Source organism: Bos indicus, chromosome 17 (assembly GCF_029378745.1).
Source record: "Bos indicus isolate NIAB-ARS_2022 breed Sahiwal x Tharparkar chromosome 17, NIAB-ARS_B.indTharparkar_mat_pri_1.0, whole genome shotgun sequence".
NCBI lineage: Eukaryota > Metazoa > Chordata > Mammalia > Artiodactyla > Bovidae > Bos > Bos indicus.
The window spans coordinates 55,575,939-55,827,289 of NC_091776.1; the positions used below are offsets into that span (position 1 = coordinate 55,575,939).

Genomic DNA, 251,351 nt, shown 5'->3' on the forward strand with positions numbered 1-251,351 from the left:
AATAGTCCTTGAACAGTGGAGCTGAATGTTTACTGAAGTTAATAGGTCATTTTCTCTCTGGAATCTGACCTTATATGTTGCTGTTTTTTTATGTTGGGAAGAAGGGAAACTCATTCTTATTTTGACTGCTGTCACTGGGAAGCTGCTTAGCAAGTCAGGTCATGCATTTTGATTCTGTGCTGGACACGATGATTATTAAGCTCTGGAACTGTCTTGAGTGCGCAGAGCTGAAGTCAGCTGACTTGTCATTTTGTGGCTTCATGTTAATCAGTGGGGCGATGGCCTTACTGCATCCCTGGTGATGCGTTGCACAGTCCTTCTCAATTCATGGGATAAAAATAAGGCACAGAAATTTAAAGGGGCTGCTTAAGGCTGGACATCTTGCAAGTGTCAAAGCCAAGGATACACCCTCTGAAGTCAGGTTATTCTACGTAGAGTGGCAAGCTGATAATATTTAGGCCCTCTGGGTATTTAGAATAAGTCCTGGATGACACAGACCCTTGTCTTCACCTACTATCCTTGTTTTCTCTCAAATTTTTCATTATGCAAGCTGAACTCATGGGCTAGATTTGTCACTTATTCGCTTGTCCACTTTGCTAACTTACACCTAATCTAACAGGAATAGGTTAAATTCTTACTATGAGATATAGGACCCAGAACTGAATTATACAGTTATTTTGACCTTCATACAAGGCTGTGGTGAGCTGCAACCAGGCACAACCAACCACCAACAACCAATTGTGTACATCTCCTCCCATCTGCGTATTCAATGGCATCACACTGATAACTTGAAACTGACCACAATGGGTGTACGTACATCACAGAAACTGGCAAACAGTTTTTTTTTTTTTTTTTTTTTGGAGGGGGTCTGTTTGTTATTTTTAACCTCTAGAGAGCCAGTTATTAAACATTTACAAAGACACCATGGCTAGATGAGCATCAGAACTTATCCAAATCCTTCCGGCTTTCACAAGTGGTGAAATCAACTAGCCAACATGATGAAAAAGATTGATTTTAAGGTCACCTTTTGCATATTCTTCATTAGGTGGAAACCCAGTTTTGAAGGCAGTCTACAAAACAGCAGCTTCAACACGGGATAATATTTCTTGCACATCACACTGGATGAGAAGGATGCTGATAATATTCAGAACTGGCAAACGTGAGGGGGATAAGATGCTCTCAGGCACTGGTGATGAGAGAGTCAATACCTATTACAATCTTTTTGAAGGGCAACTGGCCAAACTCTGTCTGAAGCCCTGAGATGTGCCAGCTTCCTGAGGTTATGCTAAGGAAAGAAAGGTGTTGTTGTTGTTGTTGTTTAGTTGTTCAGTCATGTCTGACTCTTTGCAACCCCAAGGACTGCAGCACGCCAGGCCTCCCTGTCCCTCACAATCTCCCAGAGTTACCCCAAATTCATGTCCATTAGAATTGGTGCCAATTTACCTTGATTCATGGACCTAACATTCCAAATTCCTAGGCAATACTGTTCCTTACAGCACCTGATTTTACTTCCATCACCAGACACATCCACTGCTGCTGCTGCTAAGTCACTTCAGAAGTGTCCGACTCTGTGCAACCCCATAGACGGCAGCCCACTAGGCTCCCCCGTCCCTGGGATTCTCCAGGCAAGAACACTGGAGTGGGTTGCCATTTCCTTCTCCAGACACATCCACCACTGAGCATAATTTCTGCTTTGGCCCAGCTGCTTCTTTCCTTCTGGAGCTATTAGCCATTGTCCTCTGCTCTTCCCCAGTAGCATATTGGACACTGTCCCACCTGGGGGACTCATCTTTTGGTGTCATATCTTTTTGCCTTTTTATACAGTTCATAGGGTTCTCATGGAAAGCATACTGTTTTGCCATTCCCTCCTCCAGAGGACCACATTTTGTCAGAAGCCTCCACTATGACCCGTCCATATTGGGTGACCCTGCAAGGCATGGCTCATAGCTTCATTGAGTTACTCAAGCCCCTTCACAACAAGTCCATGACCCATGGAGAGGATTAAAGATGTAGGCAACAACATATGCTTGAAGATGTTCACTGCAGCATTATTTACACCAGAGGTTCTCAACTCTGCTTGCATTTTAGATTCACTCGGGAGTTAAAGCCAATATATTAGTGGTTCTCAACCAAGTGTGGGGTTGCAGGGGAAGGCTAGAGGAGTGCTTTGCATGCAGGGAACAGGTGGCATTACCTGGAAATATTTTTGATTGTTACAATTGTGGAGGAATGGCATCTCAGGGGTAGAGACCAGGATGCTGGTAAACACCCAAGAGAGGACAGAGTATGTCCCTGCAACAAAGATTTGTCTAATCCAACAAGTCAGTAGTGCTGAGATTAAGAAACCCTGTGGGACACTGATGTCTGGGCCCCACCTCAGACCGACTACATCAAGATCTCTTGAGGGAGAACATTAGTATTTAAGAAAAACCAACAACCTCTCAGGTGATGCAACAGAGCAGAGCTGAGAACCTCCAATGTTTTCAGAAAATTGAAAACAACACATAATTAACACCAAGACACTAGTTACATGAATTTTGTTCCTTCCTAGCAACATACGATTTCCTTCCTAACAACATATGAGATTAGACAACAATGAGAAAAAGAGGAATGATGGAAAACCGCACAAAGGACATGAAAGGCAATTCTCAGGAAAAATAAACAAACAAGCAATAAATATCTATATATTGACATCTCTCTATGTACGTATGTGCTGTGCTTAGTCACCTAGTCGTGTTTGAGACCCCATAGGCTGTAGCCCGCCAGGCTCCTCTGTCCATGGGGATTCTCCAGGCTAGAATACTGCAGTGGGTTGCCATGCCCTCCTCCAGGGGATCTTCCTAACCCAGGGATTGAACCCAGGTCTCCCGCATTTCGGGCAGATCTTTACTGGCTGAGCCACCAAAGAAGGCCAAGACTACTGGAGTGGGTGGCCTATCCCTTCTCCAGGGGATCATCCTAACACAGGAATTGAACTGGGGCAGATAGACACATAGAAAGATAGGGAGAAGGCAATGTCAACCCACTCCAGGGTTCTTGCCTGGAGAATCCCAGGGACGGGGGAGCCTGGTGGGCTGCCGTCTGTGGGGTTGCACAGAGTCGGACACGACTGAAGTGACTTAGCAGCAGCACATAGAAAGATAGAGCAAGTTCACTAACAATTAGAGAAATGCAAATTAAAAACAACCATTAAGTATACTTTTTCATTTAACAGTTTAACAAATTAAAAAAAAAAATGATGCTATCTAATACTGGCAAAGGGCTTCCCTAGTGTTTCAGACAGTGAAGAATCTGCCTGCAACGCAGGAGACCCTGGTTCAATCCCTGGGTCGGGAAGATTCCCCGGAGAAGGAAATGACAACCCACTCCAGTATTCTTGCCTGGAGCAGTAACTAACACAACAACAACAATGTTGGCAAAAGGGTAGAGAAAGGGTAGAAAAATACTTTCAAAAACTCTCAGTGAAATTGGAAGCTAGTACATCCCTTTGGAGGGCAACTTGGTAGTATCTTACAAAATTTAAAATATGTTATTGATCCTAAAAATTTATAGATTTGCAATGTATAAAGAATTTATAAGTCAAAGGAGGTATGCATACACTCACACACATATGTGGGCACTACTCTAAGCAGTTATATCTATGTATCTCTATCTATCTATCTATTTAATCTGTCTATGTACTTGTCTATGTACCCATCTATCTATGTATCTATTGAAAGAAGGAAAAGAGACAGAAGAGGGAGAGAGAAAGAGAGAGAATTTAATCATTGTGTAGAACATCAAAGTACTAAGTATTACAAAAGTGTCCAAGTAGAGGTAGTTAAAAAAGCTACCACATATTTATGCAATAAACAATGCAGAACACCATGCAACTATGGAGAGATATCTAAAGCGTATTGTTATACTGTTAAATAATAAGTTGTTAAACCATAATGTAATGATTCCATTTATGTATATGTAAACATAGAATATTCTGGAAGGAATTGCCAGATACCTTTAGCAGTAGGAGAAGCTTTTTTTCTTTCCTAGTCCCCTGTACTATCTGAGTTTTGTTTTGTTTTTCACCATGGGTGTGTATTTTAGATATTCAAATTTATTTAAATCTATTATAACCAATAAACATTTTTGTAGGAGAATGTTAAATAAATAATCATACCCATGATATGCCACTATGAAAAGTTCAACTCTAAAACAGTTTATGTGATGCAGACTCATTTTTAAAACATTCACAGAAAAAAGACTGGAAAGCTGATTGAAGTCTCACATTTTTCTGTGTGCTTCCTACTTTCCTCTGTTTTCCAAAATTTCTACACTGAGCTTGTGATTTTTCTGAGATTAGAACTTTTTTTTAAAGAAGCCTGCAATACATGTTATTTTTCTCCCCCAAAGTATGTGTACACCCAACTGCTAGGACATAGCACATAGCTCTAGCGTAGTAATGTACAAAAATCATTTGGCCGTGAGTACAATATTTTGCCTCATCCATGGTGAGGCGGCAAAGTAGATCAGCTGGCATGGTGACCGTGTCGGCCCTTTGTTAAAAACAGCATTTCCTCCCCACATGGCTCCAGAAGCACTTCATTTTTGGATCCACTCAACATGAAAAACATTTCTGCTACAGAAAATCATTGTCATCTCAAGTTTCAAGAGAAGATAGTTTCTTCTCATGGGGTAGAGTGCTGATCTATCCACCCGAACCCTTCTTTCAACAATTCATAGGGTGCTGACTTATGTCTTGGGCATCGTTTTAGAAGTTTGAGTCCCAGGAATAAAGGAGATATTCAAGGTCCCTGCTCTTAAGAAAATGACATATAGCTGGTAAACTGATGAACAAGATGGTTACAGAGAGTAAAAATGCCAGGATGGTGGGGGAGAAAAACTAAATCAGCCTGTAAGGGTGGCTAATTTTGGATTTTGTGGTCACCCATGTAGAAGAGTACATTTGTTTTGGAGTAAGTTCTCATTTTCGTCTCAGTTTCAAAGGATTTGTTAACAAAATAAGCCACTCATTCTAAACAAACAAATAACACCAGTATTTATTAGAGAATTATCTAGCTTACTTTCAATATACTAACATTAAAAGAGAAATAGAAACAGCAGAGGATACATCACTAAATTGGCTTTTGACAAACATCCAGACTTAGCACTGTGAAGTCCTGTGACATGGCACATCTGGAGTCCCGTTTGGGAAAAGCTCCCAGGCAGCACGTCCGCTCCATGGGTGAGACTTCAAAAACTGCAGCTTGGGTTCCTGCTTATAATCCCAGAACGCAAACTGATATCATCATCAATCCATGAGCAAGTTGCAGCTCTGGCTTCATGTTAATGCTGTTTATTTTGTCTTGTAAGACTTGGAATGTTGTTACGCCCAGGGCTAGGTTGGCTTGACCCCCTCCCAGGGGTTCAACTGTCTCATGATCCGTCCCCTATCTCATCTATGGTGCCGCATAGTACGTAGTCACTCACAGCCAGGGCAGTGTCCAGGCAGGTTAGAAGTAAGGTCAGAGGCCTGCTCTGCTTCATCTCTGAAGCCTAAACAAGACTAATTGGAACCAAGAAATAAACTATAAGATAGAGCTAGCCATCTGCAAAGCTGCTGACAGAGCCAAGCCAGAGGGAATGACAAGTACAAAGGCCCTGGTAGAAGTGTTAGTTGCTCAGTCATGTCCAACTCTGTGATCCTTGTGATCTTTGTGATCCCATGGACTGTACCCCACTAGGCTCCTCTGTCCATGGGATTCTCGGTAAGAATACTGGAGTGGGCTGCCATTTCCTTCTCTAGCAGATCTTCCTGACCCAGGGATTGAACCCAGATCTTCTGCATTGCAGGCAGATTCTTTACCATCTGAGCTACAGGGAAGCTTCCCGACAAAGGCCCTGGTGCAGGGACCAACCTGGCATATTTGAGAAAGGAAAAGGCCAGTGTGGTCTTCAAGAGGTAAGTCAGTGAGGAGTATAGGAGCAGGTGAGGTGGAGAAGGTAGACAGAGTTCAAGCAGAATCTTGAAATTTATTGGTGAAGAGTTTGGATTTTAGAATTAAAAATGTAAAAACCAACAACAGTACAATAGCTTCATGTATGTATTATGTACCTGCTATGTTGCAGATACTGTTTTAAGCATTTTATAGGTATTATTTCATGTAATCATTACAATAACCCTGTGAGGTATCAATTATGATGAGCCTCATTTTTTCCCCAGAAGAAAAGAGAGTCACAGAGAGCTTAAATAACTGACTTCAGGTTACACAGGTAATAAGTAGCTGAGCTGAGATTTGAACTCTGGATGGACCCCTACCTCTATAAACTACCCTGTGAACCAGCTGTATGAACCCTACATCTAATATGACCAGTAAACAAAAAGCTTGTTCCAAACCAATCCAGTCTTTGTAACTGTGAGATTGTCACAATAATTCATCTGAACAGTAGGAAAAATTCGCTTGCCTAAGAAAATATCAAATACATTCTATGTGCCACGTGAAGCATGCATCGTGTTTTTTATACGTTTCTATCGTTTGGTCTCCTCAAAGCCAGCATCTCAAAAAAAATCTGATAAACTTATTTTGAACATAAGCTTATATAGTTGTGACTTCCTGCTTTAGAATTCCACATCATTGTGTCCCCATTCTCAGCCATCACTTAATAACGGTGACAAGGAGCAAAACAGCCGGGGGGCCAACACTTTTATACCAAGAGCAGAAGTAATAGAAATAATCTTTTCAAGTGATATAGCTTTTAACAGGTCTCCAAAGGCTTCCCTATCTGCTACTTAACTTGATCCTCCCAACAATCCCACAATGGGTGAAGCCCTTCTCTACTCTTTTCCAGTTGGATGTGCCCCTGCGACTTGCTTCGGATAATGGATTGTGAGCAGAAATGACAGCACATGTTGGTGGGGCTTCAAAGACCCAGTTTGTGATTCCCCACATCTTTTTCTTTGGCCAAGACCACCAATGGCTTTCTAGATGCTGGCTGCTCCATCAGCCTGAATCCCTGGGTGACCATGATGAACGGAGCCCCTTATCAACAGAAGATGGGCATTTAGTGTGTGCAAGAGATAAGCCTTTGCCATATTAAGCCATTGAGATTTTGAGTTTGTTGCCTTGGTGTAACCTAGCCCAGTGGTTCTTGAACTTGAGCAGGCAGCAGAATCAACGGAAGAGCTTATTAAATCACAAAATGCTGGCCCCTCCTTTAGGTTTGCTGATTCAGCACAGCTGGGGTGGAGCCTGATAATTTGCATTTCTAACAAGTTCCCAGGGGATGCTGCCGCTGCTGCTGCTGCTGCTGCTGCTGCTGCTGCAGGCACCACACTTGGGGAATCATGACCTCGCTTCTCCTTACCGAATCAACATTATCCCAGAGAAACCAAAGCCCGGGCAAAGCTTGTTAATTCCCTCATGTACGTGGGGAATGTTTACTAAACCTACAAAATGTAAAGTACTACCCTAGGTTCTGCATTATCAGTCACAAACAAAGCAGACACACTCCTTGCCCTCTCTTCTAAAAAACTAGTGATTTGCTCAAGGTTACACAGATAGTGGTGGAACTAGCTGTTGAATCTATGTCTTCTTACTCAAAATCCAGTACATAGTCCATGATGCAATACTGACAAACATGTCATTTGCTCTTTATTACCTCTTTAATATATTTTTTTTTTAAGGAGGTAACCCTTAGAGGTAATTCTCAGACTCCTTTTTTGTGGATGGAAACTCCAAACTTTGCAAGTTTGGAGAAGGAAGCTTCAGTGGGGGCAAGGACTGTGAGGGGTCCTCAGCACCTCATGGAGACAGGAAAAAAAGGAAAACCTCCTCCATGGCAGCTGCAGAAAGAGAGCAGTGACTAAGGCAGTGCTGTAGATACTGTGATGCACTGTCCAGATCCCCCTTCAAGGATGAAGGACTTACTCCCCTGGCTGCTGGGCATTTTACTGACTGGCAGTCCTCAGCTTTCAGCCCACTATGGGGACTGCCTTTCCAAAAGATACCCACTTCACCCAAGGTCATACCCATCCCTGGGAATCCTACACCCAGTAATGGATGGGGACAGAAAAGCTCTGAAGGACATCCCAGCTCCAGAGTTCTTCATGGTGGGTGTCAGACTTTGGGGTGACTGCATCATAGCTCAAGTTTCCCCAGTCTGGCTTTCTTTCCCTCCCTCTCCAAGGGTTAGGATCCCAAAAGTGAAAGTGTTAGTCACTCAATCATGTTGGACTCTGTGACACCATGGACTGTAGCCACCAGGCCCTTCTGTCCAAGGAATCCTCCAGGTAAGTAGGCAGCCTTTCCCTTCTCCAGGGGATCTTCCCAACCCGAGGATCAAACCCACACCTCCTGCATTACAGGCAGATTGTTTACCATCTGAGGCACCAGGAAAGTCCCAAGGCACTGTTTAATAAACACCCTTCAAGCTAATCTTCACCTGACTCTGCTTCCCAGTTATTCAACCTGCAACAGGGGATTTCATGGATGTCGGCTGTAGGGTGAGTAATCTGAACCTTCTCCTCCTCCCTTTCAAAAGCTTTGGTGAAATCAGTATTTCTCTCTCAGGCTTTAGTGAGACAGCATTTATAATGGGTTAAATGGTGTACCCCTGCCCCTTGAAATTCATGCCTACCTGGAACCTCAGAATGTGACCTTATTTGGAAATAGAGTCTTTGCAGATCTAACCAGTTAAGGATCTCAAGAGGGAATCATCCTGGACTTAGGCTGGACCCTAAATCCACAGACTGGCATCTTTATAGGGTGAGGAGAAGATACAGGGAGGCCCACACACAGAAGAAGGCCACATGAAGACAGAGACTGAGATTGGGGTGATGTGGCCACAAGCCAAGGAAAGTCTGGCACCACCAGAGGCTGCAAGAAGCAGGAAGAGTCCTCCCCTGGAGCCTTCAGAGAGAAGATGGCTCAGCAGAGGGGACTTGCAGCCTCCAGGACTGTGACAGAATTAAATTCTATTGTTTAATCTCAGTGGTGGTACTTTGTTATGGCAGCTGTGAGATGAAAACATCTGCCATATCGATAAACAAGAAATGTCACAGTCATCAGCAATTTCTGGCCTCCACATGTGAATGAGGGCTCCCAACACTCTGATCCAGTGGACACTGTCATCCCCCACGGTGATTGCTAAGGGGCTGGGGGAATGCAAGAAGCAAGATGAGCAAGGAGACAGGATTGGCCCCAGAAAGCTGAGGTGAAGGGAGTGAATTCAGTGAGCCCAGAGGTTTGCATCTTTCCACATAGTATGTTCAATTCCTTAACTTGATAGCTGATCTTTGATGTTCAGGGTGCCTGTTCCCTTTATTGCAAACTTATATATAGCCTGACTTCCCCTCCTGCTTCCTTGGAGCAGTTTTCTCGGAGGTACTGAGACGCCTTCTCCCAGGCCTGGACTCCTAAACATTCCCACCAAATAAAATAACTCTCGACTTTCAGGTTGTGTCTATATTTTTTAGTCGACACAGCCTTAGGAAACTAACACAGTGTTCTATTTGGAAGAATTTGATGAGGAAAATGAGAAAATGATAGCTGACCATCATATGAATGGAAATGAAATGACCAGTGCTGGGCATGGAGTAGGCATCCGATAAACGCTTGTTGAACTAAACTGAACCGAATGCTAATAAAGGGGAAGAATGTGTTTCTTTGGATAACTTCTTGATTTATTTTCTTTAGACTCTGGACATGTGGGCATCTGCTAATTTGCATACTTACTCATGGCATTTGATTCTACCCACGAAACTGTGGAAGGATCAGTATTCATTTTTGGACAATTCTAATAACTCCCTAAAAGTCAGTCACTAATGAGGTCCTTGCACTGTGTCACTGTAATGCATGTCCTGCTCATTTAAACTAGATTTATAATTTTGAAATGCCTCTGGCCTTTTCTTTTTCTTATTTTTTTTTTGGGGGGGACTGCTCCCTCAGAATTCTGGTTCTATTTTTAGGTGTCTAGGCTTCTCAAGTGGCACTAATGGTAAAGAACATGCCTTCCAGTGCAGGAGACATAAGAGATGCGGGTTCAATCCCTGGGTCAGGAAGATCCCCTGGAGAAGGGAATGGCAGCCCACTCCAGTATTCTTGCCTGGAGAATCCCATGGACAGAGGAACCTGGTGGGCTACAGTCCATGGGATTGCCAAGAGTCAGACACGACTGAAGTGACTTAGCACACACACACAGGCAGGTGGATAACATGTGATTTACAAAGGTTATTTAGGAGCTCTGCCAGCATCAAATGTAAGCACCCTTGATAATGCTTGTTTAAGCCGTAGCTGAATCAATCACCTCCACATGTTTCAATTTTGCTTTATCTGGAAAATGGAGCTCACACTTCCTTTTCACATGTTAGCAGCAGTGAGAGAATAAGATGAATTATCTGCTTGGCTCCCACAAGCTCGGCTGTTCCTCTGGTCACTTTCGGAAGTACCAAATTATTTCTGAATCCTGCAGGTTGAGATGACCAGGGGTGGAAAATAAATGATCTTCTGAGCTTAATATGGGTTTTAACAGCCCAGAATGAGCCCCAAGACACTTGCTCTGTTTGTTCTTGCCAAATTCTTCACACTTAGAGACCTAGACTATAGGAAAAACTTTCAAAGACTAAATTGCAAAGAAAATTTCCATTCAATTGCAAATTGCTTTTCTTGCTTACATAGGACACTCTAAAAGATGCTATTGGAGGATGCAGACATATGGTATCTATAACTGAAGGGGCTCAAGGAGGATCTATGAATACCCCTTAAAGTGCCAAGAGAGACTATAGAGCTTGCTTTGGGAGTTGGGTTCTCTTCAATGATACACAGCTTAAAGTTCCTCCATCTGTTACCCTCTAAAGAAGTAGCAGGTTATTCTTATAAGAGATAGTTGTTGGTGAGGATGCTTTTGATTGCAGCTAACTCCAGATGGCTTAAAAAACACTGAAAATTTATTATCTATTTGCTCACATAACTGAAGTCTATATGTAGTCTTCAGCTTCAGGTAAGGCTTGATCCAGTGGCTTACAGAATGTCACCAAGAATGTCATGTCTTTCTTTCTGCATCTCCTTTCTAACTCCTACAGTCATCATTTCCAATCTTCCCAGTAGTCCTATGGCTGTTCTGGATTCTGCTACTTTTAGTACATCTCATATCTTCATGCCACACCATTCAGGTAAGAGGAAAATAGATCTTACGTGAGTCTTGTTGTAGGGCTTGGCAACTGGAGGATGAGAGGTCACGTGGAGGAGCACTCACTACCAAATATTGAGTGAGACCATCTTGAGTCTTCTATCCAGGCCAAGCCAACTTTCTAACTGAAGGTAGCCATGTGGATGAGCCCAGGTGAGACCAGCAGATCTGTCCAGGTAACTAACCCACAGAATAATTATATGAAATTATAAATCACTGTGGTTTTAAACTTCTAAGGTTGCAGTTGTTTGTTTCATAGCAATAGAAAAACTGAAACACTCCCCCTCCCAGAGTTGGATAGGAAGGATCTGTCGAGAGGTGGGGGAGGGCTCCAGGAAGCCCTTTGTCTTCCTCAGTTGCATCCTGGATTTTCTGTCTCACCAAGCGCCTACAGTCAGGGAGAAGTAATTCTTCAAAATGCAAGCAGGAAGCTGTTTGGAAGCAAGAAATGTATACCCGGCAGTCAAAAAACAACAAACATCCACTCTATTTTCCTTTGTGTTTCTTATAAGCAGAGCTGAATAACTCAAAATACCTACTACATGTGTATTAGGTATGCCTCAAGCACATACTTTGGAATAAGTCCCATCAGGCTGGACTCATCTGAATTAAATAGACAGAGACTACAGCCTGTGCCATCTGCAATCCTTTATTTCTTCTCTTGGCCCAATTTGAGAACAAATGCATACACACCGAACCACAGGAGAACTACTGATTTAGAACAAATTAAATAAAGCAGCGTGTAGGATGTCAACGCTGAGAGCTCCAAGACAGGACCCACACACCTTCTCCGAGTAAGGAAGACAGGATTGACCATGTACTCGACCACTAAATACCTCTAGGTCAGAAGCACGATTGGAACAAATTTATTAAGTAAACCCTAATATATGATTCTTACCCAGAGCGATATTGCCTCCCAGGGGACTCTTGGCAATGTCTGGAGACAACTTTAGCAATCACAACTGGGGGCTAGTGGTGGGCGTGCTAGGGGCCTTGAGCGGGTGGAGACCAGGGCTGCTGTTCAACATCCCACGATGCATAGGACACCCTCCCTCCAACCCAACAAAGAATCACCTGGCCTAAAATATCAACAGTGCTGAGGTTCTGTTTTTGGTGTGTTTTTTTTTGGCTGGATCACATGGCTTGCGGCATCTGTTTTTGGATTAGGGATCAAACCCAGGCAGTGAAAGCATGGAGTCCTAATCACTGGCCTGCCAGGAAATTCCCAAAGGTGCTGAGGTTGAGGAACCCCGATTTAAGGAAAATAGAATTACTAGATAGTCCATGAGTTGTAAGCACCTCCCTGGGCCTGAAAATAGTCACAAATATCAACAAAGCCCTGTTATTTAACATAGAACTGTCTGACATCTTATGATGCTCTAAAGCCTTACTTCTCACCAGCAAACTCACTCCTAGGCATTTACTCAAGAGAAATGAAAACATACTTTCACAAAGAGACTTGCACATGAATGTTTAGAGCAGCATTATTCATAATAGCCAAAACGTGAAAGCAACCCCCAAACTGGTGAATGGATAAACAAAATATGGTCTGCTCATACTACTGAGCAATACAAAGAAATGGAGTGATGACACCTGCTGCAACCTGGGTGAACCCCCAAACCATTATATTCTCTGAAAGAAGCCAGACACAAAAGACCATGTACTGCAACATTTCATTTATAGGAAATACCCAGAAAAGGCAAATTATAAAACCAGAAAATAGATCAGTTACCTGGGGCCGGGGGTAGGAACAGGGATTAACTGTAAAAGGGGTGATATTGTTGGGGTGATGAAAACATTCCTAAACTGGGTTATAAGAATGGTGGCACAGAATGATAAACTTACCAAAAAGTATTGAACCATACACTCAGAACAGGTGAATTTTATGATCTGTAATCATACCTCAATAAAACCTGGCTATTCACAATGTGTCCGTGAACCAGCAGCATCAGCATTACTTGGCATCAGCTCCTTAGAAAAGCAAAGTCTTAGGTCTCAGACCAGACCTGCTGATTCAGAGTCTACATTTTTAAGACCCCTACATGACTGATACACATATTGAAGTTTAAGAAGTACTGCTTTTAAACTGGGACTTGGCCAAAATGTACAGAACCCAAACCTATCCAAGTATAACTTTGGGCCAAAAAAATAAATTTATAAAAAAAAAGGCTCCAGTCCACATGAAATGGAGCAGGACCCTACGGTCCTTGCCCACCCCCACCCCCCAACACACAAGTCTCCTGCCTGCCTTTTGTCTGTGGAAAACGTTAGCCGAAGAATAAGTTTAATCAGAGCAGCGAGAAAATGCAGAAACAAAGAAAAGCAGTCAAAGGAGACCAAATAATAAGTGTAGTTATTAAGCAAAGTCTAGCACCTTTAGTTCCTTTTCAAGTGCTCTAGGTCATATTCTGAGCCATAACCTGTGTGGGCATGGTCAGTTGCGAAGTCGTGTTCAACTCTTGGTGACCCCATGGACTGTAGCCCGCCAGGCTCCTCTGTTCATGGGATTTCCCAGGCAAGAACACTGGAGTAGCCATTTCCTTCTCCAGGGGATCTTTCTGACCCAGGGATCGAAACTGCGTCTCCTGAATAGGTAGACAGATTCTTTACCACTGAGCCACTTGAGAAGCCCCCATATCCTGTAAGCTGCCTTATAGATACCAAAACCCCTTAACCTAATATAGAAGTTACCCAGAAGTTACATGATACCCAGACTGTAGCCATGACATAAGCTACCTCAATTCTGAGAAATGGCCTCAAGGAAATGGGAGCAAACTGACATTGGAACTAAGATGAACTGTAACTAAAACAATCAAAATGATAGTGGTCAGACCACCAATGACCAATTTCAAGTTGACTCTCAGAGCTCACTGTACTGTATCTATATGTCACCTTCTCCTTCAGTCTGTAAAATCTCTTGCCACCAATTGTCAGTGGAGGCGGGGAGTCAGACCTTGTACAGGCAGTCATCTTCCCTCTTCCCTCCCCCTCCCTCCCATCCACCCCCCTCCCTGGTTGCCAGCACTCAAAATAAAGCACATTTTCCTTTCCAACCTTGCCTCTTTATTGACTTTTGAGCAGCGAGCAGCCAGATCCCCCTTTCAGCTACACATATACTGACAGGATGTTGCAGTATTGCTTGCCAGTCCCAGCAATATGTAGAAAGACAGCATCTCTGATGCCATTTAAGCTTAAAGAAGATTGGCCATTGGGTTTATACTTGGAAAATAACAGCTACTAATGCATATTTGTTGTTGTTGTTGTTTAGTCTTGAAGTCATGTCTGACTCTTTTGCTCTCTATGGACTCTAGCCTGCCAGGCTCCTCTGTCCATGGAATTTTACAGGCAGGAATACCGGAGTGGATTGCGGTTCCTTTCTCCAGGTGATCTTCCTGACCCAGGGATCAAATCCACATCTCCTACATCTCCTGTGTCTCTTGCATTGGCAGGCAGGTTCTTTACCACTGAGCTACCAGGGAAGCCCTACTAATGCATATCAGTTCAGTTCAGTTCAGTCGCTCAGTCATGTCTCACTCTTTGCAACCCCATGGACTGCAGCACGCCAGGCTTCCCTGTGTATCACCAATTCCCAGAGTTTACTCAAACTCATGTCCATTGAGTCAGTGATGTCATCCAACCATCTCATACTCTGTTATCCCCTTCTCCTCCTTCGTTCAATCTTTCCCAGCATCAGGGTCTTTTCAAATGAGTCAGCTCTTCACATCAGGTGGCCAAAGTATTGGAGCTTCAGCTTCAGCATCAGTCCTTCCAATGAATATTCAGGACTGATTTTCTTTAGGATGTACTGGTTGGACCTCCTTGCAGTCCAAGGGACTCTCAAGAGTCTTCTCCAACACCACAGTTCAAAAGCATCAATTCTTTAGCTTTCTTTATCGTCGAACTCTCACATCCATACATGACCACTGGAAAAACCATAGCTTTGACCAGACGGACCTTTGTTGGCAAAGTAATGTCTCTGCTTTTTAATATGCTGTCTAGGTTGGTCATTAGCTTTTCTTCCAAGGACCAAGCGTTTTTTAATTTCATGGCTGCAGTCACCATCTGCAGTGATTTTGGAGCCCCCACCCCAAAATAAAACCTGTCACTGTTTCCACTGTTTCCCCATCTGTTTGCCATGAAGTGATGGGACCAGATGCCATGATCTTCGTTTTCTGAATGTTGAGTTTTAAGCCAACTTTTTCACCCTCCTCTTTCACTTTCATCAAGAGGCTCTTTAGTTCTTCTTTGCTTTCTGCCATAAGGGTGGTGTCATCTGCATATCTGAGGTTATTGATATTTCTCCCGGAAATCTTGATTCCAGCTTGTGCTTCACTAATTCATATAGAACATTTTTAATGTACCAGGCACTATGCTGTGTTTGCCTAGCATTTTGTTTTCTCCCTACAACAATCCTGTGAGGTTCAGTTCAGTTCAGTCGCTCAGTTGTGTCCGACTCTTTGCGACCCTATGAATTGCAGCATGCCAGGCCTCCCTGTCCATCACCAATTCCCAGAGTTCACTCAAACTCACGTCCATCGAGTCGGTGGTGCCATCCAGCCATCTCATCCTCTGTCGTCCCCTTCTCCTCCTGCCTCCAATCCCTCCCAGCATCAGAGTATTTTCCAATGACTCAACTCTTTGCATGAGGTGGCCAAAGTATTGGAGCTTCAGCTTCAGCATCAGTCCTTCCAATGAATATTCAGGACTGATCTCCTTTAGAATGGACTGGTTGGATGTCCTTGCAGTCCAAGGGACTCTCAAGAGTCTTCTCCAACACCATGGTTCAAAAGCATCAATTCTTCGGCACTCAGCTTTCTTCACAGTCCAACTCTCACATCCATACATGACCACAGGAAAAACCATAGCCTTGACTAGATGGACCTTTGTTGGCAAAGTAATGTCTCTGCTTTTCAATATGTTATCTAGGTTGGTCATAACTTTCCTTCCAAGGAGTAAGCGTCTTTTAATTTCATGGCTACAATCACCATCCACAGTGATTTTGGAGCCCCAAAAAATAAAGTCTGACACTGTTTTCCCATCTATTTCCCATGAAGTGATGGGACCAGATACCATGATCTTCATTTTCTGACTGTTGAACTTTAAGCCAACTTTTTCACTCTCCTCTGTCACTTTCATCAAGAGGCTTTTTAGTTCCTCTTCACTTTCTGCCATAAGGGTGGTATCATCTGCATATCTGAGGTTATTGAGATTTCTCCCGGCAATCTTGATTCCAGCTTGTGTTTCTTCCAGTCCAGTGTTTCTCATGATGTACTCTGCATATAAGTTAAATAAGCAGGGTGACAATATACAGCCTTGATGTACTCCTTTTCCTATTTAGAACCAGTCTGTTGTTCCATGTCCAGTTCTAACTGTTGCTTCCTGACCTGCATATAGGTTTCTCAAGAGGCAGGTCAGGTGGTCTGGTATTCCCATCTAGGTACTCTATATGAGCTCCATTTTATAGATGATGAAACCGAGGCGCTGGGAGATGAATTGATTTGTTCAGAGCCACGCAGCTTGTAAGATCCCACCATTACACAAGCCTGGGCAAATGCAGGGGAAATCATTCATGTGGACTGCAGCGCTGGAATTTTCCTCCAGGTGGCGCAATTCACATTGCATTCTACATGCACATGCTGTCCAAGCTTGTGCTTTTTTACTCATTATTCTGTGCTGACTCCACATGCCCCTTCTGGATGCACTAATTAGGCCAATTTGAGAGAAAGAGGATACAGAATAATGACTTAGCCCTTGGAAGTGATTTGACTTAGCAAAATAGCGTGACAATAGCCATCAGGGCTGCGCTGAGGAGCTGTAGTCTTGGGAGTCATCCACAGCCGGGAGCTCAGGCAGGGGGTGGGGCCCAGGCAGCAAGCGTGAGATGGAATCCCGCAGCTGCAGCAGGGGACCCAGGCAAGGCTGTGTGTCAGTCTAGGCTGGCTTGCAGGGACTAGGAAGGCAGGAACTTTAGAAGGCAAAAAAGAAGGGAAGTGGTGAAGCCTGGATGGCTGACTGGAAGCTAGAAAATGCACTGATGGAGCCAGACAGCATCAAGTCTGCGTACTTTTGCAGCAAACTTGGGCATCTCTCTCCCAGACTGGTTTGATGGGTGCCAGCCCCAGGAGTATCCACTAATGGGAGCAGCTAAGAGGGTGATCTTGTGAGATACCACTGACATAAAGCTTCACCTTCAGCATTAGACCTTCCAATGAGCATTCAGGGTTGAATTCCTAGGCCTTGACAATAATAGGAATCCATATTTGCACTTCATTGGAGAACATGCCAGAGACTCAAATGCTTTCCTTCCAGGTTTCTCATCCACAGGATCACCATGATCTCAGAAACTTGAATCACAGGGCCATTCTGCACAGATGTCTTCTCTTTATATAGCTGTTTGAGAGGCTTATTAGCGTGTTTGAAGTTCTGCCAGAGGTTTGTAATAAAAACACAATGCAAGCACACAAATTTTTGGGAGATTCTTTTCTATAACAAAACATTCTTCTAAATAGACCCAGTGGTTTAAGATTCTATTCCAGGACTCGATTCCCTTAAACAAGTGCAAAGGTCTCTATGCCATGTTCTACTGAGTCAGGTAAGAAAATAACTTTCAACTCCATGTCCTTCAGTTCACTTCAGTCGCTCAGTCGTGTCCAACTGTTTGCGACCCCATGAACCGCAGCACGCCAGGCTTCCCTGTCCATCACCAACTCCTGGAGTTTACCCAAACTCATGTCCATTGAGTCAGTAATGCCATCCAACCATCTCATCCTCTGTCGTCCCCTTCTCCTCCTGCTCTCAATCTTTCCCAGCATCAGGGTTTTTTCAAATGAGTCAGCTCTTCGCGTCAGGTGGCCAAAGTATTGGTGTTTCAAGCTACCACGTCCTTAAGTGTAGGTAACTTTAAAAAAAGTATTTTTACTGATAACTCAAATAATGCATGCTAATTATTAAAAATCATCAAACATGGTCATGTTTGAAAATATATAACCTAGATGTGGCAAGGCTCCTGACAGTAACCATAAGCTCTCACACTCGGTCCACTTTGAGGTTGCATTCCTGGCTTAAATGCAGTGCTAGAAAATCAGTTCCAATCTGCTGTACATGATGAAGCAATAAGTTTTACTGAGGATTTTTTGGAGAAGGTGTGGAAAAAGGATGATATTGCATACCACGTAGCAAACGTCACAGCAATTCCCTTTAAACATCTTCATTCCACCAGAATTTCTTCTCTAAATATCAGCCTCCTCTCCCGGCTCCGCCTCCTCTTTCCCTTTCTGTGTCTTGGTTCCTTATCACAGCACAAATTCCTCTCAATGGTCTGGAATAACTCAGTTCTGGCTCTCAACTTGTCTATCCCACTCAAAAAGAGAAAAGCTCAGTAGTTGGTTGATGGTATTCCAAACCCTTTAAAAAAGAAATCAGCTCACTCTCCAATTATTTGTCAAGAATGGCTGGGAATGGGCACTGGAGTTGGGTTTTTCTCGCTTGAAAAACCCAATAGTGTGTGTTTCTTTCCAGTTTCCCAGTCCATGAAATCATGGTGGTAGCTGTGGTTGTAGCACTTACCAACAGAAATTTGCTAATACTATAAATCACACCTAACCCTCCCAGCCAAGCTCCTTCGTAGGCTAGTGGAAGGCAGTGCCATGGGTTTGGGTTGGGGTGGAAGATAATTTTTGATGTCAAGAAAATAAGAGGAACTTCACTGGTGGTCCAGTGCTTCAGACTCCCCCTTCCAATGCAGGGGGTTTGGGTTCAATCCCTGGTTGGGGAGCTAAGATTCCATAGGACGTGTGGCCAAAAAACCAAAACATGAAACAGAAGCAATATTGTAACAAACACTGTAAAAGACTTTAAAAATGGCCCACATAACATAAATCTTTAAATAAAACAGGTTTCTCCATATTATTGCATATATAATATATATTGTTGGAGCCTCCCTGGTGGCTCAGACAGTAAAGAATCTGCCTGCAATGAGTGAGACCCAGGTTCAATTCCTGGGTTGGGAAGATCCCCTGGAGAAGGGAATGGCTACCCACTCCAGTATTCTTGCCTAGAGAATTCCATGGACAAAGGAGCCTGGCAGGCTGTAGTCACAAAGAGCTGGACACAACTGAGTGACTAACACACACACACACACACACACACACACACACATACACACGTATAATATATATTGTTTAAGAGAAAAACCACTGGCCCCAAATGGCATTACTTGTGCTAAAGTCCATGATACCAGACCTAGATTTAATACCTAATTGAGTTGCAGTTTTGACCCTCACCAGAAATGCAGTCTCTTTGTCCTGTCCTGCAACTTTCTTCTGCTGTTGCTGTTTAATCGCCAAGTCCTCTCTGACCCTTTCTGACCCCATGGACTGTAGCCCCCCAGGTTCCTCTATTCATGGGATTCTCCAGGCAAGAACACTGGAGTGGGTTGCCATTTCCTCCTTCAGGGGATCTTCCTGACCCAGGGATCCAACCCGGGTCTTCCGCTTAGCAGGCAGATTCTTTACCACTGAGCCACCTGGGAAGTGCTTTGTGGGATCTTATTTCCTGGGCCAGGGATTGAACCTGAGCCCACACTACTGGAAGTGCTGAGTTCTAACCATTGGACTGCCAGGGAGTTCCTAGAAATGCAATCTTTTTAAATTTTTAAAAAATAAGTGTATTTATTTATTTTTGGCCGCGCTGGGTCTTCATTGCTGCTTGGGTTTTTCTCTAATTGCGGCAAGTAGGGGCCATCCTCCAGCTGCCGTGCTCGGGCTTCTTGCTGTGGTGGCTTCTCTCGTTGCAGAGCACAGGCTCTAGGGTGCGACACCTTCACAAATTGTGGCCTGTGGGCTCAATAGTTGTGGCTCGAGGGCTCTAGAGCACACGCTCAGTAGATGTGGTGCACAGGCTTAGTTCCCCAAGGCATGTGGGATCTTCCAGGACCATGGGTTGAACCCGTGTCTCCTGCACTGGGAGGCGGATTTTACCACAGAGCCACCAGGGAAGCCCTAGAAGTGCAACCTTAATTAAACAGTTCGGGATTTTCTAATTAGCAGCAATGAGGTAATCTGTTATGAGGATCCTCTCCATTTCCCCCACGCCCCCCACCACAGAGGATGAGAAGGTAACCCACATGATGTCCTGACCAAAAAGATATCCTAGCTTGAAAATACAGTGATCCTTAATTTTTTCCTGCTAATCGCTCCCTTCCCCCTCCTTTTTCCTTCTAAAATCCTCCCATTTTGTACAGTCTCTAGGAGTGCCCTTCTAGGTGCCAGATGCCATGCTGCCTGATTTCCTGAGTTGCTGAAACCAGCTAATTAGATCTTCACATTTATTTGGTTGAATTTTTTTCTAACAATATAGAAAGTATAACTGTTATTTCTTTCCCCTCTCTATCATGCATTCTCCCCAAGATAAATGTATAGCTCAGCCTGTTGCTCTGTGATGACGTAGATGGGTAGGATGGGGATTGGGGTGGGAGGGAGGTCCAAGACGGAGGGGCTATATGTGTACATATGGCTGATTCACTTTGTTGTACAGCAGAAACTAACACAACATTGTAAAGCAATTATGCTACAATAAATTAAAAAAATATTTTCTCTCAAAAAAAGTTTTATATATACTTTATTTTTTCCAAGCATCTCAGATATTCTTATTATATTTGTATGGGATTATGCTGTACATCCTGTTTTTAATCTTACTTTGTTTTTAATCTAACAAGATAACTTGGACATTTTTCTTCGTGCACACAAAATCAAATTTTTAAAACGGATGTGTAGTATTCAGTTGTGTGGCTTTACCATAATAACTTAGTCGTGTCCCAATTAATGATGATTTGTCTTTTTCAGTTATTATTATTTTTATTATTTTCTGATAGGTAAAGTTTTTTCTTTTTTTTTCTGTAAATTCCTAGAGGAAGAATTACTGGGACAAAGGGTAAAAACATTTTTCATTTTTATAGATATTGCCAAATTGCCCTCCAAAAAGGTTTGTGCTGATTTAGGCTTCTACTAACAATGTCTGATAGAATTTTTTAAAAAATGACTTTCCAGATAAAGTTGAATGCTCTGATGTTGTTGGCAGCCACAGCTGGGACTCAACAGTGACGACTTGATTGATTTCTTCTTGAGCCTTTTGTTTTTTCTCTGCCGGATTCCTTTATTCATGTCATTACCTACAACGGAAATGCTTTCCCCACATAAATACCTCCCACCTCTTCTTTCAGATTTATTGCAAATCCCCTCTCTAATTCAGTAGCTCTCAACTGGGGACATTTGGCCATATCCAGAGATATTTTCATTCGTCACAACTGGAGGTAAATGGTGCTACTGGCACCCAGTGGGTAAGCATCCTATAACGCACAAGACAGATCCTCACAATAAAGAATTATCCAGGGACTTCTCTGGTAGTCCAGTGGCTAAGGCTGCACTCCCAAAGCAAGGGGCCTGGGTTTGATCCCTGGCTAGGGAACTAGACTCCACATGCCATAACTAGAGACCTGGCATTCTGCAACTGAAGATCCTGAGTGCTAGTGCAGCTGAATAAATAAATGGTAACAACAACAGACAATCTAGCCCCACAGGTCAAAATGTCAAGCTTGAGAAACCCTGCTATTGTCAAGTTGCCTTCTAGGGAGGAACTTCTGAAATCCTTATGCCTACTGTCCATGCTTCTACTGCCGGCACAATACAGATTGCTTGATTTTATTAATTACCCTCTGTTGAGATTCATTTGATGGGAAATGACAGAAATTTCAACTTGAATTAGTTTCAATACTAAAGGAAACTTATACACTCACAAAACTGAAATGTCCTGAGGTAATGCTCATTTTAAGCGATGCTTCCACTGGTGACTCAAATGATATCACCAAGGTCCCAGTTAATTTCCAATTCACTTCCCTGCTGCTGCTGCTGCTGCTGCTAAGTCGCTTCAGTCGTTTCCGACTCTGTGCGACCCCATAAACGGCAACCCACCAGGCTCCCCCGTCTCTGGGATTCTCCAGGCAAGAACACTGGAGTAGGTTGCCATTTCCTTCTCCAATGCATGAAAGTGAAAAGTGAAAGTGAAGTCGCTCAGTCGTGTCTGACTCTTAGCGACCTCATGGACTGCAGCCTACCAGGCTCCTCTGTCCGTGGGATTTTCCAGGCAAGAGTACTGGAGTGGGGTGCCATTGCCTTCTCCGATTCACTTCCCTAGGTGCAGTCAATTTTAGCACAAGCTCCCCTTCCCACACATAGTTGTGAAGTCAAGACAGGTACAGATCCAGTTTAACATCCTTATATTGTCCTGTCCAGGACTGCACTGTCCAAGACAGTAGCCACCAGGCCCTTGTGGCTCTTGAGAATGGTGCCTAGTCTGAATCAACACACTCTGTAAGTATAAATGCACAGTTTTAAAGACCTAGAATGAAAAAAAGTAAAATAACCATTTTAATCTTGAAATGAGAACATTTATGATATTCTGAGTTAAATGGAACTATATCATTAAAACTAATTTCATTTTTTTCTTTTAAAAATTTGGCTACTAGGCTTCCCTGGTGGCTCAGATGATAAGCAATCTGCCCGCAATGCAGGAGACGTGGGTTTGATCCTTGGGTTGGGAAGATTCCCTGGAGAAGGGAATGGCAACACACTCCAGTAGTCTTGCTGGGAGAATTCTATGGACAGAGGAGCCTGGTGGGCTACAGTCCATGGGGTAGCAAACGGTCAAACATGACTGAGTGAATAACATACCCAGGGGAGTCCCTTGGTGGTCTAGTGATTAGAATTCTGGACTTTCACTGTCATGGCCTGGGTTCAATCCCTGGTCTGGGAACTGAGAGATCCTGTAAGCTGTGTGGTTAGGACAAAAGTAAAAAATAAATAAGAATAAATTTTAGGGACTTCTCTGGTGGTCCAGTGGCTAAGACTCCAGAGTTCAATCCTTGGTTGGGGAACTAAGATCCCACGTGCTGCACAACATGGCCAAAAAATAAAATAAAAACAAATTTTAAAAAAGAAAATTAAAAAACAAAATATATAGCTACTAGAACATTAAGAATTATTTGTCCTTGAAGTACATTTAAAATGGGGCCTTACCTGGCGGTATCAGGGCTGTTCTGTTAATAGATAAATGGAATTTAGGTTCACATCTTACTTAGGTAAAGTGTGCAAAACCCGATGCAGCATGTGATGGGCAGTCAGTAAACATCTGAGTCCTCCTACTTCTCATTAAGTTTGGGAGTTTATCATCTCGTCTGCCTTTCTGACCTTGTTGAATCAACCTGTGGACCAGAGTGTTTGTTTATTTCACTGCAGAAGAGAATTTTGAGAAAATTGGTCTATCATGCAGATATACAAAATTTTCTTTCTTGTAACATAAAAATGGAGTTTTATTATTGCTTGTGCCTCAACTGTTCAAGTGATATTAAAGGGCTTGGAGAAAAAAAAAAATCATATGTAAAAACTTACCTTATGTTCCTTTTGACTAGCACTGGTACAAGGGAAGAGATTCCTGGAAGTTCCCTAAAGATGGGGCCTTTTCTATCCCAGAGATCACAGTAAGCCTCTCCTTATGTCTCATTGGCTTTGGTTGGGTTGCCCCTACCAGTCACTGTAGCGCAAAGGTATGGATAAACCTTTGACTGATTGACTGATGCCATATACAGACCCACCTCTGGAGGAAGGCTTAGATCACTTTTGTCTATAGCATCTGTTTGAGAGGATGTGTGAGAGAGTGGTGGGGTTCACAAAGGATGCTTGCAATTCTGTTTGCATAGATGCTGACTCTCAACTCCTAGCTATGCTCTGAGTTGGAGACAATTTATACATTTTTTGCTGTTGATTACACAAACACTGCATGCTCATTATTTTAAAATTCAAACACAGTGGACAGGAGTGGTGCACTAAAACCCTTTTCTTACACTCTTTGGGTAAGACTGCAGAACAGTGGTCATCTGGGTTGTGAACGTCTTGAGGTCATGCCTCCTACTCTTCTCATCATCTTTCGTGGCTAACACTCTGCTTTTCCTGGCACTGAGCAACTGTGCCGATGACAGGGGTGGTGGTGGAGACCTCCATACACACACGGTTACATTCTCAGAGACAGGCAAGTCCCCGCTGGGGGGCGGGGTGGGAATCCTGGCTGTGCCCTCCAGGAGAGTAGCCGTGTGGTCTCTCAGTATTTTGAGGGGAGCTAGACAAGAGAAGGACAAAGAAGTAGAGGTAAGGAGATGAGAGAATTGCCCGAGATTGCCCTTACTTGTGTGGTGGATGCTGTTCTTGAAGGAGTTATGGCAGAGGGCGGTCCATCTGTCAGTCACTGGGGATGGAGTAATCCCCATTTAATCCAAGTCATCCTCACTTAAATTAAGGTGGTATAGGCAGCCAGACTGGACAATGTGGAAGGCAGACTCTAAGGCCACTCCCAACACCTAGGCTTCCTGGTGCTCTTGTCCCTGTGTGACCCCCTCTTTGAGTGTGGATGAGACCTGGGACTTGAATATGGCAAAAGTGATGGGCTGGTGGTACAGTGGAATAAGAATCTGCCTGCCAACACAGGGGACACGGGTTCCATCACTTGTTCTGGAAGATTCCACATGCCATGGAGCCGCTAAGCCCATGAGCCACAACTATTGAAGTCCCAGTGCTCTAGGACCCATGAGCCACAACCACTGAGCCTGAGTGCTGCAACTACTGAAGCCCATGTGCCCTAGAGCCTGTGCCCCACAATGGGAGAAGCCACCTCAATGAGAAGCCCCTGCATTGCAGCTAGAGTTGCCCCTGTTCTTCGCGACTGAAGAAAGCTGGTGCTCAGCAACAAAGACCCAGTGCAACCAAAAACTTAACGAATTAATTAATAAAAAAGTGATGGGCTGTCACACCTGTGATTAAATTATGTTAGACTGTAATGTCTGTTTTGTAGCAAGACTCTCTTCTGTACTAGCTTTGAGGAAATAAGCTTGGTGAGCTTCTCTATGAACAAGACCACATCACAGGAAACAGGGTGACCTTCACTGACAGCCAGCAGGAAATTACAGCTATAGCTTTCAAGGAACCAAATGCTGTCAGCAACCACATGCAGTTAAATACAAACCCTTCCCCAGTCAAACCTTGATATGATACCACTGAATACGACTGAAACCTCGATTGCAGCTTTGCAGAGGTTCTGTCTCAGTGTGCCTGGACTCCTGACTTATAAACGGCGAGATGATAAACCTCTACGTTTGTGGTAATGCACTAGATAACTGATAGAGACGGGCCTGAGTGATATGGTCCATTTAGTTTGCAACAGGTGTAGAGAGCACCTTATAGGGTTGTTCTCATTTTCTTGACCAACAGTGAATAAAGAGATACTCCAGTGGCTCAGAAAACAGAAAACTATCTCCACCAGTTACCATGGAGAGATAGGCCCCAATTTTTGTCATTGATTGGCTGCCACGAATATTTCCAATAGATCTCAGATCTTAATGATTTAATCTTTGCAGAATCTTAGCTACACAGAATGAAAAACTGGCAGAGGATCTTAGGTGTATTGCCTTTTTGTTACTTGGCAAAGAAAAGTGAGCTAGAAATCATGCTCCTGAAGGCAGAAAGCCTTTCCCTCCCCCGCCAAATTTGGTTTTTTTGGACCCTGCTAATGGAGAGCGGCGAGAAAACTAGCTTGGAAGAGTGATCATCTTCAAACCACATCACTCCTTAATGAGAAATTTCATTTCTAAAAATAAACCTCCAAGCACACCAATTGAAAGAGAAATGTCTTAATGGTCATGGAAAATTTTTATGCCCAAAAAAACTAGTTATATTAAAACGCTGCCATACTTTTGTCTACAGCCAACACAAAGGATCCTGATGCATCAACCCATCATTCTCCCTTCTCAAGTGCTTCATCCTAAATAACAGCCAACCTTGAAGTTTGCAAAACCAATTCATGCCTATTCTCGTCTCTCTTGCTTAGTGTGTGGTGGAATCTACCATCTGATGTTTGCACATTTCTCCTCTTAAAACCCTAGAATGTATTTTGGTTTACAGGTGGCTCTGTTTTTTATGCCATGAAATTATATATTCTTGGAGCCCTCTGTGATAAAGGGGGGATCCTAAAGGAATTTAAACCTCTTGTTGGCCTTTTGGTAATAGGACAACTCTGGAAAGGGCATCTGGAAAGCTGAGAATGAAAATAGCTTCAGGGACCCCACATTTCAAAGAGAAGAAAACAGCTGAGGTCCTCCTCTTCTGTAAAAAGGAATCAAACTCCTTTGCTATCTGCAGCCTGATGCTAGGCTGTATAGGTGGAGATACGGCAAGGGGGTGAGACTGTTCCTTCTCTTCCCATGGGGGAAACTCTCTTCGTGATGGAGGGGACTACGGAGGAGCTGAAGGCATCTTGTTCCCAGAGTGACCAGGATGGTCAGTGAACTTGCTGATGAAGGACTCTGCATGCATCCATGCCTTTTTTTTTTTTTTTCTTAGCTGGCCTCATGCAGTTATTCTTCCCCCCAAATTTTATTTTCAGTGCCTTAAGCCTCTGCCACACCTTTCCCCCAAACCCTAAAGTTGGGTTTTTTTGAGTTGCATTTTAGTTGGAATTGCATTTAATTTTTTCAGCTTTACTGGGGTATCATTCATATACAATAAATGTACTATTTTAGGGATACATTTAGATGAGTTTTGACAGATGTATACACCATCTAACCAGCAGTGCAATCAAGACATAGAACATTCTCAACAGTCTTGGAAAAGTCCCTCATGCCCTTTCACATTTAATCCTCACTTCCACTACCAATTCCATCTGCTATCATTTTTTCCCTTTTCTAGAATTTTACATAAATGTGATCACACAGTATGTACTCTTTTGTATCTGGTTTCCTTTACTCAGCCTAATGATTTGGGGATTTTTCCGTGTCCTTACGTGTATCAATCATTCTTTCATTCTTATTGCTGGGTAGGATTCCATTGTTCAGATAGGCTGTAGCTTATTTATCCTGTGTTTTATGTTTATGTTAATTTGAAAAGAAAAGAAATTCTTACAATGTTGATGCTTCTTAATTAGGAACAAGCTATGCCTCTTCATTTTTTTTTTTTTAACTCAAATCTTGTTGTTACATCTGTAGTCAAGCTTTGTAGTTTTCTTTATGTGGCCTCTGCTCTTACTGAGTTTATTTCTAGGAACTTGATATTTTGTTGTTACTGGAATAGAATTTTTTTTTTCCTTAACCTTAGCTCAATGGTTGCTGCTGGTATAATGGAAAGCTATTGATTTTTCTGAACATTCATCTTATAGTGGGCTATTTTTTAGAATTCTTGTTGGCTCTAATAGTTTCTTAGTTGAGCCTCTTGGTTTTTTTCAGGTTTACAGTCCTGTCCAATGATAACATCTCATTTTCTAAGAGTGATACTTGTTTCTCATTCTTATTCCTGTGATCTCTAGGGAAAGGGAGGAAGCGGAGGAAGATGGCTTGGGTGTGAAGGTGGAGAGGCAGAGAGAGGGTCAAAATGAAGCAGCCTGGGGATTCTCCGGTGGTCAAGTGGCTAGAACTCTGTGCTTTCACGGCTGAAGGCCTGGATTTAATTCCTGGTCAGGGAACTAAGATCCCACAAGCCTCGTGGTATGGCCAAAATAATAATAATAAAATAAATGAAGCAGCCTGAACTCTTGATGTTGGGTGGGGCACAAATGAAATTAGTAGATACCTTAGAACTTAGTTAGGGGTGTGAGCTGGGGGGCGAGTAGTTGGAAAAGGGACCCATTTCTTATGTTAGAAAATTGTGTAGGGTGGGGCCTTCTCCATAATTTCTAGTTTCTGTTTTCAACATCAGAGAAGTGTTAAAGAAAGAAGGAGGGGTGGGAAGAGCATAAAGACAAGACCACTCTCCCACCCCACTCCAAAGCTCCTATTCTAGGGAGGAGAAGGGTGAGGTGTTAGAAACTGTGAAAACTTGAAAAAACCTGAAAGTTAGACTGTTTCCAAGAGATGTCTTGAGAGTCCCTTGGACTGCAAGGAGATCCAACCAGTCCATTCTGAAGGAGATCAGCCCTGGGATTTCTTTGGAAGGAATGATGCTAAAGCTGAAACTCCAGAACTTTGGCCACCTCCTGTGAAGAGTTGACTCATTGGAAAAGACTCTGATGCTGGGAGGGATTGGGGGCAGGAGGAGAAGGGGACGACAGAGGATGAGATGGCTGGATGGCATCACTGACTCGACGGATGTGAGTCTGAGTGAACTCCGGGAGTTGGTGATGGACAGGGAGGCCTAGCGTGCTGCGATTCATGGGGTCGCAAAGAGTCCGACACGACTGAGCGACTGAACTGAAATGAAGAGATGTCTTTAAAAGGTTGAAAAGGGAGATTCGATAGAAGATCATTGATAGAAGAGATTGAAAAAAATAAAAGTATTTCTTTTTTGGACAGATTTTTCAACAAGCCAGTTGCATTTAAAATGTCAGCTGCATTCCTATTGTTCCTATTTTAGGAAGGGGTGTAATTAAAAGGACACTGAGAAGGCTTTGTCATTTGGGGAGAAGCCCATCTATATAATTTTTGTAAAAGTCACCATTTTTCGAATCCGATTTCGCTTTTCATGCTAATACCAGATGGGCATCACCAGGTATATAATAATAAAGTCTTAGTGAAATATTGGGAGTTGCTCCGGCAACTACCTGTCATGACCACTAGATGGCGCTACTGCTCTGGTGCGGCAAATAGAGAGTAAGCAATGGTGCCTTAGCTACTTTAGAGATGAGGAAGCCACGGGTGGAAGTAGGTAGTAGTCTTCAAAGTGAAAGTGAAAGTTGTTCAGTCGTGTCCGACCATATTGTCCATGGAATTCTCTAGGCCAGAATACTGGAGTAGGTAGCCTTTCCCTTCTCCTGGGAATCTTCCCAACCTAGGGATTGAACCCAGGTCTCCCACATTGTAGGCAGATACTTTACCAGTTGAGCTACAAGGGAAGTCCAGTAGTCTCCAAGGCAAGAGCCTAAAGGTTATTAGAAATGAAATATAGGATTCATTAGACAGTGTGGAATGAATGTGATCTGGAGGGATGCCTGCATTTCATATGAAAATCTTCTATTGCTAAACAAAGAAAGTAAAAAAAAAAAAAGTAAATCACTTCATGCCCACTTTGGAGTGGTTGTTATTATTATTTTGAAATATTTTTGTGGACATGCTTTTATTTCTCCTTAGTAAACACATATCAGATGGTATTGCTCATTCCTGAGGCAGGTTTATATTCCCCATCTCCTTTTATTTTGGCTGCACCACGAGACTTACGGGATTTTTGTTCCCCAACCAGGGATTAAACCTGGGCTCTTGTCAGCGGGAGCACAAAGTCCTAACCACTGTACTACCTGGGAATTCCCTAGGAGTGGTTTTTATTTACAAAAAAAAGCGCAGAGAGTAACAAGTGTTGAAGACATGCAGAAACTGGAGCCCTGATGCCTTGTAAGTGGAAATGCAAAATGGTGAAACTCCTGTGGAAAACAGTTTGTCACTTTTTCAAATAGTATAGAATTACTGTATGATCCAGCAATTCCACTCCTAGGTATATACTCAGAAGAACTGAAAGCAGAGACTCAAAGAGATATGTGTACACCAGTGTTCATAGCAGTGTTATTCATAATAGCCAAAAACTGGGAAATAATTCAAGTGTCCATCAACAGATGAATGGATGAACAAAATGTGGTATATCCATACAATGGAATATTATTCAGCCATAAAAACCAATGAAGTACTGACACATACTATGACATGTGTGAGCCTTGAAGATAATATGCTAAGTGAAATAAACCAGACACAAAAGGCTATATAGTGCATGATTTCACTTATTTGAGGTATCTAGAGCAGGCAAACTCATAATGACAGGAAGAATAGAAGTTATAAGGAAGCTCAGAGGAGGAGGGAGTGGGGAGCTACTATGTAATGGGTACAGAGTCTCAGTTCTGCAAGAAGAAAAGAGCTCTGGAGATGGACAGTGGTAATGTTTGCATAACAATATAAATGTGCTTAATGCTGCCAAATTGTAAATTTTAAAATGGTTAAGATGGTAACTTTTATGTTATGTATACTTAACCACAAGTATAAGTGAAAAATAAAAGAGCTATACAAGGCTGGATAGTATCTTCCCCTCATGAAGAACTGAAAGGATTTATAGTGCCGTATCCCCAGGTGTTTTAATAGAAGTTGAGAAATAAAGAGAACAGTATCATTCGGCCTTTTCAGATTGACTTCTTTCACTTAGCCATATGCGTTGAAGTTTCCTCCATGCCTTGATAGCTCATTTATTTTTAGTGCCAAATAATATTCCATTGCCTGGAATGTACCATAGTTTATATCCATCTGTCTACTGAAGGACATTTTGGTTACTTCCAAGTTTCGGCTGTTATGATTGAAGCAGCTATAAACATTTGTGTGCAGGTTTTTGTATGCACAATAGTGTTCAGCATCTTTGGGTCAATACTGAGGAGTGTGACTGCTGGATTATATGGTAAGAGAATGTTTATTTTTGTAAGAAACTGCCCAACTGTCTTTCCAAAGTGGCTGTCCCATTTTGCATTGCCACCGGCAACAAAGCAGAGTTCCTCTTGCTCTACATTGTCGCCAGCATTTGCTTTTGTCTTCTGGATTTTGACCATTTGAATAGGTATGTAGTGATGTGTGTGTGTTAGTCGCTCAGTTGTGTCCGACTCCTTGCTACCCCATGGACTGTAGTGATATCTCGTTTTAATTCACATTTCCCTAATGACATATAACGGGGAGCATCTTTTCCTGTATTTATTTGCCATTTGTGTGTCTTCTTTGAGGAGGTGTTTATTAAGATCTTTGGCCCATTTTAAAATCAAATTTCTTATTTTCCTCTTGTTAAGTTTTAAGAGTTCTTTGTATATTTTGAATAGCAGTCTTTTATTGGATATATCTTTTTTCTCCCAGTCTGTGGTTTCTATTTTAATTCTCTTAAACAGTGTAGGGATTTGATGTCATTTTTTTTTTCTAGTTGTCCTTGGAAAGGAGTTGTTGTGAGTCAGGTGCCTACATTTCTTGTATTATAAATGGATTGGAAGTTATAAACACTCCTGAAATCAGTGGGCTGAAGGATTAGAGGTATGTTTTACAGTTTATGACATTTTTGAAGCAACACAATTAACTGATAAGCCCCAGTGTTATAGAAAAAATGTCTAGGATTAAATGGCAGAAAGGCTAATTGTTGTTTAATTGAATTTTGAAAATTCATTCTTCCTTGTTAGACACTGTGTCTAAGGTCAAAGAAGGCAAAAAAAAAAAAAAAAAAACCACCCACAAAAACATAGATGGGAACTCATACAAACTTGCAGAAAACATTTGGAAAATGAAGGTGTCAGAATGAAGTTCTAACAATCAGTTAAAAATGTCAAAACATTTAAAATGTATTTTGATTTGTTTGGGAGCTCTGTTGGAGTCCAGTGATTAAGACTGACTTCCAATGCAAGGGGTGTGGGTTGATCTCTGGTAGAAGAACTAAGATCCCACATGCCATAAGGTAAAAAAAAAAAAAAATAAAAATAAAAATAAAAAGTTGGACTTCCCTGGTGGCACAGTGCAGGGGAAAATGCGAGTTCAATCCTGCTCCTGCACTGCGCGGGTTTGATCCCTGGTCTGGGAAAATCCCACATGCCTTGGAGCAACTAAGCCAATGCACCACAACTGCTGAGACTGTGTGCCCCACCTATGAAGCCTGCATGCCTTAAGGCCTGTGCTCTGCAACGAGCAGCCACCACAGTGAGAGGCCCACGCACCGCAAAGAAGGGCAGCCGCACTTGGTGCAACTGGAGAAAGCCCCAAAATAAATAAGTAAAATAATTTCAAAGATGTATTCATTGGAAATTTTCGTGTCAAACATCTCAATTCAGGGCAATTTTGCCCTCCAGAGGACATTTGGCAAAGTCTGGAGACATTTTTGATTGTAACCTCTGGGAGTGTATGCTAGTAGACAGGGTAAAAGCCAGGATACTGTTAAGTAGTCTAAATACCTGGTTTGGTGGACTAGCTATTCTTTTTCCTAACATTCAGTAACATGTATAATTTAAAAAATAAGTGACATTCGTATATGACCTGGAAGCGTCTTTCATATCAGTGGTGGGGAAAACAGGTCATACCTGGGATATGGCTTGCTCTGAGAAAGCACTCAGCTAATGCTGCTTTCTAGAAACATGACTTAGAAGTTACCACTGCCAAAATAGCTTGAAGAACTCTTGCCAAAGGGACCAGAATAACTTTGTCTCTTCATACCTAGAATGGGGTTAGCTTCTCAGATACTTTTTCTGTCCCTCAAGGGGATGGTGTGTACAAAGACTCTTGAGAGTCCCTTGGACTGCAAGGAGATCCAACCAGTCCATTCTGAAGGAGTTCAGCCCTGGGATTTCTTTGGAGGGAATGATGCTAAAGCTGAAATTCCAGTACTTTGGCCACCTCATGCAAAGAGTTGACTCACTGGAAAAGACTCTGATGCTGGGAGGGATTGGGGGCAGGAGGAGAAGGGGACGACAAGAGGATGAGATGGCTGGATGGCATCACTGACTCGATGGACGTGAGTTTGAGTGAACTCCGGGAGTTGGTGATGGACAGGGAGGCCTGGCGTGCTGCGATTCATGGGGTCGCAAAGAGTCGGACACGACTGAGCGACTGAACTGAACTGAACTGACAGTTGCTTTACAATGTTGTATAAGTTTTTGCTGTACAGCAAAGTGAAATCAGTTATACATATACATGTATCCCCTCTTTTTTGGATTTCCTTCCCATTTAGGTCACCATAGAGCTTTGAGTAGAGTTCCATTTGCTATTTAGAGTAGGTTCTCATTAGTTATCTATTTTATACATAGTATCAATAGTATATATGTATGTCGATGCCAGTCTCCCAATTTTTCCCACCCACCCCACCAGCCCCCTTGGTATCCATACTTTTGTTCTGTATTCCTGTGTCTCTATTTCTGCTTTACAAATAGGATACAGTTCTTAATGTTCCACTAAGTCTAGTTTGAGTCTTACGGTCATTCCTCTTATCTCTTTAAGGTGCCTTGGAGTATCTCTGCTTATCGTCCAGTTGAATGCGCTGAGGGCAACCACGTTTCTTTTGTCTCCATGTTTTGGGTATTTGCTGTGATATACCACCTGCCCTCCCCTCTCTTATTGCCACAGTCTTCTGGCATCTCCACTGTTACAGGAACTTATCACAGAGTTTCACAATCGTTTGCCCATAGCTCTATCTCCCCACTGTAACTGACTTTTCAAAAACTGACAAGGAGGGTATCTGTTTCCTTTTGGTATCCCTGGTGCTTGGCACAATAAATGCTTTTTAAAAGATAAAACAAACGAAAGATTGAATGTAAGAACATCATAATGTCCTTCATTATGACTCTGTTATAATGATGTTCTTCCAGAATCTCCATCACAGTATTCCTCAGGGATTCACATTCTGCACAGAACTAGTAGTTGTTTCATTTTATGCAAGAACAAAGAGAAGGCGTCAGCTTTCCCGTCAGTCTAGTTTTACTGATGGTTAATTCTGTTTGGCAGTCTTAGCTTTTAGTACTGGCGCACCATTCTTGGTCCTTCCTAATTCTCTTTCCTCATATGCTTCCTGTGCAGTTACTTACTACTTTTGAAAGAAAATTGGTGGAGTTCCTGTGGTTTTTGCTCTATGTTTCTTTATTCTTCTTATTTATTGTGTATTCTTTTTTCGGTTTCACACAGGTTTTCCTAAGACCAGCAATTGTTCTAATAGTATATTAGTAGGCAGGATTCAGGGCAATATAAAATCATGCTGTTAACACTGTATTCTAATTTAGCATAAACAAGTCCCATGATTCGGGTAAAGCCTATTTCTGACACTTGAAAACTAATAGATTTGCCTGGATTAGAAAAACCAGCAACATTAGAAAAACCAGAAGCATTGACTAGATCCACATTCACATCTTTCTGAGATTCTATCAAGTCAAAAGTGGCTAAGACCCACTTTGCATTTTTCTTCAACTTACCATCCCCGAACTTTTGCTAACGTTCTTATATCATTAAAAGTCTTTCTTTTTCTTTCTCTCCCTCCCACCTCCCCTCCTGCTTTCCTTTTTAAATGTGGCCAAGCCACTCAACTCTCAGGATCTTAGTTCCCCCAGCACAGATTGAACCCAGGCCCTTGGCAGTGAAAGAGTGGAGTCATAACCACTGGACTACTGGGAAGTCCCTAGAGGTAATTCTTATTTTCATACATTTTTCTGGACTGGGTCAGCCCTTGCAACATGACAAAAGCAGAGGATGGGAAAATTTCTAACATCTTCTGAGAGGCAGGTTTCATATAGAGAAAAGGATTAGGAGTCAGATAGTCCAGGACTTCCAAACCTAGCTTCATCACCTAGAGAAAATCAACTCCAGATTATTCATGGAGTATCTTTCAGACTCAGTTTCCCCATCTATAACATGTGGATTATAATTCCTCCCTCTCAGTATTAGGTTATAGTAAAGATTAAATCGAAGAAGGCAATGGCACCCCACTCCAGTACCTCTTGCTTGGAAAATCCCATGGACGGAGGAGCCTGTTAGGCTGCAGTCCATGGGGTCGCTAAGAGTCGGACATGACTGAGTGACTTCACTTTCACTTTTCAGTTTCATGCATTGGAGAAGGAAATGGCAGCCCACTCCAGTGTTCTTGCCTGGAGAATCCCAGGGACGGGGGAGCCTGGTGGGCTGCCGTCTATGGGGTCGCACAGAGCCGGACACGACTGAAGCGACTTAGCAAAGATTAAATGAGATGTACTTGATAAAGACAAAAAGAGAGAAGGGGCTTGATAAATTGTAGCTGTCATTATTGTCCCAGGGATGAATAGCAAATTATGTTTCTGGGGAAAAAAAGTGTATTAAGCAAGTTTGTACTTTGTTTTGTACTGATGTGCGCATGAGTGTGTGGGCCTGCCTATGATAACACATTTCTAGTTCTAGTAGTGTAGGGATTATAAAAGTTCCGAAAGGACTGCCTCCCTTTCAAATTTTAAAAATATACATAAATAGAACACGTGTGTGTGTTTAGTCACTCAGTTGTGTCTAATGCTTTGCGACCCATGAACTGTAACCTACCAGGCTCTTCTGTCCATGGGATTCTACAGGCAAGAATTCTGGAGTGGGTTGCCATTCTCTTCTCCAAAATAGAACATATATACACACAACTTACTAATTATAAAACAATAATCTATTTTATTACTATAGTCAGGCTAAGAATTAGATCACAGTAGCATCCTAACTGGGGCTTCCCAGGTGGCACTAAAGAACCTGCCTGCCAATGCAGGAGACGTAAGAGACGCAGGTTCAATTCGTGGGTGGGGACGATCCCCTGGAGGAGGGCATGGCAACCCACTCCAGTAATCTTGCCTGGAAAATCCTATGGACAGAGGAGCCTAGCGCTTGCAGCCTATAGGGTCACACAAAGTCAGACACGACTGAAGCGACTTAGCAGGCAGCATCCTGACTCCCTGAAAGGACACCATCCCCCTGATAAATACTAACCTGAGATCTGCTTTACTTTCTGATTTTATCATCTGTAGGTACATCCTTCACTAAATATTTTATTTTGTTTTGCTTTTGAAATTTATATTAATGAAAACATACTTTAATAACCTATAAGGGAAAAGAAACTGAAAAAGAATATAGTATAGCTGAATAACTTTGCAGTATACCTGAAACACAACATTGTAAATGAACTATATACTTCAATAAGAAAAAGAAAACATACTTTATTCTATTGTTATGCTTTCTTCACTCAGGATTGTTTTGAAACGCATTATGTCGTTGTGTTCAGCTGTAGTTCTTTTTTATTGCTGTATGAAAACACTGCAATATAAAAAATTATCTTTCTGTTGCTGATGGATATTTGGGTTGCTTCCAGTTTTTTTTTTTTTTTCATGATGCTGTATGTTACTATCTGTACATTCTTGTACATGTCTCCTGGTGATGTTGAGACCTTTTCATGTATTTGTTGGCCTTTTGGATTTCGACTGTTTAGGTCTCTTGTCTTTGCTTTAAAATGTTCTATGAGACAGTTTCAATATCATCGGCTTTTTGTTGCAGTCGACAACCAGTCATTGAGGCGGGTGGAATCTCAAACTCAAAGCCTCAGTTGTAGCCTGTTAGCAGAGAACCAGCTGGTTTATTTAACAAAGTAACAAGTACTTTTACCTTAGCCAGGATTGGTGAACAAGATCACCAATCAGAGGGGCTGGGCTGCCTTCCTCCTTGCAGGTGGCCATGAGAGCAAGGGCCACTGCCCCAGCATTCTCCTCAGATATCCCAGACATAAACAGACGCGTCCTCAAACCTTGTATCCTTCTGCTTAACCGCCAATTTCAAACTTCCAAGACCTGCCCTGCCGGCGGAAGAAACAATTTCATTGGCCCTCTCTTTCACTTCCCTGGTCCCTTTAAGGACTTGGGCAGGACCTGGTTGAGATAGAACTGTCCATCATACGAGCGGGAACATTGATTGGTCCAGACGTGGCTGGCCTCACCCACGCCGTTCCCAGTGTTCAAACGCTGACGCGGGAGGTACTGGGCAGGGCGGTGCGCAGACGGCGAGGTACGCTGAGCGGTGAGTCTGGTCTCCCCAAGCCCAGTTCTCCCTCTCCCCACTTTGCAGACCAAGGGAAGGGCCTCCTCCACCACACCAACCCCGGCTTTGCCTCTCGCAGCAGGGAGGGCGGCGGTCCCGCCCTGAGGGTTGCGGGGGGTCGGGAAGGTCTTCCCAGGCTGGCGGTGCAAGGGCATATCCCCGTCTGAGCCGAAGTGTTGGCTGGGGAGTGCTGCGGCTAGAGGAATTTCCTTTCTCCAGCTGGGTGGGGTCCTGTGTTTCTTCTGCCCTGCCTCCTGTCGGCATTGCTAGTCGGGGCCGGCAGCGCCTTAGAATCTGTGTGACCTTAACTTACTTTGGTGTCTTCATACTCTTCGCCCCAGCCCGCCACCGCCTACTTTCTGCCTCTTTCACTCTGTTCCAGCCCTACGTGGTTTCCCAGCTACTGTTAGAGAAGCCCAGGTCTTGCCTCAGAACCTTAGCTCTGGCTGTTCCCTCTGACCCCAGGATACTTTTCTTTACCCAAATATCAACAAGGCTTGCTGCTACTCCCTTCAGATTTTGGCTCAAATGTTACCTGTTCAGTGAAGTGGTGTTGGAGAAGACTCTTGAGAGTCCCTTGGACTGCAAGGAGATGAAACTACTCAATCCTCAAATCAATCCTGAACATTCATTGGAAGGACTGAAGCTGAAGCTCCAATACTTTGGCCACCTCATGCGAAGAACTGACTCCTTAGAAAAGATCTTGATGCCGGGAAAGATTGAAGGCAGGAGGAGAAGGGGACGACAGAGGATGATATGGTTAGATGGCATCACCAACTCGATGGACGTGAATTTGAACAAGCTCCCTGAGTTGGTGATGGACAGGGAAGCCTGGTGGGCTGCAGTCCATGGGGTCGCACAGAGTGGGACACGACTAAACTGAACAGTGAAGTTACTCTGACTACACTGTTATACACACTGCTGCTGCTCTGCTAAGTCGCTTCAGTCGTGTCCGACTCTGTGCGACCCCAGAGATGGCAGCCCACCAGGCTCCCGCGTCCCTGGGATTCTCCAGGCAAGAATACTGGAGTGGGTTGCCATTTCCTTTTCCACTGCATGAAAGAGAAAAGTGAAAGTGACGTCGCTCAGTTGTGTCCGACTCTTAGCGACCCCATGGACTGCAGCCTACCAGGCTCCTCTGCCCATTGGATTTTCCTGGCAAGAGTACTGGAGTAGGGTGCCCTTGCCTTCTCTGTATACACACACCACCATGCCCCAATTCCTCCATTTGTTTTTTTTTTTTTCCTCCATTTGTTTTTTATTATTTTTTTTGAACCCCATAGCTTCCAACATACCTGTATTATGTAATTTACTTATTTTCAATCATTTGTTCAATAACTGTTTATTAGCATTTATGTCCCAGGCTATATATGTCCCCATTATATTAGAATAAAAGTCCCTGCCCTGGTGGAGCTTATATTCTAAGGGGGGTTGTTGTTGTTCAGTGATTAAGTCATGTCTGACTCTTTGTGACCGCATGGACTGCAGCTTGCCAAGCTTCCCTGTCCTTCATTTTCTCCCATAGTTTGCTCAAACTCATGTCCATTGAGTCAGTGATGCCATCCAACCATCTCATCCTCTGTTGCCCCTTCTGCTCCTGCCCTCAGTTTTTCCCAGCATCAGGGTCTTTTCCAGTGAGTCAGCTCTTTGCATCAGGTGGCCAAAGTAATGGCGCTTCAGCATCAGTCCTTCAAATGAATATTTAGGGTTTATTTTTTTTAGGATTGACTGGTTTGATTTCCTTGCTGTCCAAAGCACTAAGAGTCTTCTCCATCACCACAATTTAAATGCATCAATTCTTGGGTGCTCAGCCTTCTTTATGGTCCAGCTCTCACATCTGTACATGACTATTGGAAAAACCGTGAAGTGAAGTCGCTAAGTCGTGTCCGACTCTTTGTGACCCCATGGACTGTAGCCGACCAGACTCCTCTGTCCATGGGATTTTCCAGGCAAGAGTACTGGAGTGGGTTTCCTTCTCCAGGGGATCTTCCTGACCCAGGGATCGAACCTGGGTCTCCCGCATTGTAGGCAGATGCTTTACCGTCTGATCCACCAGGGAAGTCATTGGAAAAACCATAGCTTTGACTATACGGTTCTTTGTTGGCAAAGTGATCTCTCTCCTTTTTAATATGCTGTCTAGATTTGTCATATAGCTTTTCTTCCTAGGAGCAGTTCAGTTCAGTCTCTCAGTCATGTCTGATTCTTTGTGACCCCATCCATGAATTGCAGCACGCCAGGCCTCCCTGTCCATCACCACCTCCCGGAGTTTACTCAAACTCATGTCCATCGAGTTGGTGATGCCATCCAACCATCTCATCCTCTGTCGTCCTCTTCTTCTCCCGCCTTCAATCTTTCCCAGCATCAGGGTCTTTTCCAGTGAGTCAGTTCTTCGCATCAATTGGCCAAAGTATTAAGAGTTTCAGCTTTAGCATCATTCCTTCCAAAGAAATCCCAGGACTGATCTCCTTCAGAATGGACTGGTTGGATCTCCTTGCAGTCCAAGGGACTCTCAAGAGTCTTCTCCAACACCACAGTTCAAAAGCATCAATTCTTCGGCGCTCAGCCTTCTTCACAGTCCAACTCTCACATCCATACGTGACCACTGGAAAAACCATAGCCTTGACTAGATGGACCTTTGTTGGCAAAGTAATGTCTCTGCTTTTGAATATGCTGTCTAGGTTGGTCATAACTTTCCTTCCAAGGAGTAAGCGTCTTTTAATTTCATGGCTGTAATCACCATCTGCAGTAATTTTGGAGCCCAGAAAAATAAAGTCAGCCACCGTCTCCACTGTTTCCCCATCTATTTGCCATGAAGTGATGGGACCAGATGCCATGATCCTAGGAGCAAACATCTTTTAGTTTCATGGCTGCAGTCACTGTCTGCAGTTATAAAACAAATTTTAAGTGAGTGAGTATGTCAGGTCAGTGTTGCAGTGTTATTCCTGTTACATTGAATAAAAGTCTGATTTTTAATGTGTCACCAGACTGAGCTTCCCAAGACCCAGTGGTGGCTGATTTTTCACCTCCCTACCCCTGATATCTTGAGGGAAAGCTCAGGATCTCTCAAACCCTTCCCGCTCAAATCAGCAGAATACACTAACCTCCTCCTGTCTACTTTCATCACCAGTGGGGAGATGTTGAAGTTCAAGTATGGAGCACGGAATCTACTGGACGCTGGTACTGTTGAATCCATTGCCAGCCGGGCCTCCAGGCTGAATCTTTTCTTCCAGGTAACAGACTGGCTTGTCAACTTCGCTCACCTGTATGTGGTTCCTTGGAACCTCTTTGTGACTCAGAAGTTACAGGAATTTGTTAGAGGACTGAGGCGAATCTAGGAGAAATCTCCTTTGGTCTTTTATATATGCTGAAAGTTGTGGAAAGAGGAGCCATTGTGCCAGGAATGGGTAGTTGAACTTGCCCTGGAAGGGGGACCTTTTTGAGGATTTCACACATGTTACACTTTTGCACTAAAGTTTGCCCTTTTATTAAAGAAGGAAAAGTAAATGAACAAAGACGCTCTTTTGACTGGAATTTCTATGGGTGTAATCCTATAGAAATACAGAAATCTTTTTCATTCAAGGGATGTTTATGTTTTAAAAAAGTTTTGGTAAATACCAAACCTGTACAACCCACATTCATCTCAAGATATAGACCATTTCCATCACCCCCAAAAGGATTAAAACTTAATGTTTGAGATTTTTTTCCCAAGTAGATTTCTAATTCTTTTGTTTGTTGTAGAAATCCTTGTTTAATAAGTCAGAGAGAAAATACAGACAGTGGTGAAGGTTTAGGTTTGAATCCTGGCCTCAGAATGTGTTAGCTGTGTTACCTTGGGTGAATCAGTTGCCTTCTCTAGATCCATTTTCCATTCTTTGTATTATAATAGAAGTTATAGCACCTAATTTACAAAGTTATGAGGATTAAATGAGATAATTCATGTACTTAGTTCTTGCCCATCTTTTGGTAAGCCCTTTATAAATGATAGCGATTATTAATGATGAGTGTAGAAATAGTATTAGCTACAGTGATAATAAATTTATGTTCACTTAGCAGTAACTACTAAATAAGGCATTTTGGTAGGATTATCTGTATAATGATAAACCTAAGGTGATTTACAATGTTATATTAGTTTCACTACTAATATGTTCTTGAGGACATTTTCCCAAAGATATTGGTATTGGGGAATGTTCAAACAGATCAGAATGAGGACAGAGTGAAAGCTTCGGTTGTTCTGTGGGTCACCATTTAAGTCATGAGGTATTTTTCTCTTATGAATGGTCTATTTTTAACCTCACCTGACTGGAGCGCTACCACTTTTTAACCCATTAATTGTTTTACTCCCAAACTTCCAACTTATGACAAAATTCTTATAATGTGCAGATATGAAGAGGGACATAGACTTGCTCAGAATCACGCAGCTTTTAAATGACAAAGCCATACCCCATTTTTGGTGTGGGTGTGTTACTGCTGGGCCACATTGCCAGTGTATATCAGAGTTTAGTAAGTGTATCTTGTATTTAAATGTCATTATACCAGCAAAGATTGTGTGTAAATCCCCAATTCATCCTTTTTTTAAAACAAGTTCCACCCTGAGCCCTGAAAAGCTGTTATTTGCAAGCATAGCATAACCCTAGCACTTGCTTTAATATAAGCAGAATAAAGATACTGTTTTTGCCCCCCATCCAGCTGAAACCCCACTCCTTCTTGGGTGGGACTTGGACCTAGCCAAAACTCAGATTGGGACTTGAATCCATCATTCCTGAGTTAGGAGGGGACTTGAACGCACTGTTGTTGTTTTAGATTTAATTCAGCTGCACTGGGTCTTCTATTGCAGTGTGGGGGTCAAAGTCATTGTCTTTTAACTGAAACTGCTCACCTTGTGTCAGAACTTTCTGAAGCTCAGGTTCTTTTCAGCATGAAAATTGCAAAGAGTGAGTTTATTAGCAGAGGATGCTTGTGAGAGATACAAATAGTCTGGCAGGGGAGCACAGCACTGAGAACAAAGAGGGCTATATTTTTATAGTCAAAGAAAAAGTGGGGAGTGGAGTAGACCACCTTCCTTATTTTGGGGTTGAGTTCAAGGCTTAGGTCTTTAGTTCTCCTTTGACCCTGTGTGGTTAAAGAGGACTGTCAGGGCGCTATTTAAATCATATGTATGTTAACAGAAGAAAGGTCATTTAATATATACTAAAATATGGTAATTCATCTCAGGTTTTGATATTATGACCCCTTTCACCTAGTTTCTTTCCCTTTTCCCCTCTCTTCCTGTCTTGACTACCTGCAGAAATGCTGTTCTTCAAGGATCATTAACTCCTTGACTTCATGTAACAAGATTCAGACCTGATATCTATTGTCTTGTGTTTAAACTATTGGCACCTGTGGCTTGAGTGTGCCTGGCAAATGGATGCATCTGGTCTTCCTTCAGGGTAGTGTAGATTGTTACTGAGGTCAAAGTGTCAGTCGCTCCTTTGGGTCCAACTCTTTGTGACTCATGGACTGTATGAAGCCTGCCAGGTTCCTCTGTCCATAGAATTCCCCTGGAAAGAATACTGGAGTGAGTAGCCATTCCCTTCTCCAGGGGGAGCTTCTCAACCCAGGGACTGAACCCGGGTCTCCCGAATTGCAGGCAGATTCTTTACCATCTGAGCCATCAGGGGAGATTGTTGCTAGGTTACTGGGTTCTTTTCTAGAGTGATCATTAGCTTATAACAGTCTCCCAAATGCCCTTAAAATTCCCTCTTGTCTTTAATCCCCTTGTGGGATTTCTAAACTAACTGATTATCCCACTTTATCCCTATCCCAGTGTCCTTTTAATGAGGTTTGGTTAGAGAGTAGTGGTTTTGTTTTCCATGTAGATAGGGTCTCAGTTTCTACTTGACAGTAAGTACCTCCCCAAGAGTTCGAGGTCAGTGGTTGGCAGTCTTTTAGATTTTTGAGCCAGCAAAATTTTACAAATTTGCTAGGCTGACTGAGGTTTGCCAACTTTGTATTTTGCTAAGTAAGGGATGTAAAAAAACACAAAAAAGAAAACGCTATTATCTTCTGGTCCTTTTATTTCATAAAGAGAGGATATTTTAAAAAAACACCAAGAGGGGAAGGATGTTGTTTCAGAATAAAGGACCATTTTACAATTTGAATACACTTAGCTTTATAAAGAGTCATCATGCAGTGTTCACTTTTTCTTACTTTATGACAGATGTGAAAACTTTGTTAAGACTCAGTACTGTATTTGGGAACTGCTGCTTAGTCTAAACTCATCAGAGGAGAGAAAAACTAGGAATCTTATTTTCCCAGGAAGTGGCAGAACTCTACAGTGACAGATAGTGTGGTCTGACTCAGTGCTTCACAAACCTGGCTGAGGTCTGACTGTTTTGGGAGGAGGTGTTACTGAAATATATTCTTAGCTACAGACTGGTAAATTCTAATTCAGTAGGTTGGGGATGGTACCTGAGAATCTGGTTTTTGGTTTTTAGTTAAGTTCTCCAGGTGACTCAAAAGTAGTCGTGTTACTGAGCCCAGGCTTGTTCTGCTTGCCACAGGGCAGGCCAATAAATCAGGATATGAGTTGTTGGAACAAGGAATAACTATTTTAATTGGAAAGCTAGCAGATGGAGAAGATGGCAGACTGGCATCTCAGAAAACCATCTTCCCTCAGTCGGAGTTCTGGCCCCGTTTATATACAAGAGGGGGAGGGGCCCACTGTGGCACTGACCAATGGCTGAGCAGGACCAACGAAAGTGGCTGATTGACAGTTGCTCACTAACGGTTGCCTGCTTGGGGAAGGGCCCACTGTAGCACCGACCAATGGCTGAGCAGGACCAGCGAAAGTGGCTAGTTGACAGTTGCTCACTAATGGTTGCTTGCTTGGGGGAGGGGCCCACTGTGACACTGACCAATGGCTGAGCAGGACCACCCAAAGTGGCTGATTGACAGTTGCTCAGTAACGGTTGTTTGCTTGGGGAGGGGCCCACTGTGGCACTGACCAATGGTCAGCAGGACCACTACTGGTCGCTTGCTTGGGGGCAGGTCCACTGTGGTGCTGAGTAGGGCCCCTATAGCTTGTGCCTGCCTCTCAGCTATTGCACCCAGAGTAGGAAGGTGCCACACAACACAAGAAAGCGGCAGGGTGTGAGGAAGTCTGGGCTGCTCTAGTATCGTCCTCCGGCTCTCAGTAGAGCCTGGTTATCTGAGGCGGCAGACTCTGTGGCCTCAGCTGGCTTCACTGGTCAGTTTGTGACTGATGAGGTGGCTCAGGAGCAGGCATCCTGGGAGCGGAGCTCCCGTCTGCCACTTGGGGACTGGGTTAGTGGTGGGCGTGGACCGACCTGGTGGGCTAGGTTCAGCCGCGTGCAGAGATGTAGTGGAGTGACCCCTGCTTTAATGGTGTGTGCTGGCCAGTGCCAGGGAGCGGGCAGGAAAGGGCCCATCACGCTTCTGGTTCTGGCTGAGGAGGCTGCTATTGGGCTGTTACAGTCAGTTTGTTTCTGTCATCCAGGGCTGTGTAACAAAGCGCTCACAAAGTTTAAAGCAGCTATGATTTACTTTTTCTTACCATTCTGTTGGTTGCCTGCATGCAACTAGGGGATTCTTCTGCTGGGGTCACTCATGGGTTGTGTTGAGTTGAGAGCTTGGCTGGGACTGAAACATCTGGGTGCCGACTGCGGACTGGGGTGCCTCAGTTCGTCCAGTGACCTCTTCTCCAAAGTCTTTTGTTACTCACTCAGTCTAACCTGGGGCTTGTAATTTTTCTGTGAATAGTACATTGGCCCTAAGGTCTCCGCTGCAACTACTGAACTCTGCTATTCTATTTATAGCACAGAAACTCAGACAGTAAAGAATCTGCCTGCAATGCAGGAGACCTGAGTTCAATCCCTGGGTTTGGAAGATCCCCTGGAGAAGCAAATGGCAACCCATTCCAGTATTCTTGCCTGGAGAATTCCATGGACAGACAGAGGAGCCTGGCAGGCTACAGTCCATAGGGTCGCAAAGAGCTGCATGAGACTGAACAACTAACACACACACACACAGCCATAGATGATGTGTAAATTAATAGGCATGGCTGTGTTCCAATAAAGCTTTATTTATAAAAACAGACAGTGGGTGAGATTTGATTGTCACGTGGTCTAGCCCAAGCTTCTTAACTTGGCAGCTGGCTTCCCCCAAAAAACAAAAGTAGAAGCTGCCAGACTTCTTAAGGGCTGCATCTTGAACTGGCACTGGGTCACTTGTGTTATGTTCTGTTGTTTCACATGAGTCATGGCGACAGCAGATTCATGGGAAGAGGAAATAGACTCTGACGCTTGATGGATGCAGTGGCAAGTGCTTTTAGAGTTAGAATTGTTGGTGGCCAGCTTTGCAGAGAGAACTGCATATAGTCCGTGGCACATGGGATTCATTCCTCTAGACCAGGGGTGTGAACTCATGTCTTGGGTGGCCAGACAGTGAGTGTAAAGGAGTCAGATGGGCCAGATGGAAGAGCTGTGAGTCGAGTCTGCAGTGAAGTGCCGAACACATCCACTTTCTAGAGGCGCAGTGCTCCTCAGCTGCAGCTCAGCCTCCCCAGGCAGGAATGTGGTACGGTGTTGCCAGATCTGCCTGTGTATCATGAGAAGCCAAAAATCCCCTCCCCCGGCCCCTTTTCTTTTGGTGTGAAATCTCATGATTTTTCAATATTGGCAGATAAATTATTTTAAATACAACAGGCCAAACAAAACATGTCTGTGGGCTAGATGCAGTCTGCCAGTTTGCAACTGTTGCCTGAGATCATGAATAAATTCAGCTTCAGTGCAGTCACTCCATTCACACGACCCTTTATGGTTTGAGTGAATTAAAGAAACTGAAGTTATGTTAAACAAACCTGTAGGAACACAGGGAGGAAGAGGCATTCATTGTGTCCTCCTGAAGAGGCACGGAGATGTGACGGGACCAGCAGGGTCCAGAGTAAATGTCCCCATGAGCCTCAGACTACTAAGACAGAGGAACTGTTTCTTATTCATGGCGTGCTGGTGAAGTTTTTCTCCCCAGGTGCAGGAGGAAGAAGCCCACATACAAGTGATAACTTAATGACTGTCAATGGACGTCACTTTAAAGGATGAGGCCACCAAATTCCGCTGCTAGCGTGTGTCGTGAGCAGTTAGTTGAGTTGGTGGCTTGCAATTTACTCTGCGTGGATGTTATTGATCAAAGCTTTTCATTATTGACAGTGTCTCCATCTGCTGTTTGCTGTTTTTAGGGGAAACCACCCTCCATGACTCAACAGCAGATGTCTCTTCTTTCCCGAGAAGCGATATTAGATGCCCTCTTTGTTCTCTTTAAAGAATGCAGTCAGCCGGCTCTGATGAAGATTAAGCACGTGAGCAACTTTGTCCAAAAGTGTAAGTGTGGGGAGAACTTTTTCTTGAAAATTGTCCTGCTTAGTGAGAATTAGAAGGATACTGGAGGTGGGATGCGTTTGTGGTTGGAGGGAGTGGGTAGGAATTTCTGCTTTAGATGGACCCAACTTCAAGGTCAGCTTCCACCTGCCGTTGCTAGGAGACCGGATGAATCAGGCCTCTTGATTGTGAGTGATAGAAACTCATCTCAAACTAGCTTAGGCCAAAAAGTGAATTAAAAAAAAAAATTATTGAGTATAGTTGATATACAATGTTGTGTTACTTTTACTGTACAATGATGTGATTCAGTTATATATATATATATATATATACACACACACACTCTTTTTCATATTCCTTTCTGTTATGATTTACCATGGGATATTCAATATAGTTCCCCGTGCTATACAGTAGAACCGTGTTGTTTATCCCCAAAAGTAAATTTTTTTGGCTCATGAAACTGAGAGTCCAGGGATGGGTCAAATTTTAGGCATGGCTGGTTCCAAGGACTTAAATGTCTCTGGCTCCTTCATTGTATTCACTCAAGGCTGATTATTCATTAGGCATTGTGAACACAGTGCTTAGCATCTACAGTATTCACAATTATTGTAATTAGTTTAATTTTATTTTAAAATCATAAAAAATATGGGTATAATAATCTGTAATGATTCTGGATTATATTCATCTTTATACCAATGTGGTCACAAAAATATATATATTTGTATAAATTTTTTTTTTTTTTTTAATGGAGCAAGGTGCTGATGAAGGCAAGTGCCTAGGGACTATGAAAGTCATAAACTGGCCCTGCCCTCACCCTGTTCTTGACTCTACCTGACTTGCACGTGGTGGGGAAGTTGGCTGCTTGCTGGTTCCTAGTTTTGTATTTTTTCACCTGCCTCCAGTGTTTCTTGACCAGTGGCGATTTCTCCTCCCCCAGGGACATGTGGCAGTATCTGGAGACAATTTTGGTTGTCTCAGCTGGCAGGGAGGGTGCTCTTGGTAGCTAACGAGTGGAGCCCAAAGATGCTGATAAACATCCTGCAATGCACAGGATGGCCCCCACCACACAGAATTATGTGGCCTCAAAGGCGTACAGTACCAAGTCTGAAAGGCTTGTGAAAACCACGTCTCACATGACTTTCCAGTGTAACCAACCACCCTAAAATTTAGTGACTTAAAACAAGAATCATGATTCTGTGGGTCGACTAGGCTTCGATGAGAATTCTTCCATTCCATGTGACATGGGTCAGGATTGTGGGCATCTGGGCTGGAATGGATGACCCACCCATTGTCTGGCGCGTTACCTAGAAGGCTGGGCTCCCCCAGGACTCTGAGACTAGTAGGCCTGTGTCTCTCTCTGTGAAGTCTCAGAGCTTCTTGCTCTCCATATGGCTGTTCTGTGTGGTCTCTCCATGACGGGTCAGCCAACTACAGCCTGGGATGCCTGCTTTATAAACAGAGTTCTCCTGGAACGCAGCTTCACCTGTTCCCTATGGCTGCTGTCACATCACAAGGCGTTTGAGTAGGTGTGACCATATGGCCTACAACACCCAAAATGTTTACTGTCTGACCCTTTGAGACAAAGCTACTGACCCATGGTCTACGCTGTCACTCTAGCAGAGATGTCTAGATGTCCTCCATGGCAACTCAAGGTTTCCAAATACAAAAGTGGAAGCTGCCAGGCCTTCTCAGGGCTTAGGTCTGGAAGGGACATAGAATCTCTTTGGCTGCATTCCATGGGTTGCAGTGAGGCAGTGGGGCCACCCAGATTTCTTGTGCCGGGGAACAACAAAGCACATGCATTGGGCACTGTCTTTGGCTGCTGGCTGCCCCACTGTACCCAATGTGTATCGTGTACTGTCTCTATTCATGCAATCTCAGGGAAGATTCTCATTGGCTCTGGTTTGGGTCACTTGCCCATCCCTTGACCAGTCACTGGGCCAGGGTGTGAAGTATTGTGATTGGCCTCATGTAGGTGCCCAGGGGTCCGGGGCACCATGATCACTGGGACCTCATGGAATGGGGGATGTGCTGTTACCTAAAGGACCTGGGAGTTTTGAATGGATGAAACCAATGTATGTCTAGTAAGTGACATCGGTGTTTACATGTAACTTGTTTGTTCTCAGTGTCCTCATCTGAACGATGGGGGAAATGGCGTATCTGATACAGGGATTGAATGAGATAGTGCACAGTCCAGGCTTATGTTGCCTGGCACGTAGAGACACTCAGTAAATGTTGCCCAGTAATGATAACCGTAAACCTCAGTGTTTAACATATTGTGTACCTTTAACTTTAAAATGCACTTGGCATATTTGTTCATGATTCTGTATTTGTTTGAATAAGCTCCCACCTTATTTTGTTGAGTATTTAAACTCTCAAATAGGGAGTAGGAAGGGAAGGAGAAGCTTGTGACAAGACTAATTTACTGAGCTTTCAACATGCACCTTCTTGAGATTGCCCTCCAGTTAGGATCATCCTTTAAAGCAGTGGATCTTCTAGACTCATTCAGTAATCAGGAGACTAGACTTGTGAAATGTAGATTTTTCTAATAGATTTCTCTTTCAGGAAACTGTTTCAGATTTTTAAAGAGGCTTCCTGGAGAGGATGGTTGAGAGATTATGATTGGAAAAGGGTGATTGCATTAGTATGTTTTTTTCCCCCCTCTTTGAGTTTCTGTTTTAGAATGTAAGCTTCATTTTTCTGTGGGAAGAAGGGTCCAACAGCTGTTACCACATAAGTTTCTTGAAGCTTGCCATAGAGATAGAAAATTTCTTCTGGGACTGTTGGAGGAAGTGAGACAGAATAATACAGCCCTGAAGCAGTGCCCCTAGTTTGGGCCAAGGGAGGGCAGGGAGCTGGCATTTGGGAATCAGGGAGGAATTCTTCGTTTCTTAATTGCTAAGCTAGCCTTTTTGCCTAAAACTGGGTCTGGTACACAGAAGGTGGGGCTTCCCGGGTTGTACAGTGGTGAAGAATCCTCCTGCCAATGCAGGAGATGCAAGAGACATGAGTTTGATCCCTGAGTCAGGAAGACCCCCCTGGAGAAAGAAGTGGCAACCCACACCAATATTCTTGCCTGGAAGATTCCATGGACGGAGGACCCTGGCAGGCTACAGTCCGTGAAGTCGCAAAGTGTCAGACATGACCAGGTATGCATGGACACACACAGAAGGTGTTTAATAAATATTGGTTGACTGATTATTGCTAATAAACAGAATAAATAGCAAAATGTTAAGCAGTGTATCACATATTTTATGTAAAAAATAAACAAATGTGATGTTAAAACATACAGACAAAAAAAAGTGTTGATAATCGTTAAAGTTGGACTTTTCTCGGTGATTTGACAGTGGCTGAAATTTTACCCTCTTTCAGCTACATTCACTGCAGGCAAACTCTTCTGTATGTTCACAATCTTAGTACTTTGGGCAAAACACTACTTTTAAGTTCCTCCGCGCCGCCCTCCGCCCCCCACCATTGTAAGCATAGTACAAAGTTCCTTGTAGCAACATGGATGGACCTAGAGACTATCATACTAAGAGAAAGACGAATGTCATATGATATCACTTATATGTGGAATCCTAACAGCTGATACAAGTGGACTTATTTACAAAACAAATGAGACTTACAGACATAGAAAACAAACCTATAGTTACCAAAGTGTAAGGTGGGGAAGGAATAAATTAGGAGTTGGGATTAACATATACACACTGCTGCTGTTACTGCTGCTAAGTCGCTTCAGTCGTGTCTGACTCTGTGCGACCCCATAGACGGCAGCCCACCAGGCTCCCCCATCCCTGGGATTCTCCAGGCAAGAACACTGGAGTGGGTCGCCATTTCCTTCTCCAATGCATGAAAGTGAAAAGTGAAAGTGAAGTCGCTCTGTCGTGTCCAACCCTCACGACCTCATGGACTGCAGCCTTCCAGGCTCCTCCATCCATGGGATTTTCCAGGCAAGAGTACTGGAGTGGGGTATCATTGCCTTCTCCAGTATACACGCTACTATACATAAAATAGGTGACTTCCCTGCTGGCTCAGATGGTAAAGTGTCTGTCTACAATACAGGAGACCCAGGTTCGATCCCTGGGTCGGGAAGATCCCCTGGAGAAGGAAATGGCAATCCACTCCAGTACTATTGCCTGGAAAATCCCATGGACAGAGGAGCCTGGTAGGCTACAATCCATGGGGTCGCAAAGAGTCAGATACGACTGAGCGACTTCACTCACTTCACTCACTCATACATAAAATAGGTAACCAATAAGGACCTATAGCAGAGGGAACTATATTCATTATCTTGTAATAACCTATAATGGAAAAGAATCTTAAAAATATATATATGTAGCTGAATCACTTTGCTGTACACCTGAAAACACATTATAAATCAACTATATTTCAATAAAAATTAAAAAAAATACAAAGTTAAATATAAAAGATCAGAATGGAAGGAAAATCCCTCAAAATCTTACCTAAGATAACCACTGTTAATGGTTCAGTGCATAGTATTGCAACTTTTCTTTTGTCCTTATAAGATATTTATTGTGGAATTGTTCAAACATAGCTTAACAGTAAAGAGACAAGTGTCATAAACCCCCACATACCAATCAAGTAGCTTGAACAATGAACCCTTTACCATGTGTATTCTAACATTTTTTTGTTCAATTGCTCAGTCGTGTCCAACTCTTTGTGACCCCATGGACTGCAGCACACCAGGCTCCTGTGTCCTTCACTATCTCCTGGAGTTTGCTCAGACCTCATGTCCTTTGAGTTGGTGATGCCATCCAACCATCTTATCCTCTGTCACCCCCTTCTCCTGCATGCAGTCTTTCCTGGCATCAGGGTCTTTTTTACTGAATCGGTTCTTTGTACCAGGTGGCCAAAGTATTGGAGCTTCAGCATCAGTCCTTCCAATGAATATTTAGGGTTGATTTCCTTTTGGATTGACTGGTTTGATCTCTCTTGTTGTCCAAGGGACTCTCAAGAGTCTTCTCCAGCACCACAGTTTGAAAGTATCAGTTCTTTGGTGCTTAGTCTTCTTTATGATCCAACACTCACTTCAGTACATGACTACTGAAAAATCCATAGCTTTGACTATATGGATCTTTGTTGGCAAAGTGATGTCTCTGCTTTTTAATACACTGTCTATGTTTGTCATAACTTTTCTTCCCAAGCATCTTTTAATTTTGTGGCTGCAGTCATCATCTGCAGTGGTTTTGGAGCCCAAGAAGATAAAATCTGTCACTGTTTCCATTTTTTTCCCTATTTATTTGCCATGAAGTGATGGAACTGGATGCCATGATCTTTAGTTTTTTGAATGTTGAGTTTTAAGCCGGCTTTATCACTCTCCTCTTTCACCTTCATCAAGAGGCTCTAACATTATTCTGGTTTAATTTTATGCAAAATGGGTTGTATGTTGATAATGTTTTGCCACTAGCATTGCTCACCTAGCAATATATTTACTTAACAAATATTTGTGGAGTGCTCGCTATGTGCCTGCTGCTGTTTTGAGCACTGGGTTTACAGTAGTGATCAAAACAGAAGCAAATCCTTGTCCTTAAAGAGACTCCAGTGGAGGTTGAGCTACTTAATTCTTTTAAATATGTGTCTAGTATTCTTTTCTGTGGGTGAACGCTTACGCTGTTTCCACTTTCCTGTTAATTGTAGACCTCTACATTGTTTCTGATTTTTCTGTAACAAGCATTGCCCATCTTATGATGTGTATCTTGATATGTGTGTCTTTTGAACATTTCTGTGAAGGATGCATTCCTAGACAGTGAAGTGTTGTAATACTGACTTTTAACAAAGGAAGCAGCATTCAGCTGTGGTGGCTTTTGCTCCCTGGATCTATATATGTATCTGGGAAGATCATTCTCTGACTGCATTTTCATTTCATGCTTTGGGCTCTACCTCAATGTCAGTTCCCACCGTGTTCATAGTGGGTGGGGGTGAAGGTTGATGTGGTTTTGTAGTCACAGAAGTTGCTGGTGGGAAGAGAAGTTGTGCAGGGTTATTTTTCACAGTCATAGGTACGAGTTTAGCATCTCACCTGTTGACCTTGATAATCCCAAAGTCTTTGAATAACAACATTGCAACTTGGAGTGGTTTCTCAGAATTCTGAGAGTGTCATGGTGGTTTTGCCTGCAAGCAGTTTTGTCTGCTGGGGTGATTGAGATGCCTGCTGGTTGCTGGAGACAGACCCAGAGTTATTAAGTTGGACAGTGCTGTAAGCAACGCGGGGGCCCAAGGCCTTACAGAAGAATCAGGAGAGGCCTTGTGTGCAAGCAGTAATGAAATCAGGTTCAAGTCAGAAAATTGCAAGTCAGCATATTTGGGAAATTAATAATTCAAAAACTCAAGTACTAGGTCTGAGAGAAACTTGGAAGAAGACAGGGAAGAAAGACTGGGCTTGACACAGTGATGTCAAGGCAAAAGGAAAATATGCCACATTCAGTTCTGCTTCTGCATGGAATCCTCCCTGAAGGCGCTCTAGATTTATTTTTTTGTTTTACAATGGCCACAGTGAAATGAAGTGAATCTACTCACCCCTCTTGCCTGATTCCTCAAGGGAACAAAGAAGATGTTTTTAGGATAACAAGTAAGAGATGTTGTTAGTGCAGTGGTGCTCATCACATGTGCCTTTGATCCAAATGAATTCAACTCCACCCATGCAACCAAGAAAGGGAGTGGGTAACAACAATTAAAATTGCATTGGCTAATTCATTAATGTGCTGCCAAATGACCGTGGTTATGAAATGGCTCTGCCCTTTGTTGGGCTCTGTTCCTTTAGCTGTGTGAACAACTTGCCAAATGAATGTAGCTCCCAGCTCTGCCTGGTGCCCTCCCACAGAAGTGGCTCCAGTGCACCTGTGGGATTTCAAGAGTCCCTTGGTCTTCACCATGACATCTTTCTGAGGGATTCTCCAGGATAATTCTGATGACATATTACTGTTGTCTTCCTTTGGAGTATAACCCTGTATATGGTGCAGTTTCCCTGTAATGGACAGGACTGAAGGACTTGGTCAGTCACAGCTGTTCTACTCTATTCCTTTTTCTAAAAAATATTTTATTGAAGTATAGTTGATTTACTAATGTTATGTTAGTTTCTGCTGTACACCAATACAGTTATATAATACATGTATATATATATATTCTTTTTCATATTCTTTCCCATTATGGTTTATCACAGGATATTGAATATAGTTCCCTGTGCTACACAGTAGGACCTTGTTGTTTCTTCATCCTATAAATAACAGTTAATATCTGCTAATCCCAAGCTCCCAGTCCTTCCTCCCACCCAACCCCCTTGGCAACCAGAAGTCTGTTCTGTCTGTGATTCTGTTTCATAGATACGTTCATTTGTATTTTAGATTCCATGTGTAAGTGATATTATATGATATTTTGTTTTTCTATTTCTGACTTACTTTGCTTGTGTGTGTATGTTGCTGTTGTTTAGTCGCTCAGTTGTGTCTGACTCTACGTGACTCTATGCGACCCCATGGACTGTAGCCCACCAGGCTCCTCTGCCCATGGGATTCTCCAGGCAAGAATACTGGAGTGGGTTGCCGTGCCTTCCTCCAGGGGATCTTCCCAACCCCGGGAATGAACCCAGGTCTCATGCTTTGCAGGTGGATCATTTACTGTCGGAGCCACCAGGGAAGCCAGACTTATTTTGCTTAGTATGATAATCTCGAGGTCTGTCCATGTTGCTGCAAATGGTATTCATCCTTTTTTTGTGACTGAGTAGTATTCCACTGTATGTATATACCTCATCTTCTTTGTCTATTCATCTGTCAGAGGACATTTAGGTTGCTTCACGTCTTCGCTATTGTAAGTAGTGCTGCTGTGAGCATGGGAGTGCATGCATCTTTTCAAATTACAATTTTGTCTGGGTATATGCCCAGCAGTGGAATTGCCGTATTGTATGTTAGCTCAATTTTTTGTTTTTTAAGGAACCTATATACTGTTTTTCATAGTGGCTATACCAGTTTACATTCCCACCAACAGTGTAAGAGGGTTTTCTTTTCTGCACACCCTCTCCAGCATTTGTTATTTGTCAACTTTTTAATGATGGCCATTCTGACCAGTGTGAGATGGTACCTCATAATTTTGATTTGCATTTCTCTAATATTTACATTCCATTCTATTCTTTAGATCATTAGAATCACTATGTATCTACCCTGTGATGCCCCAATTTAATGTTGTTAATAAATGTATGTTAGATTCCAAATTTGCTACCTGTTTAGTCCATACTTTAAACACGGAGAATCTCTGACTGTTAGGAACTGAATGTTTTTACCGACCTTCTGCTTCCTTCTCCAGTTCCCCAAATTTATATGTTGAGGCTTTGACCCCCCAAAAGTGAAGCCTTTGGGAGATAATTAGATGTAGATGAATTCATCAAGGTAGGCCCCATGATAGAATTCATGTCCCTAGAAGAAGAGGAAGAGAGACGAGGGCTCCTTTTCCTTCTACCATATGAGAAATACAGGGGCTGCCTGTCAGCCAGGAAGTGGGTTCTCAACAGGCTCTAGAACTTTGAGAAATTAATGTCTGTTGTTTAAAGTGCTTTATCTGTGTGTCTGATGCTTTTGTTAAAGCTTTTAGGATAGAGGAAGACACCGGCTGAGAGATTGCATTCAGAAAAGGAGTAAAACTATGCCTAGAAAAGAGACAGTTGCAAACCCATCAAGCTGTGTGACACGTCAGCTCTGCAGGGCCAAGGTCAGGCCTCTGCTTGGTTCCTCAAGCTCAGGCTTTTTCTCCCGTGGTAGTGCTGCTACATACTATGTATGGCAAGGATGGTATTTACTGACACGATGCAAGGGAGATAAGACCTGGGCTAATGGAGTAAAACTGAGTAGAACATATGGAATCAGGATGGAATGTTCTGGAAGTCAACCCTAAAGTCAACTAAGGATGGGGATCACATTGCTCATATCCCATTATAAACCAGTCCAGATGCTGATGACATGTTTGACCACACTCACTGCCCTGCAGCCCCCGGAGAGGGGGAGGAAAAGCATGATTTCTGTTCTCCTTCCCCTGTTTTCTGCATCTACAGGATTCAGATCATAGCTGCCATGGAAACTGTGCGTTGGAATTTCTGGAGCCCTTAATTTTAACTTAGCATAGAAAAAACACTTTTGTGCTGATTTTATAATTATTCACGACAAGGAGAAAGTGACTAAATGTCTCCTGACAGTGAGGGAAGATACAGCAACGCTTTCTTCTTTCTTCCTTTCTTCTCGCTTTCATAAAGATACGAGTATTTGAAGTACGTTATGGATCCAGGAGTCACTCTTCCGTCTTTTGCAGATTCCGATATCATAGCTGAGTTGCAAGAGCTCCAGCCTTCAGTGAAGGACTTTGAAGTGAGAAGTGTCGTAGGCTGCGGTCACTTTGCTGAAGTACAGGTGGTCAGAGAGAAAGCGACTGGGGATGTCTATGCCATGAAAGTCATGAAGAAGAAGGCCTTGTTGGCCCAGGAGCAGGTAGGAGCATTTAACATCCAGCCTCCCCTGTCTGAACCAGCAGGTTCATTGCAGAGATGAGAATCTGCTGAATTGACACCTGGGATGGAGCCAGTTTTCCTCTGCATCCCTAGTTTTAATTACTGTGGCGTAGCCAGGAAGGTCTGAGCATGCTTTCTTGAACTGATATTGACTAATTTTGAAGATTGACAAGCTCCCTTGGGTTGCTTGATCATGTTTTTATAGTTGCATATTATTCAGAACCAACTTGGCCTTTTCACTAATGAATTTGAGATGATCTTTTGTGACCATCCACTGGGAATTCAGAGATGTGCATATCATGCGGTGAGTTAGATAGCCTTTGCTTTTGTACACATCTTATATATTTGTGTTGGGGGCCTCTGTACTTGATTTTTTTTTTTTTTTTTGGTATTTGGTTTTAAAAGAGGCCTCTGAAGAAATTAAATTGTTCTGTGGCTAGGGAGTTGCCAGTCTGAGAGGAGGTGAGAAGTTATCTTTCTGGTTGTGGTGTTTTTCTCTCTCTTTAAACAAGGCTGCTGCTCCCAGACGTTATTGATTCATTTGCAGTGTTTCTAGAGCGACGGCCATCAGCCTTGGTGTTCGGAGAGCAATTTATTAGTTACCCATGTTTGAGAGCACATCATGTGTCCGGTAATGGACCCAGCTCTGTGGGAAGTCTGCAAAAGGAATCAAAGCTCCGTGGCTGTTAGTTTCAGGGTTTCAGCACAGCCTTGGAAAGTTGAGGAAAAATGGCAGATCCATAAAGCAGGCCCTTAGGAGCTAAAGCATCACAAAAGAGGGAGCAGTTAGCAAATTCACAAACGACAGAATGAGGAAAGGTGTGGGTGAGCCAGAGACAGGGCAGGTTCACACTGCTGAGAGGGAACATGGGTTCTGGGCAGGGAGAAGTGACGAGAATGTACCAAGTAGAAGTGTGCTGTTCTGGAGGTGTAAGTGCTAGAATGCTATGCAGATGTATGTGTTTGTGTGTGTTTAGAAGTTTAGAACAAATAGACTGGAAAATGAGGAGAAGTAAGGACATGGGAGTTGGGAGGAGGTGATTGGTGGGAAACCTCAAGAACTCCCTTCTGGCTACTGTGATAAAATATGCATCACATAAAATTTACCACTTGAACTATTTTTGAGTGTACAGTTCTGTGGCATTAAGTACATTGGCAGTGTTGCGTTACCATCACCACTGTCCACCTTTAGAACTTTTTCACCATCCTAAACTGAAACTCTGTACCCATTAAACGGTAACTCATCATCTCCCCCAAGAACCGGTTTCTGGAGTTGGAATTTAATTTGTGAGACGCTTGGGGTTCACATAGGCTTTTGGAAGCAGAAGGTTGGGATCGGGGTTTCAGCACTTCAGTGACTGTGTGACCTCTGGTCAAAGACACAGCAGAGGGCAGGAAGCTGCTTGTCAGAATCTGAGAATGCTGTGTCTTTTGTTCAGGAATGAAATGTGGGCAACTTCATAGAATGATTACATGACAGGATGTTGCAGATCATTTGGAAGAGAGGTGTGGAAGATGCTCACTGAGCCTCCCAGCACCTAAGAAGCACCTGCCATCAGGCCACACCTACCAAGCACCTGTTGGGTCTGGTGTATCCTAGGTCCTTGGAAGAGGCCTTAGATGTAGCCTTGTGCTCCTTATATTTCATATGGGCAATGGTGCATAGAAAAGGAAATGAATCCAGCACGTTCCATACTGCAGGTGAGGGATAGAGACCCTCACTCAGCACATCCCATACTGCAGGTGAGGGATAGGGACCCTTGCCCAGGTGTGCTCCTCCGGGTGAATGACTTGAGTCACCCCGTGTGAGGTATATGCTGGGGGATTTAAAAATCTCACATATCCAGGAGCTAATTAAAGCCACCCACCCGTTAGTTACCTGAGCCACGCAGGACTATCACAGACAGGATGCTCTGTTCCTCTCACTGCATCCCAACAGGGGAGTCTCAGTTGCGGCTTGTCACATTCCTGAGGATGTCACGTTGGTATCTGCCACCTTTCACTGCAAGTTACTCCTTTCCTCTTTGCAATTGCATAGGTATTTTGGAAGGAGATACTTTCAAACTGGGGAAGTACCTGTTTCTGATAAAACTTTCAACCCATCCATTTATTTATATCTGTATGCACTTGCGTTTGCCTGTCAATGAGTTACAATCCATTCCTGTCAGTATATGTTTTTATACTCAAATTGTTCCCAAGTTGGCCGATGAGAATCTCTTCAGGTTGGCTTTTGTATATCCTTTTGACATATTCCCCATCTTTGAATTCTGTGTTACTTTTTGATACAAGGTGTTTGGGCTCTTAAACTCACTTTACCTGCCCCAGCCCCACAGTCAGTCATTTCTCTGGGAGCCCTGCATTTTGTTATTTATTTATTTTTTTAAGTGGAAAACAGTATTTAGAGGCCAAGGTCTGGGCACGAGGTGTTCTCTTTGCTATCAGGATGTCATTGCTGCCAGACTCCATTCAGTGGACAAGGCCAGGAAATACATGTACGTGTATGCAGCATACCTACCTCATACACACGAACATTAACATCTGTATTTATTTCTGTATCTACTTGTGTATGTTGAAAACCATGTATTCACATCAGCATCTCCAAGTCCTCTCCAGCTTCATAAGGTTTGTTATCATTTTCACCCTTTCCATGTTTGTAACTCTGATATCACCCTCAATGTTTTTTACTTATTTAATGCACCTGTGTCCATCTGTCAACTCTACCTTGACAGGCTCAGATGCTCTAGGTCATCTAGACCTAGATTGACTTCCTCACCATACGTGAGCCTTTGATACCCCACATTGGTCTGCTCCACATGTGGTTGCTTCCCTCCTCACCGTGCTCGGACCTGTCACCCTGTTCTGGACTACCATGGCTTTCCTTGTCACTTGTCATGGATGTTTATCTGGTTATTGTCCATCTCATGGTTTTAGGACTGAATTGCTCAGTAAGGGAAGATGAAGAGAAAGATTTAAATTTCAAAGATGTTGGTCGACTTCGAAGAAAGACATTAAGTAAATAACTGGACACTATTGTATGGATCTGGCAAAACTTGAGCAAAGTAGGCATAAGAATGAGATTTGTGGAATGTTGGACTATGTGATGGCTTTTTAAAAAAGAAACAAAACTAGGTATCAGTTTAAGCTTAAAGGGAGAACAAAGAGCATTTCCCCCATCACACTTAGTTCTTTATAATTGTCTTAATAGTTTCTATTCCTCCTAGGTCTCATATTTTGAGGAAGAACAGAACATATTATCTCAGAGTACAAGCCCTTGGATCCCCCAGTTGCAGTATGCCTTTCAGGACAAAAATAACCTTTATCTGGTGAGTCTTTCCATCCATCTCTGTAGAATTAGCCTAGTGTTGCAATAATCAGATAGCACGGCTGTGTAATTGAATGTGGTTCTTGGCCACATGGCCCATGACACTTTTCATTCATTCTCATGCTCTCCTGCCTTTCAGGTGTCTTCTTGTTCTAGTCCTAAAGATGAAGACCTGATCCATTTAGAAACAGCCCCATTTATTGCTGGATATTGCAGCTATGGCTCAAAGGGCAATAAAGAGAAGTCATTTATTGGCAATAGTCTGATAGTACCTTTAACAAAATCTTACTTTAAATTTTAAAAATTGAGATAGAGCATGGTTATTATAAGAAAATGCAAACACTGAGGAAATGTATGAAATAAAAGAGAACATGCTTGACCTTTCTCTCTAATCGCTGTCCCCTGGGAAACACATGTTAATGGTTATGTATGTTCGTTCTGGCTCTTAACCATGAGTTGTGGAAAGAATATTTCTGTGTCTGTGCCTATCACACATGTATATAGTTTGTTTCACAAAAATGGTGTGTTACTGTCTACTCTGCTCTTCAACTTGCTTTTTGCCTTTCAGTAATTTCTCCCTGACATCTTTTCATGTCAGTGCATGCAAATCTGCATTGTTCTTTTGAGCAGCACCATGGTTTTCACTGACGTGCGTGTAGCATAACTTACAGAATGTTAAAATTCATTTTGGGGCGTTGTTTAGGTTCTTAGGGATTTAGATTCCTAAAGTTAAAGGTATCTTAGAAGCAAGTTTCGGAGAAGGCAATGGCACCCCACTCCAGTACTTTTGCCTAGAAAATCCCATGGACGGAGGAACCGGTTAGGCTGCAGTCCATGGGGTCGAGAAGAGTTGGACACGACTGAGCGACTTCACTTTCACTTTTCACTTTCATGCACTGGAGAAGGAAATGGCAACCCACTCCAGTGTTCTTGCCTGGAGAATCCCAGGGACGGGGGAGCCTTGTGGGCTGCCGTCTCTGGGGTCACGCAGAGTCGGACACGACTGAAGCGACTTAGCAGCAGCAGCAGCAGAAGCAAGTTTTGTTCCTGATTCAGCCCTTAGAACAAGACTATCCTATTACGTTGAATGGAGATAAACTTTTATAGAGCTCACATCAGAGAAGAGGGTAAGAGACGGATGCCTATTTGTTTTGAATCTTCACTGGGCATTTTAGGGGGACTTCACTGGTGGCTCAGATGGTAAAGAATCTGCCTGCAGTGCAGGGGACCTGGGTTTGATCCCTGAGTCAGGAAGATCTCCTGGAGAAGGGATTGGCAACCCACTCCAGTATTCTTGCCTGGAGAATCCTATAGACAGAGGAGCTTGGCAGGCTACAGTCCATGGGGTTGCGAGAGTCAGACACGACTGAGCAACTAACACTAGGAGAACTCACCACCTTTATTTCTGATCTGGAATAAACAGTTATTTGCCTTGGTTTCATCTTAGTTGGGAACCAGTACCAGTGGGGAGGCTCTTTCTGGTCCCACCCGGCCTTCTGAGCAAGGGTATTCTCACATGGATATGCTGGGAGACTGGCCTTGTGCTCACCATGTGATCCTTCAGAGCCATCAAGCCTATGGCTCTATGTCCTGAAATTTCTTTTTCTTGAATATTGTCTTGGAAGCTTTCCTTCCTTGAAACCTGGAGCTTGAAGCCCTGACCTTTACAAATGACCTTGGTGTGTTTCTAGGCTCACTGGTGTCCTAGGACATTTGTTGGATATGGTAATATTTGTCCTGTGCTATGTATGTCTTGTGGAGCCCCTCGTATTTGGACGTATTAACAGATTTACTCGTTATCTTTTAGAAAAGCAATTCCTTTGACACAGTAGGTTCTTTGTTGATTATTGTTGTTTTGGATGTTTTTAACTAGAGCTCTGCAAATGATACAGAACATCAGCTCGGGAGCGTAAGTTTTGTTTCTGAGGCCACACAGGCTGTCCCAGAGCTGGGAAGGGCTCTAATTTTTGGTGAAAGTTGAGAATCCACAATTTTCTGGTCTGCCTTGCACTGCTCCAAAAACTTTACCATTCTCTTTCTCTGAGTTGAAGTGCTCAACCTTTTTGTTTTCTATTTTATTTTATTTTTTTAAATCTTATTTATTTTATTTTTTGACTGTGGTGGGTCTTCATTGCTGTGCAGGCTTTTCTCCATTTGTGGTGAGCGGGGGCTACTTTCTGGCTGCAGTGTGCATGCTTCTCATGGTGGTGGCTTCTCTTGGAGCTCAGCCTTTTTGATCTGCAGTCTCATGCAACTTCTTAATAGTTCAGTTCAGTTGCTCAGTCGTGTCCCACTCTTTGCGACCCCATGAACCGCAGCACGCCAGGCCTCCCTGTCCATCACCAACTCCCGGAGTTCACTCAAACTCATGTCCATCGAGTCGGTGATGCCATCCAGCCATCTCATCCTCTGTCGTCCCCTTCTCCTCCTGCCCTCAATCTTTCCCAGCATCAGGGTCTTTTCAAATGAGTCAGCTCTTCGCATCAGGTGGCCACAGTATTGGAGCTTCAACTTCAACATCAGTCCTTCCAATGAACACCCAGGATTGATCTCTTTTAGGATGGACTGGTTGAATCTCCTTGCTGTCCAAGGGACTCTCAAGAGTCTTCTCCAACACCATAGTTCAAAAGCATCAATTCTTCGGTGCTCAGCTTTCTTTATAGTCCAACTCTCACATCCATACATGACCACTGGAAAAACCATAGCCTTGACTAGATGGACCTTTGTTGGCAAAGTAATGTCTCTGCTTTTTAATATGCTATCTAGGTTGGTCATAACTTTCCTTCTAAGGAGTAAAGTGTCTTTTAATTTCCTGGCTGCAGTCACCATCTGCAGTGATTTTGGAGCCCAGAAAAATAAAGTCAGCCACTGTCTCCACTGTTTCCCCATCTATTTCCCATGAAGTGATGGGACTGGATGCCATGATCTTTGTTTTCTGAATGTTGAGCTTTAAGCCAACTTTTTCACTCTCCTCTTTCACTTTCATCAAGAGGCTCTTTAGTTCTTCTTCACTTTCTGCTATAAGGGTGGTGTCATCTGCGTATCTGAGGTTATTAATATTTCTCCTGGCCATCTTGATTCCAGCTTGTGCTTCTTCCAGCCCAGCATTTCTCATGATGTTCTCTGCATATAAGTTAAATAAGTAGGGTGATAATATACAGCCTTGATGTACTCCTTTTCCTATTTGGAACCAGTCTGTTGTTCCATGTCCAATCACTGTTAAAAAAAAAAGTAATCACTGTTGAAGTACTTTGGAACTTTCACACTATTATGGTAAGTTTTGGTAGAGGTGATGACAGATTCTGAGTGTTCTAGGTGAAGGAACTCACATTAGTGAGGACTAGTGGTTCAGCCCCAAATGGCAAGTCCCTGCTTGTTTCTGGAGGGAAGCCATCTTCTGCTTGTCTCTGGAATGGCCGGTGAGGACGATCAGCAGGGACCTGGGAGTAACATTTGTAGTTTTTTTCACGTTGATTGTAGTTGTTTTTTTTCTTTCCCCACCACTCAACAGTTTTTACAGCACATCTTTAAGGGGGTAACATTTGGGCATTTTGAGAATTTTAAACTCTTTGGTTTCACTCTTTTTATCCTTACTAATTGGCTCTGTTACAGTAGTGAGAACCTTCCCATTTTTTCCTTAATTATGGATTTAATTGCTGTGGATTCTGTTTGGATATAGCTTGTCTGGAATACCTTGTGCATTGGGAATATCTACAATTCCTCTGCTAGGACAGCCTTCCGTTGGTGGGGGTCTTCAGGTTGTGGGGCTTCCCTCTGGATCATGACACCAGCATTGACATTCTTAGCTGAAGATGGTCTTCTCAGTTTTTCTGCCCACCATCTTGCAAGATGGGACTGATCTCAAAGTGACTGTTTTCTGAAGTTCTGGTTGCCTCAGCACCTCAATACCTGGCTACAAGAACGTTTTTATGCCATTCTTAAGTAGCTCCGTTAGGTATAACTATCGCTGGGTATTTGGTAATCTGGTAATTATTTCCTTGCCTACATTTTCTTTTCCAGCACTTTGATACTTTGAAATAAAATGCTTGCTAAGGGTACAGTTTTCCTATGAGAAATCCAAGCTTAGCATAGGACTTAAGATATGATAGATCCACCATCTCTTATCTGCAATTCTGAAATACCCAGTGCTCTGAATAACCTCAGGTTATTTTATTGCTTATTTGTCAGAAGACCTGACTTGAACTCTGTAGCAAAACTTGACCCGAACTCCTATTTATTCCCTTTAGTGCAACTATTCATCCATTTTGCTGCAAATTATGAATCTGTGTGATTACAGGGTGCTATCCCAGGTCCTACCTGAGGGATCTGTATTTGCTTTGTAAAGCACTGAAATTCCCCTGTGCCTATAGATGATTAAACTTTTGAAATTTGGGGAGACCTACAAATCACAGTAAACTCCCCTGGCAGTTAAAGATTAATGTATAATGCAATTGGAGTTTAACTGAAGATACATTTAAAATCAGTGCCATAGCAGCACTATTTGTAATAGCTAAGACCTGGGAGTAACGTAAATGTACACCAACAGGTTAATGGACAAAGACGTGGTGTGTATACACAGTGGAATACTATTCAGCTGTAAAGAAGAATGAAATCATGTCATTTGCAGCAATATGGATGGACCTGGAGATTATCATACTAAACGACATAAGTCAGAGAAAGAAAAATATTGTATGTTACTGCTTCTAAGTAGAATCTAAAATCATGGTACAAATGAACATATTTAAAAAACAGAAATAGATTCATAGACACAGAAAACAAAGATGGTTATCAAAAGAGAAGGGGGAAGAGGAGGGATAAAATGAGAATTTGGGATTAACAGGTACACACTACTATGGATAAAATATATAGTCAGCAAGGACCTACTGTATAGCATAAGGAATTATATTCAATATCTTATAATAACCTATGATGAAAAAGGATCTGAAAAAATATGTATACTTTCTCCACGCTCTCGCCTCTTTCCCTGTTTACCTTGTTAACTCTTGTTTCTCCTTCTGGGCTCCAGTCAGATGTTTCTTCCTCCAGAACCCCTTCCTGGACCTGTGGGAGGGACACCCCTCTGCTGTGTGCTCAGAGCAGCCTGAACTTGCTCTTGGTGAGTGGGTGGCGGTTGCCTCCACCAGGCTTCAGCCTCCATCAGAGTGGTGATATCTCCCTGGCTTCTAGTAGAGCTTCCAGAGGTTGTCGCTTAAGAAATATTTATTGGTTGGCTGCATGATTAATTTCATAGAAATTTGATTTACAGACCATGTACTTACAGCACTATGGAAGTTGTATTATGTTAATGTTGTTTAGTCGCTTCCCAGGTGGCACTAGCAGTAAAGAATCCACCTGCCAGTGCAGGAGATGCAGGAGACTTGGGTTCAGTCCCTGGGCAGGAAGATCCTCTGGAGTAGAAAGTGGCTACCTGATCACCAGTATTCTTGCCTGGAAAATTACATGGATGGAGGAGCCTGATAGCTTACAATCCATGGGATCACAGAGAGTCGGAGCAACTCTCACAACTGAGCAACTAAGCACAGCACAGTCCCTGAATCATGTCTGACTCTTTTTCAACCCCATGGACTGTAGCCTGCCAGGCTCCTCCATCTATGTGATTTCCTGGGCAAGAATACTAGAGTGGGTTGCCATTTCTTTCTCCAGGGGAATCTTGCTGACCCAGGGATCACACCTGTGTCTCCTATACTGGCAGGTGGATTCTTTACTCCTAAGTCACTTGGGAAACCTGTTAAGTTAATAGTATGAGTTTTTTTTCTCCGAAGTATGCTGTTGAAGACAGGTCCACTGAAATTTTTTAAAATTTGATTTGCAGCGCAAGGAAATTGAACTTGGATCTTTTTGAGTTTTGATGGTTAAAAATTTCCCATTCATAGTTACACACCAGTGAGCATGGCTTACCAGGTTTTACTATAGAAAATCCTAGCAAAGTCCGTCTTAACGTCTGGTTCCATGTAACAAGGCAAGTCGCGTATCCTGGCAGGTGGCCCACAGAAGCTGTACTTTGTTGATCTGGTTCATGATGAAATCTGTTCCATTCTGTTTAACAGATGCCTTCCCCAATGTCCTTCCATGAAGGAGCTGCCGGTCTCCACAAAGAAAACATTGTTCTGCAACTCATTGCTTGTAGTGTTGTATCTAAATTCTTTGTGTGAATTGTAAAGCTTGCTAACTTGTGCTGATATTTTTCATACTGTAGGTCTTTTCAGGCTGCCCATGCTCTGAGCCTATTACTGACTCACGAATCTATTTTCCCTTTTGTGACCTTACATGAGCTTCCTTCTGTTCATTCCCAAAGTTTTCTTCCCCCTAGTTGCACACAGGGATTTATTAGTTAAGGTATAGGCTAAGGTCATATACCAAAGAAACCCTCAAATACAGTCCAGACTGGTGGGCAGCCTGTTGTACATGATGATTCCTTTCTGTGTCTTCCTGCGCCTTAGGATGTTGTCTTCTTTGACATGCTTAAAGTTGGACCATCTCATGTCTATATGTTCCACGTGGCTGGGAGGAGAAAAGAGCAGAAAGGCAGAGCAAGCAGACTCCTTCTACACAGGATGATGCAGAAGTGGGACACATCACTTCCTCTCACGTCTTGTTGACCAGAACTTTGTCATGACTGTACACGTCTGTACTGTCTCACTGCGTGGCCTCTTACTGCTGTGGGAGAAGGAAAGAATGGATTTGGGGGATCAGTTAGAGTCTGGCCCAGAGGTTAAAACAGCTCCTTTTGTAGATTAACAGATGGGGTTAGACACGAGGCCCCCAAGCTCCACCTTCCGTGGTCTTCCTTATTACATTTATACTGTCACATCCAAAACTGTTTCTAACACAACCGTGTTCGGATGTCCTGCTTGGGTTTAGTTCTTTATATTTCTTGTCTTGCTTTTAGCCCATGGGGATACCATTTTGTGGATACTTCCCTTCCTACGTAGGAGTCATTTGAAGGGGGGCTCTTCTGGGCAGTGGCCCCAGGGACTGTCTGATCACCAGCCTCTGCCATCATTGGGGGTGGGAGAGGGTTAACGAATACTGCTTCTTTGTTTATTTTATTTGAGTGAAATACGGCAGCTTAGGATCATTTTGACAGCGAGACATGTGCTGTTTTGATCTCTTGGGTAAGATGATCCAGTTTTAGGCATGTCTCAAAACTCACCAGTGCTGCCGCTTCACAAGCCAGCTGCCCATCAGAAGGAAGCTGTTATTTAGAATATAGGTTCCTTTTATTCTGTTCCTTGCTTGGTCTCTCCGGAGTCATTGGCCTTTTCAGCTTCAATTTTCTCATTGGCGAAATGAGATATTAATACGTCTTATTGACTCCAATTCGATTGCTGAGTGTGTTATTGCCTCAGGGGGTTCTTTGAGTTCTCAGTGCCTTTGAAGTAGTGGTTCTGCGTGTTGGTCTTTTGAGGCATATTTCAGAGGCGTGCATTTAGAGTTTCACCATTCTGGAGACTGTAGTTACGTTGTCCTGATTTGCCTGGCCCCAGTCTTCAGCATTGCTGATCCAGTAGGTCTTGCGGGGTGGGGCCCGAGTTCATATTTCTCATCGGGTCCCAGACCCCACTTTGAGAACCGATGACCTACAGCCATAGCTAGTTTCTGGTTACCACTTCTTCCTTGTGCTTCTTTAGTCATAGTGTACACATCCGAGACCCCTTTCCTTACCCTCTCAGGCCAACGAATGGTGCCTACTCCCCTGCTGTTGCTCGCCCTGGGGTGTTCAGCATCTGGTGTTCATTTCCTTTAACCTTTCCCACACCTCTACACATAGCCCTTTCCTCAGTTCATGACCTCAAATCACCTAGTTTGAGTATGGGGTCAGCTTCCTGCCAAGACTCTGGATGATTGGATGCTCAGTGAGGATTTTTTGAATAGAAGGATGACTCAGGCTGGGATTCATACTTTCTGACGTAAAGGGCCTTCTCTCTTTTTCTCTTGGTCACCTTGCCCTTCAAGAAGAAGAATTTAGGGTTTGTGCCAGGGGCTTCTCTCCTTAGAGTATCCACCCTGTCCTCCCCTGAGCCAAAGATCAGGAACACTGCGCAGGGCGGGTGACGATGCCAGCAGCAACCTTAACATTTTCATGGCACTTGCAGTCATGCTGATTGTAGTGCAGGCATTTCAAGGACATGATTCTAAGAGGCGGCCAACACAGTATGCCTTTAACGACACCAGTATGCAAATTGGGATAGAATGCAAAGAACTATTATAAATCTACCCCCATATGTACACACATACATGCAAGCGTATGTGTGTGTATGCACACATACACATTTTTCCTTTGTTTCAAATACAACTCAACTGATGGGAATTGCCATCCCAGCACTTGGGTAGAGATGCACACACCAAGAGAGAAGCTGCCGCTCCTTCCAAACTAAACACATGTAAGATCTGCCCTTTAATTAGCATCTGCAGCTGCTGCCATCAGAAAGGTCTGTCTCTGTCGGCCGGGACGTCTTTGCTTTAAAAGAGCAAGTCCATTATAGCTGCAAGCCAGGCTGGTCTGTCAGCTGCTGTGCTTTCTCTGCCATCCATAGGGCTGTCACAGTGTTCAGGGTGGTTTTACTGTAGGGCTTTTTTGCATCCTCCTGGCTCCCTGGCCTCTATTACCATGCCTTAGTGATCACTGTTGAGGTGACCTGCAGGGAGATCTCCTATTTTTGCAGGGATGCAGGATGGTTGCTTCAGTGCGGGTGGACTGGTCATGTTTCAGCCCTTTGCTCTCAGTGATCTTGTCCTAATATGCGGAATGGCTCCAGGTAACCGCTGGAAAATTATAAGCAGCAGAAGTGAGGGCTGTATTCAAGCCAGCTTTCATACCAGGGCGTCTCTTCTGTAGAATCTTCTCACTCGGTTGGAGTAGTGACCCATGTTGCCCCTGCAGCCTCGTCAGCATCGGGTCTTAATACAGTGCTGCATCGCAGTCACCCCAGAAGCTCCTTGAAATGCAGATGCTTGGCCCCCACCTGTGGAGCTTGATCCATGAAGAAGTTGATCCATGGAATCCACCTTTTTTGGCAAGCTTTCTCAATGGTTGGGATGAGAAAGAGACATACTTTATAATAAACCCGTTAGTATTACTGAATTTTTTTTTCCAGTTCTTTTTCATTCTACCTGAATTCCAGCTCCATGAAGGCAGGGATTTTTGTCAGTTTTTGTCACTGCTATTTTTCTATTAATAATATCTAGAATAGTGCCTGGCACATAATAGGCACTCAGATATTTATGTGGATGAATGTGTTTTATCCTTTTTTAAAAAAAGTGTTTCTCCACGTGATTCTGGTGTATAGACAGGCTTGAGAAGCCTTGCCCTAGAGGACTTGCCAGTTTTTTTCTTGGGTTAGAAGTCACTTTTCCAGGGAGGATCCATGTCTCTCTGGGCATCTCTGAATAGTAAAAGTCAGGGATGGAGTTCTTTTAGGGGACAAGTTCGGATGCTGTGAATGATCTGTTTGGTACAACCTGGGTGGTGACTTTAGTCTAACGTGTTCATTGTGTTCTGTTCTGCTGACCTTGGTCTTTGGTTTATAGTATGTCATTTGGTATGAAGACTTGAAAACTCTTGGTGTGAGACTTGATGATGCTTTCAGAGCTCCTTTTTTTTTTTTTTAACTGAAGTGTAGTTGATTTACAATGTTGTGTTAAGTTCTGCTGTACAGCAAAGTGATTCAGTTATACTTATGTACAGAGTACATTTTTATAATACTCTTTTCCATTATGGTTTATCATAGGATTGACTATAGTTCTCTGTGTTATATAATAGGATCTTGTTATTTATCCATTCTATATATAACAGCCTATGTCTGCTAACCCCAACCTCCCATTTCATCTCTTCCCCCACCGCACGTCAACCACCATTCTGTTCTTTATGTAATATGATTCTGTATTTGTTTCATAGACAGGTTTAGTTGTGTCATAGTTTAGATTCAACATATAAGTGATATCATATGGTATTCATCTTTGTCTGACTGACTTCTTCACTTAGTATGATAATCTCTAGTATGTTACTGCAAATGGCATTATTTCATTCTTTTTTATAGCTGGGTAGTACTCCATTGTTGGAGAAGGCAATGGCACCCCACTCCAGTACTCTTGCCTGGAAAATCCCATGGACGGAGGAGCCTGGTAGGCTGCAGTCCATGCTAAGGGTCGGACACGACTGAGCGACTTCACTTTCACTTTTCACTTTTCTGCACTGGAGAAGGAAATGGCAACCCACTCCAGTGTTCTTGCCTGGAGAATCCCAGGGACGGGGGAGCCTGGTGGGCTGCCGTCTATGGGATCGCACAGAGTCGGACACGACCAAACTGACTTAGCAGCAGCAGTACTCCATTGTGTGTGTGTATACACACACACACACACACACACACACACACACACACACTATATCTTCTTTATCCATTTATTTGTCAACAGGAGTTTAGGTTGTTTCCATGTCTTGATTGTTGTGAATAGTGCTGCTGTGGGCATAGGGGTGCATGTATCTTTTTGAATTAGAGTTTTGTCTGGATATATGCCAAGGAGTGGGATTGCTGGATCATATGGCAACTCTATTTTTAGTTTTCTGAGGAACCTCCATACTGTTTTCCACAGTAGCTGCACTAACTTATGTTCCCACCGACAGTGTAGAAGGGTTCCCCTTTCTGGAAACTCTTGATTTGGTATCATTTTTTTTTTTGTAAATTAATTAATTTTAATTGAAGACTAATTACAGTATTGTAGTGGTTTTTTGCCATACATTCACATGAATCGGCCATGGGTGTACATGTGTCCCCCATCCTAAACCCCCTCTCCCACCTCCCTCCCCATCCCATCCCTCAGGGTCATCCCAGTGCACTGGCCCTGAGCGCCCTGTCTCATGCATCGAACCTGTGCTGGCCATCTATTTCACATACGGTAATATACATGTTTCAATGCTATTCTCTCAAATCATCCAACCCTTGCCTTCTCCCACAGAGTCCAAAAGTCTGTTCTTTACATCTGTGTCTCTTTTGCTGTCTCATATAGGATCATTGTTACCATCTTTTTAAATTCCATATATATGCGTTAATATACTGTATCGGTGTTTGGCTTCCCTGGTAGCTCAGCTGGTTAAGAATCCGCCTGCAATGCAGGAGACTCCTGTTTGATTCTTGGGCTGGGAAGGTCTGCTGGAGAAGGGATAGGCTACTCACTCCACTGTTCTTGGGCTTCCCTGGGTGCCTCAGCTGGTAAAGAATCTGCCAGATGGTGATTGCAGCCATGAAATTAAGAGACGCTTGCTCCTTGCAAGAAAAGCTATGACAAACCTAGACAGCATATTAAAAAGTGAGACACTACCTTGCTGACAAAGGTCCATCTAGTCAAAGCTCTGGTTTTTTCAGTAGTCATGTATGGATGTCAGAGTTGGACCATAAAGAAAGCTGAGCGCCGAAGAATTGATACTTTTGAACTGTGGTGTTGGAGAAGACTCTTGAGAGTCCCTTGGACTGCAAGGAGATCCAACCAGTCCATCCTAAAGGAAATCAGTCCTGAATGAATATTGGAAGGACTGATGGTGAAGCTCCGATACTTTGCCCACCTGATGTGAAGAACTGACTGATTGGAAAAGACCTTGATGCTGGGAAAGATTGAAGGCAGGACAGGAAGGAGACAACAGAGGATGAAATGGTTGGATGGCATCACTGACTTGACGGACATGAGTTTGACCAAGCTCTGGGAGTTGGTGATGGACAGAGAAGCCTGGCGTGCTGCAGTCCATGGGATCACAAAGAGTCAGACACGACTGAGTGACTGAACTGACTTGAAAGTCTACAAGTGTTTTCTGAAAGTGTCCAAGTCCTGGTTCTTTATTATTTCTTTAGACTCAAGAGCAAAACTGATGAAGTTTGGTATCACCACACACAAGTTGTCTTCCCTTGGGCTCCATTCATCCCAGGATGAGTGACTATACCTCAGTAGGATAGTTTGGGGATGGGGGTCACATCGTGGGTAGCCAAATTTAGTCAGTAAGTGCCTAAACTAAGTTCTGATGGTGTGCAGTTGGGATGTTCAGTAATTTTATGGCAGTCCAGAATCTTGTTGGAAGGTCAAATTTGATTAGGTTCTTTGATAAGGAGTTTTGTTATTTAGTGTGACTTTCTTGACCTCCTGCTGTAGAGCCTCCTGCCTAGTAGCTGTTGTCATTTTTGTTGCTTATTTTCTTAATGAGCCGTTTTCAAGAAATGGAAAGTTGTTTGACCAGTAGAAAAGACTAATCTAATTTGGGCAGGGATTTTCAGCTCAGGAATTTGGATTTTCTGAATAGAAGCAAAGCTTACATATGTTTTTGCCTTTCTAAGAGATGGTTCTGATTGTCTGAACTACTTTTCATTGTCATTACAGATAGAATTTTCTTTTGTTTAAATATTTATTTGGCTGTGTCAGATCTTAGTTGCAGCATGCAGGATCTTTAGTTGCAGCACTTGAGCTCTTAATTAGTGCATGTGGGATCTAGTTCCCTGACCAGGGATCATACATACCTGGGCCCCTTTCAATGGAGTGTGGAGTCTTAGCCACTGGACAACCAGGGAAGTTCCACAGATAGAATCTTAGTGGCCAGCAGCTGCTCTGTGTTTGACTTTCTCAGTCTTAAACTTGCAATCCATTCTATTTTCTTCACGTCTTTAATAGAGCCAGATCAGAAAATTTGTAAGTACACCATGTCGTCATAAATACGCATTGTTCCTATTTTAAGACGTTTTGGTTCTAAAAGCATGAGTACTTCTGTTATTAAGTGCAATATTTTTTTGCATGTGGATATTTAAGACCTTTTTAATGGCAGTATATATTTTTAAAACAGACGTAAAAAAATTAACATTCACCCACATGCCCAGAGCGTGTGGAGAAGCAGGTTGGGATGTGTGGGTGAGCAGTAGGCAGCCAGGTGCCTTCCGCGGGCTCTTCGAGGATTGGGACAAGCAGCTTACATCTGCCTAGAATTTGGGGGAAATAAAGTCTGCATTTTAGCTGATGCTCATTCTCAGTGTTGCTGTCCTTGTTAGTTCATAATGGAAACTTCATTTTCAAATTGTCCAGTATCTGGTTGAGTATCTGCTACGTGTAAGATGCCAGGTGACGAGGGGCCCTTGGGGAGGACATGCAAGTTCCTGGTTCCTCCTGAGGTCCCTGGTGTCTGTTGACCTGGTGTTGGGCAGAGACTGTACTGACCAGCCTGAGGCCTCTGGGGACATATGCAGCTGCTCCATGTCTGACTTGGCTAGAGCCTTCTTCTAATTCTGGACTGAAAGCAAACAGAAATTTGGAGGAGGATGGAGATAATTCACATCCTGTAGTTGGCTTCTATAATGCAGTGGTTTGAGAGATTTGTGTGCGTGTGTGCTAAGTTGCTTCAGTCATGTCCGATTCTTTGCGACCATATGGACTATAACCTCCCAGGCTCCTCTGTCCATGGGATTCTCCAGGCAAGAATACTGGAGTAGGTTGCCATGCCGTTCTTTAAGGGATCTTCCTGATGCAGGGATCGAACGCGCATCTCTTAGGTCTCCTGAATTGGCAGGCAGGTTCTTTACCACCAGTGCCACCTGGGAAGCCTTTGAGAAATTTAGTGTTTTTTAAAAGCTTTTAAGAACTTGCCTCTTTCCAGAAAGGGTTTGAGACAACTTGAAAGACACACACACACCCACACATATATATAGATATATAGATAAAATGGGAAATCAGAGCAAAGGACAGAAGGAGAGCTTAGGAAGTGTTGGCATGATTGCAAAGATGGTCAAAATGGATCCCAGCTTCTCCTAGCCGGAGTGGAAAGGATAGTGCCATGAATTCAGGGCAAGGAAAGGACTTGAATGGTAGTGGAGGATCTTGTGGGCGCTAGGCACAGTCTTATCCCCATTTTACAGAGGACAAAACTGAAAGGCAGAGAGTCACTGGGCTGAGACTTGAAACCTGCTGGGGACGAGCCTTAAAGCCTCTGGAATGTCAATCTGTTATCAGGAGGTGGAAGAATTTTGGTTTCTTCAGGTGGAAGACATTTTTTGCTAATGAAACATTTTCTCTAAGGCTGTACTTTATATTCTTCCAGTTTTTTCCCCCCTATGTATATAATAACAAATGTAACAAATACTTTTTCAATCACAAAAAGTTTTAGTGTATCCTGTTTAGGGCATCACTTATCATGGGTAGCTTTCCATGGCAGAATGACTAGATCAAATCCTTTTTTTTTTTTAAGATTTCTTTTTTTGGGGTATGTGTACCATTTTTAAAGTCTTTATTGAATTTGCTACAATATTGTTTTGGTTTTTTGGCTCCAAGTCCTGTGGGATCTAAGCTTCCCAACCAGGGATCAAACTTGCGCCTCCTGCACTGGAAGGCGAATTTTTAACCACTGGACCTCTAAGGAAGTCCCATCCATTCATTTTTAATATCTGCATCTTAACCTATTGTTTAGATGTATCATATTTTAGCAGTCTCTTAGTGATGGCTATTTGATTTCCAGGGTTTCTTTTTCCCATATTACAAACAATTCTGCAATGAATCTCTTTATTGACAAACTGTTGCAAATTCCTATGAAGTAAACGGTCAGAAATAGAATTACTGGTTCAAAGGGTATATATTTACATTTAAAAGTTAAAAAAATTTTAAATTGGATAATTGCTTTACAGAATTTTGTGGTTTTCTGTCATACAACAAGATTCAGCCATATGTATGCCCATGTCCCCTCCCTCCCCAGCCTCCCTCCCCATCCCACCCTTCTAGCTTGTCACAGAGCCCTTGTTTGAGAGTTAAATTTTTAACAGAAGTGGTCAGATTACCTTCCAAACTGTTTAAGGAAAAGATTGTATCATGTTTATTGTCTACCTTCTATATTCTGTCTGGTGCTGAGAGGAATGCAGAAAGGTTTGCAGAAAGAGGGTTTGTTGCCCTCCAGGAGTCTCCATCTATGCTGTGCATCTAATCAATCCTAGGGACTGTCTGGGGTGTCGACCTGGGTGGGTGGGTGAGTGGGTGGATTTAATTCAGCTTTTCAAACTTGCCTTGCAAACACTGTGCATGGTGTTTAGGACGTGTCTTTATTGTATTGATTCTCTTGGGTAACGGCTGTAATTTCCTTAGGGCAGGGACCTCATCCTTCATGAGACTTACAGTGTGTCTCACACATCTTCATAGCTTTGTGAAGACATTGTAATTATAACATGTCAGGCAGTATTCGAGGATCTAATTGAGAACATTTCCTTTTTTTGGGGGGGGGTGTATGAAGAATGAATAACTTTGGCATTCTGTACAGGTCATGGAATATCAGCCTGGAGGGGATTTGCTGTCACTTTTGAATAGATATGAGGACCAATTAGATGAAAATATGATTCAGTTTTACCTAGCTGAACTGATTTTGGCTGTCCACAGCGTTCATCAGATGGGCTATGTACATCGGTAAGTGAGACTCTGGTAGTCTACTGAGAATTTACCTGTATCACCTAAGACTTCCTAAAATGGAGTGAGTGATTTCAGCATCAAAATAATTCTTCATCCAGTTTTTAGCCAGTCTTCACCAATAATTGGCTTAAGGCAAATTGTGCAAAATGGCAGCTGTTTCTGCTTCCCCATTCAACAATGAAATAGATCTAAAATTGAGTGTTCTTACATTTGCTAGTCAGATCTGTTAATGTGCCTAATAAGAGGAGCTCTTAAGTTCTTTGGATGCTATGGTAGGAAAACCAAATTTAATTTGCACAAGGAAGTGGCCTACCACACAGAAACAGAAGACAATGTAGTCTTCTTACCTTGCTTGTTAGTAATCGACAAATGTGTTCTCCCAAATCCTCAATTGGAAAGTGTTTCTTTACATCTTCACTAAAATGTAAATTTTATGAGCATCTGAGAATGTTGTGGGAATGGAATGCTCCTTAGTCCAGGAACCACAAAATCCTGAATAGAGTTTGGTTTTTTTACCCATTGACTAGCCATATGACCATGAGCAAACCCCTTAGCGTCTTGTGGCCTTAGTTTTCGTAATATGAAATGTGTGTCTTGAGGAGAACTAATCCATCTAATAACAGGTATTTGTTCCCTTTCCTTTTCTGCTTCCCTCCCCCTCCCTCCCTTCCTCCCTCTATTCTTTCTCTTTCTTTTACTTTAATTTGTTTTTTAAAATGCTTATTACATATGTCCATCAGTAGGGAGGTCTGTATGGCAAAACCGTAGACACTAAGATTCTTGGCCGAATCACGATCCTGGGTCTGCAGTTGCTTGATGATTGGCATGGAGAAGACAACACTAATTTATGGCCTTGATTTCCATACAGAGACATCAAGCCCGAGAACATCCTCATTGACCGAACGGGACACATCAAGCTGGTGGATTTTGGATCAGCTGCTAAAATGAACTCAAATAAGATGGTAACAAAATAGAATAAGTTAACTTAATAGAACTTATACTACAAAGTGTTATGAGGTCCTCATAAGTTTGGAAAATATGGGATAAAGTTGAGTGACACTCTGAAGCTTTCATCTGCCAGCTGTGAAATGATTTCTCTGCGGGGTGGGTGGGGATGGGTCACAGAGCTATTTTCCAGACTTACTTGACCTGAGACCCTTTTATGTAAAATACCTGTTAATACTCTACAAAACATTTTAAGGAACATTCTTGTAGTTTGGTTAAAAAAAAGGGGGAAATACTTTGTTTTTCCCTTCATTTTCCTTGCTTATTAATTGTCTTCTGTTACATTCTCTTTTTCATTTTAAATATTTTGATGAAATTTAACCTTATTTATCTCAAATCCTCTACTTCATATGCAGTGCAATGAAAATTAATCACTAGAGCATTTGAACCAAGCATTAAGAACCAAGTGCTCAAAATGTCAATTCTAAGTCCTGGACCTTTGGTAAAAATTAAGCTGTATTCCACATGTTAATTATTATTAAGCTGTATCCCATGTGCTAATAGGAAGGCAAGAGGGTAGCTATTGAGGTCAAGAATGAGAATACTTTAGGAAAAAGATGACAAAGTAAAAGAAAATTAGATTTTAAAAACCTCATCAAGTTGGCACATGCTAAAATGTAAATTTTCAAGTCAACTATGCAAAAAATGCTAAGTCTAAGAGAAAATCGACTTAGATTTTAAGACTCATTTCCCAACTGAATTACTTGGTGACCTGTACAAATCCTTAGGAACTTGGGCTTTTATTCTTTCTACAGAATATACTGATTCTAGTTAAAATGCAGAAATGAAGGGGGGCCTGCTCTTCAAAATACCCCCTGGCTCTGAGAGTTTAGTCCTTATAAAGGGCAGGTGGGTATTATTATATTTGGAAAAGGCTCAAGTTTGTGTTAACTCTTTGCATTCCAGGGTTTCACCTCCCTCTTCTATAGATTTGAGGCCTATTTGACGTAACTTCTTTCAGGTTCAGGCTCTTGGAAAAATAGGCTCTTTATGTTGTGTGAGGTCAGGGTTTTTCAGCCTCAGCATTGGTTGTCCTCCCCTCAGATTATGTGCTTATAATCTCTTCTACTTGATCATTACATTAATAATGAGAGTATCAAAGAATTTTATGTTTTAAAGTGAAAGTGTTAGTTGCTCAGTTGTGTCTGACTCTTTGTGACCCTGTGGACTGTAGCCCACCAGGCTCCTCTCTCCATGGAATTTTCCAGACAAGAGTACTGGAGTGGGTTGCCATTTCCTTCTCTAACAGATCTTCTTGACCCAGGGATTGAACCTGGGTCTTCTGCATTGCAGGTAGATTCTTTACTGTCCGAGCCACCAAAAATTATGTATAATTTGGAAACAGGCATGAAAACTTAGGTGTTGGATTTAGTGGATTAAAGTACAGGAAAAAAAGTTAAATTATACAAAATTCTACCATCTGGGATTCAAAAACCTATGCCTTGCATTAGTGATCTTAATAAATTCAGACATCTAGAAATAAAATGAAGCATGGGTATGTAGTCAGAGCCACACGCATTTTGATCGAGAGAATTCTCTGTGGTGGAGGCTGTCCTGTATATTGTAGGATGTTTAGCTGCATCCCTGGTCTCTACCCGCTAGATGCCAGTAGCCTCCCCTCCAGTTGTGACAACCCAGAGTAACTCCAGACATTGCCCAGTGTTCACTGGGGGACAGAATCACCCTTGGTGGAAAACCTCTGCCATAGATGGAGAAACATCAGAAGGCTTAACAGAGCTGGCAATATGTGTTTGATTAGAAAGCCTACTTGGAGAACTGGATCATGATCCAGAGTCATTGCTTAGAAAACAAATGGGAATAAAGAGTAAGGTCCTGGATTTCCCTGGTGGTCCAGTGGTCAAGAATCCATTTTCCAGTGCAGGGGACACGGCAGTTCCATCCTTGGTGGGGGATATAAGATCCCACATGCTGTGGGGCAATTGAGCTGGTGCACCACAGCAAGAGAAGCCCCTGTGCCACAACTAGAGAAAATAGAGGCCACGTATCACAATGAAGACACAGTACAAACAAGAAAAAAGCAGAGTAAGGTCTCTGCATCTGAAGTTACTCTCTTCAGAGCCCTCTGTGGAGATGGGACTGCTTTTCATTTCCGATTTCTGTTTTCCAGTGCTGCAAACTGCCTTTTTCAGGTCTTCAGATGGTAGCAACATTCCCTTCAGGTGATGAGTCTGCTGCTGCTAAGTTGCTTCAGTCGTGTCCGACTCTGTGTGACCCCATAGACAGCAGCCCACCAGGCTCCCCCATCCCTGGGATTCTCCAGGCAAGAACACTGGAGTGGGTTGCCATTTCCTACTCCAATGCATGAAAGTGAAAAGTGAAAGGGAAGTTGCTCAGTCGTGTCTGACTCTTGGCGACCCCATGGACTGCAGCCCACCAGGCTTCTCCATCCGTGGGATTTTCCAGGCGAGAGTACTGGAGTGGGGTGCCATCGCCTTTTCCAGGTGATCAGCCTAGGAGCAAATGAACTCAGGTTTATTTGCAGCTCAGTGGTCAAACCCTGATTTTTTTTGGTCAAGGAGATAATGACCCTCAGTTTTACTCACTTGAAAATGCTGTAGCTCCTCTCCTCTTAGAGAATCTTCTCCCCAGAGCTTTGTGCTCTTAGAGCCTGAATGTGTAAAGCAGTTGAGGAGGAATTTTTGGCACTGTTTTAAGTGCAAAGGCCTTTTTGTTATAAACAAGCAGTAATTTGCGGTCTAGATCAAGTCAAGTATAGATACAGAATTAAAACTTTTTTTTGTATTTTTGATCAGTGGTGGTGGGTAAAATATGTTTCCTTTAAATAGGATGTTTTATAGGTCTAAAGTAGGTTTTAAAAGTTTTTTTAGATTAAAAATATACTATATAAAATATAATTTGGAAATTTCCTGGCAGTCCAGTGGTTAGGACTGTGTACTTCCACCGTAGAGGGCTATGAGTTTGATCCCTGGTCAGGGAACTAAGATACTGCATGCCTCATGGCATGCCCCGCTCCGAAATACACACACACACACACACACACACACACACACACACACACTCTCTCTCTCTCTCTCTCTCTCTCTCTCTCTCTCTCTCTCTCTCTCTCTCACTCACACACTCATTGGAATTATTGTATGTTATCCCAAATCCATTTATCATTTTCCTTGCCACTGCCACATATTGTCTATGTATTTTGGGTACTTGTGAATCTTAGCTCTGTTGAGTTTCTCACCTTCCATTGTCTTTATTTAAGCTTTTTAGTCAGAATGTTGCTTGAGGGTATTTCTGTTAGTGAACACAGGTGGACCATATTGCCTGGAGGTTTGGGTGTTGAGCAGAGATGTCACCCACTTCCCCTTATTAGAATCTCAGAGAATGGCAGATAGCTAACAGTTCCTACCTGTCTCAGTCCTCATGAAAACAATTGTAAGGAGATTATAAGTAAAGAGCATTATAGCATGTTAAGTGATAATCACTACCATTTAGCAGTTGGAAACCCATAGGAGATAACCCTTTTTGAGATTTATGGAGTAGTGAAAAGATTTTATTACTTTTCCATGAGAAGGACAACATAGTGAGAATATTTCCTCCCCTGCTTCTGCAGGTGTGTATCTGTGCCCTGGGCAGCTAGAGGAGGAAAGTTAAGTTCAAACAGTTTTCTGTATAAGCATGTTCAGAGAAGGGGATTGGGAGGAAGAAGATGGGTTTTCTTACCTTCCTCTCTGTCTGCTTTTTGCTTGTTAAAGAATCTGCTAGTTTTGTAATCTAAAACAGTCTGCTGGGTTAATCTCTCTCCTTTTCTTCCCTCTCCTTCCCCTTGCCTCCCTTTCTTCCCCCTCTATCTCTCCAAAATATGACAGACTTTTCTGTCTCCTGGTCATCTGATTATTGCCTGCTCCTGAACTTGTATACTTTCTTCCCTGTCAATACAGGGAAAATCAAAGTTCAGTAAAACTGGGATCTTGTTAGATGATGTACTGCAGGCAGGCTGGGCTCCTAGTACATGGTCCCACCTTTAACTTCTCACCCAGATTGGCTGGGTGTGAATTGCCACCAGAGAAGAGTGAAAGGATCTTGCAAAATCCCTATCAGGAATTGTGAGATTACATGTTGAATAGGTTTAATGTACTTGGAGGTCAGTAACAAATGGAAACTTAGTGGTCCTTGAAATTGAAAGTTTCTCAGTCATGCCTGACTCTTTTTGACCCCATGAACTATACAGTCCTCAGAATTCTCCAGTCCAGGATTCTGGAGTGGGTAGCCTTTCCCTTCTCCAGGGGATCTTCCCAACCCAGAGATTGAACCTGGGTCTCTCACATTGTAGGCGGATTCTTTACTAGCTGAGCCACAGGGGAAGCCCAAGAATAATGGAGTGGGTAGCCTATCCCTTCTCCAGGGGATTTTCTGACCCAGGAATGAAACCAGGGTTTCCTGCATTGCAAGTGGATTCTTTACCAACTGAGCTATTAGGGAAGCCCAAGTAATTGTCATTATAAGTCTTTGTTAATAGTAATTACTGTAGTAGGAGTAGTACAGAAAAAAAGCTAGGGAATATTTTTCTTAAAATTTTGGAAACTTGCAAAATTATTGGACATAAAATGTATACAGTCACTTACCTGTTATGGAGCAGAAATCAGTTGCAGAGTTATCTGGCTCTCTGATAAGTCTTTGTTTGAAAATGAGGAATTCACAGTTTATACCTCTTGCTGGGTCATGCTGATAAACATGACCCGGTCAACTTTCTTTCAACTCTGGTTGTGAACAAGTGACCAAGCCCTGGGAGCTGTAAGCAAGGAGAACTGGATATTCCCAAACAATCCAATGTGATGATAAAATAAACCCTGATATGTAGAAATGATTAATATTTGAGGATTGTGTTTTAATGGTTCTGCAGAATAACCAGGCATAAAGGGTAAGCATGTAATCAACGATACAGTGAAATTACCACTACCTAGTCAAACCAGGATGTTACAGTTTTCCTTCTCTTGTTTTTATGTATTTTTTATAGTACTTTAAAAAATATTATTTATTTCCAGTTCAGTCACTCAGTCATATCTGACTCTTTGTGACCCTGTGGACTACAGCATGCCAGGCCTCCCTGTCCATCACCAACTCTCGGAGTTTACTCAAACTCATGTCCATCGAGTTGGTGATGCCATCCAACCATCTCATCCTCTGTCGTCCCCTTCTCCACCCACCTTCAGTCTTTCCCAGCATCAGGTGCTTTTCAAATGAGTCAGTTCTTCGCATCAGATGCCAAAGTATTGGAGTTTCAGCTTCAGCATCCGTCTTTCCAATGAATATTCAGGACTGATTTCCTTTAGGATGGACTGGTTGGATCTCCTTTCAGTCCAAGGGACTCTCAAAAGTCTTCTCCAACACCGCAGTTCAAAAGCATCAATTCTTCAGTGCTCAGCTTTCTTTATAGTCCAACTCTCACATACATACATGACTACTGGAAAAACCATAGCTTTGACTGGACGGACCTTTGGCAAAGTAATGATCTGCTTTTTAATATGTTGTCTAAGTTGGTCATAGCTTTCTTCCAAGGAGTAAGTGTCTTTTAATTTCCTGGCTGCAGTCACCATCTGCAGTGATTTTGGAGCCTCAATAAATGAAGTCTGTCACTGTTTCCACTGTTTCCCTGTCTATTTGCCATGAAGTGATGGGACCAGATGCCATGATCTTAGTTTTGTGAATGTTGAGTTTTAAGCCAACTTTTTCACTCTCCTCTTTCACTTTCATCAAGAGGCTCTTTAGTTCTTCTTGCTTTCTGCCATAAGGGTGGTGTCATCTGCGTATCTGAGGTTATTGATATTTCTCCCGGCAATCTTGATTCCAACTTGTGCTTCACCCAGCCCGGCATTTCGCATGATGTACTCTGCATATAAGTTAAATAAGCAGGGTGACAATATACAGCCTTGACGTACTGTTTTCCCGATTTGGCACCAGTCTGTTGTTCCATGTCCAGTTCTAACTGTTGCATCCTGACCTGCATACAGGTTTCTCAAGAGGCAGGTCAGGTGGTCTGGTATTCCCATCTCTTTCAGAATTTTCCACAGTTTATTGTGATCCACACAGTCAAAGGCTTTGGCGTAGTCAACAAAGCAGAAATAGATGTTTTTCTGGAACTCTCTTGCTTTTTCGATGATCCAGTGGATGTTGGCAATTTGATCTCTGGCTCCTCTGCCTTTTCTAAATCCAGCTTGAATATCTGGAAGTTCACGGTTCACATATTGCTGAAGCCTGGCTTGGAGAATTTTGAGCATTACTTTACTAGCATGTGAGATGAGTGCAATTGTGCAGTAGTTTGAGCATTCTTTGGCATTGCCTTTCTTTGGGATTGGAATGAAAACTGACCTTTTCTAGTCCTGTGGCCACTGCTGAGTTTTCCAAATTTGCTGGCATATTGAGTGCAGCACTTTCACAACATCATCTTTGAGGATTTGAAAGAGCTCAACTGGAATTCCATCAGCCTCCACTAGCTTTGTTGGTAGAGATGCTTCCTAAGGCCCACTTGACTTCACATTCCAGGATGTCTGGCTTTAGGTCAGTGATCACACCATCGTGATTATCTGGGTTGTGAAGATCTTTTTTGTACAGTTCTTCTGTGTATTCTTGCCACCTCTTCTTAATATCTTCTGCTTCTGTTAGGTCCCTACCATTTCTGTCCTTTATTGAGCCCATCTTTGCATGAAATGTTTCCTTGGTATCTAATTTTCTTGAAGAGATCTCTAGTCTTTCCCATTCTGTTGTTTTCCTCTATTTCTTTGCATTGATCGCTAAGGAAGGCTTTCTTATCTCTCCTTGATATTCTTTGGAACTCTGCATTCAAATGGGTATACCTTTCATTTTCTCCTTTGCTTTTCGCTTCCTTTATTTTCACAGCTATTTGTAAGGCCTCCCCAGACAGCCATTTTACTTTTTTGCATTTGTTTTTCTTGGGGATGGTCTTGATTTCTGCCTCCTGTACAATGTCATGAACCTCTGTCCATAGTTCATCAGGCACTCTGTCTATCAGATCTAGTCCCTTAAATCTATTTCTCACTTCTACTGTATAGTCATAAGGGATTTGATTTAGGTCATACCTGAATGGTCTAGTGGTTTTCCCTACTTTCTTCAATTTAAGTCTGAATTTGGCAATAAGGAGTTCATGAACTGAGCCACAGTCAGCTCCTGGTCTTGTTTCTGCTGACTGTATAGAGCTTCTCCATCTTTGGCTGCAAAGAATATAATCAATCTGATTTTGGTGTTGACCATCTGGTGATGTGCATGTATAGTCTTCTCTTGTGTTGTTGGAAGAGGTTGTTTGCTATGACCAGTGCGTTCTCTTGGCAGAACTCTGCCTTTCCCCTGCTTCATTCTGTACTCCAAGTCCAAATTTGCCTGTTACTCCAGGTATTTCTTGACTTCCTACTTTGGCATTCCAGTCCCCTGTAATGAAAATGACATCTTTTTTGGATGTTCGTTCTAGAAGGTCTTGTAGGTCTTCATAGAACTGTTCAACTTCAGCTTCTTCAGCGTTACTGGTTGGGGCATAGACTTGGAATACTGTGATATTGAATGGTTTGCCTTGGAAATGAACAGAGATCATTCTGTTACACACACATTAAAAGACAGAAGTCTTGACTCAGGCTTCCTGACATCAAGGTTGCCTTTTGACTGAAGCTACTTACAGTTCCTCAAGCTTAAGTTGTCCTGTCTTAGACCAAATGTTTTCTCCTTTCTCCTCACTTTGGTCTGTCAGCACAGGCCTGTGAGTTTCTTGGGTCGTGTGACCATTTAGTTTTCCCAAGTGTGTGTTTGTAATGGAAGTGCTATTGCCCAATGGCTGACTGGTTCAAGAACAACAATATCACACTGTTCTCTGGGTTTAGGGTTTGAAACAAACCTGTGGTGGGCCTGAGGGAAGGGGTGAAAAGAGAGAGAGTAGGAAGAATGAATTTGTTTTCTTTAACAATGGGTCTTTGGGAATGGGCAGGATTAAAGTTTCAGGCTGGAAGAGCTTGGGGCTTCATCACTGGTTAAAGGAGATTCCTAACATTTTCTCTAAACATTGACTTCCTCTCAATCTCTAGTCACATCAAAGCAAAGCAAATTGATTTTCTTGATACAAAGCCCAGCCTTAAAGATGTGTGGTCACACCTATAGAATCTCTTAGCTCAAATAGGGGCACTGAATACCCTTTAATGGGGGGAGAGTTCTTTTGTACCTTGTAACTACTGATATGAGAGGATCCTTTTTAGATATAGGGTTATTGGGCAGCTGGTCAACATAGTATGTGATCAGTATCAGGCCCTCTCGTTCAACAGGGAAGAAGGTTAGAGAGGTGATCTTTCAACTTCAGATTTCGTGGCTCAATAAAACTTCAAGACAATTTTGAAGACCCAAAGGTTGCCAGCTTACTAGGTTGCCTAGGAAGGAGTGGGAGTGAGAGATAGAAAACATACCTTTTCATCAGCATCATTTCAAGAAACAAAGGATGTTTAAACAATAAACCAGTCAGAAGGACAAATTCTCAGAAATAAGGACAGCTCCTTAAATGGAATGTGTTTAGCTTTATAAAGAGACAAAGCTACATTGCCCTGATATTTCTTTGTCAAGGTCATGTGCTTGAGTGCCATAGGATTGGAGGGCTCCGTGTTTCTGAACAGTGGGGAGAGAATCAGAGGAGTAGGAGTTGGGAGTGAGGAAAATGAACTCATTAATAACATTTGACCTCTGGTGGAAGTTATTTATCGTATATTGCCTTGTGGGTGGGCCGAATAGGAATATTGATTCCAAATATTTGAACTTGAGATAGAACACATGTTATGATATTGTATTGCCAGCTAGCTGCCAGTTTTCCAGTACAGGGTAGATTGATCTTTTAGATTCATCTTTAGATGTTATTATCATTTTACTGTTTCCCTAAGTAAGAGAAGTTGTGTTGTATCAATAAGAAGTATCAGGAAAGGCATCTTCCTTTCCAGGTATGTACCCAACTCTCATTTGTGTAATCAAACAGTGTATATCATCAGCAACCCTGGCCCCTTTGCCTTTGGATTACATTATGTGCTTTTTTTTTTTTTTAAGTGAGTGACTCATTTGCATTTCCTGATGCTGTGCCACTTGACAGAAGGTTCAAGTGCCTGGGAGAATAGTAATCAGAGGCAAATCAGCTTATGTCTGAATTGTGGCTGCTGGCAATCTATTTGAGGATAATTGAAAATTTGCTGTGTTCATTTTATTTGTGGGTTTCCAGGTAAATGCCAAACTCCCGGTTGGTACTCCAGATTACATGGCCCCTGAAGTGTTGACTGTGATGAATGGGGATGGAAAAGGTGCCTATAGCCTAGACTGTGATTGGTGGTCAGTGGGAGTTATTGCTTATGAGATGGTTTATGGAAGATGCCCATTCACTGAAGGAACCTCAGCCAAAACCTTCAATAACATCATGAATTTCCAGGTAAAGAGCCCTTATTAGATTCTGAGGTAATATTGAGAAATGTCATTTTAAAATGGTGTGAATGAACATTTATAATGTAAACCAGAAGTTCCGGATAATAACAATAGCAAATACTTTATACAGCACTTACTCTGTGCCAAAAGAAATTCTAAATGCTTTGTTAATTGTATTATATTGACTCTCAGGTGCCAGTAATTTTAAGTCTATGTCATCATTTTAGGTATCATTAAAAAGGAAAAACTGCTGCCAATTAATGTAGGATATTTTATTGATTATAAAATGTTTTGATTACAGTGATGTTAAATGTGAGTAAAATGGGGGTCATAGGATTTATGAAATATAGTTCATTAATTTGGCTAATCCTCAAGCAATCCTGTGAGGTAGATGCTATTATTGTTATTATTTTCATTTTACAGATGAGGAAACCAAAGCACAGAGTGGTTAAATAACTTGCCCAAAATAGCACAGGCAGTCTAGCTTTGAAATAGATGCTCTTGGTATGCTATACTGTTTGTTAGTGCCACCAGCTGTCAAATATGGTTAAAATTCAGAGACATGGATAGAAATACTAATAAACACATAAAGTAGAATTAAAGCTATCGTATAGAAACTATATTTGTCATTATATTAGCCTGTTTTTTAAGGATATGACAAATATCTATGTTTTAGTTTCAACAAAAAGGAAAAAGAGAGTTTATTTCACAGATTTTTGTGTATCATCCAATTTCTTCCAGGGATGCTTAGTACATATTTTTCTATATAAAATATACTTTTTGTATCCTTAATACATACATATATTTCTTGCTATTCTTGTGTCTCCTCCTGAGTTAAAATTTCCCCCGAGATGACGTTTAAGTCTCACCTGTTTCCTTCATTTCCATCCATTCATTCAGTAATGAGTAACTCGCCCTTGGCACTGTTAGGTACCAAGTTGGCAGTGATGGGCAAGGAGAAAGGCACTCTTGGCCTTCTTTCTCCATTATCACATGGAAATCAAAATACAGTGTGTATGTGCAAAAGCAGAGTACAGGGGGAGCACGCAGAGGAAGTGATGGAGTGGAAGAGGGAGGTGGGAGGTAGGGAGGGAAGGAGGGGCACGGATTGGGGTAGGCCTTCTGAGCATAGAGAACAGAGTGATTTGTTCAGGCAGCTTTAAACAGTATATCATTGTTGGATGGCAAAGAGTGAGGTGGGGAGTGTAGCTAGGTGAGACAGAAGAGGGTACAGAGATCAAGTCATGAAGGGTATTGAACCCTTGCAAGGGAGCTAGGCCTATTGATGTGAAGAGAACATTTTCTTTGGGAACATGCCTTTAGTCCAAAGTTAAGAGGACATAAAACTTCCTTCTTAAAAAAAAAAAAAAAAAGAAACTTGAATATATGAGAACTACTTTTTTGTTTTATTTATTTGAGAACTACTTTTTTAACTTTGAGATACAAAAGCTGATTTGCTAAGGGAATATTTCATTAAAAATTTTTTTTTTTTGAAATAGCGGTTCTTGAAGTTTCCAGATGACCCCAAAGTTAGCAGTGAATTGCTTGATCTAATCCAGAGTTTGTTGTGTGGCCAGAAAGAGAGACTGAAGTTTGAGGGCCTTTGCTGTCATCCTTTCTTCTCCAAAATTGACTGGAGTAACATTCGTAACTGTAAGTAGAATTGTGTGCCTTCAGTTCTGGTGTTGGGATTAAGAAACACTTAAGAGTGATCTGAAATTATTCTGCCTCCCAGAAGCTGGTATAAATCATATAAGTAAAGGTTTTAATTATCTATAGGAATGGAAAGGGGTAATGATGTAGCTGTCTTGAGTAATATTTCTACTTTAACATCATTTGCGCAGAACTGGATCATTAATCAAACTCTGTTTATGTGGCCTTTGGAGTATTATCCCTCAGTACATTAGAGGTACAGATTGATGGAATCTGAAGGTTGTCACTTGGTTTGACAGAATTTCTTCCCAGAGGAAGAGTGGACCTGGCTATTTTGTTCACAAGATTAGGCAAAAGACTCGGAGATTAGGCAGAGTGCCAGCATTGCTCTGCTAATGGCCAAGCCTGCCCTAAAGCCATAAATGCCTTGCTGTGTTTGCTTGTTTCCCTCTAAAATGTTTGTCTTTGCTCACAAGCGTGTATGATGCATATGCACAGTGGATTCATTCATACATCACTTTGTTATCAATTAGTGCAAACTGAATTCATTAAAACAAAGACCTGATTTATTATCTACAAGTCCAAAATACTTGATGTTTTACAAGTTGGTCTTTTTTTTTTCAACCTTTTTATGCTTGGATGTGTTGATTGAATGCGATCTATAATCCGACTCAGTGATTAGCACAGATCAGAGCCTGTAGGAAAGCCATTGGCCTGGTTCAGTGTCTGATTTTTGGTGATGAGGGGAGGCAGGGAAATAGAATCCATTTCTAGGTGTCAAAACCAGGCTTCTAGTTGGAGCTGGGTTGTAACTGTAACCTTCTGAACCTTCGGCTGAAATATAGGAGTTGGGTTAAGAGCCATTATTGTCCAGTTGAAAGCCATTTCGATGGTTTCTCTAACCCTCTGCGAAAATATCTAAGTAGGCCATATTTCTGTAAATCTCTCGTGGCAACTTTTTTTTCTCTTCTGGTAGCCACGTTACTATATTTTTCAAGTCTTTTAGGCATCAACCCCCAAATCTCCACGATTCAGGGCTTTTAATCGGCAGTATATTTTCAGTGCAGTCTTTCTTTTTTGCTTTTGGAAAGATTTGATACAGTTGTTTCTTGTTGCCACCCAAATACTTAATCTTTTCTTGCCTTACCTTTTTTATCTCCGATCTTAAATAAGCAGCTCATTTTCTTATTCTTGTCTTTGCCAGTGGTCTTCACCCAAGTAAGTCAGCAAATGGTGATTGATTACCCAGGTAACTTTATTTTGTATTCTGGTAAACCTTGCTGATGTTTTGGTATTGTATTAGAATTCCCATATTTTGTTCTAGTCTTTTCTTCTCAGGCTGTTTATAGGTTTTAGGCTTGTTGGGCTTCTGAGGCTAAGTACCGTTCTGTAAAGTACACAGTGCCCGGAGAGGATATGTGTTGGCCCCTGCTGTGGGGCCCCTGCTGTGCATCACAAAGTCTGTCTCGTGGGAAGTCATGGTTGTCGTTGGGATGAGATGATTCTGGGATAGGTCACTGTACACTTAACCATCTTAGCACTTGTTGCCTCCTCTTCACGTGAGAAGACTCACTGTGTCTTCTGTGACTCTGCTTAATATTTCCATATCCTAATAAATATCTGCTTAGTTTTTCCTCATCTTTAACATGTTTCTCACTTTCCCATAAAGAGTTCATATGAGAGAATTCTCACCCAGCTGAATCTTGATTCTTTTTTTAAATATATTTTTAAAAATAAAAATTGTATATATGTGAGACAGACAATGTAAAAATTTGATTTACATCCGCACAGTGGAATGGTTACTACAGTCAAGCTAGTTAACACATTCATCTGCTCACAGTTTGCTCGCTCCTTTCCTGCCTCCCTCTTCCTCTTCTTTCCTGTCTTCCTTCTGTCTCTCTCTCTCCCTTCCTTTCGTGAGAACATCTAAAATCTACTCTGTTAACAAAGTTTCAGTATTCAATACAGTATTCTTAAGTATGGTCATCACACTGTATTAATACATTAGGTCTCTGGGACTTGTTCATCCTACATTACTCCAACTTTGTACATGTTCTCATTTCCCCCAACTCTCCACTTCTGGTGACTGTTTTTCTACTCTGTGCTTCTGTGTATTCAACTTTTTTAGATTCCATGTATGAGTAAGATCATGTAGTCGTTTTCTTTTTGTGCCTGTCATAGTTCCCTTTGCATCATGACTTCCAGGTTCATCCATGTTTTTGAAAATGGCAGGATTTCCTTCTTTTTATTTTTAAAGGCTGAGTAATATTCCTTCACACCTATTTAAATATCCATTTGTCCATTGATGGACACTTAGGTTATTCCCATTATCTTGGCTACTGTGGATAATGCTGCCATGAATGTGAGAGCACAGATAGCTCTTTGAGGTGCTGATTTTATTTTCTTCTGTATACCCAGAAGAGGGATTCCTGGATCACAAAGAATTTCTATTTTTAATTTTTTTTGAGCATCCTTTATACTGTTTCCATAGTGGCTGCACCAATTTATCTTCCTACCAACAGTGTTCATGGAGTCCCTTTTCTGCACATCTCCACCAATGCTGATTACCTCTTATCTTTTTGATGATAGCCAGTCTAACAGGCATGAAGTGATAGCTCGTTGGTGGTTCTGATTTGCCTTTCCCGGATGATTAGTGGTACTGAGCACCTTTTCATACACCTGTTGGTTATTGCTATATGTCTTCTTCAGAGAAATGTATTTTCATGTCCTTTGCCCTGAATCCTGATTCTAAAATTCTGACAGAAACTCTTGATGGTTTTTATTTTCTAACCCCCAGCATAGTGGTTCTGAAGAGTCATAAAACACATTTGCCTTAAAGGAACTTCGAGTAATTTTAACAGCCCTATTACTTTGGAATAATATCACATTTATAGAAAAATTGCAAAGATAGTAGAGTTCCCACATAGCCTTCTTCCAGTTTCCCCTAATGATAACATCCTACATAACAACGTCACATTTGTCAAAATAAGATTATACGATTAATTAAACTTCAGACTTACTCCAGTTTCACCAGCTTCCTCACTCATGCCCCTTTTTCTGTTCCAGAAATCCATCCAGGGCACTATATTGCAATTAGAGTGCTTGTGGCTGATGGCACTTATCCCGGCTGAGGCACTTAATGTAGCTCGGCCAGTGAGTGGGATCTCCATGCCCTCTGAGGATTGATAGGGCCTTTTCCTGGTAGTTCTCAGGCACCCCTGACTATGCAGAGAGCTGTGGTATTAATTGCAGTGTCTCCTAGCAGATTTTCCTGTTTTTCACCAACCTTCGATCCTTGTGTATTTGTAATCAGCTGAGGGTTTGTGATTGAAAACATTGCTGGACTGCATGACATTTGAGCTATTTCCTAACTAGGTAGTTCTAATACAAATTATGCCTTTGTCCAGTCCCATTTTTCATAAACACACATTGAGTGACTCTCATCAACCAAAGCACTTGAAGTCATTAGGTTTCCTGAGTTCCTGGTTGCTGCTCAAATGCTTTGTGGTTCCAGGCTGTTGAATATTTCCACTTTCCACACAGGAGATTGTCCTTTGATGAAAGAAACATTAGCTTTTCTGCTAGTTCACCCTCAATTCCTCTTTTTCGTATTATAACCAAGGAAAGGAAGTAATGCTTAACACAGCAGGTAATAATCTTCTAAAACTCATTATCTTAAGAGGTGGTCCAGGCAGGATATATAAATGCAGTTTAAGAAGGATCTGGGCAAATGGATGAGTGACAGAATTGGGAGTGGTTACCGGGAGAAACTAGGCCAGGCCTTGGCTTTGACCCCTGAGGTCAGATCGAGCAGTTAGTCTTTTGGAGCATTTAGGTCCTACCCCTTGGAGTTGCTGTGGGCACCAATGTGCGAACCAAGACTCTGACCTAGTTCTGGGATGTTTGTTCTCCTGGCAAGTCAAGAGCGCTCTGCCACACTCACGGGCCACTGTGCATCTGCTGCCCTGATGTGTCACTCCCTGCCTCACGTGATCAGATGTAAAGTTGAGTTTTTAGCTACTGCTTCTTATTTCAAGGCTGCTTTCCAAGTTTCAGTATTGGGCTTCTTAAGTATCCTAGTTGCCCTGGGCTGTGCAATTCCAGTGAAGTTTCAGATATTGGGCAGGAGTCTGATTGTGCCCTCTGCCTGATTTTCTGGGCTTCCGGAAGGCTGAAGCCAATCAGTCCCCCTCTGTCATGCCTTTGGGGTTATGCCTACCTTTCCCAACATCAGGTACCTGCTCCGTCAATGGCAGAGTTGTACTGTCCAGTGTGCCCTTCTACTCACATCTTTTTAATATCTTCCCTCAGAGACATAGTGATGTAAATAGAACCAGCACACTTGCACCTTTCATCCAAATCCACCACGACTCAACAGTGAGAAATGCATAATGAGAGTGTTGACTCTGGATCGTTTCCTAGAACCTCTATAGCTAATGCTCTAGATAACTTGTTTTTGTCTGTTGATTATGACACAGGCTTCTTCTTTTGAGTCATCTTCATTTTACTCTTCTCAGAAAGGCACAGTTCTTGTAGAATTACTTTTGAGTTTCCAGGTTCTTAGCATTTGTCACACAAGTACATTTCATTTCCATCCAGTAGTGACTCAGTGGTGGTCCAATGCTGATCAGCCCTGAGATAGTCCCCTGACAAAGAGGTCTCCTTCGTTGTTGATCATTATTCACTACCTGGCCCCTAATGGCCATTGCAAAGTTGGAGGTGTACAATCCTTTGATTACTCCATAAGCCTAAGGGATAAGGCCTTTGGTTTAAAGGAAAAGGATTCTAAAGCTTCCTATCCTTGGGTAGGAAATTCTTAAATGTTTTTGTGTATAGAAATCAGCATCATGAGACTTCACTGGGTATTTTACTCCAGTCCTGTAATCTGATAGGAAATACTGGTTAAGTAGCAACTGTTCTGTGCCAACTACCAAGTATTTAAGTATATATTACACTATGTTACTTCAAAACAGTTCAAAGAAAAGGATTATTGTACCCATTCTACAGATATGGACACAGTGGTAACTTGTCCCAGGTCATATAGCAAGTGAGAGAGAGGGTCTGGATTCGAGTTGAGGTCTGGGTGATTCTAGAATCCTTTCTACTTTATGCAATACCATGCATGCTCTATGATAGATAGTTATTAATGTTATGGTGATGACAAATAGTACCCCTGTTTAGTCTCTGTGTCTGTTCAAGCACGTTTGGAATTTGTAGTAGTTTTGAATCTACAGGATTCATCATGATATTTGAGTGCTGTGTGCTGTATGTTAGGTGCTGTAGCTCTGTGGATGAACAAATCTGGATACAGCCCTGCCTTCAGTGAACTTACAGTCTAAATTATAGGTCCCTTAAGTAGAGCTGTAGTCCTGTTTAAATTTCCATTCCTCAAAATGGTAGAAAGTTTGGGAATTTCCTGGCAATCCAGTGGTTAGGACTCTGTGCTTTCACTGCTGAGGGCCTGGGTTCAGTCCCTAGTCGGGGAACTAAGATCCTACAAGCTGCATGGCGTGGCCAAAAAAAAAAAGGGTAGAATGCTTTTAATGCTTAGTAGGTCACCCACTGGCTTACTGAACCACATATACTTGATCTTAAACAAAATGTAGACTGTGACCCAGTGACCCCTTGCCTACATAGAGCATCCTGTTCTTTCTGCGAATTTATTACCACCACTGCCCCACCCCTTGCCTCAGATCTAGCCTGGGAAAGGACCATGTTGGATCGATGACCCAGTTCTAAAATTATGATTTGTAGTCTCCAGGTGAATTGAGAGCACTTGATTCATGTTTTCTGTTTATTTGAGGTTATGTGGTTTCTTAGCCTCAGCACTGTTATTTTAGGAATAGATAATTATTTGTTCGGGGACTGTTACGTGAATTGCAGAGTGTTTAGCAGCACCCCTGGGGTTTACCCGTAGATTCCAGTAGCTCTCTGCGTCTTGTGATAACCCAACACGTCTCCAGACATTTGCCCAGTGTCCCTTGTTGGGGGGTGGGGGAGCAGTACAACTGCTCCCAGGAGAGAACCATTGTTTTAGAAGAATTGGTCAGATTGTTACCAGGGGAGAGAATATCACAGTAAATAGAGTCACTCAAGACTGCCATTGCCAACCCGCAGTGGAACTGTAGCCTGGGGTCAGGGGGACCCTGCTGTGTTGAGTGTGGTCCGTGGACCAGTAGCAGCATCATCATCGCCGACATCATCTGGGAGCTTGTTAGAGTTGCAGACACTCAGACTCCCCTCCACCCCAGACCTGCTGAGTCAGAAACTGCACTTCAGTAAGATCCTGAGAAATAAGATTCCTGTGTGTAGCATCTGTGAAGCTCTGCGAGAGGAGAAAATGAGATCTGTCAGCCTTAGTTTCTTGCTCATCTTGGCACAGTGCTCCATGCTTTGTCCTCTGGGCTGAGGGTAAGGGGAGGCAGCTTTTTAGCTAAGAACTTTCCCAGGCAGATGGAACTGCTTGGAAACACAGGATTTTAGGCTCTGCTTTTGAGAAATTTAAAGCTTTTCTTTCAGATGGACTTTATATCTTTCGTATTTTTCAAGATGGTGGTTTAACGTAATCTCTTCCTGCTGATGGCAAATAGATAGTTGTAATAAAGGCATTTGTATACCTTCTATATCCCCCGCCGCTTTCTGCATTACTGTTGTCTTGTGTTCACTTTTTTTTCTTATAGTTGGTCTGCATCATATTGTGTTGGTTTCAGGTGTACAGCATAGTGATTCAGTATTTTTGCAGATTGTATTCCATTATAGGTTATTTACAAGATAATGGGCATAACTATTTAGTTTTAAGGATGGATTGTTTCCTTTATCAATACTTTTTAGGTGTGTTTTATAACCCTTTATTGAGCACCTACTATACCTAGGGGCCCAGTAAGGCATGCTAATGCATATTATTGTCCTCCTAAAATTTCTGTGAGGCCGGTACTATATTTGGTCCCACAGTACAGATGAGAATACTGAGGCCTAAAGAGATGAAGCCTCTTGGTAAAGGTCATGGAACTAGTAGTTGGCAGTGACAAGAGTCTAACTAGGGTTTCCCTGGCCCCAGATTCACTTTACTTTTAAAAAATTTACTTGAAAAAATACATGATAAAAAAAAATTCAAGCAACACAAAAGGTTAAACAATTAAAAAAGTCACCTACCCTCTCCATGCCCAGTGCCTCTCTCTAAAGTGAACCATTATTATCAGTTTCTTGTATAACTTTCCAGAATATTCTGTACTAATACAAACAGCAGTATTGTCTGCACTCTTAACTGCATTGTTGTACCGCCTCCTAAGAATTCAGGAATTTTTATTGTCAGGCTGTTTTCCTGCATCGTTGAAAAAAATGAAGAAGAAGGCTTTGTACAATCCCACTGTGCTGATGCTTTGAATTCAAGCTGTCCTGACATTAATTTCTGATGAGCGGTTCTCTCTTCTCAAAAGAACACCCCTTATGATTTTGACATGAATATTTCATTTATTTATTTTTGGTTTTCTGCTTTTAGAATAACATTATGTCAGGAACTTGTATGTTTGTGTGTGTGTGTGTGTGTGTGTGTGTGTGTGTGTGTGTGTATTTTAAAAGTCTGCTTGTTTGGAGTTTTTTTATCATCTAATCAGGTATTTGGCCAGATTTTGTTTTTGAAGCTAGTTTGTGGAGGACAGTATCTGTGCGTTTCTCCATTCAGTTCAGTTCAGTCACTCAGTCTTGTCCGACTTTGGGACCGCATGAATCACAGCACGCCAGGCCTCCCTGTCCATCACCAACTCCCAGAGTCTACCCAAACCCATGTCCATTGAGTCGGTGATGCCATCCAGCCATCGCATCCTCTGTCGTCCCCTTCTCCTCCTGCCCCCAGCCCTTCCCAGCATCAGAGTCTTTTCCAGTGAGTCAACTCTTTGCATGAGGTGGCCAAAGTACTGGAGTTTCAGCTTCAACATCAGTCCTTCCAATGAATACCCAGGGCCGATCTCCTTTAGGATGGACTGGTTGGATCTCCTTGCAGTCCAAGGGACTCTCAAGAGTCTTCTCCAACCCCACAGTTCAGAAGCATCAATTCTTCGGCGCTCAGCTTTCTTCACCATCCAACTCTCACATCCATACATGACTACTGGAAAAACCATAGCCTTGACTAGACAGACCTTTGTTGGCAAAGTAATGTCTCTGCTTTTGAATATGCTATCTAGGTTGATCATAACTTTCCTTCCAAGGAGTAAGAGTCTTTTAATTTCATGGCTGCAGTCACCATCTGCAGTGATTTTGGAGCCCCCCAAAATAAAGTCTGACACTGTTTCCACTGTTTCCCCATCTATTTGCCATGAAGTGATGGGACCAGATGCCATGATCTTCGTTTTCTGAATGTTGAGCTTTAAGCCAACTTTTTCACTCTCCTCTTTCACTTTTATCAAGAGGCTTTTTAGTTCCTCTTCACTTTCTGCCATAAGGGTGGTGTCATCTGCATATCTGAGGTTATTGATATTTCTCCCGGCAGTCTTGATTCTAGCTTGTGTTTCTTCCAGTCCAGAGTTTCTCATGATGTACTCTGCATATAAGTTAAATAAGCAGGGTGACAGTATACAGCCTTGACGTACTCCTTTTCCTATTTGGAACCAGTCTATTGTTCCATGTCCAGTTCTAACTGTTGCTTCCTGACCTGCATACAGGTTTCTCAAGAGGCAGGTCAGATGGTCTAGTATTCCCATCTCTTTCAGAATTTTCCACAGTTTATTGTGATCCACACAGTCAAAGGCTTTGGTGTAGTCAAGAAAGCAGAAATAGATGTTTTTGTGGAACTCTCTTGCTTTTTTGATGATCCAGAGGATTTGGCAATTTGATCTCTGGCTCCTCTGCCTTTTCTAAATCCAGCTTGAACATCTGGAAGTTCACGGTTCACATATTGCTGAAGCCTGGCTTGGAGAATTTTGAGCATTACTTGACTAGCGTGTGAGATGAGTGCAATTGTGCGGTAGTTCGAGCATTCTTTGACATTGCCTTTCTTTGGGATTGGAATGAAAACTGACCTTTTCCAGTCCTGTGGCCACTGCTGAGTTTTCCAAATTTGCTGGCATATTGAGTGCAGCACTTTCACAGCATCATCTTTGAGGATTTGAAAGAGCTCAACTGGAATTCCATCACCTCCAATAGCTTTGTTCATAGTGATGCTTTCTAAGGCCTACTTGACTTCACATTCCAGGATGTCTGACTCTAGGTGAGTGATCACACCATCGTGATTATCTGGGTTATGAAGATCTTTTTTGTATAGTTCTTCTGTGTATTCTTGCCACCTCTTCTTAGTTTCTCCATTAGCCGTGTGTTTCTCCATTATCTTGGTTGGCCTTTAAGTATGTCTCCCTGTTAGATAGCCACCCAGTCACTTAGGGGCTGGAGGAAATGAGGAAGGGGAACTGGGGGTGTTTAGGTGATCATCATGAGAGAGAGAGTAGAAGGGCAAGGGGATGGTATAGTGATGGCAGGAACTCAGCTCCTAGACTAGGAGTATGTGGGCAACACCTGCTAAAACTTCAAAAAGCAGTAACTGAGACACGTGGTCAGTAGCTCTTACAGGTGAGTATTTATATGTCTTGGGGATTTTTTTTTTTTTTTAAGAATAAGCTATTCATAGGAGAAAATAGGCTAAAAAGAGCTAAGTGCAGGGAATTTGCTGATGGTCCAGTGGTTAGTACTCTACTTTCACTGCTGGGTCCTGTGTTTAATCCCTGGTCGAGGAACTAAGATGCTGCAAGCCATTCTTTGTGGCCAAAAAAGAAAAAGCTAAACTCATATGGATTAAGGTTATAGGGTCTCCCCCCTCTAGTTTGAATTTAGAAGCTACCTCTAGAGATATTAAAAATATATATGTAATATTCTACTTTATTTCAAGATAAATCAAGATGGCTTACTTTAGAGATAATTGCAATACTAAACTGATAAAAATAAATGAGAAATCTGGATAAAGGGCATGTCAAAGTAGGGAAATAGAGGCAGGGTTGATGGTAAAAACCAATAAGCTCTGGTTAAATTGCCAGCCAGGGGTGGATTTGGGATCCTTAGCCTCCTAGTGGCCAAAGTAAAATGGAGAATATGGACAGTTGTAAGAGGCTCAGTCCTGTGAGAAAAAAAATCCAGAATAATATGTTCAGAGAAGACTCAGTTTTCTGGTACTGAGTCCTGAGGAGTTTCAAAATGGGGTTCCCCAAAATGAGACCCCTTGTGATGTGGTGGCCCTGGGGATTTCCCTGTGACCACTTCTTACGGCGCCTCTTAGTGTAAGCCAATGCTGCAGTGCTGAATCTCCGTTCAGAAAGTCATTTCTAAATGAGGCAAATTCATGCCTTTCCTGGGAGAAGATGAGAAAAGGGGAATAGATTTGTTAGAGAGCCCATAAATTGGAGTCCTGAACTCTTCATTTCTTACTTGCTTGGAAGATTTTCCAGCAAACATGGAAATGATTTGGCCAAAGATTCAAAATTATATTAAACATCTGAGACTCTATTCATCAGTCAACTTTGCAGTCAGTTCTATGAAGCGTGGCAATTGCATTTACGATCATTTTCCAAGGGCAAAGTTCAGATAGCACTAAAGAGGGCAGTTGGCAGGAGTCAAAAGAGATCAGAGCTGAAGGACACAGAGTAGGAGGTCCAGGTGGCTCGTGATCTCTGAGGGTTTGGAAATGATTTTCAGTGTCTTCACTTCAGAAAAGAAGTATGACCGACTCTTTGATTCCTGGGCATGTCCTTCAAAATTCTGACTAACAAGGATACACACAAAGAACTGATACCCACACAGGAACCAAAATAAAGGAACACATTTGTCTCTTTGCTTCTTCCATAGGGCTGATGGTGGGTGGTGTTTTTCCACCCCCCATAAACTGGAAAGTAGCGGACTTTTCTGGCAAGAATATCTGGTAGAGGGGCTTCTCCTGGCTTAAAATGGGATAATAATAAGCATCAAAAAGACTACAGTGTCTTGAAACACGTCCATTCATGAGTTCATACTGGCAACTGAAAAAAATCTTATTTGTCACTTCTGGCAGTTGCTGAGGCACACCCTGCCCCCCACCCCAACTCTGAATGTTGCTAAGTATAGGGAAAGATGGGCTTCCCAGGTGGCGCAGTGGTGAGGAATCCACCTGCCAGTGCAGGCAAGGGCACCCCACTCCAGTACTCTTGCCTGGAAAATCCCATGGACGGAGGAGCGTGGTAGGCTGCAGTCCATGGGGTCGCTGAGGGTCGGACACGACTGAGCGACTTCACTTTCATTTTCAGTTTCATGCATTGGAGAAGGAAATGGCAACCCACTCCAGTGTTCTTGCCTGGAGAATCCTGGGGACGATGGAGCCTGGTGGGCTGCCGTCTATGGGGTTGCACGGAGTCAGACATGACTGAAGTGACTTAGCAGCAGCAGCAGCAGCAGCCAGTGCAGGAGACGCAAGAGACTCGGCTTTGATCCCTGGGTTGGGAAGATTCCCTGGAGTAGGAAGTGGCAACCCACTCCAGTATTCTTGCCTGGAGAATCCTGTGGACAGAGGAGCCTGGCAGGGTATAGTCCATGAGGTCACAAGGAGTTGGACACCATTGAACAACTGAACACACACTTAGGGAATGAACTTAGCGTTTATCCTGCCTGTTTGAACTGTATTCCAGAATTACCAAATTGTTGATGTGCTAGTAAATGTAGAAGGAATGATGAACTTAGAAAAACACCATTTTTCAACTCTTAATGACTTAATGATTCTAGGCAAAGATCATCCATGGCTACTGAGACATGAAGTGAAAGATGCGAGAGAAGGTCATGGGGAGGGACGAGGCTGATCTCACTGGACCACGTGGATCATTCTTAACATCACACAAAGAAAGATAAGCAGACATTGGGTGCCCTTTAATGTCATGGGCTAGTAAGTAGACAACACATCCTGGGGAATATTCTCTCCAAGTGAAATTGAGTATGAGTGTGCCTGTGGCCCTGGATTTAACTTCCAGCTTCTAGGAAACGGAAGTCGCTTCCCTGGTGGCTTAGATGGTAATATGCCTGCAATGCTGGAAACCTGGGTTAGATCCTAGGTTGGAATGATTCCCTGGAGAAGGGAATGGCAAACCACTCCAGTATTCTTTCCTGGAGAATTCCATGGACAGAGGAGCCTGGCAGGCTACAGTCCACGGGGTTGCAAAGAGTCAGATATAACTGAGAAGTAACACTTTTTTAGCACTTCCAGGAAAAATGGGCATAGAGAAACATGTTAAATGATGTCACAAGGATACAACCACCAAGTCCAGATTGTGAGATTTCTACAGGGATCTTGTGATTCAGTTTCTTAAACCAATAAATGCCATTAAAGAAAAAAAAGGCCAGTGTTTATAGATTGAGGCATACCAACCAAATCAGTGTCTGAACCTTGGTTGGATATTGATTCAAACAAATCAAATGTAAAGAGATACTTTGCTGCTGCTGCTGCTGCTAAGTTGCTTCAGTTGTGTCTGACTCTGTGCGACCCCATAGACAGCAGCCCACCAGGCTCCCCTGTCCCTGGGATTCTCCAGGCAAGAACACTGGAGTGGGGTGCCATTTCCTTCTCCGAAAGTACTTGCACCCAGTGTACTGGGGACAGTGTACTTTGGGCACAGCTGTAACAAATTGAGCACAAACATAATATTAGATAATGGTAAGGAGTTTCTGTAAATTTTGTTGGATGTGATGAAGGTATTATGGTCATGGTTTTTTAAAGTCTTCACCTGTTAGAGAGTCGTGTTTCTCCCCCTAGGGAACATTTAGCAATGTCTGGAGGCATTTTTGGTTGTCAGAACTTGTGGTGGTATTGGCATCTAGTGAGTAGAGGTCAGAGACACTGCTAAACACCCTATGATCACGTGTCAGTCCCTGCAACAAAGCATTCTCCAATCTCGATGTCAATAGTGCCACAGTTGAGAAACCCTGAGTTAGGGATATTTGCTGCAGTAATTATGGGTGAAATTATTACCAACCAGTGTTCTTGGCCTCCTCAACCAACAGAAATTGATGAAGAGGCCAGATGAGAAATTCAGGCAAGGCTTTAGTGGGGCTCCTGTGGCAGCAGCAGGGAGTGATAACAAGTAGCAGGTTCCCTTGCTTGCTCCCTGAGGGTGATGGGAAGCGAGCTGGTTCCTTGTATGGGGTGAGGGAAGGGGTGTGACCAGGGGTCGGGCTGGAGGAGTGGATTAGGTGGTTTGTCCACCTCTTTGGTGGTGACGTGTGCAAGTTGGATGTGCAGTACCCTACTTTTGCTCCTAAGTGGCTGCTGGGTTTTGGATCTTTTTGTATCTTTTTGTCCATAATTTGCCCCAACTGTGTATGCATGCAGTTATTTGTAGTCCTTTACAATTTCTTTGTATTTTATTACTTGAGACTTTTGTCTGGGTGCAAGTACTGCAGCAAAGGGTCCCAGGTCTTATGTCTCAAAATTATATGATGTCTGGGGTTTGCTTTTAATAATCAGCACACATGCAAATAAAATAGGGACCAGAGTATGTGAAATGAAATGAAAATACTGTACGTTTTTTGAAGGTGTGCAGGAGTTCATTGTACTCCTGTACCATTTCTGCACATATGAAAAATTTCATATTAAAAATTAAAAAACTAGGGCTTCTCTGGTGGCTCAGTGGTAAAGAATTCACCTGCCAATGCAGGAGACATGTGTTCGACCCTTGGTCCAGGAAGATCCTACATGCCACAGAGCAGCTAAAGCCCGGGAGCCACAACTACTGGGCCCTCACACTGCAGTTACTGAAGCCTACACGCTCTAGAGCCTGTGCTCTGCAGCAAGAGAAGCCACCACAATGAGAAGCCCATGTACCGCAGCCAGAGAGTAGCCCCTGCTCACCACAATTAGAGAAAAACCCATGCGGCAATGAAGACCCAGGAGAGCCAAAAATAAATAAAATTATTAAATCATTAAAAAATGTTGAAGAACTCTTCCCCCCGCCCCCCGCCAAATGTTGGAGAAAAAGATAACTACAGAAGTCTTGAGGACAGCAAAGAATGTATCTAATTGGATGTGTCATAGGTCTAGGTAGTTCAAGGGGAAAGGTGCTGGACGGGAAAGTTGTTGGGGTCTAGAGCACGGAGGTTCCAGGAAATGGAAGCTCATGAATTATTGTTCAAGTATGTTCTGGGGGCCTCCAGTCTGTGCCCCAAACTGGATGTATCCACACCCAGAGAATTATAGTCTTGACTAGTTACAGTCTGGAAAGATTCTCTTTGAGTGTTTCCACCCTGTGTAGGTATTTCACAGGTTGCTCTGTACCTAGACCAAGAGGAAGGGGGAAACAAAGTGGCACTGCAGTGTTAGAAGGCTGGTTGAAGTGTGGTCCAGAATTGAGAGAAGGCGTCTCTAAAAGCGTAATCTTGTGGGAAAACATAAGTTGCTTACCAAAAACTTGATAGTAAGCAGCCTATAGGAGCATGGCCCTTGAGAAAGGCGAGATTCAGACAGCGCACACCTCCATCGAGATCTTGTATCTGCCCCCAGAGAGGAAACCTGTGTAGCTGTGGGCAGCCCAGCCCTAGCATCCTTGAGACTGATCAGTTAAAGCATACTTCATCACTTCTTGGCCTTTTGGCTAGGATCAAATGTAATATCTGTTCTTACGACATTAAAGCATACCTCACTGATGCTAAAACTTCCATATTCATTTTCTTTGAAGACACCATAATAAAAACTGATCACCAGCCAAGTCAGCTTTACCTGAAAGTCTCTTTATAACTGTTTGGGGAACCAGACATGTCAGATAATTCTTTTTCTACTCAAGTCTGTTGCAAGCTAGATCCAGTTTGTCTTCTTTTTGCATTTTGTATACAGTTCTGCTATCTGGACAAGTTACATCTAACCATTTTCCACTCAGAGGGGTGACAGTAAGGGGGCTTGCCTGAGGTTTCAGGAGATGTTTTCATGGGCTAAATTACTTATGTGTATGTAGTAGCTAGCTCTTCTTACCTATCCTCTAATTTATTCTCTTGGTTCATTCCTATAAGATCTCTGATACTGGAAATCTTGCTCTTCTTTCTATTGCAACCTTTTTCTGTTAGAGTTGTTCTCTTTGTAAGAGTCACTCATTGATATTCTTAAAAATTTCTGCTCTTGCATCAGTTGTCACACTTTTGCCATGCCTTCTGTTAATCCATGTCTTCTCTGTTTCGGTTATCACTTCCTTAGAATTTGTCATGTTAACTATTATAGACTTGTCCTTTAGAGGTTCCTAGCATCAACCTCTACCAACCATCACTGTTAAAATGATCGTATCAGTCTCGGGTGCTGACACCAGCCCAGCACTCTCAAATTCTTTCTCATAATCCCTTCTGTCAAGCCAGTCCAGGATTTTCCCCCCTTCAAGGTCCAGCCAGGATTTCACTTGTATTTACTTCCTAGCCTCATTACCCACAGCTTTCTTGGGCTACTGTTCCCTGGCTTTTCTAAAGAAGCACTCATCTCCACTCCAGCCCGTGAAGACACCTTTTAACTAACTCTAGAGAAACAATCACCTCCATGACGCACTCCTGCAGGAACACACAAAACTCACTGTACCCACTTTGGCAACAAATGGTGGCCATCACTCTGTTTGCACACTCTCCACTTTTCACAGCCTCATCTTGACCTCTGAATGACGCAAATAGCCTCCTCTTCACTTATCTTGTAGTTCTGTCTTCATCTTGAAGATAAATGTGATCACACTGGTGCCTCAGATTTTAAGGAACTAGAAGACAGCTGATTTGGGGATAGTCTTTTAGATTTAAATGTAGCATCTAATTAACTGAATACTTTTTTGTAAGATGTGTGACACCATGCTAGATAGAATGAAGTTGAAAATGTCTTTGATTTACTATCATTGAATGCCTGCTGTGTTCCAGGCCCAGTTCTGATTCATGATACCATCACATGATATTTATTTATGTGCCTTTGTTCTGACATATATGTTGTCTGTTATTCCTCTTCTAACTCTGCCACACACAACGTAGCACCAGTGTCTAACCCACAGTGATGAGTAAAAGTCATGGAAGTTTCATGAGCTATATCTAAATTCAGGTTTTTGTTTTTAATGTACCAATTCTTCATGACTGAATTGAGTATTCTGTAGAGTTTCCTGTAGTGGCATATGGCATGAAATAGCCTATTAGGTCTAAGAAATTATCCCACATCTAAGGTTCTTGTTCATTCATTACTTTCACAATATAGATATGAAACCATGGATTGGGACAGACAGGTAACTGTTCTAGGTGCTTGGTATGTAATGGTGAGCACAGTGTCGTCTTTCCCCTCACGGAGCTTGTGTCCAGTGGGAAAAGCAGATGATCAACACGAGACCGAAATGAGAAAAATCTTTTGCATTTTGAATATTAATGTTTTTTTTGGTATGCTGGTAAGTTAAAAGTTTGAATGGGATAAATGGAGCTCAGTGGGATGTGTTAGAAAGAAGTAGGGTCAAGGGGATGAATCCATGTACCTTTTCTTGTTTTTTTTTTTTTTTTTTTAAATTTGTGAATGTTTTTGAAGGCAATACACCCTGCCCCAAGCTTCTAATGAATGTCAAGTTTTTAAAAAGGAGAGGATTTATAGGAGAGAGATTAACTGCAGTTCTTAAAATAGCTCTTTGTTTCTGAAAGCCTTGTTCTGCCATCTTATAACTGGGTGGCGGTGGGAGGGAGGCCCTCCAGAACATACTTGTGTAGCCCCTGCCACTAAAGAGAATGTGCCCTGATGTGACCTCAAGCATAGGCTGACTTATTTAAAAAACATATAGGGAAAACTTCATCCTGTTTTTTTAGTGGCTTTTATCAACAAACAGATCTTAATATATGACTTCTTATTGGCTATTATTGAATGTAGTGAGCACGGGCAGTGGGGGTGAATTGATGAATGCTCTATCAGGAAATATTAATATAAGCACTCATTAACATATTTTTCAGACAGAACAATCCTACTTTTAAAGCCTCTTCATTTAACTCAAACATACGGTAGCTTCTTCATGGCCTGTATTATGCCAGGTGCTCTCTTTGCAAGAGCTATTTTCTAATTGTTTAATTATATATCTATTCAGCATGTATTTATCATGTACCTGCTCAGTGCCTGGCACTGTGCTGTGTTCTTAGGTACATTGTATACTTCCATCAGTGTAGGTGCAAATCCAGTGATTTCATTGACCAGTGAATACCTTTTTAAAGCAAAAAAATCATTTTGTATGAGGATCAAAAAAAGGGACTTTTTCCAATAGGTATAAGAAAGAGGAGAATTAGCCCCTCCCCCAACATGTGTGTGTGCTAAGTTGCTCAGTCGTGTCCGATTCTTTGCGACCCCATGGACTGCAGCTTGCCAGGCTCCTCTGTCCATGTGGATTCCCCAGGCAAGAATACTGGAGTGGGTTGCCATTCTCTTCTCCAGGGGCTCTTCCCCACCCAGGGATCGAACCCAGGCCTCCCACTTTGCAGGTGGATTCTTTACTACTGAGCCACCAGGGAAGCCTGATATAGATGTGGTCATATACTTGATAGTCTTCGGCTTATACAGTCTTTTAAAATCTGTCATCCAGATTTTGAGCTAGTTCTCTGTTCTTTCTGATACTCATATTAGAGGTGCATTGAACCTTCTCGTTCATTTTCTCCTGTCTCTGTGTATTGCATTCTATATGAGCACTTTTCCAATTGTTGTGTTCTTGCAGATCATCTGGCGATCTTGTTAGAATGCAAGTGTTGATTCATCAGTCATGGTGTAATGCCTGTGATTCTTTATTTCTAACCAACTCCCTGATGATGCTGTCAGTCTACAGATTACACCTTGTGAAACATAGTTCCTTGTGATTCCTCAGGTCCTGCTGCTAGTTCACTAATTTTCTCTTTAGCTGTGTCTGTTTAACAGTGAGTTTTAAACTTTAAGTTCAGCAATCATATTTTTCATTTTTAGAAGTTCCATTTGGTTCTTTTCAAATGTGCTTTGTCTTTTCTTCAGCATATCTTGTTCTTTTATTAGAATTTTTGCTCATTTATCTTGATAATGAATGAAAATTTATTTTATGGTCCATTTTAGATTGTTCTCTTATCTGCAGTATTTGGGGGGTTAATTTTCCTATTTCTTGTATCTGCTGATGCTCCTTCATGGTATTTTGGGTGGTTTCTTTTTCCTTATTACATGTAGTTATTGATTTTTATTTTTTTATTGTGAACTCATTTCTAGTTGAGAGAGTATGTGGGGGGGGAGGTGTGTGTGTGTATGTATGTAAGGGAATGAAAGAGAGAGAAGGAATCTTGCCTTCTGGGTTGTGCCCTGGGTTGTGAACGTGGCCCTACAAATATTTCTCCTCGTAATCTGCCAGTACCCTAACGGATCATGGACCAATGCTGGTGATACTTCCTTGGGTTATGGTTCCCATACCATGTAGGGCACTGTGAGTACAGACACCCTCCCTGGGGCCACAGTTTTAATAGCTGTGCTGTTTCTTTCCCCCTAAAGGGCTCTGGACAAGGGGGAACATCCATCATTTTCTGGTGGGTTGAGAATTTTCAGTTGTCCCACTTCTCTTTGGCTTGAGACTATGATACTTTTCCCTGCCCAAATGTGGTTCCCAGAAGTCCCTCTTTTCAGAATTTCACGTTTTAGCCAACCAACTACCTGTCTAAAGGCTGATGTTCTTGGCTTTTCATCTGTCCTGTGAATTTCTCACCTGTTATCAGTGGGGGTATTTCATGTTGACTTCTCCCTCTTATTGAAGCTTCTCTGGCCCTTGATCTAATCTTAGCTACACAGGCTAGCCTTGAGCCTGATGGAGTTTAAAGAGGGATCTTATTTCATAGTACAGAATTTCTCAGTTGTAATTGTTTCACAGAGGGTGGCTCCTGCCCCTATATTAATCATACTTCTCGCTCAGAAATTCTATTTCAGTCTCCCAAAGATAAATTAGTATATAGTAGAAAGGGAATTAAACTTCTGCTAAGAATGAAACGAAATGATTAACACAAACATGTGTGAGTGTGTCTGTGCCTGGTGCAGGAGAGAAGCACACTCAACACAGATTCTGCTGTATCCCACTAGCCTTGTAACCATAGGATCTGTCATAAACATCTTTGTCATGTGGGCAATAATAATAGCAGGAAGTCTGTATGGAGTGTTTATTATATACAAAAAACTGTGCCAGTAACACTTTATATAGATTTCTTTCATTTAAACCTCCTAGCAGCCCTTTGAGGGAATTTTCTCTATGTTGAAACTGAGGGTCAGAGAGGTTAAGGGACTTTCTTTCCCAAGGTCACAGTGCTGGTAAGTGGTAGAGCTGGGGTTTGAACCCACTTAGTCAAAGTATGTGCCACCAACCATGATGCTTCCATATTAATACCATCTTCAAATCTCTCTCCATGTATTTCCTCAGTCTTTATCTGAGTTTTCTTATTTTGGGATGGGACACTTTTGTCCTCATGAAATATAATTTCCATTAAAAACTGTTCTTGTTTTTTTTTTTTTCCCCTTGGAAAAAAAAAGATACTGGGTAATGGAAATCCAGTTGGATTTGAGCCCATGTTTATGGAAAGTACATATGGGAGGGGGGCTGAAGCATTCAATAATTTTTCTTTCCATCACCTAATTTTTAAAGTATTAAGCAGGTAGGTTCTGACATTACTAGGGAAGGTTTAAGTTCTCTGAGATCTTGGAGGCGTGGAATCATTTTCTGGAAGAGCACATGTGACACTTTCAGTCTGCTACCACATCTCAGTGCACCTGAAACCCTGAGAATGTCCTTTTTGCATTTCCTGGCAGCTGCCAGACCTCCTCATTCTGGCTTCATCTCCTCCTCACTCCACATCCCTTCACTACTCCATCTCCTTCCCGATGCTGCCTGCTGCTTCCCATGTTGTTGTTGTCACTGGGGAACTTTGGAAACAGCCAGATTCTTTGGAGTCTGTAAGTGGAAAACAGACTGCTGCTCCTATCTGGCACTAAGCTTTGTCTAGAAAACAAGGAGTTAAAAAGCAGCCTGGTCCAGGGAAGGGCTGTGACAGCTGTCCTAGGGGGCGCTCTTGAGAGCTCTGGCCTGACTCATGCTGCTCTGTCACTCAGATCAGCATTGGCCCCTGCCACGCAGGCAGCCAGGTGGGGTTACTGCCAGAGCACGCACAGAGCGGGGAGCATGAAGCCTGCACTGCGGGGGATGTGATGCCCAGCTCGCCTGCTCACCCAGCCTGCCTACCACAGACGCTTCAGCCTGCAGCCATGGTAACACTTCTGGCCGGCTGCACCCCCGGGAGCCCACCACAATGGGCAGCCTCCTGGTGACTGATGGACCAGTGTCCACCTCCCCGACTGAGAGAGCTTAGTAGGTCCGCAGGAGGCGGAGAAGATGTAGGACATTCCTAGCTGGGAATCATGCCTTAACGAGGTAGGACGCAGCTGTCCATCCACACCATCAGCGCGCAGGGGTGCCGTACATCACTGGGAAGAACTTTATTTGGCTGGCATTTCATTATGCTGATTAAACTGCGGTGGATTCATGGGGCGTGATCGAGTTGGGGAGGAGGGATAATCAACTTAAAAAAAAAAAGTGGTCCATAAGAGCTGCGAGTATACTCATCCGGATATGAATGGGCTAGACTGCAGTGCTATCCTCACACGAGTTACATACCTCTCAAACCCCCTCTCCTGCCCCTCCTTCCTCTCACTCCAGCTAATCCCCAAAATGTAGAAACTCTACCTTATCCCAATGATTAGCACTAAGTGTGAATGATTTAGATCAGTCTGGAAGAGGAAATAAATAGGTGTAGGTTCATCTGGCATGCCAGCACCAGCCAGCTGATGCTCCGTAGCAGCCTTCTGGAAATATCAGCAACGAGTTCCCCAAGTGCTTTCTTTCTGTTCTACCAAGTGACCTGTTTGAGTTCACCTTTCAGTTTCCCCTAGCAGGAAAGGCAGCCCGTCTGCGGGTTGGTGGCCATGTTGGCAGGGAAGGGGTTAAGCTCTTGTTGCTGTAAGAGCGGAGCAGAGGCTGGGTCTGCCTGTGTGTGAGCGAGATTGAAAGCAGGCGCTGCAGTGCCATCAGGAACGCCGAAGGAGTGAGACGATTTTCTTCTCCGCAACAGTGTTGAATCCGTCTGAATTTTTCTCTCCCCCCCACCCCCTTCTTCTTGTTTTTTCTTTAACCAGCTCCTCCCCCCTTCGTTCCCACCCTCAAGTCTGATGATGACACCTCCAATTTTGATGAACCAGAGAAGAATTCGTGGGTTTCATCCTCTCCGTGCCAGCTGAACCCCTCAGGTTTCTCGGGCGAAGAACTGCCGTTTGTGGGGTTTTCGTATAGCAAGGCACTGGGAATTCTTGGTAGATCTGAGTAAGTGAAATTTTGACTTTTCTAAGGGACCTGCATTGATACAAGGCATAGAGCCCAAAGGTGGTGGTGGTGGTGGCAGCAGGGTGGGGGGAGTGTGGTGGAGGAAAACTGTTAGTCAGTATGTATTTGAAGAGCAGTTTACCTGGTTGGGCTTTGGTGGGATAGACTGTTCGTATTCTCATTTTCCTGTACCTCTTCCTGTTCATAGCATCGTAATTGTCAATTGGGTACTTTTGGTTAGTTTTTCAGTCTTTGGTCTTCTTTAGAGGGGAGGAGACAGTGGGAGATACCTAGCAGTGCAGATCCTCGGTGAAGGGAGAAATGTACAGGGCTGAGCTGAGCTGTCTCTTTATCCATCTGTGTATCCCTCTGACTCTCAGGTGGGTAGATGGAGGTTGCTATCTTGGCAGTGTTGAAAGAATCCTAAAATCTGTTTTTCATGAGGTAAGGGTTTCCTGATGGGGTTAGCTGAGCTGCAAGTGGCTGTACCAGAGCCCCGACGGAGGGATGGTGCTCAGCTCGGCTCAAAGTCTGCTGCAAGATCCAGGATCTGCCAGCTGAGCCTCTGAGCCGGCAAAGCACTGGTGGCCAGAGGGAGCCCCGTTACCGTGAGCCACCGGGCGGGCGTGTGATGTAGCCGAGTCATTGATTCACAGAAACTGGGCTTCACGGGGGAAAAAACAGACCAGGAGACTAGGAAATGGAAGTATAAATATCACTGTCAGCCTCTTGACACGATCAGTCTTTCTCCATTCTTGAAAAAAGCTAATGAAAAATGTGTTAGTCCAGTGCTTGGCAGTTGGAGATGGCGGGAGGGGGTCCCTGGCTTCCAGCCTCCTGGATATTTGTCAGAAATGCAGTAGCTTCTGTGGATGTCAGAGCTCAGTGCCTTGCTTCGTTCTCATGATCCGATGGCATTTTGTGTTCAGGGGTCTGAGTTCCCCTGGAAGGTCTTGAACCAGATTGTGATATGCCCCCTGAAGCCCCAGCTCCCTCACTTGGAGGCTCTTGGGGTAATGTTGGGTGATCAGTGGCTGCCCACTTAGAAAACAAGCAGAATTTGATTTTATCTTGGCAGCATTTATTCCCGATTTGTTGTGCTTATAGCTCCGATATCGATTTGAAGGGATGTCATGTGGGTTCTTGGATGGTGTCTCCCCATGGGTGCTATTTTGACAGTAATGTTCCTGAAAAGATTTCAGACATCTGGGGGGTAACTGGGCACTTGATGAGATATAGGGTTGTGGGCTGCAGTAGAATTTGAGAGAGCTGTTTGGGTTGAAAGAGACTGAGGTGACCCTTCTTTCCTCCCTCCCTGGGGGCTTGCATTAAAACTCGGGGTTGGATTTCGGCAGTGGTGGCTGTACCTTGCTGGCTAATTTGCTCTGCAGCCCTGAAGCAATCTGGATCATGGGAAAAGAGGCAGAAAGCTCACTAGCTGTTGCATGTGCCATCAGATGGGTTTGAAATGGCCCAGCAGGGCTGGGAGGTTTTGCACTGGCATCGAAGAGCAGGGCAGAATTGGAGGCCTGCTGTTAAAGGATGCATAGTTAGTGGGCAGCTTAACCTTGACACACACAGTGCACTGAAGGTCACCCGTTGGACTGGACAGAGGTGCGTGGAGAGTTCTAGTTCTGGTCACCAGTGGGCTAGCCAGGTCAGAAAGAAAGCTTGCTTGGGGTGCCAACCAGTGATCTGAAAAACCAGGAAGGACTTGAGGGAATGAGATTTCAGGAGCAAAGGCAAAATGATGTGGGGGCTCTCAGGCGTTGCAATTAATCTGAAGCAGTGTGTGATTAATAACCTATTTTTCAGGAAGACTGTAATTGCATCTTTTTGCTTCTCATAGAAGGCTCGGTTAAGGGAGCTTTCCGACAGGGGCATCTCAGTATTAAGGCCCAGGCACTCGATAAATATTTGTGCATTTAATTTACTCACGATCCTTTCTCTCAGATTGTGTTTATATCGCTCACTGTATTTGAAGATAATGCTGTTTCACCTTTGGTAGTTGAAAATATATCTCTAGAGCATAAAATGAGCTTCCATCCATGCCCATCACAGATGCTCAACAAGATCCTCATTAAAGTGTCCATGCAAACAAAACCGTGTGTTACTTATCTGGACGATGTAATTGAAGTATTCCTGTCGGGTGGGTGGTGTGGATCAGTGCCCTTTCCATGGTGATTTGGGAATGGAATCAGAAAGATTTCCTTTCATCTTATAATGTGATCTTGCTGTTGGGCTTATTTATTTGGCCAGGGACACTGTGGGTAAAACCTACAACATCATTTTAGAAATTCACCCCACCTGTTGGGCATAGGTGACCCTGGATGTATTGGATCATCATCATCAGAAATTCAGAAAAGAGTCAATGCTGACATTACTTAGAAGCCCCTGCAGTTTTGATAACATATAATCGTTACAAAATTCATTTGGAGGTGGGAGGGAGACATTTTCTGGAGAGGCCACCATTGCCACCAGGGACCTGGGGTTTCTCCGAGATTTTCTTCTCCTCCCCCTCCCTGTTTCAGCATCACAGGTATTTGTTTACACACATTGATTACCTGTGCTGTTACTCTTCACACCACTGAGGAAATTGCAGATGCTGCTGTACTGCGTTGGAAAGAATTGACCCCAGATCTCTTGCCACTAAACTGAATGAAATGTTCTGAGGTGGAGCTGAATGAAAGAGGAATTTTCACAGACACTCTGGCAGTCAGAATGATTTTAATTATTGTGATCACTCATCACTTTTTAGGATCCTTTTTTGGGACCCTGAACTATTTTTAAGCCAGCCACTTAATGCATCATTTTAGGTTTAACAAGAATCTTTTTTTTCTCCTAAGATTTATTCATTTGTTTTTGGCTGTGGGGGGGTCTTTGTTGCTGCACTTGGGCTTTCTCTGGTTGAGGTGAGTGGGGGCTGCTCTTCATTGTCATGTGCGGGCTTCCCATTGTGGTGTCTTCTCTGGTTGCAGATCATGGGCTCTCGGCACTCAGGCTTCAGTAATTGTGGCTTGTGAACTCTAGAGTGCTGGCTCAGTAGTTGTGGCACACAGGCTTAGCTGTTCCACGGCCTGTGGCATCTTCCCGGACCAGGAATTGAACCTGTGTCCCTTGCATTGCAAGGCGGATTCTTAACCACTGGACCACCAGGGAAACCCTGAAGTTTACTAAAAATCCTGATCTTAGCATTCTGAGTCTGAGCTGTAGTGGTAGTTCCTTGCACTTGAGTTGGAGGGAGTGGGAGAGATCCTACAAACTAGTTCTGATTGTCTCTAGGGTGGAATGATGGCAAAGTTCATGCTGGAGAGTGTGTGTCTGGTGCCTCTTTCTTCTTAACCAACAATAACCCAAACCAAACCCCCAAGCTCTGAATGGGTGTTCCTCTGAGCCTCTGTCTGCCTGAAGTTTACAATGGCGGGGGCAGCGGGGCGGGGGTGGGGGTGGGGGCGGGTAGTAACAGAAATCAGTGTGTTAAGGGTTTAAAAATATAATGGATCTCAGTTCTCCTCCCTCCTCTGTCAGTATAGGGTGTGCTTTTTTTTTTTAGTTCCCTCTCCTTCTTCCTAGAAGCAATGCATTTCTGCAAACCTTTAGTATAAACTTTAGAAGGAAAAAGCCAGTTGGTTTTACATTTTGTGTTAGTTTTTGCACATGCTGGTTTTATGCTTTTGGAGAAGTTGGAAATCTTAGAGGACCAATGGGATCTAGATGAGACTGGAATCCGTGGGATGACAGTGTCTGAATAGGCTATTTTTAGGATGGGGGCTTTCTCTTTTGATTCAGGGCTTTTTCCTTTCCTTTTAAGTGGATCTGAAAATTTATTCTTGGAACCAGCCATTCAAATACTGTGGAAGGGTGAAAAATGGCTTCCACCAGTGCCTTTCTGGATTTTCAGAGGGCCAATTTGGGGTGCCTCTTCCTTACTCTACTGGGGCCTCTTTCATGTCACTTTCTTCAACTGAAAATGAGATACCTGCCTCTTAGGGCTGTTGGGAGGATGGTATAAAATAGGTAAAGTACCTAATCTAGTCCCTGGCACATGGATACGTCACACTGAATGTCCACTGTTATTTTTATTACTACTACACTAGTGTCTATATGAAACATGTCCTTCTGTATATGTGAAGCTATGAGAAGGACTCAGCAATAATTATCATAGTCCAAAGTCATGCCAGAGCAGAAACCCAGCTTCCCAGGCCCTGGGAACTTTCTGCTAGAGATGCTTGAACTGATCCACCACCTGATCCACCACAAGTTGATATGCAGCTTCCATATCCCTGCAGGTTAAAGGTGGCTTTTGGGGTGGAGTGGTGGGGGCCAGAATTTGAAGGCCCAGCCCCAGAATGGGTTCCTTCCCATCCATTTGAACAAGTCAGAGCATATATGTGTGGAATACTTCATGGGACACAGGGCAAACACCTTGACTGAGAATATCATGCAAGCACTGGATTTTGAAGTACTTTAGGAGCATTAGGACGATAAGGCAAAAAGTCTTAATGTGGAAGCCACTTAACGGGTAATGCCGATTCCCAGTTTTTGCCAAAGTCCAGTGATGATCTTTCTTGGAATGTTGGTTTCCCCACATGGGCTGTGATCTAAAAGGCAAGGCTGCGGCATATTTATCCTGGTTTTCCTGGAGCACAAGATAATATAGACTCTCAGAAAATAGGTGTGTTGGAATTGACTTTACAAGCAGACTAATGGAAGGTAGAGTATCTGCGTCAGCTTCTTAAAAGACAGTGGATTTGGGTGAGTGGAGAGGCACATGGAGAGAATTTCCGGTGGTCAGGAAGATAAGAGTCGCTCGTCCTTGCAGGGTTCTGACTCTGCCAGGCTCTGCTCCAATCACTTTACATAGGCTAACTCACTTAAACTATACAACAGCTCCCAAGGAAGGCACCATCCTCATTTCCATCTTACACGTGAGGAAACTGAGACATGGAGAGAGAGTGAGCAACTCACTAAAGGTCATGTAGCTCCCAGTGGCTCAGCCGAGACTTGAACCCAGGCAGGGTGGCTCTAGGGTCTCTTAGCCACTGTGTTAGACTGCCAATAAATGCAGTACATGAGAGACAGGGACATAGGTATGGGGTCCCCAGGTTCACATGCTTGTCAGAAGCAGATGCCTGTCGTGGGTAGTGACTGAACAGTGGGGGTGGGACAGGGTGGGATGAGAACTGATGGGCTGTAGAAAGGTTAGGTTTTGTTCTCAGTTTCTGAGAGTTTGTCAAGTAGGTAGGCTGCATAGCTCTTGGATGTTGATGACTTCTTCCTCTTTTCATTTAGAGGCTCTCTCCTGGCTTGTGTACGTGTGTGTGTGTGTGTGTGTGTGTGTGTGTACATGAACACATGCACACACACTCTCTCCCTGAGAGTTCTTATTTGCTTGAGTGTAAGCTTGGTGAGGACAGGCTACTGGTTCGACCTTGCCCTCCAATCTCCCTTAGGGTGGATCACAGACAAGCTGCTCAGAAAGCATTGTGGGTGAATTGATCCAAATCATTTTTAGGGTCGCCGCTCTCAGTTTGTTGATGACTCTGTGATCCATGCCTGTTCACATCTACGTTTTGTATTTCACTGCCTCCTGCTATCCATTTTGGGAAGACTTATTCTAGCAGAAGATGGCCTGGGCTCTCCAATCAATCCTACTTACTTTTTACTAAAATACTTGGTGAGATTGGCTCTTCCCTTAAAAACTTCGTTCCTTCCCACCTCTGTCATTGCACTTGCTTCCTCCCCATGGTGGATAGCCTTACCTGTGTTTTGATTGTTTGAACAGTAGCAGAATCTGCTCTGGTTCATGAAGGTTTGCATTATCTGTACCTCCCAAATCAGTTACAGAACCCTCCCTAGCTTCCACCCATGGAACTGCCATGGACACGGACAGTGCTCTGTGCTGTTTCCACTCCTCTGTCCTCTCGACCAGGTGCCTAACCCTTGCCTCCATGTTATTGTGTTGGGTTTTCTCTTCTTGCTTAATTTCTTCTCTCTCTTAGTCAAGCACATCTTGTTCTTGCCTTATTCTGTTCTCTATTTAGACTGTGCGTGCCTGCCTCGCAAGCCTGGCAGGACCATTCTGCCGCCTTCTCATTTGTCTTAAAGATACCTTTAGGAAATCCAATCCAAACGATCCCAGCCCAGTCCCAAAGATTAGACTCCAGAAGATGTGTCGAATGCATTTTTTTGCTGGCCTACACATACTGATTTGCATGGTTGCCTCGGATCCCTTAAGAAGACAGTAATTGACTAAATGGTGCTGTATGTTCCCAATCCCAGTGCCAGTTTGGCAACTGTCCCTTCTCCTAAGTGAATTTCTCTTGCTTCTCTCTGTTTTATTTGTCTTGCGTCTCCTGACCTCTCTCACCTTCCTTTCTCTGACAGGCTTCCTGAAAGAATAGCCTACACTCAATGCCTCTTTTCCAGCCTCTCCAACTTTATGGAAATCACTGTCTCAGAAGCCGCAGATTCCAGCAACCACTGAATTTAGTGGTTTCTGCCCCTCTCCCCACGTAATGCCATTAGTTGCCACATATGTCTGAAACTTTCTTCTCTCTTGCATTATGGAAACTTGGTTTTCCCTTCCTTCCACTTCACTGCCCTTCTCACTCTTCCATGGCTGTTTCAGGCCCTTGAAATGTTGCATTGTCCCCTAAACTGCACCTTCATTGTCTTTTTCGCCTGTTCGGGATGATCTCATTCAGTCCTTTGGCTGTGACTCTCACCTGCCCATGGACTTCCTCCCCTCGTGCCCTCTTCATCACCACCAGGATGTCCTACTAGCATCTCAGTATCCCTGTCGCCGGCAGACTCGCTTGCTCACTCAGTAAGCCACTTGGCAGCAGTTTTGTTTTCCTCATCTCATTTAAGGAACTACCACTTTTTCTACCTTTCTAGGCAAGAAAACTGAGTCATCTTAAACTGTGTTTCATCTCCCCCACCATCTTATCCATTGCCAAGTTTTTTAAGTTGCACCTCTTGCGTATATGCCCTTTTTTCTGTCCTCACCGACACCACTCGTTGAGTTTTGCTTGGACCATTGCAGTAGCCTCCTGACTGATTCATCTGCCTCTGGTTTTTCCTGGTCTAATCTATCCTCTACAGAGGGTGGAATTCTCCCAAAGCACAAGTTGGATGATGTCATTCTCCCGCTCAGACCTTGTAGCATCACGATGTGCACAGAATTAATGACCACTCCCGAACTTGGCATTCATGCCTTGTGTGCAAGACCCCAGCCTGCCTTCTCACTCGCCCCTTTTTGTGCCCTATGTTTGGCCAAGCTCCTCAACCCTCATTGAGGATGGGGACCATGTTGTCCATCCTTTGCATGAAATAGGACCTTGCCTCTGGCAGGCCTTCAATGAACGTTTGTCAAATGGAATTAAAAGTGTTCAAGGATTATGCCAGTTCTTCTGCACAGTGTATACAGCTGCTCATGGAAGCTGTCATCTGTTGTGTGCGCAGAACTGTGCTGAATGGCTCTTCACATGTGTTTCATTAAGTCCTCACAATCTCACTGTAACTGTGTGAGGTGGCTGTATTATTCCCATCCTACAGAGGAGGACACCGAGGCTCAGCAAGATTTTGTAGGTAGTTACAGACCTGAGACTTAGACCCATAGGCTGTACCACTACACTGCCCTGCCTCTAACAACCCTGGCCCTGTTAGTTAGATCATGTGGGATCAATGGATTAGCCTAATAATAAAGGTGAAAGAGATGACTTTACCGAGAATTCACTGTACCAGACATTCTTCTAAGGGGTTGACAAACATTTTCATTTAATTTCAGCAGTAACCCATAATTTTACAGAGAAAGAAACTGACCAAGAAGCTTGGATTACTACTTAAGTTCACTTGCCATGCGTGTGGCAGAGGATGGCCATCTCTTCCAGCTTTAACTTTAGAACTAATATAAGCAGTATTTATTTATTTTGGCAGCACTGGTTCTCTGTTGCTGCCTGGGCTTTTCTCTAGTTGGCCTACTCTGTAGTTGTAGTGCTTGGGCTTCTCATTGCTGTCGCTGCTTTTGTTGTGGAGCACAGGCTTGGTTGTTCTGAGGCATGTGGGATCTTCCTGGACCAAGGATGGAATCTGTGTCACCTGTGTTGGCAGGTGTATTCTTTACTACTGAGCCACCAGGGAAGCCTAGCATTCTGTGTTTTGCAGGACGGACCGTTGCACACTTGTTGCAAGTCTAGGCTTTGGGATCATGTGGATATAGACTTTACCCCCTCCCCCTGCCCCACTAGCTGTGTGAACAAGGCATTTAACCTCTTAGCTTCAGTTCTTCCTTCTGTAGAAAGTGGGGGTTATTCTTGCCTGTGTGCTGGGTTTGTTGTGGGGCACAGTGAGTGTTCATTCATGTTTGCTATTGTTAGTTAGGGGTGAAGATGGGCCATGGGTGCTTTGGATTCTCTTCTCTTCCTCGCTCCTCTTTATAAAGACATCTTGCTGGTTTCTGCCCATTGAGACAATCAGGCTCCATGGGGGTGCCTGACAGATGTCCTGATATCTCCATCCAAATTTTTACTCAGAATGGAGCCGAGGATGTATTAGTTAAACCTGTACCCTTTGTAAAACACACCCCAGGCTCCTGATAGGACCTCCTGCCCTTAGGGTCTGGAACTCGGTGCTGGGGGAGACAGACGTGCACTGTGTCCAGCTTGGGGGTCACACTCCCACACTGTGCTAGAGCGTCCCCTGGATGGGACAGAGCATGTATCCTTATGACGTTGTTGTCCCAGAACCAATGCTGAGCGCCTCCTGTGCAAGGACTAGAGAGCTTTCCCAAGCCAGTGTTGATTTGATGCACTTCTTATTTTGGATTTATTTGACCCACTGAGACCTTTAAACTGAGACAGCCCAGGGCACAGAATTGCTTGGCACATCATTCATTCATTTGTTTATTTGTTCATTCAGCAAATACAAGCCTGTGGCATGGCTGAGCAAGACAGATAAGGTCCCTGCCTTCACAAAGCTAACATTCTGTGCAGGGAGACAGAGAGAGGATAAGTAAGTTCATGGATAAGAAAGTTTTCAGATGGTGGGAAGTGCTGTGAAGAAATCTGAACCTGGGTGGGAAATGGCTGGGAACCAGCACTTTTGTCCTCGAGGCCCGGACAAGCTTGTGGGTGTCCAGTGAACAGCAGGCTTGCCGGAGTAGCCAGAGCTTCAGCATGCATGGGAGATGTGGTCTGAGAAGAGATAGGCAGGGTCTTTGGTTTTGGATCTTGCTGTATTTGTGATGAGCAGGAAGCCTTTGCAGAACTTTGAGTCGGTATGTGGAGGGTCTGGTTCTCATTGTGCAGAGGGGCCCTCTGATCATTATTTGGTGGATAGGAAGATGAGCAGAGTTGGCTTCAGGGAGAAGAGTTAGATTACTCCAGCCATCCAGGCAAGAGGTGGTAGCATGCCAGTGAAATTAACCTGCAGAGCTAGGCACTGGCTTAGAAATGGGGACCATGTTAGAAATCATGTAACTATGCTTTTATTAATGACACAAATTTAAATAAATGATTCCAAAGCATATGCTGTAATTCAGCTGGAGACCACTGCTCTGTGTATGTGTGTGTGTGTGTGTGTGTGTGTATGGGGTGTGTGTGTGGGTTGGCAAGGGAGTTTGGCAAGCCCCAAAGCTAGCTAGATTCAGAAGCAGCTTTTTAGGAGAGTGGTATTTTGGGGGTAGTAATTCCCCCTTTCCTGCTGAGAATACATTCCAAGACCCCCAGTGGGTGCTTGAAATAGCATATAGTCCTGAACCCTATCTATATACTTTTCCCCCTGTATATACATACATACCTGTGATAGTTTACTTTATAAATTAGGCACAGTAAGAGAATATCAGAATTGCCACATCACTACTCTTGGGCTTTGGGGCCATTACTAAGTATAATAAGGTTTACTTGCACACAAGCACTGTGGTGTTTCGGCAGTTGATCCCATAGCCGAGTCAGCTAGTAGGTATATAGCGTGGATTGACTGGATAAAGGGATGAATCACATCCTGGGCAGGACAGAGCAGGGCGGTGCGAGATTCCATCACACTGCTCATCTCAGTGCTCAGTTGAAAGTTTATAAATTGTTTATTTCTATAATTTTCCACTTAGTATTTTTGGGCCACAGTCGACCATGGGTAACTGAAACCATGGATTGGGTTGAGGCAGGGACTGTTGTATTACTAAGTGTTCATGATGGTCACCAGTGTGTATTTTAAAAGGAGCTTATAAAGTTAGTTTATAAATTTCAGAATGCTCAATCTTAAAAGCCAATACATTTTTGGAACAGAATGCTGATGAGTGTTTTATTTTTTGCACCATATTGCATCTTGCATTCACATGTATTTTTAGTGCCTTTGGCCACAATGAAGGTAGAGCCCGTGGTTGAGCTAATTTTGATTCCCTCATTTTAGCCTCCACTATCCATTCTTGGTTATCTCGAGGATATCTGTGATTTGTGATCTGTGATTTGGAGGCATGTCTTGTAAACTTGAGGTCATCTTCCCAAGGAAATAAATGGATGGCTTGGTGTTTAAACATGATCTTAATTATTACTGTAGTGATTAGAGAGAACTCAACACATACACTTCTTTTTAGGTTGGAAGTACAGATTGTATTTTTTGATAGGAAGTTTTCTTTTGATAGTTTATTAAGAAAAATATATTTTTGTGTGTTATGGGAGGTATTTATAGACATCAAGAAAACTGCATTTTGCCATTTTCCTTAAATGTTGAGGTTACATGTAAAAGCAATTTTTAGGTCACATCAAACACGTCTTAAGAAAATATTCTCTCTGCTGCAGCAATAATGACCAAGCCCAACCTTTCCTCTGTGTCATACACCATTACCTCTATTAATACTCTTTAGGTCTCTATAATTATAAAGCAGATGTGTCTATTGGGAAGAGATGTTGATTTCAGAGTAAATTTTTCTAGAAAATAGAATCTGGGAAAAAAAGGAAAACCCAAACTTGGCTTTGTGCTTGAAGAGACAGCACTGCTGTGTGTGGGTGGATGGCTGCATGCACCCTCTGCTCAGAAGTGCCTTTTCTCTCCATGGGGATAACTGGCTGTGTATCAGAGATGTGGCCAGGAGGAGTAGGCAAGCAACGTGTGGGCAGGATGCATGTTCTTTTATTAGCATCAAGCCTAGAGCATGAACCAACCTGGGCCTCTAAAGTCTGTATTGTTTCCTGTTTAATTACCCCACCCCCACTCCCCCACCCCCCACCCCCGAGCCACCAAATGATGGAGGAAGAGTTGCTCTTGTACGTGAAGTGAACCATTTCTGGGAGGTGGCTGTGGACTGAACTGGCATATGGATGTTCTTGGGTACCTAAGCTGTCGTGGGCTTGGAGTCACCCTCCCAGCATTGCATGAAACTAGTCATGGGTAGAAGTTACCTTCCCTTGCATGGTCCATTTCCGTGTCTTCTTTGACTTCACTCCTCTGGGTCTCTGTGGCAGTTTTCTTTGGTTTGTCCAAGGCCATCCAGCCAACAAGTAGCAGAATTGAGATTCCCATGACTTGTAGAACCCAATTTTGAACCAACACCCAGCTCTTCTGACATTCACCTGCACTCCTATCATCAGAATATGGTTAGTAGGAGAACACAGAGGCCACAGGGTTAGCTGTTCCTTGGCCTCAGTGCCACAGGACACTAATAATACCCTCCTTAGAGGATTGTTGGGAGGATTCAGTTCGGTTACCCATAAAGAACCAAACACAGTGCCTGATGTAGGGCTCAGTAAATGGGCCTTATTATTGATGACAAAGGTGGTGGCATTAATTCTCTCTCCTACACTCCTACTTCTTTGAGGACAAGAATTGTGACTTCTTAACTGGATAGCCTTCACAGAAGAGTTTTGCAGCTTGGCACTATTGACATGTTGGGCCAGATAATTCTTTTTGCGGGGGGTTGTCATGTGTGTTGTAGAATGGTTGAGCAGCTTCTCTGGCCTCTACCCACTTGATGTTAATAACACTCCCATCCCTAGTCACGAAAATCAAAAAAGTCTCCAGACATTAGCATGTGTCCTGTTGGAGGCAAAATCGCCCAGTTGAGAACCACTGGTCTGAACATACTTCCCTTGGGATCACAGGGCTTTTATATTCTCCCTTATATATATATAAGGGATATGTGTGTGTATATGTATCTTTTTAATCTCTTTTACACTTGTATAAGGTGGTCAGAAAATACAGGCATACCTTGGAGATATGGCAGTATTACCTGCAGTAAGGTGAATATTGCAATAAAACAGGTCACACAAATTTTTTGGTTTCCCAGTGCATATAAAAAGTTATGGTATACCATAGTCTTTTAAGTGTGCAATAGCATTATGTCTAAACAGTCTACATCCCTTAATTAAAAAATACTTTATTACTAAAAAAAGCTAACCATTGTGTAAACCTTCAGTGGGTCATAACCTTCTTGCTGGTGCAGGGTCTTGCCTCCATTCTGATGGCTTGACTGATCAGGGTCATGTTTGCTGAAGGCTGGGGTGGCTGTGGCAGTTTTTTAAAATAAGATGACAGTGAAGTTTGCTACATTGATTGACTCTTCCTTTCACGAATGATTTCTATGTAGCATGCAGTGCTATTTAATAGCATTTTACCCCTGGTAGAAGTTCTTCCAATCTTGGAGTTAATCCTCTGAAACTCTGCTGCTGCTTTTTCAACTAACTTTATGTAATATTCTAAATCCTATGTTGTCATTTCAACAGTCTTCACAGCATCTTCAGCAGGAGTAGATTCCACCTCAAGAAATCACTTTCTTTGCTCATCCATAAGAAGCTACTCCTAATCTGTTAAAGTTTTATTGTGAGATTCCAGCAATTCAGACACCTCTACAGTCTCTACTTCTAATTCTAGTTCTCTTGCTGTTTCCATCACATCTGCAGTTATTTCCTCCACTGGAGTCTTGAACCTCTCAATGTCATTCATGAGGATTGGAATCGGCTCGTGAAACTGATTGCTCATGTTGATATTTTGATTTCTTCCCATGAATCACAAATGTTCTTAATGGCATCTATTAATAGAATGGTGAATCCTTTCCAGAAGATTTTCAATTCACTTTGCCCAGGCCCATCAGAGGCATCGGTATCTATGGAATAGATCTGGAATCACTATCTAAAACCATGTGTAAACAGATGCGCTGTCATTCCAACTTTGTTGTTCTAGAGAGCACAGGCAGGGTAGATTTGTTTTTAATTTTTAAAATTTTTATTGGAGAATCGCTGCTTTACAATGTTGTGTTACTTTTTGCTGTACAGCAAAGTAAATCAGCTCTAGGTATACATATATCCCCTCTTTTTTGGATTTCCTTCCCATTTAGGTCACCACCGAGCTTTGAGTAGAGTTCCCTGTGCTATACAATATGTTCTAATTATCTATTTTATACATAGTATCAGCAAAGAGTAGATTCAGCATAATTCTTAAAGGCTCTGGGATTTTTGGAATGAGAAATGAGCATTGGCTTCAACTTCAAGTCACCAGCTACTTTAAACCCTAACAAGAGAGCCAACCCATCCTTTGGAGCCAGGCATTGACTTCTCTTCTCTAGCTATGAAAGTCCTAGATGGTATTTTCTTCCAGTGTAAGGCTGCTTGTCTACGTTGAAAACCTGTTGTTGGTATTATTTTAAGTTAATTATTTTAGCTCGATCTTCTGGATAACTTGCTGCAACTTCTACATCAGCCCTTGTGGCTTCACCTTGTAACTTTGTTATGGAGACATGACTTTTTTCCTTAAACCTCATGAACCAACCTCTCTTAGCTTTAGACTTTTCATCTGCAGCTTCCTCACCTCTCTTAGCTTCACAGAATTGAAGAGAGTTAGGGCCTTGCTCTGGATTAGGCTTGGACTTAATTAGGGAAGTGCTGTGGCTGGTTTAATCTATCTGGACTGTTAAAACTTTCTTCACATCAGCCAGAAGGCTGTTTTGCTTTCTTATTATTCATGTGTTCACTGAAGGAGCACTTTTAATTTCCTTCAAGAACTTTTCCTTTGCATTCACAACTTGGCTAACTGTGTTCAAGAAGCTTAGCTTTCAGCCAGTCTCGGCTTTTAACATGCCTTTCTTATGGAGCTTAATCATTTCTAGCCTTTAAAAAATTTTTTTTAATTGGAGGAATAATTGCTTTACAATATTGTGATGGTTTCTGCCGTACATCAACATGAATCTGCTGTAGGTATACATATGTCCCCTCCCTCTTGAACCTACCTCGCACCTCCTTCCCCATCCTACCCCTCTAGGTTGTCACAGAGCACTAGCTTTGGGATCCCTGTGTCATATAGCAAATTCCCACTGGCTATCAGTTTTACATATGGTAATGTATATGTTGACTCATTGGAAAAGACTCTGATGCTGGGAGGGATTGGGGGCAGGAGGAGAAGGGGACGACAGAGGATGAGATAGCTGGATGGCATCACCGACTCGATGGACGTGAGTTTAAGTGAACTCCGGGAGTTGGTGATGGACAGGGAGGCCTGGCGTGCTGCAATTCATGGGGTCGCAAAGAGTCGGACACGACTGAGCGACTGAACTGAACTGAACTGAATGTATATGTTTCAATGCTATTCTCTCAATCATCCCACCCTCTCCTTCCCCGACTGTGTCCAAAAGTCTGTTCTTTATGTCTGCATCTTCAAGTGAGAGAGCTGTGATGCTTCCTCTCACTTGACCACTTAGAGGCCCTTGTAGGGTTTTTCACTGGCCTAATTTTAGTATTGTGACTCAGGGAATAGGGAGGCCCTAGGGGTCGCACAGAGTTGGACACGACTGAAGTGACTTAGCAGTAGCAGGAGAGGGAGAGAGATTGGGAAAGGCCAGTAGGGGGAGCAGTCAGAACGCACACAACATTTATTAAGTTCACTGTCTTATATGGGTATGATTTGTGGTGACCCAAACAAGTTACAATTGTAACATCAAAGATCCTGATCATAGATCACTATAACAAATAAAATAATATAGTGAAAATGTTTGAAAACTGTGAGAGTTACCAAAATGTGACAGAGACAGAAAGTGAGCAAATGCTCTTGGAAAAATGCTAATAAACTTGCTTAACATAGGGTTGCCACAGACTTTCTCTTTGTAAAAAATCTCAGTATCTATGAAGTTCAATCAAGCAAAAAAAACACAAGAAAACAAGACATGCCTATGTCTGTTGAAGTTTGAGAATTTTGAGAACAGAGGAGAATTCTGGCAATTCTTAAGTTAGCAGGTAGATCGTGTCCCATTTCATGGTCAACAGAAATATATAATTTCTTTACAGCAATTCTGTCTGCATCTCTCATAACTTTAGAGTTATAGCCAATTACAGGACTTTTTGTACTTTCCTTCTCTTAAAGCAAGAGTAGCATCAGCTCTTTAAATATTACTACCTTTTATGAAATGGTACTTTTCAGGATGATTTTAAACCAGCAAGAAAGAAATACATATTGAGAGCTTACTTACCATTAACACGTGTCATTTAATTGGCTTAAGTGTCTACATGAAAAATAAATAGAATGCAAATATGTTAAGCCATATCTCTCTCTAGGATAGTTCCTTCTTAGAAATTCATGGAAATGGTATATTGACTTATTAAGAATGAGTGGATAGGAGTGGTCTTTAATCATTGTCTGAAATCTGTACATTTTTTTGAAACTCATTGCTCACCATGATTAACTTCAAAACTGTGTTTCTACTCAAAGAATGACCAAAATGCACCATTAATAAATTGCCTGGCCAAAGTGTCACCAGGAACCAAATACTGGGGGTGGCCAAGCTGTGAGCTTTGAATACCTGGACCTTAAATCACAGATACTTTTTTCTAATTAGCACCATGGTTCTCACGCCTGTCTGTACATTAGACTCACCCGGGAGCTTAATAAAAATGGAGTTGTCTGGGCCCCACTCCCAGTCTCTCTGTCTCTGATTTAATTACTCTAGTTGGGCCCTGGATATCTTTTTTTTTTAGGAACAGTTTTAGGTTCATAGCAGTATTAACAAGAGATACAGAGGTTTCCCATTCACCCCCTACCGCCACATATGCACAGCCTCCCCATTATCAACATCCCCCACCAGAATGAACCTACAATGAGATGTCGTTATCACCCAGAGTCCCTGTGTACCTTAGGGTTCACTCTTGGTGGTGTGCGTTCTATGGGTCGGGAACATCCCCTAGAGGAGGAAATGGCAACCCACTCCAGTATTCTTGCCTGGGAAACCCAATGGACAGAGTAGGCTAGTGGGCTACAGTCCATGGGGTCATAAAGAATCAGTCATGACTGAGCACGCACACACGTAATAACATGTGTCCACCACTGTAGTGTCACACAACGTGTTTTTACTGCCTGACAGCAATAATTTTTTTTATTTATTGGGTTGCTCTGGATCTTAGTTGTGGCATGTGGAATCTAGTTCCTTAACCAGGAATTGAACCTGCTTTGGGAGCCCAGAGTCTTAGCCATTGGACCACCAGGGATGTCCTGACATCAGTAATTTTTAAAAAGCTCTTCAGGTGATTCTAATGTATAGCCGAGCTAAGGACCAGGGGCATTCTAGAAAGCTGCAGTGACCTTTCCCCCTTCTGTCCTCACCCCCCAGCCTCATCCTCCAACCCCATGACTGTTTATGGGATTGTTGCTACAAGCTGAGTTGAGTCACAGCAGACTTACCATAGCTTTTTTTTTTAAATGTAATTTTTATTCTAAAAAAAAAAAAAGATTGCTTTTAGCACCTTTATTCTGAAGAGTCCTTAATTGCTGTACTTAGAATGGCTAAACAATGAACATTTGTCAAGCATCAAAATAGCAGAATGAGGGAGTCAGACCTTGGGTGATGGGGAGAGGCTGGTGTGTCATCTCCCATGGCTGCTGGCAGGGGGAGGGCCTGAGCATCTCTCTGATTCTGGGCCCCATTAACAAGTGACCTAGAAACACTAATTTTCGGGTGAATAGCAATGAGCTTTGTACCCACAGGGGTGCACTTTATACTCCTCTGGAGCCTGCCCTCCACTTGTCATCAAGTCTAGAGAGCCACCTCCCCTCCCATCATTGTACACCCACGCTACTGTTTTCCTCCACGGGTGCTGGTTCAGTGCTCGGGTCTAGAGAGCTGTGTCCTCTCTCGTCATCCCTGACTGATGTCAGTGCGGGTGACTTAGTGACATGTGTGTGACTCCTGATGACTGAAGGACTAAGAAGGACCCTGTCTGTGGGTCATCCTTCCCTCCTTTGGTGGTCTGGGTCTTCTTCTCCAGCCCACCCACCAGAATAACATCAGGAAGAAATGGCAAAGTCAACTCAAGGCCATACCTTCAAGCAACCCATTTCATCTCAGATTAAAAAAAAAAGTAAGTTTGTGTTTGTATGTGTTTTGACTGAATCGTGATTGCAGCCATGTAATTAAAAGACTCTTACTCCTTGGAAGGAAAGTTATGACCAAACTAGACAGCATATTGAAAAGTAGAGACATTACTTTGCCAACAAAGGTCCGTCTAGTCAAGGCTATAGTTTTTCCAGTGGTCATGTATGGATGTGAGAGTTGGACTGTGCGAAGGCTGAGCGCCGAAGAATTGATGCTTTTGAACTGTGGTGTTGGAGAAGACTCTTGAGAGTCCCTTGGACTCTCAAGTCCATTCTGAAGGAGATCAGCCCCAGGATTTCTTTGGAAGGAATGATGCTAAAGCTGAAACTCCAATACTTTGGCCACCTCATGCAAAGAGTTGACTCACTGGAAAAGACTCTGATGCTGGGAGGGATTGAGGGCAGGAGGAGAAGGGGACGACAGAGGATGAGATAGCTGGATGGCATCACCAACTCAGTGGACGTGAGTCTGAGTGAACTCCGGGAGTTGGTGATGGACAGGGAGGCCTGGCGTGCTGCGATTCATGGGGTTTCAAAGAGTCAGACACGAATGAGAGACTGGACTGAACTGAACTGAACTGAACTGACTGAATTTAGGTAGAAAATAGGCCAGTTAGAGGAGCAGAACTTGGTTAAAATTTTTAGCCCAAACTGAGATTAAAAAAAGAAAATTATTTATGGATTTCAGTTCCCATTGCCCATTTGTGTGAATAATCAACATTTGTTCTAATGTGGATGGTAGCATGGGGCAAATTCAGCCTGCTGAGTATTACTGTTTCAAGCAAGGGTTTTAGGCCTGTGAGGCATGTGCAGTTCACGTCGTTGCAGGGGTAGTAATGATAAAACCACAATGATAGTAGAATGGTTATTTATTGAACCCTCATGAGATGCCAGGCACAGTGATAAGGACCTCCCGTGGAGGAGGTCTCACTTAAGCCTCATGAGAACTCTTGGAATTAGGTTGAGGATTATTCCCATTATTCAGATGAGGAAACTGAGGTTCAGAGACCTCACATGGTGAGTGAGTTACAAAGTCAGATTTTGAACAAAGCTGCCTGACTCTGGGTGTCAACTCACTTGGCTGGCCCAGAGTGTGTATTGGGAGCTGTCATTGGGGTTTAGTGAGCCAGCACCATTATGCCAGCCCTTGTCGTCCGGCCAGGAGCTGCAGGGAGAGAGAGCTGCTGAGTTGCTGCAGGGAACTGACCTCTTTTACTTAGGGAAGTAGGGTGTGGGGCACCGGAAAGCAGAACTTTGACCTGCTGGTAAGATACCAGTGCTCATTGACAACCAACTCTTGCAACCTGTTACCAAGGTGACATAGATGGGACAACAGAGCAGTGGTGGGCTCTGCCATATATCCCTCAGAGCATAAGAACCTTTGTTGGCTACTGCTCTGGCCCTGCACTTCATCAGCCTCAGCGTTTGTGCCCAGGGTGCTGACCACTGAGGGAAACCTCCCCAAATAAGAACTGTCATCTCCACCCACAAAAATTACCTGCTTTTAGGTATGAGGCAGGGTATGTGAATTTTGTGTATGTGTGTGGGAAAGTGTGTCCTTGTGGAGAGCATCCTTCTAGTCTGTTCTCAGGAGGCCACACTACATTATTTTTGTGATAAAATCCTGAGAGATACATTCGATACATCCTCAGTCTCTACCCCAGTTCTCTACTGGGACTAACAGAAACAGTTTATTAGCTGGCAGATTACTTAGGTTCCCTGCTCATGTGGCAGGTTACTTAAGCTCAGTTTCCTCATCTATAAAATGAGGATAGTAAATTGTCTTATACAGCTGCTAGGGAGACTAAAGAGTTAAAACATGCCTCGCTTTAGGACAGAACTGTGCACGTCAAGTCAGCACTCAGTAAGTGTATGAGCTGCCTATGGCTGCTGTAACAAGTGACCACAAATTTAGAGGCTCACAACAATGCAAACATATTACCTTATATTTTTGGGGGTCAGAAGTCCAAGATGGGTTTTACTGGACTAGAAGTAGGGTTTACGAGGCTACACTGTTTGGATATCCTCTAGGAGAGAATCAGTTTCCTTGCTTTTCCCAACTTCTAGAGGCTATCCAGTTTCCTTGGCTCGTGGCCCCTTCCTCTGTCTTCACAGCCGATGATGTAGCATCTTCCAGTCTGTTGCTGATTCTGACCCTATTTATGTCATCCCATCTCCTCCCTTCCTGTGCTTCCATCTTTAAAAAAATTTTTTTTTGGCCTCACTGTGCAGTATGCAGTATCTTAGTTCCCTAACCAGGGTTTGAACCTGTGCCCTCCACAGTAGAAGGGCAGAGTCTTAACCACTGGACCACCAGGGAAGTCCCCCTCTGCTTCCATACTGAAAAGACCCTTGTGGTTACATTGGGCCTACTCTGATAATCCAGGATATCCTTGCCATCAAAATTCTTAACATTATCACATCTGCAAAGCCCCCTTTGCCACATTGGGTAACAGATCCACAGGTTCCAGAGATTAGGACATGGACACCTTGGTGGAGGGACTTTATTTAGCCCAACGTAGTAAGTGTTCATGTATGCTCAGTCGCTTCAGTGATGTCCAACTCCTTGCGACCCTATGGACTGTAGCCCACCAGGCTCCTCTGTCCAAGGGATTCTCCAGGCAAGAATACTGGAGTGGGTTGCCATGACTTCCTCCAGGGGATCTTCCTGATTTAGGGATCAAACCTGGGTCTCCTGCATTGCAGGCAGATTCTTTACCGCAGAGCCACCAGGGAAGCACCAATAAGTGTTACCTGTTTGTATAAAATGAAGCAGAATCAAACTGGCTAGCTTAGGGATGGAATAGACAATAGTTTGGTCAATATAGTTAACTGAAAACAGTGGCCACTTGCTGTGTTAACTCAACCTTGTGTCAGGACCTCTGCATCCTTTATCCCTGTTCCCTGGAGCTTGTTTCCTTCCAGAGCTTTGGAAGGCCAGCACCTTCTCATTCTTCAAGTGTCAGCTGAGATGTCACTGCTCAGAGAAACAGGCCCCTGATCCATTTCCTCTGTCATAGCACGTCACCCAGTTTCATTCTCTGGCATCATCTATTAACCTTTTTAGTTCGTGTGTCTGCCTGATGTACTCTGCATGCCCTCCGTGAGTGTCAGCTCCAGGAGGCCAAGGACTGTGTTTGTCTTGACTGCTGCGGTTCCAGCGCCTGGAAAGGTTTCTGGAACAGTAGGTGCACAGCACATACCTGTTGAATGAAAGAGTAAAGGAAGCCGTGCAGGCACAACACTGTGTTTAGTGTTCATTCTCTCCTGTTGTGGTAGGTCCTTTTATTATCATTCTACCTCCTAGAAAAGGAAATGGAGGCTCAGGGAGGCCAAATTATTGCCTCAGGTCAGTGGTAACTAAATTTACACTTGGATCCTCCTGCTTCCAGTGTTCTTGGTTCCAGCTACCTCTCTGCCTCGTGGTCATGATATCATTAGAAGCTGCTTGAGCCAGCTCTTTTGATGGCCAAGGATGCTGGCAGGCCTTGGTCTCTACTATAGTTTCTTTTCTTTTAACATTTATTTTATTGAAGTGTTGTTGATTTACAGTTTGTGTTAATCTCTGCAGTACAGCAAAGTAACTCAGTAATACCAACATACATATATATACACATATTCTTTTCCATAATAGTTTATTACAGGATATTGAATATATCCTATTCTTTGTGCTTTCCAGTAAGACCTTATTGTTTTTCCATTCTGTACATAATAGTTTGCATCTGCTAGTCCCAAATTCGGCTGTAGTTTCATTTTTAAAAATTTTTATTATTTTTGGCCCATCCCCGCCCTTCACCTTGACATTGGTTTTCTTCCATCCAGGCCTGTTGTATCAAGTCTGGACTCCCCTGCCAAGACTAGCTCCATGGAAAAGAAACTCCTTATCAAAAGCAAAGAGCTGCAGGACTCCCAGGACAAGTGTCACAAGGTATTTATCCCCACAGCCGGCCTCCCTCCTTGCTGCAGCATCCTCCCGTCAATATATGCCGAGGGGCCTGCCCGGGGCCGCCGCTGGCACCGAGCCACCTGATCCTTCCTGGGCCGAAGTCGCGCCTCCGGCAGCTCAGAGGGAGATGAATTCGGGCCTTGACGCTGCCGTAAATCCTTTAAATCTTAACCAGAGGAGGCCCTGGATATAAAGCGGCTCGTTCCTCAGCATGACCCACCCAGATGTCTGCGTCTTCCGGCAGGTGGCGCGGGTCCTCACCTGTGGCCGAGATGCATCCCATCTGCTTTGAGTGATGCGAAGTCTCTCTTCCTAGTCCTTAGAAACTCCTGCCTATGTAACTACAGCCACTGTGTTGATTATGCTCATCGTCTCTTAACGCTCACTGTTCCTGCCCAGAGGCAGTTCTCTGGAAGCTCGTAAGAGTCACTTCTTGCCTGGGACTCCCAAGAGTACAGACGAGTCCATATCTCCTTGCCCTGTCCTGGATTTGTCCTGTAGATCTTTGCAAGGAGATGGGGGGGATCAAGATGGATTTGGGATAAAATTAAACTGACATCTGCAAAAAAAAGCAAACCCAACCCAAAAAACAAACAGGTGAAAAAAATGGTGATTGTGGCCTCCTCGCTTACTGGGTTAGAGAAGTGATCGAGTGTGAACCCAGCCTTGCATGAGAGGAGTGACTTAGCATTGGTGACTGTCCTTGCGAAGACCGGTGTGCTCCCACGCGAAGAAACCATGGTATTTCCAGCCTAACCTTTTGGCGAGTTAGTGCCAGCCGGGACCACCAGGTGGTTTCGGAGGTGGCTTGAGACGAGATTACTCCTAACGAACCCCCCACGGGCCTTTTTTAACATGTTGCTGTGTCTATTTCAGATGGAGCAGGAAATGACCCGGTTACATCGGAGAGTGTCAGAGGTGGAGGCTGTGCTTAGTCAGAAGGAGGTGGAGCTGAAGGCCTCTGAGACTCAGAGATCCCTCCTGGAGCAGGACCTTGCTACCTACATCACAGAATGCAGTGTGAGCCTTCCCCCCAAAGCCCCCTTCCCTCGGAGGTGGCACTTCCTGTCGTGTGTGTCTCATCCTGTTTCATGACAGCATCATGAGGCACATCACAGCCAGGGGCAGAGAATAGAGAGGCAGGACGCACGAGCAGGACCTGTGATGTGCAGAGTAGCGTGCGCCAGGTGTGAGGGCCTGGAGACAGGAGGTCAGGCTCAGAGAGTCCAGGTAGGAGCCTGGAGACAAGCATAGATGGCCTTGCAGAGGGTCTCACATCTCCCATCCCAACCTCTGTGGTCTACCTCGTGTCCTACATGATCAGCCTCAGGAACCAAGCTCCAAATAAGGGCAAGAAAATATGTTTTGAATTTGTCCCAAATCCACTTTCTATTGCCTAGAACCAGCATAGCAACAAGAAAACTCAGGCTTTAAAACCCAGACCCTCTTGTCATTTTTTACCATGTGACTTTTTTTTCTTTCCTTCACAAGAGTAGACTGTCTTCTCCATTGTCTTGTTAAAAATTTTCATTCAGGTGTTTCTTAATGTACAGTCTTAAAAAGTTGAATCACACATTTTTCAAGTGTTTTTTCCACAAGGGAGAGGAAATCTATAGAACGTGGCTGATTAAGAATAACTGCTATGTTTCCATTCCAGATTTGGCTGCCTTTCAGTGGTGGGTGAAGTTATTCAGCTATGTATTTCAGATATATATTTCAGTGCTACTGAAGCATTAAGGGAACCTTATGGATGAAAGGTGTCCAGGAAACGTAAGCCAGGAGGTGGAAATAGATTGTTTGGAGTCCTAAATGATACCCGGGCAGAGAGTGAAGTCATTGCTACTTTGAAAAGGGGAGATATACTTGACAGCCCTCGAATTACTGATATTCCAGAAGAGACTTTTTATCCATTCCAGTGATGGTTTCATGGCCAGGGGATCTTACTGGTTTTCAGTCCTGTACATACAAAGTAAGTATCTGCTAGGCCAGGTAGGAGACAGGTGGCTGCACTTTCAGGCCGGATCCATGAGGTCCCAAGGAGTTTGAGATGATGTTTTCTTGAACCAGGGGATTTTGCAGGATGAAGCCTGGAATTCAGCAACCCACTGGAAGCTGTCGTCGTGGGTCCGTCACCCGAAACCGTCTTGGTGTCTGCGAAGCAGCCTGCAGCTCCTTTAATGAATCTTTTCAACTAGAGCAGGATCCATGGGGCATCCCTATTAAAAATTTTTGCTTTCCGCAGAGCTTAAAGCGAAGTTTGGAGCAAGCACGGATGGAGGTGTCCCAAGAGGACGACAAAGCACTGCAGCTCCTCCATGATATCAGAGAGCAGAGCCGGAAGCTCCAAGAAATCAAAGAGCAGGTATGACTCGCTGCCTGGGAGCAGGACACCAGCTCAGACCTCTCATTTCAGGGGAGGCATGTTTGAGGGACAGAGAAAGGGAAGGAGGGAGGGGAGGAGGGGGAGAGAAAGAGGTATGTAGGTCATTTGGAACTTTCAGATTCCAAATGGAACTTTTTCAGATTCCACATGGTTTATATAAATGTTCTAGCTCCTTTTGAAGTCTGGACCCCACCATGACTACTCTTTTTCAATCAAAGGTGTAGGTTTAAAGCAGTGGTGGTGGGCAGACTGCAGCCTGTAGGGGTGAATCTGGTCAACCAACCTGTTTTCCATGACCACAAGCTGAGAATGATTTTTGCATTTTTAAATAGTTGGGGGAGGAATTCAAGAGAAGAGTTCATGACGTGTGAAAAGTATATGGAATTCAGATTTCAGTGTTTATATAAATAAAGTTTCGTTGGAAGACAGACACACCCATTCACTTAGGTACTGTCTGCGTACTGTCTGTGGCTGCTGACCATGCTTCACTGGCAGAGGTGAGTAGCTGTGACAAGAGATCACGTGGCCTGCAAAGCTGAAATTGCTTCCCATCTAACTTTCTACTGAAAGAGTGCCCATTTCTGCTTTTAAGACCATTAAAATAATTTTTTAAAGACGTTTTCATAGCTTTTTAGATGCACTTTACGTTTTTGAGAGAAGCCAGGATAATTCATAGTTTTGCTTATCTAAAGATGTATCCTAGGAGGGGAGTTTGAGCAGTTAAGGCTGCGTCAGAATTAACACGGCAAATCTCTACTACATAAAGCCCTCCACTCTGTGATCAGAAAAGAAAATCCAAACCTTTAAAAAGCCTACTCTCTTTTTTTTTCCCCTTTCCTTTTCTAAAAGAGTTTTCTTTCTAGATGGTTCATTTCTATTTTACTTCATTGTTTCCTTTTTAGCATGGATTTTTTTTTTTGTCCTTTGAAGAAACCGTAAATAGAAACTTTAATGAAGAGAATGCAGTGAGCAATTGGAGAGCTGAATTATCAGCTGCCAGGCAACTCTCATTCACTTCAGAAAATCTAATGGAAACAGTGATGGAAATGAACATTTTTGTCTCCGGGTAGCGCACACTTAGCCATCTGGGTGGTTGCTAATGCAAGAAACTCTTGAAAATAATTTGATTCATTAACTATTCTTTAAAGAAAGAATTACTGTTTTGCTTGTTTTTTTTGGCATCGTCTCATTATCACCCTAATATTTTTTAAATCATTGGTTAATATCCTCCTGCTTGATAAAAATGTTCTAAATAAACGTGCCTAGGAAATTGTGCAATCCAGTGGTCAGGTTTCTGAACAGTACTAACTCAGAGATCTTGAAGGTTGTGCCTGCAGCTTGGAAAAATCCACTTTGACAGTTGACTCGTTGCCCTTTTGTCCACACCATTTTTCCTCCTAATTTCAAGAAGTAGGATTCTTTTTCTCCCATTAGTTCCATGTGTTTGGAAATTTGCTTTTGGTGGTATCCTGGGGAAATGAAAGCTGTGCTTGGCCACCAGAGGGAGCAGCTGGTGTCCCTGAAATTAAATAGAAACAGAATTTTCAGGACATTTTGAAAAGGTATATGCTGGTGGTTGAGTTCAAAGAAATGTCCTTTGTGATTCATATCACAGTTGGCATCCATGTGGAGTTTTAGATTTAATGACTGCTAAGCGTTCCATTTTGGGGGAAGAAAGCTTCTTCGTTTCAGATTTTATTTTTCACTGGAAGGAGGACTTACTAAAAAAATGACCCTCAGTAAGCTTGATGAGAGTGGAATGTTTGCAGTCCAGGAGAAATACTTTCAGTAAACTCCTAGTATTTGGGTTGTAGCCCGCTGATTCCTCCCAGATTTGCTATTTATTCTTCTCTCTTCCTCCCAAAGCCAATTTCTGTACCTCTGTTTATTTATTTTAAATGTTGCTTCTACTTAGCTATTTAAGAAAGTTCGAACTAACCTACAATTGCAGTCATTTCACATACCAGAAGGGTAATACTCAAAATCCTTCAAGCTAGACTTCAGCAGTACGTGAACCAAGAACTTCCAAATGTACATTCTGGGTTTAGAAAAGGCAGAGGAACCAGAGATCAAATGGCCAACATTCATTAGATCATAGAGAAAGCAAGGGAATTCCAGAAAAACATCTACTTCAGCTTCACTGACTACATTAAAACCTTTGACTGTGGATCATAGCAAACTGTGGAAAATTCTTAAAGAGATGAGACTACCGGAACACCTTACTGTTTCCTGAGAAACCTGTATGTGGGTCAAGAAGCAACAAGTAGAACTGGACATGGAACAACGGACTGGTTCAAAATTAAAAGGAGTATGATAAGGCTGTATATCATCACCCTGCTTCTTTAACTTATATGCAGAGTACATCATGTGAAATGCCAGGCTGGATGAATCACAGGCTGGATTCCAGATTGCCGGGTGAAATATCAACAACCTCAGATATGCAGATGACACCACCCTTATGGCAGAAAAGTGAAGAGGAACTAAAGAGCCTCTTGATGAGGTTGTAAGAGGAGAGTGAAAAGGCTGGCTTGAAACTCGGCATTTAAAAAAACAAAGATCATGGCATCTGGTCCCATCACTTCATGGCCAATTGTAGAGGCTAAAGTGGGAGCAGTGACAGATTTTATTTTCTTGAGCTCCAAAATCACTACAACAGTGACTGCAGCCATGAAATTAAAAGATGCTTGCTCCTTGGAAGGAAAACTATGACAAACCTAGACAGTGCTTTAAAAAGCAGAGACATCACTTTGCCGACAAAAGTACATACAGTCAAAGCTATGGTTTTTTCCAGTAGTCATGTATGGATGTGAGAATTGGACCATAAAGAAGGCTGAGTGCTAAAGGATTGATGCTTTTGAATTGTGGTGCTGGAGAAGACTCTAGAGAGAGTCCCTTGGACTGCAAGGAGATCCAACCAGTCAATCCTGAAGAAGATCAATGCTGAATATTCATAGGAAGGACTGATGCTAAAGTTGAAGTATCAATACTTTGGCCACCTGTTGTGAAGCGCTGACTCATTGGAAAAGACTCTGATGTTGGAAAAGACTGAAAGTAAAAAAGAGAAGGGGGTGGCAGAGGATAGAGATGGTTAGATAACATCACAGACTCAGTGGACTTGAATTTGAGCAAACTCCAAGAGATAGTGAAGGACAGGGAAGCCTGGCATGCTGCAGTCCATGGCGTTGCAAAGAGTTAGACACGACTTAGCAACTGATCAACAACTTAACTAACCCCAATGGAGTATTTGGATTTGGTTTAAAATAAAACACCTAGGGACTTTCCTGGTGGTCCAGTGACTAGAACCTGTGCTTCCAGTTCAAGGGGCAAGGGTTCAATCCCTGGTCAGGGAACTAAGATCCTGTGTGCCATGAGGCACAGCCAAAATTTTTAAGAATTTAGAAAACACCTAGATACGTCACATGATAGTCAGATTCATGCTCCATCACTACTAGTAATTGCTGGTTCCACCAACCCCCCCGCCCCTCCTTGGAAAGAGAGACAGAAATTTGGGTAACATAGAAGGCATTTGAGTTTTAGGACTTCTGATTGGTCCTATTCAATCAAAATTGTAAAGCTCCATTCCAAAGAATGACTTGAGGCATGACTCAAAAGTTGTCCACATTTCCCCATTCTGATCCTGTTCAGCTATGTCCAGCACTGAGCCCACGCTGAGATTCGGACAGCTCTCTCTCAGCTGTCTTTGGAAACGGACCTGATCATTATCTCTGAGATTTTTCTTGAAACAGGGATTTGGTCAGCTGTTGGATATATAGGATTTCCTTGAAGTAGCTGGCAGAATAACAGTGGCTCAATAAATGAAGTAGAATTCTTTTAGATATCTGTAGCAGGCTGGGTGCTCTGGGAGCTCAGATTGCTGACAGAGGTGTTGCCTGATTCATGCTCTCCTCCCCTTGGGCGCTGACAGCTCTGGACAGAGAGATGTTTAGGGCGGGGGAGGGGGTGGTGTTGAAACAGTGTTCTGTCCTTGCTCTTGACAAAACACAAAAACCATATTCCCTTTTTGCTGAAAGTTTACGTCAGACAAGGGAGCTCAGGGATAAAAGATGACCAAGACTGACTCCACCTGTCTGCTTCCTCCACAGTTTGGTATTTGTGCTTGTGGGCAGCTCCGTTGGTACTTTGGATTTTTTAAAATCAGGAGAAAAGAAATGGAGTTTTTAGGTAAAAGAAAGTGTTTTCATAGATAATGTTTTTATCTTTATATATTTATATATATATATAAATTTTTTTAATGGAGAAAGGAGTCCAGGACTGCTTAATACTAGAGCTATGAACTTCCTGATGTTCAAGCTGGTTTTAGAAAAGGCAGAGGAACCAGAGATCAAATTGGCAACATCTGCTGGATCATCGAAAAAGCAAGAGAGTTCCAGAAAAACATCTATTTCTGCTTTCTTGACTATGCCAAAGCCTTTGACTGTGTGGATCACAATAAACTGTGGAAAATTCTTAAAGAGATGGGAATACCAGACCACCTGATCTGCCTCTTGAGAAATTTGTATGCAGGTCAGGAAGCAACAGTTAGAACTGGACATGGAACAACAGACTGGTTCCAAATAGGAAAAGGAGTTCGTCAAGGCTGTATATTGTCACCCTGTTTATTTAACTTATATGAGAAACGCTGGACTGGAAGAAACACAAACTGGAATCAAGATTGCCGGGAGAAATATCAATAACCTCAGATATGCAGATGACACCACCCTTATGGCAGAAAGTGAAGAGGAACTCAAAAGCCTCTTGATGAAAGTGAAAGGGGAGAGTGAAAAAGTTGGCTTAAAGCTCAACATTCAGAAAACGAAGATCATGGCATCCGGTCCCACCACTTCATGGGAAATAGATGGGAAAACAGTGGAAACAGTGTCAGACTTTATTTTTCTGGGCTCCAAAATCACTATAGATGGTGACTGCAGCCATGAAATTAAAAGACGCTTACTTCTTGGAAGGAAAGTTATGACCAACCTAGATAGCATATTCAAAAGCAGAGACATTACTTTGCCAACAAAGGTCCGTCTAGTCAAGGCTATGGTTTTTCCTGTGGTCATGTATGGATGTGAGAGTTGGACTGTGAAGAAGGCTGAGCACCGAAGAATTGATGCTTTTGAACTGTGGTGTTGGAGAAGACTCTTGAGAGTCCCTTGGACTGCAAGGAGATCCAACCAGTCCATTCTGAAGGAGATCAGCCCTGAGATTTCTTTGGAAGGAATGATGCTAAAGCTGAAACTCCAGTACTTTGGCCACCTCATGCGAAGAGTTGACTCATTGGAAAAGACTCTGATGCTGGGAGGGATTGGGGGCAGAAGGAGAAGGGGACGACAGAGGATAAGATGTCTGGATGGCATCACTGACTCGATGGACGTGAGTCTGAGTGAACTCCCGGAGTTGGTGATGGACAGGGAGGCCTGGCGTGCTGTGATTCATGGGGTCGCAAAGAGTCGGATACGACTGAGCGACTGATCTGATCTAATCTGATGCAAGTTATAATAAGTCATCATACAGCCCTGGCTGAGGGGACTAGAAAAACCCCAAGTAGAGGGTGTGCCATCTCACATCATTGACTCTTGTTTTATTCTGTGAGTTCAGATAATTGTTTAGTAGTTTATAAAGACCTTTGGTTATGTAACCCAGCACCACCCACTTAGTGAGCCTCGTCCAGAAAACCTGGTGCCCCATGACTTGTAGAATTAACCCTCAGTAACAATGCAGCTGGTCCTCTGTATCCACGGTTTCTGTGTGCATGGATCAACCAACCTCAGGTTGAATTTGGTCCTGGAACCAACCCCCTGTGTATACCGAGGGATGACTATATGCTTTAGTGCTCCGTTTTGTGCCCCTCCCCCCCTTTTTTCTGCTTTCCTCTGTACCATTAACACAGAGAGATGTGTTTCCATGAAAACTACCCATTTTCATAAGGATGTCATCTTCGCTTTAGTGTGCACATGGGGATTGCCTATTACGGTGGGATGAAGCTGTACTGTTACTGGCGGAAGAAAAGCATTTTATTGGTTAAAAACATATCCTTGCTCAGTGGATCTCTCTTGAGTCATTTCTTGGGAGAACAGATCTTAGAGATGATCACTAGATGTTGTGAAGGTCAGAGACGGTCTTAGTTCGATTCTTTATTCTTTTCATTTTATATCCTCCACCCCCACCACCTTGGATTGGATAAACTTTGCTCATTCATAAACCTTATGTGTATAGTCTTTGGTTTTGCTAACAGAGAATATTTTCGTGCCCTGCCCTGAAGTTTTCAAAACCACTGTTTATTTCTCATGGTAAATCAGTTTTGGAAAACCTCAATCAGATGTTCTGATTTTAGAAATTCACTTTGAGAAACGTTGGGCTGTTGGGATTACTTTAAAGGCTTTTGCTCGAGGGAGCAAGATAATTCTTTCCTTGGAGTCTTTCTTACAAGTTACTTTGACCAGAACCAGTGTTTCCTGACTCTTCCAAATTTCAGGGTGACTTGCATCTCAAGAGCACCGTTAAGTTCTTCATGCAGTTTGGGGCCCAGAAAAATTAATGGTGAGAAACTGACATGATGAGTTTTACCTTCTAAGAGTCTCTCCATTGAGATTTTCAATTACCCCCTTGTGTCATCTGAAAGGTTAATTTTAAAACTAGGTACCATATTTAATTATGTTAGGCACATGTGACTTCTAAAGGACAAATCTATATAAATGATTACCCTTGGGGGAAAGCTTTGCGTAAGCAGATTATCGTGGTTGTTTAAAGTACATCCCTTGCTGCTCTCTGGTGTTACAAAGGCCTTAAGGTTCTGCACTTCTTGTATGGTATTATTTGCTCAAAGGATCTAACTGTATATAAGCACATGTGTTCCAAATGGTGTTACTAGTGCTACATGATCTACACGAAAACAGTTTAAAGATTTAATACTCTTCTCTCTCTACTTACCCTCCGCACACCTCACCCTCATCCGCATCTTTCACCTTTTCTTTGGGTCCATTCTCCGCTGATGTCTCTTCACAGTGTCTCCTCTCTGTGGTTTTCCACCTTCACTTCCCATCTTTCCTTTCAGGAGTTCTAAAGGCCACCTTTCTTCTGTTGCCTCCTCTTTAGGAGTACCAGGCTCAAGTGGAAGAAATGAGGTTGATGATGAATCAGTTGGAAGAGGACCTGGTTTCGGCGAGAAGGCGGAGTGACCTCTATGAATCGGAGCTCAGAGAGTCTCGGCTGGCTGCTGAAGAGTTTAAGCGGAAAGCAACAGAATGTCAGCATAAACTGATGAAGGTAGCTAGCTCCCTTCTGGGAGGGAGTTTTGGAGGTAGATTCCTGGATGATCTTAGCAATAATAAAGGGAATCCTAGCTTAATAAGTGTACATTCGAGAAGCCATGGGGTGCCCTACAGAGTTCCTGGTGTTGATTAGAGAAGGTAACTTAATTTTTTATTATCGTCCTAATTGTTTTGGCCACAGAGACCAAGAAAGTATAGCCTGTAGTGTTGTCTTATAAGATTTTTAGGTTCTTGAGAGTTCCCAATATGTTGTATCTTTTAAATTACAGGCTAAAGATCAAGGGAAGCCTGAAGTGGGAGAATATGCCAAACTGGAGAAGGTATTTTCCATTATTGGTATTGGGATTTGGGCAGATGGTCTCTTAAATGGGCTTTACAGGTGGCGCTAGTGATAAAGAGCCCGCCTGCCAATGCAGGAGATACAAGAGACAAAGGTTGGATCTCTAGGTTGGGAAGATCCCCTGAGGAGGGCGTGGCAGCCCACTCCATTGTTTCTGCCTGGAGAGTCCCATGGACAGAGGAGCCTGGTGGACCACAGTCCCTAGGGTTGCAAAGAGTCGGACAAAACTGAAGCGACTTAGCATGCACACATGCAGTCTCTTAAATGTTGCTCTCCGTGGTCTGTCATTGGTTAAGAATATATTTGCAGTGAACAGAAAACTCTCTTCTGGGTTTATTTTGATGATCAGTCTCTGGATGACCAGGTTTAGCTTTAGCTATGGTTCTAAAAGGGGGAGAAGACACCTCTTTTTTTTTTTTTTTGTCATGCCCTCTCACAGTAACATACAAACCCAGATACTCAGTAAAACAGATGGAAAACTTTACTGTTTTAAAGTACAGGCGATTTCGGTTCCCTTTTTTGTCGTCTGTATGTGTGTCGCTGGTTCTAGAGAAACGGTCCACATGGAGGTTTACACTGAGACATTCAAAGGCTTCTCTGATAGGCTGCTGTTCTTCTTCTCCATCAGTAGATATTATAAAACAATAAGACCCCCACAGAAACCTCAAGAAAATAGGCCTGTAGTAAATCTAGCAAGACCTTAATACCAATGTGCCTTTTGTTTTATTTCCTGGGATTTTAATTACAGATCAATGCTGAGCAGCAGCTCAAAATTCAGGAGCTCCAAGAGAAGCTAGAAAAGGTAAGCCCAAGGGGATATTTGGGGGAACTTACCTCCCATTTCGGAGAAGGCAATGGCACCCCACTCCAGTACTGTTGCCCGGAAATTCCCATGGATGGAGGAGCCTGGTAGGCTGCAGTCCATAGGGTCGCTAAGAGTCAGACACAACTGAGTGACTTCACTTTCAGTTTCCACTTTCATGCATTGGAGAAGGAAATGGCAACTCACTCCAGTGTTCTTGCCTGGAGAATCCCATGGACGGAGAAGCCTGGTAGACTGCAGTCCATGGGGTCGCACAGAGTCGGACACAACTGAAGCGACTTGGCAGCACCTCCCATTTCCAAGTACTTTTTCTTGCCCTATCCTAGAGGGTGAAAGATCAAAGAAAGAGAATTAGTCACCCAGCACTGAGGGAGATTAAGCGGGGTGGTGAGCTATTACCTGAAAATATCAGAGTTCTGAATATACTTTCTCTTTTGGGGACCTGTCAAGCAGTATTTGTTTAAACAAACAAACCAGAAACCAAGCTCTATGAGACTGTCAATTCAAAGTTCAAATTGTACTACAACAAATCCCAAGAGGCTGGCTCCTCTCCCTTCAGGGGACCGGGTTCACATCTTGTTCATGACCCAGGCGGCTTTCCATCAGAGACCGTTGGCAGCCTTCCTGTCCATTGGGAGCCTGGAGGAGCCAGGAGTCCTCGAGTGGTTGGGGAGGAGGGTGGGTGTGGTTTATGGTTTCTGACACAGTGAGTGCTAATGGCCCTTCCTTTGGGTGAACTGGGGAAATGCTAAAGAAAGGGCCAGAATGAATATGGCCTTCAGGAAGGTTTGTGAATGTGTTTAAAAGAGCCCTTTAATTTTCCTCCTCCTCCTTTTTAAAGCTGTGTTTTTGAAAACATATAACATTGACTTTACCATCTTAATCATTTTGAGTGTCCGGTTCCTTAGTGTGTTAGATATTATCTCCATTGTATAGCAAATCTCGAGAACTTTTTTCTCGCAAAACTTACACTATCTGTTAGATGCTAACCACCCCTTTAGTGAATGCCCACCCTTGGTAACCCTTCCTTCCTTTCTTCCCTCCCTTCCTGTCAGTGTATTTTATTGAAATACAGTTGATTTACAATGTTGTGTGCCTACGCTGCACAGTGGAGTGATTCAGTTACACACATATGCACATTCTTTGTCATATTCTTTTCCTTTATGGCTTATTACAAAACACTGAATATAGTTCCCTCTGCTATTCAGGAGGACCTTGTTTATCCATCCCATATATATATATATATATATATATATATATATATATATATGATATATATCACTATATATCATAATTTGCCTCTGGTAATCTACTTTGCTTGTATGCTTTTGACGGCGTTAGACACTTCCTGTGGGTGGAATCATACAGTATTTGTCTTTTTGTGACTAGCTGTTTTCACTCAGCACAGTGTCCTGGAGGCTCATCTATGTTGCAGCATGTGGCAGGATCTCCTTTTCAGAGGCTTCATGGTATTCCATAGCTGGGATGATCCACTTTTTCTGTATCCATTCATCTGACTCCTTCCTGCCTATTCTTGAGCTCACTTCGGAAGGCCTCTCTCAGCTAGAAGTTTGTGTGAGGACTCATGTCTTCTAGGACTCTGCCTGTCCCCTGTAGAAGAGGGGAGCAACCTATACATGTCAGCCACAGATGTAATTCTAAGTTTTCTAGTGGCCACATTATAAAAAGGTGAAAACTCTTTGAATGATACAGTTGTCATAATGCAATATATACAAAATGTCATCACAGCATGTATTGATATTAAAACATTTATACTGCTTCGGTTTTTAAATGAATTGAACTTTAGTAAACTTTAAAATTGATTTCCTAGTCACACCAGCCACATTTCCAGTGCTCACTGGGCACATGTGGGGAGCAACTCCCACACTGGCCAGTGTGCAGGTCTCCAAGCTAGAGTTTCCTTGCCATTTTCACTTTTTCAAATGATAATTTAAAGTGAATGCATGTGAGGTTGGTGGTTTACAGTCTGATCTTTATCATGATGCTCAAGGAGCTGCAGTATAGTTAAGACACAAATAAAAATGAACTTCAAAAGGTTAATTAAAAAAAAAAAAAATGACTTCCCTAACATGAATTTTGAGCCACTACAAACTCTATGGTGGTTGTGCCCTCTGATAGGTATTTCTTATTATTAAAGGTTTAAATTACAGCTTTTATGTTGTATTGTTATAAAAGTTAATAGTAGAGATTCCCCATAAAGAAGTTGGCAAGTGAGATGATTAAATAAGGAGAAAATTAATGCTCTGAGGTAAATACATTAATACTTGGGCAGATAAATCCAAGACTTTTTGTTTGCATTTATTCCAAAATATTGAATCTAAGAAGCTAAAGTTTGTCCAGTATTCCATTATCTTCTGTACCCCAGGAAATAAAAAAAAACTCTGTCAGTTTTAATTGTAGGATGCATTATTCCAAATTTAGTGATGTTAAAAAATATAAGTGCACCTTAGAATAGATGAAATACAGAATAAAATGAAAAGTTTGTTTGTGTTTTGAAGAATGGATAAAAATATCCATTCAGTGTGACCCGATTTTTTTTTTTTCTGTTTAGGAGATGATCCTCATCTTTTTCTGTGTCTAAACTGGGCCATCTCACCCGTCCCCCCCCGCCCCGCTTCTTCTCCTTTCAGGCTGTGAAAGCTAGCACAGAGGCCACCGAGCTGCTGCAGAACATCCGTCAGGCGAAGGAGCGGGCCGAGCGTGAGCTGGAGAAGCTGCACAACCGTGAAGACTCCTCCGAGGGCATCAAGAAGAAGCTGGTGGAGGCCGAGGTGAGCAGGGGGCCTCCAGCCCCTGGGTCCTGCAGTGCCTGGCCTCTGGCCGTGTGGGGACAAAATGGAGGCACCGCCTGCTCTCTGCTTGCCTTTGTTCAAACCACTTTTCCTTTCAGCCCATTCCTCTGAACCCGAGAGGCTTGGGAATGTTTTCCCCAAAGGGGAGAAGCTTTTGTCACAGAAGCTACGAGTAGAAAGATGTTTTGATAAAAACCTTTGCTTCCTGTTTGCTTTCCTCTGACCCACTCACTTGTGTGGGTGGACTCACGTTTATCTAGGTGAACTGTGACGCCGTCCCTGAGGTCTCCTCTTCCTTCCCTCTGTACCCTTGCTTTTCCTTGACTTTTCCTCCCAGCAGTGATAATAACATAGTAAATTTCGAGGCTTCAGCTGTGACCTGTGTGTGTTGGTAACTCCCAGATCTGTATTTTGGGGCCTCTTCTCTCCCTTCAATTCTTTGTTGTTGTTGTTGTTGTTGAAACCAATTATATAATTATGCAGAAAACACATTGAGTGTCTTCTCATTGTTAAAAAAAAAAAAAAAATCACAGAACCAAAGAATCTAGAATCAGAAGGGACGTTTCCCCTTACTCCCCTCCAGCTTCCCCCTTGCCTGGGTGATGGTTCCGTGGAACAGCTGTGCCATAGTTGACTTAACCATCCCCCTTTCCTGGGCTTTCTGCTTCTCCCTATCACTGTGCTGGTGGTGACCTACTTGTCCACAACTCTCTGGGGCCACCCTCACCCACAGTCCAGGCAGTATTTCCCACTGCTCTCCTGACATGTTGCCTGGGTGTCTGAACAGTGCCTCTAACCTAAAATGAACTCACTTCCCCAACCAGCTGGGTCATCTTCTCAGTCTCCTCATGCCGGTCGGGCCATCATCATCCATTCACCCCAGGCTTGGAGCCTTGGCACCGTCTGCTTCTCCCTGGGCCCTGCCACTTCACACATCTTCAGCCCTGCCAGTGCACCCACACTGTCCCCCTCCAGTGTCCCCCACTGGCCATTTCTGCAGGCCTCCTCACAGTGCAGGTGCTCTTCCTCCCAGCTGAGCAAATGCACTCATTTCTCGGTTTTCTGCTTCCAGTCTCACTTTCCTCCCAGTTAACTCAGAAATGTCAGACTTGTGGACCTCCGGCTCCAGACTCATCATTACCCCTTGTACCATCCCAGAGCCATTAGTGCTTCCCTATGTCTTAGATCCATGAGACTATCAGCCGTTTGACCCACACATGCTCCCCTTGCCATGTTCTCCTGCTTCCCCCAAACTCACCTTATGCAGCAGCCCCTCTATGCTCTACCTGGGGCCTAAGCTGGCCACCTCTGTGCTGTTGCTGCTGCGCCCGTCTTTATTTGAAAGGCCTCCCCTCTCCTCCTGGCCCTCTCCCCTCCAGCCCGCCGCATCGGCCCCCTCCACAGCTCACATCTCCTTAACTCCTCCCCTCACCTGCTCAGTTCAAAGCTCTCTTTCCTGCCTGCAACCTCCTGCAGCGCTCCATACCTGTGTGCTTCATGGCTCTGCCCCTTTTCACCCATTTTATGTTTACTTGCCTTTCTCTTAGCTCTTCCAAGGGCAGGCATTCTGTCGACTTCCTCTGGGTATTTTCCGAGATGCCTAGTGTGCTACTTTGCAGATAGTAGGTGCTTGGTAAATATTTGAATGAATGAATGCACTCTTGTAACCTACACAAGCGAGTACTACTCGGATTCCAGAACCGTGTCTTCCTCGCCGTGGCTCTGGGTGCCTGCGACTTCTCTTACCTGCCGCGAGCGTCCGCTTCCCGAGGGTCCCGTCCCTCGGCACAGGCGTTGCGCCCGCAGCCGTCACCCCATTAAAACTCTCTGATTGATTCACGATCTGCAGGAACGCCGCCACTCTCTGGAGAACAAGGTAAAGAGGCTAGAGACCATGGAGCGTAGAGAAAACAGACTGAAGGATGACATCCAGACAAAGTCCCAACAGATCCAGCAGATGGCTGATAAAATTCTGGTGAGCAGGAGCCAAGGTTGGCAAGTTCAACGATAACAGGTTGCAGAGGGAAGGGGGTCCAAAGAAGAAGCAGCCACCGGCACAGGGGAGGTTGTCGCCGAGCAGGCGAATTAAGAGGAAGTGGTCTTAGCGGATGACACGTCAGAGACTAGCATGAGTAACCTTACAGGTTGGACTTTTCAGCACTGGTAACAGATCCGTCAGTATGTTTTTTTTTTTTGCTCTGTTTGCTACTGCCTGACCTTTAGAAATACGAACGTGCACACGCTGTCATCTCCAATACATTTTTACAGGAGGATTTACGTACTCCTATCAGCAGAGTTTTGTATGGCTGTTAACACTGCAAATGCTCATTTAAAAAAAAGAGGGGTAGAGACTCAGGGCTTTAAGACTAACACTCAGATCCTCGCTTTTGCAGAGGAAAGAAGTTAGTCACGCAGAATTGTTTTTCTCTGAGTAGTATTTGTCATAGATCCATGCTCACCCACTCACTTTCTCTGCTACAGTTGGTTATTATTCTTATTATTATTTTCACTTTCCTTAGATGTAGCAGATCTTTTTTTTTTAGGTTTGTAATCACAGTTATTCTGTTTTTGGCTCTGATCAAATTAACTTGATCAAGGAAGGCTTGGGTGGTACTTGCCAACGTGTTGGAAGTTTTGCTCCTGCCAGGGTGGAAAGCAGGTGAACCTTTAAAGGACTCTCCTTGAATTTCAGTCCCCAAATCAAGAATTTGAAGCCACTTTGGGGAGTGTGTTCATAGCCCCTTCCTTCCCTGCCCCTGGGAGAGACTCTGGAGTAATCGACCTTTCCTCTCCACCATAAAAAGGCAAGGTGGTAAGCAGGGTGCTTCCCGCCTCCCTCTCTCTGTCTTTCTGTCTCTGCATCACTTCTGGGAAATGAGTCACCAGCAACTATATGAACTCCAGAATGACCGAATTATAGGCCTATACTAAATACCAAACAAAACCCAATAAAAACCTGATGCTTCAAATCTTTACATCTCTGTCTATATTCATGAGCATATGGGTATTCTTGAACAAATAGATGAAAAGAGAAATCAGTTAAATTGTTTTGCTTTGACACACAGTCTTCATAGATCCGTCTATACACAAAGGCAGATGTGACTGTTAGTCTACTCTCTCTGTTCTCTCGTTCCGTCATCCAAGTTTCTCTTGGCAATTGTCAAGTGTGTGAATTTTACCGTGAGTCAAGTGAATTCCCACCGAGATTCCACCACTGCCGCCTCTTGCTTGGTGCGAACGACGTGGTTAAGTCTCTTGTGGTTGCAAAGTGTTTCTCTGTTTAATGGTGATGTGTTCATTCATTCATTCAACAAATATTTAATGAGCTTCTACTATGTGCCAGGCACTATTCTAGGAGCTGGAAACAGCAGTGAACCGCCGTGTTTGCATAACAGGACGGAAGAGTCTGATCCAACACATGTAGAAAAGATAACGTTTTAAAAAATGACAACAACAACAAAAAATGCCAAAATGCGAAGAAGTCAGATTTTAGAATGTCCGCTTTTCCAAAGGTTCATTTGCAATTAAAACGTCGGAGTGTAGAGTTCTGCATTCCTGGATTATATGTTGCAAACTCCCGTTCACTCATGGATCAGAAATTTGGTCTCAACATTGTGAATCTCAGATGTCTGAGTTTTCAACCTGTTTTCAGTTTGATTTTCATTCCTGTGCCATCTTAGGAGGACTGAAACTAAGACAATTATCAAGTGATTTCTAACGTAAAGGAAAAGTAGCAGATTTCTTTTTCCAAGTGTGTCTTATGACCTATCCTAGTACCTTTGTGGTTGTGACTTCATTTATCAGAAAGTACCTTTGTTCAAGAACCTGGTGCTTAGGCTGTTAATAAAGTATCTGGAATAGGAGCAAAGAGGGGTCCTTAATACTGTTACATAATGATGATGCTCAGAAAGTCATCTCAAATGTCATTTGCATTAAAGTATTTGCTATTCTGTTAAGAACTTTCAAAACAGATAATTGGGGTTCTCATTATAGCAGAGTCTTTTGCTTTAATAAAAAGACCTCATTTCTGGGGATCCTTTAATATACCTAAAGCCCTTAAAGTATGTTTTTATTACTTAACATCCTATTTACATTCAGTTTTTCAAAATGACATCTGTTAGATTGCAGTAGATCTTGTGCACCTGGTTTTAACATTGAATACTTTACTGGCCCCCAAGTCAAAGTCAGTGCTTGCAGACTCAGAATTTCAAAAGCTTAATCAGTACCATTTCATGTGTGTGTGAATCTGAAAGTATTTTTTCCTTCATTTTATGGTCATATCCTGTATAATTTCCTCATTCTTCAAATTCTCATAATTATTTCCATTTCAAAGAAAATCTTGAATATAGTGTAAAGAGATGAAAACTTGGAGTAATGACTTTTGATATTAGTAATTAACTAATGGGTCCAGATTCATAAGAATTAATGTAGAGGCAGATAGTTTCACTTAGAGAATATTTCAGTAAATTGAATGCTGCCTTTTATATGACCAGTTTATAATATGTTGCAAATGAATTGGTATAATTTCCAAATGAATTTTGTTTAAAAGCAGAAACCTAGTAAGAGAATGAAGAGGACTTTACATTTGAGCTGTTTATATTACTCCAAATTCTCTTCCTATCTTCCACATATGTGTACACATATTTATGTCATTTTTAGTCAATTTTATGTTCTGCCTTCTTCCCATTAGTGTTACATCATCTACACATGATCTCATATGAACGTCTCTAGATAGTCACATTCTCCATATTACCAGTCAGTTAACATAATCATTCAAAACTCAAAGTGTTTGAATTGTTATATTAGTTTTCCTTCTTAGCTAGGGTTCCTGTCCAATCATTTTATTAATGAGGAAAATATAAAATTTTTTTATCATTAAAATAAACAAAGTAAATTGCCATTACTTTTCTTGTTTAAGGCTGTCATTGGAGCAACAGTTGCCTGAGGTTCAAGATAGTGGTCAGGGGCTTTGCACTGTATGGAATTTTGAAATTGTGTTGCCTCGTTACTCTCATTTCTCTAAGCAGAGATGAAGAGCTGCCTTTGACCTGTCACACTGATAGATTTCTGATCCCAGCCCACCAGCTGTGTGTGTATGAGTGTGAGTACTTGGACTTGGAAATCCCAGGGCCAAGGCTCAGTGGCGGTTTCCTTCTCCAGAATCGTAGAGGCTAGTTGTGAGGAAACACATGCCTGTTGTCTCTGGTGCCTGTGCCAAAGCCGTGCTTCCTCTGAATGTCTGACATGCGTCGGCTCTGCCCTTCCTTCACACACCTGACCGTCTCCTCCTTTTTGTCTAGGAGCTGGAGGAGAAGCACAGAGAAGCCCAGGTCTCAGCGCAGCATCTGGAGGTGCACCTGAAACAGAAAGAGCAGCACTATGAAGAAAAAATTAAAGTAAAGACACTTTCTGGTTTTCTCTGCCCTTCCTCCTACAGCACCGCGTAGCTCCTCTCTCCTCCCAGGTGCTTTGGGTCACTTCTTGCTAGAACAAAGGACTGTCTGGGGTAAATGCTGTCCTCAGGCCATGATGTGGGGTTTTATCCATGGAGGGGGTTGGATATCAGAAGTTCAAAAATAGTTTATTTCAAAAAATTTGGTCATTGTGTATTTTTAAATATTTAAAGATATCTTTAATATATTAAAATATTTAAAATGTCTTTAATTTTAAAAGTATAAAAATAATAAATCTTTAAAATATTTTTTGACCCACTGTCACTCAGTCCATGATAATTTAGATTTAGACAGATTCATCATTTCTTGGCTTTTAATTTCCTTCTTGCATCTTAGACCTAGATCTTTGTCTTTTATATAAAGTGTATCCTTGAGGACTTTCTTTAGTGGAGATAATGCTGGTACCAGCCTCTATGTTTTGTGTGTCTGAAAATGTCTCTGTTTCTTCCTAGTTCTTGAAAGATGTTTTGACAGGGCATAGATTTCTAGGTTGGCAGTTATTTCTTATGATACTTTTTGAAAATATCATTCCGTTGATGTGTTTGGCTTTTATTATTGCAGTTGACAGTCAACTGTCAGTCTAACTGTTGCTTTCTTTGAAAGCAATCGTTCTTTTTTCTTTTAAAACTTTGTTTTGTCTTTAATTTTCTGAAGTTTTACTGTGCTAAAACTTTACATGTAGACAGATGTAGAGTTATTTATTTATCCTTCTTGAGATATACTGGACTTCGCTGCTGCTGCTGCTAAGTCGCTTCAGTCGTGTCTGACTCCGTGCGACCCCATAGACAGCAGTCCACCAGGCTCCCCCGTCCCTGGGATTCTCCAGGCAAGAACACTGGAGTGGGTTGCCATTTCCTTCTCCAGCGCATGAAAGTGAAAAATGAAAGTGAAGTCGCTCAGTCGTGTCCGACTCTTGGCGACCCCATGGACTGCAGCCCACCAGGCTCCTCCGTCCATGAGATTTTCCAGCCAAGAGTGCTGGAGTGGGGTGCCATTGCCTTCTCCAATACTGGACTTCGGAATATATTAAAAAAAATTCTGGAAAATTATTGGTCATTATGTCTCAAATATTGCCTCTTCCTCTTCTCTCTTTCCTTCCCTTATGAGAATTTGATTAGGCATGTGTTAGGTTACCGCTTGTTTTTTGGTGCTGCATTCTGGTTAAGCTCTAATTGATTTTCCAGTGTACTAATCCTTCCCTGTCTAATCTGCCGCTAAACTCATCCATTGAGTTTTAAATTTCAGTTAGTGTATTTATTGGTTTCTTGTCAGTCTGTTTGGTTCTTTTCCAAGTTTACTAGATTATTTAAGACAAGAACTTTTTATTCCCTGCATTCATTTGAAGCTTATCTTCTGCTTCTTTAAACTCATTAGCATAGTTATTTTTCCATCTATAGCTGATGATTCCAGAATCCGAAGTATCTGAAGGTCTGTTTCTGCTGTTGTTTCTCCTGGTTCTTTTTTATGGTGTCTGTCTTTTTGTGTGCCTGGTCAGCTGCTCATTTTCCTTGGCAAATTAATAATGGGGATTCTTTGAGACCTTGAATGAAAATGTGTGCCCACTTTGCAGGCATCCCTGGGCTTTGACTTCTCTATTTCCTTACCCTTTGAAGCAATTAAAAATGAAGCTCAAGTTTTTTTCAGCAAATGCCTCAAGTTCAAAACAGCTTTCTGCGCTTCTTACCTCTCTGGGTTTCTGCTTTCACTTAGATTTTAGTCTGTAATTTCTTACTCTTTTGCCAATTTTTAGGTACTTTTGGAAAATGTTTTTCATATTCTATCTAGCATTTTAAATCATTTTTTGTAGAAGAGCTGGCTTAAGTAATCCAGTCCACTGTATCAAATAGTGAATTAAATTATTTCACTTATTGACATTATTATTTCATTTCAGTTTTTAGTAGTAAGTTCGGTGACCAGAAGTGACCACTAGCCTATTTCCTTTTAAAATCACACCATATTTTCATTGTGATTTTGGACCAAGCCTTTAATTATGTCTTATGTTCTTGAGAATCAGACATTGATTGGTCATTACATTTCAAATACTGTTATTTTCCCTTCAAAGTCGGACATTGAAGGAGTCTTTTAATTTTTGTGATGATTGTATTACTGGTTTGTTTGCTATCCTCAAAGAGTTAGCTGTTCCTATTTTGGGGAACAACAAGTATACATATTCAATTAGCAGCACTATTCTGGCATCCTCTCTTTCACCCCTGGGGTTCCTTTTGGTTATTTTTCATTGAAAGAAATACAAGGAAAGAACCTAGAATGGACTTTAGTTTTAGTGTGAATGCCTGCCTTCATACATTTTCAACTTTATCTGCCAATTTTTGGTTTTAGTTCTTACTGGCTTCTAGACTTTTATCTTTGAAATAAACTACCTTTCAGAAAATTATGAGAATGTTTACAATTGTCCACTGGCACCTTTGCATGATGAAAATAACCTTTGCAAAATTCATTCTGTAATTTGGGTGAGTATATTGACTTTCCTGTCAGAAAGCCATGTTTTATCTTAAATTGATATAAATGGCTACAGTGGAATCTCTGATTTCAAAGAAATTCCCTGCTTCCCTCTCAGGCATTGTCTTGTTCATCCTCCTGCCAGTCTGACCCCAGCAAAGCCAGGATGTGTGCCATTTTGATAAAGGCTTGTCCCTTCTGGCTCATACTTCTTTGCGTTGGTATTCATTGCTGCCAAAATGGAGGTCTTATTTATTTTTTTAATATTTATGTTCATTATTTATTTGACTGCACAGGGTCTTAGTTGTAGCACGTGGGATCTTTTAAGTTGAGGCATGCAAACTCTTAGTTGTGGCATGTGGGATCTAGTTCCCTGCTGCTGCTGCTGCTAAGTTGCTTCAGTCGTGTCCGACTCTGTGCGACCCCATAGACAGCAGCCCACCAGGCTCCCCCATCCCTGGGATTCTCCAGACAAGAACACTAGTTCCCTGACCAGATATCAAATCTGGGCACCCTGCATTGGGAGCATGGAGTCCTAACCACTGGACTACCAGGGAAGTCCTTGGGGAGGTCTTATTTTGAACAGAGTCATTCTGAAAGTGGGCTTCATTGCTTTTTACTTCATAAGCAGAAGACTCCTTGTGTAGGCATTATGTGTTCTCTGCTACCTTCTAGGTGGCAAGAACTTGGCTTTATAGATCCTAGAGAATATTAGAGGGAGATTTGTTTTCTTCTTTCTTCCCTCCTGGCTTTATGAAACCATTTCTTTTTAGTCAGCTCTGCTTTGTGGCCCTGTTTTATCCCCTGTAAGGCCATTTTGGTAATAATTGTGATCATACCCCAGATTCGGTCCTTTACTTACTCGTAATTTTAGAATCGCATCCTGACATCCAAGAGAACGGGCGGCTTATCCTCTTGAGGTTCATCCCTCCTCCCATGACCCCGTCCTCCACCTCTTATTCTTTTCTACCAACTTTCACTCTGTTTTATTCATCAGTCAGTTCTCGTTTAAAACCCTCTTTGAAATTGTCCTTTTCTTTCTTTGTCACGCAGGCCCCCTCCCTGCTCACTGGCTCTTTTCAGGGACGATGTCCCCATGAGCTGTGAAGGGCCCTTCACAATAGACAGTGGGAAAGGCAGATTTCAGCTCCCATCTGTGACCCCAATTCTTTGGGCTTTCTTCCCAGTATCAGATGTGGTGTCATTCAGAGAAGCTCAGTGATGAGAAACACAGGGTCAAAGGCTTGGCAAGTCATGATGTCGCCTTTCTTCCTCTCATTTTCGCTGGTTGTTTTGGCAACTGATGGCGCTCTGTGTGTCCCTCGCAGAACATTAGATCAAGCTGGTGGATGGTGACACCATTACTGTTTTATTTTTTCCTCTTGGGAACACTAGGTGCTTACAGTGGCATTCTCAGCACTGAGAACACATGATTTCTCTTCCCCTGGGAAAGATTTCTCTTTCCAGTGACTTTTTCTTTTTTTTTTTTTACCCCCAGCTGGATCAGAGGAAAGATTGGAGGAAAGAGGTTCCCCCACCCCCATGCCGTCTCTTCAGTCTATTGACTCCCCACCTACTTTATCAGTAGGCAGAAGCCTCTTGTCCCTGGTTGTTTCTGAATGTCAACTTTCCGTGGTCACACAGGTTTCCTCAGTCTTCAGCTTTTTATCCTTCCACTCCCAGTCTGGAGATAACGAGATTATTTCTGTACAAATTAAGAGCAAGCATTGTTCTGAAAACTGCTGGCACGTTGACTACTATAATGTTGCCCCTAGGTACTAGCTGCAAATCATAAGATCTCTAGAGAGATCTTTCCCCTCCACTGCCCTCATTCTGGTGTCCACCTGCACTTTGACTATCCGTCTCTGGTCTTTTTGGCCGCTAATTTTAAAATAAATTCTTAGTTCAGGTCCTCTAGTTACTTGCCATTTGATGATCACACTTGACTTCTTAACTTCTTCCTGGCTGATACATCTCTGCCCTGGAGTTGGGGAAGCGCGGCTTCTCCGGTGCTTTTCCTCTCCTTTCCTACTTTTCTCCGGTACCTCTTGTTAGTCTTCTGGGCTCAGGACGCTAACTTCTCCTTTTGTTTCCCCTCAGGTGTTGGACAATCAGATAAAGAAAGACCTAGCAGACAAGGAGACACTGGAGAACCTGATGCAAAGACACGAAGAGGAGGCCCATGAGAAAGGCAAAATTCTCAGCGAGCAGAAGGCGGTAGGTAGACGGAGTCGCAAAGGCGGTTTTAATGGGAGGGATTGTGAACCATGCCAGAAATCATGGGCTGGAGAAGAGTCCATTTGGTCTGTTTTATCCCATGGAGTCTGTCACTAACAGAAAGCTCTCTCTACAAGCCCTTCCTCTTGTAAAACGTGGTGGTGGTGGTGGCTTGTGGCCAGTTTTGCCTTTCATACCCTTCTTTAAGAACTCACGCTGACCTGCATCAACTAGAACCGTGAGTTTTAAAACGTCCCCCCGATAACAACCCTGGTGGCCCTTGGCCGCAACCAGACATCTTATTTCCTTTCTAATCCCTGTAGGCAGATGTTTTCAGAAACTGCAGCTTAAAAGATTCCCTTGTTGTGCTTGTTAATCTGCTTATTATCTCAGACCCTACTGAGATTTTTCACATCAGAATCTCTAAAGGAGGGTCCTGGAAAGTGATATTTTTAACCAGCAAGCCCCTTCCCTCCCCACCTTTCCCGTCCTGGCCAATTCTTATGATTCACTAAGTTGGGGAAGCTTTGATGTAGAGAATCTAGGACAGTAAGGGCTGGGTGAGAAGGAATCACTCAGAGAACGACAAGCCTGTGGGTGATAAGAACAGGAACTTGCAGATGCAAGGTTTAGAGGCTCCTGCAGGCTCAGGTCACATGCGGACAACACGGGGATTTAACGAGGCCTGTTGACTTAGGGAATGCCAGGTTCCTCAACAGGTCCTCCTGCATGTGTTTCCTGCAGGTCCCTCAGCTGCTGGGGGGATGTGCAACCTCTGTTGATAAAATGAATGAGTGCCATCCCTGGGGTTGTGAGATCTATGCCCCTCAGGGTATAAGCTAGTTGAGTCTCTGGTCTGATGGTCCTGCCTTTCAGATAATCCTTCTGCCTGGCCCACGTGGCCTGTGTTATTCTCACTCCAGTGGCACCATCTGTGTGCAAGGTTCCAAAAGATCCCTTGTGTTTCAGATGATCAATGCTATGGATTCCAAGATCAGATCCCTGGAACAAAGGATAGTGGAATTGTCGGAAGCCAATAAACTTGCGGCCAACAGCAGTCTCTTTACCCAGAGGAACATGTAAGTATTCAGATTCTAACTATGTGCCTGATTCCACTCTGATCCTGCCTCCTGGGGCACAAATTCTGCTCTTCTGTGTGGTGGAGCCGAAGTGGATTTAATGACTCCTGTTCTGGGGCCCAACCTCTGTATGCTTAGGAAGCTTTGCCCCCTCTGAAGTCATCTCGCTCTACCCTGTCCTCTCTTTTGAGCTGGGTTTTCTCAAATGCTTCAGATTCCCATCCCATCACAGAGTGTTTTGCTCTCTCTAACGAGTCTATTTATAGCTGGCTTCTGGAGAGCTGCCATCCTTGTTCCCTAGACTTGCATCCTGTTATCAGTTGGAGGTGATCTCCAGTGTGCCCAACTGTGAAGCTGGGCCCTGGGGTGTGAGTTTAGGGGGTTCAGCAGGTACTCTCCTGTGATCCAGGAGCACTTTGATCTTAATCTTTTCCCCCAAAGAATTACAATCTCCAGGATTTCCACCCCACCTTAGATATGTCCCTTTAGAGACCTTAAACATTCCCATCTTAGTTTAAACCTGCTTGGTAGGCCACTGTCTGATGTTTGAGTCATTCCAGCTTCTAAGCAGCCTGTGGTTAGCAGAAGTGGAAGGAGTATCATTCTTTTTCCTTATGACCCCCTTTTCCCTAGGGCCCATCTCAATGAGTCATTAGGGTGCTCTTGTACTCAGGAGGCCCTTCCTGCTGTCCTGTACAGACTAGAAAAATAAAAAGGTCTACCAAAAGAGTGAAATGATAGTATCCCTTGACCATACTTAAGCTCATCAAGAAGGGACTCTGAACAGTGGGGACTGAGTGGGCCCCAGGTCCCCTTGCTGGAGTCATGCACACGAGGCCAGGTCTGGACAGCACTAACCACAAGTGTGGTCCATGTAACTGAGACACACCTCTCTCTCTGTTTCTGCCTGTCCTTCCAAGTGGGGACATGCTCACCTCTAATGAGACTGTGATTTTGCTTGGCTCCTCCTGCCACCCCCACCAGGAAGGCCCAGGAAGAGATGATTTCAGAACTCAGGCAACAGAAGTTTTACCTGGAGACGCAAGCTGGGAAATTGGAGGCCCAGAACCGGAAGCTGGAGGAGCAGCTGGAAAAAATAAGCCACCAAGACCACAGTGACAAGAACCGTCTGCTGGAGCTGGAGACCAGGCTAAGGGAGGTAAGAGTGAAGGGTGACCTCCCAAGGATATTTGTTGGAGCACCAGAGACCCCAGCCAGCCAGGTGTCAAGCTCAAATCAATAGCCATCATGGATGGTGGTGAAGAGTGCAGTCGGGACCACAGAGGTCTGGGTTAGAATTCCACCTCCACTTCTTAGGAGTTTGACAGCCTCAGGGCTGCTCCTTTATCAGGTTACGCAAGGATGACGTAAATTGGTGCACCTTCAAATGGGGGCAGAGAGATTCCTCTGTCCTGGGTCATGGAGGATCACCTGACCGTGTCCTTGCTTGGAGTTTAGCACATAGTATGGCTTAGTGACAGAGGTTTCGTGGCAGTGGGAGACTAAATGAGAAATCTGAACTTTAGGTTTGTTTGATGGAAAGTGATTGTTTTCAGAGGGATAAAGTAGCTGGGAAGGATAGCCAGGTTTGGGAAGGGAAATCTCACACATTTAGTTGTGAATATTTTGAGGTTGATTTAAGCTGTGACTTGACATCACCAACTGTGTATTTATTAAATGCCTGCCGTTTGCCAGTTAGTAGCCTGATGGACAGTGGTGACAAGATAGACCCACCCTTGATCTGTGGGGCTGTCAGCCTAGCAGGTTGGCTTAGTAGACACTGGCAGAGACAGAACTGGAACTCAGGAGAGAGGTTGTTCAAAGTGGGACATCCCAACTGGGTGTGATGACAAGGGACTCATATTTGTGATGGAATTCTTCCAAGAGTGTATAATCTCTGTTATGGCAAAGACGTTAAGCAGACCATCTTTAGTTAAGGACTAAACCATGAGGAAATTCTGCCCTTTAAGAATGTCTTCTTTGTTTGTACTGGAGTATTAAGTGAGGCCACTTCTCTGAAGGAGCAGGGTTGGCAGTGTGTGGATCCCTCTCTATTAAGACCACGTGGCCTTTGTGTTGAAATGCAGATTCCTGGGTAGCTTCCTCTCTCAGCTTTTTTAATTGAATTGAGTTGAGCAGTGACGGGCTGAGGAGCAGGGATTTGCATTCTTAACAAGCACCCTGGGTGATGCTTATGCTTCCGGAGTTTGAGGACCATTGTTCTTGGTTGTCCAGAAGCCTTAGGCAGTGGTTTTACTTTTCTTATCCAGGCTATATTTTTACTCTTCAGTAAGTTTAACCACACTTCCCTGTAGCGTCAGCCTTAGCAGTGTGAGTGTAAATAACTCAGATTTCTCCGAGCGTGGGAACATGGAACATTGGCTAACTGTCTTTCGCTTTCCCTCCCCGTAAGTGTCTCTCTTCTGTGTCTGCCCTACAACTGTTGTTCCACTGGGCGTTAATCTAACCCAGGGAGGGTGTGTTGCTTTATTTTTGAATCTGTATAGCTAGCCCCGCAAAGGGTGGTGTGAGAAATTTAGGACACTTCCAGAGAGGTTCAGGGCTGTATGTACTCTAGGGGAGTCTGGAGTTTAACTTTATTGATTTATTTTTAAAATTTTTATGGGATGATTTTTATAGTTGCTTTACAGTGTTGTTGTATTAGTTTCTGCTGTACAACAGAGTGAGTCAGTTATACACATATCAACTCTTTTGTGTTCTTTTCCCATATACATCATTACCGAGTATTGAGTAGAGTTCCCTGTGCTTTACAGTAGGCCCTTATTAGTTACCTATTTTACATATAGTAGTGTGTATATGTCAGTCCCAATCTCACAATTTATCCCTCCTCCATTCCCCCTGTCAACCATAACTTTGTTTTCTACATCTGAGTCCGTTTCAGTTCTGTAAATAAGTTCACTTGTACCTTTCTTTTTAGATTCCACATGTAAGTGATATCATACGATACTTGTCTTTCTCTGACTTCACTCAGTATGATAATCTGAAGTCCCTCCATGTTGCTGCAGATGGTGTTATTTCATTCCTTTTTATGGGGGACTCGTACTCCAATGTGTATATGTACCGCATCTTGTTCATCCGTTTCTCTGTCGATGGACGTTTAGCTTGCTTCCATGTCCTGGCTATTGTAAACAGTGCTGCAGTGGGTTGCATGTATCTTTTCAAATCACGGCTTTCTCTGGATATACGCTGAGGAGAGGGATGTGGGATCATATGGTAGCTCTGCTTTTAGTGTTTTAAGGAACTGCCATACTGTTCCCTATGGTGACTGTATCATCAAAATCCTATTGGTTCTCTGGGTTGCATCTCTTGTCTTTCTCCTCTTCATGCCTATGACCTCTGAGACTTGGGTTTTACCTTTCCCAAGGAGCCCTCTCCAACCCCCTGGACCTAGATGGGATGTCTCCTTTGGGTCCCCATGGCCTTTCATGATTAGCTTATTCCCTGCGTACCCCTTGGCCGTCTTCATTAAACAGCAGGCTCTCAAACAGCAGCAGGCATCTCTTATTTGCTTGGTGTCCCATGTCCAGCACAGGGTCTGGTCCTTAGAACGGCTTATCACGTTGGTTATGTCAGCAGATGTGCCAGGGTCTTCCACATCTCCATGCCTTGGATGTCTTGCTTCCTCTGCTTGGAGTTTTCTTTCCCCTCTTATCTGCTTGTTTGGCTCCTGGGATTCTTCAGTACACAGATCCACAATTACTTTCTCTCCCTCTCTGCTGTGTTCCCACATTTCTGCATGTCTGGACCATTGCACTTGATCACAGTGTATGGCAATGGTTGGTTTTTAGTTTTTCTCCCGACCTTGAAGGCAGAGACTGTTTCATCTCTGTATTTCCTTATATATAGAATTTGCCAATTAAGTATTTCTTGAATAGATGAAAGTTTGAGTAGATAGATGAGTAGACGGAGGGAGGAATGATTAGTTCACAATGTGACCTTAATTCAGGTTACCTGATGAGAACAAATCAGAACAAGAATATTTAAAATAAGTAGAATGAAAAAAAATAATCAATAAAATAAAATAAGTAGAATGCACTCTGTTGTTCCACTTGTAATCCCATTGTAAAGATGTCCTTATTACCGTCAAGGTGTTATTTATGTTTTTTCTTGTTGTTCAGTTGCTAAGTTGTGTCTGACTCTTTGGAACCCCAGCACTCCAGGCTCCTCTGTCCCACACTGTCTCCTGGAGTTTGCTCAAGGAGACGTCCATTTGATTGGTGATGCTATCTAACCATCTCTTCCTCTGTCATTGTCTTCTCCTTTTGCCTTCAGTCTTTCCCAATATCAGGGTCTTTTTCAGTGAGTTGGCTCTTCTCATTAGTTGGCCAAAGTATTGGAGCTTCAGCTTCAACATCAGTCCTTTCAGTGAATATTCCAGGTTGATTTTCTTTAGGGTTGACTGGAATTGATCTCCTTGAAGTCCAAGGAACTTTCAAAAATCTTCTCCAGCACCACAGTTTGAAGGCATTAATTTTTCAGTGCTCAGCCTTCTTTATGGTCCAACTCTCACATCTATATATGACTACTGGAAAAACCATAGCTTTGACTGTACGGACTTTTGTCAGCAAAGTGATGTCTTTGCTTTTTAATATGCCATCTATGTTTGTCATAGTTTTCCTTCCAAGGAGCAAGTGTCTTCTAATTTCATGGCTGCAGTCATCGTCCACAGTGATTTTTGGGCCCCCAAAAGAATATCTGTCACTGTTTCCACTTTTTCCCCTTCTATTTGCCATGAAGTGATGGGACTAGATGTCATGATCTTAATTTTCTAATGTTGAGTTTCAAACCAGCTTTTTCACTCTGCTCTTTCACCTTCATCAAGAAGCTTTTTAGTTCCTCTTCACTTTCTGCCTTAAGAGTGGTATCATCTGAGTATCTGAGATTGTTTATATTTCTCCTGGCAGTCTTGATTCCAGCTTGTGAATCATCCAGCCTGGTATTTCTCACGATGTATTCTGCATGTAAGTTAAATAAGCCGGGGGACGATATATAGCCTTATTGTACTCCTTTCCCAATTTTGAACCAATTGTTCCATTGTTCCAGAATTGTCCAGTTCTGTTGATTTATGTTCACTTTTAAATATTTTTCTAATGATAATAATAATTTCCATAGGAGATTCTTACTGTGTGGTTTCTTTTTAGATGCTTTCTCAAGCACTGTAATAAAGGAAAGGAAGGGATGCTCTGTATATATGTTATACATACTCTTACGTGTTCTCACTCCAGTTAATTTTTGAGACTCATCAAAATCAGAACTGTTTTATTCCATTTTTTTTTCCTTCTCAGTTGAGTGCTGAGAATTTGATTCCATGACCAGATTTAAGATGCAGGTTGTGTCTTGGCTTTCTCTTCCGTTAAGGTCAACAAGTCTCTCTGTGTGTGTCTCAGGTCAGTCTAGAACATGAAGAGCAGAAACTGGAGCTCAAACGCCAGCTCACAGAGCTGCAGCTTTCCCTGCAGGAGCGTGAATCCCAGCTGACAGCCCTGCAGGCAGCACGGGCGGCCCTGGAGAGCCAGCTCCGCCAGGCCAAGACGGAGCTGGAAGAGACGACAGCAGAAGCAGAAGAAGAGATCCAGGCGCTTACGGTAGGATGTGTGTGGAGCTGAGGATAGTTGCTCACTTTTAAAAGTGCCAAGAGAGGAAAAAACAAGCCAGAGAAATGCTGAATAGGCAGAAAGTTGACTTATGTAGGCTGCTGCTTTTTTGGCACTGGTATACTAGATCAACTGAGCTTTCCTAAGGATCTTGAAAGGTTCCACCTTTATTTTTGTATTTCCTTCTTTATAAAATCATCGTCACTATATCTTAAATTTCTGTTTAATCAAAGGCTATTTACCTGGGTCTTCTATTTAGTTTTCAATAGTCATTAAAAAAAAATTTATATATTATAGTAGTCTTTCTACCATATTTCTATTTTTGTTTTGATTAACCTCATTTGTATTCCTTTTTTGTTCCCCTTAACCTTTAGATTGTGTTTTGAATCTTATTATGTATTTGGTAGATTCTGGATGGAAACGATTCTAATGAATGAGAAATTGTTTCTGTAAAAGGGACCTGGCTTCTCTGCTCTTTCTGAGAGACTGATTTGCTCACATGAAGAGGGTTCTCAGGAGATAGATCTTTGGTGGTGGGTGGTCCCTGGATCTAGACCTTAGTTCTTTCTGCAAGTCTCAAAATGTACTTTGCTTGGCCATTTCCACAATTGATCTTTCTCATAGAGTCTGACCTTGGCTAACAAGACTGATGAGAATTTTGCATATGAAATGCCAACTTCCAAGCTTTGCAGAGGGAAATATATCCATCTAGTTGACCAGGATACCCTGCGTGGTTAATGTTCACCCTTTTCCCCTTCAGCGAAACCTAGTCATAAATCCCTTTTCTCTTGGAAGGCTGCTTGGTGGATCTGGGCATAGAGAGCTGAATGAGTTTAATGGCTGGTATCAATCAAGTGCATACATTTCTAATGGTAACATATTGTTCTTGCCAAGCGGATGGTCACACTCATGCCTGCTGGTCAGGATACCCTCTTCTGTGGGCAGGGCACAATGCAGCTGATTGGGTTCAGTGCCTTTTTCAATACCTAAGTGAGTATGTTATTCATTCTGATTCATTTTTGGATGCTGTCCCCATCTCTGTCAGTGAGCATCTCTAAAGCATCTTTCAGAGTAGGATTACCTTCTGCAGATGATCATGGACTTTTGTTGCTTATGATTTACCCTGTTTAAAAGAATGTATGTATATGTGTGTAAAAAATATATATATACATATATATATTTTTTATTTTAAGTAATTTTCTTCTTAGACGTTATCTCCCACTGTTGGGTTTGGGGACCAAATTGGGAACATGATCTGAGAGTTCCAGGGTCCTTATGGACCGGTCCAGGATACAGGGGTTTCCAGGATTTGGGGAACGCAGAGTAACTCCTTTGTGGAAGTTGCTTGAGCATAATAGCTTTTCCAGGACTTCAGCCAAGTTCAGATACTGGTTGCAACCTTAGTTTCTGTTGTTTTCTTTATGAAAACACTCATTAAATGATGCCACATGCCACCAATATTTTGTTTAAAGAAATTAGTTACAGTATCTGTTTATACCCTGCCTTGTTTCAAAAATGGATTGGAAGCAGTTTGGAAAGATACAAAACAGTATAACAGGATAGAATAAGAAAAGTCTGAGAGAAAGGAAATCACAGAAGGAAAAAAAAAGAGGTAAGAATGAAATGAATATATATGGCAAGAAGGCTTATATGCTTTCTGGAGTGGGGTGAATGCAAAAAGAGACAGCCAAAAGCATTTCTTAGCTGCTAAACAAGACACCTAAAATCCAGCCACTATTATATTTAATGCTTTGTATATTAATATGCCACCCTCCCCACCCCCAGCCCCAACCACAAACCACCCTAGCTCTGAAAGGAGGAGACATCAGTCATTTAATCCATATTTGATGAGCCTGTGTGCTTAGCGCTGTGTCTTTAGCTTTTTCTCCCCAGGGGACTGGCCTGTAGTCCCTCAAATCCTATTAGTCAGGAGCAGAGGAGAAGGACACGTTTATCTCTACTCTGTTGGAACCGGGAAGGATCTGGTAGCCGTGCGTCTTACCCTGCCTGTTTGGAAGCAGGAGGGTATGTTTGCATTGCTATTGTTTATTTGTGGGGAGATTAGTCTTTCAGTCCTGCCTTGCTGCCGGTTGGAAAGCACTGTGTCTAATGGCTGCAGGACGCCTGCACAGCAGCAAGTCACGACTCAATTTAGTCAGATGAGATCACTGCCTGAGAGCATCTTCTTAAAAAAAAAAAAGAACTTTCCTAAGTCTGGAAACTGGGGCTGTACAGTTCTCACAGATGAAGATCCCTTGGAAAATTGGGCTTGTTCACAACGATGGCAGGAAAGTGCCTTTGGTCCACGGCTATTTGTAAACGCATCATGCAGGAATCCAAACCCCAAATCGGTTTGCTTCAGTTCAGTCTGAAGGCTATGGGTTTTTTCTCTCCCCTCCACTTGATTATGTCCCATAAACCTGGTTATGGACCACAGGTGGCTGTCGCCTGAACGGCTTTGTTGAATTTGTCCTCAAGTGTATATTTTCTGAGAGAGAAAATGATCACAGATGCAGCACCCTCCCCCTCCCTGTCTCATTGTTCCAGCCCAAGTTCAGACCCACTGTCAGCATCAATCAAATTCAGTCAGCTGCGTCCAAAGTGATCTTCCAGGTGGTTTGTGTGCTTCACAGCAGGCTGTTTTATCAATAAAAGGGAATAGTCAAATGGGCTATTACTGCTCTAAGAGTTGGCCACTTTCTCACCTGGGAGGGGAGCAGTTACCCTTTCTGGCCTCTGTCCCTGGGCCGAGTTAGATGGAACACAGTTAAATGGGAGCTCACCCTTGATGATGTTTGGCAGAGGGGGCAGCCATCTTCCTAGATTTTATTTTTTTCTCCCACTCACCCTTTCTCTAGACTTCCCTGGTAGCTCAGCTGGTAAAGAATCTTCCTGCTATGGAGAAGACCCCTGTTTGATTCCTGGGTTCAGGGAAGATCCCCTGGAGGAGGGCATGACAACCCACTCCAGTATTCTTGCCTGGAGAATTCCATGGACAGAGGAGACTGGCAGGCTACAGTTCCTGGGGTCGCAAAGAGTTGGACATAGCTGAGCAACTTTCACTTTCACCTTTTCCCCACCTTGTCAATTGTGTTTGCATTGAAATTCACTGGCCATTTAAAGCTAAGATTGAGTCAAGGTACAGACCAACAGGAGAGTCAAATTTATACAAAAAGCCATGCTTTTAAGATGCTTCATTGGTTATTGGGGAAAGAGAGAATTTTTCCACCTGGAACTGAAATGTAAGACTCCATGTAATCCCTTTGTGGGAGAGAATTTGAGTGTGCACACATCGTTGCATGCAGACACATGATGTGATGGGGATGTGACTCTGAATGAGTCCTCGGCAGAGGAGCAGCACGGGCTCTGTGTCCACCGGCATGGCCCAGTGAGCTTGCTTCACGTCTGTCCTCACGCTCTTTTACTGATTTGGCTACATGACTTATGCTGAATAATAGAGACACTCAAGAAAGGGATCCTCCCAACACAGTGTGATGGTGGCATCCCAGGATTATCCTCTTTGATTTCTTAAAATCATTAGTCAATGCATGCTCTTTTTCTCTTTTACATAACTGTCAATCGTTGAATTGAATTAGTAAGCCATGGGCATGATAGGCAAGGCAAGATGTGAGCTTGGGTCACTTAAGGTGACAGTCTTTCTTGGTCCCTGCCTTCCCAAAGAACGAGGTGGATGTGTGAAACCCGTTGTAGGATCCTGACCATGGATCCCAGAAGACAGTCAGACCTCTAAACATGAGTTTCCTTTTTCACAGCTCTGTGGGTATTTTCTCTCTTCAAGGCTGCATAATAATTCTCTTTTCTTCATTCCTCTTGTAACTTTCCTTAAAGTTAAAGAAGATATAAGCCCTGCCCAAAGTGAGTACCTCTCTGATTTCCAGGCTGCAGTCTGTCCATTCTGCCTCTTGCCACTCAACCCCTAGATCAGTGGTTCTCAAGTTGGGGTCTGTGGCTCCATGGGGGTCCTCAAGTTCAGATTATTTTCATAATACTAAGCTGTCTTGTGGCATTTTTCATTGTGTTAACATTTGCACCAGTGGTACAAAGTCAGTACTTTTATTTTAAAATAAATACTAAAGATATGCTTTAATTTCTAATGTGGTAAATATAAGTATAACTCACATAAATAAAAGCCCTTTGGGGTCCTCAGTAGTTTTTAAGGGTATAAGTCCTTATTCCCTGTAACTCCTAATATCTAATTAACATGGATATTTTATTGAGAGAATTCAAAGCTTGTCTTATGTATTTTATTACCTTCATATATACTATTGTGTGACCTTTTGGTTTTTTATGCATTTTACAACTTATTTCAAAAAAACATAAAACATGTTTTTTGCTATTTTTTGTTTGTTTGTTTGTTTCTTGCTATTTTTAAACTCAGATCAGTTCGCTGTTTGTTACAGTACTTCCAGCAGTCACAACAGTGTTGGTTCTACATCTTATGTTTATATTTCAGTCAATAATAAAAAGTCATAAAGATGGTAGTTCCCTATACTATAACCTCAGAAACGATTGCTGTGTCACATTTTGATGTGTCAAAATGATGCAAAGGCCTCATAATGGTAAATTGTAATAGAAATATTAGTGATTGGAATTTCAGACTGCTGTAGAGCAGTTAAACAAGTTTTTAATGGTGCGGTGTTATTTGGAAACTTTGCAGTTAGTAAAAAAGTGGAACAGGAACAGGGCTTCTGTTCCTCAGTCTAGGCTAGAGAGCTTTTTTTTTTTTAATGATCACTGCTTAGGCTTTGAAGAAGTTAGCTCTACCTTTCTTTAGCTTCCTGTTTCTGTCTTTGAGAGATATTACACCAAATAGTCATTTAGAGTGGAAGTTGGCAAGCTACAGCCAGTGGGCTAAATTTAGAATGCTTCCTGTTTTCTGCAAATAAAGTTTTATTAACACACAGTCATGCCTATTTGTGTACATATTGTCTGTGGGTGCCTTTGTGCTATGAGAGCAGAGTTGAACAGTTGTGACAAAGACTGAATGGCCTTCAAAACCAAAAGTATTTATTATCTGGTTCTTAAAAGAAAAAAAGTTGTTCACTCCTGTAAACTCCTAGAGTTTAATAACTTAAGGGTGGTATTTCTTCCTCTAGGATACCCACAGATGAGATTCACAAGTAGTACAAATAGCCATGTTTCTACTTTGGATAAATAGTAGTCTTGCCTTTTTAAGTTAATAAATCTTGTATGGTTGCTGGGAAAAAAGCTGAGTTTTGGGGAAAAGTTATAATCTTTTAAATTAGTTGATGAAAAAAATTGTTTGAGAAGCTGATTCTAAGTGATAACTCTTGATTTAAAATGTGTAAGTCTGCAGTTGCTGGTTTTTGTTTTACCGTGTTTCTAATCCTCTTTTATTTATGTAAATTTAAGACTCTGTCATCTTCTGCCTAAATTTCCTTTAACATTTCTTGTAGTATAGGTTTACAGGTGGCAAATTCCTTTAGCTTTGGTATGTCTGAAAAGGTCTTTATTTCACCTTCATTTTTAAAATAAGTTTTTATTTATTTTATTTTTGTCTGCACTGGGGCTTTCTCTAGTTGCAGCAAGCTGAGGGCTACTCTCTAATTGCAGCGCATGGGCTTCTCACTGCAGTGGCTTCTTTTGTTGTGGAGCATGGGGTCTGGGGTGCATGGGCTTCAGTAATTGTGGTGCAAGAGCCTAACTGCCTCATGGCATGTGGGATCCTTCAGGACCAGAGATCAAACTTGTGTCCCTTGCATTGACAGGAAGATTCTTAACCACTGAACCACCAAGGAAACCCTCATCTTCATTTTTGACATTTTTGAAAGATATTTTTGCTGGCTATAGAATTCTAGGTTGACAGGTTTTTGTTTTCCTTTCAGTAAAGATGTTGTTCCACTCACTGTCTTCTAGCTTCCTTCCTGCCAAACCTCCCCAACCTCCCTGTGAAAAATCTTTGTTCTCTTACTCACTGTGAAAAATCTTTGTTCTCTTAGTTTCTCATTAAGTAACTTGTCTTTTTTTCTGGTTGGTTTTAGGCTTTTTCTCTTTATTACTGGTTTTAAACAGTTTGATTATGATATGATTTATTCCTTTCATGTTTACTCCATTTATTCCATTCCTTTCATTTATTCATTTCATGCAAGCTTAATTCCTTTCATGTTTCCTGTGCTTAGGGATCATTTAGGCTTTTTCATCCATGGATTTATTTTTTCATTGACTTTGGAAAATTTGTGGCCATTATTTCTTCAGATATTTTTTTTTTGGTCTCACCTCTGTACTCCTTCAGGGATTCTGAGTATATGTATATCAGGCTCCTTGGAGTTATCTCACAGCTCATTGATGCTGTATTAATTTTTTTAAGTCTTTTTTTTTTTTCCTTTATGTATTTTATTTTGGATAGTTTCTGTTGCTCTGTCTACAAAGTTCACTAATCTTTTTTTCTGCAGCATCTAATCTAGTCTTTTGTTGTTATTTAGTTGCTAAGTCATACCTGACTGTTTTGCAACCCCATGGACTGTAACCTGCCAGGCTTCTCTGTCCATGGGATTTCCCAGGCAAGAATACTGGAGCGAGTTGCCATCTCCTTCTCTGAGGGATCTTCCCAATCCAGGGATTGAACCTGCATCTGCATTGGCAGGCTGATTCTTTACCACTGAGCATGTGGAAATCTTAGTTTATGGCAAAATAGAGATACTATAAAGTATATCACAGCTAAATTAGGTGATGAATATTTTGACTTACTTATAGACCTTTTTGTTTTAATTGAAATATAGTTGATTTACAATGTGGTGTTAGTTTCTGGTGTACAACAAAGTGAATCATACTCTTTTCCTTTATGGTTTCTTACAAGATATTATAGTTCCCTGTGCTATACAATAGGACCTTGTTTATTTTATATATAGTGGTTTGTACCTACTAATCAGAAACTCCTAATTTCCCCCCACTTCCCCTTTGGTAACTATAAATTTGTTTTCTATGCCTGTGAGTTTGTTTTTATTCTGTAAAGAAGTTCATTTGTGCCATATTTTAGATTCCATGTAAAGTAATATTATATGATATTTGTCATTTTCTGTCTTCACTTAGTAAGATAATCTCTAGGTTCATCCATGGTGCTGCAAATGGCATTATTTCATTCTTTTTTTAATGACTGAGTAATAGTCCATTGTATGTATGTACTGCATCTTCTTTATCTGTCCCTTTGTTGATGGACATTTAGGTTGCTTCCATGTCTTGGTTTTTGTAAATAGTGCTGATATGAACATTGGTATGCCTGTATCTTTTTGAGTTAGAGTTTTCTCCAGATATATGCCCAGGAATAGGGTTGCTGGATCATATGGTAATTCTATTTTTAATTTTTAAAGGAACTTCCATACTGTTTTCTGTAGTGGCTGCACAAGTTTGCATTCCCACCGGCAGTTTAGGAGCGTTCCCTTTTCTCCATATCCTCTCTAGCACTTATTGTTTGTAGACTTTTGAGTGTTGGCCTAGATTTTCTGATAGAGGCTAATATTTCTTTTAAAGAGGAGGACCACTTTTTCCTCTGCCTCAAACTGGATTCTTCTTTGGGCTTTCATAGCTAAGCAAATGGTGCCATAATTTACCTTGTCTCCCAAATCAAAAGTCTGTTAAGGTACCCTTGGCCTCCTTGTCCATCAGCAGGTCTTATTACCTCTGCTTCCAAAAAAGATCTCACCTCCATCCATTTCTCTCCATCCTTTGCCACTGTCCTGCTCCAAGCCACCATCCTCTTTTCCTTAAATGACATCAATAACCTCCTCAGTGGTTGTTCCACTTCCTTCTACATTTGTCCTATTTTGATGTTTTTCCTACAGCATCCACAAAATGATAGGCCATGTCATCCCACATCTTAAAACCTCTGTTGACCTTTATTTAATTGCATTTTGAATGAAACCCAAACTCCTTTCTGGGCCTTCAAGGTTCTGGGCCTGCCTCTGTACCATCAACTTGGGCCACATTTTCCCTCTTTTGCTGTGACTTAGACAAGTGATTTTCAAAAGTCATTTGGCCACAACCCACAGAAGAATACATTATACCTTACAGTCTACTACAAGGGGACATATATACTGTGTTTCTAATTTTTAAGGTAGCTAATGAGGATGTATCTTATAGCCTATATATATAGTCATAAGGACATAAACATGTCATAGTTTCATTAGCAATACTTCTGTTTCTTAATGTTACATAAAGCTGTGGTGAATTTTACAGTTGATAGCAACTTATACTTGATGAATTATGTTCATAATAATAAAACAAGTTTCCAACAACAGTACTTACCCTTACTGTCCAAGATGCATGCTGATGTTTTCTAATCTATCCTGTTTATTCCATTTTGTTGGATAAAACAAAACAAAAAACCCCGTCTTGACATCCTTGCTCTCATGTTACAACTTGAAGTATAAAAAACTGTTGTAGCCACTCAGTCCTTTTTTATTCCCCACATGCACCCAACCCTTTCTTGTTTTAGGGTTTTTGCAGATGCTCTTCCCTCTGTTCTTTCATGTTCTTTGCATGGCTGGCCCCTCATCATCCTGCAGATTTCAGTTTAAATGTCACCTCTTCAGAGAAACCCTCCTTGACTACCCCATCTAAGTGAGTTTCCCCCCTCACCCTTATTTTTTTTTCCTTAGGCCCTGTTTGTTTCCTTCATAGCACTTGCCACTGTTTGTACTCATGTGCTTATTTATTTCTGTCTGCCCACGCCAGAATGAAGGTTAGGCCATATGAGCTGTGTCTTGCTACGGTGTCTGCCATATTGTATGTACTCGAAAAATCCTTGTCAGATGAATGAATCCTACTGGTTTAGAGTACCTCGACCCTGGTGAAAGCCTGTATATTTACTTCAAGGTCTATATAGGATTTCTGAATCTCCACAGCTTTGGATTCAATTTCTTTTTTAAAGTCCCTACTTTGTCCTGGCTATTGTCCTGTATCTACATATGTGTGTTCTTTCTTGGGAGAAGGCTTGGGGCAGGGGGCAGGCAGCCAATTGGAGGGAAGAGGGAAAGGTTAAGAATGGGGAGTAAGACAAATAAAAGAGACTAAAACTTCCTCCTATGTTCTTTTCCTTTCTTCTGCTAGTCCCTAGTTTTAATCTGAATGTTATATGTATTTGTACAGGGTATGAGTGAAGTGAAGTGAAAGTCACTCAGTTGTGTCCGACCCTTTGTAACCCCATGGACTATACAGTCCATGGAATTCTCCAGGCCAGAATACTGGAGTGGGTAGCCTTTCCCTTCTCCAGGAGATCTCCCCAACCCAGGGATTGAACCCAGGTCTTTACCAGCTGAGACACAAGGGAAGCCCATGTGTGGTCTAAATAGTTCATTGTTATCAATAGGCATTGTGTATTTCTGTAGCTTCTCATGTTGGGCTTGACTTGACTAATTCTTTGGAAAAAAAGTTAGTGGGGCAGCTGCAACAGGGTTCTTGGCTTGTGATTTTCTTTATTTGACCCATAGCATGTAGAATTTGTATTCCACCCTATGAAAAATTTATAATCAACTTCTTACCTTTTAGGCACATAGAGATGAAATCCAGCGCAAATTCGATGCCCTTCGTAACAGCTGTACTGTGAGTATTAACCAAAGATGATGAAAATAACATGGAACTAAAACTGAGAAGGAAAGGGGGAACGTCTCTTTCTAAAATCGGTGGCTGATTTTTGATATAAACTTTCAGCTTGAAGCAGTTGATGTGGTCAAACTGATGCGGAAGTTTCTAAGCCTCAGAAAACCTTAGTTTCTTGGGTTCCTGCCAGTTATAAAAGTTTAAGCCATCGTTCATGTTTGGAGAAGGCTTGTTGGAATGGTCAAAATAATTCTCCCTGCAGAACCACTAATAGGGTCTCAGTAGCTGCAACAAAAGTCTCAAGGGAGCTCCCCCTCCTTCTCCAATCTAGAAGTTTCTGTCTGAGGTGGGCCTGAGATGGTAGGGGCAATTAGATGTGTCAGGCTTCTCCAGCCTGCTGCCTCTTCAGAGAGGGAAGACCAACAAGTTCTTCTCCTGGAGAATCTAGAAATGTTAGCTTTCTAACAGGCAGAATCTGGCTTCCTAAAACATGCAAATGCAGAATTTAGGACTCTTTGGGAGATGTTATTTATATTGAGAGAAGTCAATTCCAGGAGCAGATAAGCATCATTCACAGGTTATGTAATAGGGTAAAATGTCTATTTTTGATCAGAGTGAAGGGCTGAAATAGGCCCCTTTCAGAAGGTAGGGATGGTGTCCTTTATTCATGGTTCTACCTCCTTTCTTTGGTCCTTTCATTGCTTTGTCCCCTCCTTAGTTCTCAGTGAGCTGGTCTCTATTTGTATTATTTGCATCTGTGAATTTCCAGAAACACCCTTCTACGTCCTATATACATATTTTATTTTCTGGTAATAAACTCCTTCTTTTCTCTTTACCTACTATAAATGAGACATTAAGTCTTGATGGTATATGCCCCCTACATCCCGCCTCCCTTCATTTAGCTATAGAATGCACACAGTAAAGTGCACGAAGTGCAACTAATCTTAAGTGTACAGCTCAATTGATTTGTATGTGAATAGACAACTTGTATAACCACAATAAAGACCAAGATACAGAATGTTTCAGCTCCCGGAAGGCTCCTGTTGTCCTCTTCCCATCAGTGTGCTTTGCCCAAAGGGTAACTGGTAGTCTGATCTTTGATACTGCACATTAGTTTTACCTGTTCTTGAATTTCATATGAATGAGACCATTAGAAGATATGGTCTTTGGGTTGAGCCTTTTTGTTACTTAAATTGTCTGTGAGGGTTCATCCATGTTGCACTGTCATGATTTTGTTCTTTTTTATTATGGTGTCATGTTTCTAGTGTGTGTTTAGATCTGGAGTTTGTTTATCTGTTCTCCTGTTGATGGGTGTTGGAGTTGTTTGTGGTAGGAACAGAGCTATTAGGAAGCGCTCTTGTACAGGTCCTTTGGTGCTTACAAGCCTTTGTTTCTGATGAACATATATATATATATATATATATATATATATATATATATATATGCCCAGGAGTGGAAGAGCTAGGTCATGGGACATGCCTCCGCTTAACTCTGGTAGGTGCCTGACAGGTATTTAGGTCTGTACTGCCTGATGCCAGTGGCCAGATGTGGGGTGAGCCTGCCTTAGGGATATCTGTTGATTTCCTCCATTCTCACCTCCCTTCCTTGAGAAATTGATACATTCTGTTCCTGTACTCTTTTGCTTTACTTTTAAAGTTTGTTAATTGTCTTGGTTTCTTCTTTTACATGAAAGTTATCTGCTTATATACATACATGCTCATAAATGATCACTGAATAAGATATAGATGATTTTAGCACTGTGATTTTTTTTTTTTTTTTGCATTACTATTTTTTCCTAAAATAATCTTGGATGCATTTAAATGTGTACATCCATAATCTGTTCCATTCATCTGGAGTTTTCTTCTTCTTTAGTCTTTTTTTAAAAAAGTCATTTATTTATTTACTTTAAAACAGCTTTATTGAGGGATAATTGGAGTACAATAACCTAATGAGATTTCAAATGTGTGTGTATCTTTAAAACTAGCAAAACAATCAAAATGACAACTGTAGTCATCACTCTCAAGAGTTTCCTGTGCACTTTTGTTATCCACCCTTCCCCACCCCATTTTTAAAATCAGAAATCTAGTTTTAATAGGATATGCCAATATATAGAATAAAATTGGTTACTTTCTTAACTTACGAAATTGGTTACTTTCTTATATAACTTTTATACTCTCTTTATTCCTCAAATTTGCTTTTCCTGGAACAATTACTTCTAATCCTTCGTTTACTTACCCTTGGCTTTCTGAAGCCTTTGGGGATCTACCCTAGTGGGAGGGGGAACCCAAGAGAGTGACATCTACCCACCTTTCAGCTAGGCCAGCTGGGTGGCTTGGGGGTCCAAACTATGTGCTCTGGAGTCAGATAGACTAGCTGAGATTCTAAACTGGCCTCTCAGTAACCTGTGTGATGTTATACACTGGAGCCTCCATTTCTTCGTCCATAAAATGGGGTGACATTATATGTCCTCAATTCCAATGCACCATTGATTGTAGGATGTACAGTTCACTTAACTACTGCTCTTTGGGAACTGGGTGAGGGAAGAGAGACAGCTGTTTAGTTCCCATATATATTCAGATTTCTGAAACAGTAAAATCTAGGAAACACCGAGTCACAGAATCAGAAACTTGATAATACCTACCTCATGGAGGTTCCTGCAAAAGTTAAATGATGCATCAGCATTTGTACAGGGCCTGGTCCATAGAATGTGCTAATCAGTGATAACTATTATTTGCTCATACTGGGTTTAGAACAGAATCTTGTTTAGAAAACAGCTCTGCTCCTTAAAAAAAAAAAAAAGGTTGAAAACCACTACTTTAGAACAATACTTGGCAGCACTAGTGGATCTCAGTTATCCTTCCGCAAGTTCAAAGGCTGCTTTGCAGACACTTTAGAAGAGCACACAGATGCTCCTTTCTCGGCACCGCTGTCCAAGACTGTCTCTGCTGGGAAATGTCATCTTCATTATCAGTGGAAACTCCTATAATAGCTCGATCGATAGGAGCTCCCAGTTAGCAGCTTTTAAAAAGCTCATGAGCAGTAAGATTTTTCAGGATCAGGCCATTTCTATATTTTGAAGAGATTTAAAAAAAGAATTTGATTCAATCTGGCACCTAAAACCCTACCTAAGTCTGTTCTGGAGAGGAGTTGGTGGGCAAACATATGACATGGTTTTAATTATGAATCAATCTGTCAGCTATAAGATTAAAAATAAATAATATGCAAATAGCCACCCTCAAGAAGGAATGAGGCATTAAAATAGGACGTCAGCCTGTGTCTTTTCAGCCTGATGTTCATTGTCTGGCTGGTGTCTTCACCTCTGGTATGTTCTTGGATGTTTACCAGGTAACATTCTCTCTGCTGCTCGCCCAGCAGAGGTGTGAAAGGTAACCTATATATCGCAGAACCACGAGGTTCACTTGAAAAGCAACAGATAACCCCAAATAGAGACCTTAGAACATTTTCTTTTTGGGTACTGAGAGTAGGTACATTTTTTGTATTCCTGTTTTCTGTTCGAATTTTACCCAGATCTCTTATCTGTACAAACAGCATATCAGAAAGCTCTGCTGGCCCCTACATTATGGAGCTATCTCCCTCATCTTTTTTTGCCACTGAGATGGAGTCAGCTGTGTAGTTTCTCTTTGCTGCCTTGTATCCTTGGGGTTGAAAGGTTAACAGTCTCCTGGTACAGGGCACAGATCATTTGCCCTTGGTGTAGAGAGAATATGCCCACAAAGTGGACCTAAGGATTCTCCTTGCCTATGTAATCTGGTTCAGAATTGCAGATTGCCTATTATCCTTTTTTTTCCCCAAACCATAGAGATCATTAATTTACTGCCTGTGTCTCAGATCAGCTCAATATCTCTGTGTGGGAGTACGTCTAACCCTTAATACCACCAGCAGCTAAGTGGGCAACTCCAGCAGTTAAGTGTGTTATGGCCGAGGCAGAAAGAATATGTACAACGTCTGGATCAGTTAACGCACTCTAACAAGTTCTTGAATGCTTCCTGCAAACACATGATCCTCCTTTTGTCAAATAGGTAGTACAGATAATGACAAAACACAAAGCCAGCCACCACAAACTATAACTAGAAATCAGAAACAGGAGACCCTTTGAAAACGCGATGAGGACAAGGAAATAGAAGGCCCCTTCCTACTCAGTGGGTCCATTTCACTTGAAGTGAGAGTAATAGTCTTGGCACCTCCCTGACTTTTTATGAGTGTCTTTTTCTTTAGCACTTTATAATCTAATTTGGGGAGGAGAGGTGGCAGAAATGGGCATATAATAAAGGGCTTTTTTTTAAATGAGTCAAAGAAAGTGAATAGGAGCCTAAAGGCTTAAATATGTCTTTGAATGGCAAATTATTTTGGCAGCGTATGTATTCTTATATAGGTAGATTTTCTCTAGTCTATTTGCTCCCCCTGGGCCACCATTGATGCCTCACTAACACCTTGGTCACTCATTTTTGTCTCTTGTATTTCACATGATACGTTAAGGGAGACTGTCATACAATAAAAATCCAAAATGTTAAAACCAGAGCAACAGAGAAGGTTGTCTATATAGTATTTACCTCCGCATCATAGGTGGAGAAACCAACACAGCCAAGCTCAAGATGGCTTATCTGGGACTTCTAGGGGGTTTGCCTCATCAGTCTTGTTGTTTTCGCTCTGGGGCAGAGGTAAAAGGAAGCACAGTGAAGATATTTGGAGTCTAGGAGAAAAACCATCGTAAGGAATGGCTTTACTGTGTGTAGGAAGGAGACCTGTTGAACTATTAGGCACCATTTATTCATTGTTTCTGCTTTAGGGAGATGTAACCATATTACTCAAAGGGTGGTACAAGCGTTCTTGTGAAGCACAAATGCCTGCTTGGAGTGACAGACTTGCAGATTTCCCCCTTTTTTTCTCATGCTGATAAAGAAGGAGGTTTAGCCAAGAACTGGACCGGATAACCTTTATTCCCTTTCTTGTAGCTGATAGCGTTACTCAAGCCAGTATAGTAGGAATTAACAAGGCTTTTGATATTAAAGTACAAATTACTAGACCACTTACTGCATTAAAAGCTCATCAGCTCAGTGAACAAAATGAAAAGCTGTGTTTTCTGAACTGCACTGAACAATTCTATCTAATTGACATTCTTTAATTCTATGTGCCTGGTAAGGTTTTTTTTTTAATTGATAATCAAAGGGGGTTAAGACAGGGAGTTAGTCACGAAAACAGTGGCAACGTTTCAGAAACTAAATCTGCTTTAGGTTTGAAAATGGGAAACAATTAACCATAGGCCCAGAGGCATTTCCTTTTAATTTACTCCTTTCTGTTATATAAAATTTAATTTACTGCCTGTGTGCCTCATTCCAACTATTATTAGAAAATTGCCCTTAAATTTCGAAAGTATTATATGTAAAAGCTCTTTGCAAGCGCTGGTACTAAACTTCAGCAAAGAGAATAGGAAAGCTAAATGTGCTGAAATTGAAGTCATTCCACCATTGAGCAGGGAAATAATTTAGCAAAATCAGATTAAATCTCTTTCAGTAAAATGACAATTTCATATGCGTGCTTTCCCATTTTCTGATACCCAGCTGTATAAGAACCATTTAAAGTTATGCCATCCATACGGTATTATATTTTCAGGATTATTCTGAACGTCCCTTAAGTTTTCCTTTTTTTCTTTTGTTGCATGAAATTAAATTTATTACCTGAGATATTATTGAAATAACTCTAGGTCTCTCTCATTCAGTCTTCCTTGATAAGAGCTTTATTTTGCTTTCTAAGACCATCTCCCATGATAATGTTCTGTCGATGATGTCCTGGGCATTTCAGCTTAATTAGCTGATTGTGATACTAGTCTCTCTACTCTTCCTCTTTTCTCAGTTTGCATCCTCCACATTCTATTATGAACTTGATCTCATTTAAAGCTGCCCCTTCCATATGGCAGTCGCTTTTGATTGATTTGCTCTTGCCATGTTTTCCTGATGAATCCTGAGTCAGAAGGAATTCGAGACATTTCTTGTTCTCCCACAGCGTATGTGGGTTTGGGCGCTAAGGAGGCGGGTATGGCAGCTGGAGGCTGGCTCTCGGGGGCTGGATGGGCAAATGCTGGTCATCATTACCACAGAGGTTCGAGTATATATGGCTTTAGAAGCAATTTCTCATTTCCAACCAACTTGCTCCATGTGTAACCAGATTTTTTCCTCTTTTAGGTGATCACGGACTTGGAGGAGCAGCTAAACCAGCTGACGGAGGACAATGCCGAGCTCAACAACCAAAACTTCTACTTGTCTAAACAACTCGATGAGGCCTCTGGTGCCAACGACGAGATTGTGCAGCTGCGAAGTGAAGTGGACCATCTCCGCCGCGAGATCACTGAGAGGGAGATGCAGCTCACTAGCCAGAAGCAAGTAAGGACCATGAATAGTGTTGGAGACCTTGGGAAACCTGGAGCCCCTTTAGATTCTGGAGCAAGTGCCAATTATGTCTCTCCCAAGTGTTCTCAGACTGAGCCTGTCAGTAAAACCAGTCATGTCAGCGCTTTGCAGGTTTGCGAGTTTTAAAAACAGCTTTTAGAAGTGTGTAGTTTGGGTTTTTTTGTTTGTTTCATTTTTTTGGCCACCCCATATGGTTTGCAAGATCTTAGTTCCCTGACCAGGGATCAAACTTGTACCCCCTGCAGTGGAATCGCAGTCTTAACCGCTGGACCATCAGGGAAGTTCCATGTATAGTTGTTCTTAATTTTGGTTTAAAACCATTAAAAATAGAATAGATTGCTTTCGTGAGCCACTTTATTTATTTTTTAAAAACTTTTTTTGGCCGAGTTGTGAGGCTTGTGGAATCTTTGTTCCTCACCCAGGGATTGAACCCGGGCTTTCAGCAGGGAGAGCTGGGAGTCCTAACCACTGGACTGCCAGGTAATTCCCAAGCTACTTTATTGTTAAGCGTGGTCTCTTTTCCCTGGCCCTCCTCTGAGTTCTTTCTATAAGATGTCAGTAGAAATGGCCCTTCATCTGTTCTTGTCTAACTCCCTTGGTCTGTAGGATAAAAAGATAGTGTCTTTCAGACTGTAGTTAGAAGCTCATGCTTTTCTGAAACTGATCCGACAAAAGTACCACCCGGGAAATCCTCGTTTGCTATGAGGCACAACTCAGTGGTGCTGATTTGCAGACGATGGAGGCGCTGAAGACCACGTGCACAATGCTGGAGGAGCAGGTCATGGACCTGGAGGCCCTGAACGACGAGCTGCTGGAGAAGGAGCGGCAGTGGGAGGCCTGGAGGAGTGTCCTTGGTGACGAGAAGTCCCAGTTTGAGTGTCGGGTTCGAGAGTTGCAGAGGATGCTGGACACCGAAAAGCAGAGCAGGTGGGACTTCATGTAGGTAGAGAGCCAGTGGCAGGTGGCAGCGGCAGGATGACCCTGAGAGCTCCTGGCGAGTGCCCCCGCTTGACCAGGGATGAGCAGGTGCTGGGACGTAAGACTTAAGTGTTAAAGCTGGGAGACTCTGGGCAACCAGAATCGGTCAGTCATCCTCGAGGTAAATACGGACGGTGCCAGTAGAGGAGATAATGACCAGTCAGCCAGTGCAGGGCCCCAGGAGTCAGCAGGGCAAAGTGTCTCAGTGCTTCTTTGTAGAAACTCTTTCCTTGGATTTTGTGTCATTGTGACTGTGTAGCGAGACTGTCACTCTCCTTTTTTTTTTTTTTTTATAATATTTATTTGGCTGCACCGGGTCTTGATTGTGGTACGTGGGATCTATTAATAGTTCCCTGCCCAGGCATTGAACCTGGATCCGCTGCATTGGGAGCACAGAGTCTTAGCCCCTGGACCTCCAGGGAAGTCACAAGACCATCACTGTTTTGATACTGGTCATGTGTGATGCGGGTCAACCCTCTACCCCAGCTTTGGCACTATTGACAGTTGGGGCCGGACAGTCCTTCGTGATGGGGGCCTGTCCTGTACATGGTAAGGTGCTGACCAGCTTCCCTGGATCTGCCCCCCTAAATCCCAGTAGCTGCTCCCTCTTCAAGTTGTGACCACCGGGAACATCTCCAGACATTGCCCGGTGTCCCCTGGGGGCAGGGGCGGAGGGCAGCTGCCCCCAGTTGAGAACAACTGCTCTACAAGAATAGTTTACAATTTTTTATTTTTTCTTCCTTTCCTGGTAGGCAGTAGTAATCCTGAGTTCAGGTAGTGTCTTTCCTCTACTTCCGCAGTTCTCCCAGTGTAGGATTCCCTCCTGCCAGGGTCGCGGGTGTGCAGGTTATGCGCTGCATGCTCCTGGGAATAGACTTGAAGATCTTCCGTGACATTTTCCCAGCTCCTGGTGGGACAGCGTTCATTTTAACAGAACCAGTATATTATGACAGGTTACCAACAGGTAGACGTGCACGGTCTTGAAGAACACATGCCTTTCCTAGTTTGCAGAGAGGTACCCTATGGGCTGGTATCCACCTTGTGCTTCATGTCTTCCCAACAGAATCCTATTCATCCTGCATAACCTCACTAACATCACCTTTCCCTGAAACTTAGTGTCCCGTAATACTCTGAACTCCCTGAGCAAGATAACTATTCGTGGAAGTATTTATCATTTATCTGGACTCTGTCAGACTCATTTCAGTATTTCCCACATTTGGTGGACCATAGTAGACTCACGGCTGTCTTGGAGGTATAATTTGTGCTAAATCAACTACACTAAGAAAGACTGGAAGCAAAGGGAACCCGTAAGTTTCAAGAGAAACTGGTAGAAATATTCTCCTGTTGGACATCTTCCCTTTCAGGGTATTTGCTAATGTGAGAGGGCTGCTGGTTTAAGTCTTCCTGTTACTGTTTCCCCCTGAACTCTTGAGCTCCTGCGTCCTCACCCTATGTTCTGGTTGTTCTCACACACACCCCTCCCTCCCACTCGCAAGTCCAGCTCCTAGCCCAGCTGTTTCTAGAGTCCTTTGTAGACAGTTTCGGGGGCAGAGTCTGACCATAGCATCAGGAATGCACAACCAAGCGTGAAAGTGTTCTCTGGTGGCGCTAGTGGTGAAGAACCCACTTGCCAGTGCAGGTGACAGAAGAGACTTGGGTTCCATTCCTGGCTGGGGAAGATCCCATGGAGGAGGCATGGCAGCTCACTCCAGTATTCTTGCCTGGAGAATCCCATGGACAGAGGAGCCTGGTGGGCTACACTCCATAAGGTCTCCAAGAGCCGGACAGGACTTAGCACACACATAGGGAGATCTTTCATATATTTCTTTCAGGAGCAATTGTGAAAGATCTTGGCTCTCTTCCCCACCCCCCATTTTTTTTTCCTTCCTCTATTTTGGTGTTATGTGGGATCTGAGATGAGTAAAATATAATTCTTATTTTTAAAAAAATATTTATATATTTGGCTGTGCCTGTTGCTAGTTTTGGTATGTGGGATCTAGTTCCCTGATCAGGGATTGAACTTGGCCCCCTGCCTTGGGAGTGAGAAGTCTTAGCCACTGGACCACCAAGGAAGTCCCTAAAATATAATTCTTAATTCTTGTCTTCTAGAGGCTGAGAGTCTAGTGCAGGAGATAAACTACGCGTTGAACTATTTATCACCTAAAATAGAGAGTGGGTTGTGCCAGGCCAGTAGTACATTTATGCTTTGGGTCCAGAACAAGAAGACGTTACTTCTGAGAGGAAGACTGGGAAGGGCTTTGTGGAGGACATGGCCTTCTAGTTTACCCTTGGAGTCTGAGTAAGACTTGGGTTTGTTGGGTCGAGAAGGAGAGCTGCCAGTGAAGGAGCCTGTCTAAGTCCAGATGTGGAAGCAGCAAAACAGAACACCTGAGTTGGGGAGGGGAAGTGATGTTCCAAGGGTGCTCCAGTTTTTGTCTTCTGTCACCTTATTTACACCCAGCAGATTCAAGGTTCAGTTTCCAGAACACTTCAGCTCTTGCTTTAAGGAGAGGCATTGTTTGCTCGAATGGGGCCCCACATGGTCCTCTGCACGGTGCTCCTTCAGTGGGACCTCATTCCTTCCTGCTTCTGCAGGTGGATGTAACCGTTTTCCCATTTTCAGCCCAGTTGCATTTGGAAAAATGCCTCATCCCCTTTAGCCCTTCCAAGTGCATTTATATTCACAGGAACCTTACCTGCTAAGAGTATTTTTACCCAGGGCCTAAAGTGGGTCACATCCTCACTCCACGTAATTCGGAATAAGGGGTCAGGCTGGGCTCTCTCCAGCCTGCAGCCTGTTTGGTTGCTTATCCATGTCCGAGCCGGGCCGGCTTCCTTCCTGCAGGGTGGCAATGACGGGATTTCTGAACGTGCCTGTGTCTCCCCACAGGGCGAGGGCCGACCAGAGGATCACTGAGTCGCGCCAGGTGGTCGAGCTGGCAGTAAAGGAGCACAAGGCCGAGATCCTGGCCTTGCAGCAGGCTCTCAAGGAGCAGAAGCTGAAGGCCGAGAGCCTCTCCGACAAGGTCAGCCCCTGTCCCTCCTGCCTTCTAGATATGCATGTATACTTCCTTCTTTTAGCCCGTATTCACATGCGCTCAATCCATGGTCGGCGTGTTTCATAAACCAAGTCTCACTGTTGTGCTTCCCCAAGGGACACTCTTGGTTGGCAGTAGTGGGGGTAGTGGGTGCTTGGGGTATCAGAGTTGGTCAATGACTTCCTGATATCTGCCCATCAGGGCCCCTGAGGTCCAGATTTTGACCTGGGTGCACAGCACTCTTCTTTCCTGGCATTTGATTTCTGAAAGCCTTTATGGATCTAACGTTGAGCATCCTTGGGAAGTGCGGGGTGGCTAGGACTCCTGCTCATTCCAGTGCTGCAATGGCAGGAAGCCTCAGCGTCTCTGGGTTCTAAGTCCAAGGACGCAGCAGGATCTGAGGACAGTGCTGGTCTTCATATTCCACTTTGGAAATACACACATCTTGTCCATGAAGCACTCTATATTTACAAAGTGACATACTGCTGTTTGAAAAATTTTAATAGTCTCAAAAGAGATTTAGAATAGGTGCTTCTGTGTTACAGGTAAGAGTGCAGGTCAGAGAAACTTCACATATACACACAACTGTTTCATATATACACATACACACTGTTTTGTGTGCGTGTGCGCCCACATACACACACACATAATCTGACCTCTGAATTTTGGGTAACTAATTTTCTGATTATAGAAGTGATTATTTGGGGTCATTGTGGAAGATATAGAAACCACAGAAAAGTAAAGAAAAAGTAACTGGTAATCTGTCACCACTGTTATGTTGGTCAATTTATATTTATTTATTTATATTAATAAATTTAGATTCTTATATAAACAGGATTACATCGTTTTTTAAAAAAAAAATCACATAAACAGGGGCTTTTCCTGAATTAGTGAATATTTTTTGAACATGTAGTTCTAGAAACAACAATTACACAGAGACACCTATTTTAATCATTCTGCTTGTGTTAGAAATTTGAACTTCTTCCAGTTTTTTTTTTGTTTGTTTTTTTGCTGTCATAAATAACATTGTGATGAATGTAAATCTTTTTTGGGGATCCATGGTTATTTTCTTATTGGAATTTCATAGTAATGACCAGATTCAAGCTAGAGCTTGCTACTCAGGAATATTCCTGAGTTCCTTGGTACTGGCTTACTAATTTTTTTAACCATGAGGAAAGTAAATATGTTATTTAACCATGAAAAAAGTAAATGCATTATTTAGAGATAAATGAGCTTTTCGGTGTTTAGCTCGAAGGACATTTTTTTCTACCTGACTGTCCTAAAGAATTCTACAGCAAAGTCCTACCCATCCTTTAAGACTCCAGACTTTCTGAGCCCATCTTCTCCCAGTGACAGGCCATTCAGGATGAATTTCTCTCCTCCATACCTCTTATCAAAATCATCACTTGACAGAGTAGTCACTATTTGTGTATATGTCTACTTAAGGGCCACCCTCTGCCTTTGTGACTTGATACAAGATCATTGAGAGAGCTTGTCTGCCCTTTCATCCGAGTTCTGATATTATCCCACGCAAGTAAGCAAGCATTTGGAATATGATGATTTAATTCAGCCAAAGCATGTCAGATAAATAAATTTTGGAGAAGTCATCTTCCTAGAACTTGTCACAGCTAGCTACACGTATGACCCATCCCTTAGAAATAATATCTTCTCCTAACAGAATAACCTACATAAGGCTTATCTTTGACATGGACATTTGTGGTATGCTTTTAAAAACCTGGGCTTCCCTGATGGCTCAGACGGTAAAGAGTCTGCCCGTGATGCAGGAGACCTGGGTTCAATCCCTGGGTCAGGAAGATCCCCTAGAGCAGGGAATGGCTACCCACTCCAGTATTCTTGACTGGAGAATTCCATGGAGCTAGAGGAGCCTGATGGGCTGCAGTCCCTGGGGTCGCAAAGAATCAGACACAACTAACACATACAGTGTAAAACAATTACAAACACGACTCTTTAGACTTCGCTGGTGGCTCAGATGGTAAAAGCGTCTGCCTGCAATGCAGGAGACCTAGGTTCGATTCCTGGGTTTGGAAGATCCCCTGGAGAAGGAAATGGCAACCCACTCCAGTGTTCTTGCCTGGAAAATTCCATGGACAGAGGAGCCTGTTAGGCTATAGTCCATGGGTTCGCAAAGAGTTGGACATGACTGAGCAACTTCACTTCACTTTTAAAAACCAGTGTTTATGTTCTGACCCTTAGATCTTGATTTTTCTTTGGCTGTGAAGGTTTGTGGATATTGGCAAAAGTCGTTAGCATATAACGTTCCTAAATGTGTCACGGCCAATTTTTCCAAATGTCCAGCTCAATGATCTGGAGAAGAAGCACGCCATGCTTGAAATGAATGCCCGAAGTTTACAACAGAAGCTGGAGACAGAACGAGAGCTCAAACAAAGGCTTCTGGAAGAGGTGGGTGTAAGATGCATGGTAAATAGAGCCAGGCATACTCTCAGAAGTGAACACTTGGCCTCAGGTGGGCAGGTCCAAACTAAGAAATTAGATTTCAAGGTTGAAATTCTCAAGGAAGAGTAAGGTGGTCACTGGGTACTTTCTGGAAGGTGTTTAACACGTTGAAAGAACATGTCAAGAAGCCCTGGGGCCTCTTTGTCATTGTGTCCTTCCAAATAGTGCTTAATGGTGTGTCAAGCACATAGTGAGTAAGTGCTAACTGGAAGTTTATTAAATATGAGGGCAAGTAGATATTGAGTTAAATTGTTCTTTAGAGTTAATATCCAGAGTGTATTAAGTTTGAGGCCTGATGAGCTTCATGCACGGGACAGAGACCTGATCAGGTGATGCTGAATGCCAAATCTCATGAAAACTTTTGAACATCCAATTAATTCAATGCAAAAAAAATGACACCCTGCTTTTGAGACACAAAACAAAAAGTTCAAATTGATCTCCTAAACCAGTCCAATCCTTATGTTAGTTATTTCCTGTACCTTTGAATAGAATTCTGAAAATCTCTGTTTAAATTGAGGACAACTCCCCCAACCAAAGCCTTGGTTTGGCTGAATCACTGATAATTTGTCTTAATTCATTAGAATTGACCTGTCAGGACAAATGCAGTTTATAAAGGTATTTCACGAGAAGTTAGACTCAAGAGTGTTCTGTTTAAGCCACAATGAGCCTGACAGTTGAATCAACCAGGTTATCTGTTCTGGTAAATGGAGCTTTTACTGTGTGCTTCCTGTAGCCCCTGAGAGGCTCTGCTGGTAGAAGTATTGTAACTATGCTATTAAGTTTGAAAAATGTGGTACACATTTTGCAGGGGAGCATAAAATGTTTTCTAGAATGACTTTTAAAAATATAGTTGGGAACGTTCTAGAGATGGATCCATGATGATGTACAACCACGTGACTCTACTTAATGCCACCAGTCCTGGCAGTCCAGTGGTTAAGATTCCATGCTCCCAGTGCAGAGGGTATGGGAACTAAGATCCCTGGTTAGGGAACTAAGATCCTGCATGCTGTATGGTGTGGCCAAAAATAACACAAATGATTAACATGGTAAATTTTATGTATATTCTACCACAACAAAAAAGTTTTTAAATAAAATCAATATTACACACAGGTAGAAAGTTCACCAAAGGTGACTCTCAGAATATTATAATAGAAATTTTTAAACCTCTCTGATTGTCAAATAGAGAATGACAAAAGATAGAGAATGATCAAAGAATGGTCTTTTATCTGGAATGACTAGGCAGTGTCCCCACTAGGCAGTGTCCCCACTTTGGACACACGTTGGAAACAGGAAGCACAGAAATAATCAGTGATCTCGCCTGTCCTCTTTTCCTTCCGAGGAAAGAGCGTTGGCCCCAACAACTCTGCTTTGGTCCAAGGTTACGTGGTGAGTCAGTGGCAACACTAGAAATAGAAGGCTGGCATCCTGATTCAGTCCCCTGTTCTCACTTCTAAAACTACTGGGGAACATTTCCAGTTCCCCTGTCTGCACCTCACAGAGGGCTTTTTGAAGACAGACATCTGGCTGCGCTGGCTTGGAGGCAGATCTCATTGAGACCTGAGAGCACTGGGAAACAGTGATCTTTACCATCAAGGATGCGGCTGGCATCCTGGCTTGGGGTGGGCCCTGTGGCAGCAGGTGGTCGGGGGCTCAGCTTGCCTGTCTTGTCCATTAGGTACAGGTTCTTGTACATGGAGCCAGAATCAGAGTCTCACAGTTGGAGAGAATTTTTGTGTGTCATTTAACACAAATTCCTAGCACTTGCACCACCGTTTCTTTTACCCTTTCCCTGGCAGACTTCAGTAACAGAGCTTTCTCTCAGATCTTTTCTCTCAGGCCTAAAGTGGCCTCTGAAACTTTTCTGACACTGCTGTTTACAGGCATGACTAGTCCCGACTTGGAAGTAATACCAGAGCTCCAAGTCCGTTTGCTAATCCTGTCAAATAATCCCCCTGCCGAGGTAGAGAATCCGTTCCCCGGCCACCCTCACAAGTGGGCCTTGGGGCACCTGGGACTCAAGACTTAAAGTGACTCAAGATTGCCCAACTCATTTTTCTGGCAACTCTAACTCTTAGAAAGTCCTTTCTGGTTTTGAACTAAAGCCTGTAACTTCCAACCATTGGTTCTATTACAGCAAAACATTTGAAAACAGGGAGTAGTCTCATATTTCCAACCAAAGTAGGAAGTTAATATTGATTAATGATCATATTACTTGCTTAGTAATAAAAATAACTTGTTTTTCTTTTTTCTTTTATTATTTTTAAAAATAACTCATGTTTCATTTGGCACATACCACATGCCAGATGCCTGAGTACTTTCCATGAATTAGCTCATACACTCTGTGTGATACTTCTGTGAGAGAGCTACTTTTTATTTTATTATCCCTGTGACAGTAGATTTGCTATCTCTTCAGCTCTCCTGACTCCATGTCACCTTTTCTTTTCTAACTGAAACATTTCAAGTCCCACCAGGACTGGAATGTTCTTTTCTGGTAGTTTTATCCTTCCGAACAGTTTCTAGAAGTCCTTGGGGTTTGAACAACACGGCCCCACCACTACCTGGGCTCTTTGGGTGGCTTATCACACCACTGACACCCATTGATCTGTTAGATCACCACCAGCCCTTCTACATATTTTTTTTTTTTTTTTAAACATCTTTATTTATTTGACTTTTTTTTTTTTTTTTAATACCATCCTGTTAAGCCTTCTTGTTGGTTTTGGCCCATCCTCCCTGTTACCAGGGGTGTTTCCCACTCTGGTTCTGTCGTCTAGTTCCTCTGCTTCCTCCCAGTTTCCTGTCACTATCATAAAATTGGTGGACAGATCTAATCACGTGGCTGGAGCCCTCCTTTCAGTCTACCACCAACCAGGAATAGCCTCCATTTACCGCTCTCTGGGAAGCAGGTAAATGGTTTTGGAAAACATTTCACTGAGCACCAATGTCACTTACTTGTTTTCTATTGTAGTAAATAAGCAGCCTATTTCTTGGAAAGCTAATGGACAGTTGATGTGTTGATTCTAGAGAAATATTTTGGGCCTGGTTGTCACCAAACAGATTCTTGTCCCTAGTACTTGTTTCTCTGCTTCCTGCCTAGTAATTAGTGTTGTCCTAAAATAGCGGAAGGAAACTAAAGAGGGTAATTTACAGAAGTAATCATTTGTGCTACAGGGGACGGATAGCTCCCTGGAAGAGATTATCTTCGCTGTTTTCTCTCTTTTGTTGTTCTGTATTTTAGGGCGTTCTGTGGTTTGATTCAGAAATTCTAGGTCATGCACCCAGGGCAGGTGATTCTGAGTTAGTATCAGTACCTCTTGCTTTACAGAGGATGGATGGAGAGGGGCTGGTGGAGTAGGTTGGGGTAGGAAGGGCAGATGGAAAAGTGATAGGGGCCCACCTGGACTGCATCGAGAGAAAGAAGGATGCAGGAGGCAGCGCTGAAATTCATCGCGCACCTGCTGTGTGCTGGGCACTGGGCTTGGTGTGTCACCCAGAGAAGGGGGTTATTACCCCCACTTGCAGATGAAGAGACTGAGGGTCTGAGAGGCGGTGAGCTGCCCCTGGCCATAGGACTGATAAGAGTTAAGTCAGGGGACTTCCCTCTTGGTCCAGTGGCTAAGACTCCATGCTCCCACTACCGGGCTTGAGTTTGATCCCTGGTCAGAGAACTAGATCCTACTTGCCACAGCTAAGACCTGGCATAGCCAAATAAATATTTTTTTAAAAAGTCATGATTTGAACCAGGGTCTGGAATGTTCTAAAGCCCAGGTTCTTTTCCATGACACTATGATGCCTCAGAATCAGCTGCCTCTCAAGAGGAAGGGGATTGAGGAGTAGGAATGGAAATGCAAACATCAGCGGAGGGAAGACAAATATGGTGGTGAGGTTTCTGCGAACCGAGGTCATCTGTAGCTCTCGGCCTGCTGGGGCAGAGAGCACTGAGGTTTGCCCTCGCCTGTTGGGAAAGCCCCGTGGTGATGGTGAGCAGCTGTTTACAGCTCTCTGTCCTTCCGTCCACAGACGGTCTAGGCCCCTGGGGAAGGGAGTGTTTGGGCCACTGCTAGTAGGGTTAGATTGGACGCCAGGGGTTGGGTGAAACCAAGCAGTATCCTCTTAGGATAGCTGTTCTCTTCTGCTTTTTAGAAACAGAAGCATTTTAGGTAAGAGCCATAAAGCCAGTATCTTTATCGCCTGCCCTGTTTTCTGTAAAGTTAAAAAAAAAAAAAAAAAAGAATTGGAGAGAGTTCTCGTACAAAACTATTTGCAATATACTAAACAGAATTTTGTTTTACTAACACTTGTTCTGACGCTGGGATCGCCCCCCATTTCCCTCGTGGTGGCAGCATCGCCTCCCACCATGGCTGTTGGTGTGCTTGTTGGTCTCTCGCACTGACGCGGCGCCCTTTGAATTAAAGGTGCTATGATTCCCATTTGTGTACGCCACATGGAGAATCGCAAAGTGAGTTCTCTCAACAGTGGTTGAGATAACTGCTCATGCATCGTTGTGGAATATCAGACAGTTGGTCATCCTGAAATGAGCTGAAATTTTGGTGCCTCCTCTGAAATGAGTCTGAGTGGGGACAGTGAGAGAGCGCGTTGCATTGTGTGTGGTCTGAGGCTTCTCTCTCCGGCCTCTCCCCCCACCAGCAAGCCAAGTTACAGCAGCAGATGGACCTGCAGAAGAATCATATTTTCCGTCTGACTCAAGGGCTGCAAGAAGCTCTGGATCGGGCTGATCTGCTGAAGACAGAAAGGAGTGACCTGGAATATCAGCTGGAAAACATTCAGGTGAGAACCAGCACCGGGAGCTTACTGAAAAATTGTCTACAGAGGCAAAGTGTGATGGCTCAAAGCCACCTGGCAAGATGAGCAGTCTCTTCGTGTTGTGTATTTTCACCAGTATTTTATTATGAAAACTTTGCAAATGTTAAGAGAAGCTGGGAAATTGCTATCATGACCACCCTCTAGAGTCTTCTACTCACCATTTGCTATTTTTGCTTTTTCACGTATCTTTGTACTTGAGTCTGTCTTTGTTGGGTGGGGGACGGTGGGCAGTAAGATCAGGACTAAGTGAGTAACAATTGGCTCAGTGTGGCTTTTGTTGAATTTTTCATTTGTTAGTGTTGTAATGACTTTATTTCTTATTAAAGTATCAAATTTAAAAGTCTGCTTCTTCTGGGATCTGAGGTGCTTTTTGTTTTCATGAACCTTAGGTTCTCTATTCTCATGAGAAGGTGAAGATGGAAGGCACTATTTCCCAGCAAACCAAACTCATCGATTTTCTGCAAGCCAAAATGGACCAGCCTGCCAAAAAGAAAAAGGTGGGTCAGAGGGTGTGAAAAGCAGGCAGTGGGCAGTTTCGCTCAATCATGATGATTCCGTGAAGGTCACCAGAGTAGATAATCCTAGGAACATCAGAGAAAACAAAATGCACAATTTCTTTGTTTTGGGTTGAAAAAAGAGGCTTTGAGATCATCAGAATGGCTCTTCAAGAGAGGCTGTTGTCACTCTGGAATCTGTGACACGCTGTGCTGTGTTCATGGCCTTTACAGTTGTGCTGCCTTCCTCTAAAGGAGTGAGATTTGTTTCCCAAGCAGCTGGGGAGGAGGAGGCAGCAGAGAGGAAGGCCGAGTGTTCAGGTTGGCGTCCCCGATTCCAGAGGGGGTTCTCTGCTTGTGTGTAAGGGCCTCTAGAGAGATTAGAGGCCACTCGTGTGCCATTCTAGGACTTCCCAGGTGGTGCTAGTGGTAAAGAACCCGCCTGCCAGTGCAGATAGATGTAAGAGAAGCAGGTTTGATCCCTGGATTGGGAAGATCCCCTGGAGGAGGGCACAGCAACCCACTCCAGGATTCTTGCCTGGAGAATCCCACGGACAGAGGAGCCTGGCGGGCTGCAGTCCACAGGGTCACACAGAGTCGGACACGACTGAAGAGGCTGAGCATGCACACACATGGGATTCTAGACAGAGAGGGCTTCTTAGGTCACAGGGATGGGATTCCAGAGGTATTAATAGGTCATCTGTATGGGGCCTGAGAAGGAATCTCAAGTCATGCACAAGGGGCTCCAGAGAAACTAGACATCATCTGCTCAGTCCCTCTGATCGGGTCAGTAGGAGACTGGGGCCCAGAGTGCTGCTGTGACCTGCCCAAAGTGCTGGACTGGATAGCTGCCCCCTCCATGGGGTGCTGCTCCATCCCTCCCTTTAAAATGGTAACAATTGAAAACAATGACCAGGAGACAGGATGGACAGGCTGATAGATACACATGGGAAGATTTTTAATAAGCCCAAAGCATGCTTCCCTGAACCACTGCAGCCTTCATGGTAGTTTTGGCCAGGTGTTCTCAGTTCAAGAAGGTCTCTAAGGAGCTGGAAACTTCCTGAGGCACTCAGATGGCAGCATAGCACTGGTGATGGTACAGGAAGGGGAGATGGGCTGCAGGGTGTCTTATGATGCTGATGTCCTCCTTCTGGAGAAGAGCAGCAGCAGAAGCAAACAGCAGTGGTGGCTGTCGGACGCGGGCTTGCTTGTGTGCTGTGTGACTGTGCTTGTTATGTGCTGCTGATGGTGAATCTTTTTTATTTTAGCAGTGGACTGTTATCTGATTATGTCACTTGATGTAGTCAGGGTATTCCCATGTGTTTTTTGGTTGTTAATTTTGTTTTCAGTCTCATTATCCTGTGTTTTACTTTTTTCTCCCATGTACAATACATATTCCATTTGCATTTTTTTTCTTGGCATAAGCCCCTTCTGTTGATGTCATTTTAGTATTGTGTTTTTTTTTTTTTTTTAAAAAAAAGCAACCCACTCATCTCTGTGTCTTATAACTAAGCATCATGAGACAAATTCAAGGCAAGATTACTGAACCATCTCTCCTGATTCCATCCTCCACTTCCAATTTTTTTTTGAGGGTAAAGTCTCAGGAAATGGCTCTCCTTGGGATTGCTAAAGGAAGAGGTGGTGGCAATTCAAGCATCTTTAACCCTCTCGGTGGAAACTTCCGCACCCCCATTTTTTTCCAGCCAGCTGGGAGGGGCTGTGGCTCAGTCCCCCCACCCCTTCACATGCCATTTTTACTAAACCCGCTTGCAGTGAGTATGTGCCCGGCTCCCATGGTCTGCTCGTCCCGAGGCAGAGTTCCTTTAGTTAGTTCCCAGTGCCAGTTTCCAGGAGTTAGGAGATATCTCTGTTTCCATTGCTAGGGTTTATTTAGTCGACGGAAAGAGGACCCTGCTTTGCCCACACAGGTTCCTCTGCAGTACAATGAGCTGAAGGTGGCTCTGGAGAAGGAGAAAGCTCGCTGCGCGGAGCTCGAGGAAGCCCTGCAGAAGACCCGCATCGAGCTCCGCTCCGCCCGGGAGGAAGGTACGGGCGCTCTGGACAGCGAGGGCGGTGCACCAGGCTGAGGGCCCGTCTCAAGGAGATGAGCGGAGACTAGCTCAGCCTGGTGGTGACGGCACCCTTGGCATGGCCCATACGGCACCCCGGGTGTCCTTGTGGTCTCAGGCCTTTGAGAGCCAGCCCCTGGGCAGTCCACTTGGTTGGGGCCTCTGGGGGACCCCACTAACCTAAAGGCGCTGGACTGGTCTCTCCCCAGCTGCCCACCGGAAAGCTGCAGACCACCCACACCCATCTACGCCGGCTACCGCCAGGCAGCAGATCGCCATGTCCGCCATTGTGCGGTCACCTGAGCACCAGCCCAGCGCCCTGAGCCTGCTCGCCCCGCCGTCCAGCCGCAGGAAGGAGTCTTCCACTCCAGAGGGTACGTTCTCAAGGGGCCACTGGACCTGCATTGACTTTTTTTTTTTTAAATGGACTGAGAAATGCAGACCCAGGGTGAAAATGACAAGTGATAATATGGAGGGCTAAAGAATAAGCAGTGAGCCTTCTCCCCACCCCAGTTCCCTTACCCAGAGTCAACCATTGTATTCTTCCAGCCATAGCTCATAAACTAACTGCATGTCTGTATTATTTAGGTGTCATATAATCATATTTAAGGGATATGAGAAAATAATAATCCTCTTTGCTTTCATAAATATCAGCCCACAGTGCTGTACACTGCAGAACATCTTCTTTAATTAAAATGTCTTTTTAGCAGATTTCATATTAACCCGTATGGATTGACCCCATCTTTTTAGAGGGCTGCGTGGTATTCCATGGTGGGGGGTTTATAATTCACCTGTTAATCCAGACCCCAATTGACAAGCATTTAGGTTATTTCCAGTTCCTTGTTTCCATACACACCCTGCAGTGAACACTCTGCACAGCTATGGGTGCTATGACTTTTGGATAAGTTGTTGGGAAATGAGTCCCTGGGTTAAAGGTTGTATGTATTCTGAAGGTTGGTTGTGCCAACCTTTAGACCAGTGGTGTGAGGAGTTTTCTTTGTGGTTTCAAATGTACTCTATTTACCTAGAGATGGGATGGACTTTAAAAAAAGCCAAGGAAGTTGGTTTGGAAAGTCACAGGGAGAGCAGAGTAGTTGTGGTTTAATATCAGGGTATCACCATCAACCCACTTCAGCTGCCAGTCTCAGTGGAATTTTGTTGTCATTTCTTTCTTCTTTAGTAATGATGTCATCTCATTTCCCATGTTTACATAACACCTTGAATCAAAGAGCTTCACTCTTTGATTAAAGTCTTCAAAGTGGTGCTGTTAACACAAAGGAAAATCATTTTGACCCCCGGGTTCTTCCATGAGGTTGCACAGAGCGGCTCCCTGAGTAGTCTGTAACACTCCAAACATCTCCTTTGTGTGCATGGCATGTTCAGAGTGCATTTATGTTATTTATTCCTCATGACTTTTCTGTTAAGGGAAGAAGACATTGTTGTTCGGAGAATCCAATTTGGATTCAGAAATTTGGATCCTGAGCTTTTCTATTTAAAGCTGCCTTTGCCTAGTTAGGTCACTATTGAGAAGGGAGCCTTCTAAACAGAAAAAATCAATCTTGTTAGTTTTAACTGATTGGAATTTAAATGCAAGAATCAGTTCTTTGAGGCTTAAAACTTGGATTTTTTAAAAAGGATGTTATTCATGGAAGAACTGGGCATGAAGGGGGACTTCTTCAGTCAGTCTATGTATTTAATAGTCAGAAAGTCTGTATTTCAGAATAGTAAATTTTTTTTTACCATAGTATAAACATACTTTAATTCTCATCAGTTACAAGCTTGCAAATTTCATGTTTTACATAAATAATGCAAAACCATGGTTGGTACATCTGGAACTTACTTCAGTTCATTTGATGTGTTTGTTTACTCACACTTTGGTTATAAAAATATTATAACACATTATTGGTCTTGTATTGAACAGAAATTCTCTATGAAATAATCTGAAGCAAGAAGCTAAAATGAAGTCTTTAAAATTATTTAAATATGTTCAAGAATGGTGATTTTTAAACTGGATTCTGGAAAGTGCTCCATGATCTCATCTGGAAAACATACCTTTCATGACTAAAATATTTACAAACAACTGATTTAGAAGCGTATGTTTGTTTATGCTCACAAACAGCTATGCCATCGTATTAACCATCTCCTACCGGGAATGTGTTTTTAAATAAAACCTAATTCCTAATAACCAGATAATGGCGATCTTAATTTGATTCCTATAAATCTAGACACATCTGTTAGTGTTAAAATAGTTTCACAATCTGTCACTAAGATGCTTTTTTTTTTAACAGCTTTATTGAGATATAATTCACATACCATACAATCCATTTGTTTGAAATGTATAATTCAGTGATTTTTTTTTTTTTAAGTAAGTTCACAAGGTTGTATAATCATCACATTCGAATTTTTAAAACATTTTTGGTCCCTCCAGTCGACCACCAGAAAAATACCCCTAAACTCATTGGCAGTTACTTGCCATTTTCCCCTTCATGGAACATCTGACAGGTATCAGTCTGCTTTCTGTCTCCATGGATTTGCTGTCCTGGACATTTTCCATAAAGGATGCACCTTGTATAACTTTCTGTGTCTGGCTTCTTCCATGCAGCATAGTTTTTCCGATTCATCCATCTTGGAGCATTTATCAGTTCTTCCCTTTTTTTATGGCAGAATAACATTCTGTTGTGTGATCATCACATCTTGTTTATGTATTAGTCCATTGATGGACTTTTGGGTTGGTTCCATTTATGGCTATCATAAATAATACTGCCGTGAACATCTGTGCACAAATTTTGTGGCTACATGTGTTCTCAGTTCTCTTGGGTATAGACCTAGGGGTGGAATTGCTGGGGCATCTGGTAATTCTGGACTCCACAGTGGCTGCACCATTTGCTTTTCCACCAGCAGTGTATGAGGACCTTCATTTCTCCACATCTTCATCAACACCCATTTCCATAATCCAGTGACCGTGAACTAACATCTCACTGTGGTGTTCATTTGCATTTCCCTAAGGAAGAATGACTCAAGCATCTTTTCCTGTGTATCTTGGCCATTTATTTATCTTCTTCAGAGAGACATTTGTTCACATCCTTTGCCCACTTTTTAATTGGGTTATCTTGTTACTATTGCATCATAAGAGTTCTTTCTACATCCTATCTACAGGCTCCTTGCCAGAGAGATGATTTGCAAACGTTTCTCCCATCCTGTGGGTGTCTTTTCACTTTTTTGATGGTATTATTTTGCAGCACTCTGATTTTTTAAAATAAAATTTCCCTCCAGAATTCAGCCGGCGTCTTAAGGAGCGCATGCACCACAACATCCCTCACCGGTTCAACGTGGGACTGAACATGCGAGCCACGAAGTGCGCTGTGTGTCTGGATACCGTGCACTTCGGGCGCCAGGCATCCAAGTGTCTCGGTAAGAGCAGCCGCTGTGCATTTGTGGTAGGGCCCCCGTGCGTCTCCACTAAAGTTCTGTCCGGTGGTGGTTTGTTTTTTTATTTAAACATTCCTCATCATATGGCAACCCACTCCAGTGTTCTTGCCTGGAGAATCCCAGGGATGGTGGAGCCTCGTGGGCTGCCGTCTCTGGGGTTGCTCAGAGTCGGACACGACTGAAGCGACTTAGCAGCAGCAGCAGCAGCATATAGTCGCTCAGTCATGTCCAACTCTTTGCAACCCCATGGACTGTATAGACTATAATTCTCTAGGCCAGAATACTGGAGTGGGTAGCCTTGCCCTTCTCCAGAGGATCTTCCCAACCCAGGGATTGAACCCACGTCTCCTGCTTTGCAGGCAGATTCTTTACCAACTGAGCTATCAGGGAAGCCCGTGATATAGTGCATTCATTTTCACACGTTTATTCTTAGGGGGAGGACACTGTTTTCCCCATGTTCAAGGAGGGAATTTATACGCATTTTCAGCCCATGACTCCAATCGCCTGTGCAAAATGCCTTGGTCTTTGAGAACTTCCAGGCTCCTTTCCCTCAGGCTGGTGTCTTCTTGCCTTTAAGCTGTGTCCTGGCTTCAAGGGAGATGTGCAGATGTGTCCTTTGCACATCTGTCTGTGGCAGCCTGGGAGAAACCAGGAAGACTGGATTGAGAGAGCTTGGCTGTCTCTGTAGGGGCCTGGCTCCTGGGAAGGCTGAGGGGTGCCCTGAGTGGCAGGGCCAGGCAGGGTGGGGGTCGGGAGTTGGCTGGTGGAGGCAGGGAGTGGTCCAGCATCAGACGGGTGTGTTTTCAGCCTGTTCACTGCTTTTCCCTAGAATGTCAGGTCATGTGCCACCCCAAGTGCTCCACATGCTTGCCAGCCACCTGTGGCCTGCCAGCCGAATACGCCACACACTTCACCGAGGCCTTCTGCCGCGACAAAATGAACTCCCCGGGTCTGCAGTCCAAGGAGCCCAGCAGCAGCCTGCACCTGGAAGGGTGGATGAAGGTGCCCAGGTATTGCTGCAGGGCGGTTTGGCCTGGCAGCGGGTGGGCAAGCGGTGGCTGGTGAAGGGCGGCAGGATGTGCCGGTCTGGAAAAGGCCACTTTGGGGTAAAGGACTGTTTTGAGCTAAAGGCACTTAGAAAATAGCAGGTGCAAGAGGGACACTCTAACCTCCCCGATTTCTCTTGGAAAAGTAGGATATAATACTCCCATGTCAAAGCTGTTCTTCCTGCAGCAGGAGGAAAGGAGCATTCTTCTCTTCAGAGCAGGGGCAAGGCCAGCGGGGAGAACCTATGCGCACAGACCGTGTTACTTTTCCACAGTTAACTGTTCTTCGTTTGACTTAGGATATAAGCACTTGGGCCCATCTGCTTTGGGGGCTTTATTTGCTTGTGGAGACACCCACGTACACACAAAATTAAATGTGTGTGTGCTTCTCTCCTGTTCACGTGTCTTAACATCAGTTGAATTCAGGGCCAGCTCCACAAGCCAGAGGGTAGAAGGAAGCTTTCCTTCCCCACCCCGGCATGTCATTCCTGTTGTTTTCCAGGGAAGCATCTTTACTGGGATTTCCTCTCCTCCCCACTCTTGCTTCCCACCCATTTCTTCCAAGTTCAAACAGTTCTTTCCCACGTCTGTCTTCCCAGGAATAACAAGCGAGGACAGCAAGGCTGGGACAGGAAGTACATCGTTCTGGAGGGCTCCAAAGTCCTCATTTATGACAACGAAGCCAGAGAAGGTAAATTAATGAGTCGGGGAATCTCGTTGCACGCAGTTGGCCCAGGTCTCCCAGTCTTGGCGTGAAGGCTCTGTTTTCCGGACTGCGTTGCAAGCCTTCTACGAATTTTCCATTTTTGAAAATTAAAACCCAAATGACTCCGCTAAAGGTTATTGGTACGATACTCACGTCTATAGGTCTCCCCTCTGAAGACCCTGCAGGGTGCTGCCCTGAAGATACCACCTGCTAATACACCTTCCGAGAACTTCCGCCTCAGCCAACTAACCCCTAAATCTGCATCGTCATCCGAAATTTGACTGTGCTCTTCATCTGACACACTTTACTTTTGTTTTTATCTTCCCTCTCCGCCTTCTCTGCACATCTCCTCCCCCCTCTGTTCTCGTGCGCCTCTTTCCATGCATACTCCGTCTCTCTCTCTTCCTCTCGTCTCCCCTTGTTCTTGTTCCTGTTCTTTTGTTTTTCTTTCTGCCCTTCCTCTTTGCACCAAGCTGGACAGAGGCCGGTGGAAGAATTTGAGCTGTGCCTTCCCGACGGGGACGTGTCTATTCATGGCGCCGTTGGTGCTTCTGAACTTGCAAACACAGCCAAAGCAGGTGAGGGGCGGCAGGCACCCCCTGGGAGGTGGGCTGGGCTGCAGCCTTCAGCGCGGGTGGGAGGGGGGGCCTGTGCAGGATCAGCCTGTGAAGGAGGCTCCCCCACCCCCCACCTCTACGTCTGCTATGTAACTGGGACTCAGGTGGCTTGGCCCTCCCTCCTGGTGTGGGTGGCGAACTCCACCCTGTGCTGTCTGCCCAATCTCCTAGATGTCCCCTATGTCCTGAAGATGGAGTCTCACCCCCATACCACCTGCTGGCCTGGGAGGACCCTCTACTTGCTGGCTCCCAGCTTTCCCGACAAGCAGCGCTGGGTCACCGCCTTAGAATCAGTTGTGGCAGGTGGGAGAGTGTCTAGGGAAAAGGCGGAAGCCGACGCTGTGAGTATGCACGCGGGCCAGAGCTTGTGTTTGTAGAGGGGGCTGACTGGGTGGGGGTCCCTTCAGCCTCCCCCTCTGAAGGGTGATGGGATTCTGTGCCCCTAGAGATCCAGGCTTCCAGGCAGGGTCTGGCCTCACAGGTCCCCCCGCCCGAACCCTCTAGAATGAGGGATTCGCCACCATTAGCCAGCTCTTCAGGGCATACTAGGTCTCAGTTCTGGCAGCACAGCTGCAAATTACTTAGAAGGAAATGCTCTCTCTCCTTTACCCAGATGTGTTTACGTGGTTCAAAGGCTTGTGTTACAAGCAGCACAAAGGGCTGCCGAAAGCCATGTCTCTTTCAGGAAGCTTTTTCATAACCTGCTCAATTGCTTTTACGTGATCTGCTCTTCCAAAGGCAGGTCTGAAATCCTACTTCTCCTGAAGATGTTAGAGACGTGGGTAGGCCTTGATTGGCATCACTCCTCCTGGAACATTCCAGGATACAAACAGTGCTCATCACGCACTGGCATTTCCACCACCAAAGCCCCAACAGCTCTTTTCAAACACTTAGCTCCTAATAAACACTTTAAGTGTTAGCAGTCGGAAGTCCTTAGCCACCAGCCTCCCTCTCACGAGAAAGCGCTGTGTTGATGACCCATCTCCCACGTGTGAGCCTTTAACTGAACGCCCCATCCATGTGTGTACGATAGGGCCGTGACTGTACTTCCTACGAGCCTCTGCCCGCGTGGGCTCAGGTAAAGAGACTCAGGAGCTGGTTGATTTGCCACTGACACTGGGCTTTGCACTTGTGCTGCCGCCTGGAGGGGCAGGAGCGTCCACGTGGCTTATTAACCCTTTGCAGTGACACCCTTCAGCTTTGGCTTGTTTTGTGTGACAGAATCTATGTCTCCTGTGCTCATTTAGTTATGCATCTAAACCCAGTTATGTCCCCGACGCTAATTAACCACCACCCAGAGACACCAGTAACATTCAGGTCCTGCCTTTTGAACTCAGATCAAAGTAGGGGGCAAATCAGGAGCAGGTGTGTGCTTCTGAGTGTCTGCAGGAGTAACTTGCCCTTCTCCCTGGCATTAAACTTTCCTCTGTTCTTGCTTTTGTCTCTCTGGACAGTTCAGTCACGAACAGTTCAGCCTCACTGTGGCCTCCTTTTTTCTCTCTCTTCTCTTTCACATGTGAAAAGAAATTGCTCGGAAACTCCCTGTTGAAACTGGAAGGTGATGACCGTCTGGACATGAACTGCACGCTGCCCTTCAGCGACCAGGTGACGATGCTTTTTTTGGGCAACGTCTGCTGGGATCTGGCCATAGCCGCACGCGTTACAGGACCGTGTCAAGGGGTGGTAATGGGGACATGGCCCCGCTCATGCTCTTCCTGGGGACTTGTGCCCTGGCAGGTGGTGCTGGTGGGCACCGAGGAAGGGCTGTATGCGCTGAATGTCTTGAAGAACTCCCTCACCCACGTCCCAGGAATCGGAGCAGTCTTCCAGATTTACATCATCAAGGACCTGGAGAAGCTCCTCATGATCGCAGGTGGGAGGCCAAGGACACAGCGCTTTGCCTTCACTTGTAGGGGAAACGATTTGAAACTCACATGTCATGTTTGTCAAACTTGGGGGCGGGAGCAGGAGGGGCTCTTCCCTCTGGGTCCCTGAAGGGGCCCGAGCCCCTGTGCTCTGAGAGCCTGCCTGCCCTGCCGTGTGCATCGCCCGTGCTCCCCGGTCTCAGACCCTTCCTTTGCATGTAGCACTCAGTAACAGTTCAACACATATTTATTTCTCTCTTCCTACACACACACACACACACACACACACACACACACACTTTCTCACTTATTCTGAACCACGTGAGAATCAGTTGCAGCTCTGACTCCAGATTCTTCAGCCAGTCAGCTAAGAACAGGGGCATTCTCTTACATACCCAGGGCAGAAAGGCTTTATTCTCCTCTCTTTATTGGTAATTTTTTTTTTTTAAAGGAAAACAACAATGCATTGGCTTCACGTTCAAAACATTCACAGTCAAATCTTAACTCAGGCTTGGCTGGCTGGATCCATATGGTCAGGAACTAGCTTTGCTTGATCTCTCGGTGCTTTTCCTCTGTCAGCTTGTTTTCTAGCTTGCTTTCTTTTTCTTCACTTCCATCTTGACATTTTCCCTGGGCACAGTTTTAGGTTCACAGCAGAAGGTAGAGAGAATTCCTGTGTACCTCTGCCATCACACACACCCGGCACCTGAGTGGGACATGCCACGCCAAGGCCATAGTTTACATTGGGGTTCACTCCTATGCATTCTGTGGGTTTGGACGAATGTGTGACAAACATCTGCCACTGTGACATCATACAGAATAGTTTTACGTGGTATGTTTTCTTCTTTTCTTTGGTCACATGGCATGTGGGATCTTAGTTCCCTGACCAGGGATTGAACCTTTGTCTCTGCAGTCATAGTGCGGAGTCCTAACCACTGGACTGCCACAGAACTCCCATGTCCACTGTTTTATATTATAAAAGTCCCTCACTGACTCCCAACACAAACGTTCTTGACTTTGGTGGGGAACACATTTGAACGTTCAGTTCACATTCTCCGATTTTTTGTCTGCAGAATTTTTGTTTCCTCCCACAGTCTTGACCAAGAGGGTAGATGTTTTCCTTTTAGATCTAACACTTGGACCTAAACTGTGTTAATGGGGATTTGTGGAAATTCACGCATCTGTGTGGCCTGGAGTAGCTTTCACTCAAGGTTCGAATGAGACCCGCCATTGTGCTCCACTGTCCCCGGTCCCCTCAGGAGAGGAGCGGGCCCTGTGTCTCGTGGATGTGAAGAAGGTGAAGCAGTCCCTCGCGCAGTCTCACCTCCCCGCCCAGCCGGACATCTCGCCCAACATCTTTGAAGCGGTCAAGGGCTGCCACTTGTTTGCTGCTGGCAAGGTCAGTGGTCCTCTGGGCCCCAGATGGCGACTCTTCTGGGAGTTGTTGTGGCTCCTCTGCTTAACAATTTGACCTTGAAAACCCTGTCCTTAAACTGGGTTAAATTTCTGTTGCCTCTTTTCAACACAACTGGTAGTGGTGCCATTGGCATCACATGAGCAGAGCAGGTTGCTCCTGAACACCCAGCGGTGCCCGGCACGGCCCTTCCCGTGGGGGACAACCTGTTCTTGTGTCCTTGGTGGCAGCTCGAGAGGCCCGGCTCCTAACCAGCTTTGCCATGGAGCTGGTGCACTCACTGGTGATGCTCTTCTCCTACCCTCCACCCCAACTGCTTTTCAGATTGAGAGCGGGCTCTGCATCTGTGCAGCCATGCCCAGCAAAGTTGTCATTCTCCGCTACAATGAAAACCTCAGCAAGTACTGCATTCGCAAAGTAAGTCCTGGGCCTCGCTGGGCCTACTTTCTTGGTGAGCTGGTGGGAAGGTGCCTGTGTGTGTCCCCTTCATCCTGGGTGACCTCCTTAGAGAGGGAACAAGAGGGTGCCCTGCCCTAGAGGACGCTCCAGAGTGGCCATCAGTTTTCTCCCTGCCTTTCCTCCTCCCGGGCGTGAGCAGCCTCTCTAGCCAGCCCTGCAAATTCAGCTTTTTGTGAGGGGAGAGAGGAAGGTAGCTGATAGGAGACTCCTCTTTTGAAACAGCAGAAAATAGGAGGCTCTGAGGAGCAAGCAGCCCTGGTGGCCCCTACCAGAATCTTTCTCAGATCACAGAAGTTTCTAATAATTACCTTTAGAAAAGCCAGTGCTGGCTGTTTTGATAACCCATTTCGAGAGCTGGTTCTCCTTGGAGCAGAGTTGTGATACTGCCTGGGGTGCAGACAGGCATCTGCTGGACCACCGCGTTTGCTTTCCTTCCTGAGAAACCCCTCTCTTGTCCCTAGACAGGAATGTTGCACCCACTGTGAGCCTGATGTATTGCAGGTGCTCTTACGGTTGGTCTCAGAAGTAGGAGGGATGAATATGTATGGGTCACCGCTACCTGTTAGAGACTGTCTTATCTGGGGTGGGCTGCTGTTAGTGTTTCAGTTGAGCACCTGTTCTAAACAGATAGGGCTGGCTGTTTCACACACTTCACAACAGTTGTGAGAAGCAGGAATGGCCATCCCCACTTCTCAGGTAAGATGACTAAGGTTGGCCAAGATCCCAGGTTACAAAGTTGAGACCTAAACTGAATTCTGGCTTTCCCCACCACCTCACCACGCTTCCCCTGCCGTGCAGTTTCCTCATTCTTAGTGATCAGTAAATATTCAATGGTGAGGATAATGCTGACTAAAGTTTGCACTGTTAGCTTCAGGAAAATTCTCAGAAATCATTCATTTCCTGGCCACCATTTGGAGTAAAACATAACTAGGATTTCTGCAGCCCTTCCTTAGGATTGGCCCGTAAACAAGTGGAAGTAATTAGGAAGCAGATAATTCAGACGATGAGAACAGCAATGATGATAGTGATGAAGTACATAATGCAGATTCAAGATAGAAACTGAGAAGCTTGGAAAAGGAAGGAAACTAAAACCACTTCCTGCAGCTACCACCGATGGTGTATTCCTCCAGGCTTTTCCTTCAGATTAGAATGTTGTATTTTTAAAGCTCTCTTTGAACGCTACCCCTTTTTCTTAAAATGGTGTTTGACTTTTTCGGTTGCAATTTGACCTTTTTTAGTCTGTGGTTGCAAAGAACCCAGAGGTAGCAAAAGGACCATGGGTCCTTATGAAGAACGTGAAGGGACTTGCTTGGTGTGAAGACCATAGGGAAAGTTGGGTGGCGAACCCTATGGCCTGGTTGGAGAGCAGGGGCTGTTCCAAGTCAACACTCACATCCTCCTCTCTGCTGCCCCTCACACCCTCGTCTTAGGAGATCGAGACCTCGGAGCCCTGCAGCTGTATCCACTTCACCAACTACAGTATCCTCATCGGAACCAATAAATTCTACGAAATCGACATGAAGCAGTACACGCTAGAGGGTAGGGCCCGGGCGCACCCCCTGCTGGCGCATTTCTGGCCCTGCCGCCGCCTTGGGCTCCTCCTTGGTCCTGAGGCCCCGTGTCTTGCCTGCCTTTACAGAATTCCTGGATAAGAATGACCATTCCTTGGCGCCTGCTGTGTTTGCCTCCTCTTCCAACAGCTTCCCCGTGTCCATCATGCAGGTGAACGGCGCGGGGCAGCGGGAGGAGTTCCTGCTCTGTTTCCACGGTGAGTCCACTGGTGGCTGATGGGGTGCTCAGGGCACCCACAGCCCCAGACAGGGGCCTCAGGGCGGGGCGGGGTGCTGCTGTTGGAGTACAGGGGACATTGGTCTTGCTCCAGCAGCACCCTTGGGGTGTCCCAGCAGGCTCTAGCCAGGTCCATGCAGTCTCTTCCAGACCGGTCTGCTCTGTCCTTCTTTGTCCCTCACTCTTCTCTTTCCCCTTTCCTCTCCCTAAATCTCTGGGTCTGTTTCTCTCCTTCCTCCATCACCCACTTCCTGTCTCTCCCCTTTCACTCAAACCCTCTTCTTTAGTAAACCCCAGAAACGTGGCTCAGCAGAGCTCCTGAGGTTTCCACGACCCAGGTGCCCCGGGCTGGATTCCTCACTCCTGTCAGTGTGTGTCTTTGATGCTCCCTGTTTTTGGCCGTGCTTAAGCTCTGGACTCTGCCTCCTTCCAGAATTCGGGGTGTTCGTGGATTCTTATGGAAGACGCAGCCGCACAGATGATCTCAAGTGGAGTCGCTTACCTCTGGCCTTTGGTAGGTGAGGCAAGGTGTGGGGATCAGTACTTGGTGCCCTGGTAGGAACCGCTAGTGGAATTCCTTTTGGCTTATGCACTGTGCCTGGGGGCTCTCTATGGCACCAGGCGCCACATGTAGCATCTCCCATGTAAGTGTCCAGGACAGAGGACCTGGGGCAGGATGCATAAACCAAACCCACCAGCCTCTCATGACAGAACGGAGAGCACTCCTTGTGAGTTTGTTTAAATCATGTCACCAGGCTGCATAGCATCTCACGACACAGCTGATGACCCGTCACTTTAACCAGTTCTAAACAGGCTCAAGTGTGAACAACGCTGTGATGAACTTAGGGTATTTGCACACTGGTTAAGTAATAGCCCCAGCTCAGAAACTCTCAAAGTGGAGCTGCTGTGTCAAGGGTAAACGCACATACACGATGCCTGTGTGAATGGTCTGAAACACCGTTATGGCTGAAATACCCTTCAAGGCTGTCTCATTTATCTGTTGCCCCGTAACATGTTCCAAAACCTAGTGACTCAGAACAACTGCTTATTCTTATTGTCCGAGACTCGGAGGCCTGACTGGACAGCTTTGCTTCATGTGGTGTCAACAGAGGTGCCGGGACATCCAAAATGGCTTCACAGAGTGGCCGTCAGTTAGACCGGCTGTCGGGCGGGGGCTTAGCAGGGGCCAGCGGCTGGAGGTCTTACCCTCTGCACCAGGGCTGCCTCTACGAGTGCAAAAGCAGAGGCGCCCAGGCCTTCTCGCTTCCACTCCATCCTGCTAGCTTTGCCGGGATTCCAGGCAGAGAGAGTCCATGGGGGCCTGTGTAGTAGGAGGTGTGACTAATACTGAAATAACAGTTCAGCACAAGGAATAACAGTGATAATCTGTTTCCCTTTAAGACCAAAACCAGCTCACATTATAGCCTAGAGTTTGACACTGTGATACAGAAATATACAGTATTAGGACTAGAAATACCTGATTGTCTATGAATCCAGTCATTTTTATTAAACTTTTTGGAGAATCTGATTAAGCAGTTTTAAAAGGTTACAATGAAAGTCTCGCCCATGTTACTCGTCTCCCAGATTTCTCCATCCCTACTCCCCTAAGGGAAAAAAAAAACTTAGTTCTGCGTTTCTTATCCTTCCAGTGCCTTATGCAAACACAGGCACATAACAATTGATTCTCATCCCTCTCCCTTTTAAAAGACCAGTGAGGCAGCACAGCTGACACAGATTCGGAGCCTTACTGTGCATCTGCACTGTGCACCTTGGGTGTTCCCCACGTCAGCATGTGGAGAGAGCTGCTTCGTGCATTCTCACGGCTCTGCAGATCCCACAGTTGTGCCGTGATTTATATAACTGATCCTGCACGCTGTTCCCTGAGTGGGCTCCCAGCGTCTGCCCCAACAGCAGTGGCAGGGGATAAACTTAAACATGCCTCATTATACAGGCATGTGGGTGCATGTGTAGGATACACTGAGCTGGGCTGCTGGGTCCAAGGTTGCACTGCAGCCAGGTTTTGATTTTCTGTCTCTTAACCCTTCCTTGTCCCATGCTCTTCCTCCGTGGTGGTCATGCAGCCTACAGAGAACCCTATCTGTTTGTGACTCACTTCAACTCACTCGAAGTAATTGAGATCCAGGCCCGCTCCTCTCTGGGGTAAGAATTGGGTTTCCTTGGTGGCTCAGTGGTAACTCCCTGCCAATGCAAGAAATGTTGGTTTGATCCCTGGGTTGGGAAGATCCCCTGGAGAAAGGATAGGATACCTACTCCATCCTGGTGGGCTTCCCTGGTGGCTCAGATGGTATAAAGAATCTGCCTGCAATGCGGGAGACCTGGGTTCGATCCCTGGGTTGGGAAGATCCCCTGGAGGAGGGCATGGCAACCCACTCTAATATTCTCGCCTGGATGGACAGAGGAGCCTGGTGGGCTATAGTCCCTGGGGTCGCAGAGTTGGACATGACTTAGCGACTAAACAACTGCGAAAAGTTCAGCGGCTGGGTGTTGGGGCCGGGTCCTAACAGTGGGGATAACCAGCTGTGCAAACTCTCATCTGAAACTCTACAGGACCCCCGCCCGAGCATATTTGGAAATCCCCAACCCACGCTACCTGGGCCCTGCAATCTCCTCAGGAGCCATCTACCTGGCGTCCTCATATCAGGATAAGTTAAGGGTCATCTGCTGCAAAGGAAACCTGGTGAAGGAGACCGGCACCGACCACCACCGTGGCCCATCCACCTCCCGCAGGTAACACGCCTTCTCCTCTTCCTCATCACAGAGGGGCAGAGGAGGAGGAAATCTTGCTTAACTGGTTGACAGTTTTCCCATCTTTAAGCTCAAGCCACTTATTTCTTTGAAACCAACGGCATTTAAATGACAGTCCTTTATAAGCAACAGGAGAATTTTTTAGTGTCCCCTTGGAAAAGGTGGAAGGAAATATCTAGCCTTTTCTCTGGTGCTGTTTCCTGTGGCTGTGTTCATAACGCATTCATTGCTTTAGCTGATAAGTGTGCTGCGCTCACTGGGCTTGCTGAGGGAGACCGAGTGTGAATAGTTGGACTCTTTTCCCTCCCTGAGGAGGCCCATGGGCAAGACAAGCACCCATGTGATGCCAGCTAGCCAAGGAGAGTGGGGTTCATACTTGGGTGGTTTAAAGCGCTGCGGAAGCTCAGAGGAGGGTTCCCAGCTTGGACCTGGGGGCTAAGAAGGATTTCCCAGGAGAAATGAGGCCTTGAGTACAGGCTATACTTTGTTGAAAAGCAAACATTTCAATTAATACCATGTGATGACTCTGAAAATCAGCTCCCCCTTCCCCTCCCAGGGTGTGTTGCTGCTATTTGTTGAGTGACTCTCTGGACTAATTATATAGTCTGCATTCTTTGTTATGTGAGCCACTGAAGTTTCTGCTTGATTAGGGTAGTGGGCAGATGAATAACTAGAGAGGATTTCCTTAAATGGTGTGTGTGTTTGGAGTTTGGGGTACACCTTCAGCACTCAAGAGTCAGCTGCCGAGACTGAGGCCTTTCTAAGTTTTTTCTGGGTTTGGGTACAGGCTTACTCGTGTGTGTGGCCTTACAGATCCCTAGGAACACACAGGAGGACTTTCTTCTGACTGTTCTGGCTAGCCTCTTGTTTTCCCCAAGTTGGTTTCACTGCCTCAGACATTAGCCACATGAAACAGTCACCACTGTTTGTTTTTCCGAAACCATCCAGAGATAAGGGACTTCTGTTGTGCAAGACCTGCATCAGGTCAACTAAAAACAAACCCTGAGAAGAAAGGAAGAGCAGGAGAAAATGAGAAGGAAAGCAGCAGCATTGGATGAGGATTCCCACGTGGCTCTTGGCCCTTCTTTGTACAGTGCAGACAGGATGCTCATACCGTCTGTGATTGCTGTCAGTTCCCTCCATGGAAGCAGGTGAACTGGACACCCACAGCCTCGCAACATGAAGTGACACTGTTAGTTCCTTATTGGATTTTTGCTTAAGTGAAGTACGTATGGTTGGGGATCCAGGGGACTCGGAGACACAAGAAAGTCTACTCGTATTGAGTCTGGGAAAGCCGCTTCTCTCCTTGTCTTGAAGGCTGGGGCCATGTCTTCTTCAGACACTAATAAGGAATCTTAGGTCCTCTGTGGGCCCGTCCCCCCAAATTATTATAACTCTAGTCTTTTCCCAGGAGGACCGAGATAGATCAGATAGTGATAATTTTCTGAGGCTGGGGTGCTCCAAGCCCAATGTGCTCCCTGCAGTGGTACCAGTGTGCTTGTTTTTAAGGGAGAAGCCTGTTTTGGGGCATCCTTACCCTGCTGGTCCCCAAGCACACGTCCCCTTCTTGATAGAGGTGGCAGCACACCGTGCACACACGCCTGCGTCTTGGAAGCTGCCTCATGTGGGTGCACAAAGTGTTTCTCTTTTTTAATGCCTGACCAGCATTCCTTCACGTGACTATACCTTGTTTAACTGCTCCTTTATCAGCGGGCATTTGGGTGTTTCCAGTTTGTTGCTGTAGTAAAGGACTTGGTATATCTTCACTTCGAATGCTTGGAATCTACCTGGAGGCTGAATTCCTAGAAAAGGAATTGTTGGCGATTGCGACAGGTGTCCCTGAGTTTTCCTCCCTGGAGGCTGTACTCTTCTGTTATTCCACCAGCAGCGGGTGGAAGGGGGATGGGCTTTGTCTTGACCCCCCAGGGTGAGGAGCCAGATTCAGTTCCATGTGTGGATTTGAGACGTATAATTTTAAGACGTTGGCCCACAAAGGAGATGAGCTTTCTCAACCTAGAGGAATATTTAATTGACCTAGGATTTTACTTTTTGTGGACTGGTTTACAAAGCCCACATATTTACCCTATACAGTTATGTGGGCCCCCTGCCATGTGCCAGACCCAGGGTTGGGGATACACAAATGAAGACAGTTTTTATCCCCAAGGGACTCAGTTTAGTGGACACCTCTAAGGTTACAAAATACTTAGTCTCAGAATATTAAGTTGACAGCTTTCTTTTCTAAGCTCTATGTCCTAATGAAGAGTCTCTATTTTGTTAAAATACAAGTGTTGGTCAGAAATGTCTGTCAGTGTGATTTCAATTCCAGGAACTTGCTGGAAAACTGGAAGTGCTAAACAGTCAGCTGCCCCTCGCTCTTTTGGCCTCTGCTTCAGGGGTGACTGCTCAAAGGGCTCTAGTCCCCTCCTGAAAAGTCTAGATTTTATTTACCCTCTAGGTCATGCAAGAAGAAACCCAAGTACTGTAACTAGGTATTTTTTTCCTCCACTGCCTCACTAGTTAGATGTTCAGGGACCTTCCTTTTGATATGACGTGGTGTGTCTGTGAGAAGTGACTTACTCTGTGGTGAAAATGGTTCCAGTTCCTTCTGTTCTGGGAAGCCAGCTGCTAGGCTTTATCTCTTGGCTTATAAAACCGTCTTTTTGCTGCTGACTGCCTTGGGCAGGTCCAGAATGTAGAAGGCCAGCATGGGAGACTGCTTTACTGCAGGCCACAGCACCCTCGTCTCTTTAGCAGAGCAGGAAATGTAACCCTATGCAAGAAACAGAAAATTGGTGTGGTAGATCATTGGTTATTAACAGATACGGAGATGGAAGATGGCCAGCTCAGCCTACAATAACGAGTGTGTTCTTCATCCCATTAATCCCAGCTGACTTCTCAAATGGCCTTCCTTGAACCACTCTTCTTCCTCTGGGCAGTGAGCACCCTCTCCCTTGCTTTATGATGGGCACACTTTATAATTTCTCTTCCATTACAATAGGCTTAATATAATTCTCTTGAACTTTTTTGTCTTCCATATCACAGGGCCACATGGCTAGAGATGAAAAGAAACCTTGACTTCAAGATGTTGAAATCAAAAGTCACCCTAAGTTTTACTGTTGCAAACACAGCACAATAAAGTGTGGCTTTCTGAGCACTGGTTGTTAGAGTTGCCACAGTTTGAGCTACATAGGGAAGAAAATATGAAACTACAATAGACTGACTGACCACTTTAGAGTTATTTCCGTTCTGTTCACCAATTTGTTTTTCTGTAAAAGTCCAGATAGTATTTTGGGGTTTGCAGGCCATATGGTCCCTGTCTCAACTGCTCAACTTTGTTGTTAGACCATGAAAGCAACCTCAGTGCACCACCAGATGGGCGTGGCCGTGCTCCAGTGAAACTTTACTAAAACAGGCATCTGCCTGGACTTGGCCCTCAAGCTTGCTCTAGAGTTTCCTCTCCTGAAGCGGGTCAGCGTCTTTGCTGCTCAGTTGCTTTCTGTAATGGGTGTTGACAGAAGAGGTTCCCTCGAGTTAGGCCAATAATTAAAGAAAATCAAGTTCGGTCCCTTCCAAAGGGAAAGATTTAAATATCAAAGGGTTAAGAGAGGCCTCTGGTGACGCTGTCAAATATTCAAATGACTTTACGATTTCACGGCACAAAATCCAGCGTCGCTGGTGGAGGATGTCACCCAGCATGTTAGCATACAATTTTCCTGAGAAAATTAGAGCATAATAAATCAGTATGTGATTCATACTTGGTTCATTCTTACCATGTAATTACAATTGTAATTTAGATTTTTAAAATTATCTAGGATAAAATATATTTTCCTGATTTCTGCTTTTATTTTTCTAAGATAAAGCCCCAATCAATCAAAATATGTCTTCAAGTAATAGTCTCTGTGAAATGGTGTTCCCATTTTAAGTAGGCTGCCTTTTCCCAGCACTAATTATGCTCAGATAACGAGGGCCCCGGTACCTTTTCTGCTCGAGGGTGAGAAGGAACTGACTTTGAAGGCTGTGTGTCAGTTCTGTGTTTCTGGATCTTGCTTCTGCAGAGGGGTGGTAAGGGCCAAGCCTGGTGAGATCTTCATTTGAAACATGAAAATTTCTCTGCAAGGCAGGCCAGGGCTGGGTGGAGGGTTAGATCGTTCATAAGAAAAGGTCCCACTACTTTCAATTGCTCATGCTTTTTGAGCCTAGTCCGCTGTTTGCATTGGCCCTGCTCTGTCTCCTAATTGGATCAGGTTTGATTTCTACACCTCTAGCACAAAGGCTCTTGGAAAGCCACCTCGAGAGGTGACCGGCAGAGGCCCAAAAGTGGGGCAGATTTGGCAACTGACAGTAACGAGTACAGGCTTAACCCCTAAAGGAAGACTTCCTGTGAACTTTAGGCTCTGGAAATTACTAGGTCAGCGGGGTGGAGTATGCGAATTACGATGTCAAACTGACCTGTACTGGAGTCCTGGCCTCTCTGCATCTCCGTCCTCTTGTCTGTACAATGAGGGTCACCTGTTTCTGGCATGCCGAGCTGTTAGCATGATCTGACGAGCTTACACAGCACCTGACATGGCAGGTGCTCAGCAGAAAGCCTGCCCCGAGACTAGGAAACTTGACTTCTCTTTGCTGTTAGCTCTGCCTTCTTTCTGTCCTTACTCTCGAGGTAAACACAAAGCCTGAAGGACTCCAGGTGGGGATCTGTTTCTAATAACCTGTGGTGAGATGGGCATGGGGATGGCTCAGCTCCCCACCTCCCTCTCCTGTTGTCATAGCCCCAACAAGCGAGGCCCGCCGACGTACAACGAGCACATCACCAAGCGCGTGGCCTCAAGCCCGGCGCCTCCCGAAGGCCCCAGCCACCCTCGAGAGCCAAGCACACCCCACCGCTACCGCGAGGGGCGGACCGAGCTGCGCAGGGACAAGTCTCCGGGCCGCCCCCTGGAGCGCGAGAAGTCCCCCGGCCGGATGCTGAGCACGCGGAGGGAGCGCTCCCCTGGGCGGCTGTTTGAGGACAGCAGCAGGGGCCGGCTGCCCGTGGGGGCCGTGAGGACCCCGCTGTCCCAGGTCAACAAGGTAAGGGCGGTGCCCTTCTCAGCCCTGAAGAGCCACAGCTGTAAGGAAGAGGCTCCACAACTGTAATTAGGGTTTTGTGGGATTTGTAAGAGGTTTAGGAAGAAAATAGCTTGAGAAGGGGCCTCTTGTACAAATGCATCATGTGTGGCCCTCAAACTGTAAGAGCCACCAAAGGTGTACAGCATTCCCTTCCCCAAATGCAACTAGTGTTCGCAGTTTCTAGAGAGATCTGTGCAGACAAGCAAATTCTTAAACACACAAAACATGCCATTCAAAAGGTTACTTGCTTTACTTTTTTCAAACATATATATGTGTACAAAGTCACATCAAGAATTTCTCTGCAAGGCTACATTGAAGTCTGGTAACACTGGTTGCCTTCTAGAAGAACTCTGCACCTTTTGAAATTTTAAAATCATGTGCATTTATTACCTGTGTAGCTTGCATGTTACCAACTGAGGGCCTGGAGGGATGTGCTGATAACCAGGGGCCCTCGAGTGGGGGCGGGGCTTGGAAGCTTGCGGACGCCTCGGCAGGCCAGCCAGTTCTAGGTGCTGGTTTTCTGGACCATGCTCTCCTAATGCCATCTAGAGAGAGGAGGATATGCTGTTTAACTGTTTTCCTTGAAAGTGAAAGTTGCTTAGTCATGTCTGACTCTTTGCGATCCCATGGACTATACAGTCCATGGAATTCTCCAAGACAGAATGCTGGACTGGGTAGCCGTTCCCTTCTCCAAGGGAATCTTCCCAACCCAGGGATCGAGTCCAGGTCTCCTGCATTGCAGGCAGATTCTTTACCAGCTAAGCCACCAGGGAAGCCTTACCCCCTCTGATTTCTGGATAAAATGGTATGTGTAAACCATGGAAGTACTTCCATAGCACTGGGGACTTCTCAGCGAGTTGCACAAGCTCTGAGGGGAGGCTCTGCCCGTCCCTCACTGTTAACCAGGAAGGAGAGACCAGGTGCTCCTGCAGGCTCCCAGTGTGGGCTTCCTGACAAAGTGAGCATGGTGATTTCCGGCTTCTGATGGCTAAATCCCCTCCTCCTCTTGCTCTCAGGTCTGGGACCAGTCTTCAGTATAAATCTCAGCCAGAAAAACCAACTCCTCATGTTGATCTGCAGGAAAACACCAAACACCCTATGGAACTCTGCTGAAGGGGACCCCAGCGCGCATCTGCTCAGCCAGCCCCCGGCGCAGCTGGACCCAGGCCCGCCTCAGCACGGACTCCCTGCAGCCAGGAGGGGCGGGGGCTGGAGCTCCTGGGAGCTGCCGGCACCTCCCTGCAGCCGCCCTCTTTGCACTTTGTTACTCTTTCAGAGCATTCATAAACTTTTGTACCTAGCTCTAGCCTGTACCAGTTCATCACAGGAAACCAACCTGGGGCTAACTACAACTACAGCGTGGTTAGAATCCTAATTAATAGCTACTTTAAGATCCTAGGGTTGGTTGGCTATTTTTTTTTTTTTTAAAGACAAAAGACTTCTTAATAGATTTGAATAGCACCGTATTTCCTGTTGTAGTCATTTGTAGCGAGGTCATACCATCAGGTCTCTGCTACTGAAATGTACGTAGACGAGCCCCTGCTGTCGGCTAACCTCCCATGCTCACCTCAGTCCATCCCTGTCCAGTCCGTCCTCACAGGTGGCCCTGTCTCACCCGGGGTGACATCTTAGCCAAATGTTTACCGTCCGACTCATTGCCTTTATGGCCTTGATGACTTCCCCTCTCCCACCAGCTGAGAATGTACAGAGGCCACGAGGCCTCGCTCGGAGGCAGTGACTTAGGGCCAAGGGACCTCGAGGAGTTTTCCCTCCCCACCCCTCAGCGTCATCCCAGGCCTGCTGTCCCCGCTTTCCACGTTGCTTTGGCCAGGAAAGCATGCACTGGATTTGCTCTGAGCCCAGCCCCGAGAGGGCCTGGGTCCAGGGGCGCTCACATCCTGTCCACGATGGTGTGCTGTCCCCGCCTCCCTGGGGTGGGCAGAGATGCCGGAGCTCTGCATGGCAGTTCACTGCATGCGCTGCCCCCCGCCCCGACCTGGCTGCCCACCTCGGGTTGCTCCGCCGATGCACTAGGTCCATTCCATAGCTCCCGCCGAACCGAGACCCTCTGGGACTTGCCAACTCACCGGCCACAAGCTGCAGTCTGTAGCACTGAACAAATGAAAACCAAACGCTCAAGCCTTACGACCAGAGAAGGATTTCAGCAAACCACACCTCACACTTCCACGTCTCCCTGACTCCCTCGCGGATGACTCTGTTCACACACAACCCAGCAGGTTCTACCCCACGAAAACTGTGACTCCCCATACAAGCCTCTCCCTAGGGCTCGACTAACACCAGGAAGTTGGAGAAGGAAACCACCCTCAACTCTCCCACCCCGGCTGGGCGGGGAAGCCCTCGCTTAGGTGCCCCCTTTCTCTCCTCCGGCGGTGTGAGGTTCCTGGCAACTGGTTAAAGAACCAACCAGAGGCTTCGCTGTTGGCAAGCTAACTAGCGGCCTTATTTCTGCCTTTAATCTCCCACCAGGCCTCTCTCGCTTCTCCATGCCTCGAACCACCAAGGCACATCCTAGGTAGGCTGACAGGTAGACCTGTTGCCACTGCAGCCAGTGAACATGACCGCGTTTCAATCCCCCGTCCACGGTTCAGCTCACTTTCCAGATTGCAACCTGGCCCGAGTCCCGGCTCCTTCCTGCTCGTCCCTTAACCGAAGTGCTTTCTTGTCTGAAATGCCCACAGCTCTTCCTCCATGTTGTCGCATCCTTGGCCAGTGTCACACTGTCGTGTTCTGTGTGTTGCTTTGTCTTCGGGGTCAGATTGCATCCCTTCCCTTTTCCAGGGCAGATCTGACTGAATGTTTGCTGAAGTTTTTTTGTCTTTTGGTCCACAAGTATTTGGAGAGGTCACTGGAAATGGTGTTCAGTCTTGGCATTTCATTTAGGATCTCCATGAGAAATGGGCTTCTTAGCCCTCAAAGTGTATATCGTGTGTCTCATTTGTGAAATGCTTCCTGCTATAGAACTAGCTCAAAGACTGTACATATTTACAAGAAACTTTATATTCGTAAAAAAAAAAGGAAATTGAATTGGTTTCTACTTTTTTATTGTAAAAGGTGCATTTTTCAACTCTTACTTTCGGTTTCAACGGTGGTAGTTGTGGACAGCCATCTTCACTGGAGGGTGGGGAGCTCCGTGTGACCACCGAGATGCCAGCAGGAAATATCGTTAAAACGAAATTGCAGTCAAAAGCTTATTAGCATAAGATTCTAGGTCTCCAAAAGTACAGGCTTTTTCTTCATTACCTTTTTTATTCAGAAAGAGGAAAAGATCACAAGGTCCACCTTGAGAGGAATGAACTCTGTTGAACAAATAATCAAATAAAGCAATGATCTAAAATGTTTGCTTTAGTGGACGACCTCTTCTTTTCTTAAAGACAGTGCGTAAAACTCCAAAGTATCGCCACTGTCAGCCTGAGCTTGTGAGCATGGCATGGGGCCGTCTTTCCTTTCGAGGATGCTTCTTCAGGGTCCGGGGGGTGGTGTGTGCGGAGAGCCACACAGGGTTAGGGCAGACTGCACTTCTGGAATTGAGACACAGGCGAAGCTCTCTTCCAGAAGTGTGTGTGTGTGTGTGTGTGTGTGTGTGTGTGTGTGTGTGTGTGTGTGTGTGTGTGTGTGCGTGTGCGTGTGCGTGTGCGTGTGCGTGTGCGTGTGCGCGCGCGCGTGCATTACTTCCAATGAATCATGAACTGGCTATTCAGATCACAGTATAGGAGTGCAGAACTGGAAAGCTCCTTAAGGCAGTCAGGCCACTCTGAAAGGATTACTGGGGAATGGATTACCCAGCTCTCCTATAATGCAATTAAAAAAACCCAACAGGTCACCTTTCATTTCAATTCCTCTTATCCATTACGATAAAGTCACAGGGATTTCCTTGGAGGGAGGAATTCAGATCAAGGTAATTTAAAATGTGAATTCTTTTAACTATGTGAAGTTCTACAAGGTAAATTTTTCTAAGATGCTTTGTTAGTATAAAATTTGTTGAGCTAGACAAGCATTGGTTTTGGCAAATGGTATTTTTCTCATGGTTCCTGTTGCTTTGAGTCTTCAACTTTTATTTTCCAATGAAGTAATCTGACCAAAGCCAAATTCTGACTTGCAGGGTTGTGGCTGACACGCCCTGCAACAGGAGTTGGACTTGCAATTCTATTCTATTCCTCCTTTCTGTTTTACCACTGGGGATAAAAATCTGGCACCTCTAAGAATGAAAATTCAGAGGATGAACAAGTAAAATGTCGGAACCTAACCTCCCTTATAAAATGAGAAGTCCACTGAATACCAAACAACCATTTTAGTCACTGTCCTGAGGATTCTTGGCAGCCACATAACACTTCAAAAACGTAAGGTAAATGTGGTGTAGTTCCAAAAGAAATGTGCCATTAAAGGTTCTCTGGACCCTAAGCAAGGACCTCAAAGAAACAACCAACAAATTATTCAGCCACACCACAAACTGAGGCCCAACTGTCCATGTTGCGGTTCCTGCTTAAACACAAAATTAGACGTCACATTTTCTGCTCTTACAGCTTAATTTTCATGAGAATAAAGAAGCTGTTTGCAAAGCAAATTTTTTACCTATGAAATTTTAAGGATCTGGAGACTTAGGCCAAAGAGAATGATACACTTACCAGGACGGACCAACTTCGTTTGTCTTTAGAATTGGGCCTCATGAGTGTGACTTGCTTTAGCAAACATTCATGCAGATTCAAGTCTAAAGCAATAATGCTAGGCCTACGGGGTGGGACTGGCTAAGCTTTCCAAACTGGCCTGTCCCAGCGGTTCTAAACTGGGGGTGACTTAGCCCCTTCCCTAGAGGACACCTGACAGGATCTGTAGACGTGGCTGTCACAGCTGGGGTTACTTCCGGCACCTGTGGACAGAGGCCTGAGATACTGCTAAGTATCCCACAAGGCACAAGGGGGCCCACATGCCCACCTTCCACAAAGACTTATCAGGCCTAACATACCAATTAGTGCCATGGTTGAGGAAGATTAGCCTGTTCTGGCCTGATTTCTTTCTTGGCAGTTTAAATATTGCTCGTGATGTCTAAAGCATGGAGACTGTGGCTCTAGGCACAGTATCTACATGAGAAAATGTTTTATCACTTGCCTAGTCAAATGCCAAGGCTTTCATCTTCCAAGGCTGGGAGGGCTGAGCAGTGGGAATCTGGAACTGCACATACGACTCAACTTTCTCTCCAGGCTGTCAATGATTAACTCCTGTTGGCCCTGGAGGGGCTGTGAGAGCAAAGAACTCTGGAAATGACTTTACTGCTGTATACAACTCAGCGTGTGCTTTCAGAGAATCACAAGAGGAATACACAGTTGATCTCGGTACACACAACTGGAGCCATCTCTTGTTCTCACTTGCTGTTGAGTCTCACAGATGACATGGGTGAATTCACTCCCGGCAGGTAGAGACAGCTGGCATCCTCACCCAGGCTTGGGCCCCCTCTGTCTTCAGGACAGAAAAAGATGAGGTAGTTGTGGGAACTGAGCTCAGTGGCTGATTCCGGAGATGGGGCCCTGGTTCCCCGAGGCTCTGACTCACAGTAGCGACAACTCTTAGAAGGGCCCTTCTGGATGTTTTCACCATTAGCTGGGATGACTTGTACATATATTCAGAGCTTCCTATTTCCTCCTGAAGACGATTGTAACTGGCATTCCAGAGCAGACAGCTCTAGCTTCTTTTTTTCACTAATCTGATCAAGTGAGGTGCTGAAGAGCTGGATGGAGGGCTCAGTGGTCCAGAGACTTGGGTCTTCATCAATTCCCTCAAACCATTTGTAAACACTAGAGGAGGGTCATGTTTCAGGAGAACTGAGTCATGCTCAGAAATGAAGTCATGCTCATCTAGAAGTAACTGAGTTAAACAAAGTAAAATTGTGCTTTTCCCCAAGGTAGTTCAGCTTCTGACCTCAGCCATGTATGGAATCACTTTGATGTTCTGGGTTTTGCAACTTGGCCCTTGGCATCTTGGAGGCTTCCTAATTGAGCTCATGGTGCTGATACTTCTTTTCTGACCCCCTGACTTCTTTCCCGTTTGTGGCCATAACCCATTCATGTTGTAAAAGGTTTTGTGGCTCCCAGTGTGAAATGAAAGGAGCCCTAGGGATCACCTAGTGTCTGTCCAACTCCTGTTTTTCAGGAGAGGAAATTGGGTTAAGAGAGGTCATATGCTCGCCCAAGGTCACACAGCAAGTCAGGCACTGAACTGGATCAACATCCCTATTCTCAGTCTAGTGTCCACACTCCAGGAGGGGACGGTGGAGGGTCGGCCAACTCCAAGGTGAAGCCACTCTTTGACCTGGTCTTGGAGCTACCATCTACACCTTTAAGTGGAACCAGAGGGAAGGAAAAGAACTTGCCTGGATCCTTTGATCTTTGGTTTCAGTATGTTGACATATGGCTGGTTCTATTTACCTTGAAATACCACTTAACACATTAGGAATTTAAAGACCTTACCCTTGGCTCTGTAACTTCCTTTGTATATACATTTCTGGTGGGAAAAATGTATCTTCATTTAAAAGCAACTGGAGTTACACTTTAACCATGTAACTAGTCCTCACCCCTAACAGAGAAAGTGTTACCTGGGTCATAGGACACCTCACTGTGGCTTTGCTCCTGTGATTTGGATAAAGCAGGGTCTCCTGTTCCATCTCCATTAAACAGTCTCCATTACTTTTAGCTTCTTGAGTGTATAAACTTTCATCTGGGTCTGTGGGCAGTCTTCTGGACCATGGGGGGCTTCCTTTTGTGTTGCTTTTTAAAGAAAATGGAATGTTTTAGACAAGCAGCTCTGGGGAATGCTGACACCCATTTCCCACTGTTTTGCAGTTTTGCCTACATTCCCCAACCTGAACAGTCAACTCCTCTGGGGCTCCCCTGAGGTTGCAGGGGAGTCTTACTGGGTTTATGGGCTCTGAATTAGTTTTTCCATTGGATTTTCAGCTTGGTGTCTTCTGAACTTTGTGATGGTCAACACTGAAATCAGATTGATTATATTCTTTGCAGCCAAAGATGGAGAAGCTCTATACAGTCAACAAAAACAAGACCAGGAGCTGACTGTGGCTCAGATCATGAACTCCTTATTGCCAAATTCAGACTTAAATTGAAGAAAGTAGGGAAAACCACTAGACCATTCAGGTATGACCTAAATCAAATCCCTTATGATTATACAGTGGAAGTGAGAAATAGATTTAAGGGACTAGATCTGATAGATAGAGTGCCTGATGAACTATGGACTGAGGTTCGTGACATTGTACAGGAGACAGGGATCAAGACCATCCCCATGGAAAAGAAATGCAAAAAAGCAAAATGGCTGTCTGGGGAGGCCTTACAAAGAGCTGTGAAAAGAAGAGAAGTGAAAAGCAAAGGAGAAAAGGAAAGATACAAGCATCTGAATGCTGAGTTCCAAAGAATAGCAAGAAGAGATAAGAAAGCCTTCTTCAGTGATCAATGCAAAGAAATAGAGGAAAACAACAGAATGGGAAAGACTAGAGATCTCTCCAAGAAAATTAGATACCAAGGGAACATTTCAAGCAAAGATGGGCTCGATAAAGGACAGAAACGGTATGGACCTAACAGAAGCAGAAGATATTAAGAAGAGGTGGCAAGAATACACAGAAGAACTCTACAAAAAAGATCTTCACGACCCAGATAATCACGATGGTGTGATCAGTCACCTAGAGCCAGCCATCCTGGAATGTGAAGTCAAGTGGGCCTTAGAAAGCATCACTACAAACAAAGCTAGTGGAGGTGATGGAATTCCAGTTGAGCTATTCCAAATGCTGAAAGATGATGTTGTGAAAGTGCTGCACTCAATATGCCAGCAAATTTGGAAAACTCAGCAGTGGCCACAGGACTGGAAAAGGTCAGTTTTCATTCCAATCCCAAAGAAAGGCAATGCCAAAGAATGCTCAAACTACCGCACAATTGCACTCATCTCACACGCTAGTAAAGTAATGCTCAAAATTCTCCAAACCAGGCTTCAGCAATATGTGAACCGTGAACTTCCGGATGTTCAAGCTGGTTTTAGAAAAGGCAGAGGAACCAGAGATCAAATTGCCAACATCCGCTGGATCATGGAAAAAGCAAGAGAGTTCCACAAAAACATCTATTGCTGCTTTATTGACTATGCCAAAGCCTTTGACTGTGTGGATCACAATAAACTGTGGGAAATTCTGAAAGAGATGGGAATACCAGACCACCTGATCTGCCTCTTGAGAAATCTGTATGCAGGTCAGGAAGCAACAGTTAGAACTGGACATGGAACAACAGACTGGTTCCAGATAGGAAAAGGAGTACGTCAAGGCTGTATACTGTCACCCTGCTTATTTAACTTATATGCAGAGTACATCATGAGAAACGCTGGACTGGACTAAGCACAAGCTGGAATCAAGATGGCCAGGAGAAATATCAGTAACTTCAGATATGCAGATGACACTACCTTTATGGCAGAAAGTGAAGAGGAACTAAAAAGCCTCTTGATGAAGGTGAAAGTGGAGAGTGAAAAAGTTGGCTTAAAGCTTAACACTCAGAAAACGAAGATCATGGCATCTGGTCCCATCACTTCATGGGAAATAGATGGGGAAACAGTGGAAACAGTGTCAGACTTTATTTTTTGGGGCTCCAAAATCACTGCAGATGGTGACTGCAGCCATGAAATTAAAAGACGCTTACTCCTTGGAAGGAAAGTTATGACCAACCTAGATAGCATATTCAAAAGCAGAGACATTACTTTGCCAACAAAGGTCCGTCTAGTCAAGGCTATGGTCTTTCCAGTGGTCATGTATTGATGTGAGAGTTGGACTGTGAAGAAGGCTGAGCACCGAAGAATTGATGCTTTTGAACTGTGGTGTTGGAGAAGACTCTTGAGAGTCCCTTGGACTGCAAGGAGATCCAACCAGTCCATTCTGAAGGAGATCAGCCCTGGGTTTTCTTTGGAGGGAATGATGCTAAAGCTGAAATTCCAGTACTTTGGCCACCTCATGCGAAAAGTTGACTCACTGGAAAAGACTCTGATGCTGGGAGGGATTGGGGGCAGGAGGAGAAGGGGATGACAGAGGATGAGATGGCTGGATGGCATCACTGACTCGATGGACGTGAGTCTGAGTGAACTCCGGGAGTTGGTGATGGACAGGGAGGCCTGGCGTGCTGCAATTCATGGGGTCACAAAGAATCGGACATGACTGAGTGACTGAACTGAACTGAACTGAACTTTGAGCAGAGCTGATTTGTGGGCTAGATTTTTCAACATGATGATACCTCCTGCAGCCTGGGGCTGAATGCTCCCTCTGAGCCCTAACTCAGGGTAGCAACCAGATGCTCTAACCCTTCTTATGGAAAAGGCAGTGCTTTTCTGGGCCAACTCAGGCAGTGAGCTTCCTTTCCAGGTGTGAGTGTCAAACCCTGATCCTGGAGTCCCATGGCTGGGTCCTGCCTCCCACCACCCACCCTCCCTAGTCACCACCAACAGCTCACCAACACAGCAACAGTTTCTTCAGTTCTGGTGCTTCAGTATATCCATTTTATACCTATAAGCTTAGTTATGTATTTTCAATTATATTTCGAAGATATGTGATCCATAAAAATAAACTCAAAATGGCTCAAAGACCCAAATGTAAGCCATTTGACACCATAAAACTAGAAGAGAACAGAGGTGAAACACTCTGACATAAATCATAACAATAATTCCTTAGGTCAGTCTCCCAAGGCAAAATAAATAAAAACAAATATAGACAAATGGGACCTAATTAAACTTAAGCTTTTTGCCCAGCAAAGGAAACCATCAACAAAACAAAAAGACAACTGGCAGAATGGGAGAAAATATTTGCAAATGACATAACCATGAGTTAATTTCCAAAATATACAAACAGCCCATACAACAGGCAGATGACTTGAATAGATGTTTTTTTCAAAGATGACATATGCAAAGATGCTCAACATGGCTAATTATCAGAGAAATGCAAATCCAAACCATAACGAGGTATCACCTCACACAAGTCAGAATGGCCATCATCAGTAAAAATAACAAATGCTCCAGAGGGTGTGCGGAAACGGGAACCTTCCAGCACTGCTGATGGGAAATGCAAGTTGGTACAGCAAGTATGGAGAACAGTATGGGGGTGCATTAAAAAAAAAAAATAGAGCTACCACATGATCCAACAATTCCACTCCTGGGTATATATCCAGAAAAAGACAAAAACACTAATTAGAAAAGATACACGTACCCGTGTTCATAGTAGCACAGCTTAAAACAGCCATGACATGGAAGCAACCCAAGTGTCCACCAACGGATGACTGACTTAAGACGAGGCGGGCGTGTGTGTGTGTGTGTGCGTCTATCTCCAGTGGAATATACTAAAACAAAAACAAATGAAATAGTCATCTGCAGCAACATGGATGGGCCTAGAGATTCTTATGCTTAGTGAAGTCAGTCGGAAACACAAGTCCTATAGGCTGTGTGGAATCTAAAATACAAATGAATGCACAGACAAAACAGAATCAGACTCAGACACGGAAAACAAAACTATGCTCACCAAGGAAAGGGAGCGAACAAATTAGGGGTAGAGGATTAACAATACAAACTACTATACATAAAATAGATAAGCAGCAGGTATTTACTGCACAGCATGGGGAATTATACCCAGTATCTTAATATACAATAAAACACAATCCACAAAAATACTGAATCATATGCTGTAGAGCTGAAACTTAACACAACACTGTAAAAGCAGCTGTGTATCCGTGCTCCGTCAGTCATGCCCAACTCTTTGCGACCCTATGGACTGTAACTAGCCAGGCTCCTCTGTCCATGAGATTCTCCAGGCAAGAATACTGGAGTGGATTGCCTTTTCCTATTCCATGGGATCTTCCCGACCCAGGGATCGAACCAAATCTCATGTCTCCTGTATTGGCAGGATTCTTTACTGCTGAGCCACTGGGGAAGCCTATAAAATCAACTATACTTAAATAGGGCTTCCCTGATAGCTCAGTTGGTAAAGAATCCACCTGTAATGCAGGACACCCTGGTCTGATTCCTGGGTTGGGAAGATCTGCTGGAGAAGGGATAGGCTACCCACTCCAGTATTCTTGGGCCTCCCTTGTGGCTCAGCTAGTGAAGAATCTGCCCACAATACAGAAGACCTGGGTTGGGAAGATGCCCTGGAGAAGGGAATGGCTACCCACTGCAGTATTCTGGCCTGGAGAAGTCCATGGACTGTATAGTCCATGAGGTCACAGAGTCAGACACAGCTGAAGGACTTTCACTTTCAATAATTAAAAAAAAAAAATCCAGTTTTGGAAAGAGGATTTTTGCATTATTTCCTCAGTCTACTTATATAACCCCTCCAGTCCCTAAATCTAGGGTTCCCACATCACTTGGATATTCAGGGTGAGATGGCTAACTACCCAGGTAGGGATGTTTTGTAGGCTACTGTCCACCTCAAGTGACCAGATGACCTCAGGGGGGTTCCCTTATCTCCTAAATTTACTTCCATGTTTCCTGATGGCTGGGAAGAAAAGGCTTATTAAAGAGACACTGTAACCTTCCATCTTTTTGGTAGAAGGGACAGAGGCCCTTTTAGCTGGTGAGAATAGCTGACTCCAGAACATCCTGTGGTCTTCCAAGCAGAGGGTCATGATCCCAGGCTCCCCTGTGGTGCTTGTTAATGAGCAAGACCTCTGACCTGGGGATGCTGCTAACTTGGGCAAGCCAGCAACTTTCACTACTGCCTCTCCTCAGCTCCTGCTGTGAGCAGCTCCAAGGGGCTCCACTTTATAGCCTCTTAATAGGCTTCTAATCTGTGTGAAGACCAGGTGGGTGAGGGAAAGGCCCCCAGCCCTGCAGACAGCCAAGCTGCCCTGTCCTCTCATCCCGGAATGCCAGAAGGACAGTACCATTTTCAACGTGTGCCAAGGCGGGAAAAAGACTGAATAGCACTGCACCAAACAGACCTCGGGGAGAGCACCAGTCTCCTCCAGATGACCACGTGAAATCAGAGCTTCCCCCAAGTGCATGTCCATTATCTTTACAAAGCTTTATTGCAACCTGTACATCAGGGTGACAGTTATTCAGTGTTTTGAAAACAGTAACAAAGAAGGGCACAGATACTGGACACCAGGGAGCTGGCTCCTCCATCTCCCAGCAGGAACACAGGGCGGGGTGACAGCTTCTGCTGACCCGGGGACAGGAACCTCGGGAACAGGCACATCTCCGGCTGTGTGGAGAGGTTCGCTTTGGTCCAAAGGATGTCTTCTTGATACAAAATCAGAAGGCGGCCACAATTTCTAACTTCCTTCCAGAATAAGCAACACCAGTTGCTGCAGCCTTCTTTGCTGAGTAGGGACCAGAGGTCCCAAGCAAGGTGGCTGGAGTAGGGCAGGGCGCCTCTCCACAATTTTCTGGGTGACAGTGCCACCTCGTTACACTTCTACGAAAAAGCCGGACAGCCTTCTGGCTAGCAGTGGTCAGTCCGCAGATCACCCAGCTTAAAGGAGGAATCCGGCCACGGTTTTCTGAGTCTGTTCTGAGAACAGATTATTGCTGAGCACAGGTCACATGATTGAGTCTAGTTGGGGTGATTTAAAAATTGCCCTAAGGCCGTATAGTCAGCCACTGCTGGTTTAAAAAAACAAAAACCACTTGATGTACATAAGCATAAGAAACAACTGTAAAACTTCATCTGGAAATCAGACAAGCTCTAATTTCTACAGAAATCACACCTCCCTGCAGCAGGGAGTGGAGGATGATCTATTGCTTGATTTCAGGGGACAGGCAGGACCAGCACCCACTCACTGGTGGGTCTGCAGGCAGGCCTCGGCAGGGACGAGTCAACACCAGCACACCAATGATGAGAAATTCTGTGTGGCCTTGGGACCTGCTCCCCAGATTTTCACTAGCACAGCTTTCATCAGCTAGTGTTCATTTTTGGCTTAAGAAAAATCTCCACGTTCATGGGATTTAAATTTAGGCCTGCACCATCCTTCACACTGCAGGGTGGGGGCTGCCGGCTGTCCTACTCCATCCTCGGCCTCGAGGGGCCCCGCGGCTCACAGCCACCGGGTGCTGAGGGCGCTGTTACAGACCGAGGTGCTCCGGGAGCTGCTGTGTCTGGAACAAACCCTCAGGTAGGTGTAGGGCGGGTATGAAATGCCTTACTGAGAGTGTGAAATGGGGAATTTACAGTCCGTTCCGTCTAGCGAAGAGCATGCATGCGTGGAGCCTGGAGGTGCACGCTGCCCCGGGGCCCCGGCGGCTCCCACCTCTTCATATGGGTTTGTATAACAAGGTGGTGACGTATTTTTTCTTGTACCGGTGGGTCGCGCTGAGCACCATCACTCCATCCTGAGGAAGAGGGTGGAAATATGCTCAGATTTTAGGGAACACGAGAATCCAGAGGGTGGCATAAACACAAGTGCCTGGGCCCGGAAGCTGCCCTCCAGGTAAGGACTTCAGGCTGTTCCAGCACTGGGGTGGGGGGGTTGCCTCAGGGCAAGAAACACGGCTCAGAGAGTAACAAACGGGTCCTTACCTTGATGGAGAGCGCATAGAGGTGGTTCAACATGACGTGGTTGGGCTCAGGGAGCAAAGCTGGATCACACTGTGGGCGAACAAAAGCAGATGTGTGCGCTTAGTAGGATCTAGAAATCACGGAGATTCTCCCACGTTTCATGGGACTGGATTTCAAAGGAAAGGAGGCAGGCTCTCAGGCCCCTTTCTTCCTAAGTCAGGCGGTGAAAGGGCTTGTTCATGATCACAGGGGAGGTGAGGGGTCGTGCCAGGTGACTAAGCGGAGCTCTTGGGGTGTCTGCTGGGCACACCAACGTGCGTCTCTGATCAGGCTTCATGTTGGTCTCTAGAGCGTGGGCCATGGCTCTGCCCTCTTGTTGGAGGACCAGAAAGAAAACTGCACTGCAGGTGCTTTTAAAGAAAGCTGGAAGAAAAAACAACTATGCTCCAGGCTCCTGAGCACTGGATTGCAAGTCTCTGAGACTCAGACGGTGAGCCTGAAGAAAGCACTGGATGACTGGGGGCAGGGAAGAGGTGCTATTGCTTCACACAAGCTCATATATTGGACCCAAAATGTTGCCACATCTTCCTATTTTTAAAGAGAAGTCAGAATCCAGGGTATTTTCAATGTACACTCCCCAGTTTTATAAATGCTGAAGCACCTGACAAAAGCTGGCTCAGCTATCAGGTGTGTGCATGGGGCTGCTCTCCACACAGGGGAGGGGTGGGACCCGGTGCCCAAGGACAGTGCGCCCTTGGGGACACGTGACCGCTGCAGCGGACGCCGGCACGTGTGGGCCTCCAGCTCTGCACCTTAGCACATGTGCACCCACCTGTGTGTGGCGCCCAGAACAGCAGCATGATTACCTTATCACCTAACAGGCATGTGTGTTTTGGGTGATGGCTTGGACCAAGCAAAAGAACATCTAGATTCCTAAGAATTATGGCTATGCTGCTCAGTCCAGAGGTGGGGGAACTGGGCAGTTCAGGTTAAACGGGATGGAAAGTTAAGGTGCTCTTAACTTTAACAACATGCCCTTCAGGATGAAGGCACGCTTGTTTTCAGCAGTAATATGAATTACCAGGGGCAATGTGCATTACCCACAGACCTCTAATTTTGATCCAGGAGCAATGATGCTTCTAGAAGCAATTCGGTGATTAAAACGAGATTCTAAAATTTGAGGGCCAGAGGAAGAATTCTATCATCATGTAGCTTACTGAAAACAGGGGGTTACATATTTTATCATGAAATTAAAAAGGAACGGGGCTCAGGCTAGATGGGGGTGGAACACAAGAGGAAGAGCTCAGAAAGGCAGCATGGGACAGGGAGGTGGCGTCTGCTCTGGGAGCATCTTGCGAGCAGCCCTTTCCTGAATCAGAGGTGTAGCTGGCATGAACATTGATGGGCGACACTGACCATTTTCCCCAGCTGCTTTGCCAGAGGTGGCCAGAGGAGAGCAGCGGAACGTAACCATGGAGGATGGTCTGGGAAATGTCTGGATAATACTCACGGAAATGCCCGTGTCCTTGTTTAGGATGACTTGGAGGAGATGTGGTGGGAGGATGGGAGGCGCTTTAAACCGCTCCTCTGGTTTCGAGATATAGGGCTCCTGATGGTAGGGTCCCGGTGGGGAACTGGACAACTCTGGGGAGAGATGGCCACAGGACATTTACTTGAGAAACTGGAGTTCTGGGTCAGAGTCACAGGAAGCTGTTCGCAGTGACCCAACCCGACAGCCACACAGGCTAACACTTCCTCCTCGCTGCAGGTGGGGCCAGCAAACACCTCAAAGAAGCTCAAGGCTAGTGAGGCTTCCATGGTTAGGCCCAAGTCAGGAGCACTGCCAGCCAGAATAAAAACGAAAGCAGGCAACCTGTTGACACAGGGGCAAGGGCACATTTCAAAACTAAAGCAAGAAGTTGAAAACCTGACCTCTAAAGGCTCTCTGCTTCTACCGCTCTCAGGTTCTTTTCAAACTCATGCTCGAGTATATCACTTACACAGATGTATTAAGCTTCTAGCAGTGTGGTACTGTGAAAACTTAGAAGCCGCTCACTTAGTGATCTCTGGCCAGCTTGCAGGCACTGAGCTGTGATCCAAAGGACAATGGGGATGCATGTGGCCGCCTGAGACTCGTGCTATCCACGTGAAGCTGAGATGGCCTGGCTCCGCCAACTCCTTCCTCGTTGCTTTCCAGGGGACAGACTCCCTTCACACAATCCGGCCCCACCACAGCAGGAAACAAAGGCACCGAGGGCAGGAAACTGAGCGGCTGGGAATTATATGTATTCTGAGGAAGGGAGTGTCTGAGTATGAGAAGAGCATGCAGAGTCTGAAGCTGGTTTACCAGCTTGCTTTCCCCAGGTGACCTCTGCTGCAGAACCTTGACTAAAAGCTTTTGTATGTGGTCTAAAATTTCACTTATTAGCAAGTTAAGGTATCTGGACATTCTCCCAATTCCCATTTATCTGAGTAAGAAATGACTTCTTTCAAAGATCAATTAGCTAGGGAGAGTGGAAGATGCTATTTTGTGATGTCTGAGTCCTGGTCAATGACCTTACTTGTCAGCCACGTGGTCCACCTGCTGGTCAGAGTTCTGAGCTGATAAACAGTAAGAGATCCCAGGGGCAAACCTCTGGGCCCAGGCAGGTAAGGGAAGACTCAATCTTCAAACTGAACTGAATCTGTTCTCTTAGACAGTCAGGCACACTCCTGGGGGATCTCTGCCCCACCTCCCACAGGGGTCCTGGAACTGTGTAAAGCCCTGCCGGAGGGGGCAGAGCATCTGGCGATGACACTCAACATGCCGACACGCCGTTCTCCCTGCCTTGTACGTGCTCTTTCCAAGCAGTTTCTTCCTCTGGGTTTGGATGGAAAGCAACTTACGGAAGGACTGATGACTGGATGACTCTTGGAAGAAGGGCACGTTATAATAGGACCCTTACCCAGCAGGTTGTGCTGTGCAGCCTGTCTTGTGGTGAGCCTCCTCCTCTGAAGAGATTCTGACAAGGTGCAAATGGAATGTGCAAGTGACAGCCAAGGTCACTGAGGGGTCCATTTATCACCTGGCAGGCTAAAACTCTCTAGGAGCCCCAAGTGGGCAGGCGCCCCCAGTGCTGGCCCCTCACGACGCAATGCTACTCTCTAGGGCCTTATGGGCCCGCCCCTGGTATGAGAGCAAACTCTGGTCCCATTTCCAGTGTATGCTTTCTGTGGCCAAGCAGGCCTACTAAATCCTAGAGATGGATCCCCCGCTCCCCGCCCCCAAATGACTTACTGCTCCCTTGAAGCTAGATTTCAGCAAGTTGACTGAACACAGAGTTAGAAATTAGTTTTGTGGCTTTTTGGGGAGATATTCACGTCTACTCATTGGGTGGCTCCCGCCCAAGAGGGAGAGGCAAGGGAAACAAGCGTAATTCAAAATGACACGGCCCCCACCTGCACACACGTGGTATAAAATAACTGTTCATACCAGACACGTCAGAGCACTTTTGGGAATCCACCATTAAAGCGTCAAACACTTCAAAGTCAGTTTTCTTCACCTGAATGACGTTGTTGACTGTGCCAAGCTGGCTGGTGACTACTGGCTGGGAAGAGACAGACAGGTAGAAATCTTAATATGTAAGGTCTCCAAAGGTATTCTTTAGAGGATTTAGCATTCCTGGTGGGAAAGCTTCATCTCCTGGCCCGCCAACCAGCTCATCCAAGTCAAAGATGCCAAGAGGCTGACAATGAGCACTGCTATCTAGCTCGGTCACACACAGGGACTTCTACCAGCAGGACAGAGGGACCTGGCACCTGTCTCTGAGGGCAGGCCCTGTGCTTGAATCGTGTGGGCAGCCAGAGGACTGGGGCGGGAGGAAGCGTACCTCGGAAGGGTCGTGTGTCCACTGACCATCCACAAAGAACTTGTACTGATGCTCTCCTTCAGGCAGATCCAGGATGGCTACAAAGTTATTGTGGCTGCAAGAGAAAAAGGAAGCAGAGGGTGTCAGTAGGGTGAGCTGCACTCTGAGCTGACTTGCAAAACCAGCCCCGGAATAAAACAAAGCTTCCACGTAAAATCAACAGTTCAGCCACAGGAGAAATAAACATTTTTTAACCAACTGAGACAATTCATTATAATGATCTCAATCCAGAAAAGCTACCAGAAAGTAGCAACATAAGAGGTTTCCTGGAAAACTCGCTTTGCCCAAATACCAGGAATCTACATTCCTACCATCAAAAACTCAACAAACAGGCATCTGTCCTCCCGCTATGCGCAAAGTAACACCTGGCGGTCTGGACGCCGAGGAGGACAGCAACACAAGACAAGCAGCAAGCTGCCTGCCAAGTTCTACCCTCTGTCAGTCTGCCTAGCGCAGGACAGGGGATCAATTTCACAGGATGTACAAAGTTCCCTACAGAAACTTGTATAACTACTAACAAAAAAAAGGTTCCAGGAAAACCTCTCTCATTTGATTGTTTTCTTCCCTTGACAGGCATGACTTATAACTGGGCTGAGTGGCTCCCTCCTGCACCAACTGGACTCCTGGAAAAGCAGGCAGTTCCCTGTCAAGAACCAGGCCCAGCCTGGTTCTGTGTGTAACAGAAATAACCGAGTGATGTTTACTTCTAAGTGTGTTTTTTGGGTGTGAGACTTTAACCCTGTGAATTATTAAGCATGACTATTTTTCCATTCAGCATCTACTTTATAAAAACATCCTCTTCTATTCACCCCCAGGGATCGTTCAGAAACCAGAGGATCCCTGGGTTAAGACAAATACGTGAACACATCCAGGTGAATACCTTCTTGTGAGGGGAAGTTTACTCCAGTTGTTAAAGGACCCAGACAAGTAAACTTCCTTTCCACCCCCCGTCCATCGAAAAACAGTTGGCCGAGCCTGGGCGGGAGCTTTGTCGTTCACTTCCAGATCGTGCTGCCAGGCCAGGAACTCCTCCTTCTCTGGAGCCTAGAAACAGAGCAGTTTACTCAGGAACAGGGAACAGGAACAGCAAGAGACTGTTACCTTAATACTGACAATTCATTCTGAAAAGGCAGCTGTCACTACCCAGGTTTATATTCCAGCCCATTAACTCACCAGCTGTGCCTCAGTTTTCCCACTTGCAAAATGGAGAGAATAAAAGTAATTCTTAAGGTTGTGAAGACTGAGACAGTCCATGTAAAATGCTCTGCACAGGGTCAGACCCAGGGTAGGTGCTTCATAATTAATAGCTATTATTATTGCTGTTATTCAAGGGGTATACATCAAAACTTGAAAAATTATAAAACTCACTTGAAAGAAGGCAGCAATGAATTTGAGACAAGGTAATAAATGTCATTTTCTTCCGTTAATCAAGCAAGATTTAAAGTACATGAAACTTTATTAGGGATGATTCCAGAGCTTTCAACTTGACGACTGGGAAATCCAGGTGCTGAGGAAGGGAAAAGCTATTCACGGAGTGCCATCCAGGCAGCACGGAGCAAAAGGTAAGACAAGACAAAGACTGACCCTCATTAAACGGTAACTTCTTGTGTGGGCAGCGTTGTCTAACAGAGGTATTCTGGGATGGGAGAAACAAACACGTTTGACTCTCAGTGGAAGATACGTGGTTTTGGATCTCTCATATTTTTTCCTCGTCAGAAGCCAGACTAGGAGTGCTAGGCTGTGACAGACTCTTAAAAGGTCTAGAGCAAGCTTCTAGCACCTTCATTTCAAATACTGACCTGAGCTCATTTAAAAGATACCTGCATTCTTTGTGCCTTAACAAAAGCTACAGATTAAATAACAGACTGGTATCATTTTCCACTGAGGATGTGATAACTAACCACAGTCAAAACGCTGACCTACGGAGAAGGCGATGGCACCCCACTCCAGTACTCTTGCCTGGAAAATCCCATGGACAGAGGAGCCTGGCAGGCTGCAATCCCTGGGGTTGCGGAGACTTGGACCCAACTGAGCGACTTCACTTTCACTTTTCACTTTCATGCACTGGAGAAGGAAATGGCAACCCACTCCAGTGTTCTTGCCTGGAGAATCCCAGGGACGGCGGAGCCTGGTGGGCTGCCGTCTCTGGGGTCGCACAGAGTCGGACACGACTGAAGCGACTTAGCAGAGAGTACAGTTAAAAAGAATCCAAGACTTTTTTTTTTGTATCTAGGCATTTAATCCAGTGTGTCTGCTATATCTTTCAATAACTTCTATGGAAATGATAGGGGAAGTTATTTAAAATAACTCTGTACAGATCACTTCCTATGTTAAACATTTCTTGTAAAGAGTTTTAATTTGGCAAAAGAACAGACACTTCTTAAAGAAAGTAGTTTGATTCTTATGGTGTCTTAAACAGCCACCTTTGGGCCAAAATTATTTCCTGGGGAAGAGATATCAAACTGTTGGAAAAAGGATTTCACAGTTCACTTTGCACACAGCCTTGGGAAAGCAACAAACTCAGAAAGCAAGTTGAAATGACAGGCTGGCGGGCTAAGGAAAAGCAGACTCTTCACAGTTAGCCTCAAAGCTAAGATTCAGGTGAGGAGATAAGGTAATGACATGGTCACCCATTCCAGCATCTGAGGAAACATGAGCACAACCGGAACGACCTGCCGGACAATTAGCCCAATGGACAGTGATGGTGAGCAGGCAGCCAGAAACTAGCAGGCCCTGGGCGGAGGAGGGGTACTTGTCATCTTCCCTTAACTGACTGTCCCTTAAGCATTTAGTTCATTTCTTTAGGCTATACCACATACATATCAGCTGCCAGAATCACCGAGTACTCTTGGACTGGGCTCTGCCCCTAGAAACAGACCACAGGAGGTGGTTAGCAGGAGAGCAGCTAGAGCAAGAATTGAGAATTATCTTCAGTTTATCATGATAAGTTAAAGCAGACTGCAGCAGGACATCTAAGTTTGGCCTGTAAAAATGTTTGCTTTGGCCTGTTTAAAATATTAAGCCATATATAAACAATAGGAGAGAGAAGCTGAGTAGCAGCTGGCTGCCTCCTTTAGACTGATGTTTCACTTACTTACTGACCTCCAAAGTCAGATTACTCTTCTGTGCCTGCTCTCAAGGGTGAACCACAAATTTTCCGCGTAACTAAAGACCTCTGGACAGCTACAGTCAGCTATTCAACTCATATGTTCACTTTACACGTGTTCTCCAAAACAGAAAAGAAACTGTAAAACCACAACAAAAGGCTCCGTCAACCTACTTAAAAGTGGTGGAAGGTTCCTGAGAGCTGTGAAATTAATTATACCTAAGAGAAAAGCAGAGACTGGGGCTCAATTACTGCTGGTGCCACGATCTTAATTAATCAAAAATTTGAGCCTGTCTCAGCGCTGCCTTTTCCTTAATGATGTTAAACGAAGTGAATTCCTTCCCCCTCGGGGAGACTTTCTCACATCGGTAATTAGACAGAAGTTACTGAGCTAAGAGGGCTCTTCCACTTCTTAATTAGAAGGAATAGGGCGCGGGCTTGGGGGGCATCTAGTAGACTTCAACAGTTAAAAGGGGAATCAGATTGTCCCACTCGCCATTACCTTGATTTCCTCAGAGTGAAAGAGGTCGGCGTCTTCGGGGCTGTCCATCAGGATCTTGGGCCTGTCTCCATCCTTGGAGCCCCCGGAGCTGTCCCTTCGGGGTGTCTTGTGGCCGCCCTGCCGGTCCAGCGCAGCGCGCTCGCTGCTCGTGTTGCCCATGGCGAGGGTCTACGGAGACACTGGGAAGCCGAAGAGGCCTCACTCCAGGGGAGAGACAAGGGACACCCAGGATCTCCACCAGGACCCTAGGGAAAAGTCAGATCACTAGGTACCAGAGCCCGCAGGCCAAGGTTCGGGGTCGGGATCCTGATTGAGCCGGGACGGCAAGATTGAAGAGGTCTCACAAAGGCGCTTCACGGGGTCAGACAGCCGGCGACGTGAACCCACCAACTACGATAACCCGACACTCCCCAAACAACTCCCAAACCTCTTAGAAACTTCCGCTTCCGGCACTTGCGCAAAGGGACCCGACCCACAGAGTTGGGGGTGGCTGAGGCTGGAGAAGCCCGCGAGGCCAACTCGACCTCACTTCCGCTTCCGGTCCAGGTCCGCGCCCTGGCAAGCTCCCTAGACGGTCCCGCGGGCTTCGGAGAGCGCAGTCGCAGTCGGTCGCTCAGGACAGCGCGGGACGAAGCTGCTGAAGGCCGGCAGGGGGCACAGAAGCGCGCAGGTCATCTGGGCTTCGGTCCCGCGCTGGCATGAGTGAGAGTGTTATCTTGGCTATCTTTGCTCACTTCCAGTTGATTCTACACTTTACAGCCAAAGGGATCGTCCTAAAGGGCAAATCTAATTAAAAGACTCCTTAAAGCCCTTTAATGCGCTAGCTCTCATGCCTTTGAGTGCCTTAGAATCATGTGGAGTGCCTGTTCAAAATGCATATTCACATGCCTCTAATCTCCTGAAATTATGATTTAGAAGCTCTGGTGTGGGTTCTGCATTTTAATAAGCACCCTAGGTGATTCTGATGCAGGTAGTCTTGTAGGTGTTTGAGAAAATGACAGACCGTTAAGCTCCCTGGAAAATTTTCACGTTTTTCAACTCCCAGTAGCTTGGGAGTTGTAAAATTCTGGAATTATTAGTGTGTTTTCAAAAAATTGAGTGCACAGCCTTTTGATAGCTAATTCTGCAAGCTATTTTAAAATCACTTTGAACATCATTCTGCATAAAATGCATTTATTTATTAATGTTTATCTTTTACTATGGCCGGTGCTTCAGCCAGAAGAGTGTACATATGTGGGACTAAAATATTCTAATCTTCTCCCTCGTTAGTCACTGTTAGGATTTGTGGTGGTGGTGGTGGTAGGTGTGTGTGTTGTATTGTTTTTGCATGTGAGTATCTCCAAATGCTTTGCTTTTGCTGGGCCTGAGCATGCACTTTGTCCATTGAACATGTAGAACCTACATAGTGCCGGACATTGTATGAAGTAAATGGGAGACACAGATGACTAAGGTATGGGGAATTTGGCAGTATCTAAAAAAAATAAAGGGAATTCCTTGGTGGTCCAGTGGTTAAGAATGCGCCTTGCAATGCAGGAGACTAGGGTTCCATCCCTGGGTCTGGGAACTAAGATCCCACATGCCATGGAGCAACTATTAAACTTGCTCACCTTGGAGCCTGTGCACCACAACTAGAGAGTCGTTTGCCACAATGAAAAGATCCTGCCAGTCACAAGGAAGATCCTGTGTGCCACAACTAAGACCTGATGCAATCAAATAAATAATAATAAAAATAAAATATGTACCTTCATTTTGGTACACAATTTTACTTCTAGGAAATGTCTACAGAAAAACACATGCTAAGATTATATGCAAGCAAGTTCATCTGAAGCATTCTTTCTAATACTATAAAACATTAACTCCAAGATCCCCATTTTATTTTACATTTTAATCTCTCTAAAACGGTGTGTCTTACAGTCAGTGGAATCTTAGATTTGATGAAATAAGGAAATGTGGCTTTGCCACTTAGGAACTGTCACCTGGTTTCCTCTTTTGTGAAATGGGGAATAAAAATAACACCTTATCTTATAGATTTGCCTTGTGAATGAATTGAGAACATGCAGGAAAAGTGCTTTGCATAGCACCTAACTCTTAGTAACCAGCCAGTAAACATTAGCACTTTTATTAGTATCATTATGCTTGCAAATAGAAAGTTCTGGGAAGATTTACAACATGTTGTTAATACTGGTCCCCTCTTGGGAGAGAACTTGGATTGGAAACATGAGCAGACAGAAATGGGATTTTCACTTTTTAGATTACTGTTTGAAAATGCTTCTACTGCAAAGGTGTACTACTTCTGTAATTTAAAAACATTTTTTAGGGACTTCCCTGATGGTCCAGTGGCTAAAACTCTGTGCTCCCAATGCAGGGGGCCTGGGTTCAATCCCTGGTCAGGGAACTAGATCTCACATGCTGAAACTAAGAGTTTGCATGTCACAACTAAAGATCCTGGGTGCTGCAACTAAGATGTGGCATAGCCCAAATTAAGTTAATAAATAAATAAAATATTAAAAAACAAAAGTGTAAACTTTTAATAAATCTAAATATACATCAATATAAGAACAATATAAGAACTTCTAGGAATTTATCCTACAGATACACTCATACACCTGCAAAATGATGGACAAAGTCATCCATTGCAATATTTGAATATTTGCAAGAGAAAAGCACTGGACACAGCCTATGTGTCTACCAGTAGGAAACTGGTTAAATAAATCATGACATATCTATGTAATGGCAAGCTATGCAGCCTTAAAAATGAGAAAATGCTACATGTTGACATGGATCAATATCCAAGATATATCAATCAATAAGAAGGAAAAACAAGTAAGGTGCAGAACAGGGCATCAAAGTATGTAACATTTAACGGGGCAGGGAGAAAAAATATACACATGTATTTGCCAGTAAAAGTACAGGAAATCTGAAGAATATATATGAATATAATATAGGAAACTGACACTATTGTTTGCTTCTAAGGAAGGCAACTGGGCTTCTGGGAGACTTTTCACTTTATTCCATTTTATACTTTTGGAATTTAGTGCCAGGTGAATGTTAACTATTTAAGAAATAAATATAATTTTAAGAAAAAAGAAGAGAGAGGTGCTTAGCTCTGGAAAACGGAACCCTGCCTCATTTCTGGACTCTACAGGGCTCAGCACTGAAACCCCTCAATTGTGAAAATAAGAGCCTCACCCTCTTTCCTCCTGTTCCTTCTAGGAAAATACATCTGGCTCAAGCCATGACAGCTAGATGATAATCTTACAAGGTCTCCTGGGCAGGGGCATGTATTTAGTAACTATGGAAACTTCCAGTCCAATCCCTTGACTATTGGCCATTTGGGGTCTGAGGTTTTGGACTCTGTCAACTAGGTGGTACGGAGTTTAGAGCTGATAGAGACCTGGGGGAGAAAAGCATCTTTTGTTATGGACTGAATGCTTGTGTTCCCCCCAAATTCATGACCCCACTGTGACTGTATTGGGAGCTCTTTAGGAAGTGATTAAGATTAGGGGAGGTCATAAAGGTAGGGCCCTGATCTGATAAGTGTCCTTAAAAGGAGTAGGAAAGATACCAGTTCACACACACACACACCCCTCCCCCACCATCCTTCTCTCCACCAACACTCAGAGGAAAGACTGTGTGAGGATACAGTAGCCATCTGCAAACCAGGAACAGAGCTTCTCACCGGAAACCAAACCCTGACGGAACTTTGTTCTTGGACTTTCCAGCCTCCAGAACTATGGAAAATAAATTTCTGTTGTTTCAGCCACCCAGTCTGCGATACTTTTTTGTGACAGTCTGAGCTGACTAAGACAGACTACAATGTGCGTGAACTGTTGGGATAGAATTATAAGCTTGCTTTTAGTTGGCCTACTTGGATTTCCACTAGGCTTTCTGAAATTTATCTAGGCAATGTAAATAATATTGACAATGTTTGGCAGATGTGTCCATCTTTTCTTACTAGGCATCCCTGTATTCTCTCCCCACTGAGATGCAACTGTCATTGTGACAGAGAGACAGTCATTGGCAGAGAAGTAAATGGAGCTCAGTATCCAGTCCACGGATATTTATGGAGAACCAAAATGTGCTTGGCTTTGTTTTCGGTTCTGGAATAAAGAATAACATGACTGACAATGTTTCTCTCTTTGCAAAGCTGAATGGCCCCTGGTGGCAGGCAGATTTATAAACAGGCGAACAAGCCAGATAATTTCAGAGTGACTGCTACTATGAAGGAGACAAAATGGAATAATGTGAGGAGGACAGGGTACTACTTTAAATGAGATGGTCAAGGAGGGCCTCCCTGAGGAAGTGACAGTTGAGAGCTCAATGACAAGAAAACGTCAGATGGGAGAAGAGTTTGGGAGGACCATATCAAGGAGAGGAAAAATGCAAGTGCAAAGGCCCTGGGGTAGGTATGAGCTTTACATGCTACAGAAATACAGAGGCAACCTTGTGGCTCAGCTGGTAAAGAATCTGCCTGCAATGCAGGAGACCTGAGTTCGATCCCTGAGTTGGGAAGATTCCCTGGAAAAAGGCCACCCACTCCAGTATTCTGACTTGGAGAATTCTGTCGACTGTATAGTCCATGGGGTCGCAAAAAGTCAGACATGACTGAGCGACTTTCACTTTCATTTGGTGTGTACTGGTGAACAGGAGGAAAAGCTTGATCCTTTTGAACTTCATTGGTCACAGTGAACATTCTGGATATTATTCCAGGACAGTGGTATTTCATGGGAGAGTTTATGTTTGGGAGTAATGTTATCTGAGTCATGTGATGATGGATATACATTTTACAATATCATAGAATTTTTTGAGGGCTGGCTAAATCTAAGAAATGAGCCTATTATAAAAAAAGATTTCTAAATTTCAAGAGTCAAAACTCCCCTGGAAGAGACCTTAATTGGCAAATAGCCTCATTTTGTGACTTGTGGGGCTTCTGGCAAATCCTACCGCTTGACCTGGGTGGTAATTATTAAAGCATTTGCCTTATAATAATTCACTAAGCCACATATTTCTTTTGTGTGGTTTCCTGTATCTTTGTTCTACTCTCAATGAAAAGAATTTCTTCTTTTTTAAGAAAAAGCTTCAGGACTTCCCTGGTGGCTCAGTGACAATGAATCCACTTAACAATGCGGAAGACAGAGTTTGATCCCTGGTCCAGGAGTATCCCACATGCAGCAGAGAAGCTGGGCCCGCGTGCTCTAGAACCTGGGAGCCGCAACTACTGAAGCCCATGTACCCTAGAGCCCGAGCTCTGCAATAGAAGTCCGCAATGACAAGCTTGCACACCGCAACTAGAGAGTAGCCTCTTCTTCTCGCAATTAGAGAAAAGCCCGCACAGCAATGAAGACTCAGAATAGTCAAAAATAAATAAATGTTATATTAAAAAAAAAAAGAAAAAGCTCCAGTCACAGAGTAAACTGAGGCCTAGAGAGGAGAAGTGGCTAGCTTGAGGTAACACATCTTTCTTAATAAAGTTGGTCCTGAATTAATTCTATGCTTTTTTAAGAAGATGTGAAGGAGTAGAGGAGAGAAAGAGTCCACCTTTCCCACTTCCCAACAGGATGACTGACAAACTAAGGCAGTTTTCAAGTGATGATTCAGTGGGGAATGAAAAAAATAAAAAGATATCTATATCCTTGTCTCTTTAAAATGTGAGCTAGGGGATCAGAGTTTGATGATCCCTCTGCAATGTGGGAGACTTAGGTTCGATCCCTGGGTTGGGAAGATCCCCTGGAGAAGGGAAAGGCTACCCACTCCAGTATTCTGGCCTGGAGAATTCCATGGAGTGTACAGTCCATGGGGTCGCAAAGAGTGGGACATGACTGAGCGACTTTCACTTTCACTAACTATAGTTGAAGATCACTATACCCCATAGACACGCATCCTCCTGTGTATGCTCAAGTCTCCTATGCCAAGCATGTGACTCTGTCTGAGAGCCTTCTGGAAAATTCCTGGTCCGTACAGGGGGGAAGGCCAGAGAGTGACAGTGTGTGAGCAGCCCTCAGCCAGTGACAGAAAGGAGCTGGTAGAGAGATACCCCAGTTCCCTTGCTCCTTGGGTGGGACAAACCTAAGATGAATTCCATACCGTGTGTCAGAGGCCCCCAATGGAACTGAAGCCTAGATGCTGACAGCAGTGACTTGATCATTAACTGTATACTGAATCTGTTGGCTTTCTTCCTTTCTTCATCACTTCTTAGGGTCATCTCCCAAATAAATACTTGGAATCACCTTCCAAATAAACTACCCACACAAAAATCCTAGTTTGACCTCTTAGGTTATAGCTGAGGAGGTGAAATGGCTTTCCAAGAGATACAAGAAGTTAGTGGTTGCCCATCATTGTAAGGACCCCGTGTCCTGGTTTCTGGTCCAGGGCATTGTGATATTTCACTCTTCATGACCTGACATACCATGCATCATGCATGTGTGCTAAGTCGCTTCAGTCGCGTGCAACTCTTTGCAACGCTATGGACTGTAGCCCGCCAGGCTCCTCTGTCTGTGGGATTCTCCAGGCAAGAACACTGGAGAGAGTTGCCATTTCCTCCTCCGAGGGATCTTCCCAACCCAGGGATGGAACCCCTGTCTCTTATGTCCCCTGCATTGGCAGGTAGGTTCTTTACTGCTACTGTGGATGCTTAGAAAAACAAAACTGGGGACTTCCCTGGTGGTCCAGTGACTAAGACTCCACGCTCCCAATGCAGGGACCCAGATTTGATCCCTGGTTGGGGAACTAGATCCCACATGCTGCAACTAGAGAGTCACATGCCACAGTGAAGATCAAAGATCCTGCGTGCTGCAACTAACACCCAGGACATCCAAATAAATAAGTGAATAAATTAATATTTTTAAAAATTGGATAGCATCATTCATAATAGTCAGAAGGTGGAAATAATGCAAATTTCCATCAAGGAATGAATAAATAAAACCATTGTGGTTTATCTATGGAATGGAGTATTATTCAGCCACTGAAAGGAATGAAGTACTGATATACACAACACAGATGAACCTTGAAAACATCATGCTAAGTGCAGGAAGTCAGAGACAAAAGACTCCATACTGTATGATTCCTTTGGTAGGAAATGTCCAGAATAGGCAAATCCATAGAAGAAGGCGGCAGACTGGTGGTTTCCAGGAGCTGGATGCTAGAGGGAATGGAGGAGTGACTGCTTTATATGCACGGCGTTTTCCTTTGGGGTTTTGAAAACATTTTGGAACTCGGTGTAGATGGGCTGCATGACATTGAAAATGTTCTAAATGCCACTGAATTGTACACTTTAAAATGGGTAATTTTATGTTATGTGATTTTCACCTCTACTGAAAAATAACTGCTAGGATTGGTCCTAGGACAAATGGTAGAGATGTACAGTTTATCCTTTTAACTATCTTGTAGGATAACACCTCCACCCCAGGCTCTACTGCTGTGTCTCAGAACTTAGGTGGCTCAGGACAGCAGAACCTATCATGACACTCATTCTAGGTAACATCTAGGCCTACAGCCTTCTAACTTCATTAAATCATTTATTAGTAACTACTTATGGCACAACTCAGAGAAGGCAATGGCACCCCACTCCAGTACTCTTGCCTGGAAAATCCCATGGACGGAGGAGCCTGGTGGGCAGCAGTCCATGAGGTCGCTAAGAGTAGGACACGACTGAGCGACTTCACTTTCACTTTTCACTTTCCTGCATTGGAGAAGGAAATGGCAACCCACTCCAGTGTTCTTGCCTGGAGAATCCCAGGGACGGGGTAGCCTGGTGGGCTGCCGTCCATGGGGTCACACAGAGTCAGACACGACTGAAGCGACTTAGCAGCAGCAGCAAGGCACAACTACTATCTGCCAGTCACTGGGGTAGATGCTGGTGATAAAGTGATTGACCAAACCAGACCCAGGCTCCATGCTCACAGAGCTTACGATCCAGTAGGGAAGAGAAACATTCATCAAATAATCATCCAGTCATTGTCTGTGACAAATGCTAGGAAGGACAACTGTGATCTAGTGAGAGGCATGTGACCGAGCCAGGAGGTCAAGGAAGGCTTCCTGGAGGAAGCGACAATTAGGTCATGATTTGAACACTGTAGGTGTTAGTAGTGAAAACTGTCTATCAAACCCTATTATGTGCCTGTCATTGTGCTTGCTATATCAACTCATAACTCCCAAAAGTCCTTTGAAGGATTTACTACTGTTATCACTTGTATTTTATAAAGAAACTGAAGCTTAGAGAGGTCAAGTGGCTTGCTTAAGGTCACACAGCAAGGAAATGATGGAACCAGTGGTTTAATCAGACATGGGCAACCAGACCAATATAAAAATTTAGGCCTCACGGATAGGCCAGTGGGTAACAGATCACCTTAGGTGAACCAATGGGTCAGGATTCTCAAAATTGTAAATAAAAAGCTGAAATGGTCATTCGGTGAAGGAGATCAAACTAGATGCTTTTCTGTTTCTGTTTTATTCTTTGACTTCTGATAACTCTGGGCCCATATTTCTTACTGTTACCAAACTCATTAACATGTGAAAGTTGGAGGCTTTGAAATGCTTGATACAACATACTAAATCAAGAAGGTGAATCACTTATTAGTAAGGAGAACACCAATGACAGTGATCATGAACGCAATACCTCCAGCAACTCCTAGGTGGCAATAAAGAGAAATGAGAAATGTTACCAGTCTTCCAAAAAAATTACATGTCTGTATTTTTAAGTATGAATAAAAATTTCTAGTACAGGAGGTGCTGAATAAAAAAAAAAAACCAAAGTCCCCCTCACACTTTCCCTTAAATCCCTCCTTTTTTCTTCTCAAAAGTAACCAGTTGAAGGTTTTTTTTATCTACTTTTAGGAGGCTTGTTTTAACTGCAATTTTTTTCCAGAAAAGGTATTTGCTTATATCACTCTCCATTAAAACAAATGACACACTTGGAACTTTCTCCCCTTAGTGTATCTTTCCATGTCAGCACATACTGAGCTCCCTCACTTCTGGGTGCAGAATCCGTCACAGTAATAGTTAACATTTGCAGAGTGCTTACTGTATACCTGGCACTGTCCTAAGCACTGTCCTTGTTTTAACCCATTTAATCCTCACAAAATCCTAAGAGATACATTCTATTACTATCATCCCCACTTTACATATGAGAAAACTAAGACGCACGTGGATAAGTAACCTGCCCAACATCACAAAGCCAGTGCGCCAGAATTTAGATGCAGGAAACTTGACTCCCAAGTCTACACTCCTAATGACCATGCTAAACTACTATAGCATAAATACATAATTGGTTTTATCTTTATTTTCTGAAGGCTCTTTAAAAAATTATAATTTTTTCAAAATTGTGCTAAAATATGTTGTAAAATGTACCTGGGATCTTGGCTTTATTCATGTTTGAGGCCAACAGATTGGGAGAGGAATGCCATGGAAAAGATAGCTTGTTACTCTCAGTTCCCAAGAGGAGGGGACGGGAGGTGTGCCATGCCACACACAGCCAAGAAAGGGAACCCTGAGGGTGGCCACAGGCAGAGTGAGGGGAAAGCATGTGCAGAAAGTCCTTATTGAGATTTCTCAGAGAAGGAATGGGTGAGGTAAGGTAAGCTGCTGAGCAGGTCTAGGACTGGACAGTTGGAATAATTTTGGTGGGCTCTGGGCTACAGGGCTGGTCCCTAGTTGTACTTGGCCCTGTGATGGTCAGGGCAAAGGAATTTTGCCTCCTGGCGTGTAAAAGCCAGAGAAAAGAAGTCGTTCAGAATATGGGCTTTGGAGCTGCTGGTTTAATATGCAAGTCATTTAAGCATTTAGTCACTTGCCTAAATGACTTGTATATTCTAGGCAAGTCATTTACCATCACTAGCAATTAGTTGGGAGGGGAAGTCTCTCCCTGGTCTCTGGCCCCAAGATGTCATAAAATGTACACAATTAAAAATGATTAATACATATACAGAAATAAAACCTACCATTTAAACTGTTTTGACGATGGTGATCTAGTTGCTAAGTCATATCCAACTCTTGCGACCCCAGGGACTGTATAGCCTGTCAGGCTCCTCTGTCCATGTGATTCTCCAGGCAAGAATACTGGAGTGGGTTGCCATTCCCTTCTCCATTAAATCATGTGCTGCTGCTGCTGCTGCTGCTGCTGCTGCTGCTAAGTCGCTTCAGTCGTGTCCGACTCTGTGCGACCCCATAGACGGCAGCCCACCAGGCTCCCCCGTCCCTGGGATTCTCCAGGCAAGAACACTGGAGTGGGTTGCCATTTATTTCTCCAATGCATGAAAGTAAAAAGTGAAAGTGAAGTCGCTCAGTCGTGTCCGACTCTTAGCGACCTCATGGACTGCAGCCCTCCAGGCTCCTCCGTCCATGGGATTTTCCAGGCAAGAGTACTGGAGTGGGGTGCCATTCGCTTCTCCATTAAACCATTTAAGTGATATTACATACATTCACGTTGTTGTGCAATCATCACAACCATCCATCTCCAGAACTCTTTTCATCTTGCAAAACAAACTCTCTGTAACTCCCTGAAGCCCCTGGCAACTACCATTCTACTGTCTGTATGAATTTGATACTTAAGTACCTCCATAAGAGTGGATCACGCTAGTTATCCTTTGTGACTGGCTTATTTCACTTAAGCATAATGTCTTCAAGGTTCAGCCATGTTGTAGCATGTGCCAGAATTTCATTTCTTTTTGAGGCTGAATAATATTCCATTAGGTGTATACTACATTTTTATTATCTATTCATCCATTGATGGATACTTGGGTTATTTCTATCTTTCGGCTATTATAAATACTACTACAATGAACACTGGTTTACAAACCAGTTTGGTTTTAGGACCCTGATTTCAATTCTTTTTGGCATATACCTGGAAGTCCTTCCTTTGGAGGAACTGCCATACTGCTTTCATAAGGGCTGCACCAGTTTCTATTGCTATCACAGTGCACTACAGTTCTAATTTCTCCACATTCTCCTGTATTTTCTTCAAAAGTTTTATTGTTTTAGGTTTTACTTCTAGATTTAATCCATTTTTAGTAAACTTATATGTATGGTATGAGGCATGGGTTGAGGTTCATTCTTTGGCACAAGGGTATCTAATTAATTGTTTTGACATTTTTGTTTTTCATCTTGGGCTTTCACAAATAAAATTGCTATCGTATATCCATACAACTTGGGCTTTCCCAGTGGCTCATCGGTAAGGAATCCACCTGCAATTCAGGAGATTCAGGTTCGATCCCTGAGTTGGGAAGATCCCCTGGAGGAGGGCATGGCAACCCACTCCAGTATTATTCTTGCCTGGAGAATCCCATGGACAGAGGAGCCTGGTGGGCTACAGTCCATGGAGTCGCAAAGAGTTGGACACGACTGAAGCAATTATGTTTGGGATTACTTTATCACAACCTCTTCAAAACTGAATGTTATCAAGGCCTCCCTGGTGGCTCAGTGGCAAAGAATCCGCCTGCAAATGTAGGAGACATGAGTTCGATTTCTGGGCCAGGAAGATCCCACATGCTGTGACAACTAAGCCTGTGCACCATAACTACTGGGCCTGTATTCGAGAGCTGGTGAGTGGCAACTACTGAGCCCGTGTGTCTTAGAGCCTGTGCTCCGCAACAAGAGAAGCTACCACAATGAGAGGGCTTCCCTTGTGGCTCAGCTGGTAAAGAATCCGGCTGCAATGCAGGAGACCTGGGTTCGATCCCTGAGTTGGGAAGATCCCCTGGAGAAAGGAAAGACTACTCACTCCAGTATTCTAGCCTGGAGAATTCCACGGACTGTATAGTCCATGGGGTTGCAAAGAGTCGGACCTGACTGAGTGACCTTCACTTTCACCACAATGAGATGCATGCACATCACAAGTAGAGAGTAGTCTCTGCTCTCCACAACTAGAGAAAAGCCCGCACAGCAACCAGGACCCAGCAGAGCCAAAAATTAAACAACAAACAAAAAACCGAAACTGAACATTATTACATTAAAATTTTTTTCGCAGCCTCATCAGTAAAAATGGTATTTCATTGTTTTACTATATATTTGTTGTTCTGTGAATTAGGTAGACCAACTTTTCATAAATGGTCACTCATACTTTGGGGCTTCCCTGATGGTTCAGCTGTGAAGAATCCATCTGCCAAAGCAGGAGATGTGGGTTAGATCCCTGGGTTGGGAAGATCCCCTGGAGAAGGGAATGGCAAACCACTCCAGTATTCTTGCCTGGGAAATCCCACGGACAGAGGAGCCTGGGAGGCTCCAGTCCATGAGGTGCAAAAGGTTGTACACGACTTAGTGACAACAACAACTTATACTTTACATAGGTTAAAAAAAATCTCGATTAAAATAATAAAATTAATAAAAGCTAATGTTTACTGAACAACTCCAGAGGCAAGTCCTATAGATAATCCCTCCCCTCTTGCTAAAACATTTACCTCAGGGATGTGCTTGTAAGCCAGACCTATGATAACCGGATTGTTACATGACCCTATGACATGTTACCGTGAGAAAGAAGAGTCGGGTATTTGTCTGCTGGTTTGGGAAGAGAGGCCTTCCTTCTCTCAGGACATTGATGAGGAACTTCTTAGTTCGAGATGCTCCTCTCATAACGGAAGTTTGAGGACAATAAATTATACACAAAAGAGAACAGAACTGAGAGAATCAAAGAGAATCAGAGCTTTACTCTGCTGACTTCACTGATATCCTGAATCAAATTAACCTTGAAGTTTGTCCTCTGTCTGAAATCCTCCATTATGAGAACCAGTAACTTCTCTTGCTATTTAAGTCAATTGGATTTTCTGTTGCTTACAACCAAAAAGCATTCTAAAACATACACTCAAATTAGCTCCGATTCTTTTTTCTGGGCCACGTCATGCAGGATCTTAGTTCCCGAACTAGGGATCAAAGCCATGCTCCCTGCAGTAGTAAAGCAGAATCTTAACCACTGGGCCACCAGGGAAGTCCGTACTCTTAACTGCAGCATGCGCGATTTTCAGTCTTCACTGCAGCAGGCAGGATCTTTAGTTGTGGCACGTGGGATTGAATTCCCTGACTAGGGATCAAACCTGGGCCCTCTGCATTGGGAGCATGGAGTCTTAGACCACTAGGGAAGACCCTATTTTTAAACATTAGGAATGTAGTAGATGTTTCTTCTATGGATATCAATTATTGAACATAGAAAATATATTTTAGACATGAAAGTGAGACCTCAGAGCTTTTTAAATATTTGATAAGATCCCAGAGGAAAAAAAATGTGTTGTAGTTACCACCAATCTGTTCTAAAAGTTCAGCCCAGACAAATTTATGTCAAACTTGCAACTAATTAGAGAAAATGGAAAAGAGGTAATTAAGTCATTTCATTCTGTTATGTGTAATAAGTAGCATTATTATTTTTTCTTAGTTATGAACTAAAAGATGAGAGTCGATTTATGATTTATGGGAGTTAGTTTAATGACACGATTAAGTACATGCATATCAGAATCAAACTGGCTGGGCTCAAATCCTAACACTTTGCAGTTGTGTGATCTTGAACAAGTTACTTAACTTCTCTGAGCCTCAGTTCCCACAAAGGCAAAGATGAATTAATAATAGTACTTATATTTAGGGTTGTCAATGGCATCTGAGTGAAAGTACATTTTAAGGGTTTAGCACAATACTTGGTAGATCAGTTCAGTTTAGTCACTCAGTCGTGTCTGACTGTTTGCAACCCCATGGACGGCAGCACGCCAGGCTTCCCTGTCCATCACCAACTCCCAGAGCTTGCTCAAACTCATGTCCGTTGAGTCTGTGATGCCATCCAACCATCTCATCCTCTGTTGTCCCCTTCTCCTCCCACCTTCAATCTTTCCCAGCATCAAGGTCTTTTCAAATGAGTCAGTTCTTAGTTTCAGCTTCAGCATCAGTCCTTCCAGTGAATATTCAGGGCTGATTTCCTTTAGGATGTACTTGTTGGATCTCCTTGCAGTCCAAGGGACTCTCAAGAGCCTTCTCCAACACCATAATTCAAAAGCATCAATTCTTCGGCACTCAGCTTTCTTTATAGTCCAACTCTCATATCCATATATGACTACTGGAAAAACCACAGACTTGACTAGACAGATCTTTGTTGGCAAAGTAATGTCTCTGCTTTTTAATATGCTGTCCAGGTTGGTCATAGCTTTTCTTCCAAGGAGTAAGCGTCTTTTAACTTCATGGCTGCAGTCACCATCTGCAGTGATTTTGGAGCCCCCAAAACTAAAGTCTGACACTGTTTCCACTGTTTCCCCATCTATCTGCCACGAAGTGATGGGACCAGATGCCATGATCTTAGTTTTCTGAATGTTGAGGTTTAAGCTAGCTTTTTCACTCTCCTCTTTCACTTTCATCAAGAGGCTCTTTAGTTTCTTCACTTTCTGCCATAAGGGTGGTGTCATCTGCATATCTGAGGTTATTGATATTTCTCCTAGCAATCTTGATTCCAGCTTGTGCTTCATCCAGCCCAGCATTTTACATGATGTACTCTGCATATAAGTTAAATAAACAGGGTGACAGTATACAGCCTTGATGTACTCCTTTCCCAATTTGGAACCAGTCCATTGTTCCATGTTCAGTTCTAACTGTTGCTTCTTGACCTGCATACAGATTTCTCAAGAGGCAGGGAAGCTGGTCTGGTATTCCCATCTCTTGAAGAATTTTCCACAGTTTGTTGTGATCCACACAGTCAAAGGCTTTGGTGTAGTCAATAAAGCAGAAGTAGATATTTTTCTGGAACTCTCTTGGTTTTTCTATGATCCAATGGATGTTGGCAATTTGATCTCTGGTTCCTCTGCCTTTTCTAAATCCAGCTTGAACACCTGGAAGTTCTCAGTACACATACTGTTGAAGCCTCGCTTGGAGAATTTTGAGCATTACTTTGCTAGCATGTGAGATGAGTGCAATTGTGTGGTAGTTTGAACATTCTTTGGCATTGCTTTTCTTTGGGATTAGAATGAAAACTGTCCTTTTCTAGTCCTATGGCCACTGCTGAGTTTTCTAAACTTGCTGGCATATTGAGTGCAGCACTTTAACAGCATCATATTTTTGGATTTGAAATAGTTCAACTGGAAGTCCATCACCTCCACTGGGTTTGTTCGAAGTGATGCTTCTTAAGGCCCACTTGACTTTGGACTCCAGGATGTCTGGCTCTGGCCATCTGACTTGGCAGATAGTGAGCCATAATACTATTATTATTATTATAACTATAATAATTATAACTATAATTATTATTATTATAGTTACTCTACTTTTTCTTTTAATGGTTAAACAACTTCTTTGGTGGCAAAAGAGCTGTTTTGAAAATTGAAGAATATGGAGAGACTGAAGAACAAACCCTATTTAGCCAGAAGCTGTCTTTCTCAGTCACTGAGGTTTTACTATCTTCTCTGGGGGCTTCTCTGGTGGCTCAGAGGGTAAAGCATCTGCCTGCAATGCAGGAAACCCGGGTTCGATTCCTGGGTGGGGAAGATCCCCTGGAAAGGGGATAGCAACCCACTCCAGTACCCTTGCCTGGAAAATCCCATGGAGGGAGGAGCCTGGTAGGCTATAGTAGGCTGTAGTCCATGGGGTCGCAAAGAGTCGGACACGACTGAGTGACTTCGCTTTCACTTTTCTGGGGTCGCAAAGAGTTGGACACGACTAAGCATGTGTACACACACACACACCTTTTGCATTTTCCAAGGAAAAGAGATGCTACACTGCTTTCGAGAACTTTGAGGCCAGAATTGAGTCCTGGTGTGAGTTATCTCAAAAATAACCCTTGAAATCAGCCAATGCTGCTGCTGCTGCTGCTAAGTCGCTTCAGTCGTGTCCGACTCTGTGCGACCCCGTAGACGATAGTCCACCAGGCTCCCCTGTCCCTGGGATTCTCCAGGCAAGAACACAGGAGTGGGTTGTCATTTCCTTCTCCAATGCATGAAAGTGAAAAGTGACAGTGAAGTCGCTCAGTCGTGTCCAACTCTTCACGACCCCATGGACTGCAGCCTATCAGGGTCCTCCGTCCATGGGATTTTCCAGGCAAGAGTACTGGAGTGGGGTGCCATTGAAGTCTGTTTAAAGCAAACAGACTGTAATTTAGTGCTTTGGACTAGTGGCTAGTGGCAAGTAGTCATATTGGGAGCTGGAGCTTTGGAACCAGACTAAAAGTGTGAAAAGTGTTTGTTGCTCAGTCGTGTCCAACTCTTTGTGGCCCTATGAACTATAGCCTACCAGGCTCCTCTGTCCATGGGATTCTTCAGGCCAGAATACTAGTGTGGGTTGCCATTCCCTTCCCCAGGGGAATCTTCCCAACCCAAGGATCAAACCTGTGTCTCCTGCATTGGCAGGCAGATTCTTTACCACCTGAGGCACCAGGGAAGCCCCAACTATGCAAGTTCAAATCCTACCTCTACCACTTTCTCCTCATGGGTCCTTAGGCAAGTTACTTAACCTTCCCACACCTCAGTTTCCTTGTTGGTGGACAATAAATAGTGGCTTCCTCTTAGTTGGCTCTTGTGATGAATATATGGCACAGAGTGCTTAGAAGAGTGTCTGGCATAATGTAAGCCCTTAAAAAGCATTCGCTCCATTTCTGTTTGGTTGAAAGTCAGTTATTCAAGAACCTGATGCTTCTTTTCTGTTGGAGCTGTGCAGTTTCCCTCCAGCTTATTTCTGGAGCCCATTACAGAGACACGTAGGGTTATAAAAAGCAATAGAAACATGCCACTCATTAAAGGTGAACAACAGAACCAGCCTTGTCCATTGCTTCCACAAGGGGGCAGTCAAGACTCAAAGGAAGCCTCATGAGCAGCCCACACAAGTCGGGCTTCATTTGGGTCCACAACTTAGTGACGTAAATTCTGGGTGTACATGGATTTTCATAACTTCTGTTTTTTAAACCAGCATAATAAGTGATCAAGGAATTAGGGAGAATGTTTGAGGACAGGTCTTTGAACCAATTCCATGGTGAATCACATCTTCCTTCTGCAATCAGGTTTAGGGGACTTCCCTCCTGGTCCAGTGGCTGAGACTCTGTGGTCCCAATGCAGGGGGTCTGGGTTTGATCCCTGGTCAGGGAACTAGACCATATGCTACAACTAAGAGTTCACATCCTGCAACTAAAGATCCTGTGTGCCGCAACTAAGACCCAGCACAGCCAAATAAATAAAATTAAAAAAAATGGGACCCAAATCAAATTTAAATCTGATAACAAAGTAAAAGAAAATGGGGTAACTTTTGGTTCTTTTCTCTTTCCCCCTTTCTCCCTCATTATTTATTTATTCATTCTTACAGACAACACGTAATTACAAAAAACCTTCCAAATGCCAGGCACCAAAAGAAGGCAGAGGTGAAAAAGATTAACACGGTTCCTGTTCTCTTAGGGGCTGACAGTCTGCTGGGAAAGACAATTTAAAAAAAAAAAGATCATTACACAATTGATTATTGTATCTACCACCATGATAAGACCTCAAAGTAAAACTGCAGGCTGCGTGAGCAGGCAAAGGGAGACCCCAAAGTTCTTGAAAAATTGGCATATGCAAGGCTTCCTTGAATACAACAACCTACCCTGAGGCAAAGGAATGGACATTAGCTAGAGGAAAGGGACAGAGGAAGAATGGTTTACTCATTCAACAATATTTGTAGGTTATCTGTTGTGGGCTTCATCCTTTTCTAGGTAAAAGAGTGATATGCTAATGAGGGACTAGAAGTAGGTGGCTGCCTTTGACAGGGGTTAGCTCATCTCTTTCTGAGAAGCTGAGACCTGGAGGAAGAGGAAGAGCCAGTCTTATGAAAATCTGGGAAACAGTATTACGGGCAGAGGAAACAGCACATATAAAGGCCCTGTAGCGGGAATGATCTTGGCATGTTTGGGGAACAGCCAATGGGCCAGTGAGTGGCTATAGCAGAGGGAGGTAAGGGCAGTGGTAGGCAATGACATCTACATGGATCACAGCCTTGTTCTAACTCAATGAAACTATGAGCTATGCCGTTTAGGGCCACCCAAGACAGATGGGTCATGGTTGAGAGTTCTGACAAAATGTGGTCCACTGGAGAAGGGAATGGCAAACCACTTCAGCATTCTTGCCTTGAGAATCCCTTAGAACTGTGGCATTGGAAAAGACTCTTGAGAGTCCCTTGGACTGCAAGGAGATCAAACCAGTCAATCCTAAAGGAAATCAACCCTGAATATTCATTGGAAGGACTGATGTTGAAGCTCCAATACTTTGGCCATCTGAAGCGAAGAGCTGACTAACTGGAAAAGACCCTGATACTGTGAAAAACTGAAGGCAGGAAGAGAAGGGGGATGACAGAGGATGAGATGGTTGGATGGCATCACTCACTCGATGGACATGAGTTTGAGCAAACTCCGGGAGATGGTGAAGTGTTGACAGGGAAACCTGGTGTGTTGCAGTCTGTGGGGTTGCAAAGAGTCGGACATGACTGAGCAACTGAACAACGAGGAGATGACATCTAAGAAGTAGCAGAGGTCTGATTTTGGAGGCCTTGGTAAAAGTTTGGGTTTTAATTGCACGGAAGGCTGTTGGGTGGATGGGTTGCGTTTCAGCAGAGGAATGTGGTCCCATTTAGGTTTTGAGATCACTCTGATCTGAAGTGAGGTGCTGATGCTGGAGGAGGATGAATGTGAAAGCAGGGCGTGGCAGGAACAGAATAAAGAACCCCAAAGGCATCCCCAGAACCTGTGTTAGGTTACACAACAAAAAAGAAAGATTGCTAAGTTGTGTCCAACTCTTGCGATCTATGGACTGTAGCCTGCCAGGCTCCTCTGTCCATGGGATTTTCCAAGCAAGAATACTGGATTGGGTTGCCATTTCCTTCTTCAGGGGATCTTCTCAACCCAGGAATTGAACCAAGGTCTCCAGCATTGCAGGCAGGCTCTTCACTGACTGAGCTAAGCAGGAATACTACAAAGGAATTTAAGTGGCAGATGGAATTAAGGTTGCTAACCAGCTGCCTTTAAATTACAGATTATCCGGGATTATCTGGGTGGGTCTAATGTTATCATAAGGGTCCTTAGATGGGGAAGAGGAAGGCAAAGGAGTCAGAACCAGAGAGATGACTTGAGAAACATTCTAGTGGCCTTTGCTGATTTTGAAGATGGGAAGAGGCCAGGAAGCAAGAAATGAGGGTGGCCTCCAGAGGGTGGAAAAGTCAAGCAAAGGTATTTTCCCTGAGAGCCTGCAGGAAGGAATGCAAGCCTGCCAGCAGCTTCATTTTCGCCCAGTGAGATCTGCTGCAGATGTTTAACCTCCAAAACAGTAAGATAATAAATGTGGACTGTGGGACTTCCCTGATGGTCCAGCTGTTAAGACTCCACGCTCCCAATGCAGGGGGCCTGGGTGCCAGCCCTGGTCAGGGAACTAGCTCTGACACGCTGCAACTAAGAGCCCACATGCTAGGACCTTCCTGGTGTTCCAGTGGTGAAGGATCTGCCTGCCAATGCAGGATTAGATTAAGGTCTAATTCTTAATCTGGGAGGATTCCACATGCCAAGGGGCAACTAAGCTGGTGCACCACAAACACTGAAGCCCTAAGTGCCCTAGAGCCCAAGCTCTGCAACAAGAGAAGTCACTGCAATGAGAAGACCATGCACTGCAACAGAATAGCCCCTGCTCACGGCAACCAGAGAAAGCCAGCAACAAAGACCCGACGCAGCCAAAAATAAATAAATAATTAATTAAATTAAGAAAAGAGCCTGCAGGCTGCAACTAAAGATTCCATATGCCACAACTAAGACCCAGTGAACCAATGTGTGTGTGTGGTTAGTTGCTCAGTCGTGTCTGACTCTTTGCAACCGTATGGACTGGAGCCCACCAGGCTCCTCTGTCAATGGAATTCTCCAGGCAAGCATACTGGAGTAGGTTGCCATTCCCTTCTCCAGGGAATCTTCCCAAACCAGGGATTGAACCTAGGTCTCCTGCATTACAGGCAGATTCTTTAACATCTGAGCCACCAGGGAAGCCAAATAAATAAAAATAAATAAATAAGAAATAAATGTGGATTGTTTTAGGTCACCAAGTTTATATAGCATCAATCAGAGATAAACACACAAGAAGATCTCTAAGAAGACCGCTGTCATCATTCAGACGAGCTTTGGTAATGGCTTAAGAAATATTTACCTTACCTACTAAATGTTGGGATCTGTCTTAGGTCCTCTTTCACGCTGGCCATCAGGCCACCTATCACCTTTACAGAGGCAGGACTTGGCCTTTCCTGAGTTTCTGTCAATATCCTCGCTCCAGAGCACAAGCAGTCCCCATACATGGGATTCCATGTCACCCAGTGGAATCAACACTTGGTGGTGGTGACAGGAGCAGATGGCTTGGGAAAACCAAAGGGCAGGGCGCCTTGGTGAACCAGCGTGTGGTTATGACACTTTGACTGGACCACCACAGATCTGACCTGACCACTCATCTGAGGTCTAGAACAGGTACACAAGATGAAACGCAGGTTTACCTGACACACACACAAAGGCACCAAGTCAACTCTGTACTTCCCTCTCCTGACCCTCAATAAATTAATCTCTGTTGGAATAAATAATCAATAAATCTGTTGGAAAGGGAATTCCTTCTTTCTGTGGGCCTTCTCTAGGGATGGATGGGTGATGCCTGGGTATCAAGCATCTTTGTATTTGTCAAATTGGAATTCAAAGTGTCTTGATCCGGGGACCTATTTTTAATAGGGTAACTCTCCAGGCTCAAACATTCAACATCCATGAATAATTTTTTTAAGGATTGGTAGTAACCAATGAATGTGGACACTATCTTAGAATGCTTTTTTAATCAGCAACCCAAGACAGTCCCTTATATTTAGAAGCCTGGATCTAGGGTTACATATCAAGATACATGTACAACGCTATTTTGCTGAATGCAGCTGTCATGGTGTGGGCCAGAGATAATTTGCTGATCCAGGAGCTGAGGCCAGCGATTTTATGTCTGCATCTGCTTCTGCCTGTAACTTGCGGGTAAAGACAGGGCCACTTCAAAGGCTGTAGCCGTATCACCCTTAGCAAAGCACAGATCAGCGGGTCAGGGACATTCCCTCCCTGAGGCTTTGCCCGCGGAGACAGTCAGTGCTCCCTCCTGCAAAGGGACTGCATGACACTGTTCCTTGCCTCTGCCTTAGCACTCTCATGTGTCCTTCTGCTTCTCTATGTCCTGTTCCCCACTAGCCTGATAACTGTTCCCAAGGGTCTCTATCCTATTGGAATCTCCAAAGTCTAGCACAGTTTCTATGGTTGAACAGGTGCTCTGTCATTTAAGATCTGATGAGGAAATGGAGGCGAGGGACAGCACAATGGGGAAACTGTCTAGAAAGCTAGCAGATGACTTTCACCCTGCTTGTGATAGGCATAGTAAGAAGCAGCCTACTTAAAGCAGAGAGTGGTTGTTTTTGTTTTTTTTTTTTTTTTTTTCCCTTCAGCATGTCTCTCCTTTCTTCGGGTAAAAAGCACTTTGGTTTTCCTTTGGGAAACCACCCTTCCCACACTCTCAATCCGTAAAGTTTGGGTGGAGCTGACTTCACCCTCCATTTCGCTGGCTGAATCCTGACTCATTTCCTGCCAGAGAAGGCGCCCCACAGCCTTGGACACTGCGTCACTCTGTGTTGGAAAGGGTGGCCACACCTGTGTGTTAATGGCTAGTATCCATTCTAATGGTTTGGTTCCTGCTCCAAATCAATCCTGCATTACTTCAAATTGAAACTTTTTCTCCTTGTAGCTATTACGGCAG

At 43.8% G+C, this 251,351-nt stretch overlaps 2 protein-coding genes, 2 long non-coding RNA genes, 1 other non-coding gene and 1 pseudogene across 14 annotated transcripts; 3 read left to right on the forward strand and 3 right to left on the reverse strand.

Annotated features, from left to right (window-relative positions):
- The first annotated feature begins 36,680 nt into the window (after positions 1 to 36,680).
- On the forward strand, positions 36,681 to 211,971 carry CIT (citron rho-interacting serine/threonine kinase). 9 transcript variants are annotated; one of them, XM_070769555.1, is made up of 49 exons: positions 36,682 to 36,733; positions 39,882 to 39,984; positions 45,987 to 46,128; positions 55,435 to 55,610; positions 58,852 to 58,953; positions 74,242 to 74,384; positions 75,256 to 75,349; positions 84,619 to 84,822; positions 86,315 to 86,468; positions 107,611 to 107,794; positions 128,963 to 129,068; positions 129,963 to 130,106; positions 131,329 to 131,448; positions 138,565 to 138,735; positions 139,010 to 139,060; positions 139,829 to 139,882; positions 142,555 to 142,695; positions 144,566 to 144,691; positions 148,017 to 148,112; positions 152,727 to 152,843; positions 153,813 to 153,922; positions 154,907 to 155,081; positions 159,331 to 159,528; positions 169,063 to 169,116; positions 175,314 to 175,511; positions 176,272 to 176,465; positions 179,407 to 179,542; positions 181,871 to 181,975; positions 186,674 to 186,814; positions 187,240 to 187,347; positions 189,228 to 189,390; positions 189,623 to 189,787; positions 192,687 to 192,824; positions 193,672 to 193,852; positions 194,488 to 194,579; positions 195,068 to 195,172; positions 195,383 to 195,552; positions 196,245 to 196,289; positions 196,736 to 196,816; positions 196,949 to 197,084; positions 198,336 to 198,475; positions 198,815 to 198,907; positions 200,380 to 200,488; positions 200,589 to 200,717; positions 201,171 to 201,251; positions 202,819 to 202,897; positions 203,306 to 203,485; positions 208,273 to 208,573; positions 209,629 to 211,971. In XM_070769555.1, exons 2-49 carry the CDS (start codon positions 39,889 to 39,891, stop codon positions 209,650 to 209,652), a joined length of 6,252 nt encoding a protein of 2,083 aa, XP_070625656.1. In that variant the 5' UTR covers positions 36,682 to 36,733; positions 39,882 to 39,888; the 3' UTR covers positions 209,653 to 211,971. The 9 variants fall into 9 exon arrangements, with proteins under 9 accessions (XP_070625661.1, XP_070625656.1, XP_070625659.1 ...); XM_070769558.1 differs by having other exon boundaries at positions 189,273 to 189,390; XM_070769560.1 differs by lacking the exon at positions 144,566 to 144,691 and having other exon boundaries at positions 36,681 to 36,733.
- Positions 50,146 to 50,217, forward strand: TRNAC-ACA (transfer RNA cysteine (anticodon ACA)). The gene has a single exon. It is a non-coding gene; the product is annotated as a tRNA-Cys (tRNA).
- LOC139176873 (U2 spliceosomal RNA) lies at positions 101,034 to 101,144 on the forward strand (annotated as a pseudogene).
- On the reverse strand, positions 131,443 to 144,601 carry LOC139176739 (uncharacterized). The gene is made up of 4 exons (XR_011561175.1): positions 144,463 to 144,601; positions 139,915 to 140,225; positions 138,400 to 138,685; positions 131,443 to 132,988 (listed from the first exon to the last, which is right to left on the reverse strand). It is a non-coding gene; the product is annotated as an uncharacterized lncRNA (long non-coding RNA).
- Positions 210,014 to 218,088, reverse strand: LOC139176738 (uncharacterized). The gene is made up of 2 exons (XR_011561174.1): positions 215,217 to 218,088; positions 210,014 to 210,724 (listed from the first exon to the last, which is right to left on the reverse strand). It is a non-coding gene; the product is annotated as an uncharacterized lncRNA (long non-coding RNA).
- Positions 218,089 to 220,652: 2,564 nt separating this feature from the next.
- Positions 220,653 to 230,174, reverse strand: PRKAB1 (protein kinase AMP-activated non-catalytic subunit beta 1). Of its 2 annotated transcripts, XM_070769565.1 has the most exons (8): positions 229,929 to 230,174; positions 229,657 to 229,835; positions 226,929 to 227,092; positions 226,010 to 226,103; positions 225,613 to 225,727; positions 223,651 to 223,784; positions 222,162 to 222,230; positions 220,653 to 221,974 (listed from the first exon to the last, which is right to left on the reverse strand). In XM_070769565.1, exons 2-8 carry the CDS (start codon positions 229,813 to 229,815, stop codon positions 221,897 to 221,899), a joined length of 813 nt encoding a protein of 270 aa, XP_070625666.1. In that variant the 5' UTR covers positions 229,816 to 229,835; positions 229,929 to 230,174; the 3' UTR covers positions 220,653 to 221,896. The 2 variants fall into 2 exon arrangements, with proteins under 2 accessions (XP_070625666.1, XP_019833369.1); XM_019977810.2 differs by having other exon boundaries at positions 229,657 to 230,173.
- Between the last annotated feature and the right edge of the window lie 21,177 nt (positions 230,175 to 251,351).

Bases quoted from the DNA above. Each gene is read 5' to 3' on its own strand.
- CIT (XM_070769555.1), top strand. From the start codon at position 39,889: ATGTTGAAGTTCAAGTATGGAGCACGGAATCTACTGGACGCTGGTACT. The intron at 193,853-194,487 runs GTATTGCTGCAG...CTGTCTTCCCAG, and splicing joins GGGTGGATGAAGGTGCCCAG to GAATAACAAGCGAGGACAGC. The intron at 203,486-208,272 runs GTAACACGCCTT...CTGTTGTCATAG, and splicing joins GGCCCATCCACCTCCCGCAG to CCCCAACAAGCGAGGCCCGC.
- PRKAB1 (XM_070769565.1), bottom strand. From the start codon at position 229,815: ATGGGCAACACGAGCAGCGAGCGCGCTGCGCTGGACCGGCAGGGCGGC. The intron at 227,093-229,656 runs GTAATGGCGAGT...CTCTGTTTCTAG, and splicing joins TTCACTCTGAGGAAATCAAG to GCTCCAGAGAAGGAGGAGTT. The intron at 222,231-223,650 runs GTGAGTATTATC...GTTCGCCCACAG, and splicing joins ACAAGGACACGGGCATTTCC to TGTGATCCAGCTTTGCTCCC.